Consider the following 288358-nt stretch of genomic DNA (forward strand, 5'->3'; position numbering starts at 1 on the left):
GCAGATGGTGTAATAACCCTTTAAACCACAGCAGGAATATCTCGACCACATCCTGATGTTTGCAATTATTATTGTGTAATATGGAAAGAATCTCATATTGCTGCAACACAACAACAACTGAGATTTGTTGAGACATGAGAAGGGAGATGTATTAGGGCTCAAACAGTACATGTTCCTGTTATTATTTACGTAGGCTACTCACGCAGTTATATGTGCAGTATGTAATACAATGTTATTCATGAGACTGCACTTATGCTGACAGTCTGGTGCATAGGGGCTGTGTCTTGCATCAGTAGAAAGCTTTTACTGTGCTCCATCTATGGTCCAAAAGAGCACATTTGTGACCATAAAGAAGATTGAAATGACAGGATTTTTGGTGCAAGGTTCATGCTGTTAGACCACACAGATTGATGCAACAAGGCAATTTGAGTCCTAAATTAAACGCATATGCATGATAAATGAACTCTTCGGAATATAAATGATCTAACACTGTGTATGAATTCACTAAATGATTTATGACTTTTTGATTAATGTGTTTAATATCTTTGTCCTGACCCTGTGCAGTACCTTCTGAATGAAGGAAAATTAAAACATAGCAATAGGTTGTCTTTATCTTGACCTCTTGAATAATTTGAGGCTGCAGCTTACATATCATTGTACCATTAATTACGTCTTATCATTATATAAAACAAAGAGTCTACAGCCATGCTAGTGGTTCTGTGAGACTGTACTTAGGCACAGACATTTGAGCTAAATACTAATGCTAATGTCAACATGCTCACTAATTGTGATGCTAACATGCTGATTTTATGCAGGTGTAATGTTTACCATGTCCTTCATTTAGGTTTGGCATGTTAGCAGGTTGACATTCGCTAATTTGCACTTAATGTCACTGAATACAATTTTGAACCTAATGATAGTGCTATGTTCGAAGTCAGAATATCACCAAAGTGATTGCAATTCATCCCGAGGGGGACATGAATGTGGGCCAAGTTTTATGGCAATATATCTAATAACACAGTTGACGTACTCTGGATGTACTCTGAGAACCGTAAAGTCTGTACAAAATTTCATTTCCATCTATCCAGTAGTTGCTGAGATATTTCAGTCTGGATCAAATGGTAGACAGACCAAAATTGCCATCCCCATGCTGCTAGCCGTCTAAAAACCATCTGTCCCTCTGGTTGTAAGCAAAAATCTGTGATGGCAGACATCATTTAATGTATGTCCTCTTCAGCTGCTATGTGTCAGTTTTGCTGATTTCTTTACTAAGTGCAAAAGTATGTGGTTCAGCTGCGTCACTAAAGCAGATAAATTAATCTTAAAGGAACACGCCGACTTATTGGGAATTTAGCTTATTCACCGTAACCCCCAGAGTTAGACAAGTCGATACATACCCTTCTCATCTCTGTGCGTGCTGTAACGCTGTCTGACGGCTCCAGCATTAGCTTAGCCAAGCACAGATCCTGCAGGTAACTGGTTCCAACTAGCCTACTGCTCCAAATTGTGATAAAAGTGACAAAATAACGCCAACATGTTCCTATTTACATTTTGTGATTTGTAGAGTCACAGCGTGTACAAAAAACAATGTAACATGAGACACAGCCACCTTCTAACAGTAAACAAACCAGGAACTTCTCAGACAGGCTTGCTGTGAGCATATCACTCCGCCCAAGTACTATATTCTTCCGCCTGAGAATATAGTTCCCGGTTTGTTTACAGTTAGAAGATGGCTGTGTCTCATGTTACGTTGTTTTTTGTACACGCTCTGACTCTATAAATCACAACATGTAAATAGGAACATGTTGGCGTTATTTTGTCACTTATTTGGAGCAGTAGGATTACTGGAACCATTCACCTGCATGTTCTGCGCTGGCCTGATGCCGCTGGAGCCGTCAGACAGCATTACAACACGCACGGAGATGAGAAGGGTATGTATGGCCTTGTCTATCTCTGGGGGTTATGGTGAATAAGCTAAATTCCCAATAAGTCGGCGTGTTCCTTTAACATCACAGCCCCTTCAGAGCTCAGTGTGTTTAGACCTCTATACCAACTCATTTTAAGGCAAGAAGCCCCCACTAACCATGGTTTACCCCCTACAGTGCATTATTTTAACAATTTTGATAACTTATTCATTGTTTAAGTGATTAAACAAGCACAAATGCCAAACATTTGCTCGCAGTATTTTGGGGTTTTATATATATGCCCTTATGTTGTGTATTTGTTCTGTTTTCTGTTGTAACCCGTGTTTCCTCCTTTGTCTCGCCTAGCTGTAGTCCCTGTCTTGTTTTGCCTTGTGTCTGTATGTTCTGTTTCCTGTTTTATTTTGACGGCCTGGTTTTCTGTCTTGTCTTGTCTGATTTACTTCCGGTGTTTTTCCCTCCTCTGTGATTGCCCTAATGTGGTTCACCTGTTTCCCAGCCCTAGTGTCACCTGTTGCTTGTTTTCTCGTTACCCTCTGTATTTAGTCTTTGTGTTCCCCTTGTCCACTGTCAGATCATTTTGTGTGTCCCTGTTGTGTCTCCCAGTGTTTGCTCGTGTCTGGTTTTTTGCTCCCTGAATTTCTTTTGTTCTGTAGTCGCTGGTTTGTTTTCTGCTCTTGTTTTTTGGATTCCCTGCTTTTGTTTTCTACACTCTGGATTGTTTTTTTTGCCTGCTGCTTTCAGGACTCCCTTTGCTGTTAGCACTTTGTTTTTTAATGACTAATAAACCTTCCACCTCTACGTTCTCCTGCCTGCCTGCCTGCCTCTGCGTTTTGGGTCCACCATTCCCTACTCCTCCCTGCTGAACCTAACACTTCAACCCCTGTACTTGAAATACACTTATGCATTTTCATTTTTGCTACTTCATACCTCTACTCCACAACATGTCAGAGGCTTTTTACTGCACTGCATTAGTTAATTTACAGATTAAGAGTTTTCTCACAAAACATATGAGTTAATAAGATTGTTAAAATATGCTCCACCTCAACCAACTACAACAAGAACTAGTTCAAGTTATGATATTCCAATAATATGATATGGGTTAATGCAAAAAGGTGCTATTTTTTCTGAATTATGACTATTTTTACCTTTAATACTTTATCTACTGTACATATTGCCAACAATGCTTACATATTTTTATTTAGGTGACATTTGCAATGGAGTTATAATATAATGTATTCTAATACATAAAGAATTGCAGTTTTTACTTAGTAAAATCTGAATACTTCACCTTGTGTTTCAACAAGTTTATGATGCTGCACTTATAGTTTTCTGACATTTATCAGACAAAAAAAGACAGATCAAGCAGTAATGAAAATAATAAATATAGCTGCAGATACAGTATGGACTCAACCATAGATCTCATATCTTTACAGTGTGCCATCTGAAGGGGAGCAGACCAGATCAGACATGATGGTAACACCTTCACCTCGAGTGAGCATGTACAATATAAATCAAAGTCATAATGAGTCTCAGAGAGTAAAAGGTCAGCAGGGGCCCCCTGCTCTAATTTGTAAGGTTTGTTTCTCAGTAAATTCAACAGGGTGTAACCTGCCTCTCTCCCAATGCATGCTGGGATAGGCTTTAGCCCCCCACAGCCCTGAAGGGGATAAGCAGCTTAGAAAATGGCCAGATAGATAAATGGATGGATCATTTATTTTCCCACCCTGAGATCATCGGGCACAAGGAGGGTTTTATTTTTTTTTCCCACCAAACCATCATAACCTGGCTCATATGTGCTGTATTTACATCTTGCTTCTAGCTTTCTCAGAGGCAGACACTGAAATGTACTGGATCTTGTTTGGCATACTTTTAGTATGTGTATTCTTTAAATGTTGCACCTTGAACAAGTGAGAAGCATTTAATAGCTTCCAGGGTTGTCCACAACAGTCATTGTGTGACAAACACTTCAAACCATCAAATCTGTCTACCTGTTTCATTAAACATCCGCCTAAAATACAATTTTTTTTTTCTACAGTACAACACTAAAAGCTCAAATATGTTCAGAGATCTTTTGTGTTTATTATCGTATAAAGGTACTTTATTGTCACATACGTGAGGTGAAATTCATTCTCTGCATTTAACCCATCCCTCAAGGGAACAGTGGGCAGTCATTTACAGTGCGTAGGGAACTCCAGATCAGAGCCAGTGCCTTGATCAGAGGGCACTGACTGGAGAACCTAGTACATGTTTTTTGAGACAAACTCCACACAGGAAGGACCTGTGAAGACCTGGATTAAAACCTGGAAGCTTTGCACAGTGCTAACCATTGGGCCACCATGCTGCAAAATGTGAAATGACTTGAAAAAACATGAACTGAATAACAATAGACTCAGGCCATACTACAATGTTTAGTGTATCCTTATGAAGACAGAGCAGATTGTGCAGATGGTCCCAGGTCTACATGTGATCTCGATCTACTCCTCGCGGCAGGACTCAGCATCATGTTGCAACAGAGAACCAAATCAAAAGACCAGAGAAGTGAGGATAAACATGACAACATATTGAAACGTTTACATTACCAGTTGACAATGTTTTTTGGTTTTTTTAAGATCAATGTTTTATTATTTTTATATTTTTGAACATACAGAACAGATAAACACAATTGAACAAGAACAACAACCCTCTCCCACTCCCCACCCTCTGCGGTCTTGAGGATCTAACAATGGTTTTGTAATCATCTCAAATGTTATCAGGCAAATAATGTTTTACATAACACAGCATTGCTGTAACAACTTTATTCACTGTAAAGGTGAAGAAGTTGGGTTGGATTTGACAGTTTTGCTTTCTGAATATAATCTTTCCCAAAATGAAATAAACAACTGCATTATAATTAACATTTTAATGACACAAAATCTCTTATGTACAAATGATCTGCTAAACTGTGATTCAAATAAAAGTGAAAGCTTTGCTGCCCTCGTGCGACAGAAGAAGCTCCTTCAACTGACTTAAAACGATGTTGCTTTTAAGGAACGTAAAAATACAGTAATTGCGACTTCATCGTTGAAAACCCGTTTTGCTCAAATTTCTTTAGGCAAACAAATCCCAGTTTTTTCAGTTTGTGTACGACAGGATAAAACAACTCTTGACTCGATTTTTTATTTTTGATTGTCTGGTGTTAGCGTTGTTTACTATACGATAAACCAGATAGAACTCGAATCGATGCAACGTATTTTACCCAATATCCCATAGACTTTGAACGCATCACCAGGACCAGACTGTCTTCTACATTGTTAACGTTGATTTCTCCCGTTCAAGCCAGCATTTTTGTCTTCCGTGAGCCAAACCGGGGTAACAGGCTCCCACAAAACGCATGAAATCTCGGCTACGTTTCTCAGCGGGACCTACACCGGCAAACTGTAAGATACTTTACAGTGAATTCATACAATTGTAGTCAGTTGTCGGGATCAAGAAAGAGCCAGTGACGCTCGGAATTACAAGCTAACGTTAACCTTAATGTTCACGATTCTGTATATTTCATATACGTTAACGTACAGGGGCGAGCCGTGGTTTTAATTTAGGAAAATCGTAATTGTTAAGCTTTTAATATAGGGTTTTAAGGGTGTGACATTTTAGGAGACTCTTAAACAGTGTTAAACACCTGTCCGGGTCATTATTCGAAGACGATATGACTTTATACTCAGCAGTCATTTCTTGCTGGACTGAAAGGAGGAGCGTGTTACCCTTCTTATATACTGTCTATGGTGTTACCCATGGCTACCCCAAGCTTCCATGGGGGGGGCGGGGGGGTTATTTGCATTCCTAACCAGCCGGTGGTAATACACGTATGGTTAAATTACTATTCTCTTCAATACTGGCAGCTGTTACAGCCCAATAATTCAACCGGGTGCCCGGGAAATTGATAGAGATAGTAGCTAGGGTCCGGGAGGAAAGATCAGCTCCAGGAGTCGTGACGTCGCCCCGGAGGAGCAGGTTCATTGCTCCGTCAGTTTTTGGCTTCCTTTTGTTGACCGAACGCCCACCTTCTTCCAGTCAGGTTTCATAGTCGAGGTTTAATGGTTTATTCTCCCCCCCCTGTTGATGTCTTTTCCCACTTGGTTCGGAAGCTCTGACATGAGGAGGACTGCTGGCTGTAACCCTGCCCAGACCGGAGGCTGCTGGTAGGGATGGTGCCGCTTTGAAGAGGCTGTTTCGGAAGACATGCCTGCGGTCGGGGGCAAAGGGAAGAAGTGCCCGGACAACATGACTCTTTTCAGCCAAGAAAATGTTGAGGAATTTTACGAAATTGGAGACGAGCTGGGAAGGTACGTTTTTATTTTATATCCTTATTCCTAATGCGTATGAACTTCCCCTTTTCATGGTAGAGGTGTGTGAGAAGGAGGGCGGGGAAATACCTTATCACATCTCTAAATTTGCCGGATTATATTGAACGTTTCAACCCGTCTTTTCAAAGTGCAAGTTATATATGTTTATATATGTGCAGGTTATATATGTTTCGATGCCATGCGGCATTAGTCTATAAACACATACATTAATGCATGCTCTCATTCAAGCATGCAGCTTGACATGCATCCCCCAACTGTGAGTGCGTCTGATTAATGCAGTCCATAATGCATCATTGTCAGTGATGAAGAGGTTAGCGTCTGTAAACTGTTGCTGCCTCTTTCTGGAGATTTATTGCAGGAGGGTGCCAGACGGTATCATTGTACATCTTTACAGGGAGAGGATTTACATTATAGCACCGCCTGCTTTTATTTCAGCCAGACTGTGTTTGGTCAAAGGTGAAAGCTTGACAATGGACATGAAAAGGTTGAATGTAGACGACAATACAGGTGTTTTGGTTCTTGGTGCAGTTTTTTTTGTCTGGAAAGTTGCTCAAATGACAAAGCAGGGTGGTCACATTACTGCTGAAGAGCAAGTGATAGTCTTGATTTGCAATGCTGTCCTGTTAAACATGAAACCATAGTGTCAAAACTGGTGGCTGTCTTGTTTTGAGTTTAATTTCACTGCTGCATAGATAAAAAAAACAAAACAACTGCATTATATTATAGGAGAGGTGGAAATAACACAAGCCATGGGGGGGGGAGGGGGGGGTGGATTTATCCTCACAGTAGATCGCAGACAGCTTCTCAAATGACTGTCAGAAACATGGAAATGGATCTCCGTGAGTTTCTGGTTATCAAAGTGACACATGTACTCCATGTTGGCAATAATCAACCAATTGTTTTCTGCTCTCCAGGGCCTGTCTGGCAACACTGCTTCTCCTATTAGTGCTCACCTTCCAGCACTGTGGTGGGGGAGAGCTGAAGTTGCTGTAGTTGCTTCACTCTGCTACTTTGGTAATAGAGACGGTTGAGGAGCTTTGTGTAATGGGATTGAATTTCTGGCTGGACGTAAAGAGACGGCTATGTGAGTGTGATAGTCTCATTTGGTCGTTGCTCCAACACCAGGATCCATTCTCTATTGTAGTATGATTAGGACAGAGAGGATTTAAAATTGGGTTGTCTACCCTCATAGTGTGATGATCGTGGACTTTTCAACATTAAGAGTGTTTAAGTGGGCCTTAATGGGAAACAGCCCAAATAGATTATTGTACAAGTCTGTTTTTGGAAGGATTTCATTTCTTTATGGAATTATGTATGATTTAGGGGAGCTCAAGGCTGCTGCATGATATGGAAAAAGACATTTAGCACAGCTTTCAATAGCCTGGTTAATCTCTAAAACTCTACTACACTTGACATTCGGTTGATATTCAGTATCAGCCTACTTTTAAAAATACATCTGATAATATCTACTCATGAACAGCAATTAATAATCTGTCAGTGAAGGGCATGTTTTGGATTGGCTAAAAAAAGGCATGCACCTTGTCTCCGGCTTGAACTGGACAATGGGCCTCATACATGTATTTCAAATTTTGTCTTCGGTTGAGACTTTTTTAGCCTCTACTGTAACGACTTCATGTCAAACCAATCCTTTTTATTTCTCTCACAGTCACAGTACAGCTAGGCCTATGCTCCGACACTAAGTTGACAGCTGTATTCATATTTTCTACCTGTTTCAGTTCGCCTAGTACAGCTACAGACATTGCTAAGTTTTCATCAGGGCTTCATTTAACTTTTGTGTTAAATTGTAATAAATGAAACTTGGCCATAAACGTTGCGGAAACAGGTGGTGTTATTATAGCAGTTTGAGGACATTGGTCATGCTTATGATCAAAACTCACGAATGGGGACTAGCTCGTGAACAGGTCACACTCCTGTTGAAACGAGAAATGTATGGCAATTTTGTTCACTTACAGTTTACTGAATCTGACTTTTACTTAACACTTGTACGTCCAAGGTTTAGGATACGATTATGAAAATGACTAGCAATATTGTGGCGTGTTAACAAAAACATTTTCAAGTATTTTCTGACATGCTTTATCTTGGATTAAATTTGGTATAACCAGTTAGTTTACAATGGAAACTGGTGTATCTGCCTATTTGTTGGCCAGATGACAGCAGCATGACCTGCTGTGTAATGCCTTGCACACTTAAAGACAGAGAGTTTTTTGATCTGACTGTACTCCAGGCTCTCGACTGTGGCTGGAATTGGAACGAGGCCCATTTGTTTTTTCAAAATTGGAAATCACCCAAGCAGGGACTTGAGACTGCACTGACACCACTTGCTTTGGTGTGCAGGCATGTTAGAACCGAAGGCTGGTGAAGCCAAGCATTTAAGCTTTAGTAGTATCTACAGCAGCTACAGTGAGCATGCAAGCTCAGTATTATGAGGAGGAGCGTGTGGAGGAAGCAACGCAGCTGCAGAATATAGTAAATACAGCCAGAGGAGATGTGTAACGCTTATTTAAGGTTGAAGTGTGCAGTCTGATCATTTCTTAAAAGTGTATATTTAGCCACTGGAATCAGCTGCTAAGGCTATAGTCTTCACTATCCATAACAATTGATTGATTCATCAGACCTTGATTTAACTGCCTTATGATCTGAACCAGTCTTTCTCAGCCGTGTGTGTGTGTGTGTGTGTGTGTGTGTGTGTGTGTGTGTGTGTGTGTGTGTGTGTGTGTGTGTGTGTGTGTGTGTGTGTGTGTGTGTGTGTGTGTGTGTGTGTGTGTGTGTGTGTGTGTGTGTGTGTGTGTGTGTGTGTGTGTGTGTGTGTGTGTGTGTGTGTGTGTGTGTGATAACTAGCCAGATTTTCTACCAATTCTCCTGAGGTGCAGAAGGCCAGAGAATTTGAATTACTAGAAATGCAAAACGAACGTCATTTAGGGAATTGCTAGAGTCACATCAGTTTAGCTGTTGTGCCTCCAGGCGAGGTATCATTTTGTTGCTGCATTAAAGAAAGTGTGATAATCCCAGGCAAATGCACCAGTGGTCAAATCTCCATTTTGAACTGTGTCCAAAAAATGGCTGGTTAGGCTGTAATCCCTGCTGTGTTTTAAAGGGCCCCTAATAGAAATTGCCACCGCTGCTGCTCTCCTCCCAACCCCTTTCTCTAATAAACCCAGCACTGACTGCATCTGTGATCAGTTGATCTCTCTAATTGCCTCACAGATTGGCAGAACATTCTCACTTTGGGTCCTGAGCTCAGCAGGGGAATTACTGAAGACATGGTTACTGGCATTTAAAAGGAACTCCTATTTGATACCTCTTCAAAATGATGGCTAAGTGAAAGGAGAAGCATCGTTGAAGCATTTAAGGGTTTCATAGTGGTGCTGTGTTGCCTGGATGTGAAAGGGCAGGGATAAAAACACACTATCAGGGTTTAGGGCCTCTTTAGCCTGCAGTTGAGGAACAGCAGCACAGCATGTACTAATTTAATAATCGCAGATTAGTTGATTAAGATTTGCTGCTTTTCTCTGTTTTATATCGCTGTAAATTAAACATCTTTGGGTTTTGAGGTTGATCAGGCAAAAATAAGATGTTTGAAGAGTGAAGAGGTCACCCTGGGTTCTGGAAAGCATTCTCTTACCCTATTTCATAGACCAAACAATTCATCTGTTAATTAGGAAAACAAGCTAATTAAATCGATAATTAAAATAATAATTAGTTGCGTCCCTAATACAAACATCACCAACACCATTATTTGACAGAAAAACTCTAAACTGAAACCAATTAAATTCTAATGTGGCCAAGCAGCTCTCAGATGGCTCTCTCCTGTCGTTTGGGGATGGGGGAAATCTGGGACACCATACAACCTTTTACAATCGAGTATCTTTCCATTGCATTCAACAGAAGAGAACCGACTGGCTGATATCTGATCTTTTGAACAAGCCATTATCAGTCTATAATATCAGCAAAGTAACCTTTACATTGGTCTGACCATAGCGTGCAATCATTTAGGATGACCTCAGCTTGGTTCTCCAGCAAAACAGAGCAGCATCCAAGTTTGCATTAAGAAACAGGCTGTTGGGTCATGTGAGTTGAGTTGAGTTTTTTTTTTTTTTCTTCAGTTTCCATGTTGTCATTTGTTTGGAGACCCACTGACTCAGCTGCTTTCTGACTTGGAGAGAGAAACATGAACTGACTGTTGAATATATTTGGTTTGTGCCTTTTAATCTGGTCCACAAAGCAGTTTTACACTGCATATTTTTTGCAGTGCTCTGCCTCTATCATTAGTCTGCATTAATCTGACCGATGTGTGGCTCTCCACCAATTGGCCCTCTTTTTGTGTGTGGGTGTCTGGGTGTGTGTGTGTATGTGTATGTGTATGTGTGTGTGTGTGTGTGTGTGTGTGTGTGTGTGTGTGTGTGTGTGTGTGTGTGTGTGTGTGTGTGTGTGTGTGTGTGTGTGTGTGTGTGTGTGTGTGTGTGTGTGTGTGTGTGTGTGTGTGGCTGCCATTCGTAGAGGAGGAGGGGTCGGTGTATTTCATCATGGATTCTGCAATGCAAATTAACATAAAAGGCATTAAACTGTGACTGTATTTGGGTTATTCCTCAGGAAAAATCACCTCAAATACCCATTTCTATGAATACAAAATAGGATTATATGCAAGACATCCACACAGGCTCCTGTATTCAATGGTGATATAATTTAGAATTCATTTTCCCCTCAAGAGACTGCCGGGTCTCTTTGCAGACCATTAAAAATATAGCTACAGAATATTCACTACTGCAACTGACATGCTTTTTTCAAACGCACCACCAGCACCAGCTAATGCCAGGCACACACTCCATGCAGACTATGCCCCAGCTACTGACCTAGATTTACCCCCCTGCCCTGGATTGCATTATTGGGTGGAGGGGCAGTCTGGGTAGCAGGGGTGTCCTTGATGAGGCCTGCTACTCACTCATCCACCCTAACCCACCCCCCTCGACCCTAGGGAGCCGCAGTGCTGTTGCATAAATGCAGTGTTACCTCCAGTCCAAGGATTTTGCTTTCAACATTTAGTTTCAGGTTATTTTATTATTCATCAATACCATGTTTAAATAACTAATGTTTATAGCAGCTTTGATTTGAAGTAGTTTTATAATATCCCACTGGGAGAAGAGGAAATACAGAGTTTACACAATGTGACTAAATTGTGACATAATTTAGTAGTTCCTATTTTGAATTAAACGGTTTTAATCTGTAAGGGTTGTCACCTTCCTTTTTAGTTGATTCCTGTGTTGCCTAGAGCTACTGGAGATAATTGTAATACAATAGTGATTTAATGACTTCATGAAAGCTTGTATATTGGGTCAATCTCTAATGCAACATTCTGTAGCTCACAGGAGGCGATCATTTTTTGCTGTAGCTTAGGAAATCACTTGGGACTGAAGATGTCTACAAAAAATCTGCCCAATGTTTGTTGTTGTCATTGGCGTCGGATGTGGGGTCAGGAGGTCAAACAGAGAATTGATAATATGGAAAGATGCCATTGATAACAGTCGTGGTAGGATAACATCACAAGACATCTTTCTTTGGTTGCCAACTTCCTGCGTACATCCTACATTTTAATCATTTAGTCTGACACACTTCTCTACAACACCCAGTGCAAACGCTTCAGTCTGTATCGCCAACATTATGTAGCAGTATCAAGGAGTGGATGTGTCAGAGAGACGTGACGATATTCCTGTGACTTCAAAATCATCACGTAAGAGAGAGAAGTGCTAGAAAAATATAAATGAGGAAGAGCTAATAACAGCGTACGTTTTGCTTGACTTAAAACTGAGTGGAGAAGTAGTTTATAGTGGAGAAGTAGAAGTACTGGCCGACAGTATTCCTGCAGGGTTTGTGTTTGAAGTCAGACTTTCTTCCTCTTCTTGCTCCCTCTGTCTATGTCTCGAAGGCCAGTCTGTTCATCTCTGCCTGGATGACTTAAGCCTCGTGATTGTTCCAGTAAATTGCGGTCATTTTACGACTCAAATTGAAATCTTACTCACTTGGAATGTTCTCGAGGAGCGTAATGAGTTATTTTCAATTAATCTCTGCAGCCTCTGCAGTCAATGGAGGGTAATTGGATCCCTGCCAACTGTGTTAGCGGGTGAATGACAGGTGTGTGTGTGTGTGTGTGTGTGTGTGTGTGTGTGTGTGTGTGTGTGTGTGTGTGTGTGTGTGTGTGTGTGTGTGTGTGTGTGTGTGTGTGTGTGTGTGTGTGTGTGTGTGTGTGTGTGTGTGTGTGTGTGTGTGTGTGTGTGTGTTTTTTTGGGGGTGGAGGGGGTGCGACAACCCTTTGTGGTCAATTAGGAGAGAACTGCAGGCAGTCAAGCATGGAAACTGAGGGGTTATAATCGTTGGGAGAAAGACAACTTTCCCCATTCTGTCTTTCATCCTCCTTGTATTACTTTTGCACTCTTGATTACACTCTCTGTCACACTCACAAGCTCTATTCACCTCCAATTAACAATAATGAATCTGATGACTGTACATGAGTAAACTGTACCTCATGGCAGATGAGGTTTCTTCCCGTTATAGGGGACCGCCATCGCCTTGTGCTCATGGTGGAATGTTAGGTCCCTGTAAGTAATTTTATTTTTTTAAGATTATTTTTTTCGTAATTTTTGGCCTTTATTTTGACAGGACATCTGAAAACATGAAAGGGGAGAGAGAGGGGGAATGACATGCAGCAAAAGGGCCGCAGGTCGCAGTCAAACCTGGGCCCACTGCGTCAAAGAGTGAACCTCTGTATATGGGCGCCCACTCTACCAACTGAGCTATCCGGGCGCCCAGGTCCCTGTAAATTAAAGAGTATTGTCTAGACATGATCTATATAGAAAGTGTCATGAGATAACCTCTGTTGTGATTTGGCGCTAAACAAACAAAATTGACTTGGCTAAGTACTGTACTACTGTACATGGAGCTTTTTAGTCCCAGAATAGTTGAATTTGGAATAGTTGATCAGAAAAAAAAGTGAGAAATGTTATTCTGTTTGAAAGGAAAGGGGGCTGTAAACATTTTATATTACATTCAAATTTATTTATTTAAATCAATTTATAGTAAATTTGTTATGTAACACGCCTTCCGATGTGTTATTTTTTTGGAATATCTATTCTCTTATCACACATGCTCGCCCACTTCATTTGAAGACATTTGTCTGGGAAGATGGAGCACTCAGTGTCAGACTATATTTACTTGCAAACATGAAGCAGTTTAAGTGATATGGCACTATAAAACCGGATTTCATAACTTTAAGTAATGTCCAATTGATTACAAACATTTACATACTTTTTTGTTTAAAGAACATGTTTTGGCCATTTTAGGCCGTAGTGACCGTACAGCTTGAGAAGTGAAACAGGAGAGAGAGGGAGAATGACATGCAGCAAAGGGCCACAGGTCAGAACTGAACCAGCCACTGCGGTAAGGACTGAGCCTATCGGCCGATATTCGCCTCATTGACCGGCATCAGCCTTTAGGCAAATAAGATTGTATTCACCGATGGCAGTGTCCGGTATTTACGTGTTATTTTCTTCTGACACAAGCAAGACTTTGAGAAAGGGAAAACATTCCCCATGGACAGCGCCAAAGCTGAAAGGATTACTAATAAGGTGATGGAGTTCATCGCATTAGATGACCAACTGTTTTGAAGCCTACACAGAGCCCAACAGAAGACCCAGGAGTTTTGTTGACGTTTGTCTCCCTGAGATGTACGACGTCATTGCTACACACTTTCATGACCTACTTGTGTGAGTATGCTTAGCATCACGGCACAGTGGATTGACAAAATGTTTAACTTGAACTTAAAGCAGTTCAAAGATTCTTGTCATTGAATTGGTAATGCTAGTTGTATAGCAGGCTGGCTAAAAGGGGTTTTGAAGTATTTATTTTTTATGTGAAAGAAGATATATTAAAGAGTCATAAATTTTTATGGTGGCCAAATTGTTATTTTGAACATCGGTATCAGCACACAATTTCATAATTGGTTGCATTTTATGGCACCGGCGTCTGAACGCGTAAGCGCAAGCTTATCTGTCCTCTCTGCATACTGACAGAGAGCACACACACACACACACACACACACACACACACACACACACACACACACACACACTCTCACACACACACACAGAGGTGCGGACGGAGTAAACTATGTTGTCGACTCTGTAGTTTGATTGAAGTCACAGAGAGTCACGGTGATGCCGATAAAGGGGTTTCAAGTGTGGTTAAAGTTTTTCAAAACTTCACGCAGACAGCGTTTGCTGCGATGTGATATTAATGGCGAGCCGAAAGCGGTCGCGGTGCTGTTGACGTTACACTTCCTCTTAGACAAGCAGGCACAACAGTGGTTTCTCTGCCCTGATGACTGACTGATAGGCTGAGCTTGCAAGGCACTTTTAATAATAATGTTATGTTATGAGTGGGCAGTTTTACCAGAATTGTTTTATTTTGATAATTGTTTTGATTCACAATTAAGGTGGAAAATAAAAGCTTTGTGTTTAATGTATTTTTGTTGATGTTGAAATGGCTTTTAAAACGTATGGAAAAAAGTATCATTAGGAACCGGCATCGAAACTGAGGTATCGAAATTGGCACCGGATCGAAATATTTTTCAAAGATGCCCAGCCCTACCTCCGTGCCTGAGTCATTTTCCAGCGGGATGCCGGAAGCTGTGGTGTCCTTTCGCAGAAACTTGGCTCAATCCTGGAGTGCTGTTGCCATTCAACCGGCGGACTCTTTTTCTGTGTGCCAATCTGACGACCACATTGTGCTTCATGATGAATGGCTGATGGGATAACATGTCACTGGAATTGTACCTCGTATGATTTCATTTGATTGGCTGATTGCTTGATTGAATTATTGATTTTATTGATTGATGTCGGTTCATGTTTAGATTAACAACCGTAGGAACGAGGAAGAAGCCTACACATTTTCCACACATGCAACTTTAAAGTGCAAGAATTTGGACACCCTTTAATAGTAGCTTTCTGCACTCACTATTTTTTGAATGTGTCTTTATCTTAACACTTTAAAACTTTTGTTGCCTCTACACTGATGGATTAAATGTTTTTTTGTGAGGGTTTATATTCTCCCGAGATAATTCGAAGCCATATGAGCAGAATATCATCAGCCCCAGAGGGATTAAAGATCATTGTTGAGAAATTCTCTGAAGGCTTAACATATGACTGTTGTAGGCATCAATATATTAACTAAATCCTCAGTCTGGCTCGAGCTTGGCTGGCTGAAGCAGTGCAGACTGAATGTCTGATTTTGGTTTCTGTCTAGTTGTTTCAAGAAACTACAGTAGAGTTTCTTGGCATTAGCTCATGTACACATCAGGATCTGCACTGAGCATCAGTCCAGTGGAGGTAACAAACCCCAGTCCTTAAAGGAGGCAAAGTAAAGCTAATCACAGTGTATACATCTTCGATTGAATTACTGTCAGAAGAGGTCAGGAGGTGACCTAAATATGCCTATTCATACGGACATGTTCAGCTGGTCAGTCATGGTTGTTATGAGCAGAAGTCAACCCAAAGAGGAGGTGTCCGCTTTCTTTAGTTGTTTCATGTAGCGCACCAGAGTACAGCTTGCGCTGCGTTAAGACAAAGCGATGCGTGAAGTGTAGCTCAAAGCGTTGGCATTCTTGCGTGGAGCATATTCGGGGTCCAAAGCTACAGGTAGGCTATGCCAGTTGGCCTGGAATTAACTGAGGAAGTGCACAATGCACCAGAGTGACTGCTAAGAGTTTTATTGGCTGCTTAAGAGTTTTAGCTTTCCCACTTTTCCACTTTTACTCTGTTTATTTCTCTCACAGTCTGTATAGACTCATTAGGCAGTTGGTTTCAGTAGTGCTGCTTGATTATCGATAACGTTGAATTATATCATGCCTCATATAAAGCAGACCTAGTTAAACACACCGCTAAATCTAGGGATATTGGATGAACCAAATTTTCTGGTCCTCTTAGACCTCACACAATTTCATGCCAAACCTTTTCTGTTGCTTGTTTCTAGGTGGATAAATGTTGTTGTTCTGAGTTGCCTTGGCAATATTCATACTCACATAGTCTGTTGTGTTTGGTTTCCTTGAAGCTCCTTTCCTTCGAGAAGAACCTTTTGTGTTGTCTGTGATGTGCTTCTGCTTTGAGATAATCAAAATAAATGGCAAAGCCTTTCAAAAGTCATCGTCAACAAGTTCACTCTGGAGGTGAGGAAATTCAACCCTGTTATGTCGCAGTCATTACCACAAATCATAAAGGGCAGTCATCATTTAGTTTTTGAAGGTCAACTTCTGCCTACTTGTCATTTTATAGATCGTCTCAAAATAACATCAACATCAACTCCGAAAGTCTTTGCTAAACCTACAAAACCAGTCTGTGTGCCTGCTGACTTTCCCTGAGTCATGACAGAGTTAACAACCTTGAAACTTGCTGAATGTCAGTTTCACCAGATGTACGTATAGGGGCCCTGTTTTAAAGAGCAAGCACAAAATAAAACAGTAGACGATAGATGGCCCAACTGAAGCACCAGCAGCCCCCCTCCTCACCTTCTACCCCCATCTCTTTGGTTGTCAGTCCAACAGTCTTTCACTTCTCTCAATTTGTATGCACAGCCTGATATCATATCTGGGTTCTGTATGTGTCTCTGTCTTTCTTAGTACTTCTTTTAAGCTAACTGAGCACATTAGTATACACAAGACAGGTACACCAAAGCTTCTCCCTGTTCTGAGGGCTTTCTAAGAAACGCTCGGTAATGCTGAGCATTGATAACTGTCAAGTATCGAAAGGTTATTGTCTGATCAAATTTATAATCTTGTTTACTTATATTTTGATTGGAGACTTTTTTGCCTGTTTTAGATATTTAGTCGCGCTGGCGGCAATGTCAGTCCGTTTGTTCACCATGAAAAATATCTCAACAACTATTGGATGGATTTGCCAGGAAGTTTTGTACAAACATACATGGTACCCAGCAGATAAATCCTACTGACTTCAGTGATAACCTGACTTTCCCTCTAGCGCCACCATGAGGTTGACATTTCAGATCATTTGAGGATACCCGGATGTTTATCTTTGCATCCATCTACAATGAAGAATGTGTTTTTCATCCACACCTGTATATCTTTAATAAAGTATGCCATAATAATGCTGTTTTGGGCTTGAGAAATCCTTTCAGGAGTGAAAAATGTTTGGTAACCATGGTGGCTGTAGATCATAATCAACTCTGAAGATGGTAAAAGAAACCTTTCCCATCTCTTTACCTCTAAGCACAATGTATCCATTGTTGGCACTGCCTTAAAACCTTGGAGCTAGGGGAGGTGAATGACATTCCTGTGACATGTTGAATGGCTTTTCACTGTGGCTACTAGACAAGGGCAAACACTGCCTGCCTCTCATTTAGCTGTCTGTCAGTAATTCGTCTGTCAGTGCTGTTGCTTATAGTTTTTGAAGCTGCAAATGTGACTCCTCCCTCCTGAGTTCACATGTGGCTGCCAAACAGCAGGAAGTTGAAAAAAGTCTATACACCTGCAGAGAGATCTCAAGTCAGAAAGTCCCATAATCATTTATTTCTATAGTCCCAGTCATGTCGGAGGTCTTAACAATATTGACTCAATCATTGAAGTATTGTTTATTGTTGAAATATAATAATGTTGCAGTGGTTACTTTAGTGTAATATACCATGAGCTAGTGGTGTTCTGGTGGCTGATGATTTTAACACTCCTTACTTTGTTCGTAGGGGGAATTGAACAGGCAACCTTCTAGTTCCCAAGCCAAGTCCTTACTGACTGAGCTACTGCCATTTAGGCCTGCACGATAAATCGTTATAAAATCGCGATCTAGATTCACCCCTGTTCACGATTTAACTTTTAAATGACTTCGATTTATTTATTTTTTTCTCCTTCAATTAATTTATTGAAAGCATTTGACATTGACGTTACCATGTTTTAATTATGTAAAAACATGTTCAAGGAGTTCAGATAGAGCCTGTATCAGGGCCAAATTGAAATCGATGTGTTATATGTCACTTTATTCGTTGAAGCCTCTATGTTTACAGGCTTGTGGTGATGCGCAATTTGCTATAGGTGCCAAAAAAATCTGTTTGGTACTGCCAATTTGTTTTGTCTTGTCATGGTTCATGTGTGCAATAAACATTACACTTCGTGAGAAAAAAATCGTGGCAGAGAATCGTGATATCAATTCTAAGCTAAAAAATCGGGATTCATATTTTTCCCCGAATCGTGCAGGCCTACTGCCATGAAGAAGAAATGACTTAAACAGTTAATTGATTATCTAAAAAGTTGCAGATAAAGTGTCAACACCTGTCGAATCGATTAACGATTGATAAAACAGTTGTTTCATGCTTTTCATGATTACTTTGTTTCAGTGATGCAATTGGATGTTTGTGGGCTGCTTGCGCATTCCCCATCAATAGTTCTCATTTTTAATATTGTGGAAATATATGGTTGGTAAACAGGAACTGAGGTCTTCCAGTGTAGCTCAAACATAGTTTTGCCAGGCCAACCACAGACTAGTAGTGTCCGTTGCCATGGCATGACCAAGGGGGTAAGCTTTGCTTCAGAACTCGAACCTCCTATGGTGCCTTTTTGATGCTACAAAACGATCACCTCCCGTTAGCATCCCATTGACTGCTATTCATTTTGACGTCACTTTGACAGCGAATAACTTTACATCTGAAGCGTTTAAAGACTCTATTTGTCCATAGTTTATTTCTAAAAAACACAACAATGTATAAAAGGCTCACGTTCTATCTCACGTTATGGCTCCGTAGCAGACGTTTTTGTAAAAATAGGCTAACGATTGTGTCACATCGTAGAGGAATTACCGTATAGTACAGGAGAAGCTCGCAGGCAGTTTGGACTTACATGAGCTGTTTAGGTTTAATTACTAATGTTAACAGCATTTTAGTTAGCAATAATTAGCCTGTGCCCATGTTATCTCCTTACATATACCTACGCTCTCTGTCTCTGTAAGATTGGGAATGATTGAGATTTCTCTTGGCACAGCTACTAGAAGACTTCGAACTTTCATACAGGTTGCTCACGTCACATCTACGTCTTCAAGCTCAGTTGGAGGCTACGCAGTAATGCTCAGCGCTCACCGGAAAAGTCCTTCTAATATCCTTCACTGGTCTCCGTCCAGAGCAACGGGATCTGTTGGTCCATTCTTATATACTGTCTTTGGGTCCGACAAACCTCCGTCAGGACATCCTGAACAAATCCATATCTGTACACAAACACTCACACGTGCTGTTCAAGCCCACCCAGGATTGTCTGCCACACTCTTCCTTCCTCCAACCAGCGCTGGTTCCTCTGCTCAGTCTCTGAATCCTGTTGCCATGGTTACCCTTCCGCTGTACACAATGGCATGGTGGTTGCATAATGTTTTTCTGGCGGTGCAGTTTGTGGCCCACACTACAGCTGAGTGGGCAGGGAGCACTCTGAGCCGCCCTCCCACACTTCGCTCCATGCTAATGAAAAGCTTGGCCTCACCGGGGAGTTTTCACACTGAGTCATATCGGACAGCAGAGCGCCTGAGAGCCTATGGTTGCTATCCTGGTGCAAAGGCAGTGTCCTTTTGGCTTCTCAGTCATTGGTTAGTTTGACATTTGTGTCTGAACCTGGCGTGACCCAACTGGCTATAGAAACTGACCAAACTGATGTGAAATTTGCATACAAGTACACAATAAGATAAGATGGATTTTTATTATCTCGAAGGAAATTTGTCTTATGCGTTATTTTGTGTGTGGACCACTATTACCTTGTTGGATTCTCAGTGAATTTGTGGAGGTGGGGGTGTGGCCTTGACCAGTTGCCACTTTTGCTTGTTTGCAAGCCATGATGTCTCTCTCTCTCTCTCTCTCTCTCTCTCTCTCTCTCTCTCTCTCTCTCTCTCTCTCTCTCTCTCTCTCTCTCTCATGGGCGGGCCAAATTCTCTGGGCGGGCAAAGCAGAGAAAGGGGAAGTAATCTTGCTCCTTATGACCTCATAAGGAGCAAGATTCCAGATCGGCCCATCTGAGCTTTCATTTTCTCAAAGGCAGAGCAGGATACCCAGGGCTCGGTTTATGCATTTTTAGCCACAGGGGGACCATCGGCAGGCTGGGGGAACTTATATTAATGTTAAAAAACCTCTTAAAGTGAACTTTTCATGCCATGGGACCTTTTTAAATAAAACTGGTAGAAATGTACATTACGATGAACTTGAATTTTATTTTTACTTAATATTATATGAAAGGCACTTAGGAGATTATCCACGCAAATTTTCGGCCGGCCTTTATTTATTGGTGTTGACCACGTCCCCAGCCACTATCAGAGGCCAGGCTTTTAATTGACTATGAAAACTATTTCCTAAAGCCCACAGTGACTACTACAAAGTGCTTGTTTTGTCTGACTAGGAGTACAAAACCCAAATATATTCAATTACACAGACACAGACTAAAAATATAGTTCCAGATTAATGTTCTGTCAGTCAACTAATCGATTAATTGTAGTCTTAACTCCATGTTTTCATGAATTGAAAGTATTAAAAAGTTGCACTCAGCAGCCTGCTTTGTAGAGCACAGAATGGGAGGTATTACAGATTACTCATTTATAATTTGTCAGCAGTATGTAGTTTCTGTTCTGGTTTTTATCTGCTGTGTCATCTACACTTACCATTTCCTTTAGCACATGTACCCAAGATGTATCAAATGTAAAGGAAGTGCTCCGAGCTGTATCATCTCCAGTTTCAGATGGGTAAAATTGTGGGGAGAATTTTGGCACCACCAAAGAATGGTGTTCAGTGCCCTGGGGCTTTATTCATCCCCCATGAGCCAAAGACAATTTAATTAATTAGAGTAGCAGAACTGTTACTGTAGTGACCGGGCATCTTTTCATGTGAAGATGTGGAAGGATAATAAGCATGACTCAAATTAAATTAAATTTAGGTGGGTTGAGTTGTTTAGGAATTCAATTTAAAACAAGTAAGGGACCAGCTATTGAAGTTAAAAAGCCTTTGCAAAGCTGTTCATGGGAAGTTAGTAAAAAGCAGCAGTAAATAACTGAAAAAATAACTCTCCCTAAATGTGTCATATTTTACCTCTCTCACTTTGTCTCTAGTGTTTGCTCTTCTAAGTGCCAAGCAATCTTGGCAGCAAAGATGATTTTTATCCCCATGAAATATTAATCTCTGATTTGAAAAGCAAAATGCATCCCAGCACATCCAAGGTTTGTCAGACTGCCTGTTTTCTTTTAGCCTCGTGAGACCGTCCTGATCTCGCGAGCTCCAGTTTTCCACTCTCAGATCAGTCTGGCATCTTGAGGTAGAGAAAATTTGGAGCCGTTAGCCAAACGACCGGGCCAAACAGCGTTGGCCAAACAGATGGTTTATCCAATAGCTAACCTATTTTCAGACAGCGGTAGCCCTAATTCTGTTAATGCTTTTTGCTCTTGGATCCTTCTTTTGGAATATGGTCCGGGAACCTGAAATGGTGCCTTTTTATTCCTAAATTCTCGTTACACAAACTGCAAATCTCCTTTACCAACATGTTGCTTGCATGCTGAGCTAACGAGCTATGCTTTGCCTGCAGCAGCTGGGGCGGGCTTGTGGTTGTATTTTCATACGCTTCGTGGATCTGATTGGCTGATTTGGCCCGTCTATCACCAACATAGGTGATAAACAGATGGTTCATCCAATCAGCTAACCAGTATTTCCGCCCCTTCCCAAAAGTTCTCCAACGGAAAGTTCCCATCTGGATATGCCGAGCAAATGTGAAGCAATCCATCTGGCGGAGTCAGGTTAGTTTTCTTTTGGATTGTCATCAAAACACTTGGCTGTCCTGTTTACACCTAAAGCACATCACCAAATCTATAAAACCTGGCAGCTGGTATGTTTTCCATTACATTTGGACAGATGAGTTTCACTGTTTTGCTTCTTCTATATGTATGGGATCACTTAATAAGTCAAGGACATTCCCTGCAAAGTGAAAAGTCAACAAACTAATGAACAACTAATGGACTGGCTGGCCTCAGTCTCTAAGTGCTAATTAAAGGGGAGTACAGTTACAGTATACATTTCAGTTTACGTGAATGAAGAGTTTTTACTTGTTTGCCCCCATTTGTTAAAGTTGTAGTATACATATTCGCATTTGTGTTTGTTGTGTAAAAGAAATACTTTATTTCATCAGAACATTTACAGTTTCTGTCATTCACCTAAAAACATTTTTTTTCCCAGTAAGCAGTAGTGAGGTTGCTAATTTTCTTTTGAACATATTGCTCTGCTGAGAATGGCTGTTATTGGAGTACTGCAAAGTGTGAGTGGGAACATTCAAGCCCTTTAGGTGGAAAGAAGTGGAATAAACGCAGTGCAGGCAGTTGAAAGAGAGGTTACATAGTGCTGTTATTACACTGTAACTCCCTGTTTATTCCACTCACCAGTGACTTTGGGTTTAAACATAAATTGTGGAGTAATACAATAACATTACAATTGTAACTACTGCGGGCTGTCTTTTAGAGACCTATGAAAAGCCTGCCACACTTGCCTGCTCCCTACTAGGCTGACATGGTGATGACTGATCAAATCAGCGAATCATTGGGCTGCATAAAAGCTGCTTTGTCACAAAGCTGACAGAGATGGAGACTTGTGCCAGATTACAACACCTCACTTTTATCAGATGGCTGCATTATCCAACCTGAAACGTAGACCGGTATTCAATGACATCAAATCCTTTTGAGTACACCATCTCCAGAAAGCATGTGAGACCAGAGAGCAGGTTTAATAGGCAGATGTGAGGCAGCGGTGTAGATCAGGTTTTCACTGAGATTATCACACTTGGATGCAAAAAATTTGCATTAGTTAAAGACAATTGAGGAGACGCTAATAAAATCATTGTTTCGTTATTTTGTCAATATTCTATCTTAAACTGTTTTATTACTATTTGTGTGTCAATGCTGTTCTTGAAAGCACAGTTTAAGTCTAAAAATAGGTGGAACGATTTGAAGCAGAGGACACCCCTTATAAATGCACTTCAGTTACCACAAACTTTTTATGAAGACGCTAATAATTTCACTGTTACTGGGTGTGACTATTAGCACTGATCTTTGTGAATTCGACTGTTTCTGCAGGGAGGCTCATTTGCATAGAAAGGAGCCAATTTGGCACCAAATGTATGTATTACCTACATGCAGATGGCACAGGAGCACTGAGATGCTTTTTGCTTAGCAGATCAGTTAGGGCCGCAAAATCCTTTTGTGAATTCGCCCCTCGTATTTTTCCCCCCACTTGTGTGTCATCCTCCGTCAGTCCATGTGCATCAGTATCGGATTTGACAGAGACGCTTTGTGTGTGTGGTGTGTGTCTTCCTGGAGCTCTGCTAGCCTGCCTGCTATTGTACTTCACACTTTTCAGCTTTTCAGCACCCTCTCCAATTTCACAGTTGTAGTGCACACAGAGCCAATCAATAGCTGGCTCACAGTAGTGGAAGGGAGTGATACGCACCGTAGTACTGGCCACTACAAGACAAGGACAGTGTTTCTTATCCTTCAAAGCTAAATCAAATATCAGGAACTTGAAAATGTTGACCTGATAACTACATCATATGTGAGGAAGACATACTTTTTTCTAAGCTTTGGTCTATATTGTATGTGCATGTTATCAAGTAGTTAGTCGATCAGAAAAAAGCATCGCCAATAGGGGTGTTCCATATCCATATGATATGAAATAATTCATATTGTGATAATAGCAATATTGATGATAAAAGAATTGCCTGTTAATTTGACAACTGTTTAGATACGCACTTTATCGTACTATTTATATTTTATACAGAATCTGAATCTCACTCTGAGTTACTGTTGTTTTTTTTTTGTTTTTACTGAATATTTGAAGGCAAACTGTTTAAAGCTCATGCTGACATACAATTATAACACTTTTTTTGTTGCTCTTGTATGTTCTTGAAAGTAAAAATAAAATATTGTTCAGTATTTTTTTTCACATCATAAAGAATATCATTATCACAGATAAACCCTGAAATATAATTTTAGGACCATATCGTCCATTCCTAATCGCAAAGTATTTTGTTCATAATTTCAGGAATTTAGTCAGCAAAATGCTAAACTTGTTCTGCTTCCATCTTAAATAATCTCTGTTTTATATCATTGTAAATTGAAAATCTTTGTTTTTGTACTGTTGGTCCGGCATAATTTTACAATTTAAAGATGCTACGCTGGTCTCCAAGAACTTGTGAAAGGCGTTTTTCACAATTCTGTCACATTTTGTAGACTTGATTTCACAAAAGAAATTGACAGATTAATCACATTAATAAAAATTATCATTAGTTGCAGCCCAAGCTGTTACAGACCAAGTGAGTCACATCTGAATTTTTAAGCTGCCTGTGTTGCCCTCTAAAACAAAAGTAAAGTATGCTGCTCCGAGAACAAGGACATTCAGTAAATTCAAATTGATGAAACACAATTTAGTAGCTAAAATCTAAATTAAAATGTTTTTGATTTTTGTTGTGCCACATTTGTATTCAAAACAAGACGGATTTCTATTTTAAATGGTTATGTTGCTTAATCTTTTTTCCAGCTGTCTAGTTTCATTGTCCTCCCTGACATTTTGTCTAGGCTAATTGTTAGCATATGCTCTTGGTACTGTGATGTTAGATTTAAATTGGTCTCTTAAATTTTATTGAAGTAGTCTCGACCTGATATTTGACAACGATCGGAGCAGCATTCAGTTGTTTATTTTAATGTGATAAAGAGTAGATGGAAAATTATGAACTTTTGGGCAGGATTCCCTGTCGGCACCCAATTACATTGGGCAGGATTCCCTGTCGGCACCCAATTACATTGTATGTTGTTATACTAAATGTCAGTCTTTAGAGCCAGCAATGAGTCCGCTCTAATCAATGAAATGACAGCTGCATGGTGACGCAGTTGCTCGAAGGGTTACTAATTGCTTTGAGAAATCATTGATGTAATTGTTCTGGTTTGGCAGCTAGTATAACTGTAGGGGGAAGCTACTTAAAGCTCAGATCTTGTCTTTAATGTGCTGCAAGAAAAAGGAAGTTTGTGTTTTATACACAGAAACACGCAGTCTTCAACATGTTGGACTGTGCGGACGATCTGCTCCAAGCAGGGCTTTTATTTTATCCTTATACATTGTGAGGGATATGGTTTTGGGGGGGTGTGTGGGGGTGGTGGACTTAAAATGCCATGATATACATACATTATACTCCCACAAGTGTAGGCTGTATTTAAGAGGCTGTAATGTATAGATGGATTATGGCAGGATTGAGGGCAAAGATTAGAAGGGTGAGTATGATACCTTTCTTTTCCAGCTCAGCCGCCATAGAAATTATTCACATATTAGATATTCCGCAGTAAATGATTTACATCTAATGCTGTCCAGAGAAGCATAAGCTTGGTCTTAGAGAAGAATTGGTCAGGCTCTGTCTGGCACGAAGACAAATGTTGCTACTGGTAAAATACCAGGTTTATTTCCTGCATTTTAGGGCCAGAATTGCAGATGTATAAAGATATCAAGGAGATCCTAAAGCCAGCTGGAGCATGTGCTGAAATGTGTGTGTGTGTGTGTGTGTGTGTGTGTGTGTGTGTGTGTGTGTGTGTGTGTGTGTGTGTGTGTGTGTGTGTGTGTGTGTGTGTGTGTGTGTGTGTGTGTGTGTGTGTGTGTGTGTGTGTGTGTGTGTGTGTGTGTGTGTGTGTGTGTGTGTGTGTGTGTGTGTGTGTGTGGTAGCAGCTGTACGTGTGTCATCTTCAGCTGCTGTCAGCCCAAGCTGTGCCAGACACCACGCATTCACGACCTGAGCTTCAGAGTGCGCTTGTTATCAGCCCATTCTCACTGAGGAAGCTGCCTTCTCAACATGACCCCGTGTCTACTTGTAAAGCAAAAAAAATTAATAAGGGGGATGCACATAGTTCTGGTTCTCCTCAACACAAAATTGTATAGACCTTTTGTCTTGGCATGAATTAGATTTTCATTCAATGGCATCAATATTTTGTGTTTCTGGGCTGCAGAATTAATTAATGTGTAATTCATTTATGTCTAGACCAAGGTTGCGGTGTTGTGCCACAGAGTGTTGAGTGACTCCGACCAAACGGTTACCTGAAAGCTTAGCTATTATCTACTTGAGGTGTCACAATCAGTGTCACCTGGTGTAGTCCGCAAACGCGTCCTCAATACTCGAGTGTTTCAGGAAGTGATTAGCCACTGTGAAGATGCTGATCGTCTATTAGTGCTTCATGACCTAAAGGGCAAACGTTCCTATTAAGCTGTTTTACAGGGAAGAAGCTAATGAAACAAGACAAGATGCTGTCTTATTGGTTGTATTGGTTGTATAAGCTTGATATTATGTGCATGAGAAACTCCGATACTTTTTCTACCTATTTAAATCTGTGTTTATAACAGTACTGCAATACATTATTTTTTTTTCCGTTTTGATTGTGTACCCCTTTTTTGTTGCCATCCATTGCATCGTTGGTTGGCAAGTAAACTGCCAAGTAGAGATGATCCGATCCGACTATCTTGGGATCTCTTATCTTGAAATTATACTTTGGCAGTTATTACATACTGTAAAAGAGCTGCTTCTGCTTCTGGGTGTGTCTGTATTTCCCATGGGGGTTTACACAGTAAAGATTAAGAGGTAGTGATGTAGAAAACAACCACAGCTGCTTGTTTTGTCTCGACTGTTTTATCCACAACAGCTTACACACTGGCCACACTTTGTGGTGTTTTGTTAATGTATTCCTCGCCCTGCCCTTTCCCACTTCCCTGATTTTTGGTTACAAGGCGTTGCTGCTGTTCATTACAGCTGAACATTGTTCATTCCAGCGCTGCCTCGTCTTGTCAAGGCCAGAGTCTCTCAGTCAGAGCGGCAACCTCTAACTAACATCAGCCAGTCATTCAGGCGTGGCGGCGCGTAGTGTCCAGTGGTCAGTCTTCTTACTGAGTGGACACAAGACTCTGTACTATCACACCTCTGTCTTATTTGTTGCTTTTTTATGAAAGTGCACCCTGCTCACACACCTCATTGTACCACATCAAAGCTACTGTCTGTAATCCTGAGCTAGGGCAAGTGCATTTTATCCCAACCAGTAACTGGTAGTGACATTTGGCATACTTAGGGAAACATTTAAGCATCTCATATTTTTAAAAATGTCCACATATTAAAAGTCAGGAAAACTTGTTGCACGACTAACTATATTGCTGAATTGTGCTGCTGTAGGTATATGCCTACATTAAATTAGGGCTGCAACTTACAATTTTTATTATTTATTAATCTTGCAGTTATTTTCTCAATTAATCGTTTGGTCTATAGAAAGTCAGAAAACAGTGGAAAAGTCCATCACACTTTCAGGCAAGATCTACAAATGTCTTGTTTTGTTTGACCAGCAGTTCAAAACCCCAAAAGATAATGATAAGGATTGTTTACTATGATATAAGAAAAAGAAAAGTAGCAAATATTTGCCATTTGTGCTTGAAAGATGACTTAAACGATTATAATTGTTTATTTTCTGTCGATTTGACTAATCAATTATTCCACTTATTGTTTCATTACATAACATTTATTTAGCAGCTGCTACTGTCCAAAGTGACTCTTAATAAGTTCCGTATCTGCAGCATGAAGAAGTCTTCAAAGGTGTTTCCGGCATCAGTGCTGTATAATAAAGGCCTGTCTACAGCTGGAGCTTTGAAGCAACACTTTAGCAGGTATAAAATCTAATTTGCTGTGTTTGCACCGGCTGAACTGATGCTCTTAGCCTGGCTTCTGTATGGCTGTATGGCATGTAAATTGACTGAAAGCAGGTCTGTTTTAAGAAGCGGTGTCAGTTACTTTGTACTTTGTATAATGAATCTGTGTTTCCATGTGTGTGTACATTCAACAGGTAGTACTATATATAGTAAAACTGAGTTATCAGTTGATGAATGTGGCGTACTGAACTCTGGCATACAGAACTGCAATATCAAGGGTTAAGAGAAGCATGAAGCAATACATCGGTTAGCCTAACCACCACCGTATCTTTCCACAGAAAAACACTCTCCAGCCAGCAGTGTTCGGTAATGCAAGCCTCTGACAGACAAACAAACCTCTCCTCATCTTTTCCAACCAGCTCCTTTCCTATCATCCCCTCCCTCCGGTTGCTTTAGAGAAACAAGTAGGCCAAGAGTAGGAAGCCTTGTCTGCGCTTTAAGCACAACAAAGGGAACGTAGCAATTTGATCCTGCAGACTATCTGGGGTTTTGCGCTGCACAGGATTGAGGGGGAGAGCTACCCTTGAAAAACAGCCTCCCAGCCAGTTTGTCAGTGATTCCCAGGGAGGCTCCTCTCTGCATGCTCATTATTTCTACCCCATCTTTGCAATTGCTCAACAGCATTTATGCAAGTCGGTGCTCTCTCTCAACATCCCTGGAGGATGAGAGGGATTTCCCAGCTAGCCTCTGATAGTAGGTAAACATAAGGGTTTTATCGTACGGTGGGGAGGCACCCAGCACATTAACACCTGTTAACTTAGCTCCTTGCTAGATTTTTAAGAGCTAAGTCTCAGCTCTCAAAAAAGGAAAAACCCTACTGGGGAAAAGGGTGTTTGATTTTCAAGGCAGCGTTGGGTTTTGGTTTCCTCCACTACCTCACCGAGGGAAGAGAGCTCAGTTGAACCTCTGCCATTTTCCCCTTGTTTGTATGTGTGTGCAGCTGGTGTTGTTAACAAAGGGTGGGCTCACTTTCCGCTCTCTTTATGTGCTTACAGAGAGCTTTGAAATTAACGGAAGTGTGGAGTTTGATTCCCACAGGCTACATGCCACCATGCTAGACATGTATTGGTTTTCCTAATGCACTTTTTAGCTATGTTGTTATTCGTTAGCATAGTGCCTGTGCTTAAATGTGTGACCGGAAACGTTCCCATCGTTTTAGTTTTGTTTGCATGATATGGGGCAGATTGTTTCTTCCTAAAAGGTGGAACCAGTATACATTTTTCAAGTTTCCTCTCAGCTATCACATACATGGACTAATGCCAATTCACTACTATGGTGATTGCATTTGCCAACAAATTATCTGCAATTGTGAACGTAGTAATTTGCCATTTTCAAGCTGTCTCACTACATCATTACTTGGTTTGAGTTTCCCTAGTATTCTTGCTCCGTAGCTCAGTAAAGACAAGAAGGTGCATTAAAACATCAGTACATTAGTGCCGTTACATATTGGCAAAACCTCATCACACATTCTATTATCAGTCACTCTATCAAAATGTCCCCCTCCAGCCTTGGAAAACTGACGACAAAATTAAGTAATTATAGTACCTTTTTAATATATTGTACATCTTTTTCCTCCTCCTTTAGAGTCCCTGTTATGCTTCGCTGCGGTCTTTTGTAGAGCATGCTCAAACTGACACCTAGCAGGTGCTTTAACGTAATAGCCCATGCAATGAAGTCATGTAACTTTCTAAGTGTAGTATTGTTTTTTGCACTCTGGTAGCTGTAGTTTGAAGTTGCTATCGAAAGTTATTATTCCTACAGTAGTATGAAGTTAACATTTTAGAAAACATTTATGTCCACTGAATTCAGGCATTCAAAATAAGGTGTATTGAACAAGCATGACACTACCTCGGCAATTCACAAAACTCTTAACTGATTGCGAGATATAGTTGTATTGAAAATTGAACTTTTCAGGGTATTGTGGAATTCGGGGTGGTGTGCATCAGGTAAATTGGCTTGAATTTGTATGCACAAGGCTTCACTTGCCTATTTAATTGTCAGCATAAGAGCCCTTACAAAATACCACACAGAATATTTTCAAGTGTCTGCAGTTATTGAATTATTTTTTGTGTGCTGCATAGTCCAACACATATCTCACACATGATTGCTTTTTGCTGTTTTTCAAGATCCTTTGCCAGCGTATCGTGTTACATACAGTGTAAGTTTTTGTGTCACTGAAGTAGATCCATGGTGCGAATGAAACCATTATAAGGATTAAAGAGTGCTGCGCTGAAGTAAATGTAATTCCAAGTAAATGTGGAAAAAGAACATCTAGAGTGTCATCGATGTCTTCAGAACTGCACAGACGGCGTATAATCAAGAACAGGAAATCGCTCGTGTTTTTCTTTCTTATCCTCAACTGTATTTTCACACCCAAGTCCCACGGCTTCACAGATTACACTTTTCTGGCATGAACTTTCAGCAGTGGAAACTTTCCACTGCTGAAAGTTAAAGTTGAAGGATGTTCTGAGCAAGCTCCTTGTTTTTGTTGGGGCTCTGGTTTGTCAATGTTGGCATTTCGGGTTCATTAGATTCCCAACAGATTTTTGGCTTTCCTACTTTTCCAGTTTCAGTGGTTAGCACGTTTAACTGTTGAACTTCATATACTGTATATAATATAAGAATAAGAAGACAGGAATTTGTAGGCCAAACCTATCCTGTAATTATTAACAAAAAGTATTGTCATCACCTTTGCTGTCTAAACTTAGCCTTTGCAGGTGCACATTTGTAGTTAAAGCGATTATCCTTTTAAGGTATGATTGCATCTTATTGGCTTATTGTAGCTTCATCCGGCCAGGCGTGTATGTAACGGTGTTCAGTCAATTGAATACATATTGTGGAGTCACAGTGTGAATGAACAACAGCCATCTACTCTCCTCTGTCAATTTCTCTAGAAGAAACCGATAAAATCCTGATGTTTCTGTCCCTTCTGTCTACACGAAGGAGACCTGACTGACAGGTGGAAAGCCACAATAGAGTGAAGCCAGACTGAATGGGGGTGGAAGTGTCATTAACATGAGAAAGCCCTCATCCTTAGCTTTCTCTTCCTCTTCACATTGTCTGCTTCTTGTCTCTGGCTCAGTTGCGGGACAAGTCCCTTCCGAGACATCATTCCCTTTAACCAGTCCGTAATTCAGTTTGTGAGCACAAATTTCCAACCATCTGAATCAGATTACTTCCCTTCAAAAATATGTTAGTGTAATGCCTTAATTATTAATAATTATATATATTATATAAATTAGGAACAATCCAACCTTTAAGGACACCAATTTTCTAAATGTGTATTTGGAATTAAAATAGCCCCACATCATCATATACCGTTCACCATACCTAGAGATTGGCATGGTTTTATTTCAGTTAGCCTAATAGCTGGTTTGATTTGCATTGAGAGATGATTTTATGGAAAGTACCCCATGCCAATCTCTAGGTATGGTGAAGGGCATGTGATGAATTTAACATAGGGGTGTACTTACTTATGCCCCCTGTATTTTAAGAACATTTATTTATTTACGATACATTATTCATTCACAAAGAAAATTGGTGTCCTTAAAGGTTGGATTTTCCCAATTTGTTTTAACTAAGGCATTAAGATCAATTTCCAAAAGATTCTTTTTTTTTATTCCTCTTATTAGTCAACTTTAGCATGCGTTCATAAACTTCTGAGCACCACTGTATATGACAAAGAAAAGCAGCAAATCTTCACATTTTAAAAGCTGTTACAGGGGAATGCTTTTCTACTTAAAGAATTACTTAAACAACAGCTTGATTATCAAAATAGTTGCCAATTTACCCTGCTCTGCTGAATGAGAAGCACCACCAATAGAACTTCCGTCATTATATCCGTTTTGCTGCAAACAAAACAAAGTACAATCAACAGTGCACGACCCACAAGTAGTCACTGCATAACTAACCTTCGAGCACCAACCGTTTTACAGGGTTGTGCTAATGCATTCTGCTGTGCCACTTTCAGGGCACTAATAGACTCAGTGGAGTAACTCACTGGCCATGCTTGCCAAACAGAATCAAAAGCAGGAAAAAGAGATTCAACCATGTTTTAGCTGTTCTAGGGCTGCAGTTTAGGATTGTTTTGATTATCTATTCATCTGCAGATTAGTTTTCTCTATTAATCCTTTGGTCTGTAAAATGTATGGAAATAGTGAAAAATGCCCATCACAATTTACTAAAACAATTTGTTTTGTTTTGTCCGACCAACCATCCAAACTAAAGATATTCAGTTCACGATCACATTAGACACAATACATTTAAGAAGCTGTTTAAAACTGTCAAATGTTTAGCATTTTTGCTTGAAAAATGACATACACGATTTACCAGACTAATTGTTGCAGCCCTAGCGTGAGCAGCAGACTTTCACATTCACCTAAAAGTGTTGGTGTAGTTGCAGAAGTTTTAATTCAAATCTAAACGTCCGTTTCAGATTCATCCAGATGAATGTGGCCGTGGCCTCAGACACTATTGAACTGGATCCTGCATTTACTCATCAAATATTGTGAGACACATTGTAGAGAGAGGATTAGAGTGGGAACATATAGCTAAATTACTAAACTGCTTCCTGACAACTGTGCACTATAGTCTTGGCAGGACTGTTTGAGTCAAATGACAGCACAGGGATCTCTCTTCATTGTCGCCTTTTATTTTGCCAAGGCAGAGGAAGCTTTTGCGATGAAGCTGTAATTCTGGCTGTGGAAATCTATAATATGAGACCAAGAATATGGCGCACACTCTCGTTTTCTCTCACCCTTCTTTTTCTCACCCCCTACTCCCCTGTTCTCTTCCTCCCTCTGTGGGTGTTTGGTACATGAAGTGCTTCATGATTGCCAGGGCCGTGAGGAGGCACAATCGGCGGAGGCGTCAACAGCCCTCAGTCAAATGTCCTTGTTTTCCCCAAGTGGTTTTTCTGGCAGTGGTTTTGGTTGAGGGACAGTGAAGTCAGCGTTATCCAGTCAGATAGCAGTGTTCAATAACAAAAGCTGCATGGCAACATGATGGTGGAAATTCCATAACCGCTTCTGCGTTGTTCATACATAAGAGTGTCACGCAGGCTCACCACATTTGGTTTGCCTCGGCAGTAAAAGTGCTTATGTGTGCTCTTCAGCTGTCTGCTGCAGCCTCTTAACGCTGTGCTGTAGGGAAACAACACCTGGCAGGTGAGAGCGTAGAACAGGAACTTAAAATGATGAAATGTTTCTCCTTTCTCATTATGTTTTATTATCATTAACATTTTGTCATATTGCTGCTTCATGTTGAGTTTAAATAAATGTCAGAAAACAGTAAAAAAAAATGCCTCTCTCAATATCCAAAAAGCCCAAGTCAACAGCTTCATAATTACTTGTTTTGTTCAACCAACAGTCTAAAACCCCAAATATTCAGTTTATTATCACAGAAGAGTAAGAAAACAATATTCATATTAAAAAATTCCAAAATCAGTCAATTCTGGGTGTTTGTGGTTTCAAAGAATTGATTTTGAACCACCCGAATTGTTGCAGATGATTTTTGTATCAATCTACTAATCCATTAATCAACTTCATTTTTTTCAGCTAGAAACATTTAGATTCAACCAATAGTTCCTATTTTTTTGAATGTCTGGAAAAGTAATGGATATGGTCATTTCTAGAGGTTGATTGGCAAATACTTTACACATAAAGTTATCAAACCTATTCCACAAACGTTCTTCAGGAAGCCTGCTAAATAGATTAAAATGATATGTGTGTAGATGCAGGTGCAGGACTTAATTGTAGTGAATAATCCATTTTATATAAGCAATAATGGTGGTTGTTGTTGTTGTTGTTGTTTTCTTATAAATAGTTGAGTGTGTGGGGTGTAGGATTACTGCTTGGATGTTGGATGTCAGCTGTGTTGATGTTGTGATTCTTATCAATGTGTTGCTGATGGTGAGAGCTGTGCTGCCTGGATATAATTTACACGCTGCTGTCAAACTGATTATAAGGGGTTTCTGAGGATGAGGGCAGGTGGTTTTTTTTTTTTTTTTTTTTGTCTACCGTATGCTCAAAGTCTCTCTTTTTCCACTACAGATAGTAATTCAGTCTCACTTGGCTCACTTTTTCTTTCTGTAAATTAAAGACAGATTTGCGGCTCAAACGAGGAAAAAATCTAGGTGGATTATCATTTTATATAACCGAAGAATTGGGTTTTAAAAATGGAGCAAGTCCCTGAAACACCTCCACAGTTTGACCTGATGTCGCCCTGTTTTGGATCGGAATACATACCGTTCTTATTTATTCAGCTTTTGTTGCTATTTCCAGGCGAGATCAGGCATGATGCATCAGCCAGTTATTAATTGAAGCTGTTCCTGATCAACAGTTTTATTGCCTTATTATCCCGCCCACTCCTTTTGGCTCCGATGTCTGTGTTTACCACATTGAAGCTGATGCAGATACGGCCTAGAGCAGGGTGGCTGTGAACTACGATGAACCCTGTGGGAACTAATGAAACCGAGCACAGAGTGTCCTTGCAGCTGATTGATTAGTTCACTTCTATCTATTTCTGTTCCACATCTGTTTATTTATATGTATCGGTTTGTATTGTCTACTGTCCTCTTATTATTTGTCATCACATTCTGGTGTCTTTGGTATAGTTTATAGAAATGAGATAATGGTAAGTCAGGATTTCCTCAGTCTTGTTGAAATCCTATTTGTTTACGCTAAATTTGTAGCTTTAAAATGTTAAGTTTTTTAGACATTTTGAAAAACACTTATTTGCTTTTAGGGTAAAAAAATCGCACCATCCACCAGACAAATGCTGGTAAAATATGCAAGTGGCTGGTGGATTTGCTTTACTCGCCAGCCAAAAAAACAATGGTGATCTATTGCGTGGTAAAATTTGAAAATTCACTAGCCATTTAGCTGTTGGACAAAAAAGTGAAGTTACCACGGTGTTTGCTTTTCTTGCCATGAATTAGATGAGATATTTGATACCACTCTCATATCCATAAGTTACATATCGTATTCTGTAGCCAGCAGCCAGTTAGCTTAGCTTAGCATAAAGACTGGAAACGGCTAGCCTGGCTCCGTCAAAAGGGTCCTCTTTGGTATGGATCAAACAAAACGATATATAACGTGTTAATTAGCGAGCTTAAGAGTTGCTTATAGGCCCCTTTGGACAATCTCTTCTTCTCCTTCCCTCACTAGTGGGCAGTTTGCTGTGGTCCGAAGATGTCGGCACAGGGGTACGGGTGTGGACTACGCCGCGAAATCCATCAAGAAGCGGCGCAGCAAGTCGAGCCGACGAGGGGTGACGAGGGATGACATCGAGCGCGAGGTGAACATCCTGAAGGAGATCCAGCACCCCAACATCATCACGCTGCAGGAGGTCTTTGAAAACAAGGCAGAGGTCATCCTGATCCTGGAGCTGTGAGTTGCATTATCTTCTTCTTTTATACAGTAGTCCTATACTCATCACAACTGGGCACATTTTGATTTCTTAAGTTAAAAGATTAACCTTTACAAAATGGTAGTATAAGATTCTTAAAACGTCATTGGGAAAAAAAATCCATGACTTGCATAAAAGGCATTGGGAAAACACTGACTAAATTCTGACAAAACAAGACATGTTGCCATCATTCTGCTTTAGGATCAATGATATTATCTGCCCATACAGTGAGACACATACATCAGTAGAGGATAGCCCGGCATTTTCTTAAAACATTATGGTCTTGAAAGTATGAAATTTCCAAATAATCATTACAAGTCCTCATAGTAACCATCTGTAGCTGTAACCTGTAAGCACCAGTTAGACTGGTTTTGCCAGTTCAGGTGGAACGCTGAACACTGTAAGAGCATTCAAGTTTACACTACAATTATTCAGCTGACCCACTTACTCAGAACAAATAAACATGAACGCAGAATAGAGCACACCTCAGTTAGTAGGTCACCTTACAGCCAGCAGTAATGAGTGCAATGTTGAGGGCTGCAGTTGCCAGACAACATTCCTGACTAGTGATCGCATATGATTAAATTGCAAGGAAGAAATAACAACCACAAAATCATTCCAGGGATCTACAGGGCCTACAGTACTACAGTACAGCATGTGTGATTAAGTCCATGGCTCATTTCCAGCTTAATACAGTAAAGTGGTAGAGCAGGTCACTTAGGGCTACAAATATCTCAATATTTTTAAGGCTTGATTAAATGCTTCAGAGGAGAATTCTTAAAATCTGAATAACAATTATTATGAAACAACCTTTAATGAATGCCATTAGATTTGCACAGAAGTACAACAATTAACTCATTTATTATTATTATTATTATTATGCTGTTTTAATTATGTTTTAGACAACACAGAATTGGACTTTAGAGTCAAAATAATCAGGTTCTTGATAAGTGGCTGTAAAGCACCGTGCTATATAGACCAACAGTGAATTTATCAATGCAGGCTCGTTTATGATCTTGGGGTTGTCTTCCTCTCAAACATTTGTAGAATTGTTCTGTTTCCTCATTCCCAAAACACAAAACGAATGAACCCTCACTGCAGCTAATGCACAACTTTATGGGCTGTTAGATTTCAGTTTCAGTAAAAACATGATCCCTCGATAGTTTGGTCCACCTTACAGCTAAAAGCCAAGCTCACATGATTTGGCCGGCTTCTGCAAATTGTCCAGCGTTGTCATCACCCAAATGTATCAGTCCAACCACATAGCACGTTGCAATAATGCATGCTTGCACCTTAATTTTATCAAAGTGTATCAGTCCAACCACATAGCACGTTGCAAGAGTGCATGCTTGCACCTTAATGTTATCAACGTTCTCAGATCATTGACAATAAGAAAAGATGAATACTGTTTTTGTGGAGTGGTGTGGCATTGGATTGCTTGTGAGTATATTGATAAACCTGCATGGGGAAAAAAGGATGTACATTATCAGGAATACCACAGAAAACGAAATAGCTTATTATGAATTTTAAAGTTACGGTGATGTATGTAAATGAATCCAGTTTAACACAATTGCCTTTAGGGCTGGGTACCGAATTCAATACTTTTAAGGCACCGACCGAATTGCCTCTAAAGTATCAAGTATCAAATAATGCCTCATCATTCAATACCCAATTTCAATACCTAAGGAGTAAATCTCATCAGCGACAGTGAGCCAATAAGCATGCAGCATGCGTCTACCAAGATCTAGTAATGCTATTGATTGGCTGTCTAACGTTACACATCGCAGAGACAGGCAGAAAAAATGAATTGCGCACAGAAACAGGGTGCACGTATTAGGAGCTGAAAAATAAATAAAAAGAGTTGTACCGTTATGTGTAATACTGTCATTTCTTTTTGTTTCATAAAATTGGTATCGAAAAATGATCGTTTTGGCATCGGTATCAAAGTCACGGTATTGGTATCAGTACCGGTATCGAACATTTTTGAACGATCCCAGCCCTAGTTGCCTAAGAGCAGACAGTTTTTTTAGTGTCTGATAGTTCTGCTGCTGAAACTGTATCATTCAACCCATCACAAAGAATCCATCAATCATCTTTTCTTTAGAGTTTATCAAATCAGTTTGTCTTTGTGTGGGCAGCATTAAACCAGACGATGAAGAAGTGAACATCACATGTCTGGGAAAATGTTGCTGAGAAAAGTTCAATTGCTGCTGAGGTCTCTTTTTAAAGCAAGTCCTTATAACAAATAGCTGCTGTAAAGAGCAAGTATGCTGAGCTACTTACTTACCTAGAATAAAGGTTAACATTTCATTTCACAGAGTAATGGAACACTTGGTATATCTATTCTGTAAGTTATTTACTAGCTGTTGCTGACCACCCCCCAACTGGTGGAGTTTGGGGATGGGGTGGTCAGACTCAAACATTGTTCTTTGTAGGCTCATCAGTGATGTGTCTCACCTGATCTGCCTGTACCCTGAAGCCTGTATAAAACTGGCCCATTAGCTCTTCCTCTCTTCTGGCTGGCATCCATCCTGTCTGTTGTTTGGCTTCATCTAACACCTCCACAACACATACTGTATCTCACACATTCAAGCTTTGCTCTCACTGATGATATTGCTCACTTCCAGGCTGCATTGTTTAATTGTGTCAAGTTCAATTTAAATAAAGGTTTTTGTGTAATTAATCTCTTATAGGACTCCCTGTCTGTGACACTCCCTGAGCTGTTTTGTGACAGTGGAAATCGGTTTTAAGTATAGCACAAGTCTGTGTTAAAGTTTGGAGTCTTCACAAAAACATGGTTCTGTTAAGGCCGTTTTATGCTTCTGCGTCGAATTGACAGTGTACCCCCACAGACCCCTCTTCGTCTACGCCGGACCCTACGCCGTAGCCTGACGTGCACCTCTCGAAAAATGTAACTACACGTCGCAGCGACGCACGTCGCTCGGTAGCGTTGCATTTCCCCCGACTCATTTCCTGGTTCTCCTTATCCATAAACAACGTGAAATCAAGGAGAGGGTTAACTTTTCATGCTAAAGATTTCCCACCTTGGTCAGAAAACCCAGGGGAGACACTTTGTTTCTCTCATTAGGACTCTAGAGTTGCTACTCGCTCCGAAGCTGATCGCCGTCACTCTCTCACTGATCCCTCGCTCTACCACCCACTCCCCACACACACACACACGCCGGCTCGACCCACACACCAACGCACAAGTATAAACATCAGGCCACTTACATAGGCTACGGTGAAAGCTCTGCATGGAGCCTACGCAGAACCATAACACGGCCTTTAGATCCACGATCAGAGATAAAGCAGGTGATGGTTCAAAGGAAACTTCAGCATTTAAGAAAAACTTGAAATGATCTATAATCTAATATCATGGCATCTGTTCTGCAGTCTGTGGAGACATGGTTTGTTTTCCTGACCAGTCCATTAAGGTGATTTTGCCCATGGATTCCCGATCTCATTAATGTCAAACACTCCCAGAAAAGTCCAGCAAAGTGCACACTGAGCCACTGACAACCATTTGATAGGATTTGCTCCCTAAGGAGCTCTTATGCCAAGATCTGGCTGCGTTTGTGTGGGCATGTTACTATAGGGGTACTGGTAGAAGACAAAATATGAACCAGGAACTGTAGTATGAAGACTTATTAAATGCCAAGATGCCACAAAGTAGTTTTTGCTTCTCTGTCTTGATGCTTGTGAGGTAAACAATAAAAAGGACAATAATACAAGATACATGCTACAAGTCCTTTGACCTGGTGTGGGTGATTGCACGTTTAATTTTTTTTGCAGTACTGTGTGATCTCTGTTAAACTAGAGCCAGGACCGTGTATTGTTGCGTCCTGCTAAGGCACCCCCACTGCACTGAATCGTTGAAATGAAGTCTTAAAGGACCAACATTGAGCATTCTATACATTCCATGTAATGGAACTGATAATTTTCAAAGATCCAGTAATCATAACTAAAACTATGAACCCAGGATCAAAGCTAACCAAACTCTTTGAGTGCCTTCAAATTGGGGTTCATGTTCATATTTTATTCAGGGGTTGATCCTATTTAAGATAAACAGTAGGCAGGCGATGACTCAGTGTTAATACTAAGCATGTACCGTAATGCTCTATGGCTGCTGATAGTTCACACTAAAGAAGACAATGTGGAGACATTCATTAACTCGTTCCTTGGACAATCTTCTAGTGGACTTGACTAAGAGTTGTGACAGTGTCTGACACGTCAACTTACAAAGTGCTGAATACTATGATAATTTGTCTTAAGTGGTTAATTAAAGTGCTAATATTATGCTTTGGGGCTTTTTCCCTTTCCCTTATTGTGTTATATATCTTTTTTGTGCATGTAATAGGTTTACAAAGTGAAAATGCTCAAAGTGGACTTACAATCTCCAACAGAAAACACTGTTCACAAACTGCTCCAAACAGCTCCATTGTAGTCCAGAATGCTTTACTTCCGTGACGAACGCTCGTCACTTTGTAACACGCGTTATAATGCTCGCCTAGCTGCTAGCGTGGCACGCCCTCATACTCTGCTTCTGATTAGCTAGATGTCCTTACCTAGGCACTGTGCATGTGCGTCTCCCAACAAAGATGGAACAGAAGTGAGATGCCTCACTCGGTAGCTAAAACAGAGAGCTCAACACACAGGGTGAAAAGAGGAGCTGCAGCAATGTGCAGTACAACAAATATATGGTGTTTTCTGAAAATTAAACCATGTAAACCTATTCTGGTACAACCTCAAAATACAATCATGAACCTGAAAATGAGCATAATATGAGCACTTTAAATGAAGGTCATCTACTGGAGGAGATGATACATTTATGGGTTAAATGCCTTTTTTATGTATAGCCTACAATCTTTGAAAAGTTAAAAGTCATTTAAATTCGGTTTCACTTCATGATATAAAATTACAATACCAGAACACTGTTCCTGGTTCTACATACATTACAACTAGCTTTCAAAGCTGGTAGGGTGACATGATGCACATTTTCCAGCAGCCCTGGGCAGGTAAAACAACAAGTAAGTGTGGATGCTAAAAATATTTGGCTTCATGTTGTTTCTTTGTCCTCCATATCCTCTTCTACTCCTGCTGCACCCTGGGTAAATACAACCGTGACAGTGACTATCCTTCTGACCTTAAACATTGACCAACCCGTATGTAAAGAGGCAGAGGTCACGTGTTCGGGCAGAAACCTTCTTTCCTGTCTGTGATTGTGCGTAAACACCCTGTTAACTCCTGAAGCAGATGATGAAATAAACATCCGAGACATAATGGGGGTGTTTAGTGGGAGGAGGTGGAGGTCCCAGCTGTGCAGCTAAAGGGTGGAGTTGTGTGCGTGTATGTATGTGCGTGCGCACGTGTGTGTTGGGGGGAGGGCGGGGTATATTCCTGCAGAAAGATTTGGGAAGGCATTGGTAAGCGTTAATAAAAATTGTAACATGGAGAATTGGTTTCTAAAATGAAATCCGTTTTTTATTATCTGCGACTTAAATTCCTCTCCTATTGTAAGACAAATGCATGTTTGTATGTGTAGATTGGCTGAGTAAATGCTCAACGCCTGGATAAGCATGGCTGTAATTACAGTTATCTGCATTATTCCTCTCTCTTCTGCTCTCTCCCTCACACTTCCCCTTGCTGCAGGCTTTCACTCATGTTATCATGCTGTGACCGTGATAAATCCTCTGCTCTCTCTATTCCTCTGTCTCTACTTTTTATGCCTCTGCGCCGGCGACAGTCGTGGCCGCAGCCTTTCAGGTTGTCTGTCCCATTCTTGTGAACGCAGCATCTCAGGACCCCCTGCAGGGAATTTCTTCAAATTTTAGCGATGAACTATTCTGATTTTGAAGGTCAAAGGTCAAGGTCACTGTGACCTCACATCCTATTCCTGAATAAAATAAAATAAAATAAAATAAAAACAGCAAAATAATAAAAAAGAAAAACCACTTAAAATTGCCTCAAAGTCTTCTTTACATATATTATGAGTCTGGACACTAGGGCTAGGCAATATAGCGATATTATATTGATACATGAGGCTAGATATCTTTTTAAATTTTGGATATCGTAATATCCTGTGATATGACGCAAGTGTTGTCTTTTCCTGGTTTTAAAGGCTGCATTAGATTGATGTCATTTTCTGAACACACCAGACTGTTCTTGCTGGTCTATTATTTGCCTTTACCGACATAATTATATCAATATAACTGATGATTATTTATCAAAAATCTCATTGTGTGCATATTTTGTGAAAGCGCAAATTGTCAACCCTACAATATCGCCTCGATATCGAAGGTATTTGGTCAAAAATATCGGGATATTTGATTTTCTCCTTATCGCCCAGCTATACTGGACAGACATGGATGTAAATTACAACTTGACTGGTTGCCAAAGGCTCAAGTGCTCTATGCTTTATGATGTAGGGTAATGTGTGTGTAGTGGTTAGCAAGTGCTGATATGGATACTAACAGTATCCACAACAAAGAGGATTTTATAAGAAAAAGTAGGATTTAAAATGTTGATAAGATAGCCAAGACACAAAAACAAAGGAATTAACATGAGTTGATTTTGTATCACAAAATGTTGAATCTCTTTTGCTCAAAACAAGCCAGATCTGGGTCGGTATTGTTCACATAAGAACTACATGTGTTTCATTATTCAGTGAATGATCACATTTGAACTCATTTATTGCTTCTTCTTTTATTGTATCGTGTTAATGTCATTTTTACCCCGATTAGCATTCCTCCAATGTCTTTTTCTTCATTTTAAAATAACTTAATGGTAACATTTTAAATACTCAAATTAAACAAACTTGGCTCAAACACTGGGGTATATTACTTTTACCGCAACCTCCCTTGTTGTTTTTAATAGAGCTTTCATTAAAGAAGTTTATGAGAACAGCGCTGGTTAAAATGTACTCGGTATGTGTAAATTGGTCGGGCTCTAATGCACCAGGATGATTAGATTACATCAGCTCAGCTCTGATAAGCAGGGATTTGTAGCTGGCTCTGATCTGAGATCATGCATATTTAATTCTCTCCCTCCATCTCTTTCTCTCCTCGTCCAGGGTGGCCGGCGGTGAGCTCTTTGACTTTCTGGCAGAGAAGGAGTCGCTGAGCGAGGAGGAAGCCACTCAGTTCCTCAAGCAGATCCTGGATGGAGTCTGCTACCTGCACGCCAAACGGATCGCTCACTTTGACCTTAAGGTACAGCAGCAGCAGCAACTAAAGACAGACCGCATCTTCTCTGTCTGATATCCGGTTCCTTTTTTTCAGCCATGGATCGCAAGCAAGGGTACAGCAAGTCTTTTAGGATATTGTCCATTTTGCCAACTTGTATTGTACACACAGATAACCTACTATAATCCTAAGATCTGTCCCAGTTCTACACTACATACTAATGTAAAGGAGATTTTGTCAGATGTTGTGGAAGATCTCAGAAAAAAAAAAAAAAAAAAAAAAAAAAAAAAAAGCATAGATCTTCTGTTTCAAACAGTTCAACATATTCAAATGAGACTTTACAAGTGATTAGTATTGGCAACGTCCTCAAAATGAAAAAAACAAAACCGTATTTTAGAGAAGAAGTTCTTCTGAGGATTGTGAGATTTCCATGAAAACACTTTGCACACCGACTTGTTCAAGGTTATGCTACATTCATACAACCCAAAAAAACATAATGTTTTCCTCTTATCAGAGGTCACAGTGAAGTGTTGCCTGTTCTTCAGCCCCCCTGGAGTAGTTCACATCCATTTTCTAAAATGTCAGCTCACCAGAGAAGTGGATTTGCAGCATAATGTGAATGTGGTTATTTTTTTTGTATCAGCTGGCCTCTTTTGAACCTCTCCTTTTTATCTCAGTTTCTCTTTGTATGTATGTTTTTTGAGCCAATGCATCTAAGGCTAATCACCATGACTAATCAGTTTTGGCTTATTTTTAAATCTCTTCTTTTTATTATGGAGTGTGTGTAGTTTAAAACTCTTGAGAGGGGAAAAGTATACGGGTCATAGTGTACTCTAGAGGATGGATACCCGAACCGAGCCCGTCGGGACCCGACAATACCCAACGTGCCGGGCCGGGTTTGGACAGATATTTAGAAATAATGTTCAGGTTCGGGTCGGGCTCGGTCACATCAGCGCGATAAGGCATTGAGCATTTTAAATTTAAAAAAGCTTATAATGTAGGTGCGCGCCTGTGCTAACGTGTGCTTGTTGCCCCGTGTGCACTGATGTGCTCATTTATTGACATTTCCGAATGCCTTCCTACAGTTGCTTAATAAAAGCGGGCTTTCCACGCAAACATCATTCGTATGAGGAAAAAAACGAGATTTTAACTGTGTTGGGCTCGGGTCGGGCTCTGACATAAATATCTTAATGCCTGTAGGACGCGGGCCGGGCTCGGATAGAAAAATGCGGCCCGATCTGCACTGTAGTGTACTCACAGCACAAACACACCATATAGTAAGTGAGGTTCTTGAACATGACACTACCTCAATGTTTGGTGTATTGTTGTGGTTCTTCTTTACTTAAATCTCAATCAATATCATTGATCAGTTGTCCATTTACGACTGCATATATGGCGTCTTCAGAATAAACCGTCCAGACCGACTCCTCCACTTACAGAACAATCTTTACAAATTATAAATCTGAGTTCAGGACATTCTGCCTGCAGGTTTGCAGAAAATAATAACCTCTGTGGCCAGCCAGCCACTTGTGATCAATGCTAGAGCTTTTACTAACCACTGAGGCCTCCGCTCCCCTTATCAGCTACTGTTATTCACTGTCTAACAGTGGCTGAGATTAGGACTTAATTTGTTTACTTGAATTGCTTACTGCAAAAAACGCAGTATTCCACTTCATAGGGTGGACGCTCAGTGTCTTGCAATGTTCACCTATATTCTAATAACATCTTGTCTTTTTTCCTTGTGTTTGACCCAATTTATTTATTTTTGTCAATTTTAGTTTAAGGCTATATGTATGGCTTTTTTTTTATGTGGCTATTGTGCAGCCATAACCATGCCATGACAGCAGTAGTAGAGGTATTTAAAGGATGTTTTGAATGTGGCAAAATACCATCTATGTGGCTTAAATCAATTATTAATCTGATACCAAAATCCCAAAATTAAAATCCAAGGGTGCCCTTAAATTATAGAGGGATTAGTCTAATAAACTGTATTCTACAATACTTAATGAGAGGCTCATGTTGTATGGATTCCGTAAATCAAGATCATGCTTAGATCACATTTTTGTATTGTCTACAATTATAACTAATAGAATAAGTGAAAATAAGCCAACATATTCGTACTTTATCGATTTTCACAAAGCTTTTGATATGATCAATAGGGATCTGTTGGCATATAAGCTTATAGAGTATGGGGTTAATGGAAATTTTTATATGGCACTGAAGTCTGTTTATCACAGTCTGTGTAAGATTGAATGAACTCCATACCAACTGGTTTCCAACATCATCAGGGGTAAAACAGGGCGATGCTTTGTCTCCCACATTATTTGCAATTTATATAAATGATTTGGCAAAGGAAATTAAAGCATTGAATTGTGGGATAAGATGTGGAAATGAAATGATAAGTATTCTTTTGTACGCGGATGATATAGTACTACTGTCTCCATCTGAAGATAATCTGCAGCACATGCTCTCTTATATTGATGATTGGTGTAATAAATGGAGATTGTTCATCAATAGAAAGAAAACGGAAATAATTCACTTTAGAAAACCTTTAACTACTCGCAGCACTTATGAGTTTAAAATTGGGTCACACAAGCTGAACTTTTTAGACTCAAATAAATATCTAGGTTTTTATATTGATGAACATATGAATTTTAGAAATGGTGTTAAGGTTCTTGCTGATTCAGCCCGTAGAGCTTTGGGAGGAATTATTGGTAAAAGCAGGAATCTGAAAGACATAAGTTTTCAAACTTATTCTAAATTGTTTCAAGCCTGTGTGTGCCCTATACTTGATTATATTGTGGGTGGTAAAGGACTTAGGAATATATCTAATTGTGAATTAGTGCAAAATAGTGCTATAAGATATTTTCTGGATGTGGATAAGTATACCCCTACATTGGCGAAAGTGGGAGACATGGGATGGGAATCATGTGAGGCTCGCTGGAAGATATGTATGGCCCAGTTATGGAATCGTCTATTAGATATGGACGCAAATAGGTTGACAAGGAAAATATTTCTCTGGGATAAACACATTCTTGGTCTTTGGTCTAACGACATATGCAAATTGTTTTGTAATTATGGTTTTGGGGATTTGTTTCTTAATAATGAAAAGCTGAATATCGGTTTGTTTAAAGAATCTGTGTTTTCTAAAGACAAAAAGCAGTGGGCTGATGATATATGGGCTAAGCCAAAATTGTGTATTTTTGTAATGATAAAACCAGAATATGGCACTGAGAATTATGTTGTATATAATTTGTCAAAAAGGCAAAGATCCTTATTCGCTCAAGTGAGATCTGGTGTTTTGCCTTTGACTATTGAAACAGGACGATATGTTAATGTAGAAGAGGAAAAACGTATCTGTCCTATGTGCTCTTTGAATGATGTAGAAAATTACTTCCATTTTGTTTTCTATTGTCCTTTTTATCGTGAGCAGCTTGATTTTTTGTTTTGTAGGATAAAAGCAGAGATTGATTTGGTAAATATGGATGATGCTCAAAGATTGAGATGGCTGTTCACATATGAAACATAAATTGGCTAATTATTTAGATAAAGCCTGGGAGAAGAGGAAAAAAGCTCTTTATCGAGTGTAGATGAGAACTAGTTGTTTGTGTGTGGTGTGTGTACGTGTATATACATGTATGTATGTGTATGTCTACATATTTGTATTCATGTATTTGTTCGAAGGATTTGTATATGCACCGGGAAGATGTTTGTTGAATAAGTGAATTTGTGGTGTCTTGTAATCCCATGTGGGATGGGCCAAGATGTTTGGCATGACACAGAAATAAAATATAACTAACTAACTAACTAGTAGACATTCAAGGTCAGAAATAAAAGCACCCCAAATGTTCTCTCTGACCTCTTTAAAATGCCATTGCACAGTTTAAAATGTGAACAAGGCAGTTTTCAGAAAATTATTTTTCTTGCTAGAGGCAAATCAGTTCTACAGAGACAGTGATGTTGCCAATCAAATATATATATATATATATATAAATATAGGGCAGATTCTAGATGTCTGACTCATCTTGTCTGCTATTTGTCTCAACTAAAGGACCAAAATGATTTAAAGTCAGCTGTTCTTTTAAATGGAAAAACACTTGGAAAGACCAAGCTTGTAAAAATCCCCAAACTTTGATTCTTTTACTGTATCAGTGTTTACTAATACTCTGATTAATGCTCTAATCCGGTTAGTTTTTTCATTATGCTGTGGAGAGATCTGTGGGGAAACATGTTTTTGCTTGAGTTTGCAGTAAAAGTTGCCATAGTGCTTCACTGAAATTCTCACTTTGCTCATGTTGTTGGAGGAAGTATTCAGGTCCTGTACTAAAGTAAAAGTGCTAACCCCACACTGTAGAAATACTATTTACAACTATAAGTAAGTATAAGACTTAAAGCTTTACTGCTAAGTTTTAAAAGTACTCAATGCAGAAAAATATCCCCTTTAACTGTTATACTATAGTATATCATCAGATTATTATTACAAATGCCTTAATAAAAAAGCTGAATTTTACTGTTGTACCGTGCTGCTCATGAGTATAGGAACCCATGCTAAAGTTGACTAAAAAGAGGAATAAAACAAATCATCTTGTGGAAATTGATCTCAATGCCTTAATAAAAAAAAAAAAAAATCAAACCTTTAAGGACACCAATTTTCCTTGTGAATGAATAATGTATCATAGATACATAAATGTTCTTTCTTTCTTTTTCCTTAAAATACAGGGGGCATAAGTATAGACACCCCTATGTTAAATTCCCATAAAGGCAGGCAAATATATTTTTAAAGGCCAGTTATTTCATGGATCCAGGATACTTTGCATCCTGATAAAGTTCCCTTGGCCTTTGGAATTAAAATAGCCCAACATCATCACATGCCCTTCACCATACCTAGGGGTTGGCATGGTTTTATTTCAGTTAGCGTAATAGCTGGTTTGATTTGCATTGAGAGATGATTTTATGCAAAGTACCCCATGCCAATCTCTTTAATTCCAAAGGCCAAGGGAACTTTATCAGGATGCATAGTCTCCTGGATCCATGAAATAACTGGCCTTTAAAAATAAAAATCTGCCTGCCTCTATGAGAATTTAACATAGGGGTGTACTTATTTATACCCCCTGCATTTTAAGGAAGAACATTTATTTATTTACAATACATTAGTCATTCACAAAGAAAATTGGTGTTCTTAAAGGTTGGATTTTTCCTAATTTTTTCAATTAAGGAATTAAGATCAATTTCCATAAGATGATTTTTTTATACCTCTTTTTATTCAACTTTAGCAGGGGTTCCTATACTCACAAACTATTTCGTATCAGCCTGCAAGTAATGATCATTTTCATTATGGATTAGTTGGCGGATTATTTTCTCCATTTGATTTATTATATTAAAATTATTAAAAGAAATGAAAAAAATAAACAATGATCAAAATAGTTGCAATTTCTTTTTTTGTCAATTGCGATTAATCGACTAATTGTTTTGGCTGTACTTGTATAAACTGTTTGGTAGTTTAATTTATAACGAAACATATTTTATAAGCTCCTCCTATGTTTTGTATGCAACAATCTTGATTTAGGAAGTACTAGTAACTTTGGCTGTCAGATATGTATAATGAAGTGCAATATTTACCTTTTGAATTGTAGTGTAGTAGAAGTAGAAAGTGACACGAAAAGAAAAAAGCACTTTTATTTACAAATACCTGAAGTTTATTACTTGATTGATTGTACTTAGTTACATTCCACTACTGGATTTAAGGTGTGCAGATTATGCAGATGGAGAACCAAAACGGTTTGATATAATTCTCCTTGATCCTAGAATTATAGAGCACTAAACCAACAAGCTGAGCTGGAGTCTGATTGTATTTTCCCAGCGCCTCCTGTTGCCACTGCTGCCCACAGCCAATCTGTTCTTGTTTCTTCCCAGACTAAACCCGCAAGCTCAGCTCCTAGTCAGGCTGAAAGGATGAGCTTTGGAGAAATGATGCCTTCGTCTAAAAAGAGGCATTGTATCCTTAGGAATGTCCGGCTTCTGTTGTCTGGCTTTGCTCAAAGCACATCTTTCCCGTCCTTCCCTTTATCCCACTTCCTCGAGAGGTTTTTACTCGTGTTTTGCATGGGATTTCCATGCATGATGAGCGTACCTTCCTGCCAGCCTGTTCCTGGTTTTGTGTCTGACTCTGCTGCTCGCACCCTTGTTTACTCTTAGTTTGTGTCCTACACTGATAAATTAGGGCAATTTTTATTAGCATTCCGTCCTTTTATTTGTGAGCATAATACCTATTCCTCATTGAAATCAAGATGCACAGTTAGCTGGATGCTAATAAAAGAAAAAAGAAAAAAAGAAAGCATCAGTAAAGAGTTTGGTCTTTATAAAAATGTCCAGAATGTCACTCTGTCTCTGTCTGTCCTCTATCTGTTACCCCTGTCTCCCCTTTTTAACTGTCTCTCTTTTTCTCCTTTTTACTAGCCAGAGAACATCATGCTGCTGAACCGCTCAGTGCCTCACCCTCGCATCAAGCTCATTGACTTCGGCCTGGCCCACAAGATAGATTTTGGCAATGATTTTAAAAACATTTTTGGAACTCCAGAATTTGTAGGTCAGTATTTTTTTGTTTGTGTGTCATTGAAGACTCATGATCCTTTCTTGTTTTATGGTTCAAACTGATTCTGCTCCGATAACTTTGCGCAAATATACCCTCCATCCTTTCTCTACTCTACAAACACACACACACACACACACACACACACACACACACACACACACACACACTCACTGCACCACTCTGTTTTCCTGGCTTTAATCCCGGGGGTTGCGTATTGTGAGTGCAGGTGCCAAATGTGCCATAGGGACTAAGTGAGAGAGACCTGATAATAGACTGGAGATTATCAGAACCGCTCCTTCTTGCCAGCACAAACGCACACTAATAGACGCATCAGTGGCTCTGTCCCATCTCCCCTGACCTACCCACTTTTGCCCGGGGCGGCCACCAACACTCCCCCTGCCTGACGCTGGTGCCCACTACCAGCATCATCCAAGCCAAAAACAGGGCCTGTTCCCAGTTCAGCAGGGTGGCAGCAGTCAAATGGTCCGAATAAAGATTAAGTGGCGGAAATCTGAAAATGGATAGCTGATGCTGGAAAACAGGCCTAGCAAGTCTGAAATTCACGGCAAACTAAAGGTACTTTAATCCTTTTGCGCACTTGCAATTGCTACAAATAAAGATCCATAAATCCATGACCTAAAAACAATAAAAATATGCTCCTTATAACACAAGCCCTTGCCTAAGAATCCTCATGTTTTAAAAGGAATCTAGTTATATTTGTAGTCACGGATGCACCCAAGGGAACGTTGCAAACATGAAAAAGAAAAAAATCCATTAATATAAACTTAAAAGTTAATGTTAGCGTAATACGGAGGTGCAGTTACAGGGACCGCATCCTCTTTCCCACAGCGTGCGTGCGTGCATGTGTGTGTGTGTGTCACTGTTGTGTTGACCTGAATAGTAATCTTCTGTTTTGTGCATTTGCCTCACAGCTCCAGAAGTAGTCAACTATGAACCTTTGGGCCTGGAGGCAGACATGTGGTGAGTAAACAAAAACTCAATCTGCTCTACAGCGAGCATTTTGTACATATGCTGTTTGAGATCGTTATTTCAGAAGAACATCTGCTGTTAAGTTAATGTATGTTTTGCATGATGCACTGCTGTCAAAATGCAATGATTAATTTCTCTTTCTTTCTCCCTGCCTCTCCTTAGGAGTGTTGGTGTCATAACGTACATCCTGTAAGTATCTCCGATGTCACCAGTGATGATGGATAATTAATGTGAACCATGTATGAATGGGTAACATGCGTCACCGCAGGGTTTTAACAACCGCCACCTTCACCTAATGTGTCTTAGAAACCGCAGGGCGTCGTCACTCACTAAACGTGGTCAGTCAGTCAGAATGGTTGTCACAACATACACAGGTTACTGGCTGCTCTTTGGCCTCTCTGTCGTTGAACTTGCTGGGCCACTCGGCAGTCTCAGTGCTGTTTGTCCTGAATAATGTAACAATAATGCAATTTCGAATGCACTCAAGTGTGATATTGTTTCAGCAGTTGTGTGAACGTTTTATTTTATTTTATTTCAAGAGATGTTTTGCTGATCAGACTGATGTTGGTTTCTTATTAGAGATCCAAAATCAGTGAGTCATTATTTACCACATTCTCATTCCCTTCAATCTCATGTGAGTTTTACTCTGTTTTTATATTGTTCTATTTATTAACTTTCAAATTTGTCAGGAATGTTTTTTTTTTTTTTTTTTTTTTAGCTAACCTATTCATTTTGGCCATATGCCATTATTGCCTTGAACATTAATAGGGTTTTTTTTCCCACCTGGGGTCTACTCATGTTACCATACTTAAGTACAGTTGTAAGATACTTTTACGCTACTTAATACTCCACTACATTTCTTAGGAAAATATTGTACTTTTTGTTTTTAAAGCATTTACTTTGCAGATTTATTTTATTAATACAAAGCAAACAGAATTGTATCCAAAAGGATGTGGTGGCTCACAATATAAAGCTATGTTTTTTCATTTTATGTTATTTTTACTATACTAACTTCAAAACATAGATGGTTAAATCATAAAATGTTTGAGCTGCAATCGGCAAAATAAATACTAAGAAATTCACAGATAATTTTTTGTATAAAAAGCTAAAATAATGAACTCTAAAAAGTGCAATGTCTAGGCTGCTAGAGGTTAATCTTCTATAGCTAACTGACTCTGGTCTGGTCAGTCTTCTTTAACCTTGTCGGACTTTTATGCAGTTAAGGAAGAGGATTTGACCTCAGAACAGAAGTCCTTATTACATACCCCCCGTCCTAACAAGAGATGTTAAAATATTCACCTGTATGGCTAATTTGCTTATGATTAAGTTAACCAGTTGATCTTTACAACAACCAACACTTCTACAGCAACAAACTCTACAGCCAAGGGCTTTCATTGAATTAGTGAGTGTTCTTGAAGCAGCCGTGTGCAGACATGTCAGCACAGTTTAATTCAACAGCGAGCGAAAGGTTCATGCCCTTGGCGGCCTACAGATCAACTGCTGTTGGCTCTCGACGATGCTGTCCTCCACTCTTTATATCCAGCTACGAGGTTTTCGGCGCTCCCACACACCTTTTATCTCCATAAAGACACCTACACAAAGCACAAACTGCGTGCACACAACTACGTTGGGTGCCTTTGCCCACACAAACATGTAGAGGGCCCTCACCATAATACAGTGAGGTGTATAAAGGGAAAGTAAAGGTAAATGCCAACACAAGTGTTATCTCATTATTACACAATAAGTAGCTGCAAACATTACACACTTAATTTTAAAACGGTAATATGTAGATCATTTTGTCTCAGCATTACATGAACACACTCTTATAAATGCATCCATGAACACGTACATATTGTATACATACACACCTGATTTTTGTTGTCCACCCACACAGCTGTCACAGCTCTGCCTGGCAAGGTAAAAAATAGATTGTTCGCTGCAAATTATCACAGCCGATCAACATGAGGTGCGCTTACGGCTCATCTCCTATTGGAAAAACAACGCAAGGGGGCACAAAAGCTGGGAATAATTCAATAAACCACTCAGGGTGATTTTTGAGAACATCTCCAAACTCTTGATGGGAGTATTCTGCATAAGTGATGGCTGGATTGCTACACTGTAATGAAAGCTGCACAAAAAGCTCCATTAGGGAACTCTAAAGTAGTCAAAAGATACTACGTCGGTTTCCATTTTTTAAGTTTGAAAGACTTCATTTGTCTGAGATAATGTAACCTGAAATGATTTGGGTGAATGTGATGAATGAGCCAGCTTTATGAGCTGCTGGAGCCCTAATTTGTGATTCAGCTTGTTCAGACTGGCTATATTTCAGCATAAAATTTGTTCACAGTGCATCTTTAAATCTCATTTGGGAAACATTTTGGTGGATAAAATGATGCCACAGAATCCTGACTTAACACTTTCCTGCTGATTTTACTGCCTGGCTAGGCGAACAATTGCCTTAATTACTTTGTGTTTGTTGTGAGCAGCTGCGCCTTATCAGTCGATAAATTCATACATTTCCACTCAACTTGAGCTTGACCCGCACCGCCTCCATGTCTCTCCCAGCTGGCGTGTTAATTAGCGGCTGGTGCTGACGAGCTGGACAGGTTTCAGTGGAGACGGGAAGGCCAGGGTCTGTCACGGACCAGTGTTTGGTTTAAATGCCTGAGCTCTAAGAGACGGAGACCTTCATCTCCATGCATGACCGCTCAGCCCTGTGTGTGCTGTACTGTGTCTTGGTTTGTCCATTAAAACATGGTTTTGTCTTATCCTCTTCCTACATCTGCTTATTTTTGCTCTTGTGCATTCAATTGTGAGGTGTGAAAGTCTGTTAACATTCCTGCACTCCTCGCATATTCATCGTAACCGAGAGCCTTTCCTGTGATGGTGTTTGACTTACACACCAAATACTTCAGTTTGATAGCAAGGCTTGACTAATGAGTCAGCATTAGTTGCTACGCGGCTCTGTAATCACATTCCCCACATCAACAAGTAGTAAGGTCTCAGTTTTGGTTTCAAGGGCCAGATCTAATCAGTGGCTGGTCAGTTAGTGTTTGAATAAAATCCAAAGTATTCCCTCCTCGATTACAAGACCCACTGGGACAAGTAGGATGATGAGAGAACACTGCTGTTGTTAAAATAGGTTAGATTGGAGGTTCTGAAGTGGTTGGGTTGATTTAAAACGTGCAGTCAAAAAGATGTTCAGATTATCACATTTTCAAAACAGGTTTTTGACTGTACTGTCTTCATTGTCTCTCTTTGTTGAACATCACAACTCTAACCTTATTGTTAACCTCTGTCCCATCTGTGCAGTCTGAGTGGTGCGTCTCCCTTCCTGGGTGACAACAAGCAGGAGACTCTGGCCAACGTGTCGGCCGTCGACTACACATTCGACGAGGAGTTCTTCAGCAACACCAGCGTCCTGGCCAAAGACTTCATTGCAAGGCTTCTTGTCAAAGACCCCAAGTATGTAGGATTCCTCTTTCTGATATTTGAGACCCGGATTTTGATGCTGTCATGTACATGCTCTCAAAGGTATAGTAACAGCACAGCATGAGCTGGAAGGAAGAAAATGTAGAAAGTTCCAAATGAGTGAACTATGGATGCAACTAATGACTAAGGATGACTGCAATCATTTTTTAGTAGTTGGGTCTTTAAAATGTGACAAAATAGAGAAAAATGGCCATCAGAATTTTCCACAGTCCAGGTTCAAATTGCTTTTTTTGTCCAACCATTAGTCCAGAGAATGTCTGGCTTTTCTACTTGATGACTGCACGGTAAAAATACAAAAAATGTCTGCACATTTATTTTCTTTGGACAAACCCAATTTATTGACCACAAAGACCTTTGTGGGATCTCTGCTAATGTTCTCATTGTGTTTTTTTTTTTTTGTGGTAGTGTGTGCTAGTTTTGGAAAGTTTTGCTTGATGAGGACTTAACAGATTAATCAGTTGAAAGTTCAAAATGGTTGGCAATTCATTTTCTGTCAATCGAATAATTGATTATTCAACTAATCTTTTTAGCACAAAAGTGAACCAATCAGTCCACTGACTCTTGATTGGACCCATAGGAAAGGCTCAGATTACACATTACAAATGTTTGACTTCATTTGAAGTCTTAATTTCCAAAGTTTCGGGACGATCACTATTTGAAGTTCATCTTTTTGAATACATCTGGAACAAGAGTGTCAACTCGGGTCTTCAAATTAGAAATGATTACAAAGCCATCTTAAAGCTTTAGTGCGTAACGTTATGATATAATAACGAACGTTCGTTACGTTCAAGCCATTGCCAAATGAGTTGCTACAAAGCTAATTAAGGCTATCAGCTCCACACAACTCTCTCTGTATTTCTCAGTATGGCTACATTCATACAATTGTGTCGTGAAGATAATGACCTCTTCTGAAGAGTCCATCATGTTTTTTTAATCCTCCGTGTCCTCCTTGGCTACTAGCAACTGCCTGGAGGAGAGATGGGGGCTGTGCGTGGTCACGGAAGGCTTGTATCATGTGGACGCGCCAACAGTTTTGTTGTCATTAATTAGAATTCTTTATGGGGGAGACAGAAACTACACACTATAGCTTTAAAAAAGTAATGCAGCATCATTAATAAAGTGTTCTATCTTATTCCTATTTATATAAATTCTTTAATCATTGAACTTAAAAGACCTCATTCTAAAGATTTGCTCATTGATTGGTCTCATTTTTTAAAGTTCTTAAAAGCTGAAAAGTAAATTGAATATAGGCCCACTGCCCATCTTGTCAGTAGGGACGATATGGTACCTAAATCTGTGAACGTCTCCCTTATTACCTAGTTGCTCTAGCAACAACTGAATGGCTGCAGCTACACTTAAAGACAGTGAATGCCTCCAAAACTCTTATTCTCTCTCCTGTTTATTCAGAACAATGGAGCGAGGGCTGCGAACAGCGGTGAATAATTATAGTTGTGGAGATAATTTCATTTAGACATGATAAAGAGAAAAAAGGCACGGGTTGCATTAAACAGACAGTGGGAAAGAGAGGAGACTGACTTTACAAACTTCAACTAATGGGGCTTTTAGAAATCCCCCGACCGAGTGTATCCAAATGGAACGGCTTTTAATTGATCTACATCGTGAGCAGACATGGATCCACTCAGCTGGCAGGAAGATTAATGAAGGTTCCCCTTGAAGAAGACACACATTAATAATGTTCACCATGACATAGGACTGCAACAGCACAATCACTGTTCACTGGAATTATACCGATCTATTTCCTCACCCCTTCAATTCAGTATTACCTCAGTCAGTAGAGTGAAGGTTTGTGGGTTTTTACTTTGACTCAGGTGTGTGTGTGTGTGTGTGTGTGTGTGTGTGTGTGTGTGTGTGTGTGTGTGTGTGTGTGTGTGTGTGTGTGTGTGTGTGTGTGTGTGTGTGTGTGTGTGTGTGTGTGTGTGTGTGTGTGTGTGTGTGTGTGTGTGTGTGTGTGCGTGTGTGCGTGTGTGTGTGTGTGTGTGCGTGCGTGCGTGTGTGTGTGAGAATAGCCTCAGTTAGAAACAGGGATGTGGTATTGAACAGACGTATACATGAGGAAGTGGTGGGTGTGTGCGTGTGTGTGTTCCATCAGTTATAATCAGGGATGTGGCAGTGTCTGTACTTTCAAACACAGCAGTTCCCTTAAAGACTAGCTTGGCTTTTATTGAATACCAGATGGTTGTTGAATACAGATTATTGACATTCAGAGCGTTAGTCTGTTGATAATGTTAATTAGATATAATCTGTGTGTGGATTGAGTGCTGAGTTTACGTTTTCAAACCTCTATCCTATCCGTTACACCTATCTTATGGGAAGTACATGAACTAATTGTCATGCAAATTTTTCCCTGTTTTTTCAGATGTCTCACTACCTTGTTTGACGTGTTGTTTAAGAGAAGTATGAAGAGTTTCAATAAGGAAATTAATTGTTAATTGTTGACAAAGGTCAATACAGAAAAAAAAAATCAGGTTATCACACGATGACACACAATGGGGATGAGTTCCAGTAAGAAACAAAATAAACAAATTGTCCATTATTTTAATAAGATAGGACGACCGTGCGTTTTTCTGCCAGAGTCTGTTGTGTCAACCCTTTGGCCTCATTATAATCAATGAGGGGTCTGAAACCATAACACGGCCGGAGATGCACTACAGTTTTTTACTGTTGGGTGTGAGTCACACTACTAGAAGAAAAAAAAATTAACAATTGTTGACTTAGTATCTCACAACTGCATCATAATCATTTCTTTACAGCTACATGGGAGTGAGGCTTTCTTATATCTATCTGCACACAGCTGTGTTTGCTGTCTGTGTTCAGTAATTCCTCGTTTCACTTGTCCACAGCTTTCATGGACTGTTGACAGCAATGAGTGTCTCTGACTACAAACAGGAGGAGAGTTGCATTTATCAGTTAAATATATAATTGACAGAAATAAAGGAAAACAAACATGTGTGTGCTTCTGGTATCCCTCACAACCACTGTGAGGGGAAAATAAATAATTTTAAAGAGAAAGAAATGTGCTGTTGCCCTCATCCATGTGTGGGATGTGACATGAAAAAATCCAATTCCAGTTACTTTTGACTGTCAAAACACCTGGACGAAGGCAAATGCGGGTACTTTATACATTATAATTCACTAGTCCATATTTATTAAAGGCTTTATTTATTTTAAACCACCCGCTTGAGTACATTAGAATTGTTGTTTTAATGCCAACTGTAGATGAGGGCATATTTCTTCCTCTTAAAAAATAGAATAAAAAAAATCTTCATTAATTTATAGTTTGGTTAAAAGTGAACTCTGCTGATACCTCTGTGTATCCATGGCCATATACACTCACTGCTTTGAGCATTAAAATGCTGTGTCACTAGAAAACACTGAATGTGACTGTTAACTATCAACTCTGGAACAGCAAAATATCTAAAAACACTCTACAAATATTTTTCTGTCTCCTTTTATTTTTACACATTTATACATGTTCTGTCTACAGAAAGAGAATGACGATTCAGGACAGCCTCCAGCACCCCTGGATCAAGGTTGGACTCTTTTGATAGCTGATTGATGGCATCGCAATTTCATTTAAAACATTTGTTATTCTGTAAAATTTTAAATGTTTTCTTTTTTTTATTTTGTCATAGTATATATTCAAAATGGCTCGGAATGCAAAGCCTCATCTGATCCTGTAGCAAATCTATCTTGTCAAGAATATTCTCATAAGCTTTTTTTCTATCGATACATTTGTTGTGTTTGTGAAATCAGCCAAAAGACACTCAGCAAGCACTGAGCAGAAAGGAATCGGCGGTCAACATGGAGAAGTTCAAGAAGTTTGCAGCTCGAAGGAAATGGAAAGTAAGTGCTCTTCTTTGATACCATCTCTGATTTTTACACACACACAAATTTAACTTTCGAGAAAGACAACAAAACTTCCCCAGTAACTCATCACATCCCCAAAACGCTTCACTTTGATAGCTTCTTGCCAAAAAACCCTTCCTTAGATGTTGTACTTTGATGTCATCACAATTGCTACAGGCTCTCCGTAACCATTAGATTTACTGCCAGTGCTGCATTACTGGTCGTCTCCCTGTCTGTTTCAGTTCTTCACGGCTGACCCAGCATTGCTTCTTAGCCTGCGCAAAACACTGGGATTGTTTAATCTGTGGTGGTTCGGCAGTGCTGTCATGCCATGTCTCTGTCTTTGTACTCGAGTCTGGCACACTGGATGCTTCTGGCTTTTCCGTAACCTTGATTTTTCAAAACAGGGATGTGGATATAGTTATTAAAGTGAGATTTAAAAAGTGACAGGTTTAACCATCCAATGTTACCATGTTTAAGAATTTGAACGTTTTGGTAAAATGTGCCTTTCTGGTGTTGGATATTGTTGGCCAGTTACCGATTGGCTTCTGCTATTAACCCTTGTGTATGTTAGCTCTTTTCTTACATTATCACATGTTGTATTTATTTTTTTATGACTAAATGAATGTTTTATGTTATTTGTGTTTTATCGCTTGCCTCAAATTGCTGCTTGAGGAATGAATAAAGTTGTGCACCAACTCTGCACTTCATTCAAGTCACCTAACCGTATGAAGTAATGAGTAAAGTCACTGAAGTAAATTTATTTAGAGCAGAAAATTGTTCATGGTCCCCTGAATACAACTTGACATTAACTTGTTCTAGTTCTACTCATTCATGAACCGCCATTCTTCTTCTCTTTTCCAGCAATCCGTCCGACTTATCTCCTTATGCAACCGCCTGTCCCGCTCCTTCCTGTCCAGAAGCAACATAAGTGTGGCACGTAGTGATGACACGTTGGTAAGACCTGAAGATCTGCTTCTCTGTTGTGCTTTGACTGGCAGCCATAATGTCTGAACAAGTAAAGAAAGACATGAAAGCACAGGACAGGCAGGACCATTTAACTTCACTTCAGCAGAGATCTTGATCTAGATTAAATAAGTTGATTGGGTTTGCCGCTGTTAGCACCATCAAGGCTTTACATTGCACTTGAGTAAAACCTCTACAACGAGAGAACCATTAGTTTTATCTCCGCAGTCCTGTCCTATCTAACCAAATAAACGTAATTGACAGGAGATTGGCAGCGTAATGAGTTTCTTCCTGTTGAAGATTACTTTTATTGAAATGCATTTTCTTATTAGTACCCCCACACTCTCAGTTACAGCTCTGGTATTTCTGACTCAACAATCTCTCGAAGAATCTTGAGCTCCTGCGTGTAATTGATCTGTTCCTCGTTTCCCCCACAGTGCCACAGGTCAGGTGTTTGTGGAATTGTTGGAATTTCACTGTGTGTGTGTGTGTGTGTGTGTGTGTGTGTGTGTGTGTGTGTGTGTGTGTGTGTGTGTGTGTGTGTGTGTGTGTGTGTGTGTGTGTGTGTGTGTGTGTGTGTGTGTGTGTGTGTGTGTGTGTGTGTGTGTGTGTGTGTGTGTGTACGTGTAAGTAACCTTAAACCCTGATTGAGCTTATACAGTAGGAATGTCAGAAGGAAACGTGTGTAAATGTACAAGTCCGTTTGTTTGAGTTTGTACACAAATGGTGATACATAAGAAAGATGTAATGACGTGTGTGTCTATATGGTGATACCGACAAGCCTGTGGGATGTAAACACTGCAGCCTCAGTGAGAGGCTTAAACATTTACTAAAGCATTACCAGCCGGGCCAAGGCCAGGCCTGTTTCCTTATCAGAGGATTAAGCAGCAATGTCCCAGGTGAGCTGACAGGTAGAACTAAGCACCCCCTGTAGTCCACAAACAGAACTGCAGCAGCAGTACAAGCTTTCTAATAGATCTTTTGTCTTGAGCATCTCCAGGGTTAAGTGCTTTACTTACTACCTTAAAGACTCTACTCAGAAGTAAGTTTTAGTGCAGCAGCCCCTCTGTAAATTTTCACCTAAGAAGTTGTTTGTATTCTGTGTTAGAAGCTCTGTATCAGAGAGTGGGAGTAAGTGCACACATCAGTGAAGTAGGTATGAGAGCTGAGAAAGTATTATTGATTAATTGTTTATCCTGTAAAATGTGCCAAAATAGAGTAAGAAGTAGTTATCACGTTTTCTTTTCCTGTTAAACTCATTTTTGAGGAATATCCTCCACATAGAAAACTAGATAATTTAATGATACTATAGTTTTATGTTCTGGCCATCAGTTATAAAAGCTTTAACTTTGTTACTAAGAAACCATGTGTTTTCAGTCCGTTTGGTACGGCAGATGGCTCTAAATACTATAATACTCATCTCAGCCTTGCTGCTGTTGCTATGGAGAAGAAGCCAATCAGAGATTGTGGCAGTGTTACGTTTCACAAATGATTGTTGCAATAGCAAATTCATTTTCAAGTCCTACAGGGGCCTTGCATGGTTATGCATGGGGCACCAGTATGGTGTTTGTTTTGGTGAAGAAAACGTGTTAAAATGTTAAAGGAATTAATATCATGTTGCAAATTTGCAGTTTGCATGTTGCAATTTTGGTGAAAGGACCTTAAAGCTGAAGTTGATTATTTGTTTTTATAAAACACAATCAGTGGTTTATGTCTTAGTAGTTATTGTTCCTAAAATGTGGCTAAACTAATTCAGGCTGAAATAAAGGCACAGCGAGTAGAGCTGAAACCATTTGTGTCAATCGACTTGTCAATTAATCGGCTAATCCTTGCAACACAAATTAACAAAGAGAGAAACTTAAAGAGAAATGGATGACTGTGGGTTAAGAGCCATTTTTTGGAGAGTGCCTGCCAAGGTAACAAGCGTATAAGGTTTAGTCACCTTTAGAAAAACACCTCAAAATAGTTTTTTTAAAGGACAGAAGAGCATTAGTCATTCCCACTGCCAACCTTAGTTATTTCAGTCTGTCTGCGAGTTGCTGAACATCTTTATTTGCTGGATACCAACCTCCTTGCTTCCTCCTTTTAATGTGAAGACTGTTCTCTTCTTCTGTTGGAGAGGTTCTTAAGTGGAGGCCTACTCTGGAAATGTTACCCATCAAAAGAAACAATGAGGTAGATTGGTAAAACCTCTCCATCCTGTGTCATGAATTACAATGTTCAAAAAAAACGTAAAAATCCCAAACTGTGTTGAAAGTGAATCCCCAGCAGGCGGTTTGCTGCTCGTACATATTGGTGTTGTGTTTGCAGCTCCTCTGAGGTGGTTTGGTCATGGCTCACCCGGCAGTGGGGTTATGTTGAGGAATGTAGCTGCAGTGTCACGCTTGGCAGAACAAACGTCACATCAGCCTTGCTTCCCTTCTCCTCATCTCTTTGTGCAGCAGAGCGTCACAGCTGATTTCTGGCCGTCCGGCTGACTCTGGCTGAAGGTTATTGGGTCACATCATATCACAGACAGGGGAAAAAAAAAAATGTCTTGGTATATTTTGAGCCTGAACTACAGATGGAAGAGAAAAGTCTGTTTGTTTCTGTGTGTATTCATGCATGAGAAAAAGATGAAAGAGAGACTTACGGGGGAGCATGTGATAGAAAGAATTCACAGGATTAATGTTCACAGGATTAGATCATCATCCTGTGAACAGTAGGAGAGTAACTTTCTTTCCCACCCGTCTAGGACGAGGAAGACTCCTTTGTGATGAAGGCCATCATCCACGCCATAAACGATGACAACGTGCCCGGTCTGCAGCATCTGCTCGGCTCCTTAAACAATTACGACGTCAACCAGCCCAACAAGGTGACTAACACAGAGATAGTGAAATAGTGTTTTATATTGATTTATTATTAGTGAAATGTGTGTAATGTTTCCTCTGTCATTTTTTGAATACATGAAAACTCCAAATCTCAGAAAATCTAACTGAACAGAATGTTTGTCCTCATGAGTACCATGTCAGGCTGGTCCTGTACCATGTCTTTAAACATTCAGTTTAATGTCATCACTATTCATTCATACAACCTTTATGTATACTCGAGAGATCATCGAGGGGCAGCACTCATTTGCAAAGACATCAAGTTACAAAGACAAAGAAAACGAGCAACACCATGACAAGAACCTAAAAAGACACTAAAACTTTCTGAAAAAGAAAAACAATGTGATAAACAGATCAGGACAACCAGGATGCAAAAGAAATACAACTACGTAAAGCAATTACAAGTAGTTTGGAGGTCCAAAATCGGATTTCTAAAATGTCCAAAAGGCATAAGTGAGTTGATTTTAAGAAAGTGTTGTGTTTTTGTTCCACAAGTTAGGTGCACTAAAACTAAAAGCAGTTTTTTTCCAAATTCAGACCAAGCTCGCGGAACATGAAGTAAAAGCCAGTGAGCAGAGCGAGTCTGATAATGTCCCTCTGAATGACCAAGTGACTCAGCTAGCTGATTTGTCAGGGTGTCCACATGTTGTACCCTGTATGACGGCCTCTTTTAGGGAGTTAGTGGACGTTTCTGATGAAAAGATCAAGAAGAGGAAGTTTATTGTGATTGTGTAAGTCACAGCTTCATTTTTTTAAATGTTATTTTAAGCTGCAACTAGTGCACCGGATACTAGTTCCTCCCAATCCAAAAAGCCAAAACATATGGAACAATACAAAAGAGAAAAGAAAACTAACAATCTAAACAGATGTAAATATTTAAACATACTCCCATGACATGATACTACTTGCATGCAGGAAAGTCATGTTGTTGTTGTTGTTCATATCACTCAAAAATGATCTCCAAATTACAATTTTTCACCTTAGTTCTGTTTTAGCAAATTATCCTTAGAAGTAAAGAAACGGTCATGAAGTGTAAACACTGTATAAAAACTGGCAGATAACAGATATGTCTCTTGGTTATGACCATCCTAAACAGAAGAACAGAAGAGACTGTAGTCAGCCAGAAAGAAACAATTGTCCATCTATATTTAATCTCCTTTACTAACTGGACATGGTTAAAAGATGTTTTGTCTCTCTTGTGAGATATTTCTTAGGTCGCTAAGGAAACTTAGTTATTTAACCTCTGTGGGGTCATTGTCAAGATGATCGATACTGCTTTGTTCTTTGCTCCTTGCTGTCGTAGCGACAGTCGTTATGGTCGTTGGAGACATAACGACTGGTCGTTGAAACACCCACCAAGGCCAAGTCTGGACGACCATCGTTGGCGTTCTCACATGCGGCCAAATGTGTCAAACCTCCTCCCGTGTTAAGCTACGGTTTCTCTATCCGGGTGTATATGGCTTCCTTTACACCCCTTTCCAACCATCCATCCTCTCTGTCTAAAAGTTGTACCTGATGATCCTTTACACTTTAGATGAATGGAAACTGCGGAGTCTTGACCTGAGGCGTTGTTTTGTTCCTCCAATATACATGTCTGTGCATTCCTCCCTGCGTTGAAGAAGTCTCTCGGATGAGAGGCAAAACGTCTTCAGGGCACCTTTTAACCATAGTCCAGTTGCCTTTGAGTTTAACCCTTCCCTGGATGACTGAGAACTGTAGATTAGTATGTGCCAAAAAGGTATACTGTAGGTGTGATACAGACATAAATAGACCAAAATCTCCATAAGAGATTATGATTGATAGTGTTTTGTGCTCATTGCAACAGAGTTGCGCGCAGTCATAGAGGTGTTGGTTAAAAGTTCTCCGGGCGAGGCACATCTGCATTCCCCAAACAAAGGAAACGCTGATGCACAGATGGTTTAGCTTAAGCTGTAACTGTAAAATAGTTAAGGTCCCAGTGGCCTCGAGAAAAGCACATTGTGAAACAATGAGTAGAATGAGGAACAGAATGTACTGCTTGTGTGAGCAGAAGAAGAAGCAACACAGCACAGTGGCCTCCACCCTGGCGTGGGTTGTGAGAAGATAACAGTCCCTGTGCTGGAGAAGAAGACAACGCTCCAGAGCGAGGAGGGGTATAAGAGTTTAGGGAAAGGATAGAACGGGGCTCACTCGGAGGAAGAGATACGCGGACTGGCTCCAACTATTTGTCTGTTGCTAGGAAAACTTAGTCTCTGCTTTGTGATCCCCACAGATCTGCAGATTGGTGCCTGTAACTCTCATGCTTGACTAATTAAAACGTACTCGTTCGAAATGGTACTATCGTCTCATTGATTCTTGTGTAGGATCTGTGTAAAACCAATTTAAGAATATGCGGGGAAGAGTAACTGGAGTCAGGTTTTGGTACTTTTTTTTTTTAGGGACACACAGAGGATTTTCACCAACAGAACTTTCAGATATCTTTTAGAATTTAGACTTCTTAATGATTAAACATGGTAATGATTAACACAGACAAGTTCAAAGTGTGGCAGTTCCCACATATTTCAGTTTTTATTTATATATATTTTGAGAAAGAGGACATTACAGAAATGATGCTGAGTTAAAAAGACCCACTGTTGCATACATTATATGAGAGAATGAGTTGTGAAGTGCAGAGAACGGTTTTGTGTCCAGACTTACCAACTCTCTCATCTTCATTCTGCTTGCTGTTTCAACGGGAAAGAGACATATTGCTAACAGCTGATGGCCGATGGGGGCACATTATGTTATTAAACTCAGTGAAGTGTAGAGGAAAAGCGAAAAATGTAAAGGAAAAGAGGAGTGGGAGAATGAGAAAGTAGTAAAATGCAGAGGAGGAGAATAACAGTGCGGATAGTGACAGACAGCTTAACTTTGTTCTACATTTAAGTTTAGGAACTGCTTCAGAAAGGGTCATCTTGCCACGTTCTTCCATCCTCTTTCCTTCTTTTCTTTTACCTCAGTTTGAATTCCTTTCAACATGTAGGACACTAAAAAACATAAGACGTCCATGCTGTCTGGAAACCTTAGATACTTCCAAATTTATTTCCTGAATGCCTGAACTTTTAAAGAACCTGTGAGAGAAAAACAGTCCACTTATTCTTTATGTGTAATTACATGCTGTCAGATAGAGATTTACAGCTCCACCTTTAGCACACATGAAAGATACACAAACACATCATGATCACAGAAAACTAACGAAATGTTTGTATATTGCAGCATGGGACCCCTCCCCTCTTGATTGCAGCCGGCTGTGGCAACATTCAGATCATTGAGCTGCTGATGAGAAAAGGCGCCGAGATCCAGGCCCATGACAAGGTAAAGACTCATCTGTTCGGTCCAATCAGTGTGGCTCAGGCATCCGAGCAGAAGAATGTGACAGTCTGTCATTTGGATTATGATGGGGGCTATCTACACTATAAATACATGGGCCCATGAACTCATTGCACTCAGCTGTACTGCACAAAGTACCGTAGAGACTAGCATATGCTGCAGTACACCCGTATGTTTTATATAGCATGAAAAAGCCCTTAAGATAGATAGATACATGATCCTTTCATAAGTTCATCAATTTATACCAACAGAACTGCTTCAAAATATGTAAACTACAAACTGCTTGGCAAAATAAATGAGAAAAACTATTTCCATAAATTCAACAAGCTTTTACTTAAACACTACTGTCACTGTTTTGGCTAAAGAACATGTTTTACGTGCTTCAATGTTATGGTCCTTCGACTTTCAGTTTAATGATATTCTGATTAAAAAATGTCAAAACATAAAGAAAAAGTTCCCAGAGCCCAAGGTGACGTCCTTAAATGTCTTGTTCTGTCCACTTTAACAGAAGATATTTAGTTAACTGTCATAGAAGAGAAAGAGAAATAATTATTCACAAATTCATAGAAAATATTGACATGGGAGAAACTGGAACTGAAACTTTGGCATTTTGTCAAACAAAATGATCTAAACAATTAATTGATTATTGGCATTACATTTTTTTAATGAATAAACTGATTGTTCTTGCTCAAAATGTATCCTATACAGTCTAGTTCATACATGCAATGCATAACAGTCAAACAGACTGTGTTTAACTATTGTGTGATTTTGCACGTTGCCACATTGTGATTGTGCATACCAACCTGATGGTGTAAAATTGATTTCACCACACCACCAAGCCCTGGGGAGAGGTTTGTTCTTTTATGGTTTTCTTTTGGATTGTAGCAACATGAGCACATTATAAAAGTAGAGTCTAAACTTGAATACATTGACCGTAGTCCTCTTTTCCTTTTTCAAGTATGATCAATTCCTTCACTGCATATCTTACACGTGTACATCTGGAATTGTTTGATTTATTGTAAATCCTCACAGACATCTGTGTCAGTAATTTGCAAATTACTGACACATTGTCACCAGATTTCTAGTAGGTTCAGTTTTAAACCGTTACCATTAGCTGACATTTAACAACAACAACAAGTTGGCGAGTACAGCTCTGAATTGTATACAAATACTTTAACTGGGCAGGCAGGATGCTAGCACATCGTCAAATAGTTCCAGGCTCTTTGTCAGAAAACATGCTGTGCAGTATTTTAGGGGGATGTGTTCATATCACCGGGCTACAGACACATCCCCGGATAGCTTGATTTTCTAGTAAAGGTCAGGGATAAATCTTGGAATTTTCTTCTCTTTTGAACAGAGCGGAGCCAATGCTATCTACTACGCAGCAAGACATGGCCACGTCGAGACCCTGAAATTCCTCCATGACAAGAAATGTCCTCTGGATGTCCAAGATAAGGTGAACAAGTGCCTCTTTTCCTCACACTCACAAACACACACACATACTTACTACTACTCACCACACTCGGTTATCTATCAGCAATTACTCACTCACTCCTACCCATCAAACCTCTTGAGAAGCATTACTTTGATTCTCCAAAATGCCCAGATACACACACACACACACACACACACACACCACAGTTAGCACCTGGGGAGGAAACCAGTTACTCTGGCATTTTATCAGCTTATTTGCTGTTGCTATAGAAACAGGTCTTGCTGAGAAAGAGATTGTGTGTGTGTGTGTGTGTGTGTGTGTGCGTGTGCGTGTGCGTGTGCGTGCGCGCTTTTGACGCTGGTGTAACCTCGATCACAGAGCTGGCTTGGGCAGGCAAATTCCCAAAAGCATTTTTTCCAACCCTTCAATCATTTTACCTGCTGGTGGTTTCCTCGTCTGTCTGAGGATCATCTTATCACTATAACCCTGAAATCACAAGCTGAGGCGTCTGTGTGTGACCAAGTAATTGTCTTATAAGAAAGGGAAAGACCTTTCAACACCTTTTCAACAAAGTGATTTTTTTGTCCTATTTTCTGTGCTTTTATTTAATCCCCTTAATTAAATAGCTCTTATTTCTTATCTTATCAACATAGATCCATTAGATGCTATTTTCAGCTGTCCACTCTCCCACCTACAAGCGAACATATTGTCTCGGGTGTCGTTTCACATAAGCAGCTTCTCTGCTAGCTTCCCGTCTGACTGGCAGCCATAAAGTTAAAGCTGATGGATCGATTTTTAACGAGTCCTATGTCTGCATAAACAGGACAGTAAAATATGAATGCCTTGTTTGAGTGGAGGTTTGGGAAACAAGACGTGATGTCACCCAACATCGCATAGAGCACCATTAACTTTTGGCTTAAAACATAAAACTCTCAAGACATCTTTTTTTATTTTATTGTAAGTTGTGGTTTACATAAACTTTTCTGTGTATTTGAACTGCTGATTTATTGATGTTAATTCTTTGTTGTCTCCTTTAGTCGGGGGAGACTGCTCTTCATGTGGCGGCCCGCTACGGCAACGTGGATGTGGTGAGCTATCTGTGCAGCATTCGGGCCAACCCAGACCTGACTGACAGGGTAAGCACATGCACACAGTCACATACAGCAAAACAGCAGTGTTATTATTTTTGTTACATTTTTTTTTAAAGACCTTACCTCAAGCAAAGGACCAAAGGTTTTTAGTATTTTGCATTCTACGTTTTCATCTCCAGGAGCAGGAGACCCCGCTGCATTGTGCTGCGTGGCACGGATACTCGCCAGTAGCTCGAGCCCTCTGCCATGCAGGCTGCCAAGTGGACGCAAAGAACCGTGAGGGGGAGAGTCCGCTGCTGACAGCATCTGCTCGGGGCTTTGTGGATATTGTGGAGTGCCTGGTAGAGCACAAGGCCGATCTAGAGGCGACTGACAAGGTGATCAGACCTGAACAATTCAGCTCAGTTCCACTCCTTAAACGGTTGCACGATTTTGTTTTCGTGGCAGACGGAGCATCCTGCTGGCCAAAAAGTTTAATATGTTGGCCATGTGATTGCAACATCCCCGGTTTGAGTCTGTCTGGAAACCTTTGTTGCATGTTATGCTGCACTGGTTTCCTGTCTCTCTCTCTCCTGGGTACTATCTAGTAGAAGCAAAACTGCAACCAAATATAGATTTAAAAAAAGACATAAATAAAATTAAAGTACAGTTTGATCTTTTGATTAAAGGCCAATCTCTAGTGATGCACTTGAAAAATAATACAGTACATATCACCTCTCAGGACATCACAGACTGATTGAAAGCCTTCATTTCTGCAAAGTACTTTAACCCTGCTGTAGTTTCACATAAACTGAAAGGTGTTGCAAAGCGCCAAAATTTAATAATGTGACACTGGAGAATTAACTGTGTGTGTGTGTGTGTGTGTGTGTGTGTGCGTGCGTGTGTGTGTGTGTGTGTGTGTGTGTGTGCGTGTGTGTGTGCGTGTGCGTGTGTGCGTGTGTGTCTCCAGGACGGCCACACAGCCCTCCACCTGGCCGTACGGAGGTGTCAGGTTGAAGTGGTCCGCTGCCTCCTCAGACACCACTGCCACCTGGACCAGCAGGATCGCCATGGAAACACGCCGCTGCACATCGCCTGTAAGGATGGAAACCTGCCGGTCGTCATGGCGATCTGCAGCGCCAAGGCCAGCCTCGACACGCCCAACAAGGTGAGGACAAACCTCTGTCCACCACACCTATGCTTCTTCAGAATATGGCTGAAATATCAGCATTGGTTAACAGAATAAATAATTTAATTCTAGTGGTCTAACCAGGTTTTGAGATCTGTATGACTACATACCACTGATGATACAGTAAGTGAGATCACATGACATTACATTAATTTGGGAGAGGCATTTTTATCACAAGTGACTTACTTTTGGGTATTAATTTAATAAGAGTCTTGCTTAAGGACACTTTGACATGTGGATGGTTTGAATCAGGGATTAAACTACCAAAAGCTGCTAGTAGAATTAAGGACCTAAAATAACATCATTTTTGCTAGTAGCATTGCATGATGCATTTCACTACCTTGATGGGTTGACTCTAAATTGTTGAGATTTTCTGGCCTGCACAAGAACCCTGACCTCAAACTAGGGCTGTCCCAAACGATTATTTTTTAAACGATTAATCTAGCGATTATTTTTTTAATTAGTCGACTAATCTAACGATTACTTTTTCGATTAATCGAACGATTACTTTTTCAATTAATCTAACGATTAATTTTTCAATTAGCAATTATTTTCCCATTGCTCAATTATTAACAATTTACACAAAACTAATTTCAATAAGGTTCAAATCTCTATTTATCAAAATTGTTAAACACTGCACTGTTCAAGTAAAATTAATTTGTAGTGCAACCTTAAGCCAGATGTAGGCTATCAATCCAACCACAAAATAAAGTCACTTTCAGGAGGAATACAAAAATAAAAACTTAAAGTTAAACAGAGCAAGTGCAAAAAGAGTAGCCTGTATTAGCTTTTTTTTAACATTAGTAGGTAAAATAATGAATAAGCTCTTGTTTAACATCAAAGCTCTTCTCCCTTCAATCTTACAGTAAAAAAAGTTCAATTTTAGCAACATATGAAATCAGATGTATCAAATAAATCCAACAATAAAACAAATTCACATTTCAAGTCACTTTCAGGAGGAATACACAAATAAAAAACTTAAAAATAAAAAAACAGTAAACAAAAGTGGAATTTTTTCTTTCTCCTTTCTAAGGGAATTATGAGCCCGAGCCCGATTTAAACCTGACAATTTTTTAATACATGGGCCGTTACAATTGATGTTATAAAGGACTCGTGAGATATCGGAAACAATCTGGCCTGGTTGCGCAATTATTGAAGACAGTGCTACATATGGGGGAGACACAGCACAGTTTACCTCACACTCAAGTCAGTGCAGGACATACTGTATACGGTGAGCTACGGGAGAAGCTGGAGAGGCATAGGTGAGCTGCGGTTATCCTGACTCGGGGATCATTTTACAAAGTCTACAGACTACCACGTTGTTGTTGTTGTTGTTGGCATTAAGAGTAAAATACTTTACACACTTTTAGAAGACTGTGGGAGCCTTTTTCTCAATGTGTTGTTGAACTTGCAAAGTATCCATACCTTGTGTGTTGCTGGAGGCACCCATGTTATTTTTAGATTAATACACGCATAGACAGTTAAGTCGATGCAAATTATTTGTGTCAATGTGGCATTTACATAATCGATGACGTCGACGAATCGTCCCAGCCCTACCTCAATCCCATCCAACACCTTTGGGATGAACTGGAATGCTGACTCTTTTGGCTGAATAGGAGCAAATCCCTGCAGCCATTTTCCAACATCTAGTGGAAAGCCTTCCTAAAAGATTGCAGGCTTTTATAGCTGCAGATTAATGCCACTGGTTTAGAAACATGGTTTTAACATGGTCCTTTTGGCCATGTAGTGTTAGCTGTTCCATCCAGGCTAAACTAGAGCTAACTACAGGCCAAACAGATGGATAAACAAACATAGAAAGCAAACATATTAAAGAGATTAAAGGGATCTCTGTAAATACATGCAGCCTGAGGATTTTTGCTGTGTGATCCATTCTAATCTTGAGTGGCCTCATAAACCCTGCATTCAGTATATTGCTTATAAAAATATTTAGTGAAGGTCTATTTACTGTAGTAGTAGTTAAAATTCAGAACTGATTTGAGCTCACGTTGAAAATCTGTGAGCATTTTTTGCACTGAAAATGGTCTCTATTCTGATATAAGCAGCTTTATTTCTTATTTGGGTGAACTGGTCCTTTTAAGGGAGTTCTCATGTACAGTACCTAGTTAATATTTGACTGAAGAGCCCATCTATATTTGCCTCTCTGTCAGGTACGACATCCCACAAATGTTTCTGCCTTTTCACTTGTCCTAATATAAATAAATAAATCTTCTTCTTCTTCTTCTTCTATTTTGACGGCATCCTTTTTAATGTGTTCTGTGACAGGATTGCTTTTCTTCAACGCTGGTAGCCCTCGGAACAGAATATTCTTTTCCCCAGAATAGTTCAGGGAAGTGATGTGCATCAGAAGCAGACAGCACTGCCAGATATGTTTTAGATTTATTCATTATTTTCAGCTTCTGCTTATTTTTGTTTTGTTTTCTGAAGCAGCATATCACACATTGCCGAGTCTGTGCCTGGATTTGTCTTCACTGTCTGCTGCAGACACTAGGGAGGAAAATGAGGAGGGTGAAATTTTAAAATGTCTCCTGTTCTGTTTACAGCAGAATAAAACTGGATGAAAGCCTTCTTGTTTTAAGTTGTGACAAAAAGGAATTGATTGTAACGCTGCCTTCCAACAAGCGTATTCTGTGGAGGGTATTGATATTTTCCAACGCCTTTCTTTGGTCTTCTGGCACAGAAAACTTTTATAGAGGTGTGTCTGTATTTGGAGTTTACTATAGACTATATTGTGGTCAAAAATAGCGATGTTTAGCGATTATTACTATTATTATGGAAACTACAGAGTGCATTGTGAACACAACACAGTGCTCCTGCTCTGATTACAAGTTTTATTTACCATAACCCCCACCGGAGCACCTTTCTACCAGTCAAACAGAGGCCGTAACACAAGATGTAGCAGCAGGTTAAGTAAAGGCACAGTCATATTACATTTTTGTCCTACGAATATTCACTCTGCCTCCCATTTCAACTTTTCCTAGCCAAATGCTGGGCAATTTCAGTTAACGAAAATGTAATGTGACTTTACCTTGAAGCACAAGTTGTACTCTCTGCGTCTGTCAGGGTCTCTGTGACATAAATGTCATTGTCTACTCATGTTCACAAAGATACGAATTTGTCCAAGCCGACAAACGCTTGAACACATCTGTCACACTTTCACAGACATGGGCAGATAACAAAATGTATACTATGTGGGTGCAGACAGTATAACTTCAGCTTTTGCATCCATTTTTGATTATATAAGGTGGACCAGATAATTCTTGTATTTGTTTATTTTGCACAATAAAATCAAGAATCAATAACACAAAAAAGTTAAATAATAAAAAATAAAGATTTTGCAGGTGAGATTAAGACTCGGGTCAGACAGGGTTTAAGCCTTTTTATAATTATTAACAGAGGTTGACTGAGCTGAGCTCCCCTGTATCTAATAGATACAGCCATGCCTCATCCTGTGGGATCTTTATCCATTTCCCACTTGATATGAAACTTAACAAAACATATTCTACAATGTAGCCAATTACAGTCTTTGCAGTTTTTCGTAGATGTCAAACCAAAAATTATTCCTATTTTTTACTCTTTATCCAGTATGGCAGAACTCCCCTCCACATGGCTGCGAACAACGGGAGCCTTGAGGTTGTCCGCCATCTCTGCCTTGCTGGAGCCAACATTGACGCCGTCACCAATGTAAGTCACTGCACAGCTTTCTTCTTTTCACTGGTTTCCTTCACTTCGCAGAAAACAGGAGCTAAACATATGTCATAATGCGTTATGAGGAGAATTTTTCTCAGGCACTGCGGGCAACTGTGAAAACAATTACAGTAAAAATCCAGTCCAGCGTTTTGTCATTTTGATTAATTACGCTGTATAAGCTTTTTTTTTTATTTGAACCCTGCTGCTCTCAGTAGAGCTGAATACATTAGTACATAGAGAGGATTTGCCTCCATGATAGATTTTATCATATGAATCTTCTGAGAGCTTTGACCATGGTTGAATGAAATGAACAACTTACCTGACATAGCTCATACAAACTGAAAACATCTCTGTCTCTATTTCTCCAAATAATGGCTCATTTGTTGGTGAGTTGTTAGTGTCCTGCATCACTACAGAGTCACTGCTCACTTTTTACACTTAATAAAAGTAGAAAAGCTGATGGAAGCTTTTTGACTTAAACTGGATTTAATCTGCAGGAATTCATTATTAGCAGGGCCCTCTTGATACTGAGCGGCACCACCTTTCTTTTCTACAATCTCTGCCTCTGTGGGTTTAAAGCTTAAAAATCTGAATGGGTTTCCTTACTTTTTATTTTTGAAATTGACTTAACCTCTCTAATCCCAAATTTCCCTTTAAGTAGTTTCAAAGTTTTGACAAAACAGTTTTTTCCTCTGAGTACATTAGTGGCTCATAGTTTTGAAATATTCAAACCCAAGTTGTCCGTTTTTATAGCTGCACCATTACATCAAATAAAAACGGTTTGTTTATTTTTTTATTCGAAATTTTGTGTAATTCAGCCAAGAATATTTGGTATCTTTAGAAACATTGGAGTCTCAAAGCTAAATAAATAAATACATTTGCTATTCATTCATTTTATCCTTTACTGCTGTGCACTGACTAAAAGACTTGCAGTAATACGTTTGAATTAATTAATCAATCAGAGGCATTGTCCCCCCCCCCCCCCCCTTCCTATAATTAGTACCCAAATTGCAGTTATTTCTAGAAAATTATTGAGCAATAATTAAGAAATGATGGACCTGTAAAATAAAGGGTAACCAAAATTTCTTTCAGGACAAAAATATTAAGAATGTATATTTTAAATTCAGTCCATCCACTGCACTAAGTATGTGTCTTTATATTTCAGTCAATTTTACATGAATTCACATAAACTAAATGTACCATAGATTTCTCCTTTATTCTCATTCTCATGTTTATTATAATGTACAATGAAGTAGTAAATGCAGTCATGAAAAACAAGTGAGTGTTTATGCAGAGGTTGTGTCAAGAGTCCTAAAGCAAACTCTTCCATTTTATGACTTTATTGAGTTGTTTCAGCAGAGTCTGAACAGCAGGTGAAGTGTTGAGGCTCCGACAGCCGCAGGCTGTCAGAGCTTTTATCAAACGGTTCAGGATCAAATAGAGAGCAGAGTTGCTACGAGGAGTCAGAGACGAGGTTCACTCATTTCCTCTGGATACGAGTGTGTTTGACCTCTGAGTATGGGTAGGAGTAGTTCCTGTCCAATGATTTTAGATGCTGTACATGAAACACTTTGCTCCTCCTGGTGTTTATAACCTCCACTCTGTCAGCTGATATTTCTCCTGTAGCCCCGAAACATGGGTTCATTTTACCCATGTTCAAAGAGCAAATAGATTGTTTTTTTGTTTTATCACTTCCCCTATATATAAAATAATTGAATTAATTACTTAAACGCCGTCAGTATGTAAGGTAGATTGGTCAGATAATGGTATCTGACCAATGAACTAGTCCTACCCATAATGATATCTGATCAATCCACATTACATACCTTTTCTTTATTAGTGTCATGAATGAAATGAAATTCAGTGTTTATGCAGTTAGATTCATTAACTGCCGATTCAGTTTTTAGTAGGGCTGCACAATTAATTGCAATTTTATCGAAATCGCAATATGGACTAGTTTAATATCCAAAAAATAAGTTTTGTGGTGCTGCAGATACATCCCAGCCTACAAATTGTATCCTACAGACTAAAGAAAAAAATCTTTCTTTGGAACAGATCCTCGCAAAAATCACACTTCAATCATTTTTTTTTTTTTTTTTTTTTTTATATATTTTTTCGCATGGCGCAGTGGATATGACACATACCTTTGGTGTGGGAGATCTGGGTTTGATTCCCACTGTGATACATCAACCAATGTGTCCCTGAGCAAGCCACTTAACCCCTAGTTGCTCCAGAGGCGTGCAACCTCTGACATATATAGCAATTGTAAGTTGCTTTGGATCAAAGCGTCAGCTAAATAACATGTAATGTAATGTAAAGAGTTGATTTCCTTGTCATTTAATTGTGGTTAAGGCACTATTTCCCTTTAATCTGGTGAGCAAATATACTTTTTGTCTGCTTTTATTTAGATAATCAGTTTATTGAAAGGCGTTTTATTTATTTTTTTAAAGGCTCCAGTGCCAGATGTCCCACACTGAGGTTTCTTTCTCTCTCTCTGCATTCTCTACCTGTTAATATTGTATGGCAGCTGATGTGCTATGCATTTTTAATCTGGAAATAGCACATATAGAGATGTATTATTCATCATCCAGTGGCCTGCGGTCAGCGTGTTTTTGTGGAGCAGCTTTGGGAGGACAAGCTCAAGGCTCAATTTCTATAATTTTCTCTGTCATTGAGTACTGAAACAACACATTTGTGACTCAGTAGGGTGAGCTAGCATTGTGAGTTTGAATTAAATTTTCAGCCTCTGTTGTATGTAATCATGCTTCTCTCATCTTGCCCTTTTGCTCTGCCTTGTATATAATCACATCATAAACATATTGAATTCAATTTAATCTAAATCAGAGATACTAGATGATCTAATATTCTAATATTCATTTTGTGGCCAACATAACACCAGTCGTTCACATCATCTGCCAGTACTGGCAAGATGTAAGTACTGCTAAGTACTGATAGTAATAGTCGTAACACCCTGCCATCTGTAAGAGCGAGCCCCATAAAATGACTCACATTTAAATCACACTCCGTGGACTCGTGCTTTGAGCTGCACTTCATTTACATTTCTGACATTTAGCTGATCCAAACAACTTAAAGGTCAGTGTTGTTGTGCCCATATAATATTATGTGACCTTATCAGAGAGCACAGAGCCAAAGAAATACTAAAACTAAGAAGAGAATGAAGTTAGAAAATGATATTCTTGGTTGTTTCTTCTAGATAAAACAATCTGTAATTAATATCTTTTCATAACAAACCCAGTTGAACATCCTTTGCTGTAATGGTCCGCAGAAGTAGGAAGCGTTCGGTGGGCGTTTCAGGCTGTCGAGCAGATTTCCCTGTGGAGCAGCAGCCAGAGCCGGACGGTGACAGATGGCTGCATTACCAAAAGAGACATGAAAATTGTTGGGATTTTATTTTTTCTGTGTTGAGAGAGAATAACAAATTAGGGCAGTTGTAGAGTGGAAAAGAGTGCACATATTTGTGTGTGTGTGTGTGTGTGTGTGTGTGTGTGTGTGTGTGTGTGTGTGTGTGCGCGCATGTGCGTAGGTGCGTGCGTGTGTGCGCGCATGTGCGTACGTGCGTGCGTGTGCACGCTGAACTCTGCAGCTGAAGTTAAACTACTGAAATCAACTGCATGAAAAGATATTTCACAGATTCTGCACATGAAAGTATTTTTACTGGTGTTGTGGAGAAATTTGCCTCAAGTGATGTCACTTTAGGCAAAATATCCAGGTAGCACAGGAAATTATTCTTGTCCTCTACAACAATAAACATCTCACAGAAGTGGTTAAAAATGGACTCTGAAAAGGCAGAACAGAATAGTCAGCCTGACCCTCTTCTGGTTGTCTCTCTTTGAAAAATAAGTGATCACTCTCTTCTCATAATTTGGCAAAGCTGCTTGAATCTCGCATGCTATGCAGTTCACACACAACACCCTGCTTGAACCATAATCATGTCAAAACTGTGTTTGTGTGTTTGGCCTGATCAACAAACATCATACCATACAATACAGTTAGATGTTTCTATAATTATTATTATTATTATTAACGTATGGAAGTGCAGTGTGATTCCTTGTTCTAAAAATGACAAGACTAAAAAGCTCTGAGATATTAGGCTTCCTAAATGAAATGTCAACAAAGATTTGTATTAGAAACACTTGAGCGTACATTCACAACAAACTAATAAAATGTAAGGGATTATCTGTTTGCTCAAGATTTCTCATGCATTTATTTGTCCCTTTCTTTTTCTCTCTCAGGATGGAAAGACAGCAGAAGATTTGGCTCATACTGATCAACATGAACTCATTGTTTCTCTGTTGGGAAAGCTTAAAAAGGTAAAATACGACACAACTAAGCCTTTCAATAAATGGTTTATTATTTAAATCTAATAAGGGGGGAAAGAAAAGATTTGACGGTTGGTTTCACAAACACTCATCACACTTGGTTTATTTCAGTGCAGAGGTGTGGAGAGAGACGTATGCAACAGTAAGGTGTTAGATTTCAGCATTTTTAGACATTTTGTAGCAGCACTTTACCTAACATACAGGTAGAAAAGATTATAGAAATGATACAGTAGCTGAAAGTTTTTTTCTCTTCAAAAACAATAAACAAATACTACTCATCTATGTTTTGAGGTACTGTTTTTGACAATAACACAAGCTTATAGAACTTTAGAAATTAGCTTCAAAACTTTATAATGCTTTGTGTATTTTTACTTGTTACATTTTAGCCTTTTGACTGACTAAAAGTATATTGAATGAACTGGTTGGGCTTCAGTGTCTTGCTCAGAGGCACTTCAACACAACAGAACTCAAACCATATAGAAGGGATATTTCGGGCTGTAGCTAAACGTATTTTAGCCACCTAAAAAGATCAGTATCGGTTTAAGTGTACACTATATTTAGAATATTTTCACCGCTTCACCTTGCTGTCAGATGGCCCTTTTCGACGGGAAACTGAAGCCGTTATATCCACCTTTGATCTCTTCGAAGCCACCAGACTCCTTTGACAAAAAGAGTAATTTTACCTCACAGAATACGGGAGTTGCTGGTCTACCGCTGCCTCGATCGGTTAGTTTGTTTGTGTTCCTGTGTGACTTTTGGTGAATCCAAGCTAACCCTTTAAAATGTCTGACAGCAAGGTAAAGCAGTATATATATATATATATATATATATATATATATATATATATAGCGTACACTTAAACTGATAAATAGTTTTTTTAAGGTGGCTAAAATACCTTTAGCTGCTGCCCCCGTCCACAGCTTTACATCCGTGTCAGTACTCCGGCTCTGTTTCTCCAAACTGGGGACACGCCAACTGCTCTCTACTGCCGGTAATAGACGGAGTACCTTCTGAGTTTTCACATCAAAATATCCAGACTATCCCTTTAAAGTATATTACATGAAATGGTTGGGCTTCAGTGTCTTGCTGAAAGGCACTTCAACAAGACAGGACTCAAAACTCCTAATTACATGACATTAAGCTTTTCTGTTTGCACCAGGTGTTCATTCCAGTCTGCCCATTCTGACTCGAGTCACACCACTAGAACACAGTCCTAAAGCTAAATGTTACCAACTTCTCCTCTCATACATTTTTCCAGAAAACCTGCTGAGATTCAGTGCACAGCGTGAAAACATGACAGCAGCAACTGTGAAAACAGTCATCCTCTGCATATGCTGGGCTAATTTAAGACTCTTTGGCACATTGATGCCAGTTTTGACTTCCCAAGAACCCAGCGAGGAAGAAAAAAACCCAAACTTCTCGTCCTCTAACTTCTAAAGAGAATATATAGATAAGTTGTATTCTGCTCGGATGTGAATCACACTCGTTGAAACGTATTGAACTTTATTTATTGAATGTATTAACATGACCCTGGTGGGAGTAGGGGGGGCTTTCATATCCCACACAACCACTCACAGTCTTTGAAGCCACTTCTGTTACATGACTCATCTGTTGGATGGTTACAAAAAAAGTGTCTTATATGTTAACACTGTTGAATTGGCAGAATTACAAAAAAAATGGCTTTCGTTGTTTACATATCTGAGTGTACAGCGTGCTTTATTCTTTTACAGCAGTGATCTTCAATAAGGGGTCCTCAGAGTCATTGCAGGGGGGCCGCCAAATTATTGTTTAATACTTTTAAAGTTTTTATCCCAAAAAATTTAAAATATGTCTGAAAACATCAACATGAATCCAACATATTACCAAAGATATATCGTAAAAATACGCTTACTGGCCTGTAAGGTAGCCACTATGGTAGCCATCAGTTAAGCTTATGGATTCACTGTGTGTTCGACATTAAAACATTATGATATATGAATATGTAAACAAATATTTGAATAGCTTAGTATTGTAGGGCCCCATAAAAAGGTATGTGTAAAGGCTTTAGGCCGCCCTACACGTTATTGTAGGCCCAGTTTATTATGCAACTCAATTTTATACAATATATGTAGTAGGGGGTTCCTGCTCGTATCACTTTCAGTTAAGGGGTCCTTGGCTTAAAAAAAAACGTTGAAGACCCCTGTTTTACACAGTTCAACTTTGTTAGACAAGTGGTTGGATAAATAATATTAGGAGGACAACAAAACGAAGAATAATTCACTTTGGTGAAGCACAACACTAGACACATTCTCAGCTACAAGGCATTAAGAACAACAACATCAACCACTCAACACGTGACTTGCTTGTGTCGCTGTTCCTCTATGCCCTACACATTTAAGCTCATTTTTTGGTTTTGGTGTAAAAATATGAAACACAATTTGTTCTGCAAGTGCTACTATGTCTGTTGTGTTTGGATTTTTCTCAAAAGAAGATACAGTATGTGGAACATAATCTGATAAATTGAAGTCTGTCATTTTGATTTTTGGGGCTCCTTGAAATGAAAATATGTCGGAGTCCATGTCATACAGTAGATAAACGTGATTTCAATGTAACCTGAACTGTCAGTGGTTTCTAATGATTCCCTTTTTTGGGGGTGGGGGGGTCAGGACAACCACAAACTGAGCTACATCCAGCAGCTGAGGCCCACTCAGACCGTCCAGCCCAGGATAAAGCTGAAGCTGTTCGGAAACTCCGGAGCAGGGAAGAGCACCCTGCTGGAGTCTTTGAAATGTGGCATCCTGCGCAGCTTCTTCAGGAGGAAGAGGACACGCATGACCAATACAACCCGCCATCCCAACTCCCCCATCAACTCGAAACCCGCTGGTAGGTGACAGACGAAGCTGAGATAATCCCTCACAAGTTTAAGCTTTTACCTGCCGAGGACCAGAGTGATTTATTCTGCCTAAAAAACAGGCCAGGATAATTCATTTTCCGTAATATTCAGTGCATAGCAACAGTGTTCATTTAATGCTTGTTCTCCTTTTCAGACATTCATTGTTCATCATGACATATGGTAGGCGTATTTATCCACCAAAGACAAATTCCACCAAAATTTACCCGGAAAAATCTTGGCAAACTGGTGCTGATGATGATGTTCTTCCATCCTTAAGTGGGTGATAGAATGATTATATAGGGTATTTCACACTGTTCCTTAGGGTCTCCGAATAGGGTATGTAACATTGGTTGGGCTGAAAATGGCCCGGGTGCTGTTCTATGCGCACTAATGCAACACTGTGAAATAGCCCGAGAACGAAACAAGGTTTTCTTCCTTATCTTATCTCCCTTGCTCATGAATATTTAGATGAGCTGCGCGCTGATTGGTTAGTTTACAATGAGCGAAGCACACACACACACGAGCACGCACACACACAGCCCCTCCCCATGCGCGTCTCCATGTCCCCATGTAAAAAGCAGAGCCGTGCAGGCACTTTTGGTTTGGATTAGGGAGGGCAGATGTTCTTCTATCATTGTGTAGTGTATGTATATGTATGTCACAATATTGAAAAATTATGCATGGTAATGTACAGACTTCCACAGAAAAAAACTGTTTATGGACTAAATCTGATGTTTTTGATTAATCTAAATAATGAATTATGTGAAAAATCCATTGCTTTAAAATCAGACATTCTCATTGATTTGTAACATTGTCTACAAAGGCCTAATACACACAGCAATAATAAAGGGCCAAGCCAACTCAAGTGTGCCAACTCAGTACAAAAGGTAAAGAAAAGTCTCTAAAGGCTGTTAATTTTCCATTTATCTTACAGAGTTTATCACGTATATGATATCATTTATAGGCCAACCCCAGCCTGGTCAAAACTTTTGAGAAGTTAAATATAGCATTCAGTTGACTTATATTGTAAGTGGTTTGCAGTTCTTTTTTAAATTGTCTACATGAGTGGTTACATTTAAGAAGGCTTGCAGAATACCAAACTGTTAAATTTTAGAATTAGCTCCATAGTATTTCCAATAATTGTCTTCTGTTTGCCATCCAGTTTAGAGCCCCTGTGTGTAGGCTTTATGTGTAGATATGTAGGATTTCTGTGTAGAATTTATAACTGGGGAGAGTATCAATAAAAGATAGAAGCGTGGGTGACATGCTAGTAACCTACTTCCCCATGTTCACGGATCTGACACGGAAATGAATGGACTGAAAGCAAAATATAGAAAGCACCCATTTTCACCAGGATGTCTCATTCTTATACAAACAAAAAGACAAATTTGAAAGATGCTAAAAAGGTTCCACATTTGAAAAACACATTACACAAGTCCACTTGATCAAACTAGAAACATTGCCCTGCTTAACCTAGTGTTAACCCACTACTCCAATAACCCTAACTGGAATCTTAAAGTAGAAAGAGTTGATCCTTCTTTACTACTCCTCGTCTTTAGAAAAGCTTTTTTGTGAAGTTGACTCCCTGACGTGTTCAGTGTAGTGAACAAAACACTCTTACACACACTTTGTCTTCAGTCTCTCTGAATTTGCGCTCCATCTGCCCTCCCTCACACACACACACACACACACACACGCATGCCATTGTGTTTCCTTAAACCGCTCTATTTTGCGGCGCTCAGGGCCATTACCTCCCAGACAGACGTGATGCTCGCTCAGATAATGGTCAGTTACGTGAGCTGTATTGTGTTACCGATCCCATCCTCTATACTATCTGGAAATCTGCAGCCTCTGTGAGAGCTGCAGAGGGGTTGAGAAAGCTTTTTTTTTCTCGTTCTTTCAATTCTAGCTGAATTCAGTAACGGCCTTTATTGACTCTGTGTTATATCTGCAGCGATACGTGACAAGAGTCCACAGTGAAACACAAAGAAGCAGAGAGGGAACAAGTAGCCGTCATGATGTCCATTTGTGTCGTTCATTTAGATCAAGCATCAAGTCGAACTGTGGCACCGTAAATGCATATTTACTTTTGTCTAGTGTCAATATCTGTAACTTTATGATACTGTTGGCCACAAAACACCTGAACGTGTTCTGCACTCCGCATTGATTTCTGACCTTTCAGGTTGTTAATGCTTCAATTGAGAGAGACGGATCTTCTTTTATTCTTTCACTTTAGTAATATGTAAAACAGCACTGAACATTGAAGAGATATTGTGAATACAGCTTGAGGTTCTTATAAATTGCCCTTTTTTGTAAGACACTCAGTCCTGTCATAAACAGGAAAGGTGTTGACACAGACATATGAGCACCTTTGCATCCCTGAAGTCCAAACCTACAACAGCTGCTATTATTAAAAAAAGGCTGCCTGACCTAACACCAGAAAATCAATATGGCATCAAGTCCATTTTTCATATACCCTAACATTTTTCTCATCCTTTTTGTTGCTCAAGTAGAAAGGTATCTCAAAACAACAAGTGAGAGGCCTGGATTCCAGTTAACATTTTGGCATTTGATGCTTTGCAGCTGTCATTTTACTGTGTTTGCCTGACTATTCAGTTGCCTGAAACTACTCAAGCATGTGTTCTTTTTGGCTGATTGGTTAGGACTGAGATCATCAACTGGCTGCAATAAAAAATAAAATAAAAACAAAACTCATGTCAAAATCCATCTGCAGAAATTCCTCATGCTGGACTCAGAAACCTTTCACAAAATTATTAACTTTGTATAAAGACAGGTTACAAAACAGTGTGCTTATGTCAAAATGAGGCAGTATTGACCTAAACAAATACAGAACTGCAGCAAAAACGATGTTTAGTTGTCGTTGTTTTACTGTAGTTCAAGACCATATAAAACACACTGTAGGTGTGGTCCTACAGACTATGAATACAATCCAAATATGTCTGCATAGTGGATTTATTTGCAATAAAATAGCACCCCCATGTGTTTGCAAGTGTGCAATGATTAGGTGAAAAATAAGACTGGATGCAGATCTATTACTGTACTATTCTAGTAGAGAGTTGGAGTCATGAAGACTTGAGCTCACTTTGTTCTTTTTACAGATAATAACAATCTGAAATATTTCAACATTCAAGTATTAACACAAACAATTACAATTGAAATTTGTAAAACATTTGCTCTGACGTTATATATTTGATCAGTTGAGAATTGATGACACATCTAAGCAACTTTTTCCTTAGGTTGTAACTAGAAGCTGTTTCCCCATTTTAAGTTATATAGTAGTGCTCCAGTCATCTGTGTCAAGGTTCTCCTAAAATAATGAAACATCCTCCTTCTGGCTTTTAGAAATTTTTTAATAAGTATTGTTTTTACAGATTTTAAATATAATTTTTTATATTTGAACATGCTTTCAAAAGAGCATTTAGACAATGAGACACAAAATCGATCCACTGAAACAGCAGATGCAAAACTCTATAAAAAAAAAAGGCATTTAACTTTAAATGATGATACTTTTTCACACTTTTGTAGAATTTGATTTAGAAACAAAATAAAAGATGTATAAATCCAAGTTGAAATCTAAATATATCTAAATCTGACCCTGCAGACATTGCAAACGTTTTCATCCCCTCTTCCTCTGTGTTTAGTGTCGGCGAGTATAACCAACTTGTACCCTGGCTGTGAGAACGTGAGCGTGCGGAGTCGCAGCATGATGTTCGAGCCCAGCCTGACCAAAGGTGTCCTGGAGGTCTTCTCCCCCGTCCACAACGCTCTGTCCTCAGCTGACGAACAGGCCACAAAGGCCATCGACATCCAGCACAGCAACATCCATGGTGAGAACCAGTGGTGGAAGAAGTATTCAGATCCTTTACTTAAGTCACAGGTGTCAAACTGGAGGCCTGCAGGCTAAATTCGGCCCCTCGCAGACTTTGATCAGGCCTGCAAATCAATTTAGGTTCCCATTCAATTTTGGCCCATCACGATGTCGATGTTGATTTTTTTTATATTGCGCTTTTTCCAACGTTCTTCGCTGCTTTTTCTGACGTCTTTTGTCGCTTTTTTCACTTTTGTTGTTGCTTTTTGCAATGAGGAACTTTTTAGTTTAATTTTTTAGGACCAAACTGTAACTGAGACATGCAGTAATACAGTCAAAGATCTTTGACTTTTTTCTCAAATAAAAGCATGTCTATAAAATCTGGCCCTCGATATGATTCTTATTTTCCAGTGTGGCTCTTAGTGAAATTGAGTTTGACACCCCTGACTTAAGTAAAATGTTAACTTGTTTGACTTTAAGTGAAAGTATAAGCAAGTATAATCAGGAAAATGTACTTACAGTATTAAAAGTAAAAACACTCAGTGCAATACAATATTAATAGACTGCTCATGTCACTTATTTCCCTTTGTGTAGGTGTGGGAGAGTTCAGCGTGTGGGAGTTTTCGGGGAACCCGGTCTATTACTGCTCCTACGACTACTTTGCAGCCAACGACGCGACAGCGATCCACCTGGTCCTGTTCAGCCTGGAGGAGTCGTACGAGACCCAGCTGGGACACATCACCTACTGGCTGAACCTGCTGAAGGCCCTCAACCTGCCACAGGACAACATCGGTAAGGACAGGGAGGGCGAGAAGGATGTGACCATTATATGTCATATTCATGACTGCATTAGTGGATAAATGGACAATCGAATATAAAAAAATATATCCTTATTATCCTAAAATACACTTAAATATTAGAGGTTATTACCAATTTACGTACAGGGAAAAAAGTGATTGTAATGCAACTCAGGTTAAAAAATATATATGAAAAAAAGCATTTGAGCAAAACACAAATTATTATCTTGGTTGTATTAGTGCGTTTAACTGGACTTGAGAATAACCTCAGTAATAGATTGCTGTTGAGAAAATGTGTCTTTTTAAAATACAAATCCTTCATATAGCTCAGTACTCCTGTAAAGGGATTTACGTTTTTACCTGACAGTCTTTGGGCTACAACGTTACTGGCCTTAACAGAGACTTTCATCAGTAAAGATCATGGCCTTTGTGAAATGTTAATTTTCATCATGTTGGTCTTCCTAGAAAACGTGGCAACTTTGAGTCATTACATGTCACTAAACAATACCTTGAAAGAGATTGAAAAGCCATTGAACTTACATTAGCTTTGTGTAGGAATACGTAGAATCTTCTGGCTGTTGTCATATTGTTTTGTGTTTGTATATAAACTATTGTAAAAACTAGAAAAAAACTTTTTTCCAGCTTTCGGAGGTCGGATCCAGCAGCCTCTCACCGTGGTCCTGGTTGCGACGCACGCCGACCTCGCTGACGTCCCAAGAGCTTTCTCTGGAGAGTTCACCTACGACAAGGAGAAAGTGCTGCTTAAGGAAGTCAGGAACAGGTACACAAGAGGGATATGTAGATTATTTTGCTATTATTTATTTTATTTTTTCATTTTATTATTAAGATCTGACAGAGGCAAATGGTTCTGTAATAAACTGACTTAAAGCAAGTCTTCTTGCTATGTCAAGTTAATACTACAGTATCCATGGGCCTCAGCAATCGTTGCTATGGAAAACAAAATAAGACACCATAGTTGCTGAAATTACATGAATAGAATGCTGCTGTGATTAATGTTGTTGATGGCATTTACACTTGTTTGACAATGTTTGATGACAGGGATGGTCCTTGGTATACATCTCAGTACTCCTGTAAAGAGATTTAAGTTTTTAAAATGTGTGTTTCTTTGTTTTCAGGTTTGGGGTAGACCTGCAGATCAGTGACAAATTGTTTGTGATGGATGCCGGAGCCTCAAACTCCAAAGACGTGAAGCTGCTGAGGAGTCACCTGCAGGAGCTTCGTGCCAACGTCATCTCTGTGAGCATGCCCACGCGCACACACACACACACACACACACACACACACACACACACACACACACACACACACACACACACACACACACACACACACACTTTATTCCTCACCTGTTTTCTCTCCCTACGACTTTGACTATCCTGACTTGTGTTTGTATTTTAAAAGATTCAGAAAGCATGTGCATACAGTACAATTTAATAAATCAAAAACAGACAGTATTTGTATGAAAATACTCTCTTTACGTGGTTGAAAGCAACAACAATGTCCTTAATTATCTTGTTTTTATTAATTCATAGTAAGTCTGAAGGAGCCAAAAACTTTCCCACGATGTACTCTGCTTTCTTGTATAAAAAATAAACATGTAATAAACATTTAAGGCCGGCTTCACACTGGCTGCGTGGCGTGAGCGTGTCAGCTGCGTGGCGTGTCCGTTTTAATTTCGGCTCCCATGTTAACAGGTTAGAGCTTGCACACTGCCTGCGTGACACGCACGTCTCAGGCGTGGCTCGAGCCGTGCCGAAAACGCGTGCATGCTAGAAATAGAACCGACGCCTATTTTTCACGCGACATGCAAGCGTGTTGGAAGCGTTTCCAGGTAAAATAGAATACAAAAATATGTTTATGTCATTTTGACACAAATACATATTAATAAATGACATATTGATGTTTGAAAGGCTCTAGGTTTTGACATAAAAGCAGATATAAATGTAATTTAAAAAGATAATAATAAGTAATTATCGATTTTCAAATATTGCACCTGTCAATACAGTACATAATATAATACTCTGTAGCCTATTTTGCCGTCAGTACTGCCGACGTTGTCTTTGCTGTAATCAAATCAGTATATATTTATCAATGGGAAACGTACATGTGTACAGACAAGGCTAGCAGCAGCAGCAGCAGCTCCGCATCGGACACGTTTCTGGCGCGCAAAGACGTAGAAAAATGCACGCAGCCGCCACGCGACAGAAACGCCACGCTCACACCACGCAGCCAGTGTGAATCTGGCCTAAGTAGTATATGTGTCACAATTTCTACAGCCAAGAATTTTTTTTTATACAAAAGTACTGAATTCAGGTGCTTATCTGGAATATTTTCTGGAACATTTTCTTCTTCATTTGTCAGTTTAGTTATATATCTTAAGAAATGATAACATACAGTGAATCCACTTATAATATACACCGCCCCGTGCTTTTCCATCGCTGCAGAGGTGTAGTCCCATGACGCTGCTGTCGGAGCGCTTGCTGACCACCTTGCCGACCTGGAGGAAACTGAGCGGACCCAACCAGCTGACGTCATGGCAGCAGTTTGTCAGCGACGTCCAGGAGCACATCAACCCTCTGGTCAGCCAGGATTACCTCCGCACGCTGGCCCTGCAGCTCCACAGCATGGGGGAGGTGTGTGTTTGTTTTATCAGCTTCAACCCAGACTGTATGCAGCTGCAGGAAAACAAGAGAATAATTACAATCTTTTAGGAGTGCGAAAAACAACTCGCTGAGTGTGATAAGCTTCCGAAACTTTAGAGCTCACACATAAACCAAAATAATCCCACACAGAGATTAAATCAAAGTTTTTCTATGTCTGATATACTCAGCGAATCTTGTCTCCAGCCGCTGATTGTCCGTTCACCAGACTACCTCCAGGGTGCACCCTTCGTTGTAATCTGTAAACAATTACTCATAATTGCTCTGCAGCAGGAACATGTTGTTTCTCTGTTTATTTACCAAAACTAGTGCAGTGCCCATTGAAAAGGTGCCTGTTTGGAACGGGCGATAACTTGGCCTGTGGTATTGCTGCTTGTAGAATTCATCAAAACCAAATTGTACCCCAAAATTACTTAAAGAAGGACCCCAAACCACTTCAAATGCAACTCCCCTGTATACCCTAATACTAACTTACAGATTTAGCTGACAGAGAACGTTGCAGATTCAGGATGTAATCACAAAATATCTCAATGAAAATGTGGAGTAATCTGATATTAGCGTCATGGACTCATGGCAGTGCGCTACCCACCAGGCCCGTTATGAGCGCTAAACAGCACATATCTGCGTTCACCAACCACCAGAACCGGACCGTGTGTGTGTGTGTGTGTGTGTGTGTGTGTGTGTGTGTGTGTGTGTGTGTGTGTGTGTGTGTGTGTGTGTGTGTGTGTGTGTGTGTGTGTGTGCGCGCGCGCAAGAAGAGAGAGAGAGAGAGAGAGAGAGAGAGAGAGAGAGAGAGAGATGGTGTTGTCGTATGAAGGGTCCAAGCCCGAGGCGGTAGGCCTACTACTAACTTACAGATTTAGGTGTGTGTGTGTGTGTGTGTGTGTGTGTGTGTGTGTGTGTGTGTGTGTGTGTGTGTGCGCGAGAGAGAGAGAGAGAGAGAGAGATGGTGTTGTCTCGTGTCGTATGAGGGGTCCAAGCCCGAGGCGGTAGGCCTACTACTAATTTACAGATTTAGCTGTGTGTGTGTGTGTGTGTGTGTGTGTGTGTGTGTGTGTGTGTGTGTGTGTGTGTGTGTGTGTGTGTGTGTGTGTGCAGAGAGAGAGAGAGAGAGAGAGACGGTGTAGAGTGAGTCACGACACAAACAGGTGCTCAGTCAGTGTTTGCATGCAGTGTGAGAGGGGGAGTGGTTAGAGCGGCAAAAGCCAATGTGTGCTTCTTTTACCTATATATTTAACAATATCTTTTGCGTTTCTTATCCGAACAACGTCAAACTTGGCACTGCACTTACTCGTGCCCGTAGCAAGACACCTGTCAAGTTTGAAATCCATCGGACTAACGGTTCGAGAGATACACGCTTAACACCCACACCCACAGACGTTCCTGCAATTTATATAGATAGATAACTCCGCTCAAATGAGGAACCATACTGAGTCTGAAAAGTGTTTTGTTATGTATTTTCAGGTTGTTTTTAGGCACACTGGATGTCCTAGTTTTACTATGATTGAAGCAACGTTGCATCCTTTTTTGGGGATCCTATTTTCTTTTGTATCTTTGTCAACATGTCTTTTTTTTTTTTTTTTTTTTTTTTTTTTTTTTTTTTATTCACACCTATTTCCTTCTGATTTCTTTCTTTCACCTTCTCTGACTTATATTTTCCTGTCAACTTCCTCCTTCTTTCCTTTCTTCCTCTTACTCTCTCACCATCTTTCCTCCTCCTTCATGTCCTCCCTCCTCCCATAGATCAACATCATGCAGAGTGAGACGGTGCAGGATGTTGTTCTGCTGGAGCCTCGTTGGCTCTGCAGCAACGTCCTCGGCAAGCTGCTCTCCGTGGAGACGCCCAAGGCCATCCACCACTACAGGGGGCGCTACAGGCTGGAGGAGGTGCAGGCTCTGGCTCCCGAGAGTGACGTGGACGAGCTGCTGCAGATCCTGGATGCCATGGACGTCTGCGCCCGTGACGCCACCAACCCCTCCATGGTGGACGTTCCTGCCCTCATCAAGACAAACGGCCTCCACCGCTCCTGGACCGAAGAAGAGGAGGAGGAGTCACTGCTCTACGGCGGGGTGCGCTTCGTCCCCGCGGAGCACCTGACCCCCTTTCCCTGTGGCCTGTTTCACAAACTGCAGGTGAACCTGTGTCGCTGGAGCCACCAGCAGAAGCCGGAGGAGGACGGCGGGGAGGACTTCGACGGCGATATCCACCTGTGGACCAACGGAGCCAAGGTGAGCCAAGGCGGAGTGGAGGCCATGATCCTGCTGGTCAACCACGGCCAGGGGGTGGAGATTCAGGTGCGCGGGCACGACTCAGAGCGGGCCAAGTGCTACACCCTGCTGGACGCCATCTGCAGTATAACGGAGAACCTGCTGGCCTCCACGCTCCCCGGACTGCTCACAGCCAAATACTACCTGAGTCCTCAGCAGCTGCGGGAGCACCACGCCCCCATCATGATCTACCAACCCAAAGATTTCTTCCGGGCCCAGGTCCAGCGGGAGACCTCTCTCACTAACACCATGGGCGGCTACCGAGAGAGCTTCAGCAGCATTCTGTTTTTCGGCTGTGCTGAAGTTTACCAGCAGGGGACCCTGGGAAGGGACATCCACATATCGGACGTCCCCCTGTTGGCTCGCAGGAAGCTCTGCCGCATGCTGGACCCTCCAGACGCTCTGGGGAAAGACTGGTGCCTGCTGGCTATGAACCTCGGCCTCACAGACTTGGTGGCCAAACACAGCAACGGGACTCCAAATGGCACCCCTGAGCCGGACACGGACCCGGACTCCCAGGAGGCCGTGCTGCAGCCCAGCCCAACCGCGGCGCTGCTGCAGGAGTGGAGCGGGCGAGCGGACAGCACGGTGGGCGTGCTGATGGCCAAACTGAGGGAGCTCGGCCGCCGAGACGCCGCCGACTTCCTGCTCAAAGCTTCTCCTGTTTTCAGGGTCAACATGGAAGCGCTGTTAGGGGCCGCCAACGGCTACCCCCCCACCTGCAACGGTGGCACGTCGTACAACTCCATCAGCTCCGTCGTATCCCGCTGAACTGAACGGGGTCGGTTTTCTGTCCTTCGCCAAACGTCAGATAGTCTGACGTGACATTTCCCCGGAAACGGGACTCGTGTGTGAATGAACATGAAGTGCAATCGTTCAGCTGCTCGCTCCTTAATCCCTCCACTAAGTTGGCGTATGAACCAGATGTTGTGTTTGTGCTCTCCACACCTGTACAGCTGACCTTTTCTTCCACTATGAATGTTGTGAAAGAGCCGATGTCCCTGAGCTCCAAAGAGGAATCCTGTGCTTTTAGTCTGTTCTGAATCTTGTCGTGCTGCTTTTTAATATCCCTCCAACTCTACTACACACTTAAGTCTCACTCATCTTACAGAAAAGCTACATTTTTAAAAGCTATCAACTCTACATAAAGCAATGATTAAAAAAGATGGCAGTCTCATGTTTGGACCTTTTTCATATCCAGATGAAAAACTGAGGACTTGCCATCTTAACTCACTCCATCCATCACAGTTACATATAATAGTATCTGCCCCTCCTTGCTTCTGTTCTACTGACGTGACATTTGGGCCGTTCAGCTTAGTGTTTAATAACTAAACGGCATTTTTCAGATTGCCTTTGTGGCCTTCTACCTCCCTAAAGAGCACAACTAGTCTTGCTATTATATTTAATAAACAAACAGTAGTTATTTCCAAACATATGAAGAACTGTGCCTTGTTGACACTAATAGGACAAATAATTGTAATCAAGTCTATAGTCTTTAAATGGGATAGGTTATCTTACATTTCAGACAGGAAAAAGGTTGATGAAGAAAGGAAAACAAAAGCTCGGCTCATGTTACAAGCTTTTTGAAAATGTAATTTTACTGGCAAAAAGAATCCAACGGAAAGCTGAAATCCGAGTCGAGCCTGAGATGAAACATTGGATTAGAGTCAGTGTGGAGTTCATGTGATGCTCTGAAGGGAAACAACGTCATTCATGTTTAATTGGTGCATTTGGGTTTATACAGATTATCCTGCCAAAGTTTTATTTCTTCATTAATCCAACAACAGAAATCTCTTCATTGTTGATTCATTTTTGGTGACACTATATTTTACGTGTCCTGAAAATTCCCTAAGAAGTTTTAACTACGCTGTAACTATGGTGAGACAATGTTACAAGACAGTTATTTGTTTGTTGTTGTTTGGATTTCCAGGAAAGAACTGCTAAAATGTTAATGACTAGAAAAAGTAAAAGAAACCAGCTTGAGTAAAGTACGTTATGTTAGGAGTCAAAGCTGCACTTATCAAATTGTTATTTTATTAACATCCAAAACCCAAAGATTAGTATCATAGAAGAAAGCCAGCAAATATTTCAAAGCTAGAACCAGGGACTTTTAAAATTATCAAAAAGAAATGTAACTGGTTAATTCTCTGTCGATTTGATTAATTGATTACTCGACTAATTGTTATAATACTAATCTTTGTACAGTGTAGGCCAACTGTGTTTTGAAATCAATGTGCTTTTCCATTTTAATACTTAAAGAAAAATAAAATAAAAAATGCCGCGTCACAAGTAAATCAAACTGCGAATTAGCAAAAAGTCTACCTGACACTTAAAAATCGTGTATATTTTTTAGTCTGCGTACTGATTTTTGAGTTCCTCGTCACTTTTCCATTCAAAACCTGCTTTGGATAAGTACAGTATGTAGTATGGTAATGGGAGTCTGCATTTTTCTTATAATAACCAGAATTAATCACACATCAGTTCCTTTCTTTGAAATTTTAGCCAACTATGGGACCTGTAAAATGAAGTGTAACTATAAATGTTTCTACTTAAAAGTCTATTTACTCATTTTCAGTTCACACAAAAGGACCTTTAGCCATTTTTAACAGAAACCGAATAGTTTTTTTTCCCAAAGTACAATGTCATATTGAAGAATGTTTATCCTTCCATCACCAAAATGAATTTGCTGTAGATGGTCACACAAGCCTAAGAGACGTCAAAAATCATCTTGGTAGACCGGGTGGAGCTTGGCACTGATACTGCAGAGCTCCCTTTACTTTGAATAGAAAGTGCCGCCAAAATGATAAAAAAAAAAACGTAAAGAAAAGTTCATTTGTAACATGTTCTACTGAACTTAAAGGTAATTTATTAGATCCAGTAAACGCACCTGACGCTGCACTTTTTTTTTTTTTTGATGCTTCTTCAACGAGTTTTCTCCATTAGTGACGTCAACAATCACGTTGCTGTCCACAGTGTCAGATTTGTACACAGCGGCATCCACGCAGCTTCTGTCGAGCTAAATTTGAGCTTCTCTCGGTATCGCTGTCAGTGTCGGTCGACCATGCGCGGCTTCACTTCTTCTTTCGCTTTAGTCTTTTTATATCATGAAGCTGCAGCCCGGCTCGGTCAGCAAAAGCGAAGGAAAAATGGCATGAAGTTCGTAGTGTTAGCTTTAAAAGGCCAAAAGGCTGATGATGGCAGAAATGTCCTTTTTTGTGTCAGCTGGTGTTTTATAATTTTTGGATCCAGACATTTTTCATGTGTTGATGTTTGGAAGAGTCTTTCATTCCTAAAAAGCTAGACTTTTGTAGGCCTTTTATCAGTTTGATAGAAAAAACCATGAGCTAATGTGCCAGAGTGCAGTATTTCCTGTTGGCTTTACTTCCCCAGTGTTACCATCTGTTCGCAGACATACAACTTTAAATGCTGTTCCTCTCTCACTGTTTTTGTCTCGACCTGAACTTGCCAATCCACACAGCAAAACTTCCAGCTGTGATGTAAATACTCCCCCCCCCCCTCCCTCCCCTCAACTTCATCTTCATTTTTCTGTTCACTTTTTTGGCCCAAAATGTTGATTCCAATTTCAACAAAAAATGAATGTACTGCTCGTCTCTCGTAAAAATCTAAAAACAAATCAAAGATGTGGTGATAAAACTCTCAACGCAAACTAGTCGGAAACCTAATGTTATGTAATGTTTTGTTCTTATTTTAACCGAAGCTTTTGTTGAAGTTTGCCAATGTTGTGTGCCTAAAACACACTCGTTCATTAGGGCCGAGTACCGACTGCGTCGGTCAGCGAAGGCCCTAATGAAATTGCTCTGTTTCTTCTTCTTCTTCTTCTTCTTCTTCTGCTTCTTCTTCTTCTTCTTCTTCTTTTTCTTTTTCTTAAGCCAAATGAATCACAATTAAGGGGCTTAAGTTGCTCGGAAAGTTATAAAACTTTGCACGCGTATTAGAAGTAGCAGAAATTCACATCTGACAGGGGTCTCGGGCTGGGGCGGTCAAATTTGCTCGGTATGACCCCCTACAAAATTTTAGTATCTCCCACGGTACGTTTCACCTAGATGTACAAAATTCGGAAGGCACACGTATCACCTCTAGACTTAGAAAAGCCATCCCCTAAACCCAAAAGAAGACATTTTGAATTGACTGTGCCATTTTTGGAAGTTTTTTCTCATTTCCGGGGGCGGTACTTCGACCTACTCCTACAGATTTAACCCCATTGACTTCCAAATTGGTCAGCACGATCTAAAGAAATATTTAGTCATAGTCATAGAGCCGCCTACTGGCAACAGGAAGTCAGCCTTTTGTGACAAACATCATCCGATTTACAAAAAATATGCATTTGTGGAGGTTAAATTTGATATAGAGCGACATAGTGCATGTTTAGTGCGTGTTGTCTAACGCCACGTAGTGAATAACATCCTTTCCAGCGCCCGGCACTCTGCCCGGTGTCCGACGGTCGCGGAAATGCACGGCCACGCCGACCGATGTCCCGCCAGTTCCCTCGGCGTGCGGGGAGGTGCGAGGGCGCGATCATCGCTGCTTGCAGCTTTAATTCCTCTTATTATTGCCTTGTACAGTATACAATCTGAGAAATGATGTTTCAGAAAGGGAAGCGAATATTATGTTTTTGTAAAAGCTGGGAATCACTATATTATTATCAACCTTGTCTCCATTTGGTGTCTTTTTTCCCCCCCCTGGTGGTTCTGACCGTAAGAAGTGGTGTCTGTTTTTGTCTGATGAGGAAAGAGGAACTCTATATAATATTTCCCCCTTTTCAGATATTCTGGTCCAATCGCCACATTGCACACATTGTCTTTTTGTCGCTATTTATGTTACATTCTTTTAGCATGTCTTGGAATGCCATGTTATTAGTACTTCTGACACTTTATAGTGTAAAACATTTTATAATAAATTCTTTACCTAATGCCATCGTCTCTGTCCTGATTGAAGACATACAGTTAGATATTTTAAAGTTTCCTGAGTTAGCGTAGTAGCAGACAATCATTACTTTATCGATTTTAGACATTAGTATAAACAAGTTAAGGTGACAAATGAATGATGACGTTACAGCAGTGGTTCTCAACCCGTGGAGGTCCCGAGATGATAAAAAGCCTATTTCTACCACACATTTTTAAACATTCCTCTAATATTTACTTATTAAATATATTTCCTTCCAAATTACTGAATAATCTAAAAGTTGTTAAAACAAAACAACTGGTGACAAAAGTCTGGAAGTCAAAAGCCAAAAAATGTTGGGAACCACTTCTTCCTCCAGGGATTGGAGAGGGTGAGGGATGAGGGACAACCCCCTAATCATGTGCTGATGAGATTTAAAGAAATGTATTCCTCGTCAACTAATCTTAATTTGTTAATGATTTAATAAATACAGTGTATTATAGAATTTTTTTTTTAAACGTTCTTACATGGAGCAGTTTAATTGATTCAGCATTATTCATTCATTTTAACAAGTCAGTTGGTGTAAATTATTTGATTTCTTTATCATTTCCCTTGTTCTCAGTGCAGTTTGTTATTTTGTGTCTTTTGTTTTTACAAACTAGTGTCATTCTCTTGAAACAGGAATCTTTATTTAGCCTACTGACATTTTCTTTTTTCACTTATTTAAGCAAATAATTTGAATTTGTCGCATAAAGTAAACTCAATTTGTATTTTTTGGGTAGACATTACCAAAATAATCACATCTCTCTTGAGATTCCCAAATCTAAAATGAAATCAAACAGAAATAAAAATACACCGAAAAGGATTTTAGGAATTTTTGTTGTTGTTGCTGAGTGGCACTAAATGTCCCAGCTGTTTAGAACTGTAAAGCATGAATGTAAAGCACCTTTCTTACTCAACAAACATAACCAAGATCAAGAAAAGGGTTACAATTTTTCCCCTCCAGTGTTAGTTTATGGGACATCCTCTCTACTAATGAATTGAAATCTTTTCGATAAATCAGGAACAGACTGCTGTGTTTTGGGTGTTTGCTTTATTTGTCCTCCACCAGATTCCAGGCTGTGTTACTCACACGTCTCTGGGTTCATTGTGCAGCTGCAGGGACATCGTCCCTCCACCCACACACTCTCGTGACTCTGGGTTCGTCTCAACCTGCCCCGACTGCTGACTGTGGCATTCAAAAACATTTGGAGAGAGAGAGATAAATGGAGCAGAAGTGTGACGTTTCAAATCACGTGTATCTGAAATCTGTTTTTTTTGTGACTTTGTTTTTTAAGCATGATTCAAAAATGTCTGCAAAACTCCAAACACTTCAAAGTGATCTGTGGTTAATTTGGAATTTAACGCTTTGTAATGTGTTTTCTATAGCCATTTGGATTAAAGTCTTCAGTTCAGTTTTCAAGTGACATGAAATGAATTCATGAATACCTAAATTAATATATTGAAATAAACTGAAGACAATAACCTCAACTAACTGCTAAAGAAAACGAGACTGTTCCTTCTAAAGCCCTGGAAATTTGTTTTAGAAATCTCAACTGTTACAACTCCCATTTTTACATTACATTACATGTCATTAAGCTGATGCTTTTATCCAATTAAGTGCTTTCCACCTTGAAGGTGCAAACTCCAGACAACAAGTAGTAAGTGCAAATACTGCAGTTTTAAGTGGCCGGGTTGAGTCAGTGGGTAGAGTTCGAATCCGACCTGTGATGATTTCCTGCATGTCTCCCCCCTCTCTTTCCCCTTTCTCACCTAGCTGTCCTGTAAAAAATTAAAGGCGGAAAACCCCAAGGAAAAGCAGTTTAAAGAATATATATACATTTCTTTTTTTTATCCGAGGTCCAGTCGGAAGAGATGTGTTTTTAGCCTTCATCTGCGTAACCCATTTTTACAATGCATTCATTTTCAAACCAATTAATGTGGAAATAGATTCAGTTTCAATGAGAGCATGGGCTCCAACTTTTATATTTTTTTTCCATCTGTTGGAATCAGTTCTGCAAAAAAAAAAAAAAAACAGCAGTCCATACATACAGTGAATACTGAAGATATTCACAGAACAGTACATTATGGTAATATTAAGAAATATGGAGACAATGTTTTGAAGATCCAATGCTCGTTAAATTAAATAAGTATAAAAAGAAAATCACGCAAGTAAAAGAAAAGAAAGAGACTCTAAGACATAAAATAGTGCTGAAGTTATTATATAGAGTTAAAAAAAATATATAACTTATCAAATAAAATAATATATATTTGTGGTAAATGCCCAAAACTACACACCATAAATACATTTGTGCCTGTGATTAAACTTCGGTCACGTCATGAGGTAATTCTAACAACTCTCAATCTATACAGACAGACCGGTTGAGTAACCTCCCTTCATACATTTCCTGACTGTGAATACTTCACTGCTAGACCTTTAGCATTGTTGTGTCACCCAAACAAAAGGATCAATAGTGTTAACTAACTAGCTCAAGTGAGGCAGTCATGTGACAAACAACAACAGTGTGTATTGATAGTAACCCCGGTCTGTAGATGTGTTCATCAGTTCAGGTTTGGTAATGTTTGTGTCTGCACGTGAAGACCAGACTGGCGGCTGATAACCTTCTTTAGTTTAGCGTCCTAATCTGAGGAATGTAGCCTATAAATGATATGTGAGCAGTTCACAGACTTCACCACCAGCCTGATACAGTGAAGACGCACTAAATAGTCATCAAATTACAGATTAAAGACAACAGAACTTCATAAACATGTAAACAAAGGCATTGAGATAGTGAGATTGCATCTTATTTGTAAGGACAGTGGCCTTTGGTAAGACATTTAAAGGGTGAGTTTGACATGTTGGGAAGTATTTGCTTTTCTTGCTGAGAGTTAGATAAGAAGATTAATACCACTCTCTGTACTGTCTGTACACCATGTGTCAAACTGCCTTTTGCAACCCCCATAAACTGTGAATTGTCATTTTTACATTTTGGATTAAACAAATTAGATATAACATGTTATTTTGTGAGCTTAGATGACTTTGTTACCTTTGGACAGAGCCGCTAGCTGTTTCCACCTGTTTTAAGTCTTTGTGCTAAGCTAAGCTAACCTCTGGCTGCTGATGGTAGCTTCATATTCACCGTCCCGACATGAGAGAGTAGCATTAAGTCTCTCATCTAACTCTGGGCAAGAAAAAGAATATGCATGTTCCCCAAAATCTTTACTTTAAAGTTAAAAATTGTAAAGACACAGACAATATGCCCAGATATTTGCATACTGTCTGATCATGTCAAACCCTTGTATTTATTCAGAGTAATAGAATATATTCAGACTCTTTGCATTTTAAAGTCACTTTAATGACTCTTCATGATATTATAAAACTTAAATGATTGATTAGTCTGATTAAACAGACTAATGAATTCCTGTGAAAATGTAATCCCATCAGCTCCTTCAATGTATGTATGATTCATCAAAGAATGGGTGTATGGGTGTGGGTGTGTGTGTGGGGTTGGGGTGGGGGGGGTGTTCTTAAGTAGTTGTAAAGTACTTTGCATGAGTGATTTTATTTTATAATAGGCCCTAATTTACTTTACTTTGACTGCCCTACATTTCAAAGAAAACTTTTGTCCTTTTACTCCAAAATGTACTCAAAATGTATCTGCCATATAGTTGCTTTGTTTATTATTTATATAAGAATCTTGTGATCAGACTATGCTGAATTGTTAAACATTCAGGTACCCAACAATATACAAAGTACATACAACTGCTGTCAGTGACAATAATCTTATATTACCAAATATATTTTGCATAATGAGTATTTTTACACTTAATGTAATTACATTTAAGCAACAAATATGAATACCCCCCCACACACTGACAACAATAACTCAGCAGGGAAGTCCAACTGCAGTTATCTTGCTGTTATGGGACTCCAAAAGGTGTAACTGACCAGACTTGCATGTTCATACAGGACGTGCCGAGTCACCCTTTGTCATGATCCAGTTGCACATGAGCTGCTAAGGATGAAGTCTGCTTTCTGATTTCTGCAAATGCAGGGAAATTATTTATGGTTAGCTTACTGTAAAGTATGAGGCCAATGAAATTTTGAAACATTGTGCATCCTGTGTGTTGCAACATAAAGATGTGATGCATTACATGGCCAAATGTAGATGAATCATGTCACACATCTTAAGTATCCTTTTCTGGATAGTCAACTTGAGAAGGATTATTTTCATTTCACTGACCAGCTTCAAAATCACAGCTTCTTCTGAGGCATAATTAAACCAAGTAGTTGTTTCACGTATGAGAATATTATTTTCCAGCAACATTATGAAAGGTTTAACTTTACCTTTAATGCTGCTGGTTGGTTTTTGTTTTGTTTAATCTGGAGTTAAAGATAAAAAGAAGCTGACTATCTACCTCATTTTAACCAATAAATCCATTTTATTTGTCATTTGTTTATTTAGTCTTTGATCAGTGTTTCAATCCATGGCAGTCATCAAGCTGTTTGTGTTAGTTAATCAATGTGTTGAGAAACCAGGTTATGAAGGAGAACATGCATGTTACGTGTGTCTAAATATTACAAATAATGAAATGTTCAGTGGTGGAAACTGGTGGAGACTTATTAAGACTTCCAGGAGCTTTGGATGGAATTATTTTGGATGTACATGACGTGACATGTAATGGTCTTTCCTTCTTCTGTCACAGAAATAAGCTACTTTCACTGTCTGAAGTGTAAGCAACTCCATTGTTTAAAGGCTTTGTCATGCACATACACACATGTAAAAAGACAATTAGAAACCCATGCATCTAAATGGCCAAGGAGTTTACTTGCTTCAAGAGAAATCTAGCTGGGGGAAAAAAAAACTGGTTTCTCCAGTCGCCTATACTCTGATTATGGAAATTGCTGCAGAAAGCCGACACTTAAATGCACAAACACATCATGCCCAGAGCTCCCACAAAAGTCTTGCACTAGTTTTGTGTCAAATCTTACCAGTAAGTCAGTTGCAATCAGAAGTTTCACTCCCTCAACAAATAGTTAAACTTGTAAAAAATAATACCCAGTAACAGTCACATAGGGATTTTAAAATGTGTTGAATTAAGGAACGTACTTCAATCTGATCTACAATTAGTACACAACTGGATTTGTGAAAATAGACTTGTTTTGAATGTAGCAAAAACCAAAAGTATTCTGTTTAGGACCAGACATGCCACTCACAGCAATAATCAGCTCTGCCTTACTAGCCTTTGACTCATTTATTGAACAGGTCCAAGAGGCAAATCAAATCTGCTTGGTGTGACACTTGATGGGCAGCTAACATGGGGGAAACATGTTGATAAAATTGTTAAGAAAATGGGTAATGCAATATCACGTATCAAAAGATATTCCCCTTTACCCACCCTTGCCACTAGTGTTGGTGCCACAAACACTAGTTTTATTTCACCTTGGTTACTGATCACCAGTCTGGTCGTGTGCAGCTAAAAAATGATCTGTCTAACCTCCAAATAAAACAGCAAAACACTGGCCTGTCCAGTGAGCTGGGAGACCGAGTACGCTACAGAGCGTGTGCATGCCAGTACAACCTTGTGAATTCTTTGTTTTAGTAAGCAGCTGATTTGTCTGTACTCGCTGATAAATTGTGAGAGACCAACGCAGTTATAGTACACGGCAGGCTACTAGCTGTTATCTAGTCAAGCAAAAAAAAAAAAAAAAAACAGACTAATGAAGTGTGTAGGTCTGAAATGTTTAGAGCCATCACAATGTGGACTAGCTTGTCAACTATTACGGTGAAGGCACCCAGTAAGGCCGGTTTTGAAAGATTACCTAGAAAACACTTCAACAATAACCAGACTACAGTGTGATTGAGTATTTTTGGAATTGGAGGAGTAACTAAACATCATTTAATCTAAGAGTATAACTGTGATGGACTGTAGGCCTAATTGCTGGGATGTGATGTTATTTTACTTAAGACTAATTTAAGAAACATGTAGACCTTCAGATACAGTGGCATTCTACATGGTTAGCAGCTAATGGGGTTTCCGAATAAAGGAATAAAGAAAAAGAAGTATTTTTTCCTCAATCAGATAATCTGAAGGCTGATTTGATTACTAAAATAAGGTCTTCATTTGAGCTATATTTTCATAGTAAGCATTGTAAGTGAAGATAATTAACAATGGGAGGGTCCTTAACATGAAACAAGTTCAAACAATCAACCCTAAATTCACTAAAAGGATTATATAAAAATTCTTTAATCTCTTTAATCTAGCAGTAAACAGTATTCCAGAGGATGGGAATCACGTGCATCCAGCGTTTACGTCACATTTGGGGGCGGGGCAGACCAATCAGAGAGCTCGGTGGGACGTTCTTCAGCGGCCAGTCAGGCCTTTATAAACCTGGCGTACCTCAACCAAAGAATATCTTCTGCTTCGTCCTCCTCCTCGACTTGGAAGAATAACAGTAAGTTTCACATTTATGTGTTTTACTTGCTTTCTGATTCAAACTTGACTCCTAAAGTTACGATATTAAGCAAAATGATTGTGTTTCTTCAGGGAATTTTCGTCTTTTGAGTCCAGAAACAAACTTCATCCCAGTGTCCGTTTGAAAAATGTTCTCTTTAGCTAAATCTCAACTTAAATTTATTTTTTTAAGTACAACATGCATGCATTTTTATTGTCATCCTCCAGCATTTGCCATCTTGTTTCATTCGGCTGCCTTTGTCTTCGTCTACATCCATGCCTAAAGCAGCCATGCTAGTTTCTTCCATACGGCTTAATTGAACCTAACGTTACCAGGAGTTAAATCACTGGAAAGACCGCTATCCGTCAGCTAACAAGTCCTAGTTTTGGTTTTCTTTTCGTTTTCCTGGTTGTAGTTTCGATGGCCGATCTTAGGCCAGTTTCTTGGCTCTCCGCCGCAGCAGGAGATCCCGTGACTGCGGACACAACAAAAACAGGCTCGGTTTATTGTTGTGATTATGGCGAAGTTTCCGCTCCCAAACTTGCAGGAATACAGCCCTCGAACTAGCGATTATTCTTCCATACAGCAACCTAAATCTTATAGAAGTAACGTTATCGGGAGCGTTCGGGTTTACGTTGTTTATTTAGCCTGATATAGTATCGGTGTTTTGGGCAGAGCAGTCGGGAACTGAATGTACCGTCGGGAATTTGCATTGCAGCTTTATTGCGGATCCTGTTCCTGTATGAATCACGGGAGTGAACAAAATGTACTAACGACTACCGAATGCATAACAAGTATCACGATGCGGGAGGCGGATTTCGATGGTAAACGAGCATGACTCGGCGCTTTTCCCTAACATGTTGTAATGATGACGTCTTGTTTCCCTGGAAGTCGGGGCTTCGGGCCTCCCATCAATGACTGACCTGCTTTGGAAACGGATACCTAACCTGTTGTGTTTGTTCCCAGTATATAGCAACAATGCTGCCTCTAGCCGTGTTGGTCGTGTGCCTTAGCGCAGCCTTCTCTGCCCCCAGCCTGGACCGTCAGATGGATGACCACTGGGACCTGTGGAAGAGCTGGCACAGTAGGAATTATCATGAGGTAATGTATTGTTTGGTTTTTTTTTTTTCTCACAGCGAGCTGCTTCAGTCTGCCCCTTGGCACAAAATAAGTTTTTAATACATTTTTATTTTGTTTTGCAGAAGGAGGAGGGCTGGAGGAGAATGGTGTGGGAGAAGAACCTGAGGAAGATTGAGATGCACAACCTGGAGCACTCCATGGGTGCTCACACTTACCGCCTGGGCATGAACCATTTTGGAGACATGGTGAGACAACAGTTTCAACACACCAACCTTCTTACTTGCAAATGCATATCAGGGTTCAGGAAAGTGCCTTTTTGATAACTGGCAAAGTAGACAATGTAACAAGAGTGTACCAAGGTTTAGGAAAATAATCCTGACCGTGGTTAGATAAAGCAGTGACTTGATTTTTAATGCTGTCCTACACAAATCCAGGAAACTAGGAAGAACACGACCAAACATCTACAGCATTTACTCACTTTTACTTTGTCTTTTCAGACTCACGAGGAGTTCAGGCAGATCATGAACGGCTACAAGCACAAAGCAGAGAGGAAGGTCAGGGGATCCCTGTTCATGGAGCCCAACTTTCTGGAGGCCCCACGTTCTGTGGACTGGAGGGATAATGGTTACGTTACTCCCGTGAAGGACCAGGTAACGATTGTTTTGTCTGGTCTAGCCTTGGGCCTCATTTTAACAGCTATGTTAGCCATACAGGTCAACAATCAGCTGTTGGAGACATTCGGTAAACATGATTTTTCATCATGTGCAACTTTTAAACCATTGCATAATTACAGATCTGCTTATATGGAAACAACGAGGGCACTCTGTCCACTGGAGTAAATATTTTTGCTTGAACAGAAAGATAAGATGGCCACTTGCCGGTTGTTTTTGTTATCTAACTTCACACTCCTCCTCCCGGGGTGTACAGTCCCCACCCCCCCTCGGCACACATAAACACCCTGTAAGCTGAAACTAGTCCAACCAGCTCCCTGTAAACTATGCCATGGGGGGGGCAAACCCTTTTTGTATACATTAGGTCAAAGTGCTGCAGTGCAACTTCTGACATAATTATTTTATAGAGGCAAAGTGCCTCCCAGGCTCAGGGAGATAAAGTGCAATAACTAGATGCAGGGTGCCATAAGAACATTCATTTTTAAAGGACTAAAACATTTAGGAACAAAAGTTAAACTATCGACAAGAGATGTGTATATGAAGATAAAATGGCTGAAACAGACGAATTAAAAAGATGATGGTAAAAGAAACATGACAAAGGACAATTATGTAGTAACATTAAACTACCACCATCATACAGTCTTAAAAGCAACCCCTCACCCCACACTCTCTCTCTTTCAGGGTCACTGTGGCTCTTGCTGGGCCTTCAGCGCCACCGGCGCTCTGGAGGGTCAGGTCTTCAGGAAGACCGGCAAACTGGTGTCTCTGAGCGAGCAGAACCTGGTGGAGTGCTCCAGACCCGAGGGCAATGAGGGCTGCAACGGCGGTCTGATGGACCAGGCCTTCCAGTACGTCAAGGACAACCAGGGCCTGGACTCTGAGGAGTCCTACCCATACCTGGGAACGGTGCGTGTCTTAAAAATACATTTCAATTTATTAAAGTAGTGTAATAATGGTTAACTTAATCCATTCATTGTTGCAGCTCTTTCAGGTGTTTGAACGTGTTTTGATAGTTATGAAATTATCTTAACACACTTAAACCCCCAATAGATCACTTGTTTTTATTTATCTTATTGCTTTGTAATTGGAAATTTTTGGATTCAGAAGTCTGTGTTGGCACCGTAACGTCCCACTCACCCCCCCCTTCTCTTCTTCCAGGACGACAAGCCGTGTCACTACGACCCCATGTACAACTCCGCTAACGACACCGGGTTCGTCGACGTGCCCAGCGGTAAGGAGCACGCTCTGATGAAGGCCGTAGCCTCCGTGGGACCCGTTTCAGTCGCCATCGACGCCGGCCACGAGTCTTTCCAGTTTTACCAATCGGGTCAGTTAAAGACACTCTTCTTTCTAGAATCTGCCACCTGTTTATTTTCTAATGCAGTAGTTTTAGATGTCATTGACTTTATTTTTTTTGTTAATTCAGGTATCTACTATGAGGAGGACTGCAGCAGCGAGGAGCTGGACCACGGTGTGCTGGCCGTGGGTTATGGCTTCGAGGGAGAAGATGTGGACGGCAAGAAATACTGGATTGTGAAGAACAGGTCAGTGGAAAGTCCTAGAATATCAGTCTGCAGTGTCTTTGAGGTTAAGTACTGCCTGAAGAGAGTATTTGAAGTAGGTATTTCAGCTTGCAAAGATACAGAACCTATATTTATATTCAAACTTTTTATTTATAAGGTCAAGTCCTAACCAGGCTTATTTATGCAAGAACTTTTTCCAGTCAGCATTACTTTGACTTTCTTTTCATTTCTCACTCTTACTGAATTTTACAAACTAATGTAATACTAGCTGTTCGAATTTCAATTCGACCACTAAACTTGATTTGCTCTCATTGTTACCAATCTATAAAACTAATTCCCTGACCTTTTTGTCTTCTTGCAGCTGGGGTGAAAACTGGGGAGACAAAGGCTACATCTACATGGCTAGAGACAGGAAGAACCACTGTGGAATTGCGACAGCAGCCAGTTATCCTCTCGTTTAATGTTTGCACAGCTCCACTTTCTAGCTCCATAGTGCGCATTTTTTTTGTAATAACTTGGCTGATTGTGACTGATGAGGCTTCAGTCAGGAAGACTTCAGCAGGATATTCTGATGTTTTATGGAGAAACACTGTTTTTAGGCAAATGGTGCCATTTTGTGTTTGGCTGGTTTTATGCCACTTTGTTTTTCTAAAAACATTTTTAGTCTGGTGTTTTCTTTGTAAATATGTAATGCTACTTTGTGAGTGATACATTAACACCTTTGATCATTGTAAATGGTTTTTCTTTTTTCTACTTTTACTGTGATCAATAAAAAGTGAAACACTAGCATGGTATTTGGTCCTTTTGATTTTTTTCTTTAAAATATTCTTTTATTTTTGATCACTTCAGATCGGGTTTTGCTCTGCTTTTAGCAACAACAGTACAGTTTATCTGGAAGTTAATTGCCCATGAACTTCAATTTAAATTAGATGACGATAGTAATAGTTCACTGTATAAAGACCACTCGCTCAGACTTTAGATGGTCATTGATTAAGGCTGTGTGTTAAGATCAATCTGATTTCTCTAACCTTAGACATTTAGGGATCAATGTTGCTACATAATATCTTTAGCTGTCATAGAGCTATGGTTGATCACAAAATATCTGGACCTCTTTTCTTCAAAAAAACGTTCATGTTTAATTGGAGCGCTGAGGCTTCAGATGCAGTTAGACCAAAGACTTTAATCCCATGATTTTTTTTCTTTTTCTTTTCATGGAAAGCAGCTGTGCTCTCTGGCGTCTGGTACTGGGATCTTATAGGATTATTGATTCTTTAACAGTGGCGTTGATTTATAAGGAAATGGTTTCTTTCCCCCCCACCACCACCCTTTACTGTGGGAGAAGTGGTTTTAAGGTGTAATCTTGGACTGTATATAATAACTTTGATTAAGGTTAATCCATGAAGGGTTTGTGTTCACCAATATACAGTAGAACTGGCTCTAAAGAAACATCAATTGGCAGACTTTAGACATGGAGGACAGACCCTTGTGTTGACTTTGGGTCAAACTGACCAGTTTTCAATTTTTGTTTATCAGAAAATATGGGATGTAGAAATAAGCGCTGAACATGTGTAGAAGAAAAAATTTTTCAATTTAAAAATGTTGGAAAAAGCAAAAACTGGAAAAAAAAGGCGTCAATTTTTTTTTTTTTTTTTTTTTTTTTTTTTCTCAAGGTTGACAGGAAGGCAACACAAGGGTTAAAATAGGGCATTTCGGAAAGCGATTGGAAGGAGACATGTGAAGCATCTCAAATGACAAACAAAGCTACTCTATAATTTGCTGATGCAGACATACACAACTCAAATTAAATACAACCGTAATATACCTGACCTTTTGTTTAAAATGCAATGAGGCTAAAGGAACATGTATGCACTGTCTGGGAGTGTGACAAAATTAAAACATTCTGGAGGGAGGTGATCAATAAAACCAAATCCATCTCACCTGTGAACCTTCCACTTGACCCTAAGAGGACAAATCTAAATCTGAAACCCCAAGAATATAAATGGATTTGGATTTGCTACAACGCAGGCAAAAAGGACTATAGCTCTCATCTGGAATAAAACTGAGGCGCCTACAATTGGTGCTTGCATCAAGAATATGGCAGAATATGTTCTGTACATGTGATGCTGTCATATAATTAGCCTTTTTAGTTTATATATATTTAAATATAATGTTATAATACAATCATTAAATCTTTAACTCTCTCAGGTGATGTCCTCAAATACCTTGGTTTTTCTGACCAAAAATAAACAAATGTGAAATACACAATGACAAAAACAGCAAAAAGCAGGACATTTTGCGTCTCCTTGCTTATGACAGCAATTATTTATAGATCTGGATTTATCTATTGTTTGACTAATCAATTACTGACTAATGGTTTCAGCACAAGCAGGTGGCTGAATTTCAATACTGAATGCATAAATAACTCTTCATCATGAGTATGATCCAACAACAGTGTCATTATTGAACATTATTGAATTGAACTGCAGTGCCAGACTGAGTTTCACCTTGGACGCAGAGGTCCAGGGTTAGATTCCCACCTGTGACGATTTCCTGCATGTCTTCCTCCTCTCTCTCCCCTTTCTCACCTAGCTGTCCAAAAATGAAAGGCGGAAAAGCCCAAAAAATAATAAAAAAAGAACAAACAAACAAAAAAACACCTTTGATATTTTAAAACCAACATTTAAAGCAGCAACTTTTTCCACTGAAAAAAAAAAAAAAATTAATTCAAAACAATTATCATCTGTTTTGAAAAATCTTTTGTTTATTGACTTCTAAATGTTGAGATGCAAGGACAAGCTGCAATGTATGGAAAGCTGTAGAGGACACACTTGTCCCTTTGGATCATCACTTATTAAAACATGTCATAATCTTATTAAGTAACCACTTTTCTTTCTTTTCTGTGCTGCACAATATTGCAAACAATATGGGAAACTTATCTGGTTTAGATGTATTCAAGTATTCAAGTATTATTCTGTGATCAAGAGATTTGACAACTCATACATGTATAATCAAAGATCCAAAAATAACTTTCTTGGCATTGGGAGAAAACCAAATTCTGGCCTTTTTTTTTTTATTTTTATTTTTTTTAATAGAAACATTTGGAGAATCCCTGAAGTAAATCACTGGTACTTCTTGACAAAGGTCAAGTACTCGTTGACGTCATCAGGGGAGCCGGCCACGAAGGGAACCCGCTGGTGGAGCGCTTCGGGCTGAACGTCCAGTATCCTCTGCGTGCCGGTGGTGGCGAGGCCTCCCGCTTGCTCGATGAGGAAAGCGATGGGGTTGCACTCGTACAACAACCGCAGCTTTAGGGAGAACACGCAAAGAAAAACAACAACTTAAACGGGATCAATGTGTTATATTATTTTGCAGTCAAAAGCTTTGTAAGCAGGCTGTAGACGTTTTTTTCTAATACAGTAGTTTTAGAGAAGAGTAGCAGGTTTCAAAAGCAGTCATCAGATGTTATCTAGTCTTTATCCACAGCGTTCCACTTCCGGGATTGCTGCGGTTCCGCTGGATGCATGTCTTTCCAGCCGGATGTCCATTACCTTGCACTTTTGTTGTGTTGGAATGATAAACTCTGGTCGATTTCTGAGGACTATGGTTAACTGCTCCTCAGATCTCTGCAGGGTAAATCCAGACAGCTAGCTAGACTATCTGTCCTATCTGAGTTTTCTGTTGCACGACTAAAACAACTTTTGAACGTTCCACCAAAACCTTCCCGAGGCACCGGGGCTCCGTCCGGCGCTTAGCCCCGCCCAAGGTGATTGTGATTGGTTTAAAGAAATGCCAATAAACCAGAGCACGTTTTTCTTCTCATCCCGAAATGCTGTGAGGGCTAGCCAGACCCTCCTTCGCAGCGCTGTGGAGGAAGGTCTGGCAAAGCGAGACTAGATGTTATCCAACTTCAAAGTAGCATGTTGCTGCTAGGTGAGTACTATTCACTAATCAGCAGTTGTGGAAAAAGTACTCAGACCTTTTACTCAAGTAAAAGTATGACTACTACAGTGTAAAAAGTGTACACTGTACTCTGTTACAAGTAAAAGTGAAAGCATCCAAATATTCGGCAGAATGGCCCATTTCAGAAGCATACGTATATTTTAATTACTTTATATTCTGCTGGATAGCTTAACCTAAAATCATAAACCATCATCGATTTATATTTCATATTAATAATCTGAATCTGCAAAGTAATACATGTAGTGAAGTAAAAAGTACAATATTTGCCTCCAAAATGAAAAAAGAAAAAAAATGAAATAATCAAGTAAGCCATGTACTTAGTTAGTTTCCACTACATCTCAGGGATATCAGCTGGAGAAACTTTCATTATCAGCATCAAGATCTCACCATATCTACACTACAGAAGGAATTAGGACCTACAGTATATGTTGAAAACATGGTAGCAAAGTTCAAACTTAGTTTCACTTCCCAGAAAGGTTAGATTGATATCCGTGTACTGGGCTAAATTTGGCTGAAATGTGAAAGTTTTTAGGATTTCTGGTTACGTTTAACGGTTTCATTTCAGAGTACATGTTTGAAACTGTCATTTAAATGACATGCACTACCTTTTGCACTGCCCTCATTCCCACTATAACAAAGTCTCTCTATTTGCCCTATTACTTCAAACACTCATATTACAGTGAGGTTACACACAGTTTTGTTTGCATATGTATATGTAACATATTATATTCCTAAATATAATTAAGTTTGCCTTTTGTGTTACTTTTTATTTGGTTTGCCTATGTTATTGTTTATATTCTAATTTAAATATTTGAATATCTGTTTATACATTTTCTGTGTGTGTTTTGTTTTGGCGGGGTTGCTTCGACTACATTTCACTGTGCAATTCTGTATCCTTAAATACCGTCCAAATCTAACCATGTTTAAATATAAACTTAAAATCTACCTCTTCACTGCTGAACTTTGTTTTCGGTTGAGGGCACTTGGACTCAGTTGTGTATGTTTTCTTATTGTGTATGTTATTCATGTAATCAAGTTTGTATATTTTTATTCATTTATATTAATGTCTGACCTGGTCACTTGACCCCCCCCCAAAAAGATTTGGGCCACTTTTGCCTGCAGTCTGAACGTAGTCTTTGTCTGTGCCAGTAAGTGTCCCAGCATTTGTTTCTTGTGTTTAGTTCTTTGGTTTTTGACTGTAGTAACAGCCTTGTGTTTGTGTTACCTCTGCCTGATCGTCTGCACGTCTGTCTCCTGTGGAACCTACCTCACTGTGGCAAGTAAAGACTTCGAACTTTTTCCCCTGTGTCCTGAGTCGTGCGTGTGGGTTTATTGCTCTGCTGATACCAGTGAGTGTATTACTGCCACTGTGTTTAAAACGTGCTATATAAATGTACAGCCTTACCTTGCCTATACGTCCGGTATGTAACGCATACATTTAAGGGTCAGTCATTTTAGGACCCGGGTCATTGTGAGACAATGTGTGTACTGTAATGTTTTCAGGAGCTTTGAGGTCAAAGACATCATGTTAAGCAGTTGTAACCACATGCTGTTATTTAAGTCTCTTATTGTTTTATAATTCATGCACATTATTATTGTTAGAGATGTAAATAAAGACAGTCATATTCAGGATAAAAGGATCACAGAGTCCACTGCCTGAAAGAAAATGGGTGAGAGGTTGTTTGTCTTTAATGCGAAGCCTCGAATGTCGCTGAGCTTTATTTATGACAGGACGAGGAAAAACGCTCCAGCCTCAGGTTACAGTCCTGGAACATTCACTCGACTTGAGGGTATGAGTGTCAGTTAAATGCCCAAATCAGTGAGGTGCCAAGAACCAGTGCCTTGTGCTCTGGATGGTTCATAATCAGCGGCAATCTGGACTCAAAGTCTGTACTATTTTTGAGTTGATCGCAGATGACTACATCATTGGACTGCAACACAAAGAAATCTAAAAACTGTAGCTCTGATTGGACCTGGGAAGTGAGTTTCTGGTGTGTTGGTCATTTTTTAAGGTAAATTTCGGTTTTGTAGTTTGTTTGGTTTTTTTCACACGGTGGAAATACAACATTAAATATTTTTAGTCTTTGAAGCCAACTCTGTGAATTCTTTTTTTTTTACACACTTTGTCCTGTACAACGATATATTTTCTAACTGTGTGAGATGGTGGAGAGGATTTTAGTGAGCTAGTAGGAGTTAAAAGTCTAGAAACAGCCATCGTCTGTGACCTCTGCACTCTGTACGTTATTCTGCTGCTAATGTACATTGCGTAGGCCTTGGCAGCGGGGAGACTGGAGACAAATGTTTTATCGTTCTGCACAGAAAGCAGTTTTGTAGAATCAAACTTTTTAAGATGCACCTTGCTGCTGAAAACAGCATGTTTTTAAGCTTTCCAGTAAGGTTTGCATATGAAACGCTATGGGACCGAGATGACTAGAGCCAGTCTATAATTTACTGAGTAGATTTAGTTTGTTGTTTGATATAGTTTGTAAGTAGTATATGATCCTGTGGTCAGTGAAGTCAATCCAAAATGCCTTGCGGTGTTCTGACAGTCTTGGCAGTGGTAACATGGCCTGGTGGAGGTCAGTGCTTACCTTTCCCTTGGGGCTCTTCTCGTTGGCGGGGTACATGAAGATCCCCCCGTAGGCGATGGTGCGGTGAATATCTGAGACCATAGAGCCCACATAACGAGCTCCGTAGGGAGCGCCGCCATCCTGCCGCCAGGAAACAAAGGTACATTTTAAATATAGGTGGAGCTACTTTTAACTTCTTAATCCATAAAAATACATCATAATGTATTAGTTGAATATATTTTGTATTAATAACCTGACCGGGCAAATTAACTAACTTATTAGTTATCAAAGAAAGTGATCTAGTAGTAAAGGAGAAAAAAAAGTACAATATTTGCCTCTGAATTGTAGAAGTATCAAGTAGCTGAATATGGAAATATGTACAGTAAAGTACCTTTTTTTTTTTTTACTTTTCACCACTGTATAGGCACACAGATTATTGTATTTAAAGTGACCCCAAATCTCCCCCCTACAGGCTTGAACGTTTGCTCTTTCACAGAGAAGAGCAGCTTGTATTTATGTCAGTTTCAATGGATTCCAATGCTAACAAGTTTCCATGGTGGAAAAAAATGTCAAACATCCAAAAGAAATTCTCAGACTACTAACACAGCTTAATCAACTCTCTACTGTTCACTCATTTGCTCCATACAGTATATACCTTATATTGTATTCCAAATCTGTGATATCAGTGTCTCCTTGTCAAGCCAGTGTGATAACTGATTATTTAATGGGCTTTTGTCTGAACACTCACTATCTGAAACAAAAATTTTCTTAATCTAGTGATACAAATGGCTTCGGGCTAACTGGGACAGCAGAAAGTATCTAAACCTGGACGTTAGATAAAACTGTCTTGTGTTGTAACCACTTAGATAACTTGCTCTTCATGTGCCTTTGTAATTTCCATTAAAAGCAGTCACCAAAGACTCTTTGAAATGTACAAGAAAAGAGGTCTTGAAAATCAATCAATGGTTAAATCTAAAGCAAAATCTTGAAATTACCTGTTTGGTAACAACAAATGTTCCATCTTAACAAGTTTTTGTAAAAAACAAAAGTACCACGACATGTTAAAAAGAAAAAGTGCTTACACTGCCCTTCATTATTTTTAAATTAGAAATCTCCATGTTGACAAGGCATCACCGAATGTGTAATATGTAGGACATGAGATTGGGTTTTGTTTATGAATGAAAACTGGTTCCTGTTCAGAGTGACTGATAATGCCAGTTGTAACACATTTTGTTGTCCCGTATACTGTAGTTATAATGCAGTAAAAGGGTAATATATATATAAATATATATATATATATAGAGCAGTTATTTGAAATGTTGCAGCTACAGCAGATCTGCTTTGTTCAGCGATCAGCCTGACCTGTCGATGAAAAACTAAACAGTACAAAGGTCAAAGTCCATCTGCAGCAGCAGCAACATACATTATTCCTACCAGAGGAAGGGACTCACTGCGTTAGACAAACCTACAAACACAAGTTTAGGTCTTTCATTATTCAAAGAGGTTCTTCATTTTCTTTAACACAACATTTACTTTAATGCTCAATGCATCTAACTCCACTCTTAAAACAAAAAAACAACTCTTGTAAGTAGAGTGGAGTTGCCCTGAAGCGATCTTCGTGTTCAGACCGGTACATTGTGATACACAGTCATGTGCTTGCTGAGTCATATTCAGCATGAGGTGCGTGCGCGTGTGAGTGTAGTAGTATTTCCCAAAAACAGACGCTCCCATGCATATGCAACACTTTTCAGAAAACACATCACATCCAGCTGGCAACAGTTGAGACTTCATGAAACTTCCTAAAATAAAAAAAGAGAAAATGCCAAAGATGGAGTAGTAAGCAACATTTGCATTCTAGCCTTGTGAGACGAAGTTTAGCTATTTCAACACACCTATTACAGTGAGTAACAGTGTGGTGTACTGCTGCACTGTGCTGCGTCATAATGGCTATGTGAAGGGCAACGTGATGAGTGTTCAACCACTAAATGTTTTTAACTAGTAGAAGATATTAGTAGAAGATGCACTGTGGCACAACTGACATTTTCTGTTATAATCAAATTAGTCTAAAATACTACCATTTCTAGAACACTTCAAGTGTAAAAGGCTCTGAAACAAAAAGTCTTTAAACTATCATGGCACACATAAACTGACACCAAAAGACAGATAACTGCTTATTTACTGAACTTACATTCACAAAAAACGACCCCCTAAACTAATTTGTTTTGTAATGTACTATGAGCTGCATTCGTGTATGCAAGCATCTATAAAAATATGCTAATGTTAGCAATTAAATGAATATCTTTATTACCATAAAAGACAAGGCACAATTTATTTGTATAGCTCCTTTAAACAAGGCAGTATAAAGTGCTTCACAGAAGACATAAAAGGCATTAAAAGAAGAAAGACAAGGCAATATTAAAACACAATACATTAGAATTACAGTTATAGTGCAGTGCAAAATATGAATGAATAATCCTAAATGTAATTAAATAAAAGGCAGAAAACCAAAGTCTTAAGTCCTGATTTAAAAAAGAACGGTTAGAGCAGACCTGAAGTTTTCTGTGATATTTGGTGCATAAAAAACCGAATGCTGCTTCTCCAAAAGAACACTTTCCGACCGATTGTAAGCAAACGCAGCTGCGAGTGACAAATACAAACAGTAATGGATGTTTTGATACTTTTTATTTACTTTATGTGTCATTAACCTGGGTCTGTGTTCTCACTGTTGTGAATTCATATACTACAGGCAGTGCTTAAAAGTTAAAATACAGGTTTTAAGATTGGCTGGGGCTGTATAAATAGTAAATATTTAATACAAGTTAAACATTACAGAGTTTTGAGTCAAATGTTGTGCAACTGTGGTCAAGAAGTAGCCTCAGAGACAGACGTTTAAGCTATTTCATTCATAAAAGTGTGGTACAACAGCGAACCCATCACTGATGGTCAAACAAACTGTGCGGCCGTGTTCGTGACCGTGCTGCTGCAGAAATGCTGAGTGTGCATGTGGGGAGATCAGACTTTCCAGATGACAAGCTGCAGTTTCCTGAGGAACACGATGTTTCCTTCAATAAACTGTGTCGCCATCCTGCAGCTCAGCTGACCGAGCTTCGAACTGTCATGCTCGACTGATCGGTCACGTGTTTGTGGGTCGGGATGGTTACCCTTTGCCCTCTCTGCCTGTGGTACCTGGCTGCACCAAGCATCTTTACTTTAACATTTTAAACTTTGCAGTTTTCAGATTACATTATGTGCTTACATAATTGCAAAAGGGTTCTCGAGTGTTGTAGAAAGAAGTGGCTGATCTTTAATGCAATATCTACACTGCCCATTATCAGCAACCATTCATCCAATGTTCCAAAGGCACATTCTGTTTACTAATCTGATATCATTTTAAAAGGCTAACTGAGAAAACATTGGAGAACCATTTTCAATTATGTAAGCACATAATGTAATCTGAAAACTGCTGCCCTGGTTAAAAAAAAAAAATGCAATTGATCTCAGCTGGTATTCTGTCTATAATGGAGTGGAATGGAAATTTCTAAGTGACCCCAAACTTTTGACCAGTAGTGTATGTATTCTGTAGGCTAATTTGTTCCAACAAATCATTAAACTGCCCTTTGTTAGCTATCATGACCTTCTGCCTTTCTATTTGAATGTGTAATTTTAAGTGTAAAATTACCATTGAATCTGTGTCTATTTGAGCTGCGGCGAACCATACCATCGGCAAACCAGATTCTTACTTGAGTGTTGTTCAAAAGGCAAGTTATTTCACATTACTATTCATTTTCACAATAAAATGAGAGGCAAATTCTTAATTTTAGGCTGAAAAGTAGGTTGGAAAGGACAATTTATTAGAGGGAGGGTGCATAAATAGCTTATCCTCATGAGGTTTAACATCAATTTAATTATTTCTGCTCTCCAATCTGCTAATTCCCTTTAAAAAAATTGTTTTTTTGTGCGTTCAGCCAACCAAAAGTCCTGTAAAGTCATTCTATCAGAGAAAATGCTTCCTCAGGATTCACATGATTAGTGCAAGAGGCCGCTGGTGTATGAAATCCTGCCTCAGGACTGAATATGAGTGTAGCTGTGTGTGTCAGCAAAATCGATGCTTGTTTCTATTATTGCTTCTAATATGGTTCACTATCTCAGATTCAAAACCACAAACACAAAGTAGAACTGATAAATGTCAAAACCTTGGCTCAAGATATGTTTGTTATGTGTACGTTGTTTCATTTTACTCTCACCTCTGGGTACTTCTTGTGCTTGAGGTACTCGTTGATGGAGGGGTGGAAGTACTTGGCGTAGCCCTCATTAAGACTGTAGATCTTCCCCTTCTGCTTGATCTTCACGTTCCTGTCGGTCAGGATGAACTCGCCGATGGCCTGAGGAACAAGAATGTGATGTTAGAACCAATCACGAGACTGGATTTATTGATACAGCACAGTTTATTTCATGACAGAATTTAAATTGAATTCATGAAATTGAATTCATGATTGTTTTAAGGGAAAGAGGTTTAAAAAAACACATTACAGTTTTTTTTGATAGCTTACACACTAAAATTAAAAGTAGTACACTATTAGCAAAACCTTACACTCAAGAAGCAAAACATCAGCCCATATTTGCACAAATATAAGCACATTGTCAACCTCACACTTGTTGCAAAACTCTACACACAGTGATTTGCAAAACACTAAACACACTTAACATACATTACACACAAAAATCTATCATGAAGTCACTTCCTTGCAATACCAAAGCACTGACTGTCAAATTACCGCACCGTCCAACCAATTGGTTCAACACAGTCATCAGGTGTGCAAACACTTGTTTGCCTAATTGTAGACACACCAATCAGGTGTATAAGCACTATAAAAAGCAGCAGGTGAGTTCATCGGTCTTCAAGCACAATGGAAAGAGTCAGAGAAAGAGTAAGACGAGAACGAGGAGGAGGACAAGGAGGAGGAGGAAGGGGAGGAAGAAGAATCAACAGAGGAGGAATCAACAGAGGAAAAGGAAGAGATGGAGGCCATGCTGGAGGTAGAGGTAGAGGTAGAGGTAGAGGTAGCGGTAGCGGTAGAGGAAGAGGAAGAGGAAGACAAGAAGGTGCTCAAAGAGGACCGAATCTGACAAATGAGATCCGCGCAACACTTGTTGACCACGTTGTCAACCATGGCCTGACGCTGAGGGAGGCTGGACTGCGAGTACAGCCAAATGTAAGCAGATACTCAGTGGCAAGTGTGATAAGAACATTTTGACTGGAAAATAGGTATTGTAAAAATATCACCATATCAAACACATCTGCACGGTTTCACTGTATTCTATGCACTATCAGCACTTCTGTTACCTTTTCCTGTGACAATACTGTACTATTGTATACTGTTTTTTTGTCTACATAGGATTGAGGGTCAGGAACGACAAGGGGGAAGGCCTCCTATGTTTACAGAACAGCAAGAGAGGGAGATAGTAAACATGGTTTTGGCCAACAATGCTATAACACTCAATCAGCTCCAAACTAACATTGTCAATGACCACGCCAGTTTCAACGATATCCATAAGATCTCAACATCAACACTGGCATGCATCCTAAAAAAAAAACATATTCAAATGAAGCAAATTTATCGAGTGCCTTTCGAGCGCAATTCCGAAAGGGTGAAACGACTGCGGCATGATTATGCAGAGGTATGTATTCACTTTAGCAGTGTGATCTTGCATACTGTCTCATAATCTTTTACTGTACTGTAATATGTATACTACATCTACACTGAACTACACAATTTTGCCTGACACTGTTTTTCAGAGAGTTTTACGAATGGATGGAGAGGAGATCCAGCATGAGTTTATTTACGTAGATGAGGCTGGGTTCAACCTGACGAGAACACGAAGGAAGAAACATCATTGGCCACAGGGCTATAGTCAATGTCCCAGGGCAACGTGCGGGTAATATCACACTCTGTGCAGCCATTACACAGAATGGGGTCCTCCACCGCCATGCCTATATGGGCCCTTACAACACAGCACTCATACTTACATTCTTGGACCAATGGCACAACATAACAGCAGCAAATCAAATCGATCACATGCAATACATTGTTGTCTGGGACAATGTGTCTTTCCACCGCTCTGCTCTGGTTCAGAACTGGTTTCAGCAACATCCACATTTCACCGTCCTATATCTTCCACCATACTCTCCATTCCTCAACCCTATAGAAGAGTTTTTCTCGGCATGGCGGTGGAAGGTATATGATCTCCGTCTCCAGGCTGAGGTACCCCTCATCCAAGGCATGGAGGAGGCCTGTGACCAGATGGAGGTAGCAGCAATGCAAGGATGGATTCGTCATTCAAGACGTTTCTTTCCAAGGTGTCTTGGTAATGACAACATTGCCTGTGATGTTGATGAAATTCTAGTTTCTTCAGTCTGCAACATTGGTCTTGTGTAGTGTTTGGTGAATTTACATTATATTTGTACTTTGTTGATGGTAGCCTACTCTAATCATAGGGAAGTAGAAGTGCTAAAAGTGTTTAAGGTTTATCACAGAACAGTGTAACTCGTGCAAACAGAGTATAGTAATGTGAAATGTGTGTGTTTCATATGGTAACAAAGTGTGGTTTTTAAACAAAAGTGTATAGTTTTTACAAGAGTGTTTAATTATGCAAAGGATCTGTAGTGTTTTGCTAATTGGGTGTGTGGTTGTGCTAATTGTGTGTAGTGTTTTGAAAACACGGGCCCTGTTTTGAAAATCGTGCTTAAGCAATCCAAAAAAACTGTAATAAAGGTGCCACATCATGCAAAATTATTAATCAGGAAAGCAGCCAACAGATTAGATAAAGAAAAAATAAAACACTCAATATGCTTTTATGGAAAAATCTGAAAAATTGACTAATGTTTCCAGTCTGCAAAATACAAAAATGTATCATAAAATAATAATGTAATATGTAATGTACACCATTATTCTCTTTAGGCCTGAAGATCTAAGGTGGTTGGTGAATTGCACTCAGGATTTCGTAGGTTTCTGGATGCATAACAAAAACAGCAAGATTACTTTTAAACACACATTGAAGCTTTTCATCCTATAATAACTAAAGCTGCATTTCCAAAGGCAAATTCCCAATGATCGGTTGTTGCATCTGAGCCCCAACAAAAGCACAAAAAAAGTCTGGAATCTGGAATCTGGAATAAGATGCAGAATAGATAGATATGGGTAGGTCCTTAGTGCGTGTGAATAAAAGGGCTTTACTGACTTAAGATAATAAGATTTTTAAGATGATAAAAAAGATGAGCTATGACTTACAGTCAGAGATATTGAAAAAGGAAGCAAACTCCAGTGCATACAAAAAAGATGATGTCTTAAATTTGTCCTCTTCCTTTGCCCTTTTTGTACAACATAATACGATTTCTTTCAGGATTTATACAAGGATAGTTAAAGTGGCCCACACTTTATGCCAAATAAAAAGCGTTTTATGTGGTGTTTACAGTCCCCTCCATCCCTGATTGCATTGTGGAGACGTGCAGTATGGAGGAATGATTGACAAGATGTTTTCTCAAATAAAAGCAGCATGACAGTAAACAGTGACAGCAAGAGACACGACGGGAGGAGAGGTAATAATGTTGGCCAGAGAAGAATACTGAAAGAAAATGGCAGTGGACGTCAGATCTCCAATGAAACCTGAAGACATTTAATAGTGAGTGTGAAGTACTTACAGGGTCCAACATGAAGAAGTTGAGGCCGGCGCCGGTGCTGAGGGCCACCAGGGTGGCGCTGCCGTACAGGGTGTATCCTGCACACACAATGTTGTTCCCCTGCTGCAGGGCATCTTTCTCTGTGGGCTCCCCCTCTGATACCTGAACGACCGGAGGGGGAAATAAACCAACAACAAACAAACAAAGAAAACATGAACAGTAGATTTCTGCAGAATTCAGTTCTCCAGATACCACTACACTAAATTCCTAAATCTGCATGCTATTGTACAAACAAGAAATGGTATACCCAAGTTTAAGTTGTTCTTTAAGTTGTATTTCACAATAAAAAATGTTTACGTATATTTACAACTTATTCCAAATGGCAAAGAAAACAGGAAAAGGAAAAAAAAGACCAATAAAGTAATATTTTTTATATTTAATCAAACCCAAATGTCAGCATGCATGTTTTTGTATTCCACGGTAAGGCTCAAACTGAGACGACAGTACGTCTACATTTGTACATTTCTTGTGTCTAAGGTTTTTCTACTTGCTAAGCCACTAAAACAGACACTGCAACTGCTTAAATGTCTCCCTCTGCATGCAGTTTAGCAAGCATAAACCTGGATTGGCTGGACAGCAGTTCCCCCTTGTGTCTGCAGAGTCGTACTGCACTACATAGCTGTGGAAGTATTTACATTGAATCTCCTAAATTAATATAACTTTACTACTACTACTTTAGAACTACTTCTGACACTCACATTTTCATGTTTCATGAAATGTGATGAATGCAGTTATGTCATACTTTTTGCAGAATTATACTAAAGTAAAAATGCATAAAATGTAATCAGTCATTCTTTATAAAAATAAATACAGTGAGAGGGGTGAATAATAACAATGAGCCATAATCAAACATTTGAAACAGTTCGACAAAGGAGTGGAAGCGCTGCTGGGTCTTTCTTGTATTGTATTCACTTACAGGTGTTTTTTTTATTTTTATATTCCAGGTGCACAGTAATACATGCTTTATCTAATAATTTCTTATGTCTGGAATGGGCCTAATGAACTTTAACCATATGTTGCATAATTTTAAAAAGAGGACTTTTTAAAACTTTTTTACTTAACAATGGTAAATATGAACCCTTTGTGATATCAGAATATTCTCTTCAGTGCCCGCATGGTTTGTGTATCACCACAGAGATCAGACTCACCCGTTTGTAAATGGCAAATATGGTGCCGATAGAAGCCAAGCAGTCGATGTTACTGGAGCCGTCCAGAGGATCAAAACAGACCACATACTTTCCCTGTGAGAACAGAAAATATCATCATTTAGAATAAAAAAAACTCAATTTTTTTTTTTTTTTCAGATTACTTTTTGGGCAGTTGTAGGCCTTCATTTGATAGGACAGTTTAGTCATGAAAGGGGAGAGAGAGGGGAAACGAAATGCAGCAAATTGCCGCAGGTCGGAATTGAACCCGCAGCCGCTGTGATGAGGACTGAGCATCTGTACATGGGGCGCACACTCTACCAGGTAAACTAAGCAGGTGCCCCAAAAAAAAAAAACACACACATTTAAACAGTTTTCTTTATAAGAGACTGTCCCCAAATGTATTTATTTTTAAATTGAAAATAGGTAATTTTGTAAGTTGTCAGTTGTAGCTGTAGATCTGATATTAATTCACAAGTCTCCTTTGTTAGTCAGTTCTGAACAATGTATAGGCCGTCTAATTCAACAGCAGCCAGGAGTTTTATTCAATATGCAATACTCATTCAGCAGATATAAGAGGACAGTGTAGTCATACGTCAGAGCGGCACTCAGGATTAATCTAGTTTATCCGTAATCCTGCAGGGTTGTTGCCCTCTTCAGCAGACGTCTCGTGTTCAACACTCACCCTCTTATCTTTGGGAGTGACGATGAGCTCCTTGTTCTCCTCCGACACCATGCAGCAGGTGCTGTAGGAGGCCTGCAGCATGTTGATGACCATTTCGTTAGACAGCACGTCCAGCTTCTTCACATCGTCCCCCGTCACGTTCACAGAGCCCGCCAAGCCCTGCCTGTGTGGATCAATCAACCAGCAGCCAAACTTTAGTGGTGGAAAGTAACTAAGTACATTCATTCAAGTACTATACTTAAAGTACAAATTCAAGGTACTTGTACTTGGGTATTTCCATTTTATGCAACTTTATACTTCTACCCCACTACATCTCAGAGGCAAATATTGTACTTTTTACTCCACTTTTGTCTAACAGCTTTAGTTACTTAACAGATTCGTTTTTTTAATACTCTTCCTGTCCAGGGAAAACAATCCAGATTTGATGCTTTGAATTTGAATGTTTGTGATAAACTAACGGATGAAGTGTTCCTTTATGTGTTAATAAGCTTACTTCTTAAGCTAAATAAAGTCTTTAAAAACCCACTTGGATCAGCTGGAAAATGCATCATCACAAAGCTGAAAACAATGTTAATTTAATGGGTCACAGGGCCACGCTTGAATGTCAAAGCTTGTATGCAACTTATAAGGCAGTGCTGCTAAAAAGACACTTAAACCAGTAAAAAATCTACCCTTTTTAGTTTTTTCAGATTCTCCAGAACACTGCTTCTCTCCAATGTTAATTTCATTAGCAAAGAAGTAGTTATTGTGTCACTTTTTTAACAAATCTAAATTGTTGTGCAATCACAATTTTATCTCCTGCAAGAAAAGACATTGAAAAAGCTGCACAATCTTTGAATCACTTCCAGATTAGAGTGTTGAAATACACCTACAGCATACAAAGCTCACTGTCTTTGCTTACAGTACAGCAGCGTGACTTTTACAGCATACAAAACAATCATATCAGCACTTTCTGGCTCGGTCACTCCACTGCTTCTGTGGTCGAATGTTAAAAAACTGGACAACTTCTAAATCCTCAACGAACACAGCCTCAGCCCTTGAATCATTCTGTGGGAGTGAAGCAAAATGTCAAACAGCCGTCTTTAGCAAGACTGAATTCCTGCCAGCTGTTCTGCAGCCGACCGTGACCTCTGACCTCTCCAGAGGGATGCAAGCAACACGAGTCTTACAAAGGTCAATAAGGTATCATCACATTATTATTTAAATGTTTAATGTTTTTAAATTCTTTGTTTAATCATAAATATATATCACAGTCAGTAATGTAGTGGTGCATATATATATATATATATATATATATATATATATATATCAATGGTTCCCAATAAGCCTATTCCAGTACCTCAGTACTTACAAGTGGACCAGGCCTGCCTTTCGCACAGCACAAGAAATGGCTTTGATGGCGGTCAGCATGGCGTTAATGAGCTGGGTCAGCTCACCGGTCGCTCCCTTTGCCTGGCGGCCGGTCTCGATGACAAACCGGGTCAGGGTCCATACGTCAGTGTCAAATGCCGACTGGTCCGACATGCTGGTTTCTGGTCCTTCTGTTCCTCCTGGTGGGCAGCAGCAGATCAGGCGAAGGACGAGCAGCGAGTGAGCGACCTCATTACCAGCCACGTCCTTTTCATACCCGGAGCCATGAAGGCAAGCCAAGGGGAGCTATTTGTGATTGCAGCCGAGTGGAATCGTGTGTGTGTGTGTGTGTGTGCATTTGGAGATGGGTGAGGGGGTGTCAGGTGTCGGCTGTAGAGACTGGCACAGTTTAATCCTGCAAGACAAGCCACCCAAAAAAACTTGCAACATGTTAGACAATAGTAACTCAAAAAACTTGGGTAACACAAGAGCTCTTAGGTAAATTCTCAGTATCCACAATTGTTGGCAAATTAACCTGACAGTTTGGTGCTGTGACATAAGAGGAAAAACTGTCTATATATTCAAGTTCATGCGGTGAACAATGATTAATTACATTTTCTTAGGTTAAGACATCCTGCAATGTTTTTATAACAACTACATGTTGATGCTTTAAATGAGTTGCACACTCACCACTGAGTGGCCATGTGCATATAACCCTGTAATCTATGTATTCAATATGCTTTATCGCACCTACAACTACCTTAGTTTGAAGGGAGTTTTGACTCCGTATGTTATGTTTCTGAGATACACAACGCTTTAGTGAAAGACTGAGAGGGAGAAAGAGATGGCAGTTTAATATCAAGAGAGTAGAAGCAGGCTCAGTCTTTAGAGTGAGCTTTAAATGTCATTAGGGCTCTGTGAGCTTCCACTGACCTTTAGCTTAAAGGTTGACTCCTCTGGATAAAGTATCTCTTAACTTTTGTTCACAGTATATCTTCCAACTTCTACATTTCTAAAAACGCAATGAGTTTATTTTTAAGTCGTCTAACTTAACTTAACTTTTCAAGTATTTGCTTATTCTACTCATATATGTAGAAGGTTGCATGCTTCTTGGAATACTTAAAAAAAACTTGCATTTCTAACCTTTTCTTTTTTACTTTATTGTAGTACTTTTCTTAATATCAAGTGCAACAAGCATTACATCCTTTATCGTACTACATTTTTTTCCCCATGTTAACATTCAATAGAAACACCAAAACACATCAGACAACAGGGAAGAGGGAAAAAACCCAATAATAATAAAAAACAGAAAGACAAAAAATAAAATAAAAGGGGGCAGCTCCACTGTGTGTGTGTGTGTGTGTGCATCTACAGTATGCACTTATTAGAAAATGTAATTATTCTCATAACTATATGCTCTGGATACAATTTATTCAATTTTTCTATTTTGATTTCTGAGTGCATTTCTAACCTTTTAATGTTAAATTGAAAAGGAAATATCAATGAATACACAAAGTACATGTTAGTGAAAAGGTTAGAGAGTTTTAAAGATGACACATATTTCAAAATGATGAAAACGTGTGACTTCTTAGACTCAATTATCAAACAATGACTTCTTAGACTCAATTATATTTATTGAGACTTCATCATCATTTTAAACAACAGTTGTTTACATAATAAAAAGGCATCATGTTTTGTTGCATAGAGGTTTGTATTTGGTCCTTCACACGACTAGAATGTACTTTCATTCTAATTAAAAGGCACAACTGGAGGTAAACAGGAGGAAAAGTCTTCAGGTTTTGTTTATTTTAGTGCATCTTTAGTCTTTGGTAGTTTTTGTATGGAATGTGTGCATTTCTGTGCGTAATTGAGCTTATGAGCCACAGTTTTCATAATACTACTGAACCACCTTCTTTCTATTATCCGTCAGTAGAACGTGCATTGACGGTATGGCATTTTAAAAAAATAAAACCTTGGAACTCCAAATTTGGTTAATTTAACTAAGAAGATCCCCTGACCGTTTTGAGCTTAGGAAACCATTTTTAAACTCCAGAAGACATTATCAAATAATACATTTAAACCAAGCTCAACTTCCAGTTTGGAGATACAAGGTTTTTCGCCAGACAGTGAAGATTGTGAGATTGAGTCGGTGCGGTCTCACTTCTTCTTGGCATGTTTCTTGCAGATAGCGATGTACTCCAGGACGTCGTCGGAGGAGCCCATAGCCACAGGAGCCCGCTGGTGGATGTCCTCAGGCTGGATGTCCAGAATGGGCTCGAAGCCGGTGGAGGCCATGCCGCCCGCCTGCTCCATGATGAAGGCCATGGGGTTGCCTTCGTACAGCAGCCGCAGCTTTGAGGAGGAGGGGACGGTTAGTTTCTGGTCCTAATGTCAAACTCTTAAACAGGAATATTCCACTTTAAATTATTTTTTTTATAACTTTACAAGGCTCTGAATGGTTTAGCATTGTCATACTTAGTCAACAGTCTCTCTCCCTTTTACTATTACACTTCTATACTCCATCCATCCATCCTACAGTATTAAATGAACCACCAGTTAAAAAGGATAGGTTCACAAGTTTTCAAGACAGACAAGTGAACATTGAAACAGGTTTTTCTTGCAGTAATTATTTCGTCATCACAAGATCTCTTCCTTATAAAAAGGACATATTACAGCAAGCAAAACCTGTTTCAGCTTTCATATGGGAACCTGATTAATGCTTTAACACAGACTTAAAATATGAAGGTATTCTTTAAGACAAAGAAATACAGCGAGCGATACAACCACTATAGATCACTGTGGAACAATATATGCCCATATATATTCAATATGGAACGTAACATCTTAAGACTTCTCTTTTGCTTTTATGTATTTTTCTTTGTTGCCTAGATTATTTTATTTATTTTTTACAGTTTTTGCATTTGTAGCTTGTTGTGAGAAGTGAACCTAATGTTTGTCCTGAGTAAAGTAAAATAAAAATAAAAAAACTTTAATATTGAATGGCTTTTACTCAAAACTCAAGGGTGCCTTTTCCTTCTTTGCCTTTTTTGTGGTCACTGACTCCAAAGAGCATCGTTGTTTGTTGACTGGGACTTGTATACTTGCATTTATAAAACACTCCTTATACCCTCGCTCTGTCTCTTCTCGTCTGCATTACAAGTCAGGTGCTTTCCACCCTTAAGAATGTGACAACATCATGATTGGCCCAGTCTTGCAATCAGTGGAAGGATGTGCAGGGTGAAGAAACGACATTGTGACACTTTTTAGTTTGGTTTCATGTTACAAGTGACATGAACAAACTATTTTTGATGGAAATCCCATGAAAAAAAAACAACAGACAATGAAATGATCCCATTAGAGTATTGTCTGTGTATCCAAAGCCTTATTTAGTGTATTCCTCCGTGCTATAGATCTCTGTTGTTGTCCCAGAAATATAAAAAATATTAAAACCCATCAATGAGCCACACTGTTGCACTGCGTGACATGTTCCTTCATTATGATGAAAATGAACTCTGTAGTTTATTTTGAGTGGAACCCACATACACTGTACTGCTGCTGTAAATACTTGCTAGCATACCAAATCCACGACTGAAGATAGACCAAAGTTCAGTTTATTACAACAATTTACAATTAAACTGTATATTCATCAGTTGTATTAAAAAATGTACATCTTCTTCAGTAAGTAAGTGCAACAGAAAGGGTTGAGAAGTCAGAAGTACTAAGAGACAGACTATTGCATTGTTGGTTTGGATCTTTTCATTGGATTTAGGGACAATAACAAAAATGTTGATTATCACTAGCCATATCCTTTAAGCCTGTCCATGTGCATAAACTACAGGACAATGGAGGTTTATGTCTTTATAGAATACAATATACTTCTATTATTGCATTTACTAAATTTGTACCATTCCCTTTGTTTTTAAGATGGAACATTTGAAATTTCAGAGCATTTATTAGGCCTTTAAAACTTGTATATAAAATAGTTTGATATTTGAGGAAGCAGCAGAAAGCAGCATGGGACGTTACCTTTCCTTGAGGGCTCTTCACATTTCCTGGATATAAAAAGATGCCTCCATACATCAGCGTCCGGTGGACATCTGCCACCATGGAACCAATGTAACGGGCGCCGTAAGGCTCACTGCCATCCTACAGTCATTTAAGATGGTGCATTAGTCAGCTACTTAAACCTGTACTGGACAAGAGCTACATTTGAAAATAGAAACATCTCATCCAAGACTGCAGATAAAAATTTGTCACTGGCATATTTACATTTAAATGTATGTTGATTGATGTCCACTATCCCCGATTAATAAAAACACACAAAAACATTACTATGATTGGAGCTCTCCCCACACATGTCCTAACATCAGGGTTACCTGAGGGAACTTCTTTTTCTGCAGGTACTCTGTGACAGCGGGGTCAAAGTACTTTGCGTAACCTTCATTCACGCTGTAAATCTTGCCTCGCTTCTTGATCTTCACATCCCGATCAACCAGGATAAATTCGCCAAGTGCCTGATGAGCAAAAAGCAGAAAATGTTATTGAAAACTTCAGCAAAAAAAAAAAAAAAAGATTGATGTGAAATACAGAGCCTTCAAGAGAGTACTAACTGGGTCGAGCATGAAGCCGTTGACTCCCTCGCCGGTGGAGATCACCATCATGGTTGCGCTGCCGTAGAGGGCGTAGCCTGCCGCCACCAGGGTCCTGCCGGGCTGCAGGGCGTCCTTCTCACAGGGCTCATCATCTGTGGTCTGAGGGAAACGGTATAAAATATAGCATCATGGACTCATTCCCTTTTCATTTCAGTGGTGTTTATTATTTATAACAAAGGAATAGAGAGGAGAGGAATCGGTCAACAGATACGAGCTTGTTCACACCTGCAGCTATGATAAAAGTGTTTGTTAAACCTGATTTTTCTTCCTTGCAAATTCATTTTTCACGTGTATTAATTTATTTTAATATCTTACATTGTAACTGCCACTGATAGATACGCTTTGCCTCCGACGGCTACTAACCTTAAAAGACACTTTTATCACAGGAATTTTAACTTGTGTTAGTACCTTTTTGTAGATAGCAAAGATGGTTCCGATGGAGACGAGACAGTCGATGTTGGATGAGCCGTCCAAAGGGTCAAAGCACACAACGTATTTGCCCTGGAAAAGAAGGAAGAGAGGAACTGTAAACAAACAAAAGTTACGTTATACATTCAGCGTTACTCACCAAAATGCAGTGTCTGTGCATCCTTGAGGTCAAACAACATCCTGAATGCATTTTACCGTATCACAAAACAATCGCAAAGCTGACTTTTTAAAAGTATTTTAAACCCTGCATTGTTTACATTCATATTTAGCTAGCATTCATCTTCCCGGTCTTTTGTTGGTGCATTAGATTATTGGTGGAATACTGTGAAACCATTGGCAGGAATGTGTATTGCGTCATTCGCGTGCATGCGTGTCCTCGTGGTCGTGCATGAGCTAAACAAAACGGTGACTGACTCATAGAAAAACAGCTCCATGGCCAACCTTTAACCTTGTGCCTAACAGTGACAAATAAATAGGAGTTTGACATGTTCCTGCTGTGCAAGTAATAGAAGTACTTTTTAACAATGACAATTATTTTTGACAGGAACTGGAACCCAAGCCTTTTTTACTAAACCAGTTATATGAGATAAGGTCCCATGAGGAAAAGATCTGAAAAACCCTTAGAAAACCAGATGATCCTGTTTTAGTCTGCCAACGTCATTCCAAAGATGAGATTCCAATTAAACGAGAGCAGGTTTTTTCCAGCTCAATGGGGTCCAAAGGAACCTCAAACGTTTCCCCACTGGTCAGACTTACCCTCAATTCTGGCTCTATGATGATGGCTTTCTCATTCTCCTCAGACACCAGCACACAGGAGGTAAACGACGACTTGATCATGTTGATGACCAGATCATTGGACAGAATGTCCAGCTTCTTCACCTGGTCACCAGTCACATTGGTGCTGCCAGCAATGCCAAAACTAAGGGGACATAAAAGATAAAAAATGTCACTTCTCTGTACACACAAAATCACAAGTGTGCAATGACACATAGAATTTTAATTCAATACCTTAATTCCCACATTTGTTTGCGGTTTCTTTATATGTATGTATTTTTATTTCATCAGTTTGTATCAATTTTATGTTGTCTTATTATTTTCTCTGTTTTTTGTTCTACACGATGTTATGTAATTTTTTAATTATGAAGATGGAAGCTCCAAATAAGCCCACTTTTGCCTCTCCCTGCACTGTATTTGTTTGTTATCTTTGTCACGCTGTTCATTTTAAAATTGTGCAAATAAACCTCAACCTAAATCAACATCTCAAAGATTCAGCTCACTGGTAGATTCTATTTTGTTTTCCTCTGTATTAACTGAAAAAAAGGTTATTTAAACAGCTCTACGGTTTTGTACAGAGATAAGTTTGATTGGAATAAAATCCTGTCATCCAGTTAAGAGGAAGGAAGTAAGTGAAAAAAAACTGTACCTGTTGGATGACAATGCATTTCTAAAAACGGTAGTGGTTAGTTGCATCAATCACTGAAGTGAAGTCTGAATCAGAATCAGCCATAAAAGTTTAGCACATGCAAAATATTTCTGCTCATGCAAACAACAAATACAAACACAACATTGTAAAATAAATATTCATGTAGATGTTTAGGGAATAGGTCTATTATTGTAATGTATACTGCAGATGGCATGAATAGAGACTTAAAGTGGACCAACACATAGTAACAAGATCATATAACAAATGCAAAATATTAAAACAGTGAAGACAGAATAAGACAACAATAATACGTGATACGGAAATTAAACTGGCGTGTTGGTTTCAGGTATGCGCTTCCTTGATTGTTTGTGCCAACGTGGATGCATGATGGGGCTAAAGGAACTGTGCAAAAACACGTGTTACTTTATAAACAAAAATGACATCTTAGACTCAGTGAGGATTGTTTACTCACAGGTGGGCGATCCCAGCTTTGCGCACAGCGCTGGAAATGGCCTTCACCGCCGTGCACAGCGAGTTGAGCAGCGTTGTCAGCTCCCCGGTGCCTTTCGCCTTCCTGCCCTGCTCCATAACGAACCGGGTCACGGTGACCACGTTGGTGTCGAAGGCTGCTTGGTCGGACATGGTTGCAGATGGTCTCCTGCAGCCTGAGAGTAGAAGTTGGAGAAACTGCAGCAGGATTTAAATGCTGTGCAACGCGGAACTGGAGTGGGAGGGGGTGATGAAACTGCAGGAGAGGTGTGGCCCCGCTGGAAACCCTATACCCGCTTTGTACAAACTCAACTGGTTAGTGATGAAATGAGAATGTTACCAATAGAGGGATGTGACAAGAATAATAGACTCTGTGCATGCCTGAATTCAAACTGTCGTTGCGCAAGATGGGTCGTGTACCTACTTTTCAACAGGTTTGATAGTGTGAATGAACAGTTTCATAATTTTTTAGGCTACTTCTGATAATGTGTATTCACATTCTTCTTGCTTTTGAACGGATTTAACTTTTTAGTTTTCAGATTTTTTTTGTCCCAGATCGATCGATCTATCTATCTATCTATCTATCTATCTATCTATCTATCTATCTATCTATCTATCTATCTATCTATCTATCTATCTATCTCATAGGCTACATGGGTGCAGGTGCCGATTTGATTAATATTGCGATTTTCATTGATTGCGATTCTAGAAAGTAGCAAATTGCTTCCTTAAAAAAACAAAAGTTGAATAATACACTTAGAGACAATATATCATGAGACATTTCTGAAAACAAATTGTTTTCTAAATAGAATGCACATCACATTTGTTGACATTACATGACATTTATTTCATTTGTAAAGAAGTAAGTAGTTTCTGTTTTTTTGTCCCAGATCTATCTATCTTTATTTTATTTTTTTGCTTTTGTTTTTAAATGTAATTTCAAAGTGCTTTTACAGCAATGAAAAACGTCGTTAGCACTTTGAGTTGAGTTTTTTTATATACTGCTGGGGAGCTTGTAAATTTCCCCTTCAGGGAATGAAGCTTTATCTTAATCTATAATATATTATAATTTATTAGCTGATTATATTTTGTATTATTAATCTGAACATTCAAAGTAACTTAAATGATCAAATAGGCCTACGTGTAGTGGAGAAACAAGGATATGGAAATTAGTTGTTCTAAAATGTTTCATAAAAGTAAAAAGTAGCATAACATGTAAATGTTGCCTACTTTCCACCACTGCTTGTAGTGAAGTTAAACCACAAATAGACCATACACTTTTTATAAGTAGGCTTAGTAAGTAAACATTTTCTATAAAGAGAAAGAAAAGTGGGAAAGCTACGAATTGATTTACAATTACATAAAGCAAAGGTCTACAAGAGAATATTATAGCCTACATAAAAAAACACAATACAATTATAACAAATCATAAGTAAATGTATACTGTAGGCCTAGATAATCGTATCACTATACACACAGAGTGACATTTTCTAAAGGCGTTGAACTATTGTCTATATTGCTGTTAAAACAAAACGCCACAAGATGGCGGTCTTGGCCAGTCAACCTCGTTAGTGCTCTTTGCTCTGTCCCAAACACTGAATGCGTGTTGTTTTGGTAGCCTAGAATAAGCATTCGTCTTCTAAATAATCACTTTAAAGCTTTACATTTATGTTGTATCAGATATTAAACAAGCCAAGTAATCTTAGAAACATTTAAAATAAGACCACAAAGAAAAATCTGTACTTCTATGACACAAAACCACTCATATTAATGCGCCAAACGAAAACCGCCCATAAGTTATACTGTCTATGGGAGTTCCCCGAACTAGGTCTATATTGTTTCGCGGAAGATAAACAGGTGTGTGTTAGCTGTCAGAAAAAGCCACAAAATATTTAGCTACTAGCTAAATTACAAACTACAAAATAGTTAATTGTCAGTCAATGAAAGCGGTTAATCTCTCGAAGTCTTGCTGAATGGCTAGATACAGTGTCGAATATTAACCAGCAGCAGTTAAAGAGGCTTAGAATAGTTAACTAAAAGATGGCTAGAGAGTACATTTGCTGGTGGTTTAGCTCGCTGTAGCTCGGAAAGTAGGCCAACCTTGCAGCAGGACAGGTAAGCTACACCTGTAGCTCTCTGACTGTAGCACTGAGCGGACTGAGCTGGTCTGGGCGCCGACTGCGCATGACCGCGGGTAAACAATTTGCTGCTGAGGCGGACAAGTACAAAGAGGCTGCTGCTACTACTGGTGGTGCATACGGGACGCGCCGTGTGCCACGGGGCTAAAGTGTATCTTTGAAGTTTGACGTTAAGTTACTACCTCAACCGGACCGACTTACCCTTCAACAACTTAACCCCAAATGAGGACAATCAGTTGAGTTAACAGAGAGGAGGAGTTGCATTTAAGTCCAAAAACAGCTCGTGGAGACTTGGCGTCGGGTAAGTTAAACGTTTTGCGGTCACAGAGAGCTTCTGATATAGGCTATTAACTTTATCGTCCTTAAAGTATTTCAGCTTTTGATGATATTTGTGTACGTATAAAAGCATGCTCAAGGCTTTTCTTGGGTGACTTGTATTTTTGTCTTCGATGCACATTCTGGGTCAGGTGGCCCTGCAGCGACCAGAACAGACAATCCCATGAAGCGCTGCTGGTTAAGCAGGATTATGTTTAAAGTCATATGGTGTTTGTTGTACCTGCTCGTTTTGGTAATCTGGTGTTTTTCTTTTTTACATAGACCAAACAAAGCTTGTTCCGCCATACAGTTGTCATGGAAGTGCTGGAAGTATGCTGCATATAACCTATGGGGTTGAACTTTGAGCTCCAAGTGCAGGGAAACTCGGTGCGTACGGAAAAGTATTTTTATTCATTCAAGATTGTACTTGTTAGCCTTATTGTGGTATCTCATTTGAGGATTTTGCTTTTTAAAACCGTTTGCATACACTGACCCATATCTCTCATGCGATTTTAGTAATCCCTCACCATTATATGACCCATACTGACTCATCTCTGCCATGCATTTAAAAGCTTAAATCAGGTTCACCACAGATTTGGACGCCCCAAACACCCTCACCTCAAGCCTCCTTTTGAACTACACTCCTTTTCATTGTGTCTTTATGGGCTGTTGAAGGGGACTGTCATCAACTTTGAAATGTTCCACAGTGTTGGTTGTCATATCCAGTCTCCAAACCATACATATAATAGCAGCATTGATTCTTCCTCTCCTCTTCTGATTTGGCATGCCATTACCTATTTCTTACTGCCAGAGGTTGAAGCAGGCAGATGAAAGCTCTGCTAAAGCATTTTAGGACAATAATAGTAGGGATATAGACCTGGGTGGTGGTCCCTATTGTGCTGGTGAATTGCTGGGGTCAAATAGAGGGCTCTTCATCTTCTGCAGGGCTCTGAGGCTTTCCCACTTTTCTTTAGAGATAAAGCAATGAATTGATATGTCAAGGGGAAGAATATGAGCCCTGTGACATTGGTTTAATGAAATTCTTCGGCTTCCAGTGTGGCACTTTTGGCATATCCCTGAATCCATTTTTCTACACTTGTGTATAATAAGAATAGAGATTACAAACAGTGCTTTCATCGAAGGAGACCAAACAAAGCTTTCCTTCAGACATAAAAGTACCAACCTGCTGTGGCTTTGGTGAACCTGGTGATCTTTTGTACAGTCGATTTAAAAAAAAAAAAAAAAAAAAAAAAAAAACAATTGATTCATTTGGTTTAAGACAATTTGGCTGCTTTTTGTTGTCTTGTCAGTCTTAATGTATGCCAATAGTTTATGGTTTTGTTTAGCCATGAAAACATTAAGATATCTGCGCTATTCTAATCAAACCAACACTAATTACAAAATAATTTAAATACCCATTCTTCTGATCTTGGTATGTGATGTAGGTTAGCTAAGTTTACTTAAACTGTCAATTGATGTATATGTTTTTTCCAGCCTGCAATAGAGTGAAAAAGTTGGTTTTGGACGCTGCATACAGGACATTATGTCTCCAACTTGTCTGTCTCTACACGTGTCTGCACATTCTTGTGACTCAATAACTTAAACAATACATGGAAAGTCTTTTTACCACAACATCTCAAGACAATGATTTCAATAAGCCATTTTCTAACATTGCTGACTTCATCTATCTGTTAAAGATTTTCTTTTTACATTTATACATAGGTGTTACATTAGTTTTGTTAATTCAAATGCTCTTTACTGCCACTTAAGGAAAGTATTTCTTTTATAAAATATCAGCTAATGAATGCTCTTGTTTATTGGCATAAATGCATCACATTGATTTTAGTGTGTGGGCAGCTCACGCATCAATTGCTTATTTTACTGACATTTCTGAGCTTGTTGATACTGTAACACACTTAGTGTTAAATCTGTATATTGTGCATGTCCTCCAGCAACACCCAGAGCATTCCACAGCCTCTCACTGGTTTCCCCTTAACATATAAGCAGATCGGGTGGAAGCACAGCCTGGCGTCGGTTGGTACATCAGGCTTAGCGGCGCTCTGGGTACACATCATCAGGGTTGGTCAGTCAGCCTTTGTGGACATATGGCAGAGGTCTCTCAATTAACACCTTAGTGAGACGACCCTTCTGTCCACATGATCAAAGCTGGGCCTCCGCTGCTCAGACGTGTCACCCCCTTCAGCCTCCACCTCCCTGTGATTTTTGACTCTCATCCTTCCAGTGTTTGTTGAGAGAAAATTACTTCGACTCCACTGCCTCGTCTGAGTGGGTTGCCCGCCAAATCTGGCCCTGCTTTTCTTGCAGCTGAACAGTTTTTGTGGAATACTTGCCGTGGTGTTTTCTCTGTAATTTTATGTGGAGAGGGTGCTGGGTTGTAATTTTAGTTTTGGTCTTACATCTGTGCATGCTTCTGTCCCATTTTTGCTTCTCTTGCATGTTTTAGTGCTTAAAATACCTTTCTTTGGCTGTTTTATTCTGTACTCTACTCTTACTGGTGTTAGTGTTTGACTGGGAAGGTGAATGGAGTTGTTACAGCTGTTCAGATCTTAAGTGTGGGATGAAGACCTACATGAGCCTCAGGGACTTCCCTGATATTATAAGATCAAACCTACTTTGAATAGTAGATCTACTGAAACAAACCATTAGAGCTCCTCTGCAAAAACCAAACCGCACTGAGATTTGTAATAAAAAAAATAAAAAGTAGGCTACATAGCTGATGAAAGCTAAATCTGTGAAGTGAGATTCAGATTAGATGTTACATAAGTAGCCTCTAGTTATAAACCTGCAAAATCTAAAACAACAAGGCCAGCACATCAGATTTTACATGGAGAATAAAAAGAAAAGCCAAGCTTCAGGGAATCCTCCTAAAAGATTTCCAGAGGCCTGGGGCAGCTGCCAGGCCACAACTCCACATTGTTTGCAAATGTGCAAGGAAGTCATTATTGGAGTGATCAAAGCTCTGGCAGAACTGCTTGAAAATCGTTTGAAATCTGTGCTTGCTGGAGTTTAGAGGCTTAACAAAAGTCAGAGATGGATTGGGAGACATTTATGTTGGCGTTTTCATTCACGCATTGATCAAAAATAGTAAATAGAATGGAAATATTATACAAACATTTGAGTGACTGTGTATAATTTTGACGTAAAGGTCAGATGTAGAGCTTTTTTGAGTTATGGCAGTGTGTAAACCTCAATTTGAATGCTTGATCACTGGACGTTGTTCACATAGAAAAATCGTTCAAAAGGTTTCCCATTCTTTGAATTGTAATGTAAAGTTTTTGTAAGGTCCTACATGGTACAGCTGCTCAGCCCACACTTCCGTCCAAAGAAATCTCAACATGCACGCTAATTAGTTCACAAGCAGCATTGTTTGGGAGTTTATGTAACGGACAATTTTTTTTTGGGTCGGGACAACCAGCAGAAACTCCAGGAAGTTACTGGTCCCAGCCAAGAAATAGTGTGGCATATAACCCATACAACAGCGATTTATCATTTTCAACTACACGTTTTTGCACAGATTTAAAGCTCCTTTTTTTTTTTTTTTTTTTTTTTTGATTCTTAGCAACAAACCCTTTTGTTCTTTCACAAATATGTGCTCATTCATGTGTAATTACTTCCACCAACTAATCAAAGTATTCTTGTACGCGTAGAATCTGACATACAGAATCCTTCAGAATACATGAGCGAGTCGCTCGAATGACTGCTGCCATGTTGCGCCTCCATCTTTAAAATACATTAGCCAAAGAGGGACATACCTCTGCCTTTCGCGCTTTTAAACTCAGTGGCACTGACTGTGACGAATGCCAGGGAGGGAGGGGGAGAAGATTACTTGCGACTGCCGGCAGATTTGAAAGCCTGTTGAAAATGGAGGATTGCGCCTATTCTCGAGGACATGTAACTGAGTCGCCAAGGAAGTTTAAAGAGTATTAAAATGACAACGCGACAGGCAAAGCAACAAGGCCAAAGTTAATATTGGAGTGGCTTTTCCAAGATGGAAAGACCATGGGATGTTAATGTACGTTACTCAGCAACAGGTGAAAATAGGGGCAAGGTTGCGCAATAACGTTAAAATGATTTGTGTGTCCGTGTGTGTCCATATGTGTCCATATGTGTCCATATGTGTATGAGTCAAAACTAAATAAAGTTAAAACTTGTTATGAACAATTTCTTTGTCACCTGCAGATTGATTTTAAGTAAATGTGGGGTTTTATTTTTAGGCCATATCGCACAGCCGTAGTAACAGTATGGCCGTCCCTGATGCCCCCTTCAGGTCAAATTTAGTTGGTGTAAAAATAGCTAAGTCTCTCCATTTTCATCCACACACAAGGCTGCTAATGTGGTTATAGACTTGTATGATGTTAGTGTAATGTTGTGTAATACAATAAGACTGACTGTTTGTTTGTTTTTGTTTAAAAAAAAAAAAAAAAAAAAAAAAAACTCCCTTACTTTCTTTCTGGTTTGTTAAATGGGTCTGGTGCTTCTTTGTGTCCAAAAATAGTTTGCTCAGAGAAAGCTATCGTCTTGCTGGTAGACTTGATAACCTCTTTTGCCTTTTAAGGCCTGGAGAGCTGAAGTCCCCGTCAGTGGCATCTGCTCAGGTCGTGGACGTGTGCAAAACTCTAAGCTCACAAACTGTCGCATTAAATATCACAATATTCTTGACTGTAATGATCCCTCCTTTTGACCTGGATAGGAATATATGTGAAGATCTAGATGTTTTATCCATTTAGAGAATTCTAAGATGACTCAGTCCTGCATGCTTCAACTTGTGTTTGAGATTTCTGTTGAAAGGAATATTGTCGCGGTGAACATGAATGAGGGGAGGTATTTTTCTGTGTAGTCAGGATTAAAACCTGGCTAAACCTTGAAGTGTGTTTCACAAAGAAGTTTTGTTTCCTGGTATGTTAATCCCTTTTCTTACATTCATGCCTCCTCCCAGTCATCATGTGCTCTTTGCATCAGAGTCAATCGGTTGGGATAATTGAAATTTGCCCTTTGCAAATGAATTTAGTTTAAATGAGGATTTCTGTTTGTTTCCCTTAAGCCATTTCCCACTACTTACAAATTTCAGTGTTTCAAGCAATTTGTGGCGGCGGGGGGACGAAACACAAGTGACAGAGAGTCGGAGGAGAGCAGGGAAAGGAAATGCAGCGGAACATGTTTTTAAATGGCGTTTTAAAAACAAACAAAAATTAACGCAATGTGCGGCGACCTGTGTTGATAGTGCAGCGAACCGCCACATTAGTCGGTGTGTGGGGAAATGCTGAAGTTGTTTGGATAGTAGATATTATTTTGACCTGCCTTTCATAAAAACAATGGCTGGAAAACCCTTAACCAAACTCTCTGGCATGTGGTTTATCCAACATGTTAACACAAAATACTTATATAATAATGTGTGTTAGAGTTGTACAGATTACAGCTGCATGATATGAGGAAAATATGCCATAGTGTATTGCGATATTACTTGCGATAAATAAACATGAGTGTACTCCGTTCTGCCTTTCTGCTGCTTTTAGTATACTGCTAAAATACGACAAGTGGCTTGTTGAATAAAAAAAAAAAAATGACAAATAATTTACAACATACCTTTTTACAGAGCAAATTGAACATTTACCTGAACACCAAAGGCAACTATAAAGAAGGGATAGTTACATTTTAAAGTGCAGTTTTCTAGTGTTACTCTTTCAACTAACTGAAAAAGTAAAATCAAAAAAAAAAAGATGAATTGGGCAGACCTAGTCACAATCAGCAATGTGTATTTACAAAACTTCCGCAGCTGCCTATATCCGAAGGAAGTGTCAGTTGATTAGAAGTGGCTTTCCCCCAGCTTGTCATTATCCCTTCAGAACTACTTGTGAATATAAGGTAGTCGTCTGAAAAAGGGAGTAGTGAAAGATCCCGCCCGGTTCTTGTACGTTAAGCAGGACAAGGCAGGTGCAAAAAGAATTCAGGGCTCAATTGATACTGTGATAATCCCTCAGCTATGCAGGCATGCACAGACTCTGCCTGTCAAGTTGAAGCCTGACACAAGAAATCTGATTACATTTAGGCAGAACTCTTATCAGGAGAGCTAAGCAGCCGTAAATGGGTGGCATACTCGGAATTGTTTACCAAAGGTACCATTTTCTGTTGGAGCAGAAATTCACCGGAGTGTATTTAATTAAACATGGGTGCATTACCAAGACTGAGATTCTATTATTTCTTCTTTCTAAAGGTACTCAGTCTAGCTTTAACCAGTCTGAATTAGTCGAAACACTCAAGAGATGTAAGAGACAAAGGTTACTCTGGATAGAGCGCTCACCTTCTGCTGTTGGGTTGAAAATGTGGTGATTTGACTAATCGGCTTTTGTATAGCATTTGAGCCTAAACGTAGGTGAATCTGTGATGCCTTTTTTAATTGAAAGAGTAGACACTGTAACAATACCCAAGGGGCTATTGGAAACGCCCCCAATTCCTCCACACTTCTATTATCCTCCACACCACAGACAGAGCTGTTGAATTTGTCTCCTGCCAGGGATGCCACTGTTTACGGCTGAGAGAACCCCAGAGCCACGGCCCACTGGTCACCGGGCTGCTCATGTTACAGTCTCCCTCGCTGGCTGGTATTGTCAGGTTACTGTGTGTGTGTGTGTGTGTGTGTGTGTGTGTGTGTGTGTGTGTGTGTGTGTGTGTGTGTGTGTGTGTGTGTGTGTGTGTGTGTGTGTGTGTGTGTGTGTGTGTGTGTGTGTGTGTGTGTGTGTGTGTGTGTGTGTGTGTGTGTGTGTGTGTGTGTGTGTGTGTGTGTGTGTGTGTGTGTGTGTGTGTGTGTGTGTGTGTGTGTGTGTGTGTGTGTGTCTGGTGTCTGGTGTCTGGTGTCTGGTGTCTGGTGTCTGGTGTCGTGATTGGCCCGTGCTCTGCCACGTGAGCCAGCGTCGGGTGACGTCTCCATGTTAATCCCTCTTTTCTCTCTGGGATGTTTTCTCTCTGGTTGTACTGGGAGCTGTCTGTGTGAGGTGCAGGCTGAGGGGAAATGCAGTCACACAATAACTTTGAGACTTTTTAAGACGTGAGGAGGGTGAGTGCAAAATATGTTTTGAAGTCAACATACAATTGTTGCATTGTTTTCTGTAAATGTCTACATTTTGAGAAATGTCCAGAGAACCCAGGAAAAAAATGCATGTATTGCATCTAAATGGTGTGCCAATTGTTTCTTTCATAAGATTATCAACTATGAACATGCGTATTAGTGAAAGTAGCTTTTTCTGCAGTTGTAGGATTTTACTCATACTAGTTTGTTAAATGGAATAACATCAAACTTGCTATTAGTATTGTTCTGATTGTGTGTAATGTTGGGGAAAATACTGATGAGCCAGAGCTGCACAGAATACATGTGGGATGGTGTGAGCTGGTTCAAGGGTCTAGTCAGGGTTTTGGGGGTGATGAGAGCTGTCTTTTCTATAGCTGCTGCTTTTTGACTATGCTGTGGCCTTTTTTAACAAACACTGGCCGATATTACTTGATCTGTTGGAGCTTTCACACCTGACCTGTTTATTATGGTTCAAGGGAACTCTGGAGTGTTTGCCTTGTTGGTTCAGTGTGTTCAGGCTGGTGGTAAAGCTGTCAGTTGAGCTCTAGTTTTGACAAAATAGCCAGACCAAGAGCCACCTTTTTCATGTGGCCTCAGTCTGTAAGTAGATTCTGGTGCTGTTTGTTTGTGGCAGGAAAGCAAAATGGACCAACCACAGGATTTTATGATGGTAGATATGAGATTTTAGCTGGAGCTCAGAAGCTAAATTACAATTATAAACCACAAGACGCCTCCTTTTCATCCTGTTTCTACCTGTTCGTTATTATCCATAATGTGTGGTTGAACTGCAATTTGGACAAAAAGCTCATTTAGTTTAATTTCTTTGACACTAGTCCATATGACTTCATGTTTACTCCTGTCTGTTTGCTTGTGAAAATACGGAAATAGGGAATATTTTTTCCGTTGGTCGGGACCAAATGAACCAAACTAAAAGGTGTGACGGTGACCAATCCAGTGACCTGTTTATCACAGAAGTAGTAGCACTGATAAAGACTTATGCCTCTCATCCTTAGAAGTTGTGCTTTAACGCACCACATACGTAAGCTGACCACGAACATGTCCATAGGTTCTGCAGATACAGGAGACAAAAGAAACTTGGTCAGTTGTCTGTCCTAAGAATCTACAGCCATGCTAGCAGTTTTATGAGGCAGTGCTTTGAGCTAAATGCTAACGTCAGCATGCTACAATGCTCCCAGTGGCAATGCTAACATGCGGATGCTTATCAAGCAACCACTAACGGGTCTCTTGGTGTGTACTGGGTTATGCAGTGGTCACGTTATATCAGATTTACAGTAATTGCAAGCTGCCAACTAGGGAAGAAAGTCTACGTCCTTGTGGAAATTGTCTCAATTGTGGCAATCATGGCATTTAATCCTACTTCTGTTCAGTAAATCAGTTCACTGTGAAATACATCATAAGGAGTAATTTAATGTTTTGGAAATTAGGCTTCCAATTAGTTAGAGGGAACACTTTTATGCTGTTATGAGAAGTTGTCATCATACTCTTTAAATTTGAAATGAAGGCATGAGACAGCCATAGACCCTTTCCTCTAATTAAAGTAAATATCTCATTTCCACTGGTCATGTAACACATTTACAGTCAGGTGAAGACCACAATCTTAAGTGGTCCTTAAATCAGAAGCAAAGCGGTTTTCCCAGTTAAAGGTCTATGGCCAAATGCTTTTGATTTGATATATAAACATCTTCCCGAAAGAAGAAGGTCGGGCGTTTCTTAGTAAATTGTTAAACTGCAGCAGTAAATTATTTCCTCTTGTGGTCAGTGGGGCTTTGTTTACAGTGGAGATTGACTCCCTGGTGACACCATTGATCTTATCTGCTGTGGTTAAAGCTTCTGTGCACATGAAGGCCTGCTGTCAGCAGCACACCACACAGGGAGCGTTTTTAATATGAGGCTGCGTTAGCAGGAGGCTGCATTTCAACATCGCACGTTAATTATAGTGAGCAAATAATGTAATTCTGTAATCAACACAGATGATCGAGGGAATTATAATGATTTGCTGTTAAGCACGATAAACATTTTTTGTTTTATGTATTCACTTTACTTAAACTACTTACTAATTCACAAAAATGTGCTGTTGTTGGTAAAGTGAAATCTGTCCACCGTGTTTGGCTGTGTGACTTTTTACTCCTCATTACCGTGCTGTGGTGAAGTCGGCTTGACAATGGCCCTGCGCCCTCTCTCAGGTTTCAGTTTCCACAAAGTGAGGGGCAGATCACCATGGCAACGCTGTCCACAGGTTCCCCGACCTATCCATAGACAGTAAAGGGAATGGACCAACAGGTCCCCTTGCTCTGGACGGAGACCAGTGAAGGCTATTAGAAGCACTTTTCCAGTGATGGCTGAGCGTTACTGCGCAGCCTCCAACTGAGAGAAACAACATAAATGTGATGTGAGCAACCTGTCTGAAAGTTGTAAGTTCTGGTATCTGTGCCAAAAGAAATCTCAATCATTCCGAATCAGAGACGGAGAGCGTAGGTATATGTAAGGAGATAACATAGGCACAGGCTAATTATTGCTAACTAAAAGGCTAGTTAACTTTAGTAATTAAACTTAAACAGCTAAGTCGAAACTGTCTGCGAGCTTCTCCTGTACTGTACGGTAATTCCTCTACGATTGTGTCATAACCACGCGACAGTAAAGTTATGACACAATCGTTAGCCTGTTTTTTACAACGTCTCCTACGGAGCCATAATGTGAGGTACAAGGTAATGGAGCTTTTTATACATTGTCGTGTTTCTTTAAAAATAAACAATGGACAAATAAAGAGTCTTTAAATGCTTCAGATGTAAAGTTATTTTCTGTCAAAGTGACGCCAAAATGAATGGCAGTCAATGGAATGCTAACGGCAGGTGATGGCTTGTTAGCATCAAAATGGTTCCATAGGAGCTACGCTCTGTCGAGGCAGGCTTACCCCCTTGGACCTATCCCACGTTCCCCCTCTGAGGAGCGTCGAGCAAAGGTCGCTTCCTCTGTTAGGCGTCTGTGATCGAAGGATGGGCATTTATGAGGCAAGTTGTTAACAAGAATTGTACAACAGTTTTTTTTTTTTTCTATAAATAGATGCAGCATGTAACTTTTTTTTTTTAGCTTAAGTGATTTGTTTCTCCCTTCTGAGACGTAAGAGCTGTATTCATTCATAACTACACTGGACACATTTCAGCCGCTTTTTCCAATCATCAGTCTCGTGTGTTTAATGGAATTCTATTGAATTCTATGAAGAAGAAAAAAACGCTCTCCTACGATCATCTGCCTGGCAAGTTCCAGCGTGGGCCTGTGCTGCTGCTGCTCCCTAAATGTTCATCCCCTGTTTGTGTAATGTGCGATTGAGCCCAGCCAGTCCAGAGAATTCACTTCAATTCAATTATTTGTTTATAACTTCAAGAAGCACTTGACTTGTATGTATACATTGTGTGTTTGTATGTTGTTGGTCATTGTTGCAGTGGTTGACCCTTGAGGGGCTTGCAGTTCACATCCTGTTAGTCTGATTTAAACTAATGTTGACTGAAGATATCTGCTGCTGCATGTGGGTCGTAATTTTACTCAAAATTAGTTTTTATGTGTTCGTCAAAGCAGTACCCTAATTGTGATGTGTTGTATTATGTTTATTGGTTCATATACAGTGTTTATAGTTATCTTATAAAGGCATTGTTTCTTTTTATTGAGAGAAGAAGCCTTTATTTATTGGAAAGCCTTACCGCTGTATATGGGTAGTTATCCCGGCAGTCATGAGCACATTTAATCGTGTTGGACAGGTTAAACAAGATGTTGAAAGTCAGCCTGTTTTGTTTATTCAAATAAGAGATAGTGCTCTTTCTTTTAATAACACAGGGCTGGGTTTTGACTTGTTAGAACATAATGCAGCAGAGAATGTGAGAATGTTAACTAGCTAACCTTTTTTCATGTGATATTTATTTGACCTGCTGGAACTGAGATTTTTATCAACGGTGATGTTATTTCCACAAGTTGACCAACATGAGATACTTTCTTCTTGTTAAATGTGCTCTCTGTAAACTGGATTTCTTACTGTAATATATATGCTGAGATGGTTTGATATTTTAAACAATACAAAGTGGAAGGTGGTTAGTTTGTGGAGTTGTCTCTGGTTGACTGCTCTGAAAATTAAAACCCTGTGTAATAAAAAAATAAATAAAATTAGTATCACTATTCCAATGAGCTCATATTTAGAGGACATTTAAAAAAAAGAAACTAAAAAAAACAGGAATGGCAGTTTTATGTTTCCAGATAAAATAAATACATTTGACAGAACCCATTTATCTGTTGTTCATTGTTGATACAGCAACCCCCCCTTCCTGTCTCGTCAAGCTGTTTTGCATACTCAGTGACATCTGCCACCAAACCTCTCCACCTGCAAATGCTGATTGTTCCTTCAGCGTCGCTGAAATAATAGCAGAGCACGGGTCACCGTTCAAGTCAATATTTGTTCATGGACAGCGCCTTCTGGGCAGCATGTGTCGGTCTGTTTTATTGGAGACGGTTAGTGATGTTGACTTAATGAGACTGATCAGGATGATCTAAGGCAACAGATTTTTGGGTTCTCAAATTAAATGCTAGGAAATGTCTCCATACTCGGGCTGTCTGATTACAAGGCCTCACATAAGCCAGCAGAGAGAGAGAGAGAGAGAGAGAGAGAGACATCATTTACCACCAGACCCTCACCGATTTAAACCATAATAATGCACAATATATACCTGTTGGAGGCTCCTGTGTGTTTTTTTTTTTTTTAGTAACCACTACTGAACTGATTGATGGATGTGGATCAGCATTTGTATACATGAAGTGCACTTGTACATCCAACAAATCATCTAATTAACTTGAAACTACACTATTTTTAATTCTTGGATCCTCATGACAGAAGCTCTTTTTACAATAAAACCTTTACTCGTGACAAAATGGCAACTTTATAATTTACCTCTTTCGTTTTCACCTGGGTGCATCAGTCACATATCTTGCATTGTTTAAACAGTAGTCTTCTATGCAGGTCCATAAAACTGCTTCCATTATTGCAGTGATTTTTTTTCCATTTGGTCACTAAAGCAAATATAATTTTGAAATGCTACTTAAAGCTTTGCCAAGTGAATACTCAACGGTTACATGCATTCCAAACTAAAAGTCTGTCTTTAGCAAGCCAAAAAGAAAATGAAGGCACTTAGACTGTCTAAAATACAAAAAGTTATTTAAACATATTAGATAGCAACACATTTAGTTTTAATGTGGGAATATTTGGTCCCTGTTCAGAGCTGTCAATACAAGCTTGAAAAAACATTTTTGCCTACCAAAACTTGAGTTTTATGAGTGATTTAAAGTGATCCTGAATTATTTTGACAGCACTGAATGAAATGTTGTTGTCCCTCCCCGCCCCCCCCTCCACATGAATCATTCCCAAAGGTGACCGTGAAAATTCCCAGAATACCCCGGGAGTTAATCCCTTAGTTTTGGTGGAAGTGGGGATCCTCCCAGCAGCCATAATACCACAGTGTTTCCAGAGGAATGCTACTGCTATTGTCAACCAGGATGACTCCCACTGGGAAGACACCCCCGCCCCTCCTCCTCACCACTTTTACTGCCAACACAATACAATGTGTTGCATTATACGTATGAAGGCATGCTACTGTTTTCGTAGCCTGTGACCTTGTGACCATGAGCTAAGACCAAGATAATGAAAAGGATGACACGGAAGTCATCAGTTAGTCCCACAGCTAATACAGCTCAATGACGGATGTATACAAGTTTTGTGTACAAATCTTCATTGTCGCTGTTGCAACTGAAGTAAAAATCTATGAAGATGTAACGTGTCCATGTTAAATGTCCATTACTTGCTCTGTAGTCCCTGTTGGTATAACACAAAAGTGCACTGAAGTTGTAAAAGTTCTATAATTAGGGCTACAACTTGTTTAGTCTATAAAATGTTAGTGGCATTTACATTTTCTCAGTGCCCAAGGTGCTGTCTGTCTGTTTTGTCCAAACGTTCTTTAACACAGTCTTTCGGTTGTCTTTCTTCACTTGTAGTAGCTCGGCTGTTCTCTGCACCAAACACCCATTTGCTATTTAACAACTTCCTAAAGCTGTAGATGAAGAAGGGAAGTTTTTTTGTTGCCATTCTTGGAGAATGGAAACTGCCTCAAGTGTCCATCAGGCTGTCACACCTCTCCCAAGATTGAGTGTGAGGAGATGCAGTGGTCTTCCATGTGCAAGGCTGGTTATTAAACCTTTTTTTGTATGGACTGGAATATACCAGCGGCATTATTTATACATACATACATGCCATCATTACCCTTGTTAATTATATATAACATTTGTTTTTAATCCTAAATGTTTGCTCCAAAGGCAGATAATGAGAATTTCTTGTGTATACTTTTTTTTTTTTTAAATCTTTTGTGGGTCATGGTGGGTCATGGTTTGAGAGCTGAATTTTTGCGTGTCACCAGCTCTTCTCTCTCTTTGTTCTAACATTTCCTCATTGCTTCCCCCCGTGGGAATAAATTAGACTTTAAAATTCAGGGATAAAGTGGCGTGCGGACAGCTTTAAGCGCTGTCAATGAGGAACAGGCAGAGAAGAAAAAAAAAAAAGGGTTTCCATTTGGACTGGGTTTGTGCCTCATCACTACTGCCATCCCCTTTCTTTCCCCATTCACAACTTTTTATCTCCCCTTCTCTCAGTGGAACAAATCATTTAGCTGCCACTCTAATGGGATTAGTCCTCACTATATACCTCCCTTTCTCTCTTGTCTTCTTTCTTCTCACATGCTCATCCCTATCCTTCAGTTCATCTCTTTCAGGGTGCTGCCTCTGGAAGAGGTTCATCTCAATGAAAAGCTTTTTAGAGAGGGAACATTGTGAATGAATATGGAGTAAATGGAGTATCTTAGAGCTTCAGTCACCTAATTTGGCCTCTGACTGTTCACTGAATTGGTTGCTTAAACTTCCGTTGACGTGTGTTCTTGTGGATAACCCTTTTTTGCGTTCAAGGCCAAACAAACTCTTAATCCCTGCAGTTTGGTTGCTTTATCATCGCAAGGCGTCCCAGTGGCTGAGCAGGGATAACGGCGAGGCCCCCAGATAAGCATGTGTGATATCCCTGATGATAAATGACATTGAGGCTAGTTAATCAGTCCTAACCACTAATGTCACCACATTAAGCAGTATGGTCCTGACCTTACGATTGATAAACAATGAGGCCAGCTGAGAGAAAACTGAGCAGCTCAAAAAAAGCCAGCCAGTGTCGGGGCCAGCTGGGGATGTGGTGTGAATGGACGGATATATTTCACACATCACATTTAAATTTTGTGTTTTTCTCCTGAGGTTTACAGAACACACTACGATAAAAGCAACAGTAGCATATTAAGATTAGATGAAGTAATAGCATAACCATTACATGATAAAGGCCCAGTCTCACCAAAAAGTGGCACAGCCAAATAAACTGTGCTAGAAGCTTGTTGATGTAGGAACAAATAGACACTATGTTTAACCTTTTTTTAAACTGGGTTTTTAGTATATTTATCTGCTCTAATTGTGATTTAAGATTGCTTTTATTGTGCTTGGTTTAAATCCGCAAAGCATGACTCTCTCACATACGTACAAGTTCCTCAGTCACCTGTCGGTTACACAGTCAGTTGCTGCCTTCTGTTCGTGTCTCAATGAAGACATTCATTCATGAGATTTTAATCAATTTTAAAGACTAACTGCTTTCAGAAGCCAAGCTGTTCAATGATTTTAGATAAAATGGAAAACATTTTATCATTTGGAGGCAGTTTCATGCTCCCCTTGTGGTTGAAAGCCCACTGAGGCTGGCAGGTGTCGAGACGCTCTGCAGTCTTTTTGTTCCCAGGACTCGGACCATGGCACAGCTGGGCCTGCCGCCCCTAGAGATGGAGAACTGGCTCTTGAGGGAGTGCTGATTGATTTTGAAAGAGCTCCATTTAAAAATAAATAAATAAATAAATAAAAAAACTAGGCTGATTCGCCATCCCAAATGAGCCAAAAAATGATTAGTTATGTCACTCTTGGACGAGATATCTGGTTGCATACTTGCGTGACAAATAGCTACAAAAGAACGTGTCCCCCATTTAAATGCCCCCCCACCACCATAACTCAACCTTCCCCCGACAGTCAACCAGTGCAGCGTGGCCCGTGACTCATTAACACCATAATTGGTCCAGCAGCTCAAGTGTCTGTCTAATCAAGACAGACGAGGTTTGTCCGGCTCTAAAAACATTCCTGACATAGTTATGTGTTGGACCAGCAGGCTGACATGTAGCTGTCACCAAATATCACAGAATACATTCTAAAGTGAAAAGTTTGAGATTGTGAATTATCTTTTGCCCTATGAATGAAGTTTATTTTAAAGAGGTTTTAACAAAATAGTTTGTTTTAGGGCTTTAGCTTCAGTTCGATGTCTTTTGTTAAAGTTTGAAAGAGCCTGCTTTCCCTCCTTCATGCTGTCATCGGTTTAATTAGCTTGTTGTTCATTGTCTGGCTGCTGTCAGAGGAGAAGGGTAGCAGAGGACGTAGCAGTGGATCTCATTGGTCCTTCTCCAAAAGGTCAGTAGAGTGGGCTCACTTGGCACAAAAGCAAACATGGGAGCACTTAAAATGGGGAATTTCTCCCACAATGCCTTGTTGAGAGAGCTGACAACAGAAGTGAAAGCATTTGGGACCAACCGTCTCGTACCAGAGCTACAGACTTCATCTGGAGTTGAATCTGGAGACTGTTTAGTTTGAGACAAAGACAATTGCAAGAACAAGTGTTTTCTCAGCAAGAATGTTACTTTTTTAATTTCCTTTTTTTTGCCATTTTTGCCTTGTCAATGAAGAGAGAGAAATTAAATGTGTAGCAAAATTAAATTGTAGGCTATTAAATAATAGCCTAGGTAGAATTAAAATGGCTGTCGAGTGTGTGTGATGAGAATAAAAAAAAAAAAAAAAAAAAAAAATATATATATATATATATATATATATAATAAAAAATAAATAAATAAAATTGGATAGTCAGTTCTAGTTCGGAGGATGTTTCCCAAATCGACCGGAGTTTAGAATGCCAACACAAAGAAAGTGGAAGGTGAGGGACATCCGGTGAAACCTCCAGCGGCACCGGAACTATCCCGTAAATGACACATCGTCGATATAGACTAGATTGTACCTAATAAAGTGGCCCAAAGTCCACCCCAAAGGGACTTGCCATCTTCAACAGAAAACTGTTCACAAACTGCTCCAAACAGCTCTATTGTATTCCAGCCTTTACTTCTGTGACGACCGTGCGTCGCTTTGTAACACGTTCTAATGCTCGCCTAGCTGCTAGCGTGGCACGGCCTCATACTCTGCAACTGACTAGCTAGCAGCACTTACTGCACATGTGCGACTCCCAACAAAGATGGAACAGAAGTGAGCTTCCTCACTCTGTAGCTAAAACAGAGCTCAACACACAGGGTGAAAAGAGGAGCTGCAGCAATGTGCCGTTCAACAAAAATATGGTGTTTTCTGAAAATTATTATTATTGGGTGGTGTTCACCAGCCCATGCCTCCCCTCCTCCGCTTAGTGACTCCACTCGAGAACTAAACAAATAAGAGGCTCCAGCCTGTCCTTGGTCAAGTGCAGGCCCGACAGAGGAGGTCATGTGGGGGGGCAGAGAGGGAGGTGTTGATGGAGGTTGACAGAACTGAATCAGGGAGCGGGAGAATAGAGAGCGAGAGAGGGAAACGGTGGAAGCTTCAAAGTAGTCAGTGGTGGAATGTAACAAAGGACATTTACTCAAGTACTGTACTTAAGTACAAATTTGAGTTACTTGTACTTTACTGGAGTTTTTTCTTTTCAAGCCACGTTCTCCTACTCCACTACATTTTAGAGAGAAATATTGTACTTTTGACTCCACTACATTAATCTGACATCTAGTTACTTTACAAATTAAGATTTTTGCACACAAAACACACGTAGTTCATAAAATACAATGTTTTATTTTTAATTAAACTACCCAACATTATACAGGCCTACAAGAACAGCTGAAATGGTTAGCCGATTAAACACTTAGTTGCTTGACAGAACAGTTTTGATGGTTTCTAGTTTCTAAAATGTGAGGATTTTTCTACCTAGAGTACGGTTACTTTAATACTTTAAGTACATTTTCTTGATTATCCTTACATACTTTTACTTAAGTATCATTTTCAATGCAGGACTTTTACTTGTAGTAAAGGATCTGAAGGCTTCTTCTACCACTGAACGTGGTCCACGTGGTTTTACGTGGAAGGCAGCAGCCAAACCAGTTTCTCAAATGTGAGAATTGTAGCCTTTTTTTTTTTTTTTTTTTTTTTTTTTTTTATAAATCATTGTAAATGGATTATCTCTGGGTTTAGGACCGGTTGGTTGGACAACAGAAGCAATTTGAAGATGTAATCATGGGCTTTGGTAAAAATGTTTTGGCTTTGTATTGACCAAACAGATTAATCGATGAAATAAGAAACCATTCAGCAGGTTACTTTGCATAGAAAATAATCTACAGCTGCAGTCCCAATCTGGACCCAGACTTTTAAAATAGATTTGGAGCATTTCAAACATATTATCTTATTTGAATCAACGTTTTTAGAGAGCAATGTTTGAATGTGTGGGGAAACGTGCATTTACTAACACATTATATTCCTACTTTTCTACTGTTGCCATTGCAGTTTAGTTATTTTTGTATTATTATTATTATAACAAAGTACTCTCTGGATCTGAGCCATCTGTTTTTACTCTAGGGGGCAGTGTTGGGAAAAGAAGAGAACTGCATTTTAGAGGAAAAGATTGTGTGTCCTGAACCGAGAGGATGAAGTCCTGAATCACTGCTCAGGGCAACTTCATGCTGCAGTGAGCTGAATAGGCTGATTAATGATACACCTCACCGTATCTGAAGTAAAGGGTAAAGTTATCCTTTACCATTTATAGTCGGGTATTTGAGGAACAGTGAGTGAGAAAGTTGAAAACACTCATTGGATCTCTAAGGATTGATCATTACCTCAATAAAAGAGCAGTATGCAATCCGTAAATTAAATACTACAGTAAATTATACAATTTAAGGTTTTTTGTTTTGGCTGAAAATGATCCTTTTCATCCTCCAGAAATGATTACTGACGCAGATAAATGGCACCGGTTTTGTTCTTTGCAAACAAATTAAGTGTTATTACCTCAAACAACCTGAAGGCTAACCAATAAAAGATGAGACAAACTGTTTGGCAAAAACACCTTATGTTGTAGCATGTCAGGAAAAAAAGTTCCTTAGAAGCAGCTGATTGGCTCTTTTAGCTCCAGGCAGAATTAGTAAATCTCAGAGAAATAAATTTTAGGTGGAGCACAGTGCCAGATTTAATCCCAAACTGTCATCTAGCAGACTAAAGCATACATCAGGGTAATCACAAACTACATCTTCAAAAAAGTTGCACAAAGATAATCTGGAATCTAACAGTTTTTTATAATCATTATTTCTATTTAAATTTTGTGACTGTTTTGAGTTGGGAGTAGGAGGCTCTGTACAGCTCTGATGAGTGGCAAGTTTCAACTGCAATCTGTATGTAAATGTGTATGTAATAGGGGTGGAACAGTACACAGAAGTCAAGGTTCGGTTCATACCTTGGTTAGGTAAGAGTTCGGTACAATGGAGGGCAAAACAAAAATGGCGAAAGGCAATTTTTTATTTTTTTTTTTTATTGTGCAGGTCTCAGGCTGTACCACCTAGTGTCATACAGTCTCTCCCCTGAGCTAGCTGCAATAGCCTGAAGTGTGTAAAGTAAGATGTAAACGATAAGTACCCCACATCATCTCCAGACTCCCATCTGTAACTTGTAAACAAAATAAGACAATCCACTATAAAACTGAAAATACAGCATTTCTGTTCTCTGCAAAGACAAACTAAATTACCTGATTAATGCAACGTTATCATGACGTCTCCCGGCCCTTTTTCTCCGCAGAAATCTGCTTCCTGCCTGGCTAAAGCTAATATAGTTAGCCTAAAGAAACAAGTTTGTCCCAACCAACGTTACGGTTCCGAGCTGCGACGCTGGAAACGTAACACTAATCTACAACAGCAGTCTTATCCGCCACTCTCTCGCCTGTACTACTGGAACTGGAAACCAAAGTTGTCCCAAACTTGCGATCTTAGAGATGCCGGCGGGTCCTCTAACTCTTGTCAACTTCTACTGCTCTTTGTCAGAGCTAAGGCGGGGCTACAGATTAGGTGTCCCTAAAGAACCCTCATATCCAACAGTACTTCCACATTACATTAGTTCTGCATTACATTAATTAATTTGCACGCAGGTTTTATTTATTTTTATACCATGTATTCTCAGTTTTAAATTCATGCACCGAACCGTGATGCCCGTACCGTTTCGGTTCAATACGTCTACATGTACCGTTCCGCCCCCAGTATGTAAATTTGTTGTGATTTGAGAGTGTTTTTGGTAACCACAGTACTTTAAAGACACCAGTGTTGGCGTCTTTTACGCTATGTTAAATCACACATTTGCAAAGAGCATCTGAGCTGCCACTGGGTTATTTTACGTTATTATGAATACACTATGCTGTAGGTTGTAGACTCAGCTGGATTTGGATATCCCTGCATGTCTCTCACACATGGTCTGAACTGTTGGTCGTTTTAAATCCTCGTCCTAAAAGTAATTTTACACTCTGATACTCTGATTTTGAAGTTTGTTTCTATCTCGAAATCCATTTTCAAGCATCCTTTTTTGTCTGGATACGAACTGTTCAAGTTTCCTGAAAGAGATATGGGGTAAGAAGAGGTTAGAGGGGTCAGCCAGAGGAATGAACATAATAACGGGGGGTGTATGTATACTTTTCTTTGATTTCCATAATTTAACTTGTCATTCTCAAATGCTATGTTTATCATCATGCACAGCGGCTTTGGCTGCACCAGAGGAAGGATAGCAGGGAGTCGAAAGTGATGGCACCATAAATAACTTGTTGTGTACAGCAACAGGGCTGACTGAAGGTTGACTCATTCTCACTTTATGGACTACTGTATTGTTGGTGCTCATGATGTAACACATTTGGGTCGAGATTTAACTTTTGTGACTGCTGTAGATTTATTAGTTTTATTTTAGTTTTTGGACAGAGACCGTCTCGCTGAACCTTGGTTGGTAAAGGTACAGTGCTTGTTTTCAACATTTTCAGTGCAAGATGTGAACTTTTGCTGTGCATCTCTTTCAGTTACTGCAAATACAGGTCTTCTCTTGTGGGCTTAGTGCAATTTGTTGTTTATGCACATTTATTTACAGTTTTAATGCAGTTATTAAGAATAGATTTACTTCTGATAATGACAGTGGCATATTTTGGAGGTTTGGGGAAAACAACTTAAATGTATACAAAAAAAAAATAAAACCATTTTGATGGGTTGACCATAGGTACCATAGGGTTACCAAAGGATTAATCTTACTGACTTTGGTGATGCCCTGACTTTTCCTCGAGTGCTGATGCTGACATTTGTAGTTTGGAGTGAAATGTTTTGACAACTATTGGATGGAATGCCATGTCATTTTATGCAGACATTCATGTTCCTCTCAGGCTGAATTGTAATGTATTTGATGGTAGTTCGACTTTTCATCTAGCGCCATCATCAGGGCAAAATCTGAATTTGTCCAATACTTTGGTATAAAAACTAAGTACCTTCCCATAAGCCTGAACTGTATTGTGCTCATCACTAATTGGAAAATGTTAGCATCCTAACCCGCTAAACTAAAAATCGTCAAAACTCATTGGCTACCTGCTAAACAAAAGCATGTTAGTAAAGCTTCACAGAGATGCCAGCATGGCTTTAGACATTGTCTTGTTGTCAAGAAATGATCCTCTGTTGTAGAATTCACACGGAGTAGAAGGTTTTATATTGAGCTCTATTTTGCTTCAGAAGAACCTTCCTCATCCTTCCTCAAGATGGGAAGTCTTTACTTGTTAGCCACTTGGATGTAGCTGGAAGTGTTGTCTTTTCCTCCTCTGCCACACTCCTGAAAGTAAACTCTGACTTGCTCCTTCCTGTACTGTATGTTCCTCCCTCCTTGCTGGGATAATTGAAAGGCTTTGAGGCCGGCTGAACTCAGCAGGCTCACGCAGGACATCAAAGGGAAACCAACTGTCGGACAGCACAAGCTGGGGGTCAACACCGCGGCTACAACGCTGCCAAACGGCAGTGAAAGTCAGTGCTGAGGCATCTGGCCGTAGTCGGCACAGCAGCTTCTTCTGCAAAGCTTCAAAGGCATTTCCTAATGAGCGCCAGATGCGGACTACGATAGCCGCTGCTTGTTGTAGAATTATGCCGACACACATGTACACATTAGCACTTGTCTGTTCCTACCGGCACAGAAACGTGTTGTACTTTATCTAGTTACTTTGCTTGTCTTCTACAGAAACATGCTGCATTTTATCTATACTTTGGTTGTCTTCTATTCTTTCGGAGTTGTTCCTGAAAGAGACACCTGTGCACAATCATGTCGATTATCCACAGAAGTATAAAATGCTCTACATGCACTGTTGCACGCACAGCTTGTGTTTTCATGCTACTGAGTCCCTTTCTAAAGCTCTGAATAAAAACATCCCAGTTTCTCTGGAGGCGTTTTCCCTTCATTAATTCTGTTTTTTATTAGGGGAAAACAAGCCTGTTGAATATTCAGCGCAGTGGGTTTGCAACCTTTACAGCCCTCTCTTAACTTTTCAGGCTGTTTACGGTTGACACTGAAGTTACTTAACCCAAGCTTTTTCATGGTGGAAAATGTGAACTGTCGCACCACATCCCCTCACCACATCCTCTCAAGACTTTCAGTTGGTCACTTTAGATGGGAAACAAATGGGTCTAGACACACTGTGTGGCATTTTGGCCTATTTGACAATAACAATGCTGATTTGCATTACATTTCTAACCTAATATGATTTCTAAGAAACAGTTTGCAACTTCTACAATCTCACTTTTCCTTTAGGTTTTTTTAGTTGGTAGCATTTCCAAACCAAGTAACAACCTTAAACTCTTTGGAGAGAGAGGGGACTTGTTGCCCTAGGAGACCTATATGTAGACAAACATTTTGCTTTATTCGGTCAGCTGATAACAAAATTTAATTTACCAAATTCTCGTCACTTTCAATATCTTCAAATCGGGCACTATGTTAAAGGCGTATTTCCAAACTTTGACACCATGCCAACAAGTTGCCCATTCTGTTATCTCCTGCTGCTTCCTCCTGACTCCAGGCACCTAATATCTCGTTTTGTGTCCTTGTTCTCCACCTCCGCATCCACTCACCATCTCAGAGAAGTCTGGTGTAACGAGCTGGAGCTTGAGGTGTCTGACGATACCTGGAATGAAGCTTTGACTAGAATTCAAACATGCTCTATCAGTGTTGGATATAAATTGATTCAATACAAAGTAGTTCGATTGCATTATTCTAAGCTAAAGCTGCATAGACTCTAACCATCACTTCCTCTACTGTGTGACCGATGTGGAGGTGCAGAGGGTTTGTTATCTCATATTTTTTTGGTTATGTCCTCAACTGCATAAGTTCTGGTGTGATGTATTTCAGTGGCTTAGTCTGGTCTATAACTTGGACATTGCCCCTGACCCAGAGCTGGCATTCTTTGGGTGCTCGGAGAATGCTCTCAGGTACTCGCCTGAGATACATACAGATGCATAGTGGCTGCAAAGAAAATGATTCTCCTGGACTGGAAGTCCCCCACCTCCCCTTGCTTTCGAAAATGGCTCAACGAAATGACTGAGATTATCCAGATGGAAAGGATGCGCTTCCACAACTCTAAAACACAAAACCGCTTTCTGATCATTTGGGGACCATTGATTGACTATCTTAAAGACATGTAATCATTTTCTGTAGAGATGTGCTCTTGACTGTATTGCAACGTGTATTTTTGTAACACCTAGCCATGTAGATTACAGCAATATTACATTCATCCAAGACACGCTTTTAATTTATCTGGCAGCTCTGTTGTTCTTGGTTATTCTGTTTTTTGTTTAGTTTTTTCTTCTGTCGCTGTGCTTTTTTTTACATAAAATCTGAATAATTTGAAAATACAATATTAAAAAAAATCTATCTTGCACCCAACGCAGCGCAAAGCCCAACGCAAGTGTCTTTGCTAGTATTAGACCGATGCAGTTAGATAGAAGATACATTATTCATCCCCGCGGGGAAATTCAAGTGTCCAGCAGCTCACATATTGTCAATTTCCCATCCAGCGCCCACGTCATTTAAATAGCAAATCCACCCGTGCGTGCTGGTCTTACAGGGAGGTGTGTTCAGGTGCATTCTTGACTTATTGCTATCTTGAGTCTGAGTAAAGTGATCGCGCCATTGACCAACAAAAACCTGGTCTAAAGTCAATAACACAGCATTATATTATTTTAACACCTGCTTCACCTCGTGGAGTTTTGGTGGCATAGTGCTAGTGGCACAGTATATGATCTGCTCGTGATCTTTCACTTCATGCACAAGTTTCTTCTCCTGAAAATCTCTCCTTCCTGCTTAGCAAATCCGCCATCATAATAGCAATGCACAAAGGTACAAACGTGCCTGGCTTTAAAAGGGAATAGGAGATAACACTCTGATTGGTTTATTGCATGTTACGCCCAAAACACACCTAGGATTAATTAAGACACAAGGTATAACCCTTTTTGAACCATGGCCTGGCGCACCAACCTTTTTATTTATTTATTTTTTTTTCGCTGTTAAACTAGCAACCGAGCTAGACAGCCCCCCAGACGGACGACGGCACGGGACACACCGAACAGATTTGAGTCACTGACCTCGCCAGACTGTCCCACGGCCGATAATTGGCCTGATGTGTCCCGGCCCTTAGAGCACCTTTTTTATTACAAAAAACCTATCGTAACCTATTTTTCTTTTACAATGCAAAACATGTTTTTTAAATCCTAAACATCCTTTAATAAACACGTACAATTTAAAAAATAAAAAAAATTAATTAAATGTCATCGAAGTTCTTTCAAACCTTGCAGATATTGGGGGAATTTTTCTTTTTTTGATTTAGCCTTTTAAATTTGCAATTTGTACTCTCAGGATTAAAATTTTTTATTCACTAATTATATTTTGCTAAATTATTTAATTTCCCCCCTCATCTCTCAGATCACACACACTTTTCTTCAGTACAGCGCTGCAACTAATGATCATTTTATTGATCAATCTGATTTATTCTTTATTTTTACTTGTTTGGTCTATAAAATGTCAAGTCCTGATGAAATGCTAATAAGGCGTAAATATAAAGTCTTCATGTTGCCTTTTTTGCCAAACTAACCAAAATATATACAATTTATTATCTCCTAAGACACCAAAGTCAGTAAATCTTAACAGTGTTAATTAACTGTATCACAGTTAATCATTTAGTCGGCTGCCTTTTGAACACAGACGCACCTCCCTGTGAGGAGGAACCTGACACGAGTCACTGTAAATCAGTTGACCTGCACCTGCAGCTCCTGTCATTTTAATGTAACCGCTGAGGAGGAACAAAACGAGTTGTTCTTGTTTGTGTCGGCTAGCGTCGTGTTGTACTGGTTTTTATTTTATTTTTTACACCCAGTCCAACTTGGATCGGATCAGGCTACTTTATACATCAGTTTGTTCTGTTCAGTTATAAGTGGATTATGGTAAGTGTTTTTATCTTTTGTTCAAACTAAATGAAAACATTTACTCCAAAAGGCCTTAAGGACCGATTAATGGTTTGGTGTCTCCTCTGAATGCATTGAAACTAACAACTTTCTAAGCTGAATGATTCCTTCGTCACTACTTCTATGATACTTTAGCCAATAAGCAAAGCAATTGATTGACATGATGCCACACTTGACTTGACAACTGTAAGGCTTTGACTTCCGGCAACAGTTTGTTTGCCAGTTTAGGTTGACTGTGATTTAGTTATTCAACTTTTTGAATGTTTTTAGCTTCAGTTGGTAAACTGTACAAACTCTGTCGTACAGAACACAAGACTGGGTCAAAATGAAATGTGGGTTTTCTTGTGCGTGTCACCATGGCCACTTAACTGCTGTACAAGGTAGGAAAGTCATACATAACATTACCTCTGGTTGGAGGAAAATTACATTTGGTGCATTTACGGACTTTTGTTTCACTCCACCGAATACTTCTTTTTGATGATAAAAATGAGCTTTCCCTTTTTCTTTTTTTTTAAGTCCCTCAATTTAGTATTTTGTACTCCTTAACAATTTGTGTTCACTAATTATAAAATTCAGGTTTTCTTGATTTGCTAAATTACTTAATTTGCCTCTTAAATATATGATCAGACGCTCCCTTTCCTTCAGTATAGAGCTGTAACTACGATCATTTTAGTGATCAATTAATCTAATTAATTGTTTTAATAATTTGGTCTATAAAATGTAAAAAACAAATGCTGATGAAATACTGATCATAATTTCCTAAAGCCTACTTATAGTGTCTTCATAAAGAACAAAGAAAACAATGTGAATGGTTGAAAGGTTGCAACTTATGATTGTTTTCTTATTTGTTAATTTGAAAATCCTTTTATCATTTTGGATCAATTAATCATTTTAGTCTAAAATGTAAAGCAAAAAACTCCCATTACAAGTTCCGAGAGCCCAAATATTATGTCTAAGAATTGTTTTCGTCCATCAGTCCAAAAAAATCTCAAAAATAAAATGTTCCAGCTTTTGAAATGTGTGAATTTGCCGCTTTTCTGTTTTTTTCTATTATTGTAAATTAAATGGAATAGCTTCATGTTTGGGACTGTTGGTTGGACAACATGAGCAGTTTTAAGACTTCACTAGTGGACGCTTTTATTTAGTAGATTCCTTATTTAATCAGGAATCGATTAACACGTCTTTTTATTATGAAAGATAATCTCTGTTGGTCCCAGATAATGTGTCTGCGGCTCAGCTTGGTTAAGATTTGGTGATTATGGCTTCCTGTTTACTCGGTCTTCACCTTCAGCCACTGAGGGCTGAAGAGAAACGCTGCTTGTTGGTTAATGTGTAACCGCTCATGAAAAGGGTTTAGGTTTACGCTCTTATTGTCTGCCTCATTAGCGTGTTTTTTTTTGCCACGAGTTGAAGGTTGACGCAGGCTGAAGAGTGGCTGCAGGTTGTTAACCGTTGTTAGCTGGCCCTGCGCTTTACCTGGAGGCCCAACGTGGGGGTCGGTTCTACATAAAAACAGCCTAAAGTCCTCTTTCCTCTTATAGGACACAGATCGTTTGGCTGTCATCTGAGGAAGTTGTCTAATCTTAGCTGTGAAACTTATCCCCCTCGCTCAGAGGGCTGCTGGGTAGAGGCTCGTTGTCGGAGGCGGGGGAGGGAGGGGGGGGAGGTCTTCTGGACTTAGTCAGTGTTTGCTACCTGCGAGCTGTGGGAGGAAGTTAGAATGAGAGGTACAGGTAAGATGCATGATTGTTAGAATAGCAGAGCTCTGTCTTTGGGGTTAACGTCTAACAACAAAAGAAATACATGACCACGGAACTGTTTGGGATCGCGTGTTATACTTAAGTTTTTCTTCTTTCCTTCAATAATGGCTTTTTTAACAGAAATAAAAATGGTATCAATGTATAAACATTTGATAAACTTCCATTTAGTCGATGTCCCCACAGTATTGCATGATGGAAGAATACTGTTGAAACTTAGATTTTGAATTTGTTTTTTTTTAGTCCAGAAAAGCGTTGGTGATCCTCGATCATTTTTGAACCACAACGGTGCCTTTGGGCTCTAAATATTCTGGAACCAGTTTTTGTTCGGGCCCTCTGCAGTCTTCTCAGAGATTGAATAGGTTTAAACAGGGATAGGTCAGTCCATGGAATGTTTGGCTGATATTCCCTGATCCAGTTCCAATAGCACTAACCCTAGACTAGCCTTCTATTTCTATTGTAAATAGAAGAATCACTTTGCCTTCTGATCCAGCCTACCAAAGTATCTTTTTTTAATGTTAACCTGTGATCCCAAATGCTGAAAAACACGTTTCGTTGGACTCAATTCTTCAAACATCTGCTGGATAAAAAGGTCCATATATATAATGTGATAAGCCTCAAGGGCCATTTAACCCTCCTGCATGTGACATTGAAGTCTCAAAAAGAAAAGGTTTCAAGTATGTCCACCCATGTTATTATGCAACAAGCTGAAAGCTTATGTGTTCCTGAGGGTATTCAGAGAAATGGTGAACTACCAGCACATAGAGTTGTGAATTATGAGTAGAAATGTGAATTCCTCGATGTGTTGATCATTAACTGAATGTCTTGTTTTTGTGTAGCAGAACATTAAGAGGAAAAGTGCAGACTAGTCCTTTTTTTAAAATCGTTGTAGGACAGTAAGGTTTATTGTTAAATAAGTATTTCCCCGCTGGAAAGCGGGTCGTTTCTCGCTGGCAAGACAGAGGAAAGTTTCCCATAGTTTAATTACACATCCTACAGTTATGATCCAAAGCAGGCTGGAAATTGGTCAAAAGTCCTAAAGTATCCTATTTAAGCTTGGTTTGCACACACAGTGAGTGAACTACATTATATACAGTCCATTGATCACTCGTGGTTTATAGGTCACTCTACAAAACAATACCGCCATCTTTATATTTTTAAACCACTTTTACAAAATACAATATTTACTCCCAGTAGTAGTGGCCACTAATATGAAACATACAATATGACAACCAAGATTTTCTAAATATTCTTTGCCAAATACAGTCTTTTAATTTGAACCAACCTTCATTTTGATGAAGCAGCTTTACTCTTAATATTTTCTGCTATGCTAGTGCGTGCTTGATGAAACCTTATTCTTCGGTACTTTGAATCCAGATCCATACATTTTTGGCTTTTGAGAGCGTCTCGTCTGTCCTTTGTCAGCTTCTTGCAGACTTGCTGAATAAGTGATGCTGGTGTGAGGATACACTTTTTTTCTATTTCATTTGCTTCATATATGTATCTGAGGATTTCCTGCTCCTTCCTCCAGGTTGGCTTTCTTGCAGCCCATGGAAACAGACGCTTGGGAGATGTTTGGTCAGTCTAATGTTTTTGGATTGATCGTTTTTTGCATGAAGTCGACAAGAAGCGCTTGTATTTTGGCTCAATTATTCTTTGAGTTAATGTCTGTGAAAATCTGAAACCTACACATGCACATCAACACACAGCCAGCATGAAATCATTTTTATTTGCTTTGTTAAACTGGTATTAATCTTAAGGGTGAACATGCACTTTGTTTCTTTTATACGTGCTTGTTGTACTTTTGCGCTCGTTTTTGTCTTCATTACGGGGAAGCATGATTCTAGTTAGTGTCATGTTGGCCCGTCTTTGTCTCTCTCTGCACACGTATTCTTGGGATAGATGTCATTTATGTTTAGACCCTCTGTTCATGCTGACGGTGTCGGTTACATAATATAAGCACCTCCTAGTATTAGTTTGTGGTATTTATTCCATTGTTTTTCTAAAGAAAAGCAATATTTTTAATGAACATTATTGTTTCTAACTGCTTATCTAGTAAGAGACTTTATGTGTCTTTTATTTTGGTCCATCTACATTCAGTCCTTCCACCTGTCATCGTAAACAGACTTTCAAAGGCTTTTGGTGCTTCCGCTCAAAATGAACCTTGTTCTCTTCCTGTTTTGTACCCTAAAGTGAGAGACTTTTTCTCTGAATGACCCAATGGCATGGTGTAAAATTCAGTTTAGAGGCAAACCTGTTACTTCACATGCTGTTGCTCATTTTAAATGCAAGGCACAGTAGCTCAGAGGAGGAGGGACTAAATAGATTTCGGTCTATTTGGGTGTTGGAACAGCCCAGTGTGGTCTGTAGCGGTCTGTCTTTCGGCTCTGTATCAGATCTATAATTGGTCCCCAGGATGACGGACAGTTTGGATTTAGACACATGGGCCTAATGCTGTTGCAGCGCTGCTTTATTTGGATGTAAACAAGGATTTATATGCGCTGCAGAGGAGTGAAAGCTCGCTGGCAAAGTGACCACTGACAGAGTGACCTTGCAGATGTTGACTCAGACTCATTATGTGGCCAAAGGTCTGATGAAATGGATCAGAATACTGCTATTAAGTTGTGCCTCTGAGATAGGTTTGCATTACTTTACACAGGAATTCAACTTTCATGTAAAAGGTCACTGAGGTCTTGAGGTTTCATAAAATGAGCTTGTCAAGGTTTAGTTAAACTTCCAGTAAACCCCCCAAAATATTTACTAAATAAAAAAACACCAAATGTTTAGTGCACACACTTTAGAATTACTTCTCTAACATGTTCCATTATATTTGACATTTAGTAAATAACTCATAGTGAAATTGAAGCTAGTCTTATTTTGCTGAGGACCCTTAAAGGAACACGCCGACTTATTGGGAATTTAGCTTATTCACCATAACCCCCAGAGTTAGACAAGTCGATACATACCCTTCTCATCTCCATGCATGCTGTAAGGCTGTCTGACGGCTCCAGCGGCATCAGGCCAGCACAGGAGATGCAGGTGAATGGTTCCAGCAATCCTACTGCTCTGAATAAGTGACAAAATAACGCCAACATGTTCCTATTTACATGTTGTGATTTATAGAGTCACAGCGTGTACAAAAAACAACGTACCATGAGACACAGCCGTCTTCTAACTGTAAACAAACCGGGAACTATATTCTCAGGTGGAAGAATATAGTACTTGGGCGGAGTGATATGCTCGCAGCAAGCCTGTCTGAGAATATAGTTCCCGGTTTGTTTACTGTTAGGAGATGGCTGTGTCTCATGTTACGTTGTTTTTTTGTACACGCTGTGACTATACAAATCACCACATGTAAATAGGAAGATGTTGGCGTTATTTTGTCACTTTTGTCACAATTCGGAGCAGTAGGCTAGTTGGAACCAGTTACCTGCAGGATCTGTGCTGGGCTAAGCTAATGATGGAACCGTCAGGCAGCGTTACAGCTCGCACGGAGATGAGAATGGTACGTGTCAACTTGTCTTACTCTGGGGGTTACGGTGAAGAAGCTAAATTCCCAATAAGTCGGCGTGTTCCTTTTAAGGACCCTCTTAAAGACCACTAGGGAGCCTGCAACCTACTTTTGGAGCCAGTGATCAACAGGCCAGAGGATCTGAGGTCAGTGATATTGCTAGTAAATAGGGTCTGAGGTCATAGAGTATAAAAAGAGGCCTGGGGTCTATCTGAGCCAACCTTGTCTGCATCTTTACTCCTCCAGATGCTCATTTAAGAAACCAGGCCTTTCTGTGGCCCATGAAGTCGACATTTTCTTTCCCCTCATGTTGGCTCCTTTTTTTTAAAAACAGAAACAGAATAGCCCTTTTGTTCCTGCTCATAATGTATCCATTGATGATGACCAGGCCAGTGCACACAGGACCCCTATGTTCATAAATGTCAGATGCAAACACACCTGTGAAAAAGCAGAGGTCAGCTCTGTCGGTCATTTAAAGTGGGCTTCAGCTTTCACAAAAAAGGGTTTTATGTGCCAGAACATATAATACATTTCGGAGGGAGACCTCTCAGTACTGTATTTAAGTGAAGTTTTGAGGTACTTGTACTGAAGTATTTTAATTTTATTCAACTTCATACTTCCTCTCCACTGCATTTCTGTGGGGAGATATTGTACTTTTTGCTCCGCTACATTTGTTTGACGGCTTTGGTTACTAATTACTTTTCAGATTAAAATTGTACATAAAAAAGCTTATAAAATACAACACAATGTTAAAGATTAAACCAGGGGCTCCAACAATTTAGACTGACAGGAAAAATAAATCTGTCTAGTTGTCGCTCCTTGTCACATTTCAGATGATCTGTTAGCAGCATCTCCCCTCTAAACATCTCACATGGTTTCATTTAAAAACCTGTTTGAGGCTCAAAGATGTCAAATTAAAGAAGTACAATAATAATAAATACAGATTTGTGTATCATTTTTTTTTTTTTTTTCCTCTTTCTTATTTTTCCTACCTCATTAATCATCTCACGACCCCTCAGATTTATGTGGTGACCCTCGAGGGGCCTGGCCCCTAGGTTGGGAACCACTGGGCTAAACTAGCTAGCTGTATAAAGTAGTCAATGCTAGCTCCACCTCAAGCAGCTACAACAAAATGCTACTTACAGTACACATAAATGCATCAGTATTAACAGTGTAATCAGTCTCAGCAAAATTAGTGACTTCTGATACTTAAAGTACATTTAACTTAAAATACTTTTTACTTTGACTAAAATAGAATTTTAAATGCTTTTACTTGTACAGTAATCTGTTTTTTTACATTTTGGTATTGGTACTTTTACTTAAGTTAAGGATTGGAATAACTCTTCCGCCACTGGTCAAACTTGGCAATGTTTGAAACTTTTTCTGGTGTTTTCTGTTGTTAGTTGGTAGGACATCATTTCATGTTGTGATGATAATGAGATATCTGTGGAGCTCTCTGATATAAAGACACCTGCTGCTTAACCTGTGTATGTGACTCCCTATAACTAACTTAATTTGTTAGTGAAATGTTTCCCTTTTGTGTTTTTGTCTCAGTTTGCAGGTTGCATGGTAATCTGGGCTTGATGCATGGCAGTTGCATGACCACAATAGGTCTTGTTGTGGGACTGAGAGCACACAGCGGCAGCCATGGCTCAAACCATGCACGTGAATGGCAATGGCCCAGGTAAACCAACCCTTTTTGTTACATTGTTTTCACCATGCAAGGTTTAATCTTTGAGATTTTGATTGTGCTTGTATTGGTGATGCTGTAGTGTCTGTTTTATCTTAAGTGAAAGTAGGATCTCTTTTCTGCTACGTTTGGTTTTGCACGAGCGTCTTGTTTGTCAGACTGAATCATCACAGTCGTATTGTAGGACCAGTACTATTTGCTCCAGCACACTTTTGGTTAATAGTATACTCATACATGTAAAATGATTCCTGGCTGCCTCATGAACAACATGTGCTCATCTTTACTCAAATAAACTTAGCTGGATGAGAATACAAAGAGGCTAAATGTAGATTAGGTGTCCATTTTCAGGCTTACTTCAGGCATCACATCTGACTCGGTCTTAACACCACACAGAAGTGAAATCTGTCCATCCTTGCATCAAGAATTTAGAAAAATATGATTTAATATTGTATCTGAAGTTATCATTAACTTTTTTTAGGCATTCAAATATGAGTTTGAAAGTTCTGATATGTAGTATATGACATGTTTGGCTTGGCAGCATCTTGCTAAGTGTATTATTAGCAGTAGCATCAGAATGAATGAGCGACTGATAGATCATTTATGTCTAGCGTTTAGTGATATGGTTACTACTCAATATGTAAAACATTTTGTACATCAGTTTGATTACTTTATATGGGATTTTTGCATTCATATGACATACTATGAAATCTGATGTTGCAAATATGGGATATCACATTTAAAATAAATCAACGTTAATTGCTTTGGACTGTATTACCAGCAATTATTCACATTAGACAAAACTCAAAGTAAAACCATAAATAAACAAATAAAACCCTCCTTTTTTTTATTACAATTTTCTCTGTATTAATGTAGATACAACATTTTGGTAAAAACGTACATGATATGATAGACCAGTCCACAGTAAGTCCATAAACAACCCTAATTGTATCTTTCAGTATGACCTATTAATTTTAATGAATATCATAGTCACATTCAAATAACCAGAAAGATGTTTTTTTTTCTTTTTAAAAGCATCTTTTCTTTTGTATGCATTTGTTCACATATCCTTCACATAAAGAGCTCACACACTTTTTCACAAAACGCAGGAATGTTAAACATTAGCTTAAAATCACATTTTATCCAAACTTATTTGCTCCTTTTGTAAGTTATTTCTATACCTCTCATGATTCAGAAACACACTGAGGTTGTGTTCGTTCACACGGCGCAACATGTAGAGAAGATTTCCACGCTTCAGTGTGAAATAAACGCTGTCAGGTCCGAACACACACACACACACACACACACACACACACACCTGCAGACGGCTCACATTCCTGCCCAGACTAACAGGAGAGAGTGAAACTTCTTATTTCCCAAATCCTTCCAGGAATGCACAGCATGCAGGACAGATGCTTTCAGCGTCAGTCGGTCACCTCCATGTATATACGACTCTGAGATGATACCTTTTTGTTTTTAGTATGTAGATGTGTGGATTCACTTCAAAAGCTGAGCACCCAACTAAGTGTTTTTATTGTTGATTTTTACAGAATGTGAACAACGTTGAGACGTGCTACGCTAACACCGCTAACCTCCTGTAAACTGTATAAATAGCTTCTCTGCAGTGCTGGCAGTTAACGTAGTAGTCACCTGCTAAATTGAGTTGGTGATCAGGTAGTCGGCCTAATATCTTGAGGAAAAAGCAATCTAACATTGATTTCTCTGCCTTTTGTGTTGTTGGTTTCAGAAGCTGAAATATTGCCAGTTGTGAATTTTTTGTTTTGTTTAACCAGTTTATTTTGCAGTACGGCTTCTCTCAGATGACATAACTGCCAAATGTGGGACAAACATCGAGCACATATTTCAACCAAAACCTCAGCTGATTTCAATTTAACTTGAGAAATAGTCACTGCATTCAGCTGCAGGACTGATGTCTTAAATACTTTTCCGCAGAAACATTTGCTGAATGTGGTCCTGAAAACTGTTTTTACTTTAAGTAGGAAGTCCTAGTCAGAGGAAAACTGATTTAAGTATCAGTGATCATTATGCTCATAATGTCGACAGTTTTATATAATAAGACAATTACAAATTAGGACCATCTGAAATGATGAGATTTTTTATTTATTTTTTTTATTCTGCTGCAAAATCAACCTTGAAGAAAAAGCCAAAAATAAAACCCTGCAACACTAAAACTATCTTCCCACATGCAGTGAAGTTGTCTAAAATAAAAACCCTGCAGAGGCTGAGTCATGGCTCAGAGCAGCCCATCATAGTTTTGGCCTAACTTGAATGCCACCAGTCTGTTGTGGACAAGAAAACCCACAGAGAGGCGTTCAGAGTCGTGCCAACGGGTCGACCTCCTGCAGTACATTCAAACCCGCTAAAGTGGTTTTGTGTCTGCAGCGAGAGACAGTTACCCAGCTGCCACTTAAAATACCCCCTGGTACTGTGCCTCATCAGTCACTTTATTATTGTATGGGTCTGTGTAAGTGCTGGTAGCTTATTATAATGTAGGCCAAAGGGGCAGAGCACTGTGTCTTTGTAAACTAAACCGGATAATGGTTTGTTTTATTCACTGGACCTTTAGTGTCTTTACACAGTGTTTGATGAATAGATGTAGAACTGGTTTGTTTAAGTGTGACTAACTTCAGTGTGCACTGATCGGTTTATTGTCAGCGGCCTGCAGCAAGAATGCATGTACAATTCAGTAGTCACAACGCATGAAATGCAATGTAATGAGGCAAATTGGGTCCACATTGTGCACTACCTAAACTATTTTATTGCTATTTTATGAGAGATGTTAGATATGAACAGTTTGGCCTTAATCAGTCGTTTTTCTCGATTTTCTGTTTTAACACTTATCACAATCTAGTTTGAGGTTGAGGGACCACCGTTGATTAAAAAAAACAAACCATACAGGCATCAACTGTTGGTCACAGTAACACCAGTTTGAAATGACCAGAACAACCTCAAAATATCCTTCACATAGCAAGATATATTGTGGTTCACCTCATGGATAGTTTTCCCTGTTTCTTTATGGTGTTTTTGGTTCATTCTTCCCATGTTGCAGATCGGTTTACTGGAAATAAACCAGTCTGCACACTCACTCGCTGTCTGTTTTGCTTGACCATCTATGAGAAAAGACTGAGAGGTTTTTCAAACTGCCTCGATGTTTGCAGGGAAGGACCAAACATTTCCTCCCATCTGCATCATCATGTACAGAGTTAAGTTGTTGAATTTGGCAGCAGAGTCTGGCACAGCCCTGTGACTTTCTAGAAGCAGCTAATAGATCACAGTCAGTGGCTCTGCCCTGCTCAATCTGTCCTGTGTTCAGTTTGAAAAGGGCAAGAATGTGCAGCTTTAATGTCTTTTGTTTTGTTTCCTGTTTTTTTTAATATATGAACGGATGTGTCTCACTGTTCTGGTGTTGAGCTGATGCAGTATGAGGTGTTGATCAAACGTTGGCTCTACTTTTCTTGTGAGTAATTAGGCGTATAGAGCATGCAGGCAGAGCCAGGAAATACCAGGCTAGTTCAATGAGAAAGGGGGTGTGGGGCCACTAGAGTCCTCTCCACCCGGCACTTGCATCATACTTTGCTCTCACTCAATGTAATGCACAGAATGTGAGTACTACAAAGCTGCGTGTATGAGACCAGTACAACTGTGTAACGTCTCTGTATGAGTTTGTGCAATTGGTGGGGAAAAATCAGTTTTTACAGTCTGCTCAGAGGTGCATTTTTCCACTATTTGCTGTTGTTGTAATGAGTTCTGTCAAAATGAAGACCGATAAATCAACAAAATGTCTCTGTACCGTGTTGGGACACCATGAGCCTCCAGAACATATTATGATACTGTATATTGTGTTAATGAACTGAGGGATTTTTGGCATTTACCAAAACAGCAAATCTTTTAACCCACAATAAGCATCACGTCAAATCTCATGCAGACAAAAATATCAACTTTTAAAGAAATCTGTTGAGCTTAGAACTAAACTTCAACCAAATAATTATGTAATATCACCTTTTTACACTGAATGACAGAATGCCCATCAAGTGCAATACAAGCTGCATGTTTTTTATGTCTAAGTATATATGTGTTTTAGTTTTCTTAATAGAAAAAGATACAGAAATAATACATCAGTGATTTCTGTACACATTTTAATACCAAACAACTGGCAGACACAGTCTCATTTATAAAGTCACTGAGGGCACTGTGGATGTTAAATAGCTTTTGTCAGCTCTAAATTTAGACTTTTACAGAGCCAGTGCCAAATAAGCCAAAGCCCTGGTTGTATATTTTTCCTCGCAGATTCAACATCAAGGCCCAAACTTTGCTTTCAGTGCATTATTTTAAGAGCAAACCCCAAAGAGAGAAGTGAGTTTGTGGGCTTAAAGTTACAGAAAAAGAGATGAAGAAAGGTTAAAGTCGGTGCGGCATTTTAGAGGAATGACTCCACAAAAATATACAAAAAGCGCACAAAATATCTTTTACTTATCTACAGACGAGTCAGAGCAGCCTAACGTGCTGGTGTCACTGGTGAATTTGAAAAGTGAAGTGTGAATAATTAGACTGCGGCTTCTTTCAGATGTGAACGTATTTGACTTTAATTTAAAAAGCAACTGTTTAGTCAGCACGTTTTCTGTTGGCGCCGCTGGCCTGGAAATCATCTGTGAAAGACGAGCAAGAAGTAGCTGCTGGAAACATACAAGTGAGAAAGTTTAGACCCATTTTCTTTGCGATCACTTCAGAGCTTCTACAGCAAAAATGTACAGCTGATGTTGGATAGTTGGGCTGAAATATTTTAATATCCCAGCTGAGAAAAGTAGAGCAGGGTTGGGATTCACCTGTGTGCCAAGCTCTGGATGCTATTTTTAAGTTGTTGACTTACACAATGTTTAGTTCTCTAATTAAACTCTGTTGGCTAAGTGGCAACTATGTATCTTTTTTTTTTTTTTTTTTTTTTTTTTTTTTTTAAATCAATTGGTCCGTTGATTAGTTTTTTCCATTTAATTTATCGTTTGTTTAGTCCACAAAATGTTAAAAGTGAAAAATGACATCTTCACACTGCTTGTTTTGTCCGACCAACAGTCCAAAACCCAAAGATAATTGCTATAAAACGACTACGTTTTTATGTTTGAGAAGCTGGAACCAGCAGATTTTTTGTGTTGTTTGGTTGATAAATGATCATTATTCAATTCATTTTATGTTTATTTACATTTTAGCCTAAAAGTCACTGTGCAAAAGTCCTAATTTGTTCCTCATTAGGTATAAAATGCCCCAAAAAAAACATTGATAGAAAAAGTACTCAGATCTTTCATGTAATACAAGTAGCAATACTACAGTGTCAAATACTTTTACAAGTAAGTCCTGCATTCAAAATCTTACTTCAGTAAAAGTACAAAAGTATTACATTGATACTCATGATATATTGATGATATATCCACACTACTGTAATGCAGAGGCAAATAAAGAAGGAAGTTTAATCTAGGTGGAGGGCCCTTTAAATACTAGCAGTGCTTACTCATGTGCACTTCATCTACAAAAAATGTGTCATTTGCTGGCTTGGCTGGGCAAACAGTTTTATAATTGTAGAAGACTGAGAAATGTTTAAAAGATATCACATTTTATATTCAGCAACAAATAACTTGATAGTTCTTTAATAAAAGGTAAAGACAGTGTATTGCCTGTCACTGCTGGCTGTCTTAACTGTTGTGTAATCCCTGTCAAATTGACAATGTAACAGCTGCTGATAACTGGAGCAGACTCCCGGGCCTTCGCCCCTGTTACTGGAACGTGACTCCTTCAGTTGTCCCATGTTGATGAGGTCATTGCTCAGCTGTTAAGGGTCTCGGTGGTACCAGAGGACTGCCTGTCACTCCTTGTGTGTGGGTATAAGGCCAGGGAAGGAGAGAGGGGGGGGCGCGAGAGTCCTCAAAACCAGACAGCACAAGACCATGACTGTGCTGGCTCACAGATTATTTATAACAGACCAAAAAACCAGGATGTGCTTATTTTAGGTCCGTGCAGGAGAAAACACAACGCAGGCTTTGTCTTGGAGAGTGCACTTAAAGTTTCTCAAAAAGGTTCCTAAAAATAAAGTAAAAGCTTTATGTGTGCACAAACTGACATTAAAAGTTTAAATTAACTCAAATGTAGTTATGTATTAGGGTTAGGGCTGAAACTAACAATTCATTCTTGGTTAATAATTTTTTTTCCCTAATAAAATGTAAAAAAAAAATAAATAAAAATAATTACAAGTTTCCATAGCCCAATGTAATGTCTTCAAATTGCTTGTTTTGTCCACTCAACAGTCACTTCACTATCATATTTTACAAAGAAAAACCGTAAACCCTCACATCTGAGAAGCTGTAACTAGTGGAACTAGCAAAGTTAAACAGCACTTCTAATATATTAGAACTAATTGTGAAAAAGGAGACAGATTTGTTGATGCTAGCTTCATAAATGTGTAAATTTGCTGCTTTTCTTAGTTTTATTTATTGTAAATTGAATTCAATTGAATATCTTCATGTTTTGAACTGTTGGTTTGACAAAACAAGCAATTTTAAGACAGCTTTCTGACCTTGTATACCCTAAACAATTACTTATTTACTCATGCAGCCTTGCAGCTGTATTAGGTTATTTTAGGGCTGAAACCTGTGATTATTTTCATTATTAATCTGCCTATGTATGTCTTGATTCATACCTTAATTGTCACAATTTCCCATAGCCCAAATTTACATCTTGAAATTGCTTCTTTTGTTTTACATTAGCTTTTCAATTTGGCTGCTATTTTGGATATTCTTTACTGTAGATTGATTAAAGTTGAATATGTTGGGGTTTTGAGCTGTTTGTTGGACAAAAAAGCTCTTTCAAGATGGAGAGAAAATGCGACTAGCATTATTCAGTATATTCCGACCTATTTATAGAATAAACAATAACGAAAAATCTTGAAATTAATTATTTTTTTCTGGAAAAAAAAAAAGTCCGCTGTCACAAGAGTTTTATTTACAGATAAACTGGCCTTAAACATACTTGTCAAGTTGGAATTGACTTGTAAATAACATTTGGTTAAAGTGGGTTCTGCAGAGTATAAAAGTTTGACATGTACAGTAGCCGAGCCATTTGTCAGCCAACAGGCTGATATTGTCATAAATTCACCTCCCCTCAAACTGAATAACAGAACTCTTATTTGGGTAGGGAAGCTCTGGCCTCAGAGCCTCACAGGATTGGAGGAGGCAGCTGTCCAATAGTGCAGCAGTGCTGTGCTTTAGTTTACACCAATAGTGGAACTTTTTTTCCCCTCTATGGAGAGAGGATTGAGAAAGAGTGAGAAGAAAAAGCAGTTCTGTAGTTAAGGTCTCACTACATTCAAATCCTGTCCAGCAGAGAGAGAGCGTGAAGAAGGAGGAAAAGTAAAATGGAGAGAGTGCTGTTTGTCTGAGGTGAGTGCAGTTTGAACAACAAGGCGGTGAGGGTTTAGTAACAGGATTTAGCCTTGTAATTCCCTCCCTCTGTTTTAGCTGAATGGAAAGGATTGACTGGGAGAAGTAGCCGGAGCTGGTGGGGTGGACTGGAGAGGAAGAGCTGGGCTGTTTATTTCCAGCCTGTGTTTGCTTTAGTCTGCGAGAGTTCCAGGCATACCAAGAACAAGACGCTGCATTTAGCCGACACAGTGTGAATGTAGTGGAGTCTCCTAATGGCCTGGAAAGCTGACTGGCTCTATAGACTCTCTCTGACAGCGAGTGGATTTTGGACTTTAAGCAGCTTTGACTGATTTATACAAATTGTATGAACTTAAGAAATTCATTGTAGCTTGTTTTTTTTTTAATTTGTCTTCAAACTGTTCTCAAAATGTGATGTGAGGTTATGGTTAATCTATGTCTGTAGCTCTGTTGTAATGCCGGATGGATTTTGGACTAGAAAATATTGACATTGTCTGTTTTTCTGACCCCATTGGCTCATCTCTTATCAATGCTTTGTAAACAATGGCCGGTTTATCTCTTAAGCTTTCCACAAACCTCACCATGCTAGATTATATAGGCATTTTCAAGTTTACTTGCTATTTGGTGTTTGCTTTACATAGTTGCATCTCACATAGTTTTGGGCTGACTTAAACCACCCCTTGCCAAAATGATTATCACTCCCACTCTTCCAGTAGAGGTGTGAGAAACTTGAGACGTGTTTGTACTCGCACTGTCAAATTATGGTGATTGTCAGCGGCTGAGGAAAGACTTTGCCTGACACCCAAGCTGCTTCAGGGCAACCAGTGCATCCTTTTTAAATTCTTGTTGTAGTTTCTTTGGTTATTGTTACATTTACAGACATATAGTGGCCTTTATAAAACCACTAAAATCAGAACTCTTAACTAATGGTATGTTCTTATGGTCTCTGTTTCAGAAAGAGGACAAAGATGCCCAAGCACAGAGGATGAAAAGGACTCTGTGGTCCCCTACTATGTTGAAACTCCCTATGGTTATCAGCTAGACCTGGACTTCCTCAAATATGTCGATGACATTGAGAGGGGCAACACTATTAGGAAGCTGAGTATCCAAAGGAAACCCAAACTGGCCAAACCCTTGGCGGTGCCTCGGGGCAGCACTGGCGGCGGCAGCACTCAGGCTGAATGGACCTCCACAGACTCCCTTTCCTCCTCCAACAGCGATGACAAGCAGTCCCCAGTCTTCTTCAACTCCAGGCCCCAGGTCGCTGTGCCGCTGACCCCAACCCTCTCCAGAGCATCCTGTGAAGTCTCCCAGCAACAATCCTACTTGAGCATCACGGAGCAAAAACTGCTCCTGCCACCTCCTTCGCCTAGGTTTGCCCCCCGTCACAACCCCCAAGTGGAAAAGACCCTTATGGAGACGCGTCTTCGGCTCGAACAAGAGCGGCTGCTCATGCAGCCCCACAGCGACCCTCCAATGCCCCGCCGCCGTCTTGCCAGCTTCGGCGGCATGGGATCCAGCAGCTCACTGTCCTCTTACTCAAGCTCCATGGCCCCAAGTCAGATCTCTCCCAGCACCCATCATCCTCTCCCTATCAATGGTCACCTCCCCAATGGAGAGTACAACCACTACTACCCACCATCCATGGGCAGCTCCATCCGCCACAGCCCCATGAGCTCTGGCATGGCCACGCCTGTGACAAATGTCAGCCCCTTACACCTTCAACAAATCCGGGAGCAGATGGTTGTGGCCCTCAAGAAGCTGAAAGAGCTAGAGGAGCAGGTGAAAACTATTCCCATCTTACAGGTTAAGATTGCTGTTCTTCAGGAAGAGAAAAGACAATTGGCTGCTCAGTCCAAAAATCAAGGTCCTGGTGGCTTCCGCAAGCGGTCCTACAGTGTAGGCAGTGCCGACCAAATGGAGAACCCGGGCCCCATCCAAAAGGAAACGGAGTTGCACATCATGGAGCCTGAAGCCCAGGAACAGAGCGCTCAACGGCTGGATGAATTCAGACGTCTGGCTGCCGAGGTCCAAGCTCTGGAGAAGACGACACAGGACAATAGTGCAACTGAAATTCAGCCTCATAAGCTCACACAAAACCAGGCCCACCAAAAGTCCATTGGTGTAGTTACTGATGAAAACATGAACAGCCTTCCTGTCACTCAGAGGACAAATGGACATTGTTTCCAGGATGCGGGAGTATCGACGGAGCGGCAGGAAATGCACAGTGCTGCGGTTGGCGTGACTGAGGCCATGCTGGGCATGACCAGTGAAGCGGAGAGAGAGATCGACCTCCAGCAGCAGACCATAGAAGCACTGAAGGAGAAGATCTACCGTCTGGAGGTGCAGCTGAAAGAATCTACTCACCAAATAGAGATGGGAAAGCTAAAACTGGAACTCCAAGTGGCCGGTGGGTCTAACAAGAAGAAAGCGGACAAAGGTTTGATGGCCAGGCCTGAGATGTACAATGCCTGTGTGGAGGCCAAAGTCCAGATGCGCAGCCAGGGAGTGGGTGACCATCTAGAATCCAGCCATGCTGACACCACTAAAACTCTACAAAGCCACACTATAGGAGTGTCCTGTCAACCTAACATGCAGAATGTTGCCACAGGTCCAGAGATCCCGATGGACCGGTGGGTGGTGCACGAGCGTGTGGAGCTAACTGACCAGTGTGTAGGAAGACGGGTGGAGACGTGTCACCAGCAGGTGGGCACGGAACTGAATTTTTGTGAGGTGGGAGTTAACACAGAGGAATCGGTAGACAGCTTGGCTCTCTGCAAGCCCATGACAGAGTTGAGCAAAGAGTCAAGATCAATCGGCTGCGGAGATTGTTCAGTGGATGTGATCGTTGGTCCAATCAAGACGCTGGTGTCGAAAGGAACTGACCCAGACTGTAACAGCAAAGTGGACTTTGGTGTCATGGCGGCTCCTGAGTCGACAACTCGGCATACCAATACTGAGACAGAAGCTGCGAGCAAATCCACCAACACAAAAGCAGCTGTCCTGACCGACTCTTTTACTGACATGGGGTTGATCACTTGTGACAAGCACACCAACACTGCTGTGATTGAAACGAGGACGGTTGCTGCCGGGGAAGGTCTTATTAAAGAAGTTCACTCAACAGCAAAGATGCGTTCGATTGCTGTTGGAACCACCACTGGCGCGGAGTCATTCCTTGGCAAATCAAGCTCTACTAAAACCAAAGAATGTGGGGTGGGACCAGTTGGCATCCATGAGAACTTCTTGGTTGGATTAAAAACCAGGAACATAGCATGCGGCCCCTCCCAGCCAACTGAATCTGTCACAAGCAGCAGCAAAGAGACTGTGGAGGTTGAGACGGCTGCTGCACCACTGCAAGCTCAGACCCAGGGGGGCGCCGGACTGGACCATTACATCGAGAGGGTGCAGAAGCTGCTGCAGGAGCAACAAATGCTGCTAGCGGAGAACTACAGCGAGCTCGCCGATGCTTTCGGTCAGCCCCAGTCCCAGTTTGGATCCATCAACAGTCAGCTGGTCAGCACGCTCTCGTCCATCAACACAGTCATGAAGTACGGAAGTGCTGAAGACATTCTCAAGCTGCAGTCAGACTCTGTGAACTCAAGCGAAGGTGAGAGATATACCGCATCCAGCTCTGAGGATGCTAATGGTTCCACCTGCTCACGTGTTGCATAAACATAAATGGTTCTTGGGATAATTAGCTGGCAGTTATACCAGGCAATGCAGTGTTTCCCACACATTAGAAAGCAATTTGTGGTGGCCGGGGATTACTTATTTTTGTAACAAAGTATCAAAAGCTGAGAAGGACACGCTGTTGGATTCTGTTCTCCTCTCCTACTCTTTCTTCAATGCCTAACAAATCTCTCTCTCTCCCTGACCCTGTCTTTCACTGGTTGAAGCCTGAAAATATTATCAACAAATTAATAACTTAACTAATTACACTGGTCGGACCGTTCAGCTCTGTTTCAGACTGATACCTCCGGTTCAGGCTGGTCCTCATCCTCAACACGTGCCTTTTTCAGTCGCGGTAAATACTTATAAGCTGTCACGTTCACACAGTTACACATTCATACCTGGAAGCTCCCCAGTACAACCACAGTCTCATCTGCTGGCCACTGAGCAACTCCACTGGAGCGGTTGGGGTTAAGGGCCTTGCTCAAGGGCATCTCAGTGGTGGTAATGAGGGAAGGACAAGCGCTGCTCATTCACTTTCCCCACCCAGATTTAATCCTCATATGTCCCAAGCTCACTTCTTTAACCTTTAGGCCACCACTGCCCATAACATTATTTATAATAAGTTTATTTGATTCACAGCTCCTACATATAGTGTTTTGACCTAGACAACCCAACTGCATTTTACCGCAAACTTGCCACTTAACTTTCTAAAGCAGGCGCAATCGCTTGTTTGCTAAGGGTCGGGTTGGGACTCCAACATTAACACATTGTATTCGGAATATAAAATATTTTTTATAGGACTTTTTAATGTGTAATTGTGTAAAGGTGTTCACGAGATACCAACCTTTCATGAACTTGTGAATTTCGCCAGCCGTCTTCTCTCGTTTTCATGGAGAAATCGGGGAAAGGAAATGCAGCTGAACGAATATGCTGCGTGTTTTAAATAGCATTAAAAAAAAAAACGTGTGGCAGTCGGTGTTGAATGAGTGGCGCACCGCCACAAATTAGTCCATGTGTGGGAAACACTGCAATGAAAGCATAGTTTCAAGGGCAGACAAAAGAAAATGGACACACACACACACTCACACAGACACACACACACACACACACACACACACACACAGCTATCAAGCCGGCAGTAATGTGTTTAGTGTCTGAGCGAGCATTGAAGAGTTAAAATAATTTTTTTTTCTTCTCTTCCACGGTGTATTGAACAATAGATTAAACTAGTTTTATGTCTGTCTCTTATTACAATTCAATATTTTTAAGATATTCAGTAAGATAAGGCGTTAAAAGAAGCTTCTGTTTTAGTCATGATTACAGAACAAATGTTTTTGAGTTGTTATATCTCCGTCTTTGTGGCCAGAGCAATTGTTCCTTAGTTAAACACCTCAATTACACTCTCACGTACCGCTTTAGAGTTTTAAAAGTAGCAGTAGCACTTAAAGTTGCCCTTTTTGAAGTTTTGTTGTAAACAAACAAAGTTCTGTTTTAAGTATTTTAAATCCTGCATTCTTTACATGCATATTTACTATTTGCGGTCAGCATTTCTTGGCGTATAACTGCACATATAAAAATAAAATCCCTGCTCCATAGTGCTACTAGAGGCCGAAAACTCCACAGAGCACTTTTTTAGGCAAAAAGTGGCTAAAACTAACACTACAAAGCTGAATAATGATGGAAAAAATAAGAAAAATAGACATTATACACAGAGAATTGAGGGTACACACTAAGATTTTAAAATAAAGATTAGATAAGGAAGGAGGATGCATGATATAAGGGGTGTACATTAAAGGTATTTATTTAAATATATAGGGATGCAAGGGTATTGTGATTTCCCTTTTTAATCTTTTTAAGAAAGTGTTTTAATGAGCTATAACTACAGAAGAAGAATAGTTAACTTTGTACAGTACTTTTCCAAAGAAAGTTACAAAGTGTTTTACATGGTAGAACCAGGATACCAAAATAGTTCAGGACTGCAATGAGACAAATAAAATCAGGCAATTGAAATATTACAAAAATTAAATGCAAACCAATAATAAAAGATGAACAGCATACAAATATGTTGGTGTTAGCCTTAAAATCTCTCTTATTGCTCTTTTACAGGGCTGTTCAGAGGACAATAAAACAGCTGTAGTGTTGATCTAGGGACAAAGTAAGATGTAGTTTAGGATTGACTGCCAGCGCGGTCCCAGCTGTACTTAGATCTAGATCTAGTCTGGAGTGTGGGGTGAGGGGGTTTGGGGTTAGAGCGTTCACACAGCGTCTACAGAGAATCCTGATTGGATCGGACAGGCCAAAGTTATCTCTGACCCTGAAAAATGCGGCGGGGGGCTTTGGACATGAACCAACAATGAGCTCGTTTCTTTTTGGGAGCCAGTTAACGTCGCACCAATCGCCTCTTGTTGTTTTTGCAGGGCCACTCCTGCCTTCACTACCACCTCACTGTTGATGCTGATTCATGGCTCCTTCTGAGTTACGTAACACGCATTCATGCCGGCTGGCACATAAACGCAGGGCGATTGTGTTGTGTGCGAGCTTGTTCCTGGTCAGTTTCTGGCCTCTTTTGGAATGTAGGATTAGACCTAAACGGACGTAAATCCTGTTCATGTAAATTATGTCCGTAGTTAAGTTCTGTACTTAAGTACGAATGTGTGGTACTTTACTTGAGTATTACCATTTTATACAACTTTATACTTATCTCGGTTACACCCTAGAGACAAATATTGTACTTTTTCCTCCACTACATTTGTTTGACAGCTTTTGTTACTTTTTAAGATTACAGATCATCCCCATCCTGCCCAGTGAAAAAAACATGTATCTCCAGATTGTGTTGATTTTTAAACCTTTGTTGGTTGGTTTTAAATGGTGAAGTGTTAATAAAAACGGCTTTTCATAGCTTTATTTGGTTTCTGTCAACTTTGAATGAAGTGTGTTTTACGATGCTTAAAGTACTGATTATTTACATGGAGTCTCAACCGGTCTGAAGTACTGCTGCTTCATTTTTGTTACAGTTTCTATCGGCAGTTGGTTTCAAAATAACAAAAGGTAAAGGTCCGGTGGTTTCCATAGTCACATTTCTGCGACCGGGACAAGATTTCCTAAATTTTTACCAACTATGATGTATGTAGACACAATTTCTGTACAGCACCTGTAGGGTACCTTTTTTAATGACAAAACCCTTTCAGTCCTGTCCTACCTGTGCATTTAGAAACTAACTTTAGGCTGCCTCTCCTCCTTTTCAGATGGCAGTCGGCAGCTTCGGACAGAGCGGTTACACATGGAGAAGATTTCATCAGGCCTGACTCCTGCAGATAAACCTGCCAACACACCTGCACAGCAGCAGGTCAGTGCAGCTGAGCAGAAGAGCCGCATGGACCTGCAGATGTCTACAGCGCTACATGGTACGGCTAAGGACACTTTTTGGCAATAAAAACTCCTCTTTTGGTCTCGTCTGTGTGTTAAGGATACACCATTGTCATGTCAACTGCTCCTTGTTTGATTTTTAAATCCAGTGTGCTGCTGACAAAGCCAACAAATGAAAGGCCGAGCTGGAGACTGTTAATAGTGTTATTAAATAGTGTTAAAAGTGGTAGTAATAGTGATCTAACCAGGTCTTGAGGCTTTGGTCTTGCTAAAAGTGCATTCTCTAAACACAAAATGGATTTCTTTAGAGGTGAAGTGATAACATTAATCTGCACATGCAAAGTAAGTAAAGTTATCAGATAAATGTAGTGGAGTAAAAAGTTTAAAAAATAATCCTCTGAAATGTAGTGGAGTAGAGGTATAAAGTAGCATAAAATGAATACACCCAAGTACCTACATTTTTTACTTTTTTGTACAATTTTGTACACTTTAAACCAGACAACAGGCCAAACATGGCCACAAACTTCATCATCAGCCCGGATTCCTTCTGACAAACTCCTCACGTTCCCACCTGTCAAAACACGGGAAACGTGCAGAATGACTCTTGCTACTGAGTATGCACACACGCCAATGTAGACGTATGCAACTGCTTGCATGTTGATCCATGAGCACACACACACACTGCTGTCCCCTGAAGCAGTAAAAGAGGCCTCTCAAATAGGGGCAAGTCTTGGCAGATGTGAGTGCGTTTCTGGCTCTCGGCTGGTATTTCGGTTTTCGAAAGCCTGTGTTTTAAAATGACTGAGATGCTTTCAGGGTTTGGGGCAACTTCCAGCTCCTCGCTGACAGAGTGCTTTGGAAAGAGCGTGAGACGGACACTTAATGGCTACTTTGCTCAGTGCCAAAGCTCTTGATCATGTCAGAGAACCTTTAGTGGATCATTCAGGCGTTCTCAGGCCATTTGTAAATGAACTGACTGGGCTTGTTAAGTTTAAGTTGTGCTGCTGTTAACTGCAGGATACTTTTAATGTTGCAGGAGAGAGGATATTATAAAAATTGTAATTTAAAAATGTCGTAAAACATAAAAAGTAAAAAAATGTTTTATAGAAACTTGGAAAGTTTTCTAGAGACGTGTTCCATCCGTTTTACACACCTTACAGCACTGTATGCATGCACACGTTTAACGGTCAAACTGTTAGTACTTGTATTTTTAACTTTTTTTATTTTTTGCTTCACTATGCTTTGTTCGGTTGCAGTGCGGTTCGTTTGTGCACTGCTGCTGTGACATGAGAATTTCCCCAACAGGGATAAATAAAGTATCTATCCATCCACAGTATACATGAACAGTCTCAGTTCTTCTTTTTAATACATTTTACTTTTAAGATTGAACTAAATCAGCAGCCGTTCCAGAAGCAAATGACATTTAAAACTAGAAACTTATTTTTATGATTCATAAACTCCAGTTAAATGTTTACTTTTATTTTGATGCTGACCCTAAAGTGATCCTGTTGTGCTCACGTTCAGGGCAGCCGTGCAGCCAGAGCACCCTGAAATCCATCATGAAGAAGAAAGATGGCCGAGCAGACTCAAACGGCACCAAAAAGAACCTGCAGTTTGTCGGGGTGAACGGAGGGTGAGTCGGGGAAAATATATTCACGTTGAAATGGGTCATGAATTTTTTTATTCAATTATTTTTTTCTTTGCATTTTAAGGGGCCTGTTAGATGTTTTTTAACTTGGTGCTTTTGTTGTGCATTAGTTTTTTTAAGTATCCCGAGTGTGGTTAAAGGTGCTGTTTTACTCTTTTATAAGGCTGTTGTGTTGATGTTCTTTCCTCTTAAACCTGCGCCTGTTAACATACACGTGGAGGTCCAGACCTCGTGAAATCTGAACCTTTTTTTGTGCACCACATGAGTTTTTGAATGTCTGTGCTTTTGCCGCCCCCTTGTGGCGAAGCAGGTATGAGACTACGTCAAGCGACGACTCCAGCTCAGAGGACAGCAGCTCCTCGGGGTCGGACGAAGAGGATGAGGATGAGGAGAAGGAGTTCGTAGGAAAGGAGGAGGAATACAAGAATGTGGAGGGAAAGCGCACCACGAAGGAGTTTCAGCCCGAAGGAGCCGAGGACGGGAAGGAGGAGGACAAAGAGGAAAGTTCAGAAAAGCAGGAGATGAGAGAGAGGTGGGTTCAAGAGAACAACTATTACATTTACTGTTTCCAGTGCTCTGAAGTGACCTACTGTATGCTAATGTGTAATTTTTTTTTATAATTGTATACAGAAAATCTATTTAAAGAATAATATATAGGAGTTTAGTAGAAGTAGAAGCTAAGCAGTACTGGATGTGAAACTACAGACTATTTGATGGAATAGAATTAAAACTTAATTGTCCAACCACAGCTGGAAATGTGTCTTCAGTCTCACTTTAGACACAGTAGATAACTAGCTCAATAAGGATAAATACACGATCGTTTATACAGGCAGCATCCAAACAAGGTAAAATAATTGCTACCTGATCTGATGAAACAGTTATACACATTAATGTGGGATGTTCACATTTTGTAATATGGATCAGTTATTAGATAAAGGGCAAATTAGATGAAGCCAATGGGATTGATGTTCTTTGAATGTTAAAATAATCAAAGTTTGATTGTCTCCACAGGTATGAGTTAAGTGAGAAGATGCTGGCTGCGAGCAACGTTCTTAAAACTCACCTTAGTGACCCCAAAGCAGTGAGCAGTAAAGATCTGGTGAGGAGTTTTGATCTATCGATCTATCTATCACTGGTTTAACAGTTTTGGACATAGACTTTCCATAACATTTAAAATGTTGAATTTCCACGTGTTTACTGATTTATACTGGTGTTTTTAATTTAAAAAAAGAAATAATAATAATAATACTTTTTTGGGGCTTTTCCGCCTTTAATGGATAGGACAGCTAGGTGAGAAAAGGGGGGGAGAGAGAGAGAGAGGTATTTTACCCTAAAATGCAATGAAGATATTCCATTCAAGAAGAACGTAAAATGCTGTTGTTTGAATAACACTTCAGAGTGTTTTGATCTTTTTCTGTGATTGTAGCATTTTTCAGCAGCATACAGTCCTGTGTGTCTGACACAGCCACTACCAACATCAGTTATTTTGTCACTCTATACAAAGTGGCATTGAAAGTTAGATAATCCGTTAAATTAGAGTCTCAACATGCATGGACGTGGACTTATGGATTTCGTATTTATTCTTTAACACATTAGCATCCCTACGCAGCACTACACAGATACTGCCTGTAATCTCTAACGAGTCCCCGTCCTGCCTCCTCAGAGAGCCTGCCTGAACACGGTGCAGCACGAGTGGTTCCGCGTGTCCAGTCAGAAGGCGGCACTGGCCGGCATGGTGGAGGACTACCTGGGGGCTTTTGGGGCCATCTCGGCGGCCGTGCTGCGCCACATCGTCAACATGGCCGACGGCAACGGCAACACAGCGCTGCACTACAGCGTGTCGCACTCCAACTTCCAGGTGGTGAAGAAGTTGCTGGATGCAGGTCAGCATTCTTTCCTCCCTCATGTGGCCGCGAGGCAAAGCTGAATGTTTGCTTTTGTTGAGCTCAGTACATTAACATCAATTGAGTAAGAAGTTGAAAGGAATCCTTGTTGCCCAGTGTTTCTAAAATGTTTCAACGCCTTCCTAATCCATCAAAACCCTAAGATTATCTTTGTTTTGCTTAAAATGCAGCCAAGGTTTTGTTTTACTCCCCTAATAACCTCCATAAGACCACCAGAAGCTTTTGTATTCCTGAATTCGCCACACTGCTCACCTGATCCTTCTCCAGCTTCTTTGCATCTTTTATCTTCTTCTTTAAGATATCAGGTTGCTGCAGAAAGACAACAGTAACGCCGATACTTGGCATGTAGCTACTCTTCTTCTCTCGCTGTCTTTGGCAGCTCCTCACTGATGTAGAGTGGGATGAGAGACTCATTGTAGATTGTTTCAATTTACTCTGAAAAGTTATCAAAACGCATACTAGCAGGATCAGTGCGGCCTACTCTTCACAGTAGTAAACTGTACCTCTGTATTAGTATTTTTATTTATTTTTTCTCAACTCAAGCATCTGAATGCTTCCTACTTCCCTGCCATGCAGCGCTCTCCCTGAAGGCTCAATAGACTGTGATGAGGTCCTGGCCACTCGCTGCTCTAAAAGCCCTTTTGTCTCCTCGGCCTTTTGTGTCCTTGTGCTCTGTGACAGCAAATCCCCCCCCCCCCCCCCTCTGTTCCCATTGTAGCCTTTGTCCTCCCAGCTCCTTAGACCTCTCCTCCCCTCAGTGGGCAGGGCAGCCACCCTCTCACTCACATCGCCTCCCGTCTGATGGCTCGGATGTCTTGTCTCTTTTTGCAAGGACGAGTTCTTTTTAAAGGTTCAGCCAATGCATCATGGTCCCAGAAGAAGCCCCAGGCCTGACGCACGTCCTCGTACATCACTGTGTTGTTGATTGACGGGCAGCGACAAGTCAATCGCAGACGAGAGTCATAGCGTTAAAGGGTCTGAGACCACACGCACTGAAAAAGTTCTCCCTCAAGCTGCTTCACCGTACTTTTGTGTGTGTGTGTGTGTGTGTGTGTGTGTGTGTGTGTGTGTGTGTGTGTGTGTGTGTGTGTGTCAGATGTGTGTAATGTGAATCAGCAGAACAAGGCGGGATACACGCCCATCATGCTGGCCGCGCTGGCCGCAGTGGAGTCGCCCAAGGACATGCGTATTGTGGACGAGCTCTTCAGCAAGGGCGACGTCAACGCTCGAGCCAGCCAGGTCAGTGACTCGCAGCGGTGGAAGAAGTATTCCGATCCTTTACTTCAGTAAAAGTACTAATACCACACTGTAAAAGTATTCTGTTCCAAGTAAAAAAAAAAAAAAAGAGTCCTGCATTGAAAATGTTACTTGAGTAAAAGTATGTAAGTATCATCAGGGACATGTACTTGGAGAAAAAAACCTCACAAGAAAAATCCTCACATTTCTGTGTTTAATCGTCTAATCATTTCAGCTGTACTTGTAGGCCTATTTATTGTTGGGTAGTTTCATTTAAAATAAAACATGGTATTTTATAAACTAGACGGGTTTTGTGTGCCAAAATATTAATTTGTAAAGTAACTAGTAACTTAACATGTCAGATTAATGTGGTGGAGTCAAAAGTACAATATTTCTCTCTGAAATGTAGCGGAGTAGAAGTGGAAAATGCCAAGAAAAGACTCAAGTAAAGTACAAGTACTTCAAATTTGTACTTAAAGTGCTCATAATATGCTTTTTGGCTTTTCCCCTTTTCTGTATTGTGTTATATATCTTTTATTTGTGCACGTTTATAGGTTAATAAAGTGAAAAAGCCCAAAGTCCACCCCAAAGGGACTCACCATCTCCAACAGAAAACACTGTTCACCAACTGCTCCAAACAGCTCTGTTGTAGTCCAGCCTTTACTTCAGAGACCAACGTGCGTCACTTTGTAACACGTTCTAACGCTCGCCTAGCTGCTAGCGCGGCACGCCCTCATACTCTGCAACTGACAAGCTAGCAGCACTTACTGCACATGTGCGACTCCCAACAAAGATGGAACAGAAGTGCAGCAATGTGCACTGCAACAAAAAATATGTTTGTGTTTTTTGAAAATTAAACCATGTAAACCTATTCTGGTACAACCTCTAAATACAATTATCAACCTGAAAATGAGCATAATATGAGCACTTTAAGTACAGTACTTGAGTAAATGTACTTAGCGACATGCCACCACTGGTGACTCGGGAGGTCAGACGGCAGCGGCAGGACACCAACACGGGGTTCAGTGGACGTCAGGTTTCAGTGAGCAGGGAAATCAAGCTCTCGGTTTGTTAACTAAGCACATTAAAGCTACCAACAGGTACCAGCGTTGTAAAAGCTTATTAAAAAAAAAAGGCTTTGAATTAGGTATTTTTCTGATTGTATTAATAAATCAAAAACGCACAAACCCAGCTTATGCACAGGAGTCTCCGTTAAAAGTCTAACTGCGAAATAATTTATCTTAAAGTATAAGTTCAGAAGTATTTACCCTGAAGTAGGAAGAATAGAACTTTGGTGACACCAAGTGGTAAAGGAAGGGAACTACAGAATGTATAAACGCTGTAGAACACGTTAGACGTCATGTGTAATGATGTTGACTTGCTTATATTGACAGTAGGAGACGTTTTTTTTTTAAAATTGTATTTTAAGTTTGGGGGCCGTGGAGGTTTCCATGTTTTCAACTCATACCGTTCAACGTTGCATCTCAGTCAGCGTGAGTGTGACGCTTGTTACTGCTGAAGCCATAAATTCATGATTTTAGTCTCAAAGCAGGGAGGTAAGTTTTAGGGCTTTTCTTTAATTAAATTCTATGAAACCATACAGTCTCATAGTTATCCAGTCAATATGTATCCACATTATCCTGCAACGAGGCAAACAATCAGACAATTAAAAATAATACAAAATAAGATGAAATAAAATCCTAATGATGGTAAAGATGAAAACAACAATAATAAAACAAAACATTTTGGAATTAAAACAGTGTGTTAGCATTAATATATCATATATAATACTATTTCTTTTTTTTTTTAAAAGAGGTCACTGATTTGGCAAGATCTTGAGATGTGCGTAAAGGTCGAACAGAGAGATTGATTATGGTATTTCATTAAAGTGTAAATTGTTTGCTTTAATAATTTGACCACGGTTTCAGGCTGGACAGACGGGGCTGATGCTGGCGGTCAGTCACGGCAGGATGGACATGGTCCGGGCGCTGCTGGCTCACGGGGCCGACGTCAACGTCCAGGACGACGAGGGCTCCACGGCGCTGATGTGCGCCAGCGAGCACGGACACGTCGAGATCGTCAAACTGCTGCTGGCTCAACCCGGCTGCGACGCCACGCTGAGCGACGGCGTGAGTAACTAACTACGTTCCCTCGAGTACTGCACTTCATTTTAGGACTTTACTTGAGTAACAAGTACTACAATTCAGAGACATATTGTAGAGCTGGGCAATATATCGATATTTTATCAATATCATGATATGAGACTAGATATCGTCTTAGATTTTGGATATCGTAATATCGTAATATGGCATAAGTGTTGTCTTTTAAAGGCTGCATTACAGTAAAGTGATGTCGTTTTCTGAACTTACCAGACTGTTGTAACTGTTGTATTATTTGCCTTTACCCACTTAGTCATTATATCCACATTACTGATGGTGATTTATCTAAAATCTCATTGTGTAAATATTTTGTGAAAGCACCAATAGTCAACACTACAATATCGTTGCGGTATCGATATCGAGGTATTTGGTCAAAAATATCTGATATTTGATTTTCTCCATATCACCCAGCCCTAACATATTGTACTTTTTACTCCCATTACATTTATTTAATAACTTTTGTTGCTCGTTACTTTACAAAAAAAGATTCTTGCACACAAAACATACAAAGAGCTTATAAAATATATAAATAAATATGTGCCAATAAATAAATGACTGAAAAAATGAATTAAAACTTCCCCTCAGTTTATCCAAGTGCAGCTGACGATTCTGTCGATTGACATAAAATTCATCGGCAAATATTTAGCTTTTTCATGCTAAAACGTGTAATGGTTCTTTCTGGATTCACAAATGTTAAGAATTTCTGCTTTTCCTTTTTTTAAATTATTTTGAAGTTTGAACAAAACGCATGTGTTCATGTTGATTCTTGTCAAATGTATTACTGTAGTTATGTGAGCCAATGCCTGTACAGCAGCTAGACATAGTTATATATAATAATAACTCCTAGTAATACTTACTAATTATTACATGGCTTGGTTGAATACTCAATTCTGATTGGTCACTCACAAGATTCTGTATAACAGAATAGTTTTCATCATAGACTGGCGGACCATTTTTAAATCTATTAAAATATTTTTAATTCAATATTTGTGCTCATACGGAGCTCTTACCGATGATCAGCTGATCACAAACGGAGAGGGACGGTGGAGGAAACGGGGATTTGTGTCGGGGTCCTGCGTCACCCTGTTGGGGTTCTAATTTTGCAATAATGACCGAGTCGCTCTACATTATCCCCTATATGCTGACTGACTGCTATGTGACAGGTTATTTTTTTTCAGTTGACTGATCGTCTTTTTATCCTTGTTGTCTTCTCTTCAGGATGAGAGTAATGCTCTGTCCATCGCCCTGGAAGCAGGACACAAGGACATTGCAGTGTTGCTTTATGCACATGTCAACTTCTCCAAAGCCCAGTCACCTGTAGGTCCTCATCACTCACTCCCTCCTTTTTTTTTTTTTTTTTTTAAACCCCCCTGTTCTTCTTATGTCATGAATGTTTACATGTCAACTGTCACAGTAACCATTTACACTTGTATTTATATTCTAGGGGACCCCTCGACTTGGCAGAAAGATGTCACCCAGTCCCACTCGGAGGGGCATGTTTGATTAGAGGCCCCGCCTCTCCCCACAAACCCCGCGCTGCTATTGGTTCATGCTGAACGATGCCTTACCCACAGCTAGATGAGGGACTTGATCCCAAGCACCAACCAACCAATGAGATTTCTGGAAATATTTTTATTTATGTGCACGCTGACGAGCCCAAAGTGCCCTTTGAATATGAATGTAACCAGCTGGTGCCTCCAGTCCCCTCACATTCTGGCTGAAATAATCAGCAAACCAACACGGACACAAATTCAACTACTAAATGCCATTTATTTGTCTTTTTTTTTTTTTTTTTTTTTGCAATTTTTTTTTTTTTTTTTTTTTTTCTAAAGCTCAATGTTGATCATTCAAGAGCACCAAAACATTTGTGATTTATTTTTTATTTTTTTGTTGAGCGCATCAGAGTAGACAGATGGAGAATAATCCACCCACACGTTAGAGGAAGTATTTCCTGTATATATATCGCTCACCTCAACATCCCGGCCTGTGCGCCCAGCTCTCTGCAGTACACGTACAACTCATGTGGATGAATGAATCAATGAGTAGACACGACCTAGACTGGAGAAATTGTACTTTTATACAAATCATTTGTATCTATTTAAGAAGAATCACAGTATTTTGAATATTTCCTATTACTACTTAACAACCCATGAAGTTATATATTTATCAAAGTATAGTTTTTAATGCAGATATATGTATTCCATTGTACATATGGTGGTCATTAGTTTAGTTATTCTCCTTTTTGTGTCCAATTATTTTCTGTCTGTCTCATGTGTAATATAAGCTGTCCTCCTCTAGTGTTCTTCTGGGTACTGACTTTCATCCTCGAATGAGAATTGAAGTGCCTGGGATGCCATATAACAATAAAAATCAATTAAAGAATATAGATCAGTGTCTCGTCTTCATTGATGCCCCACACATTTTAGGTAAGTAAACCTATTACACTCACACATTTAAGGGAAATTAAAGTGCAGTAAGGATCATGTTTCTCTTACCCCAGCCTGTTGGAAAACATTTAGTTATTTTAGGTTTTATCTTACATTTTCAGTCTGTTCTGGGTTTCTACATGGTTCTCTGTACCTGTAAAGCAGAAGAAATATTAAATTTTTTTTTCTTCACTCCAAATATTTTATTTCTGTCCAACATTTAGCAAAGTGCTCTAAAAACTGCACACTGGATGCATAGAAAACAGCAGTTCATTTTTTGTATTTATTTTTTTATACATTAAACACATCTCAGATGACTGTGATGAAAACACAGAGCATTCTATGACCTGCCAACTTAATCTTAAGTGATGATCAGAAACGAAATACAAAATTTAACATTTCATCAACATACATAAACGTGTAAAACAAATGCCTAAAATACAAATGTGAAGCAGAAGAAGACAAACACAGACTCAAAACATAAATCAAAGCAGAATGACGTCAAACAAAATCAATATTTTGACATTTTGTTAATTCAAAAGACAAGGATAGCATGGTAACAACCTCTCTTTTTGGCACAACTTTACTAGTTATTAGTTACTTCACGGATTCAGATGAATAATACATAGATTAAGATAATCCCCGGGTGGGAAATGACAAGCTACCCAGCAGTATATAAAGTCATTTTGAATTACCCCCACCTTTCCCAGCTGCAACATTAGTGATGAACACATTAATGCATCAGTAATTATTATCCAGTAATAATAGGTTTACGATTCTAAAATTGGTCATTCTGTGTAATGAGTACTTTTTAGTTTTTGTACTTTGAAGACGTATTGATGCCAATACTTTTGTACTTTCACTAAAGTAAACTTTTTAATGCTTTTACTTAAGTAAAATATCGGAGTAGCCTACTTCTTCCACCACTTTTGGCTGCACATACAGGAGCTCACAGTAACGGTCAACAGTTTAGTCAGGAAATCATGATCGCTGAACCTAAACTATAATTTTGTATTGAGACATTGAGGATTTGGAAACGTCCATCATTAGAACTAAAATATTAGACTAAAGAAATGGCACATTCATTCTTTGATTAATGACAAGCTGAATTAATAGGACTTAAAACAAACCCTTGGTCGCTCCATTAAAAACACTCGGGTGTTTTACTGCTACATCCTTATTTTGTCTGCTATGACAAGCATTCATCATAATTTGTTCCTTCTGGCACAACACGAAACACATTTATAAGAAATATGAATTTGAGTAATTTGCAAAGGACTGAAGGTAGAAATGGCAACAGACTGGCTCTTCTGTATTTTGGAGATACTGTATGAAGGGTTAGAATAGGAATCTAGTTTTGTTGCTGTTATTTGGGTTTAGAGAATAAGTTTCCGACAGCTGAATCAGTCCGGTTATTGGAGCTGGCGGTTTTCTGACTGGAGGGCTTCCTGAGGGGATGGAAAGAGCAACAGAAGTAAAATAAGTGAAAAATATATTAAAGCGCATATTTCCAACACAACAAACGGAATCCTCTATTCTCGCAAAATGTGTGAAAATTCTAAAACTGATTTTGCATTGAAGTCCTTAAATATCAAAAGTATAGCCTCTATCAATTTAAAATGGGGTAAATGATAGTAATGGTAATTATTTTTCTCTAAAATATATACTGTATATTGTTTGTAAAAGGAATCCTATATTTAACACAAGGGCAATATTCTTTCCTCCAGAGCCCATTGTCTGTCTATCATCATTATCATTTTCGGTTTCTACATTCAGTTGTCAACAGTGCTAACAAAGGAAACTAAAGTAGGTGTATGTGGAGACCCTAACAAACCTGTGCAGAGGCACGTGGGTGCTGCTGGACCCAGCTGCTCCCATCCTGGAGAGTTTGTGTTTCAGTGCGGGACGGGGTACGAGGCCTAGGTCACCCGGCCTGTAGCGGGCCAGCTCGAACTGAAAACTCAAAGCTGGATTCAGGGTCACTTCTCTGTAAAGACACGGGGAACAGGATGAGGAACTCAGAAGAACAGAACTGTACCGTTGTGATGATTGGCAACATCTAAAACTTTTTATTTCTTTGTTGTGATTGGGTAATCAAAACTTCTGCCAAAGAAGTACACTAAAACGTGCCGTCAAGCACATTAAAGCAACACTGAAGCACTTTTCCCGCTTCGGTCCCCCTACAGGTTGGAAGCGGAATTGTCCATTACCGCTGTCGTAATGTCTCATTCGAACTACAGATCCGCTAGCCTGGTCCTACCAGACTCTTGTACATTTCATTTGTACAGAGTCTGGCCACTCTCCATTGAGGGTGTTAACTTCCTTGAAGGCGGGTATTCTGTTGAAGTTTAAAACTATTGGATCTGCCCAGAGCCACTCTGGTAGCCTGGCTCCGCCCTCCTACGTACTGTCTGGTAGGACCCGGCTAACAACAAGAGGGTAAGCTTCGCTTCAGAACTCGAGCCTCCTATGGCGCAATTTTGATGCTACAAAGGTATCACATCCCGCATTCCACTGACTAGCATTCATTTTGTCGTCACTTGACAGTGAATAACTTTACATCTGAAGTGTTTAAAGACTCTATTTGTCCGTTGTTTAGTTCTAAAGAAACACGACAATGTATAAAAGGCTCCATTACCTTGTACCTCACGTTATTGCTCCGTAGCAGACGTTTTTGTAAAAATAGGCTAACGATTGTGTCACATAGTAGAGGAATTACCGTATAGTACAGGAGAAGCTCGCCGGCAGTTTTGACTTACATTAGCTGTTTAAGTTTAATTACTAATGTTAACTAGCATGTTAGTTAGCAATAATTAGCCTGTGCCCATGTTATCTCCTTACATATACCTACACTCTCTGTCTCTGCAAGATTGGGAATGATTGAGATTTCTCTTGTCACAGCTACTAGAAGACTTACAACTTTCAGACAGGTTGCTCACGTCACATTTACGTTGTTTCTCTCAGTTGGAGGCTGCGCAGTAAAGCAAGAGATCACCGGAAAAGTGCTTCTAATAGCCTTCACTGGTCTCCGTCCAGAGCAACACGGTCTATTGGTCCATTATATACTGTCGATGGCTAACAAGAGGGGACGTCACAACCTCAACGTCATCGTTCTCAGCCACTCCCTCTGTTCGCTGATTAGACCGGTAAAGATTTGTCCGGAGAAAACCCAAGAATATGCCGCAAACCCAGACAGAGTACTGAAGGAAAATTAAAATTGAGCGGAAGTACGTAGGAGGACGGAGCCAGGATACAGATCCGCTACCCCAGGGTTGTCAAACTCATTTTCGCTAAGGGCCACACTGGAAAAAGAGAATCGCACCAAGGGCCACACATGTAGAGTTTATTGACATGCTTTTGTTACTTCTTTTTTTAACATGCAGCTTTTTTCCTCATTTTTGTTCCGACTTTTTTGTGGCTTTCTCAGACATTTGTCACCTTTTTGTAAATTTGTTGCTTTTTCCGACATTTTTGTATGTTTTTTGTCGCATTTTTGTTGAAATGAAGCCATACAAAAGTCATCAAAAGAGTTTCTTAGCCATCATAGCAAATCAAGTAAAACGATAATTTTTTTTAACAACCTGTTTCACAGCCTGAATATGAAAACTCTCAGCTTCTGGGGGAATTTCTGAGTCTCAGTCGGCAAATCTGCCGTATTCTGCTTTGAATGTCGGGTAATTGCAGTTTAAAAAAACACTTTCCTGTGTTTTTGGTTTGGCACACAACTAGACGGGACAAAATTTATTGTGAACCCAAACTGATATAAGGGCCGGATCTAAATCTGCAAGGGGTCGGATTTGGCCCGCGGGCCTTGAGTTTGACACGTGCGCTACCAGATCTGGCAAACTTGCATAATGTAATGTAATGGACAATTCCGCTTCCAACCTGTAGGGGGACCAAAGCAGGAAAAGTGTTTTAGTGTTGCCTTTAAAGTCTATATGTAGTTGAGAGATACTTTAGTGATTGAATGACCTGGCTGCTGCAGGGTCAGAGGTCTGCTGCTCATCCAGCTGGTCCTTCTCAGCGGTGGTGTTGGTGGGTGCGGGCCGGTCCAAGACCACCAGCAGCTTCTCCATCAGCTGCTTCCACCGGACAACAGAGTCCACCTCCGAGCCCTGGTCTGTGGGAGCATCCTGCAGGGAACGGAGCCAACATCACAGGCTGAAGTCATAAAAACATTTCAAAGAGGCTGAAACAATCCCATCGCATTATTAGGCTACTTAAGCAGCAACTTCACATTTGGAGATATTTCAAATGTCAAGATTCCTCTTTGTTACATACAATGAAAGTGAGGCTGTTATTCCCAAATCTATTCTGTGTAATTTGGGTTTAATAGCTTCTTACACTTCTACTAGCTAATCATCTCAATTACAGTAGTTTAGTAGTAGAAATGTTTGAGTGTATTCCTTAGCAATTGAGCTGGTTTGATGAAATGGATCATGTTGTGCAGATTGATCATAAGATCATAGGGTTTAGAACGGATGTGTTGCACAGAAGTTAGTGAAGTTGCAGTAGGGAATTAGGGAAATTATTTGACTTAATGACAGGGAGGGTCCGCTAGGCTAATTAGCTAACCTGGAAATGTTATTGATAAGAATCTTAAACATCTCAATGTTTACATAACAACCAACTAACGATGTTGCAAAAAAAAATAGATCTTTATTAGTTCAAAAGGATTACAACTTGTTTTTTTGACCAATAAATAAGGCGTAAGATGTATATCTATTTCAGACAATCTCTGTCACAGAAAAATAGCAGTGCAAAAAGCAACAACAAAAGTGCAAAAAGAAAAGAAAATTCTGCCAATGGGCTGAGGTAACTGACAACCTTCCCTTGAAAGTGTTTGTGTGTCCAGATGTTCCTGACTGTTTTTTTGTTTTTACCATCAGGGCTTGTCTGAGAGTGATGGCTGCCTCCTGCATGATGCTCTTCATCCTGATCCTCCTCTTCCTCTCCTGCTGTAGCTCTGCCTCCTGTCCGCTCACCTTGGCCCTGTTTTTACTGCACTGCTCGGACAGCGAGGTCCGGTCCTGTCTGAAAACACAACACTAACCGTGGGTAACTCACCCATTTTTGTTTTGTTTTGATTTGTCCAGAAACTTATATTTTTGAAATTTGCGAATTTTTCTCTGTCCGTAAATCATTACTGAGACATTCTTGTGAATTGCTCTTAACATTTAAATGAATTGGACCTTGAATAAAACACGAGTCAGTGGCATGTTGACAGTAAAGACTTGACAGGAGTGAACTTTGACCTGAGTGCCTCCATCTCAGCCAGGACTCCTGTGTGTTTGGTCTGAAGCTGCTCGAGTTCTCGCTTACAGTCCTTCAGCTCCGCCTGCAGCTGCTGACACTTTTCTGTAAGCTGCTCCACCACCTGATAGAGTGAAGATAAAGTATATACCTCGAAAACTGCAACACCCACAGGATCCGATCCCACATTGGGCCCAAATGATGAGTAGATGGAGATCTGTTACTCTTACCTTCTTGCGGATGCAGCTCTTGCGGGACGTCTCGCTGAGCATTTGCTCCAGGATATCCACATCCACACTGAGCCGACTCTTACGGTCCCGCAGGGCCGAGTTCTCCTCCATCAGGACATGTGTCTGCTCTGACAGCTGGCTGATCTGAGCCCTGACCTCCGAGTTCTCCTGAAGGGCCAACCTGGTCGTCTCTGGGACCTTCTGGTCCACCTGGTGCTGTACCTCTGCCGCCATGGCCGCCACATGGCTTTCCATCTCCTTCTCTAACCTTTTGAGGGTAAATGATGTAGGCAAAGTATATTTAATGATACTGTAGGCTTATGACGATTGTTGGACATTTGTTTGTTTTTGATGTGACTTAGCCCTGTACAAAACAGCTTTTTACCCTTCAGTTTAAAAAAAAAAAAAAAAGGCCTGGAATTTATGCAAACACATTTATGTCATATTTTTTAATGTTTTCATTGCTAGGACAGGCTATCGTTGTAGTCTATAATTGCAATGAAATGCTGTCACAAAATCAGCAGTCATAACCTCTTCTTTTCCAGCAGTGCTTTCATCTCCAGGCTGTGGATAGCAGCGTTGTGTTCCTCGTTCTTATTGGCCAGCTGCTTCTCCAGAGACTCCATGTTGGACGTCAGCTGCTCCTTCTGCTTCTGAAACTCCTCCAGATTAGCCAGCCTCGTCACTTGGATCACGAGAGAAGAGTTAAAAGTTCACTCACTAAGGTTTAACTCAACCAATGAGTTTGTTTCTGCATCCAGTTTGTGTTAAATGGATTGTACAGGCTGCTAAACTGTTCAGCCACCTAGCTGATGCTACAGATCCAATGAAAAAAAACAATTAAAAACAATGTATTGCTATGTAATGCTATTATTGTACCTATCATAGTACCTATGTAATGCTGTCTAGAGTTCACTGGGTAGAAATACATTGTCGGTCCTTGATTCATCTCACACTCCGATGTCTAGAAATAAAAAAATATTTACTACCAAAATATGTTCCTAGTTTTTTGTAGGATGTGTGAGTGTGCAAAAGAATTGTTTCCATGTCATGTGCTGTAGTATCTATCTGAGTGGCATTATTCATTCAAAAGAGGGTGGAAGATGGGACAATTTCATGCTGTGAGGAAAAACATGTTTCCTGTAACACCGGTATTATTTTCTCAATTAAATATTTATGTCTCTGTTTTATGTGGAAAAATATCAAAGCAGAGAGAAGTTTCCACATCAAAACCATCTTCACTGGTGTTCAACATGCTACAACTCGAACCTGCTTTAACCTACAGAGATATTCAGTCTTACCGAGTATCGTGTTTTCGGCGTTGAGTTCTTCAATCCGGTCTTGAAGCTCTTGCCTCAGCAGACTGTGCTGCAGCTGCAGAGAGTCTCTGTCATTATCGGCAGCCTGCCGCTGACTCTCCAGAAGCTCTGTCAGCTCATCCACCTCGTCCTCCTTTTTCATCAGGGAGCGTTTCAGATACTCAACAATGTCCTTTTTCTCCTTCTCCAGTGCACTGTACTGAAAGTTTAAGTCCTTCTTCTGCCTCTCCAGTTGATCACATTTCGGCTGATATCTGGAGGAAGAGCATCATACAGGCCCAACGGTTAAGGACAAAATCTTGAATGGTTCTTGCAGTGGTGGAAGTAACTAAGTACATGTACTCAGGTACTTTACTTATGTACAAAAAATTCTGAGGTACTTGTACTTTTACGGTAAATGTTCTGCTATACTTCTACTCCATTACATTATAAAGGCAAATAAGCATTTATCTGATAACCTCAGTTACTTTGCAGATTCAGATTAATAATGCAAAATATAATCAATAAATACATTAAGATATAATATAGAATAAGATATAACGTCAATTATCCCTGTTGGGGAATTCATAAACTATCAGATAAAGTAGTTCAATTAAGCCCCACCTTTACCAGCTGCAACATTTAAGTGATGACTGCTTCAATAATTGCAATCCAATAATTTATTATACATTATCCGGTAATAGGCCCTTCTGCATAATAAGTAGTATTATTTTGGTACTTTAAGTATATTTTGGTGCTAATACTTTCATACATGTACTCAGCTAAATGTCTGAATGCATAACTAGTACAAGATCTGATTACTTCTTCTACCTCTGGACTCTTGTAGCATATACTGTACATGTAGGGTGATGTGTATTTGCTTCTGGATCTCTGGCAGATGATATGCCATAAATCACCTTGCTGCCTCTCATAGAGCTGTGCTGGTTGCATTATGTGTTGTGGAGATGTTTTTTTTTTCCCCATGCTGGAATTATATTTCAATTATTTGGCAGCTGCTTTTGTCCAAAGTGACTTACAAAAGTGAACTTAGCCTCAGTGCGAACACCAGATGTCATCAGAAACTGTAGGTCAGTGCTGGACGAAGTACTCAGATCTTTAATGTAGCAATACCACAGTGTAGAAATACTTAAGGAAAGTTAGAAGTAAAAGTAATTCATTAAATGCAAAAACATGGCGTGTTATTATTATTATTATTATTATTATTATTATTATTATGTACTACTATAGCTGTTTAATAAATGGAGTGCAGTAAAAACTAAAATATTTCCCTCTGAAATGTAACGATAGAAGTATAAAGTAGCAGAAAATAGAAATGCATATGCAAAGTAAAGTACCTCAATTTTGTATTTTAGTACAGTACTTGAATAAATATACTATAGTTGCTTTCCACCACCGCCAGGTATCTGCAATATTGGCGTATAACGTTACACTTAAAGAAGCTAGCTAAATTTAAGTGATAACATAACTTGGCTACTTAACGAGTTAGCAACAAATGAATGACAAACTAACATACCATGCGTTAACGTTAGCTACCATAGATATATAGCTATATCTATGGTTAGCTACAACGTGAACTGTGCCCTGAAGAGATTTTTTTAAATCCAAGTTTGAAAAAAAGATTAACAAAATTATCCACAATAATACATATACACTACAGACTTTACACATATGGCCATAAAAGTAGCTTTAAAGTAGTTAGTTAGTCTCGTGCGATTAGGGCTTAAACGGATGTAGCGTTAGCATTATTTCCCGAAATAGCTAGAGAAGCACTATTTTTTTAGTCCTAACAGCCTCACCTCTCCAACTGCTCGTTCAAATATCGTATTTGAGTCAGATATAAATCCTTCTCTTTGTCGTCAGACCCGGTTTTATCAGGGGCTGCAGAACTTTCCTTTTTCGATGTTTTCTTGGCTTCATCTTGTTTGTCGCCGCTTTTCTTATCCTTCTTTTTGGGCATTGTGTCACAAAAAGTTGGCTAAAGCCAAGCAACTCATGTCTAGCAACTAAACTACGTTGTTGCTAGGCAATGCTGCCTTCAGGGACTCCTCGAAAAGTTTACTTCTTCCCGCGGCTGCTTTGAGCTGTAAGCGTGATCATGCGGATATATTTATACTTTTATCAAATATAGAATGGTGCAAAGTATTACAGGTATGATGTTAAATGTAATTTGTAACCGGTGTTTTTCTTAGATATAGATACACATCTATGGGTGTTTTTTTTACCAGATTTTAAGAGTGATTAATTTGCTCTGGTTACGTTGTTGTTACAATTCGGTTTTTCTATTTTTTGTGACCTTTAAAACCATCACCACATTTGGCCAGACCAGATTGAAAAATTTGGTTTTGAATAGGAGTTAATGAAAAATGATAAAATAAGAAATAATAATAACTTTATTTTTACAACACCTTTCAAAACAAAGTTACAAAGGGCTTTGCAATAAAAACAAATAATAGATGATACATAATACAAAATTACACACAAACAGACCAATGTTTCATATGCTACAATTTAAAGGCTTGTTGGTAACCTAGTTGGTATCAGGTTCGTGTATTGAAAGTATACAAAAGAAATAGATAATGAACCTCTACATATTTTTTCTCAAAATAAGCAACATAACCATCTCCTCAAGCTGTACATCTGTCACTGGCACACATAGGCTAATATCCTACAAAATAAAGTTTTATCACAATTAAATATGCCTTTAATATTAGACTACGTTTACAAAGATTACCTATTATATATTATAAAATTGAGCCACCTGGCCATAGTCTTGCTTTGCCAGACCATCCACAGGCTGCGGAGCGGAAGCGGGTCTGGCTAGTCCACATAGCATTCTGGTGCAAAATTACGAATCCCACTATGGCCACACTAAGACCCGCCCTACGAAGCAGCTCGATTGGTTGGGGTTAGGCATTTCACCTTGAGTGGTTAAAGGTCCCATGACATGGTGCTCTTTGGATGCTTTTATATAGAAATTAGTCTATAGTGGGGGGGGGGCAAGGTGGAGGGTGGGGGTGTGGCCTTGACCAACTGCCACTTTGCTCGTTTGAAAGCCATCTCTCATGGGTGGGCCACATTCTCCGGCTGGGCAAAGCAGAGAAAGGGGAGGTAACTTTGCTCCTTATGACCTCATAAGGAGAAGATTCCAGATCGGCCCATCTGAGCTTTCATTTTCTCAAAGGCAGAGCAGGATACCCAGGGCTCAGTTTACACTTATCGCCATTTCTAGCCACTGGGGGACCATAGGCAGGCTGGGGGGATGCATATTAATGTTAAAAAACCTCATAAAGTGACATTTTCATGCCATGGGACCTTTAAGGTTAGGATAGCCGATTGGTCAGGGGATAGGACCTGTACAAATAGGGTTACGTTACCTTGCCATGGACGCATGGCCAATAAATGCTATTGAAGGGCGGGTCTTGGTGTGGCCATAGTGGGATTCGTAATATCGCTTCCGGGATGGGAGAAGAACATGCTCTGGTTTATTGGCACTTTTTAAACCAATCACAATCGCCATGGGCGGTGCTAAGCTCCGCAAGGAGCCACTGTAAAATAGTCGTGGGAGAGAAAACTCAGATTTGGCTGATATTCTAGCTGTCTCAATTTACCCTGCAGAGATCTGAGGAGCAGTCAACCATAGTCCTCATAAATCCACCGGAGTTTAAATTTACAACACAAAAAAATGGGGAAGGAAATGGACATTGGTGAAAATACATGCATCCGGCGGAATTTCCTGCGGCACTGGAGCAATCCCAGAAGTGGAACGTCAAGGATAAAAGAATTCCTGGCCATGACCTTTGGCCCCCTGATGATTTCCAACTCAGTGGTTAGCCAACCTTAGGTGGTGTGAGTCAGTATTGCAGAAGTGCATGCAGGAAAAAAATGCTACATCTCTGCTGTTTCCACATTTTTCCTTCATGTGATTAAATGTCAGCTGCTCATCTTTTCATTTGGTACACACTGACTTCACTGCTGTTACTGGGTATCTCTGCGAGCAGTCATAATAGAAAGGTTATGTGTTCAATCACAGACTTCATTACTGCGTATATTCTATCCTTTTTTATCATATGCTAGAGGCAATTAAACTCAGTGTTGTAACCTTGCTTTCAGTTACCTTACAGCACCAGGACCTTAGCCAATGAAGTGAAGCAGTTATTTATTCAGCATTGTGTAACTGCTTTCTTTTTAATTGGTAACTTTTCATCCCCTCTTTATTTGGCTGCAGGGATTTTAATTGGGTCCCTTTGTGTGTTTTACCTCACTTCACTCCCTGCCCATAAATCCACTTGGCTGACTAAGTGACCAGTGTGGAGGTTAATTCAGTTTAAGCTCAGTCAAGCCTTGTAATTTAATAAGAGAGTATTAATTCACCACGTAGCATAATGAAAAAATAAGAGCTACAGTAAATATATGTTAGTAGGATGCTACTCGGATATTACAGCATATCTACAACCACAGGGGGATACCACAGGGCTACCACTGGCTATTATAAATTGAGTACCATAGACAAAAGAAAAAAAAAGAGAAACAGAACTTTTGATCGTCAATCCACACAAAGTTGGCTATACATGTAGGGTGAATGATAAAGTGGGACAGTTTTAAAGCTTCACCGTTTTTAGCTTTCCTAGTTTATACTTCCATTACTAAAAATCCACACTGAGCTCATTATAAACTAGTATGAGATTAAAAAAATTAGGATATGTGGCTATGACCACACTTCCGGAGGCAAGGCATGCCATATTCATACAACCCACCAGTGAATCGGTATATATATATATATATATATATATATATATATATATATATATATATATATATATATATTTTTTTTTTTATGGAATATAATGGTGAATTAGAATTTTTTATTTTAATTACCAGTCTTCTTTTTTTATTTTATGCAATTTTGTGTGTTACTGGCAAACTGGGACAGCCATTTAAGATATGGTGATGAAAATGAACCCAAGAAGGCAGAGGAAAGAATCTGCTGTATCTGCACCCATACTTCCAAAATGTAATGTTTATTATTATTTTTGTTGTTAACAATACTTTTGTGGGTTGCTATTGTGTACCTAGTTCGTTCATTCAGTAACAATTGAATGGGTTTGAAGTGTCCCACTTTGCCAATAAAAGTGTCCCAGTTCAAATGTAGCGCCTGGAAAATTTGGTGTTGGGTCAGTGTGTGTTTGAGGAAGAGTCATCCATACTGTGTTTAATGATTCTTTCTTTTTTTCTGTATAGTATAGTAGAGCTCTTAAGCTATTTAGAATAGTATCGTATGAGGGGCTAAGGCATTTGGATCATAATTAAAAATGACGTAGAAAGTACATTTTCAGAAAGTGTCCCACTTTACCACTATTCACCCTAATTGGCAGTTGAAATGTCTTACGCATACCTCTCTTTATACACACAACACACACATGTAATTCAGGTGGTCAGGTCAACCATGTTATGGCGCCCTTGGCTTGGAGCAGTTTTGGGGGTCCAGTGCCTTGCTCAAGAGCACCTCAACAGTGCACAGGAGGAAAACTGGCACTACAAAGTAACCATCTGCAGTTTCGACATCAAAGTGATGATCACATTAATGCATCCTAATGCATTATAAGTGTCTCGAGATAACTCTGTTATGATTTGATACTATAAATAAAATTGAATTGAATTGAATTAATCCAATAACATAATATGGGCAGTTTTTCCTATGGTTTGTGGAAGACATAGCTGACTCGTAGCAGATATGTGTGGTTTTAAGATGTAGGGAGAGCCCTTATGTGTAACATGTTACTATGTTTAATGTTGTGTTGTTGGATTGTTTAATTCATTATCATTAATATTAATATTTATGTTTAAATGTTTCTAAACTTCCATATATTGGGCCTGAGGACCCCTCTGAAAACCAGATGGTGCAGCTCAAGGGTTTTATACTCTAATTACATTTTTAAATGAAATAAGTGTAAATAAAAAAATAAAAAAAATTCAGTGAGTGCAGCAAAGTGATGCTATGTCCTGCCAGCTTTCTCCCCCGCGTACAGCTTGTTTCCTCCCACAAGTCACAGCAGCAGGGCGGGGAGGGACGGTGACCTTATAGCCTCTATCGTGGCACCAGTACAGGGCTTTAACCAGCCAAGCCTGCTGGGACGAACTTAAACTTAGTTGCTAAAATCTGACTTTTGTTGTTCTTGGGTGGTTTAGCATTTTTTTTGTTGTTGAGGTTTTATTATTCCAGCAGAGATGAGTAAGGACAAGCAGAGCAAGCAGGTGCCGGAGTGCACCGGACCTCTGTCCCCATCTAAAGGCCAGAAACCCCCGAGAATGCCCAAGTGCTCCCGGTGTAGGAACCACGGCTACGTGTCTCCTCTGAAGGGACACAAGCGCTTCTGCAACTGGAGGGACTGTCAGTGTCCCAAATGCAAACTGATAGCTGAGAGGCAAAGAGTCATGGCGGCCCAGGTAACCGTTATTTTTTTTAAATGTATTATTTTATCCGGTTAGCGCGCAGCTAACGTTAGCTTAAGCTGAGCTGAAAAGCTTTTAAACATCAAGATTTGGCTATAAAAACAAATAGTTTCTACGGTGTGAAACAGGAAATACAACAATGTAATTGTTTGTAAAATATTTTAATTCAATGTTTGTATACTTTTTAACCTGTGTGGATATGTTTACGTCAGTTGTTTTTCTTAATTTTTATTTGTATTGCTAACATTACCGACATGTCAAAGCAACCTACGGTCAACCTGATTAGCGTGAACATTAGCTTAAATAACAGCTGCACGGCTAGCCTACATAACTTTATAGTTAATTTGTGTTTTAGCTATGTTTCATGAGTATTGTTAGTTACACTTGTTGCTTACAGCAGACAGTTAATAAATATATTTTAAGCAATGGTTAGGCTACAATATATATAGAGCAGCTACTTTTCCCATAAAATACTTTGTAACTTTTTACTGGTAAATTGAAGTAACGTTAACATGTTAACTGTTTTTGAAACAGCCATTGTTACATATTCCAATTACTTGTATTGTCCAATTAATAGTCCCTAACCCAAAGAGATTTAATTTGCAATGATGTAAAATGGATAAATACAGAAGATACTCAAATTTAAGGAACTGGTGTCAGAAAAGGTTTGGAAATTTTGCTTGAAAAGTCAACCAATCAAAAATATTTCCTGATAATTTTTGTCATGCACTTATTTATTAATAGTTTCATCTCTAGATCTAACTTTAACCATAAGTACATAAAGTGATAGCACGTGGTAATAAGTTGTACATTGGTATTGCAAGTAAAGCACAACCTGTGTATTGGTGTCTTATGGCTGCATTCATAATATATACTATTAATTACATTTTCACAAATATATTGACTTAATTTCCATGTGTAGCAATTCCATGATATGAATATTGCATCAATCCTATCCATTTAATACACACTGCTTTGTTTTGTAAGTTAGAAAACAATAAATAAAATAAAGAACTATAACACATAGTCAGCATAGTAGTAAACCAAGGGGTAAAGTTATTATGTTGGAGCATTATCTTTGCATTATTCAGTCAGTAGATATGGTAAGGGTAATGTTTTGTTTTTTTATCTCCTTGCCTCCCCTCCAGGTCGCCCTGAGACGGCAGCAGGCTCAGGAGGAGGAGCTTGGGATTTGTAGTCCGGTGTCTCTGACTGGCCCTGAGGTGATGGTAAAAAATGAAGCTGGAGCAGACTGCTTGTTCTCTTTGGAGGGACGATCCCCAACACCAACCAGTACCTCTACTTCTTCTCATGCTGTCACAGGTGCGGTATTTCCAACTGTTATTCACTTACTGTCCTGCCTCTCATGTGTGACAGCTGGTTATACAGCTGGACAGGTGAGTCATTGTGTCCAAACAACAGCTCTGGGAAGTATGTAAAAATGATTTGGTGACATTAAGCTGAAGTGGTAAACAGATCACAGAAATCTTACTGTTGAAGGCTAAAATGAAGAGAAGCAACATGAAGTGATACCTTTGATAGGTGTGTGCAGTGTTAACTGACAAAAGATCATATTTAAATGTACTATGTCAGAATATACATTTTGTATATTATATGTGAACCACTTTTGCAAATCATTAATTCTAGCTATTTAAAGCAGCATCAGAGCAAAGGATTGCCAGTGTTTATAAATTGTGGATTTTTTTTTTTACTTGAGTGAATTTGTTGTATGTTGAAATGCATTTCATAGATTGTGGACTGATAAATTTGATCCTTTTCCGTTGTCCTTGAAAATCCCGGTGAACAGCTGACTGAAGACATGCTTCCGGGATACCCCTTAAAAGTTGTTGTTTTAATTAAATAATTTCTACGAATTGACCTATTGACAATCTTGAATTCAGAAGATTATTTTAATCTGTTGGCTTTCTCTAGATGGTCAAGTAAAACCATTTTATTTTGACAGTTTCTTGTCGAGAAAATTTCAATCACTGTAAACTAAAATTGCAAAAGTTTTTGTATAACAGGCAGCAAAGGCACATTCTTTTCAATCACTTATTTGGTGAGTTATATATGTACCTAGAAATCACTTTTAAATAGTAATTTTCTGTTTCAGGGTCAAAAAGACTGAATTAAGTGCACAATAAAACAGGACAAGAATTATTTTATAGATACAATATTAAAGTTGATTTTGGTGGCAGCATCATAAAAGGGCATCCTTGATGTCTTTCTTGGCGGCGGTGGGGAGGCAGACACAGATATCGTGTTCCCTCTCGGACTGATAGCAAATTTTAGGAGGTGGAATATGACTGTGGTCAAGGCTGCTCATGTCTTCTGCTTTGTGTTCATGTTAGAATGGGTCTTTGGCTTGGCAACAGAGAGGAAAAGACTGAGCTGGAAAAAGGAGTCAAGCACTCTGTGATTCACTGATGACAAGAATTAGAACAGGGACAACAAATGTCATTATCTTTGGCTTCAGTGGTGCACAGAGTCTTCATTGTGTAAAAACGAAGGATCAGGGTCTGCCTGAGAAGAATGTGGCCTTGTTGATAAGGAAAGAACAACGGATGATGATGATGATGATGATGTTGATGACGGTCATATTCGTCCTGATAGGGCAACCCACATTCCTGTACTGTGATGGTGTGTTGTGTTAGGTCTGCTAATTTGACATCATAAACACCTGCCACCTGCAGATGGTGCCGTTGATCACAATTTGAACTATGGGTGACTTGACTAGAAACATCTTGTAAAGCTCAAGTCTTCTTTTCCTATTAAATAGTTGATTAAAATATCTCGTGCCAGCCTACATCTGTTTAGGTTGAATGGATCTTTGAAGATCTGTTGGATGCATAATTCATAAAACCAGGGTTAGTTATACAAAAAAACATTTCTATTACATAAATGCATAAATGCAATCCTCAGCTTCTTATTTCAAATGTGATAATGATCTAAACATACTTTAGCCTCTGAAAAGATCTTTGTCTTATTTGTTGTCTTTCCACCATGTGCGTGTCTGCCTAGGGAGTCGCTCGGCATTGTCCCCCAGCCCGTCAGCTGGTGCCCGCGCTCATACTGAGGGATCGGCAGACCTCCTGCTGGAAACTTCCTATTACAACTTCTACCAGCCTTCCCGCTACCCCACCTATTATGGCAACCTCTACAACTACCAGCAATACCAGGTGATTAGCAATAACCAGTCTGCTGTTTATCAAACAGTCAAACACTATTTGAAGCCTTTTTTAAGGGCTCATACTAGGTATTTTACATGCTGGTCCTGCTTGTTGGTTGGTTACCTGCGATGTTTGTTCAACTTGCCTCAAGGGAGGGTTATTGTGCCATTGTTTTAAACCAACTGTGGGCGAGCACAGCAGGGCAAATTTGTGTGTGTGCCTTAAAGCTTTAGTGTGTAACTTTTTTATATTAATGAACGTCCGTTGCATTCAAGCCATTGCCAAATGAGTTGATACAAAGCTCATTAAGGCCGGCTTCACACTGCCTGCGTGGCGTGAGAGTGTCAGCTGCGTGGCGTGTCCATTTTTATTTTGGCTTCCATGTTAACAGGTTAGAGCTTGCACACTGCCTGCGTGACACGCACATCTAAGGCGCGGCTCCAAAACGCGTGCATGCTAGAAATAGAACCGACGCCTATTTTTCACGCGACACGCAAGTGTGTTGGAAGCGTTTCAAGGCAAAATAGTATACAAAAATATGTTTATATGTCATTTTGACACAAATACATATTAATAAATGACATATTGATGTTTGAAAGTCTCTAGGTTTTGACATAAATGTAATTAAAAAAATAATAATAATTAATTATCGATTTTCAAATATTGCACCTGTCAATACAGAACGAAATATTCTGTAGCCTATTTTGCCCTTAATACTGCCGACGTTGTCTTTGCTGTAATCAGATCAGTATATATTTAATATTTAACATGAAGTATACTGCTGCTTGAGTGCAGTAAATCAATGGGAAACATACATGTGTACAGATACGTTTCTGGTGTGCAAAGACATAGAAAAATCCACGCAGCCGCCACGCAACAGAAACGCCACGCTCACGCCACGCAGCCAGTGTGAAGCCGGCCTAAGACTATCGGCTGCACAGAACTCTCTCTGTATTTCTCAGCATGGCTATGTTTAGAAATTGGTATCGTCCGGCGACTTTCGCGCGCAGAAACTCGAGTAAAGATAATTACCTCTTCTGAAGAGTCCATCATGTTTTTTTAATCCTCCGTGTTCTCCTTGGCTACGTAGCAACTGTGTGGAGGAGGGGTGGGGGTGAAGCGCGATCATGGATGACTTGTGTTATGTGAATGCACCAACAGAATTGTTGTCATTACTTAAAATTCCTCATGGGGGAGACAGAAACTACGCACTATAGCTTTAACTATAATTTATAATATTATTTATATTGTCCTCATACCTTAAACTCAACCTGTAACTAGGACTTAACTGTTTTCTTGTTTAACCTGCTTAGAATATTTAAAATCGTTCCATTCAATTTCAAGAGACAATTCAGTATAACTTTATTGTTGTCATGGTGGAAAAGCCTCTGAAGCAGACCATTATGTGACATTATGTAATATTCTATTACCTCATCACATAACGTGAAACTGAAAGGGATGAAAGTAGCACTGAAGTAACACCAAAATCATTTTTCTCTCAAATGATCATTACACATGAGAGCAAATACCTTTGGATATGCATACACTTTGAAAATAGAGGTCCCTGATTGTTTTTCTGTAAAGTTGGAGAAACAGGCTTGTTACCGGAAGATACCATTTTATGAATCTGGATTAAACATCTGGCTGTCATCTGCCTCAGCAATGACAACCGAGGTGTCCATGAGCAAGGCGCTCACCTCCATACTTTACAGGATTGTTGTTGTGTAAATAAATCAAACTAATACCTTTAAAAAGTAGTTTGTTCTGATTGGTTTACAGATGTCTGTAAACATGATCAGGACACCTCAAACATTGTTCCAATCAACAGTTTATACCAGTTAACGCTCACCATTGAAACAAACCTAGCCATAAGCTGAAGAGACATCAAAAGTACTTCTTAAATTAAAAATGTATTAAAATGATTGGCACCCTAGGTACCTAGTGGTTTGAAACCCATAACGTAATGACAATGTTTGATTGCAACTAGGTGCCTTTATTGCATTCTCTCGCCATGTTTTCTCTGCTGTCAACTATCAAATGAAGGCAGAGAACACAGCTAGGGTTGCAAGTAACAATTATTATCAATTAATCTGTTAATTTGTATTCATTTATAAATCATTTAGCCATCACAAGTTACCAGAATTCAAAATATTTATTTAAATATACAAATGAAACAAACGAAAATCATCTACATAAATCAGCACATTTGAGAAGCGGGAGCCAGCAAATATTTAGCATATTTCTTGATTGATTCGCTATAAAAATTAATACATTTTCTTGTCAAATGAATTAACTGACAATCGTTTCAGCAATGATGAAAGGCATGCATAATCCTGGTATATAAAATAACAGACTTACAGAATACAAAAATAAAACAAATTCTTTATATTAAAAAGGGAGAAAGCATCACTTGATATGACAGTGATGTAACTGATGCACGTGTAGGCAACCTTATGGACATTAGAAGTTAATTTTCTTTGTGTCTGGAAGTGATTTATATAAACATTTTATTTCTTTGTTTTCCTTAGAGATGGATGAGAGTGTCTGCTTTAATGCTGGCACTTATGGTATAACGTAGGAGACATTGGGGAGATAGTACCTAGCATCCCACCAACACACATTCTTGGCCCCTCATTCACCCATCTGTATATTCACACTGATTTATGCTTAAATGTATCTCTATTGTGTCAAATGAGATGAGCTTGTGCGTAAAGCAAATTAGATCCATAACTCTCCAGTGATCTCAGATGAGGTGGTTTGTTTTCTATGAAGAACATTTGTCCACCCGTGCTCTCTCCTATCCACCCCCTCTCCGTTTCCCCAATAGCAACATCTAGTTTTGGGGTCACTGCCTCCGCTAACCTGGCAGCGCACAGCAGAGCCTGAATTGCAAAGGTTAATGGTATTGTCTGTCGGCAGAGGAACAAGCCGCTATGCCTCAGCGCTCAAAGGAGAAAGTGAGCACATTAATGCTAATCAGTTAGCACTCTTTAGCATAATTTAGCCATCCTCCTTTGTGATTTATGATATTTTTAGTGAAATTGTCAGGTTGAGAGGGGTACGTGCAACGTTTATTCAAATTCAGGGACTACTTTTTTTGTATTTGCATGAAGAGCTGGTTGTTTGAAGATGAGTTTCAATTGCGCCAAAAAAATACACAGTTGCACAATTTGTAACTAGGAAGCGATGGAATATTTCTTTAGAAATAAAAGGAGATGTTTGTTATTACCTGAATTTGAATAATTATCATTTATACCGGTAAAAAAAAAGATTTTATAAGATCTCTTTATTAAGATTTCTTGTGTCTCCCCTGTCTCCTTTACCTGTCCTAAACCTCCACAATTTAATGGGTTGTACTTAAATCTTTGCATCCCTAACTGAAGTGACTATACTTGAGTTTTGATTTGTCTCCATATTTGCGGTTAAAGCACTTATCTCTGTCTCTTTTCTCCGTCATAACAACAACATAATAATAATCTAGTGAAAGTGTACTTTACATCTTTTTAAGAATTATTTAATTAAAACTAATTTTATTATTTAAATGGCAATTTTCGCCTACAACATTTTTTAGTTGTTTTGCTCTAGAATAGCCTAATGCTGGTTTCATTCAAGTGCTGTGCCTGATACACAGCGATACGTTTATAATAAAGTTTTTGTACCAGTTACTTGACATTTTACAATTACAGTAGATGGTTTGCAGATGATTTAGGTTAGTAGTTTTTTTCCTCTGCCAACCTCTTTGAAACTGTTATTGTAAATGTCATTAAAATAAAACTTTTAATCCTCAAGCTAATTGTAACAATGGTGATTGTCATAATATAGTCATCAAGGTCTTGAACTCTTCCCACAAGGAAACACTGTGGACTTTATCAGTGTTAGGCCATCTACCTCCTCCTCCTCTTCTCTCCTGTGCACTCAGTGGTGCTTGGCTGTCATGCAGGTGTATGATGATAATATAAGGGTGGTGTAGAGCTTCCAGACAGGAGATGGTGCCAGATAAGGAGACAGGCCCTCTCAGGGAGGTTAGGAAGCCCCCCCAGGAGTCAGCAAGTTAGCCAGTGAGTTTGGAGGAAGGAGTACATATATATTGTTTTTATTATAACTTATTCCATAATTTTCCTATAGGGCACACTTGCAAGTTATTCTTACTTTTAATTACATTACTGGCGTTACTGAGTTGTTGTTAATTTCATGTAGCTAATACTGACTTTCAGTCCACAACTCACAACTTAAACTCTATTCATTCACCTCTGCCAAAATTGGAAATTGACATTTGTCAATTGTTACCTATTGCTTAGTGCCATGAAAATGCATTTCGAAACCTGACCTGGGGATGTAATTTGTCATCAAGTCTAAGTTATCATGATTCTGACAGAGTTGCATGTGCAGAAAGCCTCTTTGAATGTATTTCAATGGAGAAACTAAAAGACAAAATCCAATAGATGTGGTATGCTGTAAGATGCACTGTTTCAGCCTTTACCACTAACTCTGCTGATACTCTTTGTGTAACAGTACACAAAATGTATGGTTGAATTTGGATATGGCGGTCATTGTTCACTATGATTTTAGTACAGTGGGAGAAACGTAAGAACACTAAACAGTGGCTCACAGGCCATTCATGGTGTAAAAATGAAGCCAATCAATCAATCGATCAATTGTATAAGGTCGAGAGTTAATCTAAAAGTAAACAAAAGGCAATATGTCAACAACATTGCATACACAAACCAACATTATTGTGAAGCACGAGCACTGAAAGGATGTCATGTGTAAATAGTATTGTAGCATATCTGAGGTGATGAACACTCCCAGGAAACTGTTTTTTTTGCTTTAGCCTTTGTATTTCTAGTGGTAGTAATAGACTCACTTTAGAGGTATTTCAACAGATAATGTTACCGGACATGGTTGATGTTGCTATAATTTACTAAAAAAAAAAACATGACCCACCCAAATCGTAGATAGTATGAGAGATATAAACCTTTTCTATAAGCACGACAAAACAAAACTTGCCTTTTTGTGAGCAACTTTTACCAAGCCAGTTTTGTGCACTTTCAAGACTCCAGTCCAATCTCTATTGTATTTTTCACAGCCTAATACAAGAGCTGAGTGTAGCTTAAATAACAGTTTATAAAGCTGTCGGAGAATTGATGGTGTGGACAATACGGATGACATATTACAGGCTGACAGAAATCAAATTCCATAAAAGTGAAATTGAAAACCCTCTGTGAGGCGGCCTTGCTGCTGAGTAGACAGCTCGTTTTAAAGTTTTCAGAGGACTGGAGAAAGCCAGCACTGCGTGTTGCAGCTCATTTTTAGAGCAAGACATGGACGTGTGAATTCAAACACTACTTATTTTCTGTCATATATTATTTTATCTCTATATTTCTTCCTGGCAGATTAGGTTGTTAAAGTGTTGCCTGTAAATATCTGATGGCTGATTTGGAGGATTGTACAGGCAAGCATTATGTGAAGGGGGTCAGAGAACAAAGGTGTTTATATTGCATTGTACATTTTCAAACCCTAACCCTATTTTAGAGCTGAAACAGTTAATCGACCGAAAATGGATTGGCATAGTGTAATTGTTAAAGCAAAAATGGCAAACATTTTCTATTTTCAGTTTCACAAATGCAAATATTTGCTGCTTTTCTGTCATATATATTATTAAATTGAATATTTTTTGCCCAGGCTCCACTAACACCAACAAAAACAAACTGGCCAACCTGCACCACCAAACATAACAAACTTCACAATAACAAAGTCTTCCAGCGTTCCAACCAATAACCGACAAGAAGGATTTGGGGGTGGGGGCGGGGTTAGTGCGCGGAAGCACGGAAGGGAGGGAGAGGGAACGGGATGGGATGAGGAGGAGGGGCGAGCTTGCCTCGTTTTGTTTGAAAATACTTTGAACATCAACAAGAAGTGCCGTCACCCAACATTGCTTAGAGCACCTTTAAATGCTTTTTAATTAATTCAATTAATTGGTTGACTAAAAACGAAGAAAATAATTGTTAGTTGCAGTTATTCTAGTCTTAAAGTACCCAAACATAGAATCACCAAAACCCAACAAGGGTGGATTTAGCAAGGTCTCCAGGAATGTGATGATTAGGATGTTGTCTATGAAATACAGCACATTAAAGGAATTGTTTCTCCTTTGTGTGTAAAATTGTTTATTGGTGTTTTGTGTGAAGCAGATGCCCCATGGTGATGGCCGCGTGTCTAGCCACAACATGTCTTCTCAGTACCGCATGCATTCCTACTACCCAGCAGCCACCTACTTGAGTCAGGGCCTGGGCTCCACCACCTGTGTGCCACCCCTCTTCAGTATCGACGACAACAACAACAACAACAATAACAACAACTGCTCTGAGACAATGGCAGCCTGTGAGTAATTCCCAAATTCACTCACTCACACACACACACACACACACAGTTTCAGGCCCCATAAAATTTTACCCAGACTTTATCAACGATGTGGTTATGTAGATTCAAGGGAGGATTGCCCTCAAGTCAAGAGTGCCATAAAATGTATAAGATAAAATTAGTCTAAAGCTTCTTTTTTTTTTTTACTTTTACTATGCTTTTACTATACTTTTTTTACTTTACTTCAACTACAGAACTGTGTATGTGCAGTAGGTCTGACTCAAGTTCAAGTCATGTGTTGCATCAACTTTCAAAGTGAGAATTTCTGAAGGAAGAAAAATTACAAAGTTAGACTGCTTGTATCTTATGTTATCTTTTCTGTTTAAATGATGACAGAAAGTTTGTTAAACTTATGCTCAGCTCTTCAGCCATAACCATATATCATTTACAGGCATCAATGGAAGTTAAAAACACACATCTTTTGACTATAAATTGCTGCGTCACAGAAAAAGTAATACATTTTAAAACAATCACAAAACTGTCAAAGAGTTTCTTTTCGTCACATTTAAAGATTAAGTAGAACTGATCTCTGATAACGCAGCAGTAGATTTCTGGCACTCCACACCTCCAATCTCAGATGGAACCTCAGCTGAGCATGGCTTACTGGATTTTCTGCCTTTCCCAGTGGCTGTAATGCATAATGCTTCTATTTGTGCTAAGTATTTATGGAACTGTGCAAGGAATGCAAACATGACGGGGATTTAAAATCTTGAATGTGTTTTTCTTTGTACACCATTTTTGTTTTAGTGCACTTCAGGATGAAGGATGAATACATTTTAAATTGCTATTCAGTGAGACATTTTCTCTCCATCTTTGGTGCATTCACAGGTTTCAAAGGTGTTTTGCGTCACATGTTGCATCCCTTTCCACTAGGGGTGCAAATGTGAGTGCTGACCCTGGGCACCTGCTTTGTCTGTTGGTTTATTTTAAATCATTGACAATAAACTTTAAGACCAATGCAGACTACATCTACAAAAAGGCAAGGCAGGAAGTTACTGCTTACACCAACTATTCTGTTCTCACTGTTTACTCAATGTAAAGGAACCAATTTTAAGCCTAATTATTTAACCTTTGGACAGTCTGGGGTTGTTAAATTGATGTTGTTTTAGTGCTCTATTTACGAAAGATGACATTTAGAGATTCCAGTTTATGATTTACTTTCTGTATTTACCTTTTGGAGCTGTAATGTTTAAAACATATTTTAAGAATACTGTACTCCATTCCACAATTGTCCTAGTCTCACTTTGCCAGACCTTCCTCCACAGTGCTGCAAAGGAGGGTCTGGCTAGTCCACACAGCATTCCCGGGATGGGAGAAAAACGTGCTCTGGTTAATTGGCATTTCTTTAAAACAATGACAATCGTCTTGGGCAGCGCTAAGCACCAAGGAGAGCCACGGCACCGCTGCAAAATAGCCTCAGGGAGGAACTTGTTTTGGTGGAACGTGTGTATGTTTAAAAGTTGTTATAGTCGTGCAACAGAAAACTCAGATTGGACAGATAGTCTAGCTAGCTGTCTGGATTTACCCTGCAGAGATCTGAGGAGCAGTTAACCATAGTCCTCATAAATCATCCAGAGTTTAAAACTCCAACACAATAAAGCGGTAGGGTAATGGACATCCGGCCAAAAAGAGTGAAATCTGGAGGAATTTCCAGCGGCTACGGAGCAATCCCGGAAGTGGAACGTTGTGGACATAGACATTACAATTTCACTTGTCCTAATTGTTGTTGTCCTCTGATTGGCTAATTTACAAAGCATATATGCATATTCAAATGAAATGCTGTTGATGAATATATTAGCACCAAGCAAGTCACATCGAGTTGCCCTCAGATGCACCTGTCACACATCAGGTGTGCAGAGATAGTTTTCAGTTACATGGAGCCCTAATTGTGCAAAACTTATATAGCCTATGGTAAAATCAATCTTTTTCTTCTTGAAATTACCAACTCTGGTGTTACTCTGGTTTGTCATGAATGGGTTGTGATTGACAGAAGGCAGTCCTGTTAGTTAAAACATGCCTCCTTTTGTTTGGAATTGAAAGGGAGTAAAACAAGCCTAAAGGTTTAATAAAACTGATTTATTATCTTTAATGATGTATACAAACAATAAATCACAATCATAATCAAAATACAGCAGTTTGATTAGTGATCTTACCACCCAGCAACCCAGCACAAAGTATTATCTGTGTAGCCATCTGTGTGGGACTAGACAAAAAGATAATTTATTTTCAGGACTTAAAAGATGAAGTTGATTTGTTAAACAACAGTGGTTTTGTAGATTATCACTCATTTATAAAGGACATAGAGGAAGAGTGTCATTAGCACAACGTCAACATCCTTCTTATAGTAAAGTAGACTGCTTTAAACACCAGCATCCCAAACCTAAAGACCCCCGCATCTCCCCTCGTACCTGTATTCGTTTATTACTTTCACCTGTTCGTTTCCTGTGAGGGTCCCATGTCAGCCTCCTGCCGTGATTCTCCATGCTCCATTACAAGATAACAACACTCTCAGCGGGTGGTCCCACATTTGGTGTCGACTTAACACCAGAGAAACAAACTGCTTAAATCTATGTTTTTTTTACAACCATTCTGACCCCTTAAAAACGAGCACTATATACTTGCAACACACACAGGTTGTATATTTTTCTGTATGTTTTAATTAAACAGTGATTTTCTCTTTTTAACCTAAATATATATCCTTTTTTAATATGTTGAAAAATCAAAGCTGATTGTATATGACAGGACAGGGATGAAGAATATTTTGAGCATCTGAAATTAACCAAGTTTCAGTTATATATATTCTAGAACAGGTCAGAAATATTAGACCAAAACAAATCTCACATTGTACACTCACAGAAGTTTCTTTGTTGATTTTGTACTTTTTACAAAATTGAGACACTGAGAGAGAAAAATTGTTCAACATTACGTTTGAATAAGGCACCCTAGTATGTATTACCTTTGAACTATTAAATCTTGCCTAATGTTTACAGAACATGTACGGATTCAGGCTAATGGCGACTACCACATCTTTTTTGGCAATCATTTGAATTCTTTTTTAGACATAGAGGTGTAACTCAATCCTGTATGTCATAAGAAAATGGCAAATATTTCAGCCACAGTAGAGAAAAGTAGAAAAAAGTATTATTTTGCAGTAGAAATATGGGGGAGCTGAAGGATGGCATTCCTATAAAAAGATTTGGACTTTGTCAAAAGACTTGTCAAAGAGTCAGTCAGTCCAAACATTGGGTGCCCACTTGGTACAACCATTGCCAAATCCAGTGTGTGGGTGTGTGTCTTATCTAAACAGGAGGCTTCCACTGACTGAATGAATCAGAGCCTCTGTGTCTACAGTTGTTGTGTGTGAAACATTTTGGAGGCTAGTCCTTTCCCTTGTCTGTACAGTTGTCTCTGTGCAAGGGACTGTGTCCTTGATGTTATTCCAAGGCTAATTCATATCTTATCAGCTGCGTTAAAATAACTGTAGGGTTATAAGCATGTTGTTCTTGTGACCATCAGATAATTAACATTTTATCTTACGTAATGTGGCTGCAAAAAGGAACTGTAGCTTTTCTACTTTTTATTTTGGTACTACTGAGTTATTGAATTACTTGCTGAACAACTAATTGAGTGGCCTGATGTAGCTGGTCTTATCCAGAGTTACATGGAGTTAATTTTTTCCAATTAAAGCTGAAACAATTAGTTTAGTAATTAATTGAAGTCAAGCAACAGAAAATGTATGTTTTGCCATTTTACCCAGAAATTACCTTTTTTCTTTATTGTTGTTCTTTTTTTCTTTTCTTTTTTTTAAAGATAAATGAAATATTTTATTTTCTCAATTAATTGTTCAGTCTACAATGTGTAAAAAATAACTAAATGAAATTGTCCCTCAAAAGTTCCTAGAGCAGTAGAAGTATCAAAGAAGACGAAATTTGCAAATATTCACATTTGAGAAACTGGAACCATTTATGTTTTGGCACTTATGCTTAAAAAAAATACTTTCACGATTTATTGATAATCAAAATAGTTACTTCTAAATATTCTGTTGATCGATGAATCAGCTAAATGCCTCAGCACTATTTTGGACTGTTGGTCGGATAAAAACATGTAATTTAAAGACGTCGTCTTGGGTTTGGACATTTTCACTTATTTTCGGACCATTTTCTGACTTTTTTGAGGCTAAATGATTAATCAGTTAATTCACAGAATAATGCGTAGATTGATTGATAATGTAAAGTTGCAGTCCAATTTCCCGACTCCCTAAACCAGCTAAAGTAAGAAAGGCACGCTAATATACGGAATAGTGTCCTGGTTATTGATTTAATTTGACATTTGCTTCAGCACATCAAAGTTTAGCCACATCTGCTTTTAATCTTTAAACTGTTTTGCTTCGAGCGAACATTTCGTGAACCTCCAGATCATCCATGAGGAGGAAATAGCTGTGAGCTCTGAGCCTACCTGCCCTCCCCTTCTACCTGGCTGACAAACAGCGCCTCGCCAGATTTATCTCCCTCCCAGGATAGGGCTAATCAGTTGGCCAAATACAGAGATCCAAATAACCTTCAGGAGTGCCACGCTGTCCTTTCCCCTCCTCGCCTCCTTCTCCTCCTCTTCCTCCCCCCTCTCGGCCCTCCCCCTCCGCAGGCCCCGCTGTCTCCGCAAAATTGCCTTCTGGAGTTAGTGAGCGGGAACAGTTAAGATTTACAAACAATGATGAAGCTTGTCATGCGTCTTTCTCCATCCGTCACGGCGGGCCGGGCGGAGCTGTGGGTAGAACCGTCCTGGTGTTCTTCATAAAAGCCAGCTCTCTGTGAAATACGCCCCCGGCCGGCCTGTTTACTGCCCCGCGCTCGTCAGCAGCCCCGCCGCCGTAAATCGCCGAGCGGGAAGTGACAGAGCAGTCTATCACACTCCCACCCCACCTCGCTGCCCTCCCAACATCCCCCTCCTCTCCCCTCCGTATATACACACACAAAGACACACACACTGTTTCTCCACAAACACCCGCTCCACTTCCTCACTAGGAGGCTCAGATGAGCTGCCCCAAAAGAGTTATGGCTGTTTCAGTCTTACAGGAGACAGCTTCAAGCCGAGTCTGTCTGTGTTTATGTTCTTTCTTTTTTTGTCCTTGTCAAGACTTTTTTTCAAAATTCAAAACTGCTTAAAGTTTGTCAGCACAGCAACTTTCCTTTTACGTACTTCTTACTTCTTCTTTTTTTTCTTTTTTTTTTTTTTAGAAAACAAGATTTATACTAATGTCAGACCTCAAAATCGAGCGCCGCTGTGCTGGCTATACGTTTGTCTGTTTTGTTATATTGGTGTCAGCACGGAGCGTACAGTAATTTAAATGCAAATCAGATTGTTGAGGTATTGCAGATGTTAATCCTGCTAATCGATAGACCTGTGTGAGCCCATTAAGTTAGAAATCCATTACTATCTTTCTAGATGATATTCTATTGATTTTTCTTGCTTAAATCTATACTGTACTGTACACCAAAGTGAGTTACTGCGTATAAAGTTTGTCGTTTCAGGTTCTCCGCCTCCTCTGAAATAAAAGGAGTAAAAAAACGACAGAGAGATTGGCGTCAGTAAGTTTCTTTGTTTCGTGTGTAAAATGGGATTTACCTGCTTTCAGATCAGATTACTTCAAACTCATATACCCACATACTCTCTTACACACCAATAAACAGTAAAGGAAGTCCCTTCAAATACACACACACACACACACACACACAACACCCTGCATGTACTTGCGCGTACACACACACACACACGAGGCTAGACTCATTCTTGAGATGTCAAAAAGGCCTCTCACTCTTTTGGATTTATTAAACCCGAAACAAATCGGTACTTCTAACCCAAGAGGTGACCTTTTCAAAGGAAGTGCTGTTTCATGTCACCTCAGTACATGCCCTCTGTGTTGTTTCGCTACCTGAGGAAAGCAAAGGCTAGAAGGTGTCTCTATTGGTTTGTGATGAAATGTTTTAATCTTGACAATTAATACTGTTTTTTTGTAAAGTTTTTTCCTACTTACATCATTAAGTTGTAGTACCTCACGTATCCCATTAAGACTGAGCTAAAGTTGGTCTGTTAACATCATTTCAAAATAAAGTTCGGACCGTCTTCAACATATTCATTTGAATTCTGATTCAAACGATGATAATATGTTGCCCAGTCATTGAAAACAATTTAACTTTTCAACCAAATTTAGCTCTAATGAAATTTCTGCTCAGTGTTGACATTGGACAGGAAAGATGGAACACAAGGGAACCTGTGCAGTTAACCCCTGGAACTCCCCCTTTACATTAGAGGTTTATAAAACTGTATTCATAATTAATAAATCAATGTTCTTTTGATTTTATCACTGTGCATCCATTAAAATATTCCTGCTGGTTTGTACATTCGGTAAATTACAAAATGTCTCTTTTTAATGAGAAAGATGAGACAATGTGGCAATAAATAGACTGCACAGTTTAAGTTTTTAGTACTTGATATCACCTTTTCTCAAATAAAGTCAGTAAACACACACTTGAAAATGTATCAAGATGTTGCAGTTTGAAAGGAACGGTGTTGCTACATTATAAACTCTTAGAGATATCTCCGGTAGCTTAAATCCCAGAAAATATTCAAATTTCTTTGTTTTTTCAGACTTGAATGTAAAGACTTGGTTCAATCTGTAAGTAAGAGCCAGCAGCAGAGAACGTGACCCTGCTGGGGCCCTGTCAGGCCCCGGAGGGCCTTATTGAATGTGTGGCTGATTGAGTGTCTCTCCTGGTTCTTGGTTACAGTGGAAAAGTAGTGTGCCTGTCAGATTGTCTTCCCCACCCTGCTGTGCTGCTAAGTGCCCTGCTAGCCTCTGGGGCCCGTGGATGGGCTAAATACCAGTGTAATTGTCTGCTTAGCGCACAAGCACCGTTGTAATGTGTTGTACAACACCACCATTAACACAGGCCTGGGGCTGTAGAGACATTAAATGGCCGGCACTGTGTAGTTTATGTCCTCTTCCCCTTACTCTCTTTTTCTCACTCTCTCTCACTTACGCTCTAACACACATACTGTCCAGGTTTCAGGGACCTGAAGGGAAATGAAACGTGATTCTATTGACTTCTGTTTAATCTTATGCCGTCTTTTGTATATAACCATCAAAGGTAGTGTAATTTATTTTTGTCTGATGTCCTGTGTCTGCAAAGGTATATTTGTTTCTGTTAATGCAGTATGTGCAGAGTTAAGTACTGATTGTTTCTTAAGTTATTATACCTCTTTCTCTTTAACTTTCTCTTTTTATTGTCCAGGCACTACAGTATAATCCAGATAAGAGAAGATTTGAAAGAAATTCTGATATTTTTTATCTAGGTTGCCTTTTATTCTACTGTGCCATCACAAACTATAAAAGCAGCAGTGTTATATTTGTGGACTTTTTTTGCCTCGCAGGTTGCCCTAAACATCTAATTAGTTAAGCGTTTTGGGGTTACAAGACCTGCATACACTAAGCTGAAACCTACTGAAATTTGGTCTTCATATCATTTAATATATATTGTGACTTACAGGTGTCAATGTGTAGTGATAATATTGCCCTAAGAAGATGGTAGAATCACTGTTAAAGAAAAGGCAGTGTTCTTTTTAATTAGTATACAATGTGCATTTATAATAAAGCAAATCACAGCATTTCTAATTCCTGACCTCCGTTATGGGAAGTACGATAACTGATCTCATCTAACTGTATGTCATTTGCTAATTTCCAGGTTTTTCTTCCTCCCTGACCCCCAACAAAAGTGAACAAAATGAGTAATATCCTTAACTGAAGGGGTTTCATGGATTTTGTCCTTCAAGTTAGACAAATGTCTGTCCAAACTAATATAACATTTCAATTCCTAACATTTGAAAACATGTTTATCGCATAGGGTGTGTATGTAAATGCAATCTGCATTTAAAATCAAAACTTACTTACACACTCACGTCTCTACACACATAAAGTTGATGTTGTTTTCCTGATATCTTTGTACAAAACAGACTTTGTTAGTTACGGTGCTTTCCTACCTAATCATGCTCTTGTAGTCACTTTCCCTACGTTGTTCTGAGCAGCAGAGGCGGTGGCTCAGCGTGGATTGACGAATGGTGTTGCCTTGGCAGCTCTCTGAAACAGCTGAACGACTTGGATAAACATATATGGCAGCTTTAGCACCCGCGGGAGGTGTCCTTCTTTTCATAGCAATATATTTCACTCTTCCTGTGTCCTTTACTTTGGCATTTTTCTTACCCTGTCGACTCACAATTAATCTTTAAACCATAATGATAGAAAAGTCCCGCAAATATTGATCGGGTCGCCTCAACTCATTATTGCATATCCATAACTTTTCGACGGATCACGTCAAAAAGCCCAACGATAGACTGACAGGCCATTTTGTGAGTTGATGGGGCACAGTAGCCGAGATGGAGATTTAGCATAGCGACGAGGGCTGTGTCACGCCTCTCGGCAGTCATCTTCATCGGGGACAGATTGGTTAACAATGCAGGAGCAAAGGTTCCTCTCTGCTTTATTAGCCTTTGACCCCGACACTGATGCCTTCTGTCAGCCTGCATCGGCCCTCCGCTCTCTTCAGCTCTACAGCAAACCAATAATGACCATTTAAGTGTTTTCTGACCTCCCGTAATGGCTGCATAAAAGACTGCATCCATTTGAACAATAGTCACAACAGTGAGATGAAATAATGAGAAATATGTGAAAGATTTAACTTGCACACACTTGAACTTGAATAGTCCTTATTCATGATAATGCAAAAGCTATTATTTGACTCTTTATTTAGTTTTCTGATGAAGGTGTTTGATGTGGCTTGAAATTAGAAGTAGCTCAGGTTTCACTACCAGGTTTACTGTAAGAGCAGTGGTCACAGTCTCCTGTGGGCACTCGTAGCATTTGCTTTACCAGCACCAGCAATATTTCAGAAGCCTTAACTCGTAAGTGAAAATGCATTTGGTTGGTTTTAGTAAAACCAAATGAGATTTTTCTTAAGAAGGAAAGTTACTTTACACAGCAACTGAAAATGTTGCTAATGATCATTTAATGTGACAGATTAGATGAAATTATGAAATGTCCAGCCTTGTTTGCTTAAAATTATGTTTATACAAAAAAAGATTTAATGGAATTATGCCCAAATTAAATTGTAATCCAAGCTAGTGGCGAGGCTGTAGGGATGGCAGTGGTGGTCGGTCCACCATTTTATTCCAAACTGAAATATCTCAACAACTATTCAATGGATTACCAGGAAATTCTATACAGACATGCAATATTCCTAGAGGATAAATCCAAATTACTTTGGTGGTCCCTGTTTTTTTCCTCCAACACTGCCAGCAAGTTAACATTTTCACTAATCCAGTGAACTAGCTCAACATCTGGATTGCCACAAGATTGTGGAACCGAAATTCATGATGCCCAGTAGATGAAACCTTGATTAATATTTGTAGTTCAGGGTGAAATATCTCCACAACTGTTGGGCGGATTACTACCCATTTTGGTGCAGACATTCATGGTTTTTGGAAACAATGGATACCTTATCTTTTCGGCATTGCAGTGACTTCCTTTTGTCATCAGACATTGGTTTCGTCATAAATGTTCATCAAAAAAAGTCAGATATGAGCAGTGATTTGAAACTGAGGGCGAAGGTCTGCGGTGTGAACATCAGCTGAGGGGCATGAGCCTCCACTGTTCAGTGCTCAGAATTTAAAGCCTGTCTGCTCTTTGACTGAGTTTTCTGGGCCATTAAGTCCTGCTGCTGGCCTGATGATGAGAAGCCAGACGCCTATATTGTTTCTAGAGAGGAGAGCGTCCATCTCTACAAGGGTCGTCCTCAGTTGGACACCCATGGGACCCTGTCAAACTGGCCAGGGCTGATTTCTTTAGACACAGCTCGTATCATTTTAATGGGAGACATTTAATCCCAGGCCAACCTTGTCATGTGACAAGCAACTCGTCATTTCTAAGATTGAATTTTTGTTCCCATGATGATAGCCTCCACTAAGTGCTCTTGTCCCTCACAGCACTGACAAATTCACACAGGTGATTGCTTTTTTGGTAACTTGCAGGTTGTGCTTTGAATATTGTCACACTGAGCAATTTCTAGAGTGTAAGACCCAGTTGAATGCTCTGGAAAGGCTAAATGGACCTTTAGTTTAGATTATTTTGTCAAACTTTTATACTTGATGTCACATTGTGTTCAAAATCCCTTGTGGTTTAACTACAATAACAGCATGCAGCTAGCTCTGTAGCAAGTGTGTAAACATAATGAATTTATCATTAATGTCCTTATTAATGTACATGAAATTACTGTTTCATACACTACTCAACTTCTTTTAAAACTTAACTGCAAAAACCATTTCTTTATGGACCTGGCTTTGTGCATGGGGGTATTTATCATGTTGAAACAGGAAAAGGGCCTTCACCAAACTGTTACTACAAAGTTGGAAGCACACTGTTGTTTAACATATCACTGTATGCTGGTGGTAGCATTAAGATTTATATTAATTTTAACAAAAAGGCGGAGTCCAAATATTGAACAGCCTCACTTCAAAAGTGCGCAAAAAAATGGATGCACATGTTTCCATGTAGTATATTTAAGATCAAATACATAATCAGTCATTATAGTCATTGTCAGAGCAAAAAGTTCAGTACAGTAACTCAAATAGTTAATGCAGAAATGTGTGTGTGTGGTTGTGTGCGCGCACACGCCTGTGTGTGTTTACTTAAGTGTTATCTACCCCTATGACCCTTGTGTACGGTGGATGAGTGTAGAGTATGAAACCCACAGAGAGAGCTTATCCCCACTTCATCAGACTGAATTACCATCTCCCCTCACATCTGGGCTTTTGTTCCCCTCTTTGGCAGCAGCAGAAATGATTGCACCTTCATTCACTCCCTCCCTCCTTCTCTTAACAGGACAAGTGGGAGGTTAAAAAAAGCTTCCTTTTGTTATTCCACACAAAGACTGTTTAATAGTTTGGAAATCTTATATAGAGCGCTGAGTGACTGGGAAAAGGTCAAAAGTTCATTCAGCAGAATAAACTCTCTTTCAACATCACCAGCAGGTAAAGTTGGTCTTGTAACAAGCTCATTTTTGGACACAGCCTGAACCTGTATTACACAAGAGCTTTTCTTTTCATGGTGTTCACAAGTAGATAATTATTACCCCTCACAACTGTAACATACAGTGTCAGCAGAATTGTACTATAACAGCTGAAAACTCAAAGATCTCATATTCAAATTGTGGGACTGGAGTTGGCAGTTGTTAGGTGTCTATAGACCTTTAAAACAAACTTCAACATGTTGGTGAAGTTGGTGCCAAAAAACTCAACAACTTCATATTACGAATGACAAAGGTTTTGTTCCCAAAAGCATTGCTGTGATACTATGGTTTTAGGTGTCATTGGCAGTGGTAGAAAGTAACTTTTTACTGTACTTAAGTACAATTTGAGGTACTTACTGTAACCTAAGTATTTCTATTTTTTTTTGCTTTCTACTTCACTAGATTTCAGTGGGAAATAATATACTTTTTACTCCACTACATGTATTTAACAGCTACAGTTACAAGTTACTTTTCAATTTAAGATTTTACATAGAAAAAAACATGTGGTCAGCTTCTAAAATGCAATTAGTCAAAGCTGGTCTAGTTTGGCCACATTGTCTTGTCTCAGATGTCTATGAGTTGTTGACAGGACTTTTCCCCTCTAAACTCTTCAGATGGTTTCATTAAAATAATTGTTTGAATCCCAAATAGATCAAATTCAATATTTCACTAAAAGTATATTAGAGAAAAAAACTTACTTTACATTTATCCATTGGCCAGAAACACAACTCCAAATAAATTATGTTTCTCTGTAACTGCTGGATGTGTAAATTGGCAACTGTTAGCTAACTTACTACTTAAAAGATTATATGTCAATGTTGTGTTCACAACTTGTGAAAAATCATTATACTAGTCAATTAATTTACCTATTGGCCCAAACAAGCAATTCAAGGCATCACTTTAAGATCTGAAAACTCAGTTTTCTGACATTTTTTGGACCATTCAATGAATATATTGCTCAAACAAATAATAATAATAAAAAAAAATGTAATTGGCAATCAAATAATGTTTTAAATGGTGGCTGGGTTGGATCAGTGGGTAGAGCAGGCGCACGTATACTGAGAGGTTTATTCATCGACGTAGAGGTCCAGGGTTCAAATCCAACCTGTGACGATTTCCTGCATGTCACCTAGCTGTCCTATCAAATAAAGGCATAAAAACCCCAAAAATAAATAACGTTTTAAATATTCAATTGGCTGCAGCCTTAGTGTCATTCTCGACGGCTAATTGAGAACAAGTCTTTCTGCTGTGTCAGCAACATTAATCTGTATCTAACAGGAGAGCAGAGGACAGTCGGATGCAGTGGAGAACATGTGTACAAGCAGTGTCATGATTTAACATCTCTAGTGAAACTAACACGTCCAGTTGCTTTCAGCCTTTAATTACACATCATAGATTTCCTGCTGATGAACAGGCAGAGAATTAACAGGGAACGGGGCTAATTCACAGCTGCTGCTTGCCTCCACCCACATGCTATTATTGCTGTACAAGTAGACCGCTGAGAGCAGGCTGCACTTAGCTACACAAACATTAGTATTAACGATTGGGCTGCCAGTTTGAAATTGGTGACAAACTGCAGACGGGCAAAAATTGGAGTCCGAAACCAATCAGGAAGTTAATGAGGAGAAAAATTACTCCTCTTTTCCCCTCCCACCACTGCTGAGGAGTAGAGAGAGAGAGAGATGGTGAGGGATGAGAAAGTACGAGGGAGGCAAATCGAGAAGTCAGAGGATTCTGGGAAACACTGGACATCAGCTCTTGTTTATGTTAATGTTATACTGATCATTAGGTTATTCTGACTTATATTTGTGAAAGTCCAACATAATCATGAAAATGTAAAAGGCATGTACATTTTTTATGTTTTAGGATTTGACTGGAGCACATTTAAAAAAAAAAGTGGTATTATCTGGCAATGTTGATTGTAAAATATCTTTAAAAAAGACAATATTATATATTTTTTTTGTTTTTATTATTTTGTGAGATAATGCCCCTAAATGTTTCTAATGATCAGGGCTGATCTAATGAGAACTGAACTAATGATTGTTTTCAAAATCGATCAATCTGCCGATCATTTTCTTGTTTCATTGATCAATCTTTTGGTCTATTAAATATCAGAAAACAGGGAAAAAATGTCCTTCACAATTTCTCAAAGCCCAAGGTGATGTCTTCAAATATGTTGTCTTGTTGACCAACAGTCCAAACCCCAAAGAGATTTAAGGCTGAATCTCATTTCTCTGTCTTACCCCTTCCCCTTACCCCTACCCCTTTGTCTTACCCCTAGCCCTTGTCCCTCTAAACCGAGTGGTAAGGGGTTGGGGTGAAAACCTACCCCTATGAAATGAGATACCACTTAGTTATGTCATCATACATACTGTTTTCAATAAATATTTCTATACACACTGCATGGTGTGTTGTATATCTGTCTCAGTTATCACTGTTTTGAATGTCAGTGATGTTCAGAAACACTTTCTTTAACAAAAAGCTGTCTTTATTGTGCAATAAAATAAACATTATTACAACTATTAGAACCATAACTTACATGTCACACACACATATAAAAAAGGTACTCAAATGTACAAAACACAAAAAGACACACAAGACCACAAACCACAAGACTTTTCGTAAGTTTTAAACTGTTCGTCAGACAAAACAAGCAATTAAGTGACAAGATGTTACCTTGAAAATTTAGTTATTTTCACGATTTTCTGACATTATTTTTTGATTAATTGAGATATTGATAACATCAAAAATCATTAGTTGCAGCCCTACTAGAAAAATACCCATCATCAGTTCCCAGAGCAACATGAGACGTCTTACTGTCTCTTGGTGGATTACAAGAGGACATAATGGGACATTACATGCATTATCATGGACATTATCATCGAGCATTTTGAATTAACCATATACAGTAATATACCTGTACTTGAGACTGTACATACATATACATAGATACATAACCTACATACATACCTATCCGCAACTCACCACGAAGCAATGTGAAATGGAGCAACTTATGATCCTTACAATTAAGACAACTTCAATTGTTTGTCTGACCAAATACTTTCTCATTTGAGATGCTAGAACCAGCGAATGTTTGTAATTTTTACTTAATAAATTACTTAAAAGAGAAACCATTTATCAAAATTGTTGCCTAATCAATCAGTTGACCCAACTGTTTCAGCACAACACCAAAACGAATTCAAAGTTGTCTATTGTTAAGTACTTCAAAGTCAGTTTCTTCACAGATAAATATCCTGTTATATGGCTTGATCAAGGTTATAAATGAGGATAAAACAAAACCGTTGAAGGTTCACCAGAGTTATTAAACGTTAGTAACATTTGAACGCCTGTTCAAACAGCCTGATGTCTCTTGTCATTGTCCTCACAGTGTTATTAGAGTGCTATAAGAGTGTGCACTTGCTGCAGACAAGTGTTGAAATGGGTGGATGCACAGACAGTAGCTCTCATGTTAACTGTAAAAGTTTGTTTTGTGTTCAGTGCCTTCCCTTTTTGCTGACTGATTCAATTTGCTATATATCCTGAAGAATCGTTTGACCGTGCAGCCATATTTATATCAGGTGAATACAGAGAGGATCATTTATTCTGCAGCGCTGATGATACGACTTTCCTCTGTCTCACTATAGTATTTCTCTTCTCCTTTTTATTTACTCACCTTACAGTGCAAAGACATTTTTTATTTTATGTCTGCTGCTGTGCTGTCTACATACCCAAGGCAATATGAGTTTATCATATTAATGCCTTTGAGGAGTATCCAAGAAAAAAGATTTGTTGCTCAATGGCTGAAAGAAAAGTGAGAGATTTGAGGTTTATTTATTTTTCAATTATATAAACATAGTGGAACAACAATTCAATGCTTTTTTGCCATAATTCCGACATGTAAATATTATCATGTGGTATTTTACCACTTTAACACATTTTGTAATGGCCCGGTTTGAGGAGATGTCGGTAAGGATGTTGATCTCACATTGGGGACTAGTACCCATTTTAGGTGTGTGATACAGCGTATCTGTCAGTATCAACACCAGTTGCAGCGTGGGGTATTATGGGTTTTATGAGATCGTGATGGAAACAAGATGACCAGAAGTTCCTGACATGCATGAATTGCATTTTCTATTGCTGATTGTCTATAAATTCGGTAAAATATGCACTACATTGGGATGGAAAACTGTCTACTGAGACAGGCAAGAGGCAATGACTCATACAAATCGGGATAGGCACTCTTCAGACAGTCTCTCCTCGAAGACATTCATGTTATTCTACTTGGTTGTTTACATTAAATAGACAATAGTTGCCTCACTTTCACACCTCCACACACACACACACACACACACACACACACACACACACACACACACACACACACACACACACACACACACACACACACACACACACACACACACACACTACCCTACCTGTTCAATTGTGTGAGGTGGCCCTGACTGTTGGATTGTCCTCAGTGGCTCTCTGATCAGGACTCACTTGTCTGTCTCATCCCTGCAGCCTTCTCCCCCAGCAGCATCGCCACTGGTCACGACTCCACCATGACCTGCAGGTCCATCAGCTCCCTGGTTAACTCCGATGTCAGCGCTGAGTGCGAGGTCGGCAGCGAGACGCCAAACTTCACCATCGACTCCATCATCGATGGTGACGCCACCAAATAAAAGAAGCTAAGGATAACTTTACACAACAAAAGCATTTACGAGATCAGTTGATCAAAGTTACTGCAGTTACTGTTTGCTGCAGGTTTTTCTGTTTCTGTCCAGGAGGCACGATAACGTATTTTCCACACCTTAGTTGAGAATACAGGTTGTCTTTGTATTTTAGCTAATTTTTAGCTGTTAAATGTTTTATTGAAGCCAGTTCACCAGCATAGAAAGTGCTCGGAAAGTAAAAAAAATGTACACGTTTACAAATAACATGCAATTACTTGAGAAGCATTCTCCAGAAGATAACGATAACCAAACATACATTGAATAAGTCTCTTGATTATCAGTAATCAAGATTGGACCAAATTATTCAAACTAGACGGTTGTAGTCTAGTTTTTCCTCTTCAGAATTAAGCTGTTTGGATGAACCCTTTATAAAGGCGACTAAACGTAGAGTAAATAAGTGACGTGTTGTGTTTTTGTAAAGTTGTACACTTGTTTTTCCTTTTCGGGAAAGCAACTGTTAATGCAAAGTGAAGTATTTTTTTTATTATCCAAAAGATAAAGTGACGCAACATGCTGAATAATGATATTCAAATCCTTTTCTAGCATGCAGTAAAATTGACAAGTGCAGTTTTGACACAGTATGGTTAGATGTTAGTGGATAATCTTTTGACAATCAGAATACAGGCTTAGTGTTTGCTATCACCGTTACTTTACATCTCAAGCACTTATTTAGAAATTGTCAAAGGATAAATTTGGCCAAGTGCCCTGGTTGACTTGCAATACATGTAGCATAGGTTAATTATTTTTTAGTTTGTATTAGTTTATTGTTTTTCAGCTTTTGAAGTCTGTTTTGTGGTCCAGTTAACCAGTAGACAAAGTTAAGCCCATCCTTTTTAGTAAGCACTGATTTGTTGATTTGCAGGTCAAAAGATGTCGAGGTTAAATAGTAACTCAACACCAAGCTGAATAGCAGCGTTTTTCTGCCCTTTTTGGTTGAAAGTTTCAAGTGTGTTTCACCTGTGTTACCACACCCAACTGTGATGTCAACCCTGGAGTACACATCTACATCACTGCAACAAAGGGGAGAAGTTAAACCACTGGAGGTCAGCAAAATAAAGACATTCAGGGGGTGTTAGGCTACATATAATAGTTGTTTCAACAGTATTTAAATGACTATATATATATATTTATGTATATAAATATTGTCATTAAGACTTCGTAAAAACTGATATTGGATTTTTAAGGATGAAATTTTTGAGGATGCTAAAAAACTTTTAGCATCTATTGGATGCCAATTTTTCATAGACACATAAACATTTTTGATAAGGATTCCTTAAATTTTAACAAATTGTGACAATTAAGATAAGGTATATAATTCATCTGGTGGTTTATTTAATGGTTTCCAAATGATCTCAAACATTTCTTTGGCATTTCTGTACAGCAGTTACTTGTGGCCATGTACACCACTATGAATATATCTGCTGAAATTGGATAGCCTGGACTATTTATCCACCTAGCTCTATCAAAAACTTTCAAACCAAATATTGCCCAGATTTATGCCTAAACTAATGCCAAAGACAACTTTTGAACTGTTTGTATAGTATGAACAACGATCAGATAGTTTTGGAAAAAGATGTGAAAACGGCATTTCCTTTTGTCCGGTATAAATAAATGTGTCACTGAATTAAAGTAGAAAACATCTCTGATAGAGACTCTGGGATATCCTCCTGCAGGACGACGTGTGACTGGAGGCAGGTTAGACATAAATCATGTTTCCCTCCGTTGCGTTGGCATGTGATGAGCACCGGCTGCTTATTTATGGCACCGATCCAGCGGCATCATTTATTCCACAGAATTTGCATGTCTATTGTATATTTAACCCCTTCAGGCCTGGAGTTTTACTGAACACATGGGTTACTGTTCACACAGCTTGGTACGGTCTTGTAGATACAGCGGAAGCTGAGGACCTGGATTTGTACTGTGATGTGTAGAGCTGAAACAATTTATTGATTAGTTGACCCAGAAAATGAATCAGCAACCATTTGATAATCAGTTAATCATTTAAGGCATTTTTTCAAGCAAGGTTGTCTTAAATTGAAGTCAATTTTCTTTTGGTTTTGGACTGTTGTGATGTCACTTTGAGATCTGGGAAAATTCCACTTTCCATTGTTTTCTGCTGCTTTATAGACCAAATAACCAATCAATTAATAAATAAATAATTAGATTAATCTATAATAAAAAATTAAAAACATTGATAGTTGTGTTTTTTAACATAAATACCTGGTCACAGTGTTGCTTTGTGTAAGTAAATACCCCAAAAGCTGTTTTTTCATTCCATGAACTAATGAATGTAATCCTGTGTTGCCCACTTTTGAGTTGTGTTGTTTGAGTGTTAATTAAAAAAAACAACTCATATGAGATTTTGCCAACTTTTCTGCCTTTGTGAAGCCGACTAGTACACACCACTGTACTGCATATCGTTGATGTGTTTTGTGTTTTATGGAGATTCATTTCCAATTGCATGCTTTGAAAGTGTTTATTTGTGTTTGCGTTTGAATAAGACAGCAACAAAAGTAATTTGGAGTCTCGGAGTTTATGTCGCTACAACTTTTAGGTAAATAAAAACGCTTTAAAGTGATGGAGTGTAAATGTGATGCTGGAAACAACAATATAAAACAGACAAAGAGAATTACTTGTATTTTCTTTCTGCTGCGTCGTGGGAACATTCATTGGATTCTGCCCCATCTGTTGTAATCAATAACGTGACCATCTTGTTTTTTTATGAAACGCACTTACTCTTAATTTCATCCACCAGTGGTTTTAGAGAGAAGAATGTGGAGTTACCTAGAAGGCTTTGACATTATAAATCACCTCTTGAGACCAGATTGTACAGCAGTATCGATTGATCCTGATATATCACAAAAATTTACTGTCACTTCTGTTTTCAATTAAAGATACAATCAGTCAGATAATGACTTAATTGGATTTTACAGAAGATTGAGTTTTATTGCCCAGTGCTTTACGAGTTTAGTTAAGGAAGGCCATTTTATCACGGTTGTCAGGGGCAACCGGCTGCCGCTTGCCTGGTCCTTCTGTAGCTGTTGCCCCGGTGTACAGCGCAGGGGAGAAAGTGTCACAGGATTGGTTTTCCTTGAGCTGCCTCTGCCTCCATGAATCAAGCCCTCCCCATAATAGATAAAATCTGCTCGGATCCCACCGCGACACCTCCAGGTGGAGTGATTGCTGCTCGCCACAGACAGGACATGTTGGATGAGGACGCAGTGAGCTCAGAGGTGGAAACTTCAAACAGTTTTGGATCATTTTTAGATTATATATTCATGTCTGAGGATGCCCCACTGGAGAGTAAAGAATATTCTTTAAGATTAGTTTGGATCAGCTCACCTGCTCTAGGTGCCAGAGATAATCTGATTGGTTGTGTGTTACACCCAAGCGGTAACTTCCAGTGACAGAATTTTAATCTGGGGATAAACAAACAAAACACATTTGGGAACATTCATGGCCACAGTAGGCCTGTCACCACATAAAGGCTCTCCAACAAAAGGCCAACATCTTTTACAGTATTTCTGCCTGAAGTGCTGTAATTTAAAGAAACTCTAATGCAGATTTCCCCTCCCAACTTTCTTAGTTGCTGCAGGTCCTCACACTTCATCAACTTTGGGCCACTAATAAGCCACTAAGATGAAAACGCCTGTACTGATGTACAGGGCCTTTGAATTTTTCTACAGACTGATACTGTAAATGTCTCAAATGGAAACAAATTTGAAATACCAAAGCAAACGAGATGGATATATTAAACACTTTTCAAGATTATACAGTAACTTTACCAATCTAAATCACAAAAATTAGCATCTTTTACACATTGAGATGGTGATTTTTACAATTTGTGTAGCCAAACTTTTCTCTTTAAACATGTTTTATCATTTAAACCCTGTCATTTTTTTTTGTTTCAAAGCATCTTTGACATCCTGGGTCCTACCTGCTGTCCTGAGAAATTACATCATGCCATTTACATATTTTTCTCATGCAGTTGTATCAATTCTATTTACCGTCTAAAATTCCTTGAGTATTTTTGAAAAGGCTAATAGCCAACTTCTCTGCATGTACTGGCTGTAGCTGATAGCCTGTCCCGTTTGCTGGCTAGTAGTTGAGAGGATCGCAGTGCCGTTTGAAGGACAGGCAGAGCCCCGGTCATAAATGTCCAAGCACCAATAAACAGGCTGAACTAGACAGACTAAACCAACTTAACAGGCCCCTGTGACTCTGTCCATCCACAACCAATCTGAGGACGTTACCCATCATTTGTCTTTACACCTGCTCTGCCTGATCTGACAGGAGGACCACACTTCTCCATCACTGGAGTTTCTATAATTGACTTAGACTTTTAGATTTTCCTTTATTCCACGATGACCCCTCAAGAAGGTATATTCATATAGTTACACATGAAGCCCAAAAGAAAAAATTAATAAATAATGAATGACTTATCATATTTATAATTATAATTTATAATACTGAATTTCCCCTTGGGGATCAATAAAGTATCTATCTATTATGTTACCATATTTAAAAAAGAAAAAATTGAAGGTGAAGAACTGCCAATCACAAGATTGTATAATCATTGTGTAAGTGTCAAATTCCAAAAATAGCTGATTTTTTTTCCAATCTACATTTAGTGATCATATAGAGTGCTTCAACTTATTTTGTAGTATCCTAAAAAAAACATAGACTTCCTTTTTCCCTGGAGATTGATGGTGGCTGAGTGATGTTCTCACTAATTCAGACGTCCGGCTAATTCCTCTGTAGGATCTCCGTGTCCCGCCTCCCCGGGGAGACTTAAATCAGCGTTTCTGTGACAGGACTTCTGAGTGGCAGCAACGCCCCCAATCAGCACCCAATAATAACTCCACTCAGCAGAGGTCAGCCCCTCCTTCTGCTCCTACACCTTCTGAAGAGGGGCCCTGCTGGAAGGGTTGCCTCTGCTAATATAAACATGAGGTCCAAGATGTTGAATGAGTGACAAGAGTAAAGCAAATATTGAATAAAAATATAATTTCGCAAAGCAGAAATAAATTTTTGAAGACTTTCAAATATTAACAATAATTTGGAGGCCCGACTGCAGTGACTCTGAGGACCCCCTATAGGGGCCCCGGACCCCCTGTTGAAGATCTCTGCTCTAAATGATGTGCTAATTATGAACAATAATCCTATACTAACATACAGTTGGCTATCATTAGGCCTTTTATAAAGAACATGTATTTTTGTAGATTAAAATCTTTTTTTGTGTTTTATATTAAATGCACATTCAGCAGATATTTAAATAAGTCTTTCTGCATCTTTAACTTGCAAAAAAAAAAAAAAAAAATCAGGCCTTATGCCAATTACAATGCATCCTGCAGTAAAAACTTTTATTCCAGTTTGTGTTTTAGTCTTTTATCAACGAACAACATGAATAAATTTATTATGCGTTGTGGTGTAGGCGTTCACCCGCCACCTCCCACTCCCCACAAATCTACTCGGCCGGCACAAACTGCAAAGCCACTCTAGTCACCTTGAAATTTCCTCTGCTATTTTCCAATTAAAAGCTTAATAGCCCTGGAGACGGGCTTCATGTGGGGAAGTTTACCGTGCTCTTATTCTCTGTAAGCCGCGCAAGGCTCGGATCCCATTATTTGCTTGAATAAACCTTTTTTACGGTCAGAAATGGGCCCCGGCTTTGTCCGGTGTTATGTTTCAATGCCCTCTATTAGTCCAGCAGAAGGGACATATCAGCATCCTCGACATAGTTCCCAAAGGGCTTTTATACATGTAGAGACCTAATCATCTAAGTTATGTACGATTGTGTAAAAGGTACAGAAGCTGCGAGCACTTTGTCCAAATTAAGTCTTCTTAGCCTGTGGGCCTGCAGGCAACAGGGAGGGGAAATATACACTAAAGTCATGACTTTTAAAATCAAAATATATGAGATTTTTGAATGCCTTATGCTTATGTTAATTCCTCAAAATTGAACATATGTATCTGAAGAGACCTGATTTTTGACAGCTGGGATGTCACATTATTCTCATTTGAGTGTAACAATTGACTTGTTGGACTTAAAAATAAGTGTAAAGCTTTAGTCAAATTATTTATGATGCTGTTTTCAGTCTAAAAGGCATGTTTGTTTTCATGTTGAATTGTTAAAATATGAATTTTATGTGTCATATTCTTTTCTAAATCTACAAATCGGTGCCAACAGAAAAGGCACAGACTTGTGCATGTAGTCTTTTAAAGTCTTATAAATGTTTAATTGGTTGTTTGCTTTATGCAGGGACTTGTTTTTTCCCCTCAGTGTAGACAGCTGGGATGTCACATTTGATATTCAGCTGACTTATGGCTACACATATTTTACAGTAGGTATGTATGCTACTATGAGTTTAAATGTCATGTTTTTTCCCACCTTTACTTCTTTTAAGAAACAGTTGGCTGCCAATAGAAAAGACACTCACTTATGCGGGTTGTCTTTTAAACTTTATCTTTACCATAAATGTTTCATGATTGTTGGGGGTGGCTGTGGTTCAGAGGTACTGTAGAGTGGGTCGGCCCTCAACCACAAGATTGTATAAGATCAGTATACTGTAAATGTCATGTTTTTGTCATGTTAACTTAACTGTTATATAGGCTCAGTTGAGTTTGGATATAGATTTATAAGCTTACACATATCTTTTTTAGATATTTTCCCAAGGGGGTACATGAATTGTCCTGCAGTTTGACCTTTTTCTGGACCTATTCTGCAGCTTCCTTGATAAAGCTTTAAGGAGTCTCAACTTTTCATCAAGTCTTTAAATACACGGAGGGGATGTTTGATTCTGCAACCCAGTATGTTTGTAGTCTTCTTAAATTTTGACAGAAAGTTATTGTCCCGTGTTTTAAGGAAACTCTACAAACGTGTGAACCTTGCAGGGAAACATTATCTGATCCTCACTGGCAGGTTTTTTTTTCTTTCTTTTTTCTCCTCTCAGCCTCACATGGACATTTTTTGCAGCGTGCTTTGACGCAAGTGACAGCGTTTGGTTACTCGTCTCCATAAGTGCGTGTCAGCCCTGATGCATATCTGTGCTGTCAGCCGGGGGGGAAAGGTGGATCCTCCACAACAAGCCAACACCTCTTATCCTCAGCCTGTCATGCGTGTGGCAGAGCTGCTCCATCCAGCTCCATCTCCAACAACACCACTCCCGCCCCGCCTCGCCTCTTCGCAGATGCACTTGCACGTCCTGGAAATCACGCTGACAGAATGAATGGCTACGGGTCTCCCTACCTGTACATGGGGGCTCCGGTGTCTCAGCCCCGGGCCCCGCTGCAGAGGACCCCCAAGTGCGCGCGCTGCCGGAACCACGGCGTGCTGTCGTGGCTCAAAGGTCACAAGCGCTACTGCCGCTTCAAGGACTGCACCTGCGAGAAGTGCATCCTCATCATCGAGCGGCAGCGCGTCATGGCGGCACAGGTGGCGCTCCGCAGGCAGCAGGCCAACGAGAGTCTGGAGAGCCTCATCCCGGAGTCCCTCCGAGTGCTGCCCGGCATCGGCATGGCCGGAGCCGGCGAGGGGAACCAGGGAGCCCCGCCGAGGACGGAAGAGCTGGAGCTGAGGTGGAGCAGCACGGAGCCGGTGCAGGCCGAAGCACAAACATGCACAGGTGGGAGAATAATTCAGAGGACTGCAAGATAGAGTTTGACTTGGCATGTTTCAATCCTGATGAATTATGACTTTTATTTCATGGAATGAATTCAATGAAAAACGGCCCAAATTATGAAACGACGTTCTTTTTTGCCGAAAAAAAAACCAAATATTGACAGAAATAATTAAAAACTGCTACTTATTGCAAGACTGTAAGCTATTGTACATATTAGTCACAAAATGCCACATTCTCACATGACCTTTTTACCAATACATATACATTTTTTTTTTTACAGTTTTCACACAATCATGCATAAAGATTATGTCAGAAAAATATTTTTATTTAAAATAAGAAAAAGAAGCAATTAATTCCTAAATAAATACATGCATATGTGTTGGGTGGTAGCACAGTGTTTACAAGTAGCTTACTTTAAGATAATGCCAATATGTGCATTTTTAGGTCATATGCCTAGCTCTAAATGTGTGTTCCTTTAGGGAATGACAACTTTGCTAAAATGAAAGGATTCATTCCAACCATTTCCATTGTTTTCAAATGATCAGGATGCGATAAGAAATATAAAACTATACTGATTCTCAGGGGGAGAAATTGACATGTCACAGCAGCGCAAAAGGCTTAGAGGCAATACAACAATCAAATAATTAATTTTAAAAAATTATCTTTTATTTATTGTGCTAAAGGTCAAATAAAACATTGTTTTTGTGACATTTTTACAAAATATTTTAGAAAATGTTTTTTTTTTTAAAAAGCCACCAAAAAAACTCACCATTAAGCTTATATGAGTTATTAAAAGGGATGAACATCTATTGGTTCTGACAGCATTTGTAATAGGTTCATGTTGCATTTTCTTTGTTTAATTTTTTTGTTTGTCATTATATACCGTATATAGCCATACTGAAAATTGCATGATTGTTTGTTTTCTTTTTTTTTACAAGGAATTATTTTACACTGAGCTTACCAAAATATAAAACAATGATTCAGTGTTTATCATTTTGTAAGATGGCATAGGCCTGTGGTCAATTTGAGGTTGCAAAACTACTTTTTAACAAAAGAATATCAATTCGTAGATGAAGCTGTTTTAATTCCAGTATTTTAATAGTTTGTTACCTTCTGTTTGTTGTTGAGCAAGCAAATACGTTTTTATTGAAGTTTTCATGAAAAAGTAATATGCTCAATATCCCCCCTGGCGTGATAATTATAGGCTGTAGCTACTGAATTAGCCTATTGAATATTATGTTATAATAACCAACAGTGCAGATTTGGGTTGTTTGTTTTTGACTCCACTTTGGTTGTTTTCTGACGACTTAAACATTTGGACACAATCACCGATCAGCTGACTCCACATCCCGCTGACAAACGGAGCTGAGTGGTTTAAAAGATTACAGTAATCAGCGGCGGACAGGACCAATCGAATGTAATCGCCATATTTCTTACAGGAGGTCAACTTCAGATGAAATGTTACCGAGCAACAAGCGATCTGTTTACAAAATGTGGTCAAAAGGCATCGACGGTAGATTCCTCACTGACACGCGGTCAGCACTTTGTGTTAACAGCTTCGGAGAGGAGAAAGTCAAGTAAATCCGCATTATTCTCTGTGTTGCAGACACACTTGACAAGCGATTAATTCTGTGTTACGTTTCTCTTGATGAGAGCTTAGGAGAGTGGAATTGGAGTTTGCATTAGGCAAAGGGCAGAAATCTTTTTGGAGTCAGATTGGTGTCTTTTATTCATTTAATAGGCCACTTTGTGCATGCATGGCTTTCCTCCAAGCTGAAGTGTATTTTTGTTACCCTGTGTGTTTCCTGCCCAAACCTGTTCCCTGACTCTCTGTTCCTTTTTTTGTATTGCAGAGCCGACAGAGGACGGTCCTGATGAGGGGTCCGGGGGTGAAAACGGGGGGAGCTCCAGTGAGAAGGAGCAGGACCCGGTCAGCTCCCCTGAAGGCTCCAAACCAAACTCCTGCTACACCCCGGAGCCCCCAGAGACCCCCTCCCATCCGGAGGACAGTCGCTACAGCCTCCCTAAAGCCGGCAGCGCAGAGAAGGAGGCCAAAGCAGAGAGTCCGCACAAGTATCCGGTCAGCTCCGGAGAGCAGGGCGTGCTGATCGAAGGCCTCGCCGGCTCCATCAACCTGCCCTTCAGCCTCCGATCCAACCGGCCGCCGCTCGAGGTTCTCAAGAAGATCTTCCCCGCTCACAAGCCTCCTGTCCTGGACCTCATCCTCCGAGGCTGCGGGGGGGATCTGGTGGGGGCCATCGAGGTACTGCTGTCCAGCCGGAGCCCTGACGGGAGCGCGCACCCGCACGCCGACCCGCACCAGGACACCCTATTGCTGCCTTCAAACGGACACCTGTTCGAGCACACGCTGGGCTCCTACCACCCGGTGTCCTCCTCCTCCAAGTGGTCGGTGGGCTCTGCTTTCCGGGTCCCCGAGTCCCTCCGGTTCACATCCGACTCCGCTTCGGGCGTGGTGTCCACCGGTCCGCTGGGCGTCCCCCTGCAGCACCCGTCTTTCCCGCAGCCCACGCGCTACCCGCTCATGCTGCGCAACTCTCTGACTCGCAGCCAGGCCAGCCCCTTCATGCACAACGACGTGACTCTGTGGAATACCATGGCTCTGCAGCAGCAGTACCAGCTCCGCTCGGCGGCCCAGTACGTGTCGCCGTTCTCTCCCGCAGCCCCAACCGGCCCCGGGGGCTCCGTGTTCCGCAGCTCCCCCATCCTCCCCTCCAGAGCTTCCGAGGAGCAGCGCATCAGCATCCAGGAGGAGAGCTGCACGCTGGGATCCAAACCCGGCCTCTACTCCCCCGATGAGGAGTACGAAGAACGCTCCGACTCCGCAGACTCCCGCATCCTGAACTCATCCACCTAAAGTAGCTGCTGATGGACTACAATATAGCAGGAGACACCAAAATGTATTATTGTGAATGGACATCCAGTGTGTGTAGCCAAAAAGGGTCTTTTTTCTTTCTTGTTTGAATTGAACTTTGTCAAGCAATCACCCTTTGATAAGGTGATGTTAACCCTCTAACATCCACTCATGCTTTCAAGATGTCAAGTGGACACGACCAAAAACGGATGAATGTAACAGACTCACTTTTTTTTTGTTGAAAATCTCTTATCTATTTCCTGCAAGCATGTTTAGTACTGTGAACAGTTTCGATGTTAAGGATCAGCAATGCATGTGAAGAGTATGCCAAATAAATCTGAGTTTTCCAAATGGATCAGATTGTCTTCTTTAGTGTCACTTATTTAATTCCAAATGGTTGACTAAATTGATATTTAACATAGGTTTCATTATTTCAAATTAAATGTTAAATACAGCCGGTATCTTGACTTTATTGTAACAGTGGTATAAATGACTTAACTAATCTCATACCCATCTTAAGTAACATCTAGAGACAAGCACTGGTAGAAAGTAACATTAACTACTATATAACATTAAGTAAGTACATTAACTTAACTACTGCACTTCGGTAATTCTGAGGTACTTTACTTGAGTGTTTCCATGTTATGAAGCTCAGCGCAAATTCTTTCAGGAAGACGTCATTACCCCAATCACTACTCATTCTTAAATCAAATCAGCTGTTCAAGAAGTGACGTGTCAGTTAAACCAATCAGACTCGGCCACGAGATTCAAGGGCCAATCACAGCCTTACAACTCTGCTTTAAATCATCTGTTCTCTTCTTGTGCTGTCAGCTGTCGTTTCAGGCAAAGCGCTCGACCCTCCTCCTCCTCCGCCTCCTCCGGTAGTTGTGTTTCTCCGGCTGACCACTCCGTTACCTCTTCGGTCCGGTCTCTGGTCTCTTCACCGCCGCCACCTGTGTCTGGGCTCCATCGGCGGGTTATGTTCCTATTCCCTACCCCTTTAAGAAGATTATTTCGATGGAGTCCAATCTCCAAAATACTTTGTAAATTCAATATCATACAGTTGTACAATAAATATCTTTGCATATCTGCAAACGACGTCTCTCCTGATTGAAATGCTTGAAATTTTAGACTTAAAAAAAATATTTGAAGACATTACATTTAACAACTTTAGTTACTTTGCAGATTCTAATAACGATACAAAATATAATCAACTGATGAATTATGTAATATTACAGTATACTTCTAAAATTAGCTTCTCCTTTACCAGCTCCAACACTGTAATGAACACATTAATGCATCATCAATTATAATCCAATAATATATATGATTTTGAAGTGGGCCATTCTGCATAATGAGTACTTTTACTTTAGGGACTTTAGGTAGGCTGATGCTAATACTTTGGTACCTGAAGTTTTGAATGCAGGACTTTCACTTGTAACACAGTATTTTCACACTGTATTACTACTTTTATAATTAAAAAGGTCCGAATACCTCCTCCACCACTGGAGACGGGACAGACATTACAAGTGTAACAGCATTTCACATAAAGCATCGTGTATCTAACAAAATGAAGCTCTGGTATACAGATCTGAGCATGCAGGATTCTTTAAAATATCACCACAAAAAAACATAACAGTAAGACTCAGAAAAACAGCCCTGTTCACAGCTTTGTGACGATGCATTTTCCAGAGGCTTTTTAAATAGTTTATTTAGCTTCAGAAGTAGAATTTTCTCAATATATAAGGGTATAGCCTACATGTCATCCTTCAGTTTGTCACAAACATTCAAAATTAACATGGCTTTCACTGGACAAGAAGGGGGTGGTCTGTAATCTGTAAAGTAACTAAAGATGTCAGACAAATGTATAATTATGTAGGCTAGTATTCATATTTTTCTCTGAGATGTAGTGGAGTAAAATTCTGCAAACTGCAGCGTGTCAGTCTGCAGAGAAGGGGATTGGCTGCAATCTGCCGCCGCTCCAGGATTTATACGCCACCAGGACTCTGAAGCGTGCTGCAAAGATTATGGCCGACCCCTCCCACCCTGGTTACAAACTTGTTGAGCCACCCCCCTCTGGCAGGAGGCTGAGGTCCATCAGGACCATGACCTCACGCCACATAAAAAATGTTTCCCCCTCCGCCACTAGCCTTATCAACAAGGCCCGGAACCCACCCTGACTCTCTCCACACTCCACCTCTGGCTCTACATGCCACTGTACTACTTACTCTGCTGTACCATTCCTTTTTACTACTGTTTAACTTATTTTATTATTTATTTACATTTATGTTATCGTTATTAATACATACTGTGTGTATATGTTTATACTTATATTTGTTTATATTCGTTTATCCTTCTTATATTTGAGAATGTGTGACATGCACCAACAACACCATGACAAATTCCTTGTATGTGCAAAAAAGGTACTTGGCAATAAAGCCCTTTCTGATTCTGATTCTAAAGTTGCATACAACTACACTGGCTTTGTACAGTACTTGAATAAATATGTTATACTCCACCACTGATGGTCTAGAGAAATAGAGAAAAGAGTGTGTTATATCAAATAAATAGTATGGACACTAGTGTCATAGTATTTAGTTTTTGAAGTTACCCGTGCAGGTGTTAACATTATGGTTAAAGAAATAAAAATGAAAAATGTTGGAATTAAACTAGACATTGTTGGAGGTGATTAAATCAGACCTCATGTGAGACGAGTTTACAGGCCGAGCATCGTTCCGTTCGACCCGTCTGGAAATGTTCTTGGTACATTAGTGTTGCTGTTGTTTCTCACAGAGGTTTGTAATGAAGCTGATCTCCAGTGCTGAGAGTCGCTGGTTGGATTCTTTGCCAGTCAGACTCTGCTGTAATCAGACCACAGCTGACTTGTACAAGTCAATTAACAGCTGGGGGCTTCTTTTATGTTTTAATGCCAATTTTAAGCCCAACATATTTCAGCTTCCTGACTCCTTTTGGGCTCAAAGGCTGAAGCATAATTTTATTTTATTTTGCTGACTGTAGGACTGATAACACATTCTAAATTAATAATCACTAGCTTTAAAAAGTGTCATTTTTTTTTACACTCTTAGCACTGATTTATTAGACTTCCTGAATAGTCAGCAGTGTTAGAAAGTGACTAAGTACTAACATTTTGAGGTAGGCCCACTTGTACTTTACATGAGTATTTCCCTTTTCTGTTACTTTATACTTCTACTCCACTACATTTCACAAGTGTGAATTTTAGTAATTTTTCTCCATTATGCAATGACATTATATTTTACTGATAAAATCCATTTTACAAATAAAGAGGTGCAGAAACTAAGTACTTAGTGATCATCTCCCTTAGTTAAAACCATTCAAAGGCTGCCATCTAGTGGTGAAATACATCTACATCATGTTTATGTCAAAGGCCAAATCTCATAACTGAACACAACAAAATGCATAAAGTTCAAAGCTGTAGAAAAGCCAAAGAAAAAAAATCTCCATGAAGATATTTTTAGACTCATCTTATCATCATTCATTTTCTAAATGTCTCCAGGGTTTGAATCCCAATCCTTGCTCAAGGGCACCTCAACAGTTCTTCCTGAGAGTGGGGAGAGTATTTACGATACGATACGATACGTTACGATACAACTTTATTGTCAGCCAAAGGCTGAAATTCTTTGTACATCCCTGGGTAGCTTGTTTAAGATGAGCACGTAGACATACATCCAAAAACAGTAAATGACATACACATAAATCCTAATGAGGACAAACACATACATCCTAATGAGGACATACACATACATCCTAATGAGGACATACACATACATCCAAACATTCATGAGATTAATAACACCAACAAACATACATGAGACATTACCGCAGATGACATAAACTCCAAAATAAGGAAACATATATAACAACAATACATGACATAAACATACACACAGACAAAGTCTTGGAGATGTATATCCCTGAAATAAATATTGCACTGAGTTTAATGTAACCGGTTTAGCAATAGGATAGATTAATGTATGAAGGAGTTTTTAAGTCTAATACGATTAAAAGAATGAACTCTAAAGCGTCTGTTTGAAGGCAGAAGCTGATATTCACTGTGCAAAACATGTAAAGAGTAATTTGAAATAATTGTGGCTAGTCTAAGCATGCTGTTATTGTGAGCCTCCTCTAATGGAGTGCACTACAGGTAGTCCTATAATCTTTGCGCAAATTTTAATCTGATTAAATAGCTTTGTTTTATTTTTTGGCTACTTAGCCAAGCAGTACTACAGTAAAGCATCATACTCTGAATTACTGATGTGAAAAACACAGAGATGATTTGACTGCTAGCTCCAAAAGATCTCAATCTACGAAGAAAATAAACACGCTGTTGTATTTTTTTGCAGATAAAATCTATATGAGAAGGCCATGAGAGATTGTCGTCTATCATGACACCCAAATATTTATAGACCGAGACTTGACTAATTTCTGAGTTATGAATCTTCACCAAGGACAGTTGACAATTTTGAGTTATTCCAAAAATGATTTCCTCTGTCTTCACAGTGTTAATAATGAGAGCATTGTTATCACACCACTCAACTAACCAATCCACATTTCCCTGATACAGTGTAGGGTCATCACCTTTGTTCAATAAGGTCAGGAGAGTTGAGTCATCTGAGTACTTTAACAGAAACTGATTTGGTAAAGTAGCAGTACAATCAGAGGTATATAAAGTAAACAACACAGGTGAGCTAATACAGCCCTGGGGTACTCCAACATTAGTTGTCTTTGGAGAAGAAAGTTTGTCATTTACTTTGACCAGTGATTTATTGTATCACTGTCTCTACAGTTTTCCCCAAACCAACACTTTCTGATCATGTTTCAGGAGGTTGTTTTCTTCACTGAAAACTGCTCCAGTTGTGGCCGGGTTGATTCAGAGGGTAGAGCAGGCGCACATATAATGAGAGGTTTATGCCTCGACGCAGAGGTCCAGGGTTTGAATCCGACCTGTGACGATTTCCTGCATATCTTCCCCCTTTCTCACCTAGCTGTCCTGTCAAAATTAAGAGTGGAAAAGCCCAAAACATGCTCCAGTCTGCCACCCTATGGCCAAAATGGGTATTTTGTTTTACTCTATCATCTTGGGGCCTACCGTTTAGTACACAGTATCACTGAGGTCAAAGGTGACATTGCTTCATTTATTTCTCATCATCAATATTTTATTACAACATGTAAAAGCAGCTGGTGCAGCCTCATTAAATGCCGCAGAGACTTCATGCAGGAAAATAGTTTTGGTTTGACTATTTTAAACAGGCCCTGTTCAGACCTGGCTTTAACATGTTTTAAGTGGACAGCTACAAGTGCATGTGTTCACTCCTGATCTTGATTCGTAATACAGCCCTCTGGCTTTAGAATATGTCTCCATATGCACCTTGAGTGACCACTTGTGATTAGATCATACTTTCCAGCTATTCATGCAAAAACACATGTACATCCTTTTTGTTTGCAAAGACAAAGGACGTTGTTGGTTTTAAAGGTTTTAACCCACCGGAGACAGTAATGCCTAGTCTGGATTTTGAACTGTTGATGGGCCAAAACAAACATTGTGAAGGTGCTACTTTGAGCTCTGGATAATTCTTACGGCATTTGTCACTATTAACTAAATTTGTGCCAAACAAACAATCAATCGATGGAGCAATTAATCATCAGATTAATCCATAATGAAAAAAAAAAAACATTAGTTACAGTCCGATAAAAAATAGTTAAAATGAGCTCCTCTTTGTGCTGGGGTTAGCTCAGTTGATAGAGCAGGTGCACATATATAGAGGGTTACTCCTCAACGCAGTGGCCGCAATTTTGACTCCGACCTGCAGCCCTTTGCTACATGTCATTCCCCCTCTCACTCCGCTTTCATGTCTTTATCTGTCCTGTGGAAAAATAGGCCTAAAAATGCCCCAAAAATAATCTATTTATTAGCTCCACTTCAATCAACTCAATCAACTGACACGCATGCATACGATGCATGAACAATAAAACTCTAACAATATAATATATAATAGTTTAAAAGTCACAAGGGCAATTTTACATTTGAAGTACATTTTGATTACATACTTTTACTTGAGTAACATTTTCAATAAAGATCTTTACAGTTTGGTATCAGTACTTTTACTAAAGTAAAGGATCTGAAAACTTCCTCCACCACTGCAGTCCACAGGTGAAGGACACATCCTCCTGTTTGTTGCACATTATCCAGGAGAGGTCGAGGTGTCAGACAGAGACAAATGTCCCGCCTGGTGTTGCATTCAGCTGCATGTGTTGTCGGTCCATCAGAGGCTAATTAACATAACAGGATCCCCAGTGATCCCACTCTGCTCTTCTGTCTATACACAGCTCCTGTTACACTTTACGGCATGCACAGCAGGACACTTCCAACAAGATGCTGTTGTTTCAATCAACCCCAAAGGTAAACTGGACAGCGTGTGAGAAATTGTCATTATGTGTCTGTGTCTTCCTCCGGGTTGAGCCCATTAACAAGGATCAGTTAAACCATTGTACTGAGTAATTTCCAGAAACACCCTAAATAAACATCACGATAAAGAGCTATACTACATTTAAGACAGATATACCCTTGTTTAGAAATACAAATGGTGGAGCTAGGCCTTCAAAACAAACAACATAATTTTTGCTTTTTAAGTCTTTAGGGATAGAAAAAATACCACAAGATTATATGTTTAGATTTTACGTTTATTGAATGCTGAAAAATATGGTTTCTAGACACATTGCCCAAGGTTTTTTAAGAGAAATAATAATAAAAAAAGGTTATTTTTGCATCATGATACCTGGGATCCCTTCAAGGATCTGTGCAAACTCCTAAAGGATCCCAACTACCCTACAAGGACCCTTGAAATTCCTTCAATAACGTCTGGAGCCCCGTGAAGGATCTTTGGATCCCTGTACCCCTGTAGGAAAAAAACACCTGGAATCCATTCAGTGATCAACATTAAAACTCCTTTACTCACTCCTCAAGGGTACCTGGACAGTGTCTAAAAACCCTCCTTTAAAAATGCCAGAAATCCATTTCAAGATTCTTGGACCCTTAAAATTAGAACTCCCTCAATAACTCATGAAACCTCCTCAAGGACCCTGAAAACTCTTAAAAGATCCCCAGACCTGTGCAAGGACCCCTGAAATTCCGTCAATATTGCCTGTATCCTTTCAAGGAAGCTCTGTGTCGACCCCTGGGTCTCATCAGAGACTACTGAATTTTCTGTAATATTTGCTGGATGTCATTCAAGGATCCTGAAATATCCCCTGAAGACCCTCGAAATTCCAACTCGCTCAGTAATGCCTGAAATACATTCAAGGATCCAAGGAACCCCGTCGATGATTTCCTGTGTTGCCTGGAACCTGTTGAAGGGCCCCTGAACCCCTTCAAAGATTCCTGGATCTCCTTCAAGGAGTCTGAAACCTCTTGAAGGATCATGGAAACTTTGAAAAGATCCCCAAACCCCTGCAATGCATGCAACCACCGAAATGTCTTCAATAATGCCTGAACCCTTTCAATGATTCCTGGAAGCTTTTCAAGGATCAACAGACCCTTACAAAGATGCTCGAAACATGTTCTCTAGACCTTGCAAAAGACCAAACTCGTTCAATAATACCTAGAATACATTTTAGGATCAATGGGGACTTCTAGTGGATTCCTCAAGGATTTCCAGAATACTTGAATTTCCTTCAAGGGAAATTCAGGATTTTCAGAGTTTGTTGCGGGGGTCTTGGGCTCTTCTGGAAGTTTTCGAGGTCCTTAAAGAGGTTTCAGAATCCTTGAAGGAGATCCAATTATCTTTTTGAAGGGTTCAAGGGGCCTTTAAAGTTTCCCAGGTTATACTGAGGGAGTTTCAGGCCATGACATGGGTAGAGGGATCTCTTAGGAGTAATAAAAATAAATAAAATAAAATAATTAGGCTACAGAAGTTTTGAATGGGCCCATGACAAAGGATGCTATGCAGGCAATATTAAAAACCCTTGGAACCACCTTTACCACCCAAGTCCCTTTGGGCCTCTTCTAGATTCCCCAAGACCCTCTGACAGGCCTGTCTTTAAAGGATGCGTGGGATTCCTTCAAGGGACCCTGGAAGGTCCTAAAAGATTCGCGGAAACCCATTCAAGGACCTCTGGAGGCCCCTTGCCCCACACTGCCATAATGAGCCAGCGGACACAGACAACACATTTCACCTGGAGGGTCCAGCTCCGTGCGAATCCTCTTGTCCGACCGTCCAGGCGGTTCTCAACATCAAAGCATTCCTGATGTGGAAGCAGCAGCCCGGGGTGGCCGGTCATAACCTCCGTAATAAATTAGGACGAAGTGGCAAATAAAGCTGCACCTGCAGGCCTGACGTCTTCACCTCCAACACATGGAGGAACCGTTAAGAGGCACTGCCATCATCTGGAGAAAAAATTAAATAAAAACAATGATTTTTAGAAGACAAAAGTCTTGTGTTTCTCCATTTAATTAAAGTCTAGAAATATGTGTTTTCTAGAACCCCAGAACTAAAATAATTTATAATACATTTTAAATGATTTTAAAGGAGTAATGCAATCAAAGATAAAAAAAAAAGCCATGATGACGTAGTTTGATAGCTAACAGCTAAGACAGCTTACTACCGAAAAGATCCTGTCTCTTAAAGAATATAGATATTGTATCAGATTTAAAAAAGCCATAAATGCAAAAAAGAAAATCCATTAAACAACAATAAACACATTACTAGACTAACAAACAGTCCCCATGGCCGGGTTAGCTCAGTTGGTAGAGCAGGCGCACATATATAGAGGTTTACTCCTCTATACTTGAAGGGTATAGCAGCGACCTGCGGCCCTTCACTGCCTGTCATTCCCCCTCTCTCTCCCCTTTCATGTCTTCATCTGTCCTGTGAAAATAAAGGCCCAAAAATGCCCCCCACCCCCAAAAGAAAAGATATGTCCTTTGCTTAATAAAACATAATATTTTAATTCTAGAGATCCCATGAAAAGAAAGAACATGTTAACAGTAACAAACTATTCTCAAGATACCACAAAATGTCCTTCATATGATTAATATCAGAATGTGAGAATGAATTTACATGTTTTTATATATAAAGTGAAATATAAAGTGAAATGAAGAACATAAGTTACATATTGTACAAATAAAATGTTACATGTAGGCCTTGAGCACTAAAGTACAGTTTGAAAACTCCTGTTTCAAGCCAAGCAGGATTCAAACAGGACAAAACAGGTCACTACCCTACCCTTATTTTGAATGGAACATACAATACGCTGTCCTTTTAACGTCACTTTGTTCGTTAATTTCACATAACAACTAGTTAAGCAGACAAAAGGTTAAAGTCAACATTATTTTCCATGCAGTAGGCCATGTGGATGTCTGTATTGTCCCGTTGTCAGTTCCCATGAAAGTCAGTTGGTGCTGAGTAAATGCTACGATGTCTCTTATTTCTTTTTGAGTCAAGCAAGCTGCAAACAAAGAGCCAAAGATAGAAAGTTGTCGACATTCCTCTAGTAAATTCATTCATTCAAAGTCATCGGTCACACCCAGCTATATGCAAATAAGGGTCAACAATCACTGGAATTATTGTATAAGCTATTGTATCGCCTAAAGACAATGAAAAAAGAAGCATCATTCTGTTATTGTTAAGCAAACAAAGGTTTTTTTTTATTCTTAAATCAAATGTCTTGCATTTCAAAATAAACCTCATAAAAATGAAAAGGTTAAAAATAGGATTTAGTGTTATAAGCATGAAGGGATGAGGTAATGTGTATTTAAGCCTATAAGGACTAAGACACACATATAAAGCAGTTGTTTTATTTATTTGGCCTAAGGTTTCTTAAATTTGTAAGGCTTTGAGTTTAGGGTCATGGGAAATAAGGCCTAAAGTTAAGAGTTTTTATTTGGGAGTTTTAGAGGTTTGGAAGGGAAGACTTGGATCTATTGTTAAGATCAGTTAAAGTTTGTTGCTGTACGTACATTTTAGGGTGGGTTTTACTTGTTGTGTGTGGGACTATGCGTGCTGACATGGTGTTATTTTTGTCAGGTGTGATTGTTGTGAAAACATTGTAATCATCATCGTCAGTTACTTCTGGCAGGAGGACAGAGTGTAACAACCTGCAGGACACATTTATCACCTGTCTATCTGCTCTGTGGCAAGGCAGTTTGATCTCTGCGAGGTATATTTACACACATCACAGATTAGACACTATGCAGGATATAATGTGCTTCTCATCACTGTAATATTATTTTAAAGACTTTCATTGTGGCCCTCGGATAGGCTACAGGCCTAACCTTGGTCTTTTTTCTTCTCTTTTTACATTTTGGTTGCCCTATACCTTAATTATATGCTATTTGTCAAAGGATTTGCACTGCATCTGATGTTAAATTGCTTGTTTCAACCGATTGCAGTTTTTTTATCTGCTATTGGTGCCATTGTAGAGGGGATTTTTGAAAATGAATTCCAGGGTCACTGTACAATAGCCTACAAACATAAAATGTTTGATTGTGAAATACATGGAAAACTGATCTGAAAAGGGCATTGTATGTAGCCTGTTTTATGTTTATCTTCAATTGAAACATTAGATGACCTAATTTACCTGCAATTCAAGTTTGATTACATGCATTCAGCACACAAATATGATACAATAGCCAACAGTAAGATTGTATGGATGAATGCCTTGTTTTTACATTATTAAACACTGTAAGCCATTTTAAGTTAACATCTCTCTAAACTCTGACGAGTAGGCTGACGACATTATCAGGCTGTTTCTTTTGGGTAACATATCTTTGCCTAAAGGCTCTCCCTATTGTTAATGAATCATTTATAGCTGATAGACTGTCTGATTGTTAAGTAGCAAATCAGAATCAAGCATAGCCTATAGGCTACTTAGTGCTCAAAATAGTAATATGTTAGGAAAACTCAGTGTCCTCTCCAGTGATAAACTAAAAAGCTAAACATTCATTATGCACTTTTTATCCATAAAAAAGACAAGCAACTATTGTGTGAATGCAGGGAACTGTCAGTTAAACAAGCTATAGCTTAGTTTTAGGATAATTAGCTCTGGGTTACAAAGACAGCCTATTGTTCTTTTTTTTTTTTTTTTTTTTTTACTGAACTACATTACTGAAAAGTCAACAGTTGTCAAGGAAAAGTAATGAAATTAGCCTACTGTTAACCGGTACTAAGAGAACTTTCCCCGGCCCCTGCCCGGATAACCGCTCGTAATCCTATTGGTCAGCGCGTGTTTGGGCGCAGCCAATCAGAGGACAGAGAACGCAGACTGAAGCGGTTCATAGGAGTGCCGCTGAGAGTGTGTGCCTCAGAGGAAACTTGGATCTGTTCGGAGTGTGACGCTCATTTATCCACTCAATTAACAGCTAATTACAAGCCTGTTCTGGAGCCTGGACTGTGTGTTTCTGTGTGTGTGTGATTTATCACGGTGCTTAACGACGTCCCACACTGCTGTTAAAACCTCTGGACCCGACCGCTGAATCAACTTCTGGAGGTAAACTGGACTCTTTTCTCATGTTTTTATATGTTTATTTACAGAGTAGTTTGTGATGTCATGGGGGGGATAATACAACTCAAAGGTTTGATCAAATGCACGCATGAAATAACCAATGAAATTCCAAACACTGTAGCCCGACTATAAGCTACATTTGGGGGCACAGAGAGAAGCGATGGCCGAAGTGTGGTTAGACTATTATTGGGCTGATGTGATAAATCATAATGGTCTCTTGAGGTGATATATTTTAGGCTTCCAATAATAGATTTTTATATTTGCTTACACCCTTTGCTTCCTAACATGTGTAGGCTACACAATTAAATAGCCTATACGTTTCTTTCTAGTTTTATATCTTCAATAGGCTAATCTTAAATAAATGTCAGCAATCATATTGCTATAGAGGTCTCTTACAAAAAAGTTTAGATTTAGTTTGTGTTGACAGACGGGTTTCTGCTCTCTCTAGGTTTTAAGGAATACTTTTCCTAATATGTATTTGCAGATTAGCCTACCTAGTTAAAAACAATGCGTTTATCAAATCTTTTTTTTTTTCATTTTCCATGTGCATGGATTTTTCTTTTTCTTTTTGAAGACATTTAGAGCTAAAAAAAAAATAGCCTAATCTACTGCTAAAGCCTTATAAGTTAATTTTAAATTAAAATAAGTGAGTGTGGGAGTGATTTTTTTTTAATTTAAATGCCATATAAACCTCCATAATAATAATAATAGGCTAATAATAATAACAATAATATTTCATATTTGTCAACAGACATACACTGGGTGTACAGACAGCCTGGCGGAGGACTCGGGCAGACATGTCAGACAACGCCGGTTGCGAGTTTGAAATCGACGTGGAGAGCCTGGAGACGGAGAGCGACGACCTGGCAGACTCGTGTAGCCGGCCCGGCTCTGCCCCGCTCGACGACGACGGAGACGGCGGCAAGGGCGACGACAAGCAGGGCACCAGCGGCATGTGTCCGGGCGAGCAGAGGAAGCTGAGCCGGACGCCGAAGTGCGCCCGCTGCCGTAACCACGGCGTGGTGTCCTGCCTGAAGGGACACAAGCGCTTCTGCCGCTGGAGGGACTGCCAGTGCGCCAACTGCCTGCTGGTGGTGGAGAGACAGCGGGTGATGGCGGCGCAGGTGGCCCTGAGGAGGCAACAAGCCACTGAGGTAGGCGCGGTGTGTGTGTGTGTGTGTGTGTTTGTGTGTGTGTGTGTGTGTGTGTGTGTGTGCGTGTGTGTGTGTGGGCCTATGTCATCAACGTTAAAGACCGGAAAGTTTTGATGCACTCAAGTGCTTTTATTTAGCAAAAGCTAACAAATTGGACCCCGCAGTCAAAGTTATTTCACCTCAGTCAATAGGACACTGCTTTCCTGTGAGTACTGATTACGCTAAAAACACACAGAATTACCAATTAAACAAAAATCCAATCAAGTGTACCAAGTGCCTCCAAATGTATCGCCTCAGACCGCTCCTTCTCGCTGGCCTTGAAAGCAACGTTTTTGGTGTAAGGATTTGCAGGACAGGTTGATATTGCTAGACATGTCAGAAGCCAATGGCTCGGTTACTGCCATCCGCACACATTGCTTCAAAATCTGCTGTTCGGCTAGAGAGAAAAATCCACGTTAAAACACACATCACAATCAAATGGCAAAACAATAAATTGTACATTGAATTTGGTAATTTGCTTAAAATAAGTTTCAAATGTGACCATAGGCCTGAGAAGTTTTTGATATAGCGACAGAAATACAATTGTTTAGTGATATATAAATGACATTTGTTTTCTATAATGCGACAGAATTACATGCCTTACATGCTTTTCTTCTCTTTGCGGTAGCCTAAAAGTCACTATGTTAATTTTTTTAAGAAAAGCATTAGCAAGTTGAAACATAGCCTACATTTTTTATTTTCCAAATATGGAATCAGGTTTAGTTTAAGTTAAGTGGATCAGATTAAGGTTGACTGTTTGGCAGGTAATTGAGGTATTTAATGTGAATAGTACCATATCTCTTTTTTTGAATAAACATGAATGTCAATCATTTGTTCTCAAAGTGGCATCGCATGATCCCTGAAAAGTTTTTAATGTTGTCCCAGTAAATAAACAATCATTATTTAATATAAATCAAGGCCTAATTACATGGTTTAATTATAGAATGTAAAAATACCCTCCAATTATGTTTCCATCTTTACTAAACAAACACAAATCTCCATTCCTCAACATATTTCCTATTTCCTATTTTAATGTGTGTGTGTCTGTGTGTGTAAGTGCGTGTGTGAGCGTGCGTGTGTGTGTGCAAATGTGTGTGTGTTTTGACTGCGGTGACATTCAAATATTTGAGAATGTCTGCGGTGAAATAGCCTAATGAACCACGTCAGCTGTGGTATTTTGAAGATGATACCAGATGGAAGTTTTTTCTGTTTGAGTGTGTGTATGTGTGTGTGTGAAACCTTTATTACACAGTCTTGTGAAAATATTGCAGTTAAAAGTTATGCAATCAGGTTTAGTTGTAAAACTGTTAATCATTCATTTCTTTATCTTTAACATGCCAAAAAAAAAAAAAATGTATTAAACATATGATTTATTGAAGGTGGGCTAATTGATAGGCCTGCCTCTAATGTTTAAATGCTAAACATACTGTAGTGATTCTGCTTTAACAGAAAACAGTATCATGAGTCATATTTTAAGTATATTATTATTAAGACGTTGGATTTAATTATCCAAACACTGGACTTGGACTTTATAGCTGTGACAAATCAGGCATTTTTTAAGGATCAAGAAAAACATCTTGACAGCACTTGTTTTCTCTATTTATCAGGATAAGAAAGGAATATCTGGGAAGCAAATCCCAGCAGAGAGGAGGACGATATATCAGCGACACATTCGACCGTCCACCATGCTCGCCAAAAGCATCCTCGAAGGTAACAAGGCAACATATCTGACAAACAGAAACGTGTTTTATTTTGTTTGCGTTAGATGTTTCTGATCTTTTCCAGTTTCTCTTGGCTCGTCATCCTGTGTCCCTGTTTAACTTTGATAAAACCTCAGTTTCTCCTGTCTTGGATTTCTATCTTTTCCATTAACAACACCAAAACGGTGCTAAGGACTCGTTAACTTCTGTAAGCAGTTATTTGATGAACTTGTTTGGCATGCAAAAAGTTCACTTATTATCATCTGCTGTACTGTCACCACTCACAACATAACAAATATGATTTAATTACTGAGCATGATTTATGTTTTCTTTAGTCCAGAGTGAGAATCTTTTTTTATTTTGCATGTTTATCATTGTGAACATTTCTGAATGCATGCTTGACTTCAGCTTTAATCCAAAACACATTGACTGCCATAAACCTTGAATTAAACGGGGGTTCTTTTGATGACAGGATACCGTCCGGTGCAGTCTGATCCATTCCTGGCGGCCAACCCGTCTCTCCCCCCGCCGCTGAGCGATCGCATGAGAAAGAGAAGGGCCTTCGCCGACAAGGAGCTGGAAACCATCATGCTGGAGCGGGAGTACAAAGAACGAGAGCTGCTGGAGAACAGCCAGGCGACCTCGCTCATCTTCCCTAACAGCATGGCTCACCACGCCGCAGAGTACAACTACAAGACGGCCTACTCGCCAGCAGCTCAGGTTGAGCCCCAGCCCAAAGAGCTGTGCAACTTCCTCGGCCCTAACTGCCTGGATATGTCCATGCAGTACCCCGCCAGCTCAGCCAACGTCGAGCTCATCTCCTCCAACGTCAGCGTGGCGACCACGTACCGCCACTACCCGCTGCAGCCGTCACGGGGCGGCTTCATGATGTGGCCCCGCGGTGCCGCCAACCTGGGCGATGCCCTGCTCTACCAGCAGTGCCTGTTCAATGCCACGGCGGTGCAGAACATGAAGCCAGGTGCTGTGTGGGAGCCCAAGGCGATGCCGGCTGAGAGCCAGCCGCCAGAGCCGGAGGCCGCCCTCGCTGCTAAACTGGAAGGATCCCGAGCAGCTGCGCTGCAGGACTCATCAGACCCTCTACGGGCTGATCCCAAACTTCACGGTGTCACCCAGGGGGGCCAGAGGGAGTGCTCAGCCTTCTCTCCACTCAAGAGGAGCTTTGGACAATCCTTCCCCAACAACTCTCATTCCCAAAACTCCAGCCAAGTCCTGAACAAGCTGAGCAAGGACAGCGCTAAGCTTTCCATGAAACTCAACTCCTTTCAATCCCTCATCCAGCACTCGCTGAGTGAGAAAACCAGCGGCGGGGCCGGGCTGGAGCTCAGGGCTCCATACTGCAAAGAGCTCTTAGAGGAGGCCGCCCGAAAGTTTAGGGAGGGCTCCGCCAAGGACATTCAGGCCGCCAAAATCACTGACAGGTACGCCAAAGACTTTCTGTCCAAACCTGTGGGGACCAAGATGGCGTCCAGTGAGTCTCTGTCCTTCTCTGTGGAGGCCATACTGAAGAGACCCACACCTGCCATGAGTCGAGCATTCCATTAATTTCCATTAAGTGTCTTTTCTTGCACTATAAACTTTAGGTTTGTCTCAGTTAGAGGACATCTCAGAGTTTTGGTTTTGGGGTCAAACTAAGTCTAATTAGACAAGCTAGAAAATATATATTTTTCCCAATGTAATATTTATGTACTGTATATATTTTCCATGTGCATGTTTTAATAACTTTATTGTGTAGAGTATTTAAACATTACCCCAATGTTTTCCTCATGTCAATAAACTTTAAACGACTGAACTCTTTCCATAAAAACTCTTGTATTTCATTTTATGCTCAAGTTATGACATGTTTAACTGTGAACAGGTTTTTGTTTAGGTCAGAAGTTAGTCTGCACACACTAGTAAATCACTGTGGTTTTTTACATTCACAACAGTTCACACCAAACACGAGATATAGCCCTCATAAAAAACAACGTATTGTACACATACTATTACCAGCAGATAGATTTTTTTTTATATATATATTTGTATGTGAGTCAAAGTAAGTATGCCACAAACAGTCTAAGGACAATTTTCTTTTACCATTTCTCATTTAAAAAAAATCTACCTTTTATATCTTATTTTGAAATCTTTTTGACACATTTTGTTGATGGTAAGATTTACAAAATAAGTGCAAATATTCAGTTTACATCTGTGTGTTGTTGGAAAAATGTCAAGATGATAATTATGACAACAGCAGACACATTAAACTCTTTATGTGTAACTAGAATATACAACAATCACATAGATTATGACAAACTTTGCTGTTGACTTTTCATATTTACTGTCACAAGTCCTCCAGAAATAAATGCCTTATTTTTATTTTCTATTTTTTTTTATTTTGGGGCTCATTTAACTGTAACTTATGTTGAAACCTGACATGTCTTGTATAAAATTTAGAGGAAGGTTTTGTCAAGATGATAAAAATCAACTAAATCAGAGCAGCAGAGTTATATCTGAAACCAAATGTGCAGACCTGGATTTTTATTTTCACAAATCATTGGGACATTACATTAGAACCCGACAATAAAACATAAAGGAGTTTTACGTAAATTTGACAGCAAATATTTAACTTTTCTTAACAAAAGAACCTAAAGCTGTAAACCTTAGACTCACTGAGAGGCATTCAAGGAATAGTGCCCGATTGTTTTATGATATTGTGTATTTGCATAAACACAAATCACACAAACAGAACACATACATTAAGTGTAAATGTAGTCTAACTGTGTTCTGCTGAGGTTTGAAACATGATATCGGCCCATAAATCTGTGAGCAGCATCATCTCATCTGTTCAAGATGCATTTCTCCACTCATTCCTTTCCAGTTACGGACTCTCAGTGTGTGTGTGTGTGTGTGTGTGTGTGTGTGTGTGTGTGTGTGTGTCCACGCTGAAAGAAAGCTTCAAACATGGGTTTCACATGAGCTGCAGAACACTGATCCGTGCAATAATGAACAAGACGAGATGTTAAAAAAAAGTCACTAATCTCTTCTTTCTGGCACAAACGTTCACATTTCATCGGCATGAATCTACAGCCAAACCACTTTAAAGCTCTATTTTCTTGTCACTTTACTTTTTTTCCTCTACTCTTAAGCCCACTGAGAAATCTCATGTCAGGAGGAGATTGTGGATGTGTGATCGTTTCAAAGAGAGTCCTGTTGTTCCTGCTGTAATTGGATTTGATCTGATGTTGACATTTTGTGTCACCAGAGAGAGCTGACATCATTTTAGTAGCCTGTGGTGTCAAATTCTTTTACAGTGTGTATGAGGGTGAGAATAGCTTGTGCAATCATGGTAGGTTTAATATCAGATGGAAAAAATACTGGTGAAAATATATATTTCCACTAAATATAGGACGTCTTCACTTTTCAGTTTATTTATAGAAATATAACTAAAAGTGTAGTTAAAGTCTTTTTTTTAATATAATTTTATTATAGACTATATTTCAGAAAATATATTGTTTTAATTATTCTTTTAAAAATACATACTTTTTGTATCATTGTATCTAAAAATTTAAAAATGTGTACTTTTAAAATTAAAACATTTTGGGAAAAACTTGTTTGCTGAATACTCTATATGCTTATTTGCTTTTACAGGAGAGTTAGAGACAGAAGAAGAATACCACTTTCGTGTCTGTACAGTAAATATGAAGCTGCCAACAGCAGCCAGTTAGCTCAGCCTCGCACTTTGACTGGTTCTTTGTTACAAAAAAAAATACTAAGTTTATGACAAGTTGTAGTTGTCAGACAAGTTTGTCAGGCAACCAGTAGAGACTCCATTAAGGCTATCATTTCCGCTCTGTTTCAAATCTTTATGCAAAGCTAAGCTAACCGTTGAAAGCTCAGAAAAATAATAGTACGTGGACCTTGGGTTACATCTTTTTGGTTTTTTTTGTGACCACCATTTTATGATGTTTGTCTTGTATTTACATGTTTTGAAATGTGGTTGTAATGTTCTTACTGTTTAATTTGATACATTGTTAAAAAGATCATTTATAGGGTGTGTATTGCCTTTTTTGAAAGCTACAGTGGAGAAAGAGAAACCAAACTGTTAAAATTAAAAGTCACCCTTTTATCTGACACAGTTTCTTGGCTGGGACAAGTATCTTTTACACTTTGGTTTTTCTTTATCATTCTTATTAGTACATGAGGACCTCACGTAAATCCCGCCATAGCTTTGCACAACTCCAGCCTGAGCAGGTCTAATCAGCAACAAAGCTGAAAACACCTGTGAGGGGATGTGGGACTTTTGACCTATTGCATATTTCATAAATTTATCAGATATTTTGTATGTAAAGTTGCATGTAAAATGTCCATTTCTCTCTGAAATATATAGGAATAGAAGTAAAAAGTAGCATAGATTGGATATAAAGAACAACAACAAGTAAAAGTCCAAGAAACCTCAAAACTGTACATACAGTAAGAAACGTACTTGAGAAAATGAAAACTAAAAAAAGAATTAACATGGAAATTATAATTCTTTATCCAACTTAAACATTTAAAGCCCTGATGTATCAAATCTTGAGATATAACAAGATATAACAAGAGCACAATGAAGACATTGTTCTGCCTGCATCTTGGTGTGTGTGTATGTGTGTGTGTGTGTGTGTGTGTTAGGTCAGACAACTAGGAGGAGGCTTTTCTTTATCAGGTGTTATTCTCAAGTCTTTTCCAGTTTCAATAACTTACACAGATACAATCAGATCTAAAAAGATGACTTCTGGAATATAAATGTAGTTGTATGTATTTACTGTACAGTACTACAGTATGGAATAACCCCCTCCTAAAACTGTAGGTTCTGCACAGCAGTTGGTGACAGTGTTTGTCTGCACTAACCGCCACTGATAAGAATCTGCTGAAGTCCGTACTGAGTTCTCATTCCCAAAGTGTGAGATTTAACATGTCAGCAGAGTGAACTGGATTGTTGACTCAACACCTCTCCTCCTCCCTTCTCTTCTCCCCTCTCCTCCTCCCTGCCCCCACCAGCCTCTTATCAACAGTTGTAGTTCACACAGTAGCATTTTGTGTGGGATACGCAGGTGTCGCTTGGCATTTAGAGACTTCAATTACTTTCCTTTATGCTGTGATGTTGGGAACAACACACACACATACGCACACGCACACGCACGCGCACGCGCACACACACACACAAACACACACAACCACACACACACACACACACACACACACACACACACACACACACACACACACACACACACACACACACACACACACACACACACACACACACACACACAGTAGATTGTATTTTATATTCTGTGATGTACTGCTGGACTATGCTATATATTACGCCCAACATTTCACCTTATACTATATTCTATAACCCATACTATACTATCCTATATTGTGTTAATATATTATAATGTATAATTTGATACTATATTATATTTTTATTTTTGTGCTGCTGCAACCCTCTGGGGATTAATAAAGTCTTATTGTATCTCAATCTTTATCTTATATTATCTAATGTGGTCATGTCAAATTTCAACTTGTTTGCATTTAAAGGACCAAATACAAATACAAATTTAAGATTCAACATGCAAAGCTTTATTGTCATATGCAGAGAGCACAAATGGTGCGGTACAATGAATTATCTGTTTGCTGTCGTCTCTGACTGCAATCCATAAAAAATACTTCAAAAAGTTAAACAAATAAAGCAAATAAAAGTTATAACAGGAGATTACAAACAGAAGAATAATTAGACATAAGAAGTATGGAAATTACAACACTTTTATTGAGCAAAAGTCTGAAGTGCAGCATTCACTCAAATTATATGTATATTACATTTCAGCTCTTTATTTCTTTATGTACACTATAGGACAAAAGTGTGTGTGTGGACATCTTGGTCCATATTAAGCCGTGTGTGGACTTAATGTTAGCATGCTGAACTAAGACGGTGAGTGCGGTAAACAATAAACCTGTAAAACATCAACATGTTAGCATGGAGACGTTAGCATTTAGCTCAAAACACTGCTGTGCTTATGTACAGCCTCACAGAGCTGCTAGCATGGCTGCAGACTCTAAAGGCTAAAGGCTGTTTTAGTCTTGTTACAGTAATAAGTAACATGCAGAAACCATTCAGCCTTGGAGAATACATTGGAACAAAAAGTCCAACAAAAATAAAATAAAATGCAATGATCAGCGAGTATGGATTTCCCCTGCTACGATACAACAGCTCCATTCTTCTTCTGTCCTCCTGCCCATATAGCATTTGGCTGCCCTGCCAGTGATTGTGACATTGGTTTATTGCTTTATCACAATCTAGCTCTCAACCCATAACACACACACACACACACACACACACACACACACACACACATATGAACCCTTCTCCAGGTGTTGAAGCAAACCATCCGTTCCACTGTTGCCGTTGTCACGCCAGTAACTCCCAGACCCTCTGATACGCTACAATCCTTTGCACATTAAGAATCTATTAAGCACCACATACTCAAACACACACCTTCACGGAAAAAAATCCCACGGTGGGTTATTTTGACTCTAGAAATAAAGGGCACATGCTGTATTTTGAATTTGCGATCAGCGGGCGTGAAGAAAAGGGTAGGATCCCTATTCATTTGTCTCTACCAGCAGCAGCAGGGAGAGGAACACCGGCCAGTTCCTGCATTCCCTCCCAGCACCTTGTAATCCAAGAAGAAATGTGTAGCACTGCAGCTTTTTTGACAAGTTGCTCCCACTTAATTACCAAGTTGTCAGGCCTAAGGTTCGATAGGGGCGAAAGGCTGGTGGTTCATGGCTGGGGTGTCTGGGAATATCCTGAAAACACAGTCACATACACTCATCTTTTGCAGTTAGCTAACTTGAACATCTGCAGTACATAAAAGATAACAGCAGGGTAGAGAAGTTGTTTTGTTGTTCAAACATGTGGAATAATGTTGTGTTGAGTTTGTTTCCATACACGGGTGGACCGGCGTGATCCCCCCCCTGATGCCTCCATATTTATAAGAAAACGCAGCAAAAGTGTACTCTTGGATGCCCCCATTGTAGATAAGATATGATAAAGTGCCCTAGGGTGCCCTTCCAGTGGAGAAAATGCAATGCAGTGCCTTCTAGGTTGCCCTTAAAATGGAGAAAACAAGATGTAGTGCCCTCTAGGGTGCACTTTCAGAGGAGAAAACACGGTACAACACCACGTGCAGCTGGTGCCCTTTTTCAAAATTTATTTGTCATGCCTGCCACACAGACAGCCCGAGTCTGTCACTGTTTCCACACAATGTAAATTATCTGGATAAACTATTCGCTGCATTGGCACCATTGCAGCAAAACAATGGCACTTGGAAAATGAAGGCAACACAAAAAAGAGATTTTCGCAGGCTGCCTTATGAAAATTTACAGATTTCATACGGCCTAGCCGTGTCCAGTTAAAGTTAGTTTAGAGGTAAATTTTAATTTTGAAATTATTCCTGCCTCAAAAGCAGCTTTACCATCAACAGTTGCTATATCTAAACATCCAATCTGCCATGTTTACACCAACACAGGCTGCAGGCCAACACTGACACAATATGTCCACTGTGCTGCACAGCATCCAGTTGCCTCCTGAGACTCGAAAATTATTTTTTCTACCACCGGCACGACACCTGTGCTCTTGTTTTTGTTGTTGCAGTAGCCCCCAGCATCACTCAGAACGTCTGCTCACAGCAGGGGGGGGAAAGAAAGACGCTTTTACAACACAAACTGAAATTTGGAGCACTAAAGAAGACAAGCCAGGCTGTGGCTCAAAGTAAACACCTTCTCCTCAGGTACATAAAACAATTAGTTGGGGAGGGAGAAGTAAGCATTGTGCTTTGTTTCAGTAAAAACCAGTTGTTAACAGGGAGTCCACTTTAATTTGCAAGTTAAGGCTACTTGAAGGTGTGTCTAGTCTTCTCTTGAATCATTTTGAAACATTCACGCAAGGATAAAGGAGAAAGGCAAATTCAGCCACTTCAAATCCAGATGATACCAGCATTTGCAAGTTAATGCAAATAATTGTAAATCTTTGAGCAGCCAGTGTCTGGGAAGGTGAACCTTGAGAATGAAAAAAAGACAAAAGCAATCACCTTTTACTTAATGTGTCATCTATTTTCACAATCAGCTTGTAACATTTGATGACCCATATTTCTCACTGCTGCTCCTTTTGAGATGTTCTTGATTCCCCCATTTTTTGTTTAAGAAAAATGTTTTTATTTTGTGACTTATACAAACACTGGCTTCTTCTCCATCTGCGGAGCTTTTGCAGGGAATTTGCTAGTCTAAGCATTCATGTAAATGTTATGGAAAAATGCTTTGTGTTGCACTGTCACCCAAAGAAAATATCATTATTCTCTGCAGTATACTGTGCGAACTTATTACTAATGTTGTTTCTGTCAGGGTTGTTGTATTTGCTGCCTTCTGCAATTCCCCTGAGTTTATTCACAGCACTTTGTAGCTGAAGTACAAATGGAAAAAAAGAGATCAGTTGCGGCTGTTGCAGCACTGACACCACTGCACGTAGAGGTCGGTGCAGGTGATGCAGCTGTAATTCTACAGTGATAAATGACCACCGCACCTGGTTTAAACTAGCTAGAGTAAACACCGCGATTGCTAAGTTAACACTTACAAGCTCTGATTTGCATAGGCCTATAAGAGTGTATTCAAATGTGCACTCCCTATACAGTCTCCCGCCAGGCAAACAGAACGTCTATGTTTAGTGAGGCATCTACTTGTTGTCTTTTGAGGCTGAGTTAAAAAAAAAAAAGACACTGATAACACAAAAAAGACATTTTAATGAGTCCATTATATTTATGGTTTCATTTTTAAGGCATTTAAAGGATGAAAAGATACAAGAACTCTAACTGCACCACGGGCGTTTGAGGTTATTTTTAGGTATTTATTTCCTTTGTCCCTTGACTGTTCATGTGTAAACGACTCTCAATAATGAGACAGATAAGAGGAAAGTGTTTTTTTAGTCCGTGAACGAGACAGGCAAATGATCAGGTGGAAATGGATCATGCTGGTGAGCTCTTTTGTCTAATGCCATGTCCTCCCCCCTCTATTGTAAATTGAATAGCTAGGTTTGTAACAGTAGAAGGAGCAGATGTCAATTTTGTGAGAAACCCCAATGGCTTCCACTAACCTGCTTTTCTTCTGTGTTAAGTAGACAATATGTAGATAATATATATATATATATATATATATATATATATATATATATATATATATATATATATATATATATATACACCTTATGAGTTTATGAGTAGTATATATTGGGACACAGCTACCGTGTAAATAATCCATGTCTTCATCATCACCAAGTTTATATAATGACTCTGTTTCCTGTTTAAGAATTCCAGTCTTTTCAGTTCTGAGTGTTGTGGACGGCAACTTGTCTCATCATGTCATGCAGCCAGCTGTCTCTGCAGTACAGTATGTATTTCCATAGTAAAAGATGGATTTAATAATCTGTCCTCAAACTAGCAGTCAAAATCCAGACTGGAACTTCCTGTGTCTGCATGGGCAGAGTGGGACACTTTTACTGGTCCATCTGGAGGAGCTGATGGTGCTCATATGTGAGGATATATGCTACTCTTAAGACTATAGTTAACCTACTCCTTCAGTGAGTTCATTATAGGATGCGTGTACCTGCTTCAGTACATGATAAACATCGCAGTGGCAACGTTTAGAATCAATGCAGGATTAAGTGTGATTCAGTTTATGTCAAGTGGCATTAAATAAGGGTGTGGTGCAACAGGCTTTGACGTCAGAGGCAAGGTTCAAAACTATTTATGTTGCCTTTTTTCATGAGACTTTTTGCTTTTTAAATCAAAGACCCAATATACAATATGGCAACACAACAAACACAAACATCAAATGTATAGGATGGCTAGGAGGCAGGCTTTTTTAAAGTTCCACTCAGCTCCATAGACCTTTTTTTATTTTTTTTTACTTGCATGATTTTCCTTTTTATACATATTTATGAGCATCATTAGAAGGGTTCCTGAGATATAAGATTTTCATTGTCAACGACTGCTAATTGTTGTGCATATGACAATACATAATGTGAGCTTCTTTTAGCTCATTGTTAAGTTTTAGAGGTTGGCAGCTGTTACTAGTGAAAAAGGCTCTCAAGCAGTGGTGTAGTCTATGTGATACGCAGGTATACCCACTAAGAAAGCTTCAGGATTACCATATACCCACTTAAAAATGCTCAATGACCCGCAACAACATACTTTCCATGATAGTTTTGATATCATTTGAATTGTCATCTGTGTTTTTCTTCTTCACATAGGCTAAATAAAGGTATTTCCACCGTAAATTGGTGCATAAAAGTGTATCCGAAGACGTCGCCCTGCGGTGGGGAAGCGAAGGGACTGAGCAGCCCACTCCGGATGGCTGGCTAGTTGGCTAATGTTAGCTTGCTAATTCCACCAAACATGCTTTCATGCTATACTGGTTACAGATAAAGAGCCAAACAAAGTTATCACTAATTTGGAAATAGCAATGTGCTTTCCTACGCTGTGACACGAGTGTACACAAAACATTAAGTTGTTAATGTTTACTAATTTAGTGGCTGACTCCATCAGGAGTTGGTGGAGACTTGTTTATGTTCAGTGCTTCCCAACAAATCACATTGGGTGTATCCCCGAGGCCTAACAAATGTTCATTTTACCTGTTTACTGTCAGCTCTGTGTGTTGTAAAGAGATGAAGATGCATGCCCAAAATAAAAGCCCACATTTCTGGTCGGAAGGAGAAACACCTAACACCTACTTTTAAACATTACAAAAAACTTGGAAATCAGTAGTGCAAATATCCCAACGCCAACCTTTTCAAAAAAGTGGTTGAAGGAATGAAAGAGAGAGGCTGTGTTCGGAAAAATTTTAAAAATTCTATTTTGACCCAACATACCTTTTCTTATATAGAATACTAAGCTATTAAATAATAATTGTTGGGATGATTTAATAAATCATCTTTAAATGTTAAACATACATGTAGCACAGTGAATCCTTAGGATTAACTGTATCTATAGTCCAGTAAGCCTGTCATCAGTGGGGATTTATATTTGCTAATAATATGTTGGATTCATGACATTTTAATTTTTGAAAAAACTTTCAAAAATTAACAATAATATGCACCCCCCCCTGCAGTGATTCTGAGCACCCCCTAAGCCCCCTGTTGAAGATCTCTGGATTAGATTATATACAATCTGTGCTTAACTTTCATGTCCTTGACGCCTCTGCTGCACCTGTTGAGGCGTGAAAACTTGCACTTTTTTATTACACTCTTATTGTTGCACTGAGTTTGGTGGCCTCCAGGTTTTAGCAAAGCACGGCCCAATTTTAACCTGAGATAGAGGTCAGCTCAGCCACAATAACACACCTGTGTTGGAGTTCAGTTCATTTCATATTATTATGTAATTGCCTTGCCAAAATGTTGCTGCAAAGTTTGCTAAAAGTGATTCATCCCTCCATTTAACTGCTTCTATTCTTACCTAGTTAACACAGTTCAGCAACTTTCTCCTTGTTACCTAAATAACATTTAAGTCAGTGGAAATCAGCTGACCCCTGAAGGTTTCGGTGTGTCCGACCAAACCTGTTGCCACTATGACACTTTGGGCCTGTTTAGTCAACACAGCCTGTGCTATTTTCTCTGTTTTCACATCAACACATTTGTCTCCTGTACAATACAGTGTGAAGAAACTGGTTTCCATTTCTTATCTCCCCCGGTGTTTGAAGAGGCTGTTTACGCTGTTGCTGGATGGAATTTAATGTCACACCAGTGTTTAGACAGACATCTTTCTGTGACGCAGGGAGGCTCTTGTCTGATAAATCGATTACTCATGTTGCTGTTGTGCTTTTGCTTATCTGACACCTGAATAAGACAGAATCTGCTTTCCCCAAAACCTTGCATAAATACAGAGAAAGAGTTGTGATCTATGATCTGATACCTAAACATGACCTAAGAATAACATAACAAGTTCCAAAGATCAGGGGTCATAAATATCGCTATTATTTACGATAAAGAAAATTGTCTCTGCATGGTTCAGATTTTGTGACAAATCACCAACTGAAATTTATATTTGAACTAGAAGGGAATGAGAGAGCACAGACCTCTGCCAAGGCAGGCCCTATCTCGCAATGTTAATGAAGTGTCAATTTTTCCAGTCGGGAACTAATATTTCCGATTATTCCGACACCACATGAATGCAGCACAAAAGGCCCTGTCTCACAATGTTAACAAAAGTGTAAAATAATTTGTGCATCTGCCTTGTGATTCGGATCCGCTCCCAAATTTTTCCGCAGTCCTGCTGAACTTTTGTTGCACGTCGTTTCCGTCTCTCTCTCTCTCCCTTATTTACTGTCATCCATCAACTAATAATAAAGGCCTAACTGCCTAAAAATACACTTCTCTTGCGACCAATTTTGTCATGTTTTGGGGAAATTATAAAGTCACGATTAAAATTTTTTTCATTTGAAAATGACCCTTCCTTTTCTGCCTGCACCGGACTAACTAGAAGCCTGCAGTCAGGAGGGTTGTTACCCTAATTTGGCGACACCTGACACGGCTCCCTTCCATGTTCCATGCATTGAGCCAGTGTGTGACAAGAAGAAACAACAAGAAAGTAATCCGCAGTTCAGGTCTGGTCTTCTCTTTCAGATTTAGCTCTAATTAGTAATAGGTAATCTGGTCTTCTCTTTAAAATGTAGCTCTAATTAATAATGAGTAATCTAATTATTAGTAATTCTTCAAACAATGGGTCCTTGATTTCAGACAGAGGTGGGCAAAAGCAAGCTGCTTATTTTTAGTTGGTGAACATTGATTTTTGTCGGCCGAAACAACTAACAGAGTTTTTAAACTGTTGCAAGCTACCCAATTAAGCTATGGTAGCTCAACTGAGATTTTAAAGCATTTTAAAATGAGAACCCTTTGAACAGGCTTTTAAAACATGGGTTAATACAGCACATTAATGCTTTTTTGTACAGCATTTTGGTCAGCTTAAACTGTGTTTAAATGTGCTCTAGAAATAAACTTTACTTACTTACTTTACAAGAGACAGGGTTTAGAGAGCAATTCTCAACAAAGTAAACAGAAGTATATAACCCTTGTGATGTGTCCTTTAGGTCAGAGGTTCCCAACCTTTTTTCCTTGGCGCCCCCCCTACTCATGTCTGAGAAAAGCTGAGCCCCCCCAAAAACCGAAGTTGAGGTAACTCTCGAGATAGAGCCTTACTTTCTTTTTTGATACAGAGCAGTTATCAGCACTGTTACGTTTCTCCGCCATGTTTCATTCATAAAATAGTGATGCCGAGGCGGCAGGAAAGACGAGGATACAACAAAATATATAGTTTTCATACAGACTTTTGTATACATAATATATTTTAGTGTATTATCATAATTTGTTTAACGTGCAAATATTTATTTTTTACCTCAACCTTAAACCAGATAAAGACTCGCGCCCCCCTGTGATCTTTGCCGCCCCCCCTGGGGGTGCCCAGACCCCAGGTTGGGAACCACTGCTTTAGGTCACTGGGACCCGAAACACAATTAAATATGCACTAGTCAAGTAAAGTCAAGCCAATTTTATTTTTTATACCCCAGTACCACCAGGGGCCTCAAGGCAGGGCTGTAGTACTTAAGTCTGGATTCGGACTCAAGTCCGGACTCTAGACGTTTTTCTATTGTCTCTGACTTGTCTCAGACTCGGCCATTGGACCCGCCAAATATTCTAGTTGGTCTCGTCCAGCACTATATGTTTTTTTTTCTTTTCTTTAAATAACTTCCTCCTTCAAAACAAAACCATTGATGAAGCACGCTTGTTCATAAAACAGGTATAGGTTTAATTCATAATCCATCTAGAACGGGCATTAGTATTCGGTATATGCCTGGCTGCGTCATATGCCTCAATCATCAGCCATCAATCATTTTGGCCACAGACACAATTTCAGCGAGCACTTTGTACTATGGATTCTTCAGGAGAAGTAATAAGTTCAAGAATGTGAAGATGTCAGTGTTTTTTGTGACACCTGGGTTGCTTGTTATTTGTTCCATTTGTTTCCATTGGCAGTCCAGCATGTTCTCGTTACACCAGAATAAAAAGACTCAACATCTAAAATGTAAATGTGCACTTCAGCTTTATGTGAGTTAAGTGAAGTTGTTATACTTAAAATAAATAACACGGCCTAATTTGATCCTTTCTTTCTCGGTCTTGACTGTCTCTCATTAGGACTCGGTCTTGACTTGGACTCGAACCTTTTCGAACTCTGTCTTGACTCGGTCTCAACTAGTCCTGGTCCTGGCCTCAAGGGGCTTTATGTACAGCGTACCCTTTGTCCTTAGACCCTCTTTTCGGATGTTGAAGGAAAAACTCCCCCAAAAGAACCTCTTTATAAGCGATAAAGGGAAGAAATATTATGAAGAGAAACTGAAGAGGGATCCCTCTCCCTGGATGGACAGAAAGATGTTATGTGTACACAATAACCAATATAGTAAAATCACTGTATAGACAGTCAGGATGACACAATTATAAATAGATTGTAAACATATTGGAAAAAATATGGATCCAGGAGGATGTCAAGCAGCTTTCTGCACAGCTACAAGCTAAAAGAGGCTAAAGCTAGGCATACATGTCCCAGGGAAAAGGCTAGTTATTGTAAATATGATAGACTGCATTTTCCCTGAAAAAAACACACTCCTGTAGGTCATTTTTACAAGCAGCAATTGCGACCCATATTTACATTTTAGTGTTAGGCGGCGCCTTTTAGTGGCCATAGTAATTATGATGGGAGCAAAGCAGGAAGTCATGTAATGTGGTAGGACAGAGAAAATCCATTAAGGGAGGGTGGGCGATGTGGTGGATGGGTCAAACAGCAAACACAGAACTTTTATCTAGGAGAATAGTGTAATAGTGTTCATGTCACATTTGAAATCAAAAGTAAATGGGCGAGTTATTTATTTTTTAGTTTGCGCAGAAAACGGAATTACGTCACGTACCTATGCTTGGAAATGATGTAACGTAACAGATGTACTCATTTTAACCCAAACCATCTTTTACTAAACTTAACCAATTGGTTTTGTTGCCTATCCTAACCAAACTGGAAAACACTCCTGTGGGTTGTATTTCCTGCCATCACATGAAATGTCCCTTTGGGTTGTATTATGGCGTTTTTCCATTACATGGTACCTGCTCGACTCGCCTCGATTCTACTCGACTCTACTCGCCTCGACTCGCTGTGCGTTCGTTTTCCATTGCAGATTTTAGTATCGCCTCAGCGTGGCTGGTCGTCATAGCGACTGCCGTGGGCGTGGCTTAGTAGCTTGCTTTCCCATTGACATATCCCCGACGCATTTCCTGGTTCTCCGTCTCCGTAAACAACATGATATCAAAGAGATAGTTAACGTTTACTGCTCCAGATTTCCCACCGTGGTCACATATATATGACTCTAGAGTCGCTACTCGCTTTGTTTCTCTCACAGATATCGCCGTCACTCTCTCACTTCTCCCTCGCTCACTAGCTCCCCACACACACACATACGGCGACTCGACACACACACATCACACATGCACACACCAGCGCACCAGTATAACCATCAGGCCACTTGTATGCTACAGAGAAAGCTCTGCGTGGAGCCTCCGGCAGCAAAAAAACGCCGCTGGCTAAACTATTTAAAATGCCCTCTCGCTAGCAATGCAGTGATCAGTGACGCTTCTTTCCGACCAATCAGCAGCCTGCAGGGTTTCACGTCACCTTCTCGGCTCGCCTCAGCTCGCTTGGAACCTCGACTGAGCAGGTACTAAAAAAAGTACTTGTTAGCAGGTACCAGGTACTTTTTTTCGTAATGGAAAACCAAAAAAGGCGAGTAGAGTCGAGGCGAGGCGAGTAGGTACCATGTAATGGAAAAGCGCCATTAGAAGGTAAGCGATAGGGGTGTGCTTCTTTCCCTTATAAGACGATCCGATATGAATCTAGATACGTGGGCTATGATACGGTTCAGGGACAGTTCGATTTGATGTTGAAGCGATTCGGTGCGGTACAATGAGATACAATTCAATCTGATAAAAACGGTTTATAATTTAATTTTAATGTAGCGGGCCACTGGCTGAATCTTGGTCCATTTAGACTGATTCAGGGGTCTGTGTATCGATGTTGTCGTTTCTGTGCTAATACAACCAGATACGGTGAATCTTTACACCCCTAGTAAGCGACTTATGTGGTCGTATTGGTTTGGAGGACTTGTTGAACAAGAATAAATGTAAAATTTGAGTTAATTTGGCAGTGAACCAAACAGTAAATGGGCTGTTAAAGACACGTTGAGCTGCAGTGTTTCAGTGTGTTTGTTTGACACCACAAAACCTTTCAAATTACATGTGGTGTTAGATGTTAACACAGCAAATATAATATATCATTAGTGAAGCTTTAACCAGGACTTGTTGATCCAAACAGGCTGTTTCACCTGCTCCTCCACACTGATAAGACTTTGTGTTACTGCTCGTGGGAGTGAATTATTACATAGTGTACATAAGGAAATTCTTGCAAGCGATACCTGTCCGCCAGTTTGTCCCAGTAGGATAAAGTGAGCGAATCAGACTCGGGGGGTCAAAAATGAAATCCAAAGCCTGCAGATGAAAAATAAAACCCTCTCGTATATTTGACTCAACCTTAAAATTTTTACAGGACTTTTCCTTTTTTTATAGTGCTACATGAAAGTGTTTTATGGGGAACCTGCGTGACACAGGGTGTGTGTGTGTGGGGGGGTGGGGGGTGGGGGGCATACCACCTCTGAAGTAGAGATTGGACACTTGACTCATCCAATACATCACCCGTAAGTCTATCTTTGGGCGAGACAGCCAAGCTGCCTTTGATCAGGGCGATTGCAGAATCAAGGCCTTCAGTTTTAGAGGGGGTTATTCCATACTGTAGTACTGTAAAGTAAGTACATACAGTTCAGGCCAAAAGTTTGGACACACCTTCTCATTCGATGCATTTCCTTTTTATTTTCATGACTATTTACATTGTAGATTCTCACTGAAGGTATCGAAACTATGAATGAACACATATGGAATTATGTACTTAACAAAAAAGTGTGAAATAACTGAAAACATGTCTTGTATTTTAGATTCTTTAAAGTAGCCACCCTTTGCTTTTTTATTAATAAGGGAACAAATTCCACTAATTAACCCTGACAAAGCACACCTGTGAAGTGAAAACCATTTCAGGTGACTACCTCATGAAGCTCATTGAGAGAACACCAAGGGTTTACGGAGTTATCAAAAAAAGCAAAGGGTGGCTACTTTGAGGAATCTAAAATATAAGACGTTATATAAGAAGATGTTTTCAGTTATTTCACACTTTTTTGTTAAGTACATAATTCCATATGTGTTCATTCATAGTTTTGATGCCTTCAGTGAGAATCTACAATGTAAATAGTCATGAAAATAAAGAAAGACATTGAATGAGAAGGTGTGTCCAAACTTTTGGCCTGTACTGTACAACTACATTTATATTCCAGAAGTCATCTTTTTAGATCAGATTGTATCTGTGTAAGTTATTGAAACTGGAAAAGACTTGAGAATAACACCTGATAAAGAAAAGCCTCCTCCTAGTTGTCTGACCTAACACACACACACACACACACACACACACACACACACACACACACACACACACACACACACACACACACACACACACACACACACACACACGCACCATCTCACCACTGCATTAAACACCCCAGTGCAGAATATTAACACTGAAACAGGATCTTCAGTTTCCTGTCCAGGATGCCGTTTAACAGGAGGTTTGATGTGGATTATACTGCAGAACTCATTATCAAGAACCAATGAGGCTTAAAATATTCTCACCTTGTGACAACTTTGACTTGGAGTCATTTCCCTGCAGTACAAAGAGGCTTGAACCTTTTTTTTTCTTCTTTTGAATTTATATCACCCCTGTGAGAATGAATAGCGGATGTGCAGAGATAAAAGAAACAACAAGGAAAAAGACAATGACATACAAGCATTATTTGCCCACGAATACGCCAGGGTCTAACATGAGCAGAGGTCAGAATAAACATCAAGTTTATGTTGAGTCTAAAATACCATATAGTTTAAGTAAACTGCTCCACCTGTAGGAAATTTATCAAGAGGGTCTTTGGAGGACAGCAGGAGTTCTTTTAACATGTGCTGCTCAGCTGCTCGCCTTATAGAGGAAAACCTGCACTCGTTACAATAATGGAAGGCAAGATTTACACCCCTGCTAGGACAAAAAGAAAAAAGAAACCCTCAAGCCACATTTCCTACGGGGTGATTATTGCTCCAATTCAAGGAATGATGTAACAGTATATATCTGTGATACTAATGGCTCTTGTGGTTTGCATGTGGGACAACGTCCCAAAGTCCTAAACTTTCCAAGTAGCAGAAACCTGCTGCTGTGGTTGAACATATCTCTGCTTTGCGTGTCCTCCATCATAAGTAATATGTGTGTAAAGAACAAAAACCTAGAGGCAGGAAAAATATCCACTTCCTCTGGGCCTGAGAGGGAAGTGTCGACAGCTGAGGTCCTCATGTGAACAGACGGTTTCAATGCTTTTACTTCTCCAGTGAAAGACGTAAAAAAAAAAAAAAAAAAGCACCCTGCAGGCCCTCCAAGGTAACATATGTAAGTTTAAAAAATGCTATTAGGTGACCGTGTGTTGATACGCTTAATAACTCATCGTCTTTTAGATTGCTTTAGAAAGGTCCTGAATAAAAATGAAGTCTCTCAATGTGAAAAAAAAGATGTACAAAAGGGCAGTTATTAGTCTATAACATGGTTTATGATGCAGCAACACATTTTCTGATGATTAATCAAGTAATCAAATAAACACCATTTTAAGTGTTTCTCAAAGAGTAAAAGAGTAAAGCAAAAATATTATAATCCGGAAAGAACCAGTGTTGGAAGAAGTATTGTAGATTATTTACTTAAGTAAAAAAAAAAAAGCAATACCATAGTGTAAAAATACTCTGTTACAAATAAAAGTCCTGCATTCAAACTCTTAGTAGTATTGGCATCAAAATATACTTAAAGTAACAATATTAAAAGTACTCATTATGCCGAATGGCCCATTTCAGAATACTTTATATTATATTACTGGATAATTGTACTTTACTTGAGTATTTCCATTTCATGTTAAATTCTGCTTCAATTTTTTACATTTTGGAGGCAAATAATGCACTTTTCACTCCAGTACATTTTGTTTATAGCTTTAGTTACTTTGCAGATTCAGATTATTAATACAAAATATCAATCCAACTACTAAATTATATATTATTATAGATTAAGCCACACAGCAGTATTCAAAGTAATTATAGCTCCATCTTTACCAGCTGCAACGTTAAAGTTCTAACACTAAAATGCATTAATGATTATAATACAATAAATGATATAATGCATCCATGACAGTCAGCTCTTGTTGCAGCAGTAATTACTGTGTGTGCACGTATCTGCTCTATGAGAGGGTCACAATGAAACAAGGCTTTGAGGCAGAGAAACAGAAAGTTTTGAACCACTCAAATTACTCGAGTTCTTTGAGTTATCGTTTTAGCCTGTACCAGTTTCTTATCTTTGTCTGAATGCACCTGTTACATTTATTAAAACGTTCCACGTTTCCATGCCATATGAGACTGGAAATGTTTAATATAATTTAGCAACATGGCTCCACTGGACCAATTTGAGGTTGAGAGGCTGAGGAGGCAGGAGCTCTGATTTCCACTCCTCTATAAGCATTACCTTATTTGCCTACTTTCCCCTGCTGAAACACAGGTGAGCTGAGCCATGTGCTGCTTCGTACTGCTCGCTCACAACAGCTGCAGGTTTCATATACGAACACTTGATATGAAAAAGGAAATAATCCGATCGTGACCGCCATCGGCAAAATCCCCATCAGTGCAGTAATGACTCACACATGGAACCACAGAGATTTATCTGGATTAGGAATGAGGTGTAATGGTATTAATATTAGTCTACAGTAGCAAACGCTGTGTTGTGCCAGCATGTGTTTTCAGATTTCTGAAAAAAGTTATGATTCATAAATAACACTTTGTCCTGGATGACATTTTTGGCAATGGTTGCTTTGTAAAAAAATGTATGCAAATAAATGCAGCGGTGGAAGAAGTACTCCAATCCTTTATAAGTAAAAGTACCAACATCTACAATTAAAGTGAGAATGAAGAAATCCAGAATACTTTATAAAATCTTAACGCAGTGGTGCAAAGTACATTCACTCAAGTACTGTACTTAAGCACAAATTTGAGGTATTTTCTTTTAATGCCACTGTTTACTTAACATCGCTTCATTTCAGAGGGAAACATAGTTTTTAGTCCACTACATGTATTTGATATTTAATTACTTTGCAGGTTTAGATTAGTAACACAAAATATAATAACAAATAATGAATTATGTAATGTTATAGATTAATATAAAACTTTATTGATCCTGGATAGAAATTCACAAGCTACCCAGCAGTGTAAAAAGTGATAAGAATTAGCTCCAGCTTTTACCAGCTGCAACATTAAAGTGATGAACAATTTAATGCATTGATAATTAGAATCCAATAATGTAATATACATCGTTCTGAAATGGGCCATTCTCCATGATGAAGTACATTTAGATGCTAATAATCTTTCACTTGAGTAAAATTGAAATGCAGGACTTTTAACGGAGTATGTCTACACTGTGTCATGGCTACTTTTACTTTGTCCTCCGCCATCTTAAAGCGACTGTAGTGATGCAGTGTTGAGGACTGGACCTGGAGCCACCTGAGCCGTGTGCCAGGCCTGTCCACAAGGATAGATGGGAAAGCCAGACAGCATGTGCAATGTTTTACTATGAGCTGCTCTTCTGTTTTCTTACTGGAAAGAAAAAAAAAACTCACATCCATGAAACACACGTTTTTAGCTGCCCAGCCGAACAGGAAAGGGGGCTATATAGGCTATAGCATGACATGTGTAAGCAGATCTAGCTGCATTTGAAGTTTTAAAAGCTTCTGCCTGAAAGATTTAGTATTAAGAGAGGGGAACTGTATACCACACCCTTGCAGGACCCCTTATAAATTGGAATCAATTTTTCAAAGGAAATCATAAAAGCCCTTTTCCTTTTCCTCTCTTGCCGTGCCATGCTGATGGCTCCATTTAAAGTGGGCCTATCCACATTCTTTCACCATTACTGCTAAGTATCCGCCTCGAGCTTTACCTTCACTGACAGAGCTGAGGTTAGAGTTAGAGTTTAATGGCCCAATTTGAGCCATTTTTACATTACATCAGGACATGTTGTGGTATTGTTTCGGAAAAAAAAGAATAATACTGGACCGGGGAGAACGACAAAGCCATTCACTTCCTACAAATTGACCCAGCTGATGATGAGAACAGCAAAGTAACGGCGCCTAAAAGCTCCCATATGTTTAAAGAGGATGGTTTCTAGTCCTGTCACGCTTCACTTGAAGAGCTTGTAACAAAAAAATACGCTCTCTCCGGAGGTATGAGTGACGCAAGTGGCTCCCGTTCGCTCTTCATCCCTGGTCATCACCGCTTTCATCAAGATCCACAAAGTTCGTCCAATAACGGCCTAATAACGTTTATCACTTTGGTTTATTGTTTCGCTTATTCCTTGTTGAGAAAATGTCACAGGCTGTGTAAAACTCCCACATGAAAGGGAGGTTTTGGAGTACAGACTACGCCTTTAATGGGCTTCAGTTTCAGTGGGCTGACTTAGTTTCCATTTTTCAATGTGCAAAACACTCATCCATGTACTGTATGCTGTGGTTGTGACATCCCAAGTGTCACAGGCTACATCTCTCAAACTGTGAATTCACGTCAAAGTGTTTGCTTCCTTTAGAGGGGCAGCTGTACTGCATAAGTAAAATGCTAAAAACCCCAATTTGCAACAATTTGTGGGATGTTTTTAACTCTTTTTAACGTTTGCTGACACGGACAGGACATTGGTGACAGAACTACTCAGATCTTTTACTTTACTTTTACTATTACAAAAGTCCTGAATTTAAAATGTTACTTAAGTAAAAGTAAAATAGGATTATTAGCTAAATGTACTTAAATGTGAAAAGTATAAGTGTTATGAGTAGAAGTATAAACTAGCATACAATGAAAAACACTAAAGTACTTAAGTACTTTTAATTTTACCACCAGGACAGATCACATGATGGACTGTGTTGTCTTCTGTCTGTAGGACTACATTTTAATTTTAACCATCACCTTATTGGTTTTAATAAATCTCAGTTGCAGTTGAAAATCTACAGAAATGCCGATTAATGGACAAGGAACTTATAAATAAATGAAATGAAATGAAATTCAGTTCAATTTATTTCAAATTTTGGAACAGTTTTTTTTTTTTTTTTTTAGGAGAACTTTCCAACAGGGACTTGAAGACTAAAAAAAAACAATATATATATTCGTTCTAAAAATGGTACAGGGAAGCCCCACGGTCAAGAGGATCAGTACATGTCACTTCATGTCTGTCTGACCTAAAACATTATGATGTACGATGTGAGAAAACGTGTTAGCACGTCTTCTTGAATCCACTCAGTTAATAGACATATTGACATATCGGGTGAATATCATTTGGAACAGGACTGATTCACTTTTATCAGTGACTGCTCTGGCAATTTGGCATGATGAATCTGGTCCGAAGCAAAACTGTCTTACTGGATTATCAGCCTCCTAAATCAGCGATTTTACTCTTTTCATAAAGTTTCCACTTTGCCTTTTCTTCTTGCACGAGCAAGAGATTGTGGTCTGACAAAGCCGGTGCAAAATCTGCACCTCTGTATGCATTTATTTTTTTATTGGATTACAAATAGCTGGTTGTTGGCCTTCTCTGCGGTATGTTGTCTTTGTGTTATCTCAATGCTTTGATTTGTGTGTCTGAGATGGTATAAACAAAATATGTGCATTAATACTGTACAAAAAAACTTGCTTACAGGGTGCATCTTCTGGTGGCTTAAAAAAATCTGTCAGTCTTCACCAGGCCACTCACCATTTCCCCTCGTTCCCTCGTTCCCACAGGGATGTAACAGTTAAATGAGGCAGACGATGAGCTTCACCTCCCTGTAAAGTGTGTTAGTTAGATGACTTGCGGGTGGTCTCTGGTGGACCCGAGTCCTTGTAAAGACGAGGACCTCCCCATCTGTACGCTACCCTCTTCTGAGTCTGGTGGGGCCCGGCTCTCTTTCAGTTTGATGACCCACCCAGCTGGAGCTGGACACTAATTGTGTTAACATTTACCTCCATGCGAAGTCCAAAGAGTGAATATATTCACTTTTAAATTGCTGACTTGCCACAGATTCACTCAGGTTTGGCAGATTTTAAGACTTCGGTGATGGAAATCCAGGTTCGCACCAGTTTCATGTCATTCTAAAGAGATTTAATGTGACAGAAAGTGCTTCTAATTTAAGGGATGTGATTCTTGACAAAGCACCAGACAGATGAAGCTACATAGCAAACAACTTTCCAAGCAACAAGTAGTCAGTTTTCCCTGAAAGAGCGTTTGCATCCACACCTGTTGGACAGATGTTTAATTCTGCATCTCAGTTCTGCACTTTGACATTTACCTTACATTTTCTTATTGTGTATCCACATGAAACACAGTGGTGCCCCAAATATAGACTTTTTTTTTTTTTTTTTTTTTTTTTTTAACCATTTTGTAAAGCAACATTTTGGTCCTATGTATAAATCCCCATGCATGTCATCACATTTGCAGATATCTCAAGCACCTATGTCTCAAGTCTTCTACAGATGATTTGTTTTTTGCTCCGAAACAGTTTGGGCTTTAAAAGCTACGTGATCTCAGTACTCTTTAACTTTTAGCAGTTGTGGGGGTGATACCAAAAAATCATTTGACCTCTAGAGAAACAGGAAAGACGACGAGAGACAGGAGAAGGATGAAGGCCTGTGAAGGGATGTTACCGGTGAAAAATACTTGTTTCCCTTGGACATTTTCAACACTTGGTTTTGTGTATTATTAAAGCATGCAAGGTGAATAATTAAACTTGTTAATACTTCATAATAACTTGTTGCCCTACAGCTGTGATAGATAGATAAAACCCCAGTCCTCAGATATTTACTCTTCCTTTCTGCTCTGAAGAAAAATATCTTCTCCTTTTCTCTCAGACCCACATAGTTTCCAGTGTGACTCCCTGAGGTGCCCAGCATGGTTCCAGAGATTTGACCAGTATGGGCTAATGGTAACCAGACCTCAGTCTCTCTCCTCCTCACCCCCATTACCCCCCTCTCTCTCTCTCTCTCTCTCTCTCTGTATCACATCTGTCATGTCTGCTCATCCTACGTCTTTTCTGTCTCAATTCAACCATCCATCTTCCTTTATCTCTCTACTACATTCACGGCTCTTAAAGAGGTAAAGTTATTCCTGTTTTGTCTCTCACTTTTAAGATTCATTCTTCATTGTCCTCTATAGAGGAAATTTGCTTTGCTACTTTAAAGCTCAGTCTGGTCCTTCTACTGTTTCTGTAGCTTAGACTTCACCTGTCACTCAAACAACGTTCTTTCTTCTTCTTTTTCTTCTTCTTCTTCGGACATTCAATACATTTTTAAATTCTAGGCTGATAAATAAAAGCTATTGGCTTATTTAGAATAAATAGAGGACCTCGCTGTAGACAGTTTTAATTAGACAAACAAAGAAATATAGTTCCAAAAGTGTTGTTTCATTGTTTCAATTTACTGCCCAGTTGAATTTTAGACTGGTCAACCTTTTTAAGGTAAAAGAAGATTCATTTCACAGTAATATTAGATCGTTTTCATGTAAAGACATGTTTTATACGTAAAAGTACCAATACCACACTGTAGAAATGCTCTGCTTTAAGTAAGACACAGCACTCCTGCAATTTTTTTTTATGCTGCTAAAACTCTATATATCCTACCTCAATCAGTGCTCTGTTACAAGTCTACTTATGCCCTGTCTTTTGTTGTCTGTTTTCTGTCCTGTCCCTTGTCTGTCTTAAATGCTCTACTTTAAGTAGTAATTGCACTTAATGTAAAGTATATAATATAATGTGTGTGCACTAAATGTAGCCTGTCTCGAATGTCGTTTGTATATAATGTTGTATAATGTCGTTTTCATATATTTTAAATGTGTAACACCACTTGATCCATGGTGATCCATTTGTTTCACTATATACAGTGTATATGGTTGAAATGACAATAACACCCACTTGAATTGACTTGACTTGACGCATTGACACCACACTGAAAAATGAAATGTTTGGCAAGAAACATGAAATAAACAATCAGTTATCAAAACAGTCACTGATTTCTTTTTTGACAATTGACAATAAATGCTTCTCTGACTAATTGTTTGGGCTCAATTTTTAAAAACTGTTAGTTTACATTTTTCAAATGCCTGATGTATTTTAAATCTTGATTTATATGTAAGGTTGTGATATGTTTGAACAATATATATATATATGTTAAAATATTAGTTACTGTGATAACTTCAGCATGTGAATTTAGCTGGCTAAACGTGAAGTGTAGTCTGTAGGCTAACTGCGTCATGTTTAGCTAGGTTAAAGTGTGGTATCAATGTAATGTCGGCGTTTTGTGTCTGTTTTCTCTCATTTTCTATATTGCATGGATAAGATATTCATGTTATAACTGCAGTTTAAGAGATATAATGCTGAATATTACAACATTGAATGTGAAGAGTCAAAATGTTGGTGCTGCTACTGATGTTACAGGGTAAACTGTAACAGCAATATTTAGCTTTGGATCAGTAACATTATATGTCCTATTGTGCTGTTTATGTTTCTAAGTATTTTGCAAGGTGCAGCTAAAATCTACATTGATGAGTAATGGTTTTATTAAAAAATACAGTTTCAAGGTTATTTACAAATACTGTTCTGCTATATTTTTGGTAACTCAATTTTAAGGTTTAACTCGAGTGTTTTATGACAAATGTGTTTTCCTGTTGGATGCTAATATGATGTTCATGGTAAAATGCATTACAACATTGGACTTGACTGAAGCTACATTGTGTCTGTGTTTTACTTTCTATTTTCCCCTTTACAGGGGCGCAACACTGGCAGTACAAGATGATACAAATAATATAATAATATTATGATTATACAGATAGAGGAGAGAAAGTTGTGGCAACATGATGATAAAAACAAACGGAAACAAACATCTTTCTTGCTGAGACATTAAGAATTAGTGGTGCTGAGCGGTCTGTATGGCGTCATATGTCCTCCAAATCCACTGTTTTCCTAACCCTATCTGAAACTAAAATGTAAATCACACAGTAATAAAAAACTGAGTGAAACTGTAAGATTTAAGTTACTCTGTCCCTGTGTAACCCCTTTGGCCTGGCAGTTTTCTTTTACCCACCATCCTCTGCTTCTCTGGTGTTGTGTATTGCTCACCCACTGAGCCTGTGTGTGTGTGTGTGTGTGTGTGTGTGTGTGTGTGTGTGTGTTTCTCCACCAGAAACCTTCCTGCTGATCTGTTACTCAGCAGCTCACTTCAAGCTGCGTCCACCAGCTGCTGTGTAAACACGGCTGACCAGACGCATGCAGTCCTGGCAGGTCAGTGAATCACTCACAGATCTGCAGCAGCCTGCTGAGAAACTGACCACATATTCACTACAGACGAGTGGTGCTTTGGTTCCTGCCTGAGAGGTTAAGAAGGTTAAGAAAAGAATGCATTTACAGAGGAAAACAAAACTTTATTGATCTCCAGAGGAGAAATTCAGTTGCAGCAGTACAAGGACAGAAATAAGTGCAGATAAATACAGAATTTTCTTTAACCACATTTTTTTTAAACAAAGAAGAGTCAAATACACTAAAATATAATAATAATGGTTAGCAGAAGACTTTGCTGTAATTAGACTCACAGTTACCAAAAAGTGGCAGATTTACTGTTTTATGACCAAAAAATCCATTAAGAGAAAAGAAAAAGAGAAAACAAGTACTGCACTAAGACCAAGAATCACAAACAAAATAGAAATGCAAAATGTATGAACTTTTCATTAAAGATTATGAAAAATATAAAAAATATATGTAATATGTATATGCATAAAATATATGTAAATATTAAAATGAAAATCTGTAAAGCGTTTGAATCAAAGAGGATGGAATTCACAAAATATTGATGATGGAATGTCCAAATGTTCACAGTATAAAGTATGAAAGAATATGTACGATGTGTTAATGTTAATGTGTTAATGTTAATGTTAATGTTACTCTTTGAGTTAAACTGAGACTCAATCAGTCAGTGTTGTTAAATTCTGAAGATGTATGAATGATATGGAAAGTGAGATGCAACTCAATATAATAGATATATTTAATAAATCAACCCATTTCAAATGTAAATGTATACACCTTTTTCACGGCAGACTTGTTGACATGTCATAGTAGGAAAAGCACAGGTGTATTCAAAACCATTAATGATGGCTGCATTCCACTTAGGAGAGGTCCTGGTATTGGGCATGCTGACTCACTGATCTTACTGGGACACTTGATGGAATTGAGCCATCGTTAAGGTTATCAAGTTCATCTGTGCTTTTCCTACTATGACAAGTCAAAATGTCTGCTGTGAAAAAGGTCCATTGGATATATGGCTTTTTGTCCTGTTTGTTTTCAATCAGATCGTGAACTTAAATGTTTCTAAGACCTCTCAGTGTAATCAGTGGCTTCAGCTGCACACTGAGACGACCATCAGTGAACTCAGCCGTGCAGGGGAGGTGCTGAAGTGATACTGTATATAGGACCCAAAATGTAATATGCTGAATTCAGTCAGTGTTGTGAGTGCAAGAACAATGTGTGTGTAAATCTACAACAACAAAAAATATGATGTATTAAACTACCCGGCAGTATATGAAGTAACCTTTACTGTACTTTTACTGAAGCAAAAGATCTGAGTACTTCTTCCACTACTGGTTGTGTTAGACTACAGTAGTTTAGACATAGGTGTTCCTAATAAAGTGGACTGATGATAAGCTCACTCCTCACTGGTCCCTGCCTTACTGACGCTACTTCACTCACTGCTGCTGCTGGCTACGTTTTGCCTTCACCTCCCCAGCCTCCACCTTCCTAAATAAGAGTCCTAACATTACTCAAAGTTTAAAATGGTTTTCAATGTCTTTCTTTCGGCTCACTCTTTTTTTTTTTTTTTTTTACCCAGGGGGGTTTCTGCATGGTGCTCCCTAGGGCTGCAACTAACGATTCTTTTTGGAATCGAGTATTCTAGCGATTATTTCATCGATTAATCGAGTAATCGGATACAAAATTATTTTGCATTATTAAACAACAATACCAAATAATGCATAACGGAAATACAGGTATTTATTAACACTTTTATTGGCTATCAAAACTAAGCCCATTTAGTGCATTTAAGTGTCACCTGACATTGCAGAAACAAATGAATAACAATATAGTAGTGTCAACTTACTGTGGAATATATATAACATATAAAACTATGAAATACAGAATTTGCCTCAAAGCTTTTTTGTAATCGAATTATTCAAATTATTCTAGTAATCGTTTCAGTCCTAGTGCTACCTGTTTCAGTTTAGCGCACTGCTTGGCTGGTCCAGGGAGCATGATAAAGAGTGGAGCCATCAGCGCCAAGCATAACTGTATTTTCATTTGTTGCAAGAAATGGTTAAATCTGTGACGAGGGTGTTCCTGACTGAACTAGGTGTAAAACAGTTGTTCAACAGCAATTGTATGTATCAAAAACAGCAAACAGAGCATATTGTTCTGCACAATACCTCGTAGAATGACGCAGCAGGCCAGAACCGTGACATGAGAACCGACCTGAAGTCATTTGGATACGTTCGGTCAGTTATGGAAAAAAGAAAGAGCTGTGTATATCAACTGTCCAGATTTGAATAGTTGATTGAATATATTCTGTACCACATCTGAGGTATGTGCAAAAAGCAGCAGAGCTAATATTTGTTAGCCCAGAGAAAGCTGCTGCAGGATTAAAGCTGAATAATCCTGAATTCACTGACCACTGAATAAAAACTTCAAAAGCATCTTTCGAATAACAAAAAATAAAACGGTGATTGTTAAACTACTCAAAATGAATCGTGCCAAGAGTCGAGCAGTAGGGCCCGGACTTGACCAAACAAGATACATTTCCATCTGACACATGTGTCCCTTCAACCCTACATAAAAGAAAGGTGTAAGTCAATGTGCATGACCTTGCACAAACACTTGCCATAAAAGTTAACACAGAGGATTTAAAGTGCTTCAGCTCCTTGATATGGGCTCGCTGATGACCTGCACAGATCTGGTCCTTTTGGCAGAGGCCAGCTGCTCCTAGAGGGCTACTTCAAATCATCGGCCTCGGCAAGTATGACGCAGCTATTTCCGTGCAGGCAGGTTACAATAGGAACAGGAATGCTTGCAAACCCGTAAAAAAGAGCAAACGGGATCTGGAATCTAGATTGGAACATATAAAGCAGTGCATTAATCTTTGCTGGAGGTTTTCCTTTTGTGCCGACAATGACCTCTGCATCTGTCCAGCTCGCCACCCCTCGCCCCCTCTCATCCACTACAAGTAGAAGTATTTAAAATCCTACTTAGTGACTATATTTACGTTTCAGTTTGTGTTGATTTTAGCGGCCCCTTTGGACAAAAGCAGTAGTTTTTGTCTTTTTACCACACTTGCTCTTGTAAAGGTCTAGGAGTCCGCGTTACGGGAAGGTCATATTTTATATATTTAGTTGCGATGAATGTTTTGCTCGGACAGATAATAATTCATTTACAATAAGATAATAAGTTACAGATGCATCGTTGCTTTTCAAGTGTTGCATACGGTAACTTAGCCTACTTTGGATGTATCGTAAGCTAAACCGGGTATCACTGTCACTGTGTCACAAGCCAAAGCATTAAGAATTAGTTGTAGCAACAAACGTAATAACTCAGATTAATATAGCACATTTCATGAAACCCAAGGACGCTTTACACAGGTACAAGAGGACAAGGGAAAAGAAAATAGTAGGCCAACACAAACACGGGGTAAAAGGAATTAAACATCTGTGCTAAATGGAAGGGAGAAGTAATTTAATATTGGCTACTGACGTACAACCACATCACATCTAAAGTTATTTTATGCATGAAATAGACTTATTAGATACATGAGGGCCAATTCGGGTATGTTTTTGAATCATTTACAATCCTGTAATTGTCTCCATCTGTTGAAAGCCCGACCAAGTGTGACTCGGTTTTGCCCGTTGTCTTTCACTTTCCCTTTTAGCTTTTAGTTGTTCTTTGTTTAATTTCCTTTTCTGTGATGGCCCTTCCCCAGTATCAGCCACAACTACAACATATAACTTCTCAAATAAAATTAAAGTATAATTAGGACACACATAAAGACATCTCCTGCTACCTTTTACCTGCATACTCACTAACATAGGCTTTTCCGGTGTTTTCCGGTGACCCGTCAGAATGTGTGACTGCAGAGCTGTCTCTAGACAGTAAATCATTTTGTGACTTTGCGTGAAAAATCGGACCTGGGCAGAGGCATTAATAAAAACTATATAAAAATAGCATTCTTTTCACTGTTAGTCTCGTTTGCTGTTACAGGCCATTTATGATCATCTGATGGAACATTAAACAGTTTCAGAAACATTTAAAACATATAGTCACTTTAAGTAAAAGTACAACAGTAAAATATACTCTTACTGTAAGTACATGTGGCCCTTGACTGGTATTTTGTTATATATTGTTAATACTGATCAAACAAACATAAACGCCATATTTCCATCACGTTTTGCACAAACCTCTTTCATCCATTTGAGGGTTGACTGGTGGTCTTTTAATGACATCATCTCGCTGCGCCCTCTTCTTCTTCTGCAATTATTTATTGCACCCGACTTGACAATCAGCGCCACCAGCTGTTTACCTCAATGAACCCACTCCTAATATTTGTATAACAGTAGTGGTCGGAAAAGTTCGTTCATTCGCATTCTCTTTTGCCAATTTTCTAGGAATTCGTTGCATTTTGAACATAATGTGGATGGAAACCTGAAACGTGACAAAGGGCCCTAACTACCTGGCCAAACCTCGGTTTAATCTTTAACAAAGCATTGTATTGTATAAGCTCGTCATGTTTTATGTGAAATATCAGTATGAAAAGTAACTAGTAATTAAAGCTGTTAAATAACAGCAGTGCAGTACAAAGCATAATATTTCCCTCTGAACTGTTGAAACTAAAGTACAAAAGTGCAAGTACCCACCACGCATAATGCCCCCTTTTGTTGTCTTCAAGGTCCCAAAAGATGTTTTTTTTTAATCTTATGCTCACAAAAAGTTAGTTAAAAGTAATTATCATGTGCACAATCCTTTGCAAAACTTCAACCTGATAGGTCTAATCAACAACCTAACTGAAAACACATGTCAGGGGCCTTTGGTCTATAACAATGCATCATATTTTATAAGTAGATCAAATGTTTTGTATGTAAAATCAAACAACTGTAATAGTTAAATAAATGTAGCTAATTAAAAGTACAATATTTCCCTCTGAAATGCAGTGGAGTAGAAGTATAAAGTAGCATGAATTGGATATACTTTAGTTAAGTGGGAGTACCTCGAAATTGTACTTAAGTACTTGAGTAAATGTACTTAGTTACTTTCCAACTGTGGTGGAGTCGGGGCAGGGTGAGGCAGGATCAAAATCTATAAAGGATGTAGGGTGATGTGATCTACTGAACTAATCTTGTTCTCGGATACACAAGCTCTGAAGCTTTGAGTAAATCAGAGGAGACTCCCCTCTGCCCTCCCCTTCTTCTTTTTTTTCATCCTCTCTTTTTATTCCAAGATCCCACATGTGCCCAATATATCACTTTGACTGTATCACCTTCTCCCTTTGTTTATCATCTCCTTGGATAACCATGTGGAATCCCCATCTCATTCCCTTTGCCTTGTCTCCAGGCTTTCCAAACGTATTTTATAAGCCACCAGTTACTGAGCCTAATGGTTTGCAGCAGCAGAGCTGGTAGCGCACATGATATCTTGAATGTAACAATCAAAGAGGCATGCAAGATTTCGGTATTTCCGCTGGCTTACAGATGTGCTGCCGCCTTCCAGCTCCAGAAGTTGTAATCTAAGTTAAAGACATGGAGGGAGAAGGAAAAATAATAATACATCAAACAAACAAAACATCTTATTGCTATTTGATACTATCACAGATAAACATGAGCAGAGAGAGATTGTACAGTGTATTGTTAACCTCAGTAGCTTCAGCTGCCTGTTGTGTGATAAAGAAAATAGATCAGCTATAAGACACTGATTTATGGATTGTCACTAAGAAAAGGATTAATGTGCAAAGACAGGGCTCGTCTGAATGTTTTTGGGGCCCTGAAAAAAATGAGTAGCAATTTGCATATACAGTACCGAAATGTGAAAACAATGTGTCAAGGGGTCGCTCGTCATGATGAACATACAGAGAGTTATCACCTGAATCTACAGCTCCCCTCGGCTTTATGGAGCTTTAGAGTGAGTTTCAACTCATGCTGTCGGGATCACAACTTTACTCTCACCGCTCTTACAGTGTCGTTTTCAGAGAAAAAGCTCTAAAAAAAAACAACAACGCTAACTATCTGCTCAGCAGAAAACAGCAGACAGTCACAGTTAGAGACTAGTTGCTGAACATAGTGGAGCATTTAGCAGCTAAAACCAGACAGGTCCATTGTGATTTTACATTGCACTGTAAGTACAGAAGGTCAAAAGTGAGCCAGGAATTCAGACATCTTTTGGCCATCATAACTGAGGAGAAAAAAAAAAAAAAAAAAAACAGAACTACAAAAAAAATGAGATCCAGGTTGTAAAGAAAATTAAAAAAAGAGGATGGTGCATCATTTTTCCATTTTTCAAAGGAAGTCATCTCACCTTTGCCACCGCGGCCAAACGAGGATCCAAGTGGAGAAATCGGCATAGTAAAGATTCATCATTTCTGTCAGTAAATCATTGAGCTCAAAGGGAGCTGGATCTGAGTTTGGCCTGATCTCAGATGCTCAGTGGAAACCCGAGGGGTCAGTTTGACTCTCTGCCAGCCCTGACAGAAAAATATGCTTTGTGCTTCCAACATCTCGTCTACATAAAGAGATCTCTCACTGCACTATGAGTCTTTAATGCTCTTCTCAAAAACCTTAAGTAAGTTACATTCTGCTGAGTGTGAAACAGGTTTTCTTTAAAAACCTGAGCTAAAGCGTTCTGATGTACATCGAGGCAACTAAAGGCCTAAAAGTTGGTCAAAAAAGTGCCTCGGAACACACCGAAGCGATGCTGACTTGAGCGTATGTTCTGTGCGTGCGCGAGACTAATACGTCTCCATAACAGCAGGCGGCGCTAATCTGTATTGTTGCCCAAAAAATGAAAACCGACAGCTGATTGGACAAACGTGTCACGTGGGTCTCCCTAATTTCAAAGCCAGACCATAATGGCGGCTCGTTCAGAAATACTATCTCATATTTTACGAAAATAGTTTCTGAAAACATTATAAGCGAGAAATAGGCCATGCAGTTGCTGAATTCTTCATTTCAGATCGACAAAGGTCAGTTTAAAAGATTTTTGTCCGATTTTGAGAGGCGTTCGTCACGCTCATCCTGCGCGTCATTTCCGGTAATTGGTCATTGAGTCCGACTGCCCACTGGCCGATTCAACAAGTCAAATCGGCCCAAATGAACGCCGACGGCTCCTCTGACTGACAATGGCACGGAACACACCAAACACACTCGGGTCGCCGACCTCGCCCGACTGTCCGACGGCCGATATTCGGGTCAGTGTGTCAGCGCCTTTTAACAGCTCAAGGGGATCAAATGGGAACCCTACAATAACAGAACGGGTTTAGAAAACACAGGAACAGGCTGTTCTCATTAGGGTTTAATATTTTTCCCGAAAATGAGATGAATCAGATCCCAGGAAATAGACAGCCCATATTCCGGGAATCCTGGGAAATGGCCAGGAAATGGCTGTGGGTTTTTGGTTTGTTTTTAGCCCAAGTAATGTATCGATATCATTCAAATATGCGTTCCCAAAATCCCAAACTGACATTTTTTATATTATTTGTATCATTTTGAGGACTAAAGAACACAGTTTATGTCCATCATCAACACAGTTTGCAATGATCAATTCTGTTGCGTGATCAAATGAGCTGCGTGCTGCAGCGCTAATTATGAAATGCCAGGTGGAATGTCTGGGACTTGTCTTCTGAAAATCTAGGCAACCCTTATATAATCAATGTTTTATAGAAATCTATTATAAAAACTAACGAAATATGGCTAAGTAAACCACTGAATGATTCTTAAACCATTACGTTATCGAAATCCATTCTGTGGCTGTTGAGGATGTGTAAACGGCTGCAAACGGGAATAATCACTCCCTTACCGTTGCCTGCATTAACGTTACCATATGAGAACAATAGACACACACTCCCTGCCTTTTTTTTATTTTATTTTATTTCCCGTTTCCCGGGAAAGGTTATGACGGGATGGTTTTGATCAGATTTCCCGGGAATCCCGTTTCCCGAGATTAAACCCTAGTTCTCATGAACCAGTCATCAAATAGCTATGAAAACTAATGCACTGCAATTCTTATAAGACACATGTATTACTGTATGCACCACAATAAGGTGGGTGCAATTCAAAGTGCTTCACAGATGACGGACAAGCTGATAATGAGTCAAAAACAATAAAACAATTTGAGACTAATACACATGAGAAATGTTGAAAGTATAATAATACAAACAATACGTTAAAGTAAAAGATAAATTAAAACCAGTAAAAGATTTAGAAAGATTTGGAAAGATTTGCATTAGATAGATACAGTGGGGGAAATAAGTATTTGACCCCTTGCTGATTTTGCAGGTTTGCCCACTTACAAAGAATGCAAAAATCTACAATTTTAATCATATGTACATTCTAACAGTGAAAGACAGAATCCCAAAGAAAATTCCAGAAAATCACATCATATGAATTTATTAAAATTGATAACCATCTGATAAGGAAAAACAAGTATTTGACCCCCTGGACAAACAGCATGTTAATATTTTGTAGAAAAGCCATTATTGGCCAGCACAGATGTCAAACGGTTTTTATAGTTGGTGACAAGGTTTGTGCACATTTCGGCAGGGATGTTGGCCCTCCTCCCCTGCAGACAGCCTCCAAATCATTCAGGTTCCGAGGTTGTCGCCTGGCAACTCGAATTTTATTTATTTTATTCATGTCTGGAGACTGGCTAGGCCACTCCAGAACCTTGATGTGCTTCTTCTTCAGCCACTCTTTTGTTGCTTTGGCGGTGTGCTTAGGGTCGTTGTCGTGCTGAAACACCCATCCTCGACCCATCTACTGAGGGAAGGAGATGTCGGTCCAGAATTCCACGATACATGGCCCCGTCCATCCTCCCCTCAATACGATGGAGTTGTTCCGTCCCCTTGGCTGAAAAGCACCCCCAAAGCATGATGTTGCCACCACCATGCTTGACGGTGGGGATGGTGTTCTTTGGGTTGTACTCGGTGTTCTTTGTCCTCCAAACACGACGAGTTGAGTTAAGGCCAAAAAGTTCTATTTTGGTCTCATCTGACCACATCAGCTTCTTCCAGGCCTCTTCTGAGTCGTCCAGGTGGTGAATGGCGAACTTCATGCGGGCCTGTACATGTTTCTTCTTGAGCAGGGGGACCTTGCGTGCGCTGCAGGATTTCAATCCATGACGGCGTAGTGTGTTACCAACCGTTTCTTTTGTAACTGTGGTCCCAGCTGCCTTCAGTTGATTCATCAGTTCCCCCCCTTGTGGTTTTGGGATGATTCCTCACCGTTCGCATGATCAGGGACACCCCACGAGGCAAGATCTTGTGTGGAGGCCCAGACCGAGGGAGGTTGGCGGTGTTGTGGTGCTTCTTCCATTTCCTGATAACTGCACCGACAGTTGATCTTTTCTCTCCAAGTTGCTTTCCGATTCTCTTGTAGCCCATCCCAGCCTTGTGCAGATCAACAATCTTGTCCCTGATGTCCGTAGAAAGCTCTTTGGTCTTGCCCATGGTGGTGATGTTGGATGCTGGTTGTTTGGGTGTTGACAGGTGTCTTTTATACAGGTAACGAGGTGAGGCAGGTGTATTTGATGTAGATAATTGGTTCGGATTGGGGCTGTGTCTTAAAGAAAGACTAACTGGCTTGTAGGAGCCAGAATACTTGCTGTTTGTCCAGGGGGTCAAATACTTGTTTTTCCTCATCAGATGGTTATCAATTTTAATAAATTCATATGATGTGATTTTCTGGAATTTTCTTTGGGATTCTGTCTTTCACTGTTAGAATGTACATATGATTAAAATTGTAGATTTTTGCATTCTTTGTAAGTGGGCAAACCTGCAAACTCAGCAAGGGGTCAAATACTTATTTCCCCCACTGTAAAACGATGCAGTATTTCACAAGAAACCTAAACCTGTAGATGTATCTTTTTATAACACAGGTGCAACTGAAACAATGAACAACATGTGTTTTCATTTTACAGTTATTCAAATCATTATCTGATCTGTGTCAGTACAAGACAGCATAGAAGAATACAGCTGTCAGTTAAATGCAGTGGAGTATAACTATAACTTTGCATAAACTGAAATATTCGTTACGATCAAGTCCCTCGCATGCAAATACGTGTAAATATATACGTTATCCGGATACGCAGGAACCCCAAAAATATTGGTCATCCCCCCAGAAGCTAAATCATTGTCCGATAGCCGATGGGTTCTGAGATTGACACAGTGTTGACTTCTTGCTATTCTTCACGTGTTTTCACGGCTTTTTGATTGCTTGTAATTCGATCCAAAGCGGGCGTGTGTGCGTGCACAGCTTTGTTGCTTTTTGAAACGGTTATTAAAGACATGAAGATTAAATGAAATGTCACTCTGAAATTTGACACACTTCTGAACTTTGATGTCAACAATAATAAAGAGAATCTTGACTAACAGGGTGGTATTTTAACTTCAAGTTGGAGCAGAAAACTGAGGTGTTTTTGTTGAAAAGTATGCTCGGTGTGATCTGGCATCACAGTAGGTGAAGAGAGAGTCAAAGAAGAAAGAAAGGAGGTCACACAGTCTCTTGCAAAATATGGAGTGCTAATGGCAGCAGGAAACGCATATTAATTTTAATACTTCACACACAAATACTTCTGTACTCTCCCACCGGCTTGTGTTACTCAATGCTCAGAAGACAAAAGCCAAGCGCTTCTCATGTTTCTGACCCCAGCAGACCCCCTTTTCTTCTTCTAGTTGACTGTGCAGGGAGTGAAGTTTAGCTGTGATTGGTTAAAACCTGAGTGTACTGCACCCAGGGGAAGACTTCAGCTCTGAATTTATTGAGATAAAGTGATCTTGATTCTTCTCGCGAGAGTGAAGCCGATCGCCTTGGTGCACTTTTTTTGTTTTAGCAGCCGACATCCTTCGTGTTTTAAGGGGAAACAGAAAGGGTTGGCGGATGTGTGCAAACCAACAAGGCGGATCTCTGCGGGGACTTTCCATGAATTTGGCTACTTTTGGACTTGTTTCCATGAGACAAGCATTTCTTGTTATAGTGGAAAATTTGACAAGCTGTGTGTTGGTATTTCAAACAGCATGTGTCACATTAGATGCTGAGTTGGTTGCATGACAGCAGGTTGCTTAACAGTTCATTTCCGAAGCACCTTTCACCTGTAGGGAAAGAGGAAGTATAATTTAAGAAAATTGATAGACAACAACAGACATGAACAATTAATAAAGGAACACAGGACTTTCTTTCTTTTTCTTTCTTTCCTGAGCAATCTTCACCAATATCAGAAACTTGTAGGAGAAAACCGAAGCTGGCCAATACTAGTTCATGCTGTTTTTAGGAAATGGACATCATCTCTTGCGAAGTCTACAGCTGTTGCTAAGGAGGCTCCATTTCTACATTTTTACCCATAACGCAAAACTATGAATCCAAGTTTAGTCAGAGAAAACTGGCCCTTTGACAGCAGTTTAAGGGTGCAATAGGTAAGACTTATAAAACTAACTTTCTGTCATATTTGCTGAAACTGACCTTATGTTCGAGTAGAACTACATGAAGCAGGTAATTTAAAAAACATCTGGCTCCTCTGGCACCACCTGCAGCCTGTAGTGCGATTTGCAAAAATCCACAGCTGCCTGTTCAAATGCACCCATCAGGGCCGGGGAAGTGTCTTACTGCGTGTCAATCACTGCTCATGCACACACGTTTGGCTAAGTCCTGGATCTTCGCAATCCTACCTATGGCACCTTTAAACTGAGCAATTGAAACAAAGCTCAGTCTCAGAAAAGCTGATTCACATTCAAACTTCTCTACTTTGCTAACAGTGAATGATTGGACGCTTCAACACATGCTGAAATCATTCATGTTGACTTCCAGAACTGAATCAAAGAGTTGCTGACAGTCCTCATATAACTTAATCCTGAGCGGGAGGAGGAGGAAATAAAACCGCTCTGTGGTTTGAATGCACTTGGTAGAGAGGAGTGACCCAACCTGGTGAAGTGTAACTGAGAAGGCCATGTCTGGTAACCCCAGGTGCAACAGAGGCGTTAAATGATGTGAGGAAATAAGCAATAACTGTGGA

The 288358-nt window shown here is 39.5% G+C and overlaps 9 protein-coding genes across 25 annotated transcripts; 6 read left to right on the forward strand and 3 right to left on the reverse strand.

Annotated features, from left to right (window-relative positions):
- The first annotated feature begins 5196 nt into the window (after window positions 1–5196).
- On the forward strand, window positions 5197–93883 carry dapk1 (death-associated protein kinase 1). Its single transcript, XM_028577358.1, has 26 exons — window positions 5197–5341; window positions 6050–6247; window positions 35221–35442; window positions 42531–42669; window positions 49099–49228; window positions 50167–50215; window positions 50387–50413; window positions 53537–53689; window positions 57222–57267; window positions 57491–57580; window positions 58448–58540; window positions 61284–61403; window positions 64651–64749; window positions 66122–66220; window positions 67237–67335; window positions 67470–67667; window positions 68240–68437; window positions 72062–72160; window positions 76420–76497; window positions 79152–79368; window positions 83041–83226; window positions 83802–83999; window positions 84647–84785; window positions 85141–85261; window positions 86470–86658; window positions 88429–93883. The coding sequence occupies exons 2-26, from the start codon at window positions 6144–6146 to the stop codon at window positions 89722–89724; spliced, it is 4389 nt and encodes a 1462-aa protein (XP_028433159.1). The 5' UTR covers window positions 5197–5341; window positions 6050–6143; the 3' UTR covers window positions 89725–93883.
- A 6360-nt stretch (window positions 93884–100243) lies between these two features.
- On the forward strand, window positions 100244–104163 carry ctsla (cathepsin La). Its single transcript, XM_028577359.1, has 8 exons — window positions 100244–100351; window positions 101318–101452; window positions 101554–101676; window positions 101929–102081; window positions 102784–103008; window positions 103261–103429; window positions 103529–103646; window positions 103987–104163. Exons 2-8 carry the CDS (start codon window positions 101330–101332, stop codon window positions 104084–104086), a joined length of 1011 nt encoding a protein of 336 aa, XP_028433160.1. The 5' UTR covers window positions 100244–100351; window positions 101318–101329; the 3' UTR covers window positions 104087–104163.
- Window positions 104164–106366: 2203 nt separating this feature from the next.
- Window positions 106367–121361, reverse strand: fbp2 (fructose-1,6-bisphosphatase 2). The gene is made up of 7 exons (XM_028577360.1): window positions 121075–121361; window positions 119724–119886; window positions 119042–119134; window positions 117855–117995; window positions 114400–114537; window positions 110177–110296; window positions 106367–106930 (listed from the first exon to the last, which is right to left on the reverse strand). The coding sequence occupies exons 1-7, from the start codon at window positions 121245–121247 to the stop codon at window positions 106745–106747; spliced, it is 1014 nt and encodes a 337-aa protein (XP_028433161.1). The 5' UTR covers window positions 121248–121361; the 3' UTR covers window positions 106367–106744.
- Window positions 121362–122686: 1325 nt separating this feature from the next.
- Window positions 122687–130424, reverse strand: fbp1a (fructose-1,6-bisphosphatase 1a). Of its 9 annotated transcripts, none has more exons than XM_028579370.1 (8): window positions 130406–130424; window positions 128050–128264; window positions 126911–127073; window positions 126134–126226; window positions 125684–125824; window positions 125450–125587; window positions 125100–125219; window positions 122687–123425 (listed from the first exon to the last, which is right to left on the reverse strand). In XM_028579370.1, the coding sequence occupies exons 2-8, from the start codon at window positions 128217–128219 to the stop codon at window positions 123231–123233; spliced, it is 1020 nt and encodes a 339-aa protein (XP_028435171.1). In that variant the 5' UTR covers window positions 128220–128264; window positions 130406–130424; the 3' UTR covers window positions 122687–123230. The 9 variants fall into 9 exon arrangements, with proteins under 9 accessions (XP_028435171.1, XP_028435173.1, XP_028435175.1 ...); XM_028579372.1 differs by having other exon boundaries at window positions 128050–128242; window positions 130406–130422; XM_028579374.1 differs by lacking the exon at window positions 130406–130424 and adding an exon at window positions 130122–130304.
- On the forward strand, window positions 128303–186058 carry kank1a (KN motif and ankyrin repeat domains 1a). 8 transcript variants are annotated; one of them, XM_028579356.1, is made up of 13 exons: window positions 129871–130505; window positions 130802–130906; window positions 162113–162242; window positions 170643–173294; window positions 176605–176763; window positions 178250–178358; window positions 178681–178905; window positions 179385–179472; window positions 180037–180256; window positions 181374–181516; window positions 183442–183642; window positions 184891–184989; window positions 185117–186058. In XM_028579356.1, exons 3-13 carry the CDS (start codon window positions 162206–162208, stop codon window positions 185177–185179), a joined length of 3996 nt encoding a protein of 1331 aa, XP_028435157.1. In that variant the 5' UTR covers window positions 129871–130505; window positions 130802–130906; window positions 162113–162205; the 3' UTR covers window positions 185180–186058. The 8 variants fall into 8 exon arrangements, with proteins under 8 accessions (XP_028435160.1, XP_028435157.1, XP_028435158.1 ...); XM_028579360.1 differs by having other exon boundaries at window positions 129873–130505; window positions 178684–178905; XM_028579359.1 differs by lacking the exons at window positions 129871–130505; window positions 130802–130906 and adding an exon at window positions 128303–128381.
- A 295-nt stretch (window positions 186059–186353) lies between these two features.
- On the reverse strand, window positions 186354–194951 carry LOC114555938 (cilia- and flagella-associated protein 157). Its single transcript, XM_028578713.1, has 9 exons — window positions 194697–194951; window positions 192883–193154; window positions 192113–192266; window positions 191582–191849; window positions 191354–191475; window positions 190982–191132; window positions 190071–190231; window positions 187933–188085; window positions 186354–187546 (listed from the first exon to the last, which is right to left on the reverse strand). The coding sequence occupies exons 1-9, from the start codon at window positions 194855–194857 to the stop codon at window positions 187465–187467; spliced, it is 1524 nt and encodes a 507-aa protein (XP_028434514.1). The 5' UTR covers window positions 194858–194951; the 3' UTR covers window positions 186354–187464.
- Window positions 194952–198943: 3992 nt separating this feature from the next.
- Window positions 198944–225395, forward strand: dmrt1 (doublesex and mab-3 related transcription factor 1). Of its 2 annotated transcripts, none has more exons than XM_028578693.1 (5): window positions 198944–199344; window positions 200499–200673; window positions 202372–202529; window positions 208706–208898; window positions 224576–225395. In XM_028578693.1, the coding sequence occupies exons 1-5, from the start codon at window positions 199126–199128 to the stop codon at window positions 224734–224736; spliced, it is 906 nt and encodes a 301-aa protein (XP_028434494.1). In that variant the 5' UTR covers window positions 198944–199125; the 3' UTR covers window positions 224737–225395. The 2 variants fall into 2 exon arrangements, with proteins under 2 accessions (XP_028434494.1, XP_028434495.1); XM_028578694.1 differs by having other exon boundaries at window positions 208709–208898.
- A 4455-nt stretch (window positions 225396–229850) lies between these two features.
- dmrt3a (doublesex and mab-3 related transcription factor 3a) lies at window positions 229851–235636 on the forward strand. The gene is made up of 2 exons (XM_028578692.1): window positions 229851–232412; window positions 234263–235636. Exons 1-2 carry the CDS (start codon window positions 232013–232015, stop codon window positions 235282–235284), a joined length of 1422 nt encoding a protein of 473 aa, XP_028434493.1. The 5' UTR covers window positions 229851–232012; the 3' UTR covers window positions 235285–235636.
- A 10998-nt stretch (window positions 235637–246634) lies between these two features.
- dmrt2a (doublesex and mab-3 related transcription factor 2a) lies at window positions 246635–251428 on the forward strand. The gene is made up of 4 exons (XM_028578561.1): window positions 246635–246804; window positions 247571–247973; window positions 249620–249722; window positions 250185–251428. Exons 2-4 carry the CDS (start codon window positions 247617–247619, stop codon window positions 251273–251275), a joined length of 1551 nt encoding a protein of 516 aa, XP_028434362.1. The 5' UTR covers window positions 246635–246804; window positions 247571–247616; the 3' UTR covers window positions 251276–251428.
- The last annotated feature ends 36930 nt before the right edge of the window (window positions 251429–288358 follow it).

The sequence above is a fragment of the Perca flavescens genome, chromosome 5 (assembly GCF_004354835.1).
Source record: "Perca flavescens isolate YP-PL-M2 chromosome 5, PFLA_1.0, whole genome shotgun sequence".
Taxonomy (NCBI): Eukaryota; Metazoa; Chordata; class Actinopteri; order Perciformes; family Percidae; genus Perca; species Perca flavescens.

Coding starts and splice junctions, on each gene's coding strand:
- dapk1 (XM_028577358.1), top strand. CDS start 6,144: ATGCCTGCGGTCGGGGGCAAAGGGAAGAAGTGCCCGGACAACATGACT. Junction 83,227..83,801: donor CCAGCACAGCAACATCCATG/GTGAGAACCAGT, acceptor CCCTTTGTGTAG/GTGTGGGAGAGTTCAGCGTG. Junction 84,000..84,646: donor CCTGCCACAGGACAACATCG/GTAAGGACAGGG, acceptor ACTTTTTTCCAG/CTTTCGGAGGTCGGATCCAG.
- ctsla (XM_028577359.1), top strand. CDS start 101,330: ATGCTGCCTCTAGCCGTGTTGGTCGTGTGCCTTAGCGCAGCCTTCTCT. Junction 101,453..101,553: donor ACAGTAGGAATTATCATGAG/GTAATGTATTGT, acceptor TTTGTTTTGCAG/AAGGAGGAGGGCTGGAGGAG. Junction 103,647..103,986: donor TACTGGATTGTGAAGAACAG/GTCAGTGGAAAG, acceptor GTCTTCTTGCAG/CTGGGGTGAAAACTGGGGAG.
- fbp2 (XM_028577360.1), bottom strand. CDS start 121,247: ATGTCGGACCAGTCGGCATTTGACACTGACGTATGGACCCTGACCCGG. Junction 119,887..121,074: donor AAGGCAGGCCTGGTCCACTT/GTAAGTACTGAG, acceptor TGATCCACACAG/GCAGGGCTTGGCGGGCTCTG. Junction 110,297..114,399: donor AGCACAAGAAGTACCCAGAG/GTGAGAGTAAAA, acceptor TCCTGGCGGCAG/GATGGCGGCGCTCCCTACGG.
- fbp1a (XM_028579370.1), bottom strand. CDS start 128,219: ATGTCCGACCAAGCAGCCTTCGACACCAACGTGGTCACCGTGACCCGG. Junction 126,227..126,910: donor TCATAGAGCCAGAATTGAGG/GTAAGTCTGACC, acceptor CTTCTTTTCCAG/GGCAAATACGTTGTGTGCTT. Junction 125,220..125,449: donor AGAAAAAGAAGTTCCCTCAG/GTAACCCTGATG, acceptor AAATGACTGTAG/GATGGCAGTGAGCCTTACGG.
- kank1a (XM_028579359.1), top strand. CDS start 162,206: ATGGCTCAAACCATGCACGTGAATGGCAATGGCCCAG. Junction 178,906..179,384: donor AAGCAGGAGATGAGAGAGAG/GTGGGTTCAAGA, acceptor TTGTCTCCACAG/GTATGAGTTAAGTGAGAAGA. Junction 183,643..184,890: donor ACGCCACGCTGAGCGACGGC/GTGAGTAACTAA, acceptor TCTTCTCTTCAG/GATGAGAGTAATGCTCTGTC.
- LOC114555938 (XM_028578713.1), bottom strand. CDS start 194,857: ATGCCCAAAAAGAAGGATAAGAAAAGCGGCGACAAACAAGATGAAGCC. Junction 192,267..192,882: donor CGCCGAAAACACGATACTCG/GTAAGACTGAAT, acceptor TCGTGATCCAAG/TGACGAGGCTGGCTAATCTG. Junction 191,476..191,581: donor AGAGCTGCATCCGCAAGAAG/GTAAGAGTAACA, acceptor TCACTCTATCAG/GTGGTGGAGCAGCTTACAGA.
- dmrt1 (XM_028578693.1), top strand. CDS start 199,126: ATGAGTAAGGACAAGCAGAGCAAGCAGGTGCCGGAGTGCACCGGACCT. Junction 199,345..200,498: donor AAAGAGTCATGGCGGCCCAG/GTAACCGTTATT, acceptor CCTCCCCTCCAG/GTCGCCCTGAGACGGCAGCA. Junction 202,530..208,705: donor ACAACTACCAGCAATACCAG/GTGATTAGCAAT, acceptor TTTTGTGTGAAG/CAGATGCCCCATGGTGATGG.
- dmrt3a (XM_028578692.1), top strand. CDS start 232,013: ATGAATGGCTACGGGTCTCCCTACCTGTACATGGGGGCTCCGGTGTCT. Junction 232,413..234,262: donor CGAAGCACAAACATGCACAG/GTGGGAGAATAA, acceptor TTTGTATTGCAG/AGCCGACAGAGGACGGTCCT.
- dmrt2a (XM_028578561.1), top strand. CDS start 247,617: ATGTCAGACAACGCCGGTTGCGAGTTTGAAATCGACGTGGAGAGCCTG. Junction 247,974..249,619: donor GGAGGCAACAAGCCACTGAG/GTAGGCGCGGTG, acceptor TCTATTTATCAG/GATAAGAAAGGAATATCTGG. Junction 249,723..250,184: donor CGCCAAAAGCATCCTCGAAG/GTAACAAGGCAA, acceptor TTTTGATGACAG/GATACCGTCCGGTGCAGTCT.